This window comes from Macrotis lagotis, chromosome 1 (genome assembly GCF_037893015.1).
Source record: "Macrotis lagotis isolate mMagLag1 chromosome 1, bilby.v1.9.chrom.fasta, whole genome shotgun sequence".
Lineage (NCBI taxonomy): Eukaryota > Metazoa > Chordata > Mammalia > Peramelemorphia > Peramelidae > Macrotis > Macrotis lagotis.
Genome location: NC_133658.1, coordinates 509383186 through 509671543, shown reverse-complemented (window position 1 = coordinate 509671543; position 288358 = coordinate 509383186). Strand labels below are relative to the sequence as shown.

General features: G+C 35.9%; 2 protein-coding genes, 1 long non-coding RNA gene and 1 pseudogene across 5 annotated transcripts; 3 read left to right on the top strand and 1 right to left on the bottom strand.

Annotated features, from left to right (window-relative positions):
• Window positions 1-67682: 67682 nt before the first annotated feature.
• Window positions 67683-235696, bottom strand: LOC141506921 (uncharacterized). Of its 2 annotated transcripts, XR_012474014.1 has the most exons (6): window positions 235612-235696; window positions 225701-225784; window positions 88789-88874; window positions 82798-86987; window positions 69523-69569; window positions 67683-68026 (listed from the first exon to the last, which is right to left on the bottom strand). It is a non-coding gene; the product is annotated as an uncharacterized LOC141506921 (long non-coding RNA). The 2 variants fall into 2 exon arrangements; XR_012474015.1 differs by lacking the exons at window positions 225701-225784; window positions 235612-235696 and adding an exon at window positions 179467-184564.
• DNMT3L (DNA methyltransferase 3 like) lies at window positions 170929-211069 on the top strand. The gene is made up of 12 exons (XM_074214128.1): window positions 170929-171087; window positions 171717-171800; window positions 172098-172142; window positions 173895-173974; window positions 174089-174201; window positions 176934-177108; window positions 189407-189494; window positions 191213-191301; window positions 200180-200255; window positions 204927-205066; window positions 206957-207042; window positions 210864-211069. Exons 1-12 carry the CDS (start codon window positions 170985-170987, stop codon window positions 211021-211023), a joined length of 1239 nt encoding a protein of 412 aa, XP_074070229.1. The 5' UTR covers window positions 170929-170984; the 3' UTR covers window positions 211024-211069.
• On the top strand, window positions 234413-257809 carry LOC141506918 (ICOS ligand-like). 2 transcript variants are annotated; one of them, XM_074214127.1, is made up of 7 exons: window positions 234413-234578; window positions 239887-239927; window positions 243048-243395; window positions 245469-245750; window positions 247957-248151; window positions 251652-251687; window positions 253746-257809. In XM_074214127.1, the coding sequence occupies exons 1-7, from the start codon at window positions 234562-234564 to the stop codon at window positions 253754-253756; spliced, it is 930 nt and encodes a 309-aa protein (XP_074070228.1). In that variant the 5' UTR covers window positions 234413-234561; the 3' UTR covers window positions 253757-257809. The 2 variants fall into 2 exon arrangements, with proteins under 2 accessions (XP_074070228.1, XP_074070227.1); XM_074214126.1 differs by having other exon boundaries at window positions 234414-234578; window positions 253631-257809.
• Window positions 257810-286744: 28935 nt separating this feature from the next.
• LOC141520782 (homeobox protein TGIF2 pseudogene) lies at window positions 286745-287470 on the top strand (annotated as a pseudogene).
• Window positions 287471-288358: the final 888 nt, after the last annotated feature.

Genomic DNA, 288358 nt, shown 5'->3' with positions numbered 1-288358 from the left:
ATCAACTAAGTGAACTTTGTGCCTAGATTCCTGGGTGCTTTTTTCATTTTGTATTTCCTTTCTTGAATACATGATCAAAAAATGAATTTTGAGATGAGCATTTTGAGGTTCCCTGAAATAGATTACAGGATTGGAGTTAACCTTATCCAGTTATAGAGATCCAGAATTCCTAGGTCCAATGAGTACTTTGCCTGAGGCAAGCTGTCTAATAAACGATATAGTAAACTTTTATGTTCTTAGGAGGTTTAAGTATCAGTCTCCCAGAATATTTTAACAATGCATGGGGGAGGGGCACAGGAAATAATCTTTTATATAGCACTTATTATAAGATAGTGTGGGAGAGAAGAGATATTAGACTGCCTACAAAATTGAAGGTCTACAGAGCTGATATGCTGAACTCATTGTTGCATGCTTGTGAAACCTGGATATTCTACTAGAATTCTACTTGACTAGAGTCAAGCCAGAATTTAATTTGTTTTAGGATGATTCTTAGGATCACCTGGAGATAAAAGGGGGGGGGGGGAGCAAATTCAGAATAGCAGTGGGCTCCATCTTTGAATAGAACCATAATACCATAGGAAAAAAATTCTAAGGACAATACCTACATGCTCAAGTTGAATGAGATTATGCAGGCTCCTGGCATAGGTAACTCCAGGACTATGTATGCCTTTATTAAGTTACCTATGCCAGGAGCCTGCATAATCTTGAAGATATCATAGAGTAGCTTCTCATCAAATTCAGGATCTAGGTTCCCTATGAAAATGTTGGCTCCCATGTATGTCTAGGATTTTGTTGTGAACTGATACTTTGTTCTCTCTTATTGACTTCTCATAAAGTTTGATCATGTTTTTAATTTTAATGGCATAGTCAGTATCCTTCTCAATTGGAAATTCCACAAATCCTTAGCTTTGGTACTGATCTGTGACTCTGTGTCTTTTTTGCGTAGACTGAAGTGACAAATGGGCAATACTTGTACAATTGACCTATCACAGTATTTTATGCCTTCAAGAAGGACTCTAAGGATAAACACTACAGTTGTACAGCTGATTAATTTCTGGCAGCACATAACCCATTGTCTCAGGCATATTGATCACATCAGTTCTTTGCTTGAAAAATTACCTTCAACTTCTGTTCATAATCATAAGAACCCCTTGCCTTCCTGAATTTTTAGAGGTCTTCCTCTATCAATGCCCTCCATGGATATAACAATCTCCCTCAATCTTCATCCTATAGCTACCAAAGAGGATTCTTTCCCCAATTCTGACCTTTCTTCTACCCCCCCCCACTTGCCCCGAGTACCTCCTCATGGTCACTTCAGAATCCTTTTCTTCAATAGAACCAAATTTCTCTATGACCTATTGAATTCCTCTGAGACTCTTTCTATCTTTTGGACCAGTCTGAGGAACTATTGCCTCCTAGGCCCCCCTTTCTTCCTCACATTTATCCTTTTTGCCAGTGTGATTTCTCCCTTTCTGGACTGTTTTCTGTATTGAGCTCCACTTCTTCCCCAAATAAAGAGATTCTGGAACCAATCAGGTTTCACAGGGAGCTGGGGGGGGGTGTAGAAAACTTAACTAAGGAAATTTCCAATGGAGAGAAAGCTAGGATAAAGGAAGGTGTATCAGTAAATTACCATCTTACCATAACCTCCATCACTCAGCATCCTTTGAAGTCCCCTCAATCAAAATTTTCCACCCAATGCAAATCATGGGCTCTTGTATTCTGGTCCACAAGACATTCTTCTTCCTTTCTCAAAGTATTCATCATTGGCTCACCATATTTAATTAATTCTCTAACTCATATTCTTATACTAGGGGGCTTTAACAGGAAGTGATTCATTCCCTAACCTCCTAATTCTTCAGCCTTCTTAAATCCCAGTGTGACCCACTCCACTCTACTTCAATCATACATATGAGTGCTTATACACTAAATCTCACCATTAATCACAAGTGTTCTACTTCCTTAATTAGAAATTTTGATATTCTTCTATCTAACCATAATCCATTAACCATCCTCATTACTCTTCCAATTATTATACATAATATATTCTTAGTTAATTTATATTATTATAATTAGTTAAATTATATTATATTATTAAATTACTAAATCTATCTTCAACTTTATTTATATCAAATGTGCTCTTATTCCTCTTTATTTTCTCAGGTCCATTCTCCATATTCTGACTTAATTTTTCTCCTTTTCTAAGGTTAATCTTTTCAACTCTATACTGTCCTCTGTTCTCAAATCCTTCATCTTCTTGTGTTATTGCCTCAAATATTTTGCCATATCTCAACCCCATATTATTGCTCTTCTATTCAGAAGCAGATGAGGAGAATAAAGGAAGTCTATCTATTGTGCTAAATCAATATATTATAAATGAAAATTGTTCAATTTCAACCAGGTGCTTACTGCAACACAGTCCCTTTAGTTTTCTGTTAATTGACTTACTATCTCATTTCTCAAAAAACTATTCCAAAACTACTTCTCTTCCTTCTTCAAGCTCACCTCCATCAAACTCTCTCTCTCTCTCTCTCTCTCTCTCTCTCTCTCTCTCTCTCTCTCTCTCTCTCTCTCTCTCACACACACACACACACACACACACACACACACACACACACACACACACACAATCACAGTTTTTCCTCTACTCCACTTTCAGCCAAGGACCTTACCTTTTGATTTTCTGAAAGAATAGAGACCATTCAAAATGAATTCTCCTATCTCACTTTTTCTCCACTTCAAAACCCCTTTACTATCAATCCCCAATTAATCCATGTCAAGGCCAAACCCTCTATACACACACACATTTAATTACATCCCTTCTTATCTTCCCAAGAAGATGGCAATCTCAATCATTTCAAACACCACAAATTCAATATGTCCAACCAGAACTCATTTTTCCCCTTAACCTTCCCTCTCTTAAGTTTTCCTATTTCTCTTAAAAGCAACATCATATTTCATTCTTCCAGGTTTATAACCTCATTATTATCTTACACTTTCCATTCTCCCATATGCCACATCCAATCTGTTACTAAATTTTGCTATTTCTATTTCCACAGTATCTCTTACATTTAACCCTCCCCTTTTTGTCTACTTATACAATTATCACATTAATTTGGACCTTCAGCATTTCTTCACCTGTATTAATCATAAAAGGTTCCTAATTGATCTCCCTTTAATCTCTCTTTACTCCTATCCATCTGCTGCATTACTGTCAAAGCAACTTTCCTTAAGCACTTATCTTACCACATTACTCCCCTACTCAACTACTCCTGTGGTTCCCCAGTGACTTTTGGAGAAAATATAATCTCTGACTTCACAGTCTAAACTTTTTGATCCAACAATCTGTTTTTTTCCTCTCTTCTTTTACTCATGAAGTTACATCACCCATCTTGAAACCTTTGTACTGGGTCATATTCCATGCCAGAAAGATTCTCCTAACCTCCACATGATAGAATGATACTTTTCCTTAAAAACAAAATTCATATACCATTTTGATAAAATCTTTCCTATTTCCCCCAACTACTGATACCTGCCCTCAAAATTATCTTAAATTTACCTAATATTTATACTTATATTTAAGTACCATGTATTTATTCTCTTTATATTTTTAATTATGTTTAATTGTTTATACATTATAAAATATAAAATATCTATAATTATTTATAATATGTAATTATAGACAATTAGATAATTGTATATAGTTTAAAATTATATATAATATATAATTATATATTGAAATTGTTTAGTGTATAACATTTTCAATTGTAAATAATTATACACATACTTCTTGTCTTCCCCATTACAATGTAGGCACTTTTTAAGATATGATTAATTCATTTCTTGTACTTCTATCTCCAGCACTTACTTTAGTATTTAGCATAAAGTAAACAATATATGTCTTTAGCTGTTGATTGAGAAAAAAATACAAAATAAAATAAACACAAAGTATTTAAGGAGGAAGGGAGGGAACCAGAGGCCATGGGTTCAGGTCAAACTTTGTATTGAAGATCATGACCGAGCTGAAGGCTTCTTTGAGACTAAGGAGGAGAGATTAGATTCCAACAATCAAAGATGGACTGTGCCAAATGGAGGGCAAGCTATGTGTGAGGGATGGCAGGTACAAGGCTAGAAAGAAAGCATGAGACCAGGCTTTGACAAATAAAAGAATATATATTCTATTCTAAAGCTAATAAAGAAGCATTGGAGTTAACTGAGTTGGAAGTGACATGATTAGAACTGTGCTTAAAGAAATCATTTTGGCAGCTGAGTGGAAAAGAATTTGGAATGGAGAGAGTAAATAACTTGAATCTAAAAAGCAAAGGATTTTCTGTTAGAATGGGAGGAATGTCTTAAGCCCATGACTGATCCAGTATTATTGTAAAATCTATATCAAAATCTATATGGATGTGTATATACACTCTATATTATAGAAATTATATATATACTTTATTATATATATAGTATATGCATACAAACATCATATATACTATATTAACTAGATTATTTTTCACACTATATTATACATACATTTTGTATACATTATGCACATATAAGTATATTTATATATTAATCTACTTTGTATGTAAATATATACATACATCCACATACATATATTCTTCCCTGCACCTCTGTGATATTGATGTCCATAGATAATACTGGTGCCAAAAAGCAATGTCCCAAAACCTTATTCCACTTACCTTTTAAGGCATTTGCTGAGGTTGCCAAGTGAGCTGAGGGCTTTGGGGAGTCTCAGCATTTCCAGAGTTGAAACTGAAACCAAAGCTTCTTAGCTCTGAGAGTACCATGGAGTTAATTTTCCATTTACCTTTAATTCTCACAGCACTTAAAATGAGTGTTATTGATTCATTTGAAAAAACCGTGGAGGTGGCAATGCTACTGATAATGAGATTAATTAGGATATCAAATCAAGAATGCCAACTGCTAAAGAATGTGTTCTAAATCAAAAAGTGAAAAGAGCTGGTTTATTTTAAATGCCTTTGAGGAGGTAGGGGGGAGCATAGATGGAAAGCTATAGCAAAGAAGAAACAAGAAAATAGGACCTGAAACTATGTTGGTCCTTTTTTTGACCAATAATCCCAGGGCATGCCTTGCCCTATAATACAGTGTTGTTTCAAAGAGAACCAATCACTGATCCAAGAAGAGTGGTTATTTTGTAGATTTTTAAGAGGAATGACTCCACCCTCTGGAGCTCCATCTTCCCATGCTCTTAAGTAAATGAGAGCTCTGTGAGTCACTCAATTGAATTTGGGGGGGGGGGATTCCTCTCCCTTCCAGAACTGTGACATCTGCTCATAAATGGCATAACACACATGTGCTGTTTGGGTGAGCCAAACCTGAATCTCAAGGCCCTCTCTACCTCTTCTGTATTGTGTTTATTTTTCTAAGCATAAGTGATGGAAGGCTAGTCCTGAGATTTTTCCAAGCATGAACTCAAGTGGAGATTTTCCTAGCCTCAACTCAAGAGACCTCTAATCTCTGAGAGGTTCAGATCACTAGCTCCCTATAGCCACCACAATACTCTTGGAGTTGAATATTTCTAAGGCCAGGAGAATGGCCCATGACTTGCCAGAAGATATGAACTTTGAGAGGATTGTTCCAATAATGTGCCACCAAATTGAAAATAACATTATTACTCATTCTGCCCACAAAATATTTTATGATTTAAAATTTTAAGTATCATCCTTCCAGAAGAATAAAATAGGATGTATAGAATATAATTTATTTTTAAGGGGAAGTTAGGCAGCACATTAGAGAGAGTGGAATCGGGAAGATTAATCTTCATGAGTCAAATTCTGACTTCAGACACTTATTAGCAGAGGAATTCTGGTCTAATCAGTTAACTGTTAGCCTCAATTTTCTCATCTGTAAAATAAACTGGAGAAGGAAATGAAAGAAACCCTCAAGTTGGGTCATGAAGCCAGAAATGACTAAACAACAAAATAGTTAACAATTTATGTTTTAAATCTTTGCCAATGAGTACTTAGAAATCTTTTGTGTAAAGGAAATAATTGTATTTTACCCCTCTTGCACATTGAGTGTCTCTTTTTTTTTCAGATAGATTTATTTTATTTTTAATCTTTGGAGAAAAACAAACATTTCAGGGGCAGCTAGGTGGCATAGTGGATAGAGCACTGGCCTTGGAGTCAGGAGTACCTGGGTTCAAATCCGGTCTCAGACACTTAATAATTACCTAGCTGTGTGGTCTTGGGCAAGCCACTTAACCCCATTTGCCTTGCAAAAACCTAAAAAAAACATTTGCAATCATAGTACAGTAAGAAAGAAGATTGCATGTGAAACTTCAAATCTACAAATTGCTGTTCCTTTAAAATATATTATAATGTTATCCTATAAATTTCTTTTTTTCTTTCCTCTCCCTCCAATTAGAGACAAACAAGTATGTATATATATATATATATATATATGTGTGTGTGTGTGTGTGTGTGTGTGTGTGTGTGTGTGTGTGTGTGTATTTATATATACAATTATTCTATACATATTTTTATTATTTCTTTCTCTGGATATAGATAGCATCTTTCTTCATGTCCTTTATATTAATTTGTGTATTTATAATAGACAAAATAGCCTTATTGCTTAAAGTCATACTTGAAATAATATTATTGTTACTGTCTACAATATCTTTTAATTCTGCTCATTTTGTTCTTCATTATAGTGATGGCAAATAACTAGAAATGCCCATCAATTGGGGAATAGTTGAATAAGTTGTAGCATATGATTGTGGTATATGGTACTATAAGAAATGACGAACTCCATAATCTTAAAGAAACTTGGAAAGACTTGCACAAAATATTAAATGTCTTTCTAATACATTCAGGGAGAAAACCTAGACTTGAATCAGAATTACGCTTTGAGTGATTTTTTTTCTACTCAGATTCCATAATAGGAGTCATAAAGAACCAGAGACAGAAAAAAGCCTTAGCTGTCTCTTTAAAGGCCCAATTCCCCCAGTTTTGAACCTGCCTGGTGTGCTTCAGACCAGAACTGGGGCCCCTTAGTAGGAGAAGATACCCCTGCCCCTGGGCTAGCACTGATCTGTCTTTAGACTATTCTTTATAACATGCATTGTGGATGGAACATTGGCTATAAGGTCAAGGGGCCTATCTTTAAATCCCACTTCTGATGCTTCCTACCTTGGGCAAATCACCTAGGTTATTCATATATTTTAAAAAGTGACTAAGTTAGGTTAAATATTCACTGAAGATTTTTTCCAAATCCAGATCCATGGGTCTGAGGAAGGTTGAAGGGCCCCGGGATGTTTTAGTCACTGCAGAGTCTTAGTAATGTAAGAAAAAACATCAAGAGTTTTTAAATTCAGTCTTAAAATTAACATCTATATGTCAGTCTTGCAGGGAGCTAATAGAATGGAGTTATTATTATTACTATTATTATTATTATTATTATTATTATAAATTTGATTCTTAAGAAGATTTGGGAAATTTGGGAACCTATTTGTAAAATTTACTTAAACAAAAATGATAATCTGACAGCATTAATTGAGTCCATCCTGTTTTTCTTTATAAAAGAACCTTCTGGGAGACATTGGAAAGTGCATTCTATGGTTAGTTATTACTTAGGTCAATACTTCAAAGATCTGGGATTTCATCAGTATTGATATACCTTCCCACTCACACAATTCATATACCCTCCATTAAGCTACTGGGCAGCATCAGAAATTCAGAAAGACCTGAGTTCGAATCCAACCTCAGATACTATCTGTTTTATATCTCACTTTCTTCATTAGTGTCATGATGATAATAGCAGCTGAGGGGGATTATAAAGATCAAATAAGATGATATGTGCTTTTCAAGACTTAAATCATTTTAAAAATGCTAGCTATTTTTATTAATGATTAGTAGATTTAGCAGATGGCCCAAGAGGGTCATCTCCTGGTGGGTTAGCTTCTTGCAGTGAGCCTCCAGGAACTTAAAGAGACTGGTCTTGATCAACTGACCCATCCACAGACTCTATTTAAAGGTTTTCCTGTTTGGTAAGATCTTCCATAATTTGCACTGCACTAACATATCATTAAAAAGAACCTAAGGCCAACTCCACACCACAATGAGGCACCAGCATATAACTTTAGGGAGAGCCTTAATTGTTACTAGCAGGCAGCAATTCATATTAACAGCTGAATGTTAACTAGTTCCCCAAATAAAGGCATCTCTGTGTGTCTTTCAGCCTGCCCCCAGACTGCCTCTTCAAAGCAAGATTTTAATTTCTTTTCCAGAGCATTTCTACCAAAAATATCTTTTGAGCCTAACTTGCTAGCAAATGATTGTAGATTAAATGGTTTTGCCTGCTACAAGGAGGAACTTGTTCCTAATATAATGCAATACAATATAAAATGATTTAGCAAACTTGCCTTTAGTATATAGTGTAAGTTAGAAGCCTTAGGTTCAAAGTATGTCACTTACTTGTTTTGTGACCTTGGACCAATTGTATAACCTTACAGAGTTTTACTTTCCCCCAAAATACAATAAGAGAATTGGCCTAGATAATCTCTGTGTTTCTTTTCAGCTATAAATCTATGCAATTACTGTGCTACTGACAGTTTGAATAAAAAAGTATCTGCCTTCAAGGAGCTTGCAGTCTTCTCAGAAAGTAAGGTATCAACAATTTCATAATAAGTAAGAGTCTGCTTCTAAATCATTAATAATCAACTCTCTGGGGGGAGATAGTGACATGACATTTTAAGTTTAATGTGAATTAATTTTAACATTTTATTCATCACTTCCTTACATCTAAACAGCTGAAAAACTATAAATCAAGTCTTGATTTGCAACATTTGTCAATTTTTTTTTGAGGTAGTAGCTAGGTACTATAATGGATAGAGAGTGTGGTTCTGAAGTTAGGAAGAATAGGCTTCCTGAACTCAAATCTGGTCACAGATACTAACTGTGTGACCTTGGGTTTGTCACTGAATCCTTTTTTTTTGTTTCAGTTTCCTCATTTCTAAAATGAGATAGAAAAAGAAATGGCAAACCATTCTAGTATCTTTATCAAGAAAACTCCAAGTGGGGTTACAAAAAGTTGGATAAAACTGATAAATGACTCAACAACAGCAAAAATTTAACAATGGGCTCTCACTAGCTTGTTTGAGCTGGCTGTAGCATACAACTGAGATAAATGTGTTAGAAGGTTACAAAGAAAAGTGCTTTGACAATGAGATATTAGATGTTGACATAAATTTTTTCTGGTCTAGTTTTGAGCACAATGTGACAAACATTCAACAAACACACTTCTCCAAAGGAAAAGTTCATAAGAATGTTGACCAAACCAACAATCCAGTGAAAGACTATACATAGTTATGTGATTTTTGGAATACCATCAACTGACAAAGATCTATGTCAATTGAGGAAATTTAGGAAGACAGATTATCAGTGTCCGAATTATGGTATAATTTCTAGGAAATATAGAAAAATAGATGTCATTCTTAACATTTTGTTTAATTCATTGAATGATATTTTTAGCTGCAAATTTACCTTTATGGCTCTGTTTAAATGAAGGAGGGAGTTCTCAGAATATACATCACTAAGTATTGAGGAAGTATTAGGATTTTTCTTTTGTTGCTGCATTGTGTAACTACCTTAATCAGTTTAAGAAGGTTATAGGATCTTGACCACTGGGAGAAGGCAACTGATACCAAATGGGAAATATCTAAAGATTGATTGAGAAAATCAGTCACAATTCTTCAACACTTGTATAAAGAAGTGAGCCACTCAATGGTTGAGTTTGAATTTAATTTGGGAGTTAGGAGAAGTTATAGGAAGAATTCATGTGCCAGTGCCAGAGGACAGAAAGAGATGGGATTTTATTTTCTCCATCTCTCATTGTTCCTATTGCAATAGTAGGGAACACTGTATCTAACCAAGAATACATACATACATACATACATATATATATATATATATATATATATATATATATATATATATATGTACAGCCCAGACAGATGCAGATACAAAGAAACAGTCACACGTGGTATGAAACAACTGCCAAACAACAATTAAATATAAGAAGGAATAAACACCAAGATGCCAGGTGAGCAATATCCCTGGAGAAATACTATACCCAAGAGAACCTGAGAATTTTTAAGCTCTACATTACTAGGAATTATGAGCTGCTTTTACTTTATGGTATACCTCATTTGTACCTTCACCATCACTGCACTTTTGAATCTGACGTCATTTTTCCTTCAGACTTTGTGTGTATATCTGAAAGGGACCTGTCCAAACTACCCGTTCCATTTTACAGATGAAGAAATTTGACCTTTAAAAAATTTGCATGTGAATGATGATGCAAAAAATCAAAGAACACCATCTGCTGGTGTCCTTTAGCCAGAGGAAGCCTAAGAAAAGCCAGTCTGCTCTTCAGAAGCATATACTGCAAATGAACATATGCTTGCATCCTAACTTTTAAAAACTGCAAAGCGATAAGAAGAAAGTGTCCACTTTATCACATGGTGTTATTCATAGACATGAGAGTTGTTATATAGAAATATAAAAACAAACTTATGCTTCTAATTTGCTGATGAAAAAACACCCTTTTCTTGAGGCTTCATAATATCTGTCACTTAACCTATTTCTGAGCAAATGACTGAAAAGGTTGCATTTGTTTCCAGTTAGCTAGTTCATACATACATACATTGTTGAGAAAGGGTTGTTTGATTCACATAACTATGTATATGTTCAGCAACAATAACAATAACAATCAACCCTTTCTCCATTTCATGGATGTGGGTGGAAAGGAGGAAAACAGCCACATAATGAAATTCTGGTGAGGTGAGAAATCTCAGGGAAATCCCCTGATATTTCTCTAGTAGTTGGAAAGGTCTGGTAGGAGCATGGAAATACATGTCAGTTGGTCTATGGCAATTACTACTGATTAGGTTAGTGCCTTGGCCAATGTGATTAACTATTCCTATGAATCTAAGGAATAAAAGGGTTGGCATAGGTCTACCGGTCTACAGAATTGTCTTGATGATCATCTTGACAAAGGGAACATTGAAGCAAGTGGTACCCTTTTGTGTTCTGGAAATAGAGAAAAACATGATAATATTGGGACAAATAAGAAATAATCCACTTCCTGGATTGGCAGTTGGCCATGACCACCAAATCAGGTATAGCCTTGAGTCACCATAGCTGAATCACAATAATGTCTGAGATTTTCACACCACTCCCTGTTCTGTACCCACATGTGAAATTTGACTGTGTTCTTTCCTAGAGGAATCTACCTCTATGAGAGAGGGGTGATCTTTGGGAGCTAGTTCATTGGGAGCTGAGACAAAGATTCATCTGATGATCATGTAAAATATGGATATGAACTTTGAATATTCTGTAACTAATATGAATGAATACATAGTGTTTGGCAAAAAATATTTTTAAAAGTTTTTTTATGATACTATAAAAGAAACATAAAAAATCAGATAAAAAAAGTATAACAGAAATATTTGATATCTTAATCAGCATTTGAAAGTGAAAGCAAAGATTGTAAGGCAATACAAGGAGTAAAACTAGAAACCCCCCTAATTCCATATCAATCAAATGACAGTCTGAAGATTATGAATCGAGGATTCTTAAGATGGAGTCCACAGATACCTATGAATTTTGATGAGGAAAAAAGCCACATCTTTATATATACAACATCTTTTTTTTTAGGTTTTTTTTTGCAAGGCAAACGGGGTTAAGTGGCTTGCCCAAGGCCACACGGCTAGGTAATTATTAAGTGTCTGAGACCAGATTTGAACCCAGGTACTCCTGACTCCAGGGCCTGTGCTTTATCCACTACGCCACCTAGCCGCCCCTTATATACAACATCTAAATGAATTTTGGCATTTTCTTTGATTATGTACTTAAAAAAATATGTATGATTCTGAGAAGGGATCCTTCAGGTTTCACCAGATGCCAAGGGGGTTCATTACATATGCAATAAAGTTTAAAAATTCTGATATAGAAGCTTGCAAAGAAAAAAATAGAAGATATATAACTCTTGAAGGATAAAGGGAAGTTTCTATATTTAAAGGAGTCTAGTAAAATGAAAGTACAAGTTGGATCAAATAAAAAAAATTTATATGCCATTAAGATAATGGACAGCAAAATAGTTATATCAAAGGTTGCTGAAACTTTGGCTAATCTGCAAAACTGTAGTAGCTTTCCTTCATAATCAAAGAGGACCATGGCATTATATATATATATATATATATATATATATATATATATATAGGCATAATTTGCACACTATGTTTATTATAGGGAGGGGAATGTTGTACAAAGACATCCTTCTTACTGTCTTTTCCAGAGTCATCTCACCCCATGGCCTGATTTGATATGAATTGTGATGGTCTAGATACGGTGGAAACCCTGGGCCTTTTGAATATGGTTTCCCTCCCATATCAAGGAGGCACCATGGCATTCTAGACAATACAATTTCAAGTCTGACTTTCCTCTCAAGCCTGTAACCATCTCCTCCTGAGCCCAAATAAATTAGCTTCCCCAAAGTTTCCCGGTACATCATAGGAATAGCATCCCAACTGGCATTGCTTATTAATGGAACTATGAAGGTATCTAATCATTTTCAAACCTCTGACTTTCATTCTTGTTTAATGAAAATGTTCCTAGAAAATGCTTTCTCTCTGGTCCAACTTGTGTGGGTCCTAGAATTTCAGATGTTCATCTTAATCATGGTCTCAGGTTCAAAAGCCAATTAAATAGAATCAGGTCATATTCCATTATTCCTATTTTGAAAAAAAAATGGAAGGCAAAACTGTAAAATAAAAAAATCTGTTTAAAGACTTATAATTTTTGGTCCAAGCACTATAATCAAGTCCAAATTGCTAGCATAGCACTTTATAAAATGACTCCAATACAATCCTGATCCATTTCTCTTAACAGTGGAATAGTATCAGTATCTTTATTTCCAAAAGAGAATACTAGAAACTCCTAAAGAGGTCAACTAGATGTTTACATACCTTATGCAAAGTATTCATAGCTTGTTTCACTAAAATATGTATATGTAATTAGAAGGAAAAACTTCATTGGTCAAAAAGGTATGCTGAAATGTCCTAGGAATAAAGAATAAGGATCAATTTAGTGATTATTGAATAAATTTTCCTAAAAGGCTTTTTACCTTTATTGACTTATATTCAAGCCCTTGATTTAGTTCCACACAGATGAGACATTGGTTTGTAGGACAGAAGGAGGAAACCAGACCTATGATTTCCTCAGTATCTGGAGGTTCTTTCTCTGCCAACACAGAGTGGCACCTTCTATGCAACTTTCAGCCTTAGAGAATTGTCTGCTTAGTCATATAAAAATAAATAAAACTGATCCCAGTAGAATTAGGATGTTAGAGTATTTGATGTCCACAAAAAAAGATGATCCTCAGAGCGGCTAGGTGGTGCAGTAGATAGAGCACCAGCCTTGGAGTCAGAAGTACCTGAGTTCAAATCCGGCCTCAGACACTTAATAATTACCTAGCTGTGTGGCCTTGGGCAAGCCATTTAACCCCATTGCCTTGAAAAATCTAAAAAAAAAGATGATCCTCTACACATCATCAACATAATAAAGTCAAGAACAATTGATTATAATATATGACATCTTCTAGGGAAACAATATAATATATGTTATGCTTTTGCTCAATATAGAATCTATTCTATCACTTTAAAAGAAAAAATTTACTTCAGGTCAAAGAGGAAATCATGAAAACAAACTTTTAATTATAAGTATATTTGTGAGTGCTGCCTATATAGATTATGCCCATAGACTAGGTTTAAATGTGCTCATAGAGATATATGAATAGATATCTCTGAAATTTCATCCACCCCACTCCTGCCCACTCAAGATGGCACAGTGAATAGATTACTGGACTGGGAATTACAAAGATTCATCTCCATGAGTTCAATAGTTGAGTAACCCTGGGCAAGTCATTTAACCATATATGCCTTACTTTTCTCATCTGTAAAATGAGCTGGAGAAGAAACTGGGAAACCACTTCAGTATCTTTGGCAAGAAAATCCCAAATGGGGTCATAAAGAGTTAGACATGATAGAAACAATCTATCAACTTTGAAGAAGATTTTGATCCTAGGCTAAAGGGGAAGAGAAGATTGAGACCACAAGGCCAACCGCTCTATTCCTGAGAGAGAGAGAGAGAGAGAGAGAGAGAGAGAGAGAGAGAGAGAGAGAGAAAGAGAGAGAGAACAGGACAAGACTTATATCTACTTCATAATCACCAAAATTGCTGGAGTAGGAGGAATGGTTTTATTTAGATTCAAAATGCTCTCTTTGTTGTTATCCTTTTAAAGAGAAGAAGTGTGCTAGGATTATAATCAAAGCCTTACTCCCTTTTCACCACAGGTCAGTTACCCAAAAGACCACCTCAACCAGTGAATAGCAAATAAATTTAATAATCAAAGCAGAGAGCAAATAGAATTCAGAGAAGTTATATAGATTAGAATATGCCAGGCAATACAGAGAATGAATGAGCTCTCCCAGTGGGAATGATACATCCTGTTAAATTGAGAGAGAGACCCCACTGCCATTCAAGAAAAAATTCCCCTAAGTCTCTAGAGAGGCAAGTTGGCAATCAGGATAAGTCATGGTGCCAGCTCCTCGACATATGTAATGCTTCCCACAGTTTTTCCCCCCATCTACTTTAATCTCTCCCAAAAGAGGTTCTGGAACCATGTGTGTTCTCCCTCAAAGAAGGAAGTAAGGCAAAATTCTCTCCTCATCCAAATTCTCACCAACTTTGCACCAGTATACAACTAATGATTACTGTCTCTTGAAGGTACTCAGTTTGAATTCAGAAATCAAATTGACTTTGTTGCCTTTAGGAAAGACAGTTGAACACAAGCCAACAAGAAGAAATCTGAAGTTTAGTAATGTTCAGAGACTGACTGACATCCTAAATTGTAGGATGTGTTCAAGGAAGAGTAGTAGTTTTGTTGTGAAGGCTGCCAAGCCCTTTTCAGGTGCTTTCCACCTTTGATGTCCATCTGAGTCACCTTTCACAGTGGCTCCAAGAGCTGTTGCATATGCAGCAGCCCCACCCTGGTAAACTGTTTCAGCAGGCAGGCTAAACTAGGTTGAGGATAACTGAGGGAGTCTCAAACTCATTGTTGAGCTGAGGGAAGTGTCTACCCCAAGCATATGAAGTTTTCCACTGATAGAATGCATGGATAAGAACACTTTGCTCTAATGGCCATGAAGTCAACTGAAGTAGGTACTAAGGAGCGCTTAGAGCTTGGTTAGATATTGGAGATGCCAAAGTCATCCATTGCATGTAGAACCATCACCAGTTGTTTTGACTCTGTCTTGCCACACTGGATCATGATGACTTTGGAAGAGAGAATGAGATAGATGACTTCATGCAGCTCTACCTCACTTAAATCCAATCTACACATGCATCAAAAGACATCACCCATATTTAACCATTCCTCAAAGTCCTGTGGTGATACACTGGGTGCTGTAGTCCATAACTCTGCACAAAGGTGGCCCAGTCAAAGGTTATTTCCTCACTGAAAGAAGCAGTGAGATTCGGTAGCCCTCTGAGTGACTAAGCAGCCCTTTTAAGGACTGCATTGCTCACCTCCTGAAGCATGGAAGGGGTTGGAAAAGGTACCCTAAAATTTGTCTGCCTACCCTATCCTGGCCTGATTACCACAGCTGGTGGAGATCCCACAGTGTGGTCAAGACACAAAAAAATCTACAAAAACTTCTTCAAAGAAGATTCCACCCATTGGTGCATGGAACATGTGCATATTCATAGACAGCACAAGATACAGTAGACCTAAAAGACAAACAGCTCTAGTTGTGAGAAGACTCAGCAGGTATCATATTCAAACAGCCCTGAGTGAAGCAAGACTGGCAAATTAAGGTCAGCTGATCGAAGTCAGAACTGGATATACCTTTTTCTGGAGTGGTCACAGTGAAAGGGAATACCATGAAACTGGGGTAGGTTTTGAAATCAAAATAATATAGTCAACATTCTTAAATGCATACCAAAAGGAGTGATCAAGCCACTTCCAGGGAAATTCCATGCCACCATTATCAGTGATTATGCTCCCATCATGACAAACAATGAAGTTAAAGAAAAATTTTATGAAGACCTGGAGACCTTTATCACCAATGTACCAAAGAAGAATAAGCTCATAATTCTGGACTACTTTATTGCTAGAGTAGCCTTAGATGATCAGATATTGGTGGGAGTCCTTGGGAGGAATGGAGTTGGAATCAGCAACAGCAATGGAGCAATGGTCACCTACTACTGAAGACTTGGTCATCTCATGACCTTCTCATCACAAACACTGTCTTCCATTTATCTAAATACAACAAAACTTCCTGTATGTACCCTCATAGCAAATATTGGTATTTATTAGACTATGTGATTGAAAGGAGGAGAGATTGACAGGATGTGAGAGTGACAAAGGGAATGTGTGGTGCAGAGTGCTGGACTGATCAGAGTCATCCCCTGCCCCAAAATTACTCCTAGAAGAATTAATGTCAAGAGATTAGAGGGTCTCTCTGAGCGGAAACAGTTTGTTTCTAACTTGGAGGGAAAACTGAGCCAGAACATAGTTGACAATAGTGGAGCAGAAAAAGATTGGGCAGCTTTCAGAGATCTGGTGTACAGCACTGCATTTTCTTACCTGGGCCAGAACACTCACAAACATTAAGACTGGTTTGATAAAAACAATGGGGAAATACAGAAGCTGCTAAATGAAAAACAAGAACTCCAGACTTCAGACCAAGATGGTGGAGAGAAACAGGCACAGTTCCAAAATCTCCTGATCTTTCCCCATATATGATATGAAACAGACCTCCTAACAGAAATCCCATCAACAAAACCCATAAAGAAAATCCAGGAGAAAGAACATCTACCTCAGGATTTATCTTTCACAGTCGTGGGTGAGTCTGGGCACAGGGGGCAGATCAGCTGGGGATCAGCCTGATGGTGGAGTTGGAGCCCTTGAGGGCCTGAGAGTCTAATGTGCTTGATCAGTGGGGCTAGAGAGACTGGTCTACCCTGGGGTCGTGGGTCATCTATGGAACAGAGACATTGGTGTTGGCACTGACCATCTGGAGCTTGCCAACAGGGCTGGGGGGGAGAGTTCTAGTGCAGGAGAGCTGTGGACATCAACCCTGGGCTCGTCTGGTCAGGAGGAACTCAGAGTCCACACCCCCATTTCAGCTGAAGCCTCTTCCAAGATCAAACACAGTTACAGACCTTCTACCCCAGGCACAGGTGTGTGAGCCGAACCAACTCACCTGAAAATAGGGAGAGGGATGACCTCACCCCAGGGTATAGCCCACCATTGATTAAAGACAAAAATATTTAACAGTTTCAATCACCCCCTCCAGGCCAAAGGAGAAAGCCTCAATCTAGGTCACAGACACTCCAGAGAAAGCAACAAGCACGCCCTACTGGCCAACTGGAGAAATTACACTATGAGGAAATCCTCTATCACCCCCTCCTGGCAAGCTAGAGATATTGCACTCAGTGAGTAAAGCCTCTAGGGATCCCAACACCAAACCTCTGTGAACCAGCCCCTCCCCAACTCAAGGTCTTAGCAAAATGAAGAAAGGTCAGTGGAAAGGTGGATCCATAGAAAAATTCTTGGAAGGAAAAGACCCTAACTCAGAGAGACCTAGAACCTCTGAATAGAATATGATCTGGTCTCCAGCACACAAAGACTTCTTTGAAGAAATAGGGAAGGAGTTTAAAACTCAATTGGAAAATTTGAGAAAAGAAACCCAAGAGAAGATGAACACCTTGCAACAAGAAAACAGATCATTTTGAAAAATACAATTGGACAAATACAAAATGAGAATAATTCTCTCAAAACCTCAATTGATCAAATGGAAAGCTCTTTCAAAAACAGAATTGACCAATTGGAAAAGTAGTTGCAAAAGGTAAATGAAGAAAACTCCTCTCTAAAAAAAACAATGGAGTCTCTGGAAACTAATGACTTCATGAGACAGCAAGAACCTGTTAAACAAAACCAAAAAATAAAAAAAATAGAAGAAAATGTAAAATAACTCACCAGCAAAACCACTGAATTTGAGAATAGATTGAGGAGGGGAAACATGAGAACTGTGTAACTTCCTGAAAACATTGAAGAGAAAAAAAGCCTTGCCTTAATATTACAGGATCTAGTGATGGAAAATTGTTCTGATATCATTGAACTGGAGGGCAAAATACTTATTGAAAGAATACATTGATCCCCTCCAGAAAGAGATCCTAAAATGAAAACACCAAGGAATGTTGTGGCCAAATTCCAGAACTGTCAGATAAAAGAGAAAATCCTGCAAGCAGCCAGAAAGAAACAATTTAAATACTAAGGGGCCACAGTAAGGATTACACAGAACCAGAGTGCATCAACATTAAGTGATCAAAGGGCCTGGAATGAGATATTCTGAAGAGCAAGGGAGCTTGGAATGCAGCCAAGAATCCACTGTCCCACAAAGCTGAACCTTCTTTTTCAGGGGAAAAGATGGACATTTAATGAAATGGATGAATTCCAAAAATTCCTGATGAAAAGACCAGAATTTAAATGGAAAATGTGTACATCAAACAGGTGGTTCAAGAGACACAGGAAAAGGTTTAAAAAAAAAGGTGTGTGTGTGTGGGAGAACTGCTATCCAATAAGATGAAACTGACTATATCCCAGCATGGGAAAAAGAGTCTCATAACTCTTAAGAATTGTAACTCTATCAGAGAGAATATACCAGAAATGATGGATACTCATGACTTATCCATGAGACTGCTACCCAATGGGATGAAACTGGCCTCATCCCTACTTGGGAAAAAGACCCTAATAACTCTCAAAAATTGTAACTGAATAAATATACTTAGCTAGAAGTGATGGATACTCAGAATTTTCTATGACTCAGAAATATTTAAAAACACATCTTCCTTTAAAAGGGGGACAGGAAGGAGATGGAAGGAGGGAGGGGATTGAATGAGGGCAAATCTCATTTCATTAAGAGGTGCAAAAGACCTATAGTAATAGAGGGGAAGAAGGGAGGAGATGAGAAACACCTGAATCTTCCTCTCATCTGACTTGGCTTAAAGTTAACTTACACACACACACACACACACACACACACAGTTAACTTAAAAAATCTTACCTTGCAAGTATTAAAAGAGGAAAAGGGAAGGGGGACAGAGACAGGTAGGGGGTGAAAAAGAGGGAACTAACAGAAGGAAAGGAAGGGAAAAGGGAAAAAAGGGAAAGGAGAAAGACAGGGGAGGCAGGTGGATATAGGAAGGCAAGCACACTGAAGGGGGTGGTATTCAGAAACAAAATGCTGGGGAATATGGATAAAGGGGGGAAGGGAAAATACAAACAGAGGAAAGATAGCATGGAGGGCAATAAAGACTTAGTAATTATAACTTTGAATGTGAATGGGATGAACTCTCCCTTAAAAAGTAAGCAAATAGCAGAATGGATTAAAAAACAGAATCCTACAATATGCTGTGTACAAGAAACTCATTTGAAACAGAGAGATACATATAGAATAAAGATAAAAGGTTGGAGCAAAATATATTTTGCTGAAGTGAAAAAAAAGCAGGGGTAGCAATCCATATCTCAGACAAAGCAGCTGCAAAAATAAATTGTGTTAAAAGAGATAAGGAAGGAAACTATATCCACTTAAAAAGTACCATAGACAAAAAAGTGATTTCAATACTGAATATATATGCACCCAATGGGATAACATCCAAATTCCTAGAGGAGAAAAAACTACAAGAAGACATAGACAGCAAAAGTATACTAATGGGAGACCTCAACCTCCCACTCTCAGATCTAGATAAATCAAATCATAAAATAAACAAGAAAGAAGTTAAGGAGGTAAACAGATTGTTAGAAAACTAGATATGACAGACTTATGGAGGCAATTGAATGGAGATAGAAATGAATATACCTTTTTTCTGCAGTACATGACACTTGTACAACAATTGACTATGTACTATGGCATAAAACCTAATGATCAGCTGCAGAAAGGCAGAAATAGTGAATACATCTTTCTGAGATCACAATGCAATAAAAATCATATGCACTATTGGGCCAGGGAAATACAGACCAGAACTAATTGGAAACTGAATAAACTCATTTTAAAGATTGAGTGTATCAAACAACAAATTACTGAAACAATTATTTTATCCTACATAATGACAATAATGAAACAACATACCAAAACCTAAGGGATTTACTCAAAGCAGTTGACACGGGATGCATTATATCTTTAAATGCTTGCATGAATAAATTAGAGAAAGAGGAAATCAATGAACTAAATATGCAACTAAAAAAATTAGAAAGGGATGGCTAGGTTGCACAGTGGATAGAGCACTGGCCTTGGAGTCAAGAGTTCCTGAGTTCAAATCCAGCCTCAGACACTTAATAAGTCCCTAGTTGTGTGACCTCAGGCAAGCCACTTGACCCCATTGGCCTTGCAAAAACCTAAAACAAAATTAGAAAAAGAACAAATTAAAAATCCCCAATTAAATATCAAATTAAAAATTCTAAAAATAAAAGGAGAAATTAATAAATTGAAAGCCAACAAAATATTGAATTAATAAATAAAACCAAGAGTTGGTTTCATGAAAAACACCAATAAAATTGATAAACCCTGGTCAATTTGATAGAAAGAAAGAAAGAAAGAAAGAAAGAAAGAAAGAAAGAAAGAAAGAAAGGAAGGAAGGAAGGAAGGAAGGAAGGAAGGAAGGAAGAAAGAAAGAAGAAAACCAAATTTCTGGTATCATTAATGAAAAAGGAGAACTCACCATCAATGAGGAGGAAATTAAAGTAATAATTCTGAATTATTTTGTCCAACTGTATGCCAATAAATTTGACAATCTAAGTAAAATGGACAAATATTTACAAACATATAAGTGGCCCAGGTTAAATGGAGAGGAGATTAAATACCTAAACAACCCTATCTCAGAAAAAGAAATTCAACAAGCAATCATTGAACTCCCTAAGAAAAAATCTCCAGGGCCTGATAGATTCACAAGTGAATTCTATCAAACATTTAAGGAACAATTGGTTCCAATTCTATATAAACTCTCTGGAAAAATAGGGGAGGATGGAACTTTGCCTAACACTTTCTATGAAACCAATATGGTGCTGATACCTAAACCAGGAAGAGTTAAAACAGAGAAAGAACATTATAGACCTATCTCCCTGATGAATATAGATGCAAAAATCTTAAATAAAATCTCAGCAAAACAATTACAACAAGTTATCACTAGGATAATACATTTTGACCAGTAGGATTTCTCCCAGGAATGCAGGGTTGGCTCAACAAACCTATCAGAAATCATATGATCCTATCAATAGATGCTGAAAAAGCTTTTGACAAAATACAGCATCCATTCTTACTAAAAACCCTAGAGAGTATAGGAATAAATGATCTGTTCCTTAGAATAATAAGCAGTGTCTATCTGAAACCATCAACAAGCATTATATTCAATTAGGAGAAGCTAGAGGCATTCCCAATAAGATCAGGGATAAAACAAGGATGTTCATTATCACCACTACTATTCAATATAGTAATAGAAATGTTAGCTTCAGTAATTAGAGAAGAAAAAGAAATTGAAGGAATTAGAATTGGGAAGGAAGAGACAAAACTCGAACTCTTTGAAGATGACATGATGATACACCTAGAAATCATCAAAAAAAAACTACTAGAAACAATTAGCAATTTTAACAATGTTGCAAGATATAAAATTAACCTTCATAAATCCTCAACTTTTCTATATATGATTAGCAAGATACAGCAGGAAGAGCTAGAAAGAGAAATCCTATTCAAAGTAACCTCAGATAATATAAAATACCTGGGAGTCTATTTGCCAAGGTAGACTCAGAAACTTTTTGAAGACAATTATAAAACAGTTCTCACACAAATTAAATCAGATTTAAATAACTGTGCAAACATTAACTGCTCATGGACAGGTCAAGCTAATATAAATAAAATGGCAATTCTACCAAAACTAAACTACCTGTTTAGTGCCCTACCAATCAACATTCCAAAAAATTACTTTAATGAGTTAGAAAAAGTTGTAAATAAATTTCTAGGGAGAAATAAAAAGTCAAGAATTTCCAGCTATTTAATGAAAAAAAAGTGCAAAAGAAGGTGACAACCCTACCTGAACTAAAATTATATTATAAAGCATCAGTCATCAAAACTGTCTGGTATTGGTTAAGAAATAGAGTGGTGGACCAGTGGAATAGACTAGGTGCAATAGCAGGAAATGATTATACTAATCTGCTGTTTGATAAACCCAAAGAATCCAGCTATTGGGATAAAAACTCTCTGTGTTATGAAAACTGCTGAGAAAATTGGAATTTAGTATGGAAGAAACTTAGATTAGACCAACACCTCACACCCTTTACCAAGACAAGATCCAAATGGATACAGGATTTAGACATAAAAAACAATGCTATAAGCCAACTAGAGGATCAAGGACTAGTTTACCTGTCAGATCTATGGAAAAGGAAGCAGTTTATGACTAAGGAAGAGATGGAGAACATCACTAAAAACAAACTAGATGATTTTGATTACATTAAATTAAAAAACTTGCACAGACAAAAACACTGTAACCAAAAGCAAAATAAATATAGTAAACTTGGAAACAATCTTTACAACTAATGTTTCTTACAAAGGACTCATTTCTAAAAAATACAGAGAACTGAGTCAAATTCTTTAAAAAAATGCTATTCCCCAATTGACAAATGGTCAAAGGATATGCAAAGGCAATTTACAGATGAGGAGATCAAAGCAATCCATAGTCATATGAAAAATTGTTCTAAATCATTACTTATTAGAGAAATGCAAATTAAAGCACCTCTGATGTACCACATCACACCTCTCAGATTGGCCAATATGACCAGAAAGGTTAATGGTCATTGTTGGAAGGGTTGTGAGAAATCTGAGACACAATTACATTGTTGGTGGAGCTGTGAACTCACCCAACCTTTCTGGAGAGAAATTTGGAACTACGCCCAAAGGGCAACAAAAATGTGCATACCCTTTAATCCAGCAATGCCACTACTAGGTCTATACCCTGAAGAGATGATGAAAAAGGGTAAAAACATCACTGTACAAAAATATTCATAGCAGCCCTGTTTGTGGTAGCAAAGAATTGGAAATCAAGTAAATGTCCTTCAATTCGGGAATGGCTTAGCAAACTGTGGTATATGTGCGTCATGAAACACTATTGTTCTATTAGAAACCAGGAGGGATGGGAATTCAGGGAAGCCTGGAGGGATTTGCATGAACTGATGCTGAATGAGATGAGCAGAACCAGAAAAACACTGTACACCCAATCAGCAACATGGGAGCAATGATCAACCTCACTCATTCCATCCATGCAACAATCAGGGACAATTTGGGTCTCTCTGCAATGGAGAATAGCATCTGTATCCAGAGAAAGAACTGTGGAGTTCGAACAAAGACCAAGGACTATTACCTTTTATTTAGTAAAAAAAACTGATATCTTATTGTCTGATCTTGCTGTCTCTTATACTTTATGTTTCTTCCTTAAGGATATGATTTCTCACTCATCACATTCAATTTGGTTCAATGTATATCATGGAAACAATGTAAAGACTCACAAATTGTCTTCTTTGGGGGGTAGGGGGAAGGGAAGTAAGATTAGGAGGAAATTGTAAAACTCAAAATAAATAAATATAATCTTTAAAAAAAAAAACTCCACAGGATTTACCAGTAGGATAGTTCATCCATTTCTAAGAAAAGCAGCATTTAATTCCATCAAAAGTAAAGTACAAGCAAAACTTAGAGAGCTGCATGACACTTGGCTCAGTAAGAAGGCAGATGAAATTCAGTTTTATGTGCAATAACAAACCAAAGTACTTTTATAGTGCTTTGAAGGCTATTTATGGGCCGAAGACCTATGGTGCATCTCATCTATTCAGTGTTGATTTATCCTCATTGATTAATGAAAGGGACATGATCCTAGAGAGATAGGCTGAACATTTTCATAGTGTTTTTAACAGATCATAATCAAGCAATGCAGGAGCCACTGATCATTTACCTCAAGTTGAAGTCAATCAGTACCTAGTTGAACTTCCAACTGAAGAAAATGTTTTGAATGCCATTAGGCTCCTTTCAAGTAGCAAAGCACCTGGTGCTGATTCTGTTCCAGCTGAGATCTACAAGGTGCTCTTCCAAAGAACTCACTGAAATTTTCTAGGTTATATGGCTTGAAGAAATTATTCCAGAAGAATTCAAGGATATCATCATCATCCATCTCTATAAAGGTAAAGGGAATAGATTGCCCTGTGACAATCATAGGGGTGTTTCTCTTTTAATCATCTGGTAAGGTTCTTGCCAGAGTCCTCAGTAGGCTGATGCTTTACCTGGAAGATGGTCACCTCCCTGAGAGTCAGTATGGCTTCAGAAAGGGTTGAAGAACAGTCAATTTGGTGTTTGCTGCCAGGAAAAATGCCCCGAACAGAATAGAGGTCTGCATACAACATTTGTAGATCTGACCAAGACTTTTGATACTGTCAGTTATGAGGGTTTATGGAAAATTATGTCCAAATTTTGTTGCCTGGAGAAGTTCATCAGTATTGTATGTCAATTTCATGATGGCATGTTTGCCCAAGTTCTGGATAATGGATGATGCTCTTGAGATTTCCCAATCACCAATGGAGTGAAACAAGGAAGTGTCCTTGTTCCCATGCTTTTTAGCATGATATTTTGTCATGTTATCAAATGCCTTCACTGAGGATGAGCATGGCTACCACACTGGTTAGCTGCCACACTGATGGCATATTCTTCAACTTGTAAAAGCTACAAGCACAAACCAAAGTGGACAAAGTGTTGGTGCATGATCTTCTGCTTGCATTCAATTTAACCACTGAACCTGAGATGCAACAAAGTATGGATCGATTCTCTGCTGCTTATGCTAATTTTGGTCTAACAATTAACACCAAGGAAACACAGGTGCTCCATCATCAGTGCCATCCATATGCGGAACCATCAATTACAGCAGATGGAGAACACAGGAGTGCTGTGGACAAATTCACTTACCTTAGCAGTGTCCTTTCCAAGAAGGTACACATTGACAATGAGGTTGACATTGGCATTGCCAGAGCTAGCTCAGTATTTGGAAGGCTCCAAAAGAAAGTGTGGGAGAGAAGAGATATTAGATTGACTAACCAATTGAAGGTCTACAGAACCATTATGCTGAGCTCATTGCTATATGCCTGTGAAACCTGGACAGTCTATCAGTGCCATGTCAGGAAAATGAATTGCTTCCATTTAAATTTTCTTAGGAAGACTCTGAAGATCACCTGACAGAAGATGCCACTGAGGTCCTTTCTTGAGCTAAACTACCTCGCATTCCAACATTACTACAGAGAGTACAGCTACAATGGACTGGACATATTGTTAGAATGCCAGACATATGCTTGCCAAAAAAACTATTTTATAGAGACTCACATAGGGCAAGCACTCACAGGGGGGTCAGAAGCAGCAATATGAGATGCTCTGAAAGTCTCATTGAAGACCTTTAGAATTAATTGTACAGCATGGGAGTTATTAGCATAGGATCACCCAGTATGGCATGCCCTCAACTGCTGCACTCTATGAGGAAGGTAGAATTGAAGCAACTCAAAGGAAATGTGACATTCATAAATTTAGAGTATCCACCCCAGGTGTTTGCATGGACTATTTGTGCCCAACCTGTGATAGAGTTTACTGAGCTCATATTGGTATGATCAGCCTCAGTCAGACACACTGTAATTTGTCTCAGTCATAGTGATGTCATGTTGGTTTTCTTTGATAACAAAGGACCAGAACCATTCACTACCATTTGATTCTATTGTAGGCATCTCAAATCTAACATTTCCACATTAGAATTCATAATATTTATCCATAAATCGACTGCTCCTGACTTATATATTTCTGTTGAAGGCATTCCATTCACCTAGAATTGCAAACTGAGTCATCTGTAACTTTCCTCTCTTTCTCTGTCTCTGTCTCTTTCTCCTTTCTTTCTCTCTCTCTTTCTCTATATTCAAGCTCATATTGGGCTGATCAGTCACAGTTAGACACACTGTAATTTATCTCAAACATAGTGATGTCATTTTGGTCTTCTTTAATAACGAAGGACAAGAACCAAAGCATAATGAGAATGACACATATAAAGCAATTAATACAAGATAACAGTCTTAATATATACTTTGGGTGTAGTAAAATATATACTTTGTAAGTAAATATATATATATATATATATGTATATATATATATACATATATATATATATATATATATATATATATATATATATATATACTTCGGTCTAGTAAAATTGAATCAAAATGTTTCCAACTAAAATTCCCTAAAATGTTAACAAAACCCAAGTCTTGATATAACCAGAGAAATATTAGTACTTTTTTCATCAAAAAGAAAGAGAATTGACAGATAGTTGTTCTCAAACAACAGGATAAACAAGTTAAAAGTTTGTAGAAATATTTTGAGAACAAACAGATCTCACTTCACAAGAATAGTAAAAGTTGAGAGCAGATATATGGCACTGGTTCATATGGCACAAGATATGCCAAATGTAACCAAAAATAGTTCATCTCCAGATGGATCTTATGAAACAGTTAAGACCCAGTGACAGTAAAAGGTACTCCATGGGCAACATCTACATGAACTTAACAATATGTCAACAAAGAAGCATTGAACAAATTGCTGTTGTATAGATATTATTATAGAAACATAAGGATCTGTGATGGCAATTCAGGATCAGGTGGTCACCTTGTCACCAGAAAGTATATAAAAGCTGCCTTAAGGAGCAAAAAGTGGCAGAAACTGTACAAAATATCATTACAGGTTGCAAAAATTTAGCATCTGCCAGATGTCTGGAAAATCACCATCAAATAACGAGAATTATTATACACCAGAGTCTTATCTTTAAAAACAAATAATATTAACAGTCAGTAAATACCCATGAGACAAATACAAACCCCAGAACTGCTTTTGGAAATATAATAGATAAAATAAAATGGAACTGGAAAATCATGATAGTCAGAATTATTTCCTCCAATTTCTTGAATACATTGGTCTATAAAAATTAAAAGATAATATATATTAAATGGATATCTTAATAATTATAATTCCTAAAAAAACATGGAGTGGAAATTCAAAATTTGGAAGCTTAGTAGAAAAAAATAAAGTCAGGTGAGAATATACCATTCCTCTGATTTTGTAATGATGTTGGGATTATTCCAATGGTACTTTTAGTAAGTCTATAGAAGATGAGTTTACATCTCTCTTTTCTTATTCCATTAGAAAATGCATTTTACCCACTTTTGCAATAGTCTGCTAGATAATATATGGAAATAATAGCAGAATAGAGATTTGTTCTTCAGTCATTTCTATCTGAATTCTATCACAAAAATAAGGAGAAGTAATGCAAATGACATTAATGATAGAAAAAGTAGTTAACACATACCCTCCATTGCACTTATCTAATAAAACTGAAAGCAGTTTACCTCTGAATGGAACCTATGAAATAGCTAAAGTTCAATAATGGAATCAAAAGACCCCTTTGAGTGCAATTCATATGAACTCATAAATAACATATTAGTAATAAAACATCGAACAAATGGCTAAGTGAAATTTTATTTATGGAAAATATTATAACTTCAAAATAATAAACAATACAAAATAAGCACCAATTTAGCAACCAAAGCAGATTATGAAAAGAAACAATAGAAATCATGCAACATATCACTGTAACCTACAAACTTGAATATTTATCCAATATCTAATAAGATATGACATAGTATTTAGACTTATACTTTTAAGTTGCTGTCTTCCAGAGGCTGACAGATGACAAATTTACATACTACAAATATAGACTTCAAAAAATCACTGAGAATTCAACCAATTAAGTGTACTGGAATTGGAATATTATTGAAGACCAAACTATTGCCCACAATTACTTTGGATATAGCATTGATCCATAAAAGACTTAAGAATAATATTTGTAATGCATATTGTCATAACAAATATGCATAATTTCCATGCTCCCCAGTGCAAAAAGCTTTCAAAATGGGGAGACTTAGCAGAAAAAGATCAAATTTATGTGGGAATAGTATGAATACCTATCATCCCTATCACCCTGTTTGCAATGGAAATTGTACTATGGATGTTTTCAGTGAACCTAAAGAGGATGAATTTACATCCAAATACTTCCTAAAATAACTGGGGAAAATATTTATTTTATCCAACTATATATTTATCCATAGAACATTATATGTAAAAGACAAATAAAGAGTATAGTGACTTGTACCAGGATGATTTATATCTGAATTCCACTTAGTAAAATGAGAACAGTGATCTTTCTATAAGACTTTTTTTCACTTTTAGAGCTAGCAAAATATTTTACATACATTTTTTCCATTTAGTTAACAACTTTGAAATCAGAGCTATAGATACAATTCTTCCCAGAGGATGGAATAAACAGTTTAGTTAAAGTTAAGCTTATTGCTAGGTTTCCACAGTTATTAAGTGTTGGAGTTAGACCCAAGTTTTCCTAACTTCAATTTTAGCACTGTATTCACCAAAATACATTTTAAATAATAGCTAAGTTTAGCCACTGAGGCTCATGAAAGACAATACAAACTTTTCTGATCCAATATAAGAGACAGTCAAGGTGAAAAAATTAAAAACCCTTTAATTGCTAATCCAAATAAGAAAGCTCAAGTAGGTTGTAAGTTTGTGCTGGTACATGCATCTGAGGAGAACCCAAATATTTCACATAATTCAAGTAGGCAAAGCTTAATATCTTTCAAAGATTTTATTAATCATTAACGAATCTGATATTATTGGAGCTACCCCACCTCTGGATTTCTAATGTGCATCTATTTTGAAGGCTGAACCCAACATCTGTTAAGACTTAGCATAGTACAGCTACTATGTCAGATCTTTTCCAGAACCTTTTCCCCATTGTTCCCATTGTCCTCTGTTTCTGGTTTCAATGTCTCACTGGGGTTTCCCACTTCGTCCTTCCCAATGGACATAAATCTGAAAAAAACCATGACTTTGTAAGTATAATCATAATATCAGTGCATATTTATACAAATCTTTAAGGTTAAGAAAGCACTATATATATACACACACACACAAATACACACATATTTGGAGATATATATTATATATGATGTATATATGTATTTGATCCTCACAATGATTCTGTGATGTTGGTGCTATTATTATTCCCTTTTGGGAGGAGAGGAGATAGACCATGCCTATAATTTTTATTCATGTAAGATAAACCTAGTGAAGAAGGTACCATTACTAGTACAGGTCACCACATCCTCTGCAATTTAGTCTTAGAGAGTTCCCAGGGTTACATAGCTAAATGTCAGAGGAAAGACTTGAACCCAGGATCTTATGATTTTGAAACTAACTTTCTATCCAGGATTCCATAGTGCCTCCAGATGGCTCAGAACTGATGTTCCTCTCAGGTCAAACAGCTAGAATATGTCATCTATTAATAGATATAACACTGCATAGGTCATAGGTTTTTTTTAAAATCTGTTTTGCATCATGGACCCCTTTGGTAATCTATGCAGTTTATAGATTTCTTCTGAGAATATTATTATTATATAATTTAAAAATGTTAAATTTCATTTTGCAGTTGGTAAAAATAAATGTGTTTATTCCTAGCTAAGTCTACTATCTATCCCTGAAATCTATCCACAAACTTCATCCATGGACTGAAGATTAAGAATCCTTTTGCAAAAGGCAAATAATACTTTTGGACAATAGCCTGTAAAAAAGTCACTTGATCATAAATTGTAATTGCCTACAGTCATATTTTTAAAGCAGAAAGTTTTCCATGGTTTTATTTTTATATTTGTAAGATAACATTCATTTTCCCCCAACATTTGTCTGTGGTTCAAATGGTTAAAATTCCACCTCCTGGAATTTTCCTTTCTGTGGGTGGAATGAAAAGCAGCTTAGGTTGCAGAAAATTCTTTAACTTTTGAATGTATTCTGATCTCCAGGCCTCTAGAAAGGCCAAGAAAAGTACCTACAGCTATGTGTTTTCTTTTTTTTTTTTTAGCTCTCTTATATTAGATACAAGATAATAAAAAGGTGAAGACAATGAGAAAAGATGAATCCTTGGTTGCAATCCATCTTTCAAGTCATCTTTTGATAGAATAAGGCGATTTCCATGTTAAAACAAGAACATTATATGTTCTATAATATATTTAAAAAGTGGTAATGATAATAATCTAAATAACAGAAAAGAGGAAGGGATCAAGTATTTATTAAAAATCGACTATGTGGGAGCAGAGCCAAGATGGCAGCATGAGGACAGGATTTCTCAGAAGCTCTCTTCCAAAATATTCCAAAAACCTTAAAATTATCACTCTAACTAAATTTTAGAGAGACAGAACCCACAGAAAGACCGAGTGAGGCTATTCTCCAGTCCAACATAACTTGGAAGAGGGTGGGAAGGCTCTGTTCCACAGAGTTAAAGGGAGTGGCAGCACAGCCAGGGGCTTTGGGGCACCTGGGTCCCTGAAGGTGACAGCTTATGGCAGCAGAAGTAGTTTCCAGACCTGTCTATCTAGGGAACACCAAGAACAGCCTGGAAGACCAGTGGAGAAGCCTCTGCCAGAGTGAGCATGGAGCCCAGGCCAGCTTGGTCCTCAGGGCAGTCACAGCCCTTGGTGCAGCCTGGATCCTGGGAAATGGAAGCGGGCCTGCAGAACCACCCACCAGGCAACTGTTCCCAGAGTGCTCAGCCCATGGAAAGTAAAGGGATAGGGGAAGACTGTCAAGGTCTCTCCACTGTCCCTGGGACTGGACTCTGTGGCTTCGTCTATATTCAGACCCTGGTCCCAATCTCAATCTGCCTCCCCCCATCCCATTGCCACAGAGCAGGGACCCTCACAGCTCCAGGGCAGAGGGGAGGGCTTGTGGTCATCCACAGACCAAAACACAGGCAGGAGAACAGTCAGAGTCTCTCATAAGATCTTGAAGGAACTAAAATCCTTGTGGGGGTATCCTGATAACAGCTCAAAAGCTCAAGAAGCACCTCAAAACCAGGACATAGGCTGGGGAAATGAGTAAACAGAAAAAAAGGACCATAGACAATTACTTTGATCCCATGGAGGATCAAAACACACACTCAGAAGATGAAAAAGTCCAAACTTCTGTATCCAAAGTCTCCCAAAAAATTAGGAACTGGGCTCAAGCTATGGATGAGCTCAAAAATATTTTGAAAATCAAATGGGGAGGTAGAGGAAAATTTAGGAAGAGAAATGACTGAGATGCAGGAAAAACATGAAAATCAAGTCAGCAGTTTGGTCTAGGAGATACAAAAACATACCAAAGAAAACAATGTGTTAAAAAAAAAGTTTAGGTCAAATGGAAAAAGCAGTCCAAAAAGTTAATGAGGAAAAGAATACCTTAAAAAGCAGAAATAGTCAGATGGAAAAGGAGATAAGAAAAACTCTCTGAAGAAAACAACTCCTTCAAATGTAGAATGGCACCAGGAAGCTGATAACTTTGTGAGGAATCAAGAAACAATAAGACAACGAATGAAAAAAAACAGAAGAAAACATGAAATATCCCATCAGAAAACCAACTGATATGGAAAAATAGATACAGGAGCTAAAAATTATTGGGCTACCTGAAAGTCATAATCAAGAAAAGAATCTTGACTACATTTTAAAGAATTTATACAATAGCTAGGTAATGCAGTAGATAGAGCACCAACACTGGAGTCAGGAGGACCTGAGTTAAAATCTGATCTCAGACACTTAATAATTACCCAGCTGTGTGGCCTTAGGCAAGTCACTTCACCCACTGCCTTAAATAAATATTTTTTTTAAAAAAGAGTTTCTGCAGGAAAATTCCCCCAATATCCTAGAAGCAGAAAGGAAAATAGAAATTTAGAGAATTCACAGATCTCCTTCTGAAAGAGATTTAAAAAAGTAATCCCCAGGAATATTATAGCCAAATTCCAGAACTCCCAAGTCAAAAAGAAAATATTACAAGCATCCAGAAAGAAATGATTCAAATATTGTGGCTCTATAGTCAGGATTATATAGGATTTAGCAGCATCTACATTATGGGCTCGTAGGGCTTGGAATATAATATTTCAGAAGGCAGAAGAGCTTGGAATACAGCTGAGAATCAATCACTCAGAAAAACTGAGCATCCTCTTCCAGGGGAAAAGATGGATATTCAATAAAATGGGGGGGGGTTTCAAATGTTCCTGTTGAAATGGCCAGAGATGAACAGAAAGTTTCATCTCCAAGTACAGGACTCAGGTGAAGTATAGAGAGGGTGGACAAGAAGGACTAATTATGAGGGATTTAATAATGTTGAACAACTTGTATTCCTGCATGGGAAGATGATACTGATTACTCATATGAACCTTATCATTTAATAGAGCAGTTAGAAATAGTATATATAGAAAAGGCACAGGAGGAAACTGAACATGAAGGTATTATATATTGTAAAGTTGGAGTCAATGGGCATAAAGGGAATGTACTGGGAGAAAGGGAAAGGTGAGGTAGAATAGGAGTCATGAAAAAAGTTTTTGCAATAGAGTGGAAAAGAAGATGAGATGGAATGAGGGAGCCTTCATTCTCATCAGAAATGGCTCACAGTGGAAATAACATACATATTTAATGGGACATAGAAATATTTTAGCCTAGAGGAAAAAGGAGAGGAAGGGGATGGGAGAAAGGGGACAGGGGAATGAAGGTGGGTGTAGGTGATAGAGGAGAAGGAAGATTGTAGGAGAGGGTAGTCAGATAAAACACACTTTTGGGGGAATTATTTTGCAATGTCCTGAGATTGGGTGACCTGCCTGGGACCATGTAACTGGGTGGTTATTAAATTTTTGGGATGTGATTTAGGCTCAGGTCCTCCTGGCCCCAGAGCCAGTGCTCTATCCTCTGAGTCACTCAACTGCCCCAAAGCACACAGGAGAGAGAGAGAGAATAAATTGGAGTGGGGAGGAATGGATGAAGGGAATTACAATCAGCAATAGCAACTGTGAGAAAAAATATGGAAGCAACTTTTCTGATGGACTTATGATAAAGAATGTGATCCATCCCATGGATAGAACGGATGGTAACAGAACACAGACTGAAGCATATTTTTTTCTTTTCTTTCAACTTTATTTATTGTGAGATTTTTTTTATTTTTGTAGGGGAAGGATGGATTATGGTTACTATTACAAGACTATTTTAGCAATGTGTAAATAAATACAAATGTAAATTTAAAAAATAAGATAAATGAATAATTGACTATGTGCCAGGCAGTGTCCTAACTGCTTTAAAGCACTTATGTAATTTGATCTTCAGAACAATTTTGTGGTGAATGTGTTACCATTTTATAGTTGAGGAAATTGAGGCAGGTTGAGTTTAAGTGACTTGTCTAAGATCACACAATTGGTATATATATATATATGTGTGTGTGTGTGTGTGTGTGTGTGTGTGTGTGTGTGTGTGTGTGTGTGTATATGTATATGTATATATATATATATATATATATATATATATATATATATATCTGAAGCATTATTTGAACTCAGGTCTCCTTGTCTCCAGATCCAGTTAATTATTTACTGCATTATCTAATATTGGGTCTGGGACATTAGATGTGACACTAACCTTTGTGTGACTTCTTTATCCTATCCCCTCTGTGAATTTAGTTCAGGTTTGTTTGACTGGAGTTGAACAACTCTAACTCCTACTCCTTTCCAACAGCAAGAAATTATAGGAGAGAGCCCTTAGTTTGTCACAAAATTGTCAAGCTTTGACTTAAAAAAAATTCAAAAAGATGGGGAAGTTCAGAACTCAAAATGCAGGGTTTTCTGATAGCATGCTTCAGATATCAGCAGCAACAACTGAATTTGCTTTCCTAAAACTTTGTCAAAAAACTAGAGTCACAGCAAAAGTCTCTGCTGACTAAGACAGGATTATAATGTTTGGAGAAATATTTTCCCAGTATTAGAACAAAAAAAAAATCTGTTCATTTCCTTTCTGCTCCATTGAAACCATGGCTTTATCACATGGTTGAGTTTAGGTAGACTTGTTACCTCTTCTGCAGTTAGGTAGTTAGCTTATCCCTTAAATTCTCAATTGATATGAGTCAGACCTTGCACATTCCTGAATATATAATTAATAATAATAATAATAATAATAATAATAGCTATTATATATAATTAGAATATTTTAAAATTTTTATTTGGACTTTTCTGCCTAATTAGTAATTTAGAGCTGCAAGTTATTTTAGAAGTCATCTTAATCCAATTGCTACATTTTACAAAGAAAGAAACTAAGGCCTAGAAAAATTAAAAGACTTTTCCTAAGATAATACTGATAGTTAATAGCAGAGCCATGATTCAAACTCAGGTCATAGGATAACAGATCTAGAGTTGGGAGAAATGATCATCTAGTCCTATCCCATTATTTTACAATTGATTAAATTGAAGCCAAAAGTATTTAAGTGAGCAGTCCAAGGTGTCATAAGTAGTAAGTTTCATAGTTGGATTTGAACTCAGATCCTCTGACTTCAAATTCAATGCTCTTTCATTTTCACCACAAAAGATTTGATGCCCCCTCACATGAAACAGTTATTGACTGCCTCACCACTGGTCACTATGGTTGATTTTATTTATTTGACTATATACCAATATTACTTACCTTCATCTCTCTATTCCAGATGCATCCCTCCTTAAGGTTAAAGAGACAGGGATTTTTGGTAAAGGATATATGAGTAGTTGGACTTCTCAAATTCCCATAAGATATGTATGGAGAGGACAAAGAAGAAGCTCTTGCCCAAGGGATGAGGGAGTCACATCACAGATTCCTGGGTTGTTATGGATGACTTGGATATTTCAGCTCATCTAACCCAATTCCCCCTTTTTTATAGATGAAAAAAATCTAAGACATAGAAAAGGTATTTTTCTTGCCCTAAGCAGACTGGATATTATCAGGGGAATGGTTATAGGATAACAGATTTCACTAGGTCTTACAACAACCAGGATACATTGAGGATGGCTATGGTAGAGATTACTTATAATCAGAGGGAATGTATCAGAGTCAGTTATTAGTTTCCAGGTTTTCTCCAAGATAGTAATGGTGCAATTGCCTCCACTCCCTTTAAAAGATTGTGGCAGTTTACCATAATCAACCATATCAAAGGTCATTGAGCCCCCAAAATAGTGTGGGTTCACATGCAGTAAAAGGAAACTATTTGTCAAAGCGATCAGTATAAACCTAAGGTTAGGCTAAAGAATAAAACAAAACAAAAGATAACATCTCTCACATCTAGTATATAGAAGCATTTGCCCCCACACTCATGTTGAGAGGTAAGTAGTACCAATATTATTTGTTATCTCCATTCTATACATGAGTAAAGTCCAGAGAAGTTAAGTACTAAGCTCAGGGCTACCTGGATAGTAAGTGTCAGTGTCAAGACTTTAATGTGTGTTAACTCCAAAGACAGTTTTACTCCCACTATTCCATCATGATCACATAATAATAGCTCACAATTTTATGCCTCTAAGATTTACAAAGAGCTTTTCTCACAACTCTAATATATTGTTATTTTGCAAATGAGGAGGAAGCAAAAGCTCACAGAGACGAAGATACCTTTTCCAAGCTCGTCAAATAATTTGAAGAACTAAGATTAGAATGTAAAAAACCTCTAGCTCTGAAACACTACCCTCAAGAGGCTTACATTCTATGGGAGAGTCATTTTTTTCTAAATATGTGCATTCAAGATACATATAGAGTATTTTTGATAGTCTTAGAAAGGGAGGCAAGAGCAGGTGGAGGAGAGAGGAGTCAGGGACCATGGGAAAGATCTCTTGGAGAAGGCAGTTTTTGAGTTGAATCTTCAAGAAAGACTTGACTTCTAAGAGTCAGAAATGATGGGATAGGAATATTCAAGGATGAACCAGAGCAGTCAGATTTTGATTATTTTCCCAACTCTGCTTCAAACCACCACCCAGTTGATCTCCAGTGCTGAATTCTGTTTTCACTTCACCACACCCCCACTAAAAATATTAGTTGACTTTCTGACATCACATTGTAGAGAAACACCAGGACTATACCCTAGGGTGGGGTGAGTGGTTTTACCCCACGATGCCGGACTTAGAGAACATTGACTGCAATGAAGCAACAGAGATTAGCCACCATTTAGCAAGAATCAAGAACCAGATAGTGCACTAGACTGAGCTCCCCTCCTGCTTTCCTTCTCCATCCTCCTCCCCGAAAGAGTGACTTCCCAGGCCAGTCTTACTGGAGCTACAAGATCTCTCTCCCCCGACTCCTAAGTGAGGAATCTAGTTTCTCTCTGTTTCAGTTTCCTCAACTGTAAAATAGATCATAATAGAAATTACTTCAATTCAGGGTTGTTGTCAGTATCAAAGAATATAATATTTGTAAAACTTTTAACATAGTACTTGATACACTGATGATGTTTAATAAAAACTTTTCCTTCCCTTTCTCAATGATTTGTTGCACAAATGGGAAATATCTGGGAGGCCCTGATTGCCTCTTCTAATCTAGGAGTAGGTTTTCAGGTCAGTATCAAGAGATTCTTCCCTTAGTCCTAATTTTCATTCTATCTATCTATCTATCTATCTATCTATCTATCTATCTATCCATCTATCTATTTATCTATCTATCTATATGAACCAGGGCCATTAGTTCTGTTCCTCCCTCATCCTGTTAAACCCTCAGTATAATCTTGTGTCTGTTCCTTTATTCTTCTCACCAGCCATGAATGACCATGCATTTCATTCATGTTGTATAGATCTTAGTACATATCTTGTCTCCAGAACCCCGCCCCAGACTAAATAATTGAAAAGTATTTAAAGAAATAATAAGCTTTACATTCCTTGATATAAATTCTCTGCTACCATGGTGACCAGCAAGCTTATCCAGGTCAGGTCAATTTTAACTGTAAATAAGTGGAATAAGCATTTAAAAGATGAAAAACACCAAACAAATGCATAATTGCAATTTCGCAGATCACATATATTCTTAAATCTAAGACCTCTGTTTTTAAAGTAGCGTATTATTTCCTCCACTAAATGACTCCTGTGATGTCTCATGAATCCATGGTAATAATGATCCTGCATTCCCAGAAGCTATGTTAGTGCAGAACAATTTCTGGTAGTTATGCCAAGATGGAGAACCCCTAAAAACAGGCCCATGACTGTTATTGTTAGGTCACTTTATCCAAGCCTCTATAAGAGTCTCATTGCCAGAAGGTTGGCAGCAATACAGTGATTTGTATGCATCAAACTATCAGTCAATAAATATTTATTAATTACCCATGTGCAATACACTGTCCTAAGTACTGCAGATACTGTGGCATGTGAAAGATGAAATGACTAAGATATTTGAAACAGAGATTTGAACTTCTGAGCATATCAATTTATTAAGCATTCACCTAACAAATTGTGACTTCAAATTGCTTTTCTCAATTTTGGGACTGGATCCTATATAAAGAGTGAGACATTAAAAACAATAATGAAATAATGCCAAGTAATTAAAGAAAACAATTAACTAGGATATAAATTGGAGAAAAGATTAGGGACTTTCCAAGTTGGGAGCAGGGAAATTGAACAGGTGCAATTTCCTGAAATCAGAAAAGGAAAGATCTTTACTCCTTGAAAATTGTCAGTAAACAATCTAAGGAGCATAGAAACAATAACTAATTGATTGGTATGGATCTAGTTTCAGATTAAGCTTATGGATTGTTCCAGATAACTGGGAGAATACTCCTTGCATCAATCTTTAACTTTATTTTTTCAAAGATTTTATTTATTTTGAGTTTTACAATTTTTCCCCTAATCTTGCTTCCCTCCCCCTACCCCACAGAAGGCAATTTGCCAGTCTATACATTGTTTCCATGATATACATTGATCCAAATTGAATGTGATAAGGGAGAAATCATGTCCTTAAGGAAGAAAAATAAAGTATAAGAGATGGCAAAATTACATAATAAGATAACTTTTTTCCCTAAATTGAAGGAAATAGTCTTTGGTCTTTGTTCAAACTCCACAATTCTTTCTCTGGATACAGATGGTATTCTCCATTGCAGATAGCCCAAAACTGTCTGTGATTGTTGCACTGATGCAATGAACAAGTCCATCAAGGTTGATCATCACCCCCATGTTGCTGTTAGGGTGTACAGTATTTTTCTGGTTCTGCTCATCTCACTCATCATCAGTTCATGCAAATCCCTCCAGGCTTCCCTGAATTCCCATCCCTCCTGGTTTCTAATACAACAATAGTATTCCATGACATACATATACCACAGTTTGTTAAGCCATTCCCCAATTAATGGACATTTACTTGATTTCTAATTCTTTGCCACTACAAACAGGGTTGCTATGAATATTTTTTGTACAAGCAATGCTTTTACCCTTTTTCATCATCTCTTCAGGGTAAAGACCCAGTAGTGGTATTGCTAGATCAAAGGGTATGCACATTTTTGTTGCCCTTTGGGCATAATTCCAAATTACTCTCCAGAAATGTTGGGTTAGTTCACAGCTTCACCAACAATGTATTAGTGTCCCAGATTTCTCACAACTCTTTTGACAATGATCATTGCCCTTTCTGAGAGGTGTGAGGTGGTACCTCAGAGATGCTTTAATTTGCATTTCTCTAATAAGTAATGATTTAGAGCAATTGTTAATATGACTATGGATATCTTTGATTTCCTCATCTTTGCATATCCTTTGACCATTTGTCAATTGGGGAGTGGCTTTTTTTTAAAATATGACTAAGTTCTCTGTATATTTTAGGAATGAGTACTTTGTCAGAAATAATAGTTGTAAAGATTGTTTTTCAGTTTACTACATTTCTTTTGATCTTGGTTACAGTGGTCTTGTCTATGCAAAAGCTTTTTAATTTAATGCAATCAAAATCATCTAGTTTGTTTTTAGTGATGTTCTCCATCTCTTCCTTGGTCATAAACTGCTTCCCTTTCCATAGATCTGACAGGTAAACTAGTCCTTGATCTTCTAGTTTGCTTATAATATGGTTTTTTAATCTCTAAATCCTGTATCCATTTTTAACTTATCTTGGTATAGGGTGTGAGGTGTTAGTCTAATCTAAGTTTGTTCCATACTAACTTCTAGTTTTCCCAGCAGTTTTTATTGAAGAGAGAGTTTTGATCCCAATAGCTGGACTCTTTGGTTTATCAAACAGCAGATTACTATAATCATTTCCTGCTATTGAACCTATTCTATTCCAGTGATCCACCACTCTATTTCTTAGCCAATACCGGACAGTTCTGATGACTGATGCTTTATAACATAGTTTTGGATCTGGTAGGACTAAGCCACCTTCTTTTGCACTTTTTTCATTGGATCCCTGGAAATTATTGACTTTTTATTTCTCAGATGAATTTACTTACAATTTTTTTCTAACTCATTAAAGTAATTTTTTTAGAATTTTGATTGGCAGAGCACTAAACAGGTAGTTTAGTTTTGATAGAGTTGTCATTTTTATTATATTAGCTTGACCTATCCATGAGCAGTTGATGTTTGCCCAATTATTTAAATCTGATTTTATTTGAGTGAGAAGTATTTTGTAATTGTTTTCAAAAAGTTTCAGAGTCTGCCTTGGTAAATAGACATCCAAATCTTTAACTTTAAACAGTCAGCATAACCTAGATCTTTAGTCAAAGATCTCTAAACAGCAGAAAAAATAGTATAACTTGTCAGTCACAGAGGGCCAGATTCAAGGAATATGACAAGGTTTTCTCCCAGTTCCTCTAATTGAATAAAGCTTTCACAAAAGAATCTGGACTAGGTGACTAGGTGGTGCAGTGTATACAGCACTAGCCCTGGAGTCAGGAGTACCTGAGTTCAAATCCAGCCTCAGACACTTAATAATTACCTAATAATTACCTAGCTGTGTGGCCTTGGGCAAGCCACTTAACCCCATTTGCCTTGCAAAATCCTTAAAACAACAATAACACCACAAAAAATGAATCTGGACTAGACAAATAGAATAGAAAAGCAAAGGAGCTAGCTCCAGAATTGTCACAAGATGGATTCAGCACACTGACTCACTCAATTCCCACAAATAATCACTTGCTGTCCTAATCTCCTCAAATTCCCTCAATACAAAGAAAGGCAAAAGACAGTCCCTGGCATCCAGAGTTTACAATATAAAAGGAAGACAACATATTTTAAAAAACTGAAAGGGAGAGGAGGGAGAGAGGGTACAAAGGGCACTAGGCCATGATGAATTCCTGTAATATTGGAAATGATGAGATGGTTGCTCAAAGACCTCTTCTTAAATGGAGGGTCTGTAAGATGTCTACCCTCCAACCTCTCCAAACACAGAAGGGAAGAATCCTATGGACAAAGGAATACTGAGGAATTTGTGAATTTCAAGTTGATTTAATCTTAGAAAAAAAGGATTTTCTGGAGATGATGAAGTCAAGAAGATCTGTGATGTTGGTAAAAGTGAGTGAGAGTGTGTGTGTGTGCTGAACTATGAAAATACTCTCTCCCTTGATGCAGATTGTAATCTCTTTGCCTTTTTCTTTATTGTTGCCATTTGTCCTTCATTCTCAGAGAGAATTAGTGACATCAGAAGGGTGATAACTTGTGAGTGAATTGGACTTAGGTGAAGCAGAGCTGTGCAATGATCAACCCCACTATCTCCTCCAGAATATCATAATCCAGTGGTAAGACATAGGTCAAAACAACTGGTGACTACTCCAGTGGAGGCCCTGATCTATTTTTAGCTAAGTTCTTTCTATGGCTTAGTTGATAATCTCATGAGCTTCTCCAAATATAGCTATGCTTATCCTCAGAAAATGAACGTACCATCACCATTTTCCGACTTGCTGTAACCTACCACAGCTTGTGTTCTTCTGGGATAGACTTGACAATCATATTCAAATCCATTCTAGTGTGTAGTTAACCTGCATGCCACAGGTAAATATCCATAAATTTGGAGCTCATTGTATCCTAGAAAGGAACGCTTCATTAAAAAGTTGGGATGTACCCTTGACCCTGGGCGCTAGGTAGGCTTTGAATGAATTTGAAATAGAGGCAAGAGCAGATTGTGATCATAAAGCAAGGACTTTCAACTCCCCCTCTAAATATCTTTTCCAAAGTCTTTCCTCTCCCCCTCTAAATACCTTTTTTCTTTCTCCCTGTCTTAAAAGACCTTTCCTTCTCCATTATAAGATCCATTCTTCCACATAAGCTGATAATAACATCTTTTAGTTCCTTTGGGACCTTTTTCTCTGATAATTCTGCACACATCAATCTCTTTCATTTCCCCAGCTTTTTACTCTCTGTCTTCAAAAGTGCGGAAGTATCTACTACCTTCAAAAAAATCATTATGATTTGCATTCATTTTTTCTTTTCCTTTTTGCTTCCATTCTCCTCTGAGAAAGTCTATACCTTATGCCCCCATGTACTTATTATATGACTGAGGCTACCACCACAGACTGTCAAGGTTCAATTTGGGAGCCTCAACTTTTCATTTGGGTAAGGAGGTTCCCCATTCCTTCAATTATTATATCACTCTGCCACCATGGACTGGTGTATATAGTTCTGTTTTTGCCTCTGGCCTATGTATTCTCTCCAGCAAGTGAGAATGGGGGAAGACTTAAAAAGATGCCCAGAATACAAACAAGAATCAGATATGGGACTGATACTTTTTTCCCCAAATAGAAAAGGAATCCTAAGTAATAAAGAATTATGGAATGATTAGAACAAAATCTAATAGTTAATATTTTTGTATGATACATTCAAGTTTCATTTGAACATTTACAAAAAATGCCTGCAAATGGACTACTAACTGGTCATTTTTCATTCTTGCCTCTGCTACACATGCCAATCAATGCCAAAGATACTTTCATTTTGGTGGATTTTCTTTCTGCAGGCCACATTTGGTCAGTTCTCTATAGATCTTGCCAACTCCACTGCCATTCTTTTGCTGCTTGGATGCTCAGGAAGGGCATTTAGAGATCTTCTAAGGCCCAGTACTAAAAAAAAGAAGACAAAAACAGAAGGCAACCTCATCCTGGGAACAGGATGGCCATACCTTTATATGCACCTCAGGAGAGTGGTAATAGCACCACCTATATGATCCCTCAGAATAGGACAAGAGCTATCTCCACTCTTCAAAAACTGAAGGAAGAGGAGATCTAAGTGAAGAGGCTGCTTCTGTAACATATTTTTTTAATTCTATGTCAACTGTAACTCCAAACCCAAAGTCATTATTATGGAACAATACATAAGGATATGTAAGTCCTTATTGGTGGAGATCAATATTCCACACTTAAGTAACTGACAAGATGGAGTTGATAAGAGCAGGAGAAAGGAGAACTTTTTTTTTAGTCTTCTTTTAGCCTTCTGGGAGTCAAAGACTTTTGGGCTAGCTTCCAGTCTTGAGAGAGAAGGAAGATGCCAACCCCCATTAGAGGTTGCTAAAGGAAAAGAACTTGGGAAGAAGTCAACATGAGAGGAGAGTAGTCTTCATTTGTTCTATCCCCAGCTTATTAGACTAAAGACTTCAAGTAACTTCCCCTGGGTTGGGATAGGTATCTCCAGCACAGAGAGTCCTTGATGGAGACAAATGAGAATAAGTCTTGATTGGTAGTATTGGACTAAACTGTGAAAGTCTTTGAATCAAGCAGAAAGAAAAAAATAATATAGTGGCAAATTCTTGAGTAGAGAGCGTGCTTTTTATTTTAGAAACAAAAAAAGACATATGGGAAACATCTTCTTATTCTTTTAATTGTTCATTCATTTTCCTCCATAAATTTTATATATATATATACATATATATATATATGTATATATATATTATCTTTTTAAATGATAGGTAAGATACTTGAGGACAGGTATCATTTCTTTCATCTTGTCTTTTTCCCTGAGAGAGGAAAGGAAAGGAGTGGGGAGGGGAGGAGAAAGAAAAAGGTGGAGAGAGAGAGAGAGAGAAAGCAAGGGGAAAGACAGGGAGAACAAGGGAAAGAGAAAAGGGGGGGGACTTAATAAATGGTCATAGAACAGAGCTAAGCTTGTGGAGAAGCAAAATGCAATACATGAAGACTTACCTCCCCCCCACACGCACCAAAAAATTCTTTTAAAAGAAAATGCATTGAACCAAATCCTGAAAGAGAAAGTTAAGAAAAAGTCACATTGAATCATTTTTCCAGCCCAGGGCAACATAGGGAGACAGAAAGACAGTTTTACAGACATGGAACAGAGAGTCAACTCAGAACACTCAACACAAGGAAAGACTGTACAGTTCTATATCAGGATACCATCACTTCCTTGCCAGAACACAATGTGGAGAGGTCCCAACTTCCAACTTTGTCATTCACTATCCAGTTTCAGGTCACAGATCCAGGATGGCCTAAGAAGGGAACCTGCTCCATGGGTGGCATTAAGGAGACTCTGAACAGTGCTCTGAGAAGAAAAGACATTCAGAAGCAAATCACATATGTCTCAGTTCATACCTTCAACCCAAGCTGAAGGGCAAAGAACCCAGACCAACTGGGAACCTGTAGATACAGTTGGTTAATAGGGAAAGAGTCCCCTAGCAGTCTACTTTTATTGAGACCCAAATCCAAATCAAAAATTTGAAGAGCTCAACTTATGCATGGGGGCAGAAATCAAACTTTATCCTCTATCAGGCAAAGACAATTTTATGGAAAGTGAAAAGCTTGCAAGTCTCAACCCCTTCCTGAGAAACTATAGTAATACCACACTCAGTATCTCAGACACAAAGAACAGCATAGACTAAGAAAAAGATTCTAAATCATGTACAAGCAAAGCTTCAGAGAAAAACACAGCTTAGCCACAAATAAACTAGAATTCATGGAAGAGATAAAGTAAGAAAGTTTTTAAAGTTTAAAATGTTTTTATACATGGTAGGGAAAAAATTGGAAAAGAAATGACAACTTGGTAAAAGAGTTACAAAACCTTGCCCAAGTAACAAACTGCTTGAAAATTCAAATAGACCAAATAGAATCTAGTGACTCCATGAAACTATTGGAGAGGGAAGGGCAAAGCATTTATTGAATCCTACAATAAACCAGGTGATACACCAATTGCTTTACAATTATTATTAACATTTCGCAAGGAGGAAACTAGGGCATACAAAGACTAAATGACTTACCCAAAGGCTAAATGATACACACAACTAATGAGTACCTGAGACCAAATTTGAACTCAAGTCTTCCTGACGCCAAGTCCAGAAAGAATTTTATTCACTATATGATGATGAGAGTTTCAAAGAAACTTTGGAAGATGTGTAGGAATTGATACAGAGTGAAGCAAGCAGCACCAGAAGAATGATTTATACAAAAACAACAATATGACAAAGGCAAACAACTTTGAAAGTATTAGGGACTCATCACCATAATGATCAATTTGGGTTCTAGAGGACTAAAGAGGAAATATTCTATTTGCCTTCATGAGACAAATTGTAACTTGATCTGACTAGTGCTGAAATTTGTTTTGTATAACTATATGCATTCCTAACAAGGGAAAAAATAATTTGGATCAGATTAGCTAGTGGGGAGAGATCAAAGTCAGGGAGACAAGGGAGGAAACCAATGTCAAATGTTGAGTTTTAAAGTTTTGAATAATCCTACTTGTAAAAACCAAGTGAAAACCAATTCAGTTGCCACATTCCTATCTGAAGACTAATAACCATTTGGATTACAAGAAGGTTGTTCAGTATGTGAAAGAGGGAAAGAGAATTCCTTGTGGCCTTGTTTTTCTCTAAAATGGGAAAGAGTCTTACATCATATTATAGGAATTCCCTCATCAACTGTGTTTTTCAAAGCCAGAAATAGTAAGAGATACATTTTCTCTTTTTCTGAATAAATGTGTATTACTGGGGCAGTTAGGTGGTGCAGTGGATAGAGCACCGGCCCTGGAGTCAGGAGTGCCTGAGTTCAAATCTGACCTCAGACACTTAATAATTACCTAGCTATGTGGCCTTGGGCAAGCCACTTAACCCCATTGCTTTGTAAAAGCTAAAAAAAATGTGTATTACTTCCTTGTGGATGGAATCATATCACACACACACACACACACACACACACACGCACACACACACACATATACATATATATATAATAGTGCACATGCTTGATAAATACTAAAAGAATTAAAATAAATATAACTAATATGAGTTTACCCATGCTGTGTTTGTTTCTGCACATTTCAAAAGTTATCAATCTGTCTTTGCTCATCTCATGGGCACATCTGAAAATAAAGAAAAACTGTATTTTAAGAAAATTAAAAGGAAAAAAAGCTGGCTGCAGTCACACCAGTCACTTAACTCACCAGTGACCCAGTGCACAGTTTGTAAGGTGTGCTTAGTTTTAACTCTCTTATCAAAAATTGTATTTACAGAGAATCCCGTGTGGCAAGGGATCAAAGAAATGCTTTTATTAACCTATAACTGGATTTAATTGTATAGCAAATTGACACAAGCATACACCTACAGACTATGTTCTGTTTCCCCAGCTTAACCAACTTCTTAAAGAGAAACCATTTTATTGACTTAAAAAAAAGAATTGTAGAGAGGAAAACTTGGGCAAAATTCATGTTTGTGACCAGTATTTACAGGGCTTAACTTTTGGGAAACTTCATGTCTGTTCCAACTAGAGAAAGAAAATACCTAATATAACAAATGGCCATAGTTATATGAAGAAAAATGACTGTCTATTGGAGAAGAGAATTTCAAACAGAGTGTTGTATGCGTTTGTGTTTGTATATAATAAAGTACTTTAAATTTTTTTGGTTCAGACCTTTGATTTCTCTTTTTTTTAGGCTTTTGCAAGGCAAATAGGGTTAAGGGGAGACCTATGATTTCAAAAGAAGAATGAACTCTCATTGAGAAACTCCCTCTATCAGTGAAGATTTGTACTAAAAAGATTAAGTAATTTGCCCATGAACAGGTAGCTGCTATGTATCAGACTGGAATTCAGATCTAATTTTGGCACTAGCCTATATTCTACAACCTACTTGGAATACCTTTAATCCCTCAGCCCACTAAATTATTGTTCCATTGTAATTTAGAAATCTGGATTTTTTTCAATAAATCAGTGTGGAGGTAGCAAAAATGATAAGCAGAAACTGTATTTGTACAGTAGGAAGATAGAGTGTTTAGTGTCTACGTTGAAGAGCAGAGTTCAAAAGTTCCAAAGGGCATACAGGAAACACTCTGAAAGATAAACCTGTAACCCTGTTTTCATGCTTGGGAACTTTCAGTCCTTGGGAGAAGTTATCTTATCTCTTCTTTTGATTCCTTAACTTCAATTCCATGGAACCCACCAGAAATATGACTTTAGCATAAAGTTAAATAACTAACTTCCCTGGCAGTGAGAGAAAGTATATGTTATGATAAGAGATTGGGGGCTACAAATACTGGCATCTCTAAAGATGTAAAGGTCACGGCGGGGGGGGGGGGGGATTCCAAGCTGCAGAGAGATTTTAATTCCTCTAAATTCAATAGCACAGTATTCTTCTGATTCCTCCCTTTTTTTTCCCTTGAGTTGACTTTACCGATAATTATCTAATGTCTAGTTACTTCATACCTGTGATCTGTTGTGTAAAAAGAATGAAAAAACTTAAAAGTCAGGATCAATCCTATCACAAATTCCAACTATACCCATCAGGCTTGTGCTGGAACCAGTTGGAGGTGAGTATTGATACCTCAGAAGTTGACAAGCTACAATTTGAAACTCCATTTCTTGTTTTGTTGATTGTCTAACCTTAAGAAAATAATAAAGATAACTATTATTAATGTTGATTAAGCTTAAAAGTGTCTTGCTTACATTTTTTAGAGGTAGTTATTAAAACACTTACTAGTCTGCACCTGCCCTGCCTCTCAAAAGATAGTCATGTGGATTTTCTGATGCCTTAGCACACACACCTGTGTAAAAGGTAAGAGGCGTGCTTTCAGGAGAGGTTCTGATCATTGAGGAGTTTCTGAGTCAGCTTGATAGTGTCTGTAGTCTTGGAAGTATCTGAGGCAAATTTTCCCATAGAATGTGCTTAAATGTGTTTTCCTGTGATCCAAAAGTTTTGTTCATGGATGTATTTAAACCCCAACCTTCTGTGTTAAGAAGAGAGGAGCAGGATTTCTTATTCTAATTCTTTGAGTAGAAAAAGCCTGGAACCAAACCATATAAGTCAAAGAAATGAGATTCCTTGGACAACACCTGCTTTGGGAGTTGTTGCTTGTCTATAAATGAATATTTTTAAAAGTATTTATTGAAACACTGTGAGGCAAAAAAAATGTGCTAAATGCTAAGGATACAAATGACAATATTAAAAAAGGCAACACTGTCCCTTTCCCTAAATGGTGGATTAGCCAGTGTTTTAGTCAAGGAAGTCCCTGGAATGGTGAATGAAAAAACATCTCCTTGGCAACAGTGCTACTGATTTGAACAGAATTCTGTGAGCAAGAGGCAGCAGCAGGTGAAGGGTAGAATGATATTGCAATCTGAGTTTGATCCTGATAGTTTTATTGGAATGAGACACCTTTAGCTCATTCAGTAGTTGACAAAAAGAGATTCCCTTAGCTGCAGTATAGAAAAGACAACAACTCAACAACAAAGAAAACAACACTCAGTTCAGGTTGAGTTGAGACTTTCTCCAATTGACTGGTTCCTCCTAGAACTTTCATTTTAAGGAAACCACATTCTTCTCCAGATAACACTCCACCCCTTGTCTCTGATGAAATGTGTCTGGTCAGCAGGGCAAGGCAAGGTGATTTATACATCCTTGGAACATAGCTCAAGTCTAAAGGACCCTAACTCCACGTGGACAGGTCTTTTAATGCTCTTTGGTGACCAGAAATTGCTAAAACATCCTTCTGGTTAGAACCTTAATTTTCTGGATAATCATGTTTTAGGAACTGCTTCCTTGCATTTTAGGAGTGGAAAATTTCCCAACTTACATGATGGGGAGGAAATAGAAGCCTGGAAGATATTTATCCTATGTATGTATGGGGCACCAAGGGAAGAAGCATGTGTCTGTTGACAGAACAGAAAATAGCCAAGATGAAGATAGTAGTGCGTGATCCTAGGGAGTGTAGAACTGAGAAGCTTATGTTCTTTCCCAGGCATGATCTATGGGGAGAAATCTGACTTGGAGATTTAGCAACAGCAGCAGATAGAGGCTTATGATCCTAGAATAACTCTATATTTAAGAGGTCTCTCATTATAGAGTTTGAGGATCCAGGGAGAGAAGATTTAATGATGCAACCTGCTCCTTGAAAAAAGAAGAGAAGCATCTACATAATTTCTGTTAAGCATCTCCTTGGAGAGCAAAGCCAGTGAGTTACTTAACCAGTAGAAGTCCAAAGGGATGGAGATTACTTGCATTTGTATTTTTCAGTGATTATCACAGTGCTGAACATATGGTAAATACCTCTTATAAGCTTCATGAAAGTTTATTTACTTCTTTTGACCTATGGGGTAGAGAAAATAGGGAATTTACACAAAACTTTATAAAGAAGTCCAGGGTCTCTCTAGAGACCAGTTATGGTAGTGACATCTGCAGAGAGCAATAGAATTGAATGCCACATCTTTGCCTGTTGTTCTTCCTTATCTACAATTGCTTAAAGTCCTTCTGGATTCTCTGGGTTGCATACCCAGGGCTGGTCTGAATAAAAGGGACTATCTTTGAAATTTCTTTCCAGATTAAGTTTATGATACAGATTGAGAACTATGCGTTTATCTTCATTCATTGAAAATTATTTTTTTCTTCCATGTCATGTTTCTTGCTGTCCTTGTACTGTCATAATTTGAACCCAGGTCCTTGGTGCCAATGGTGGAAAGCATAAGGTAGATAGATGGTTTTTATAAATAAATAAAGGCTACATACAGTATCCATTATTTACTACCAAGTTTTTTTTTATAAAGAGACCTCCCTCCTCCTCCCCCCCCCAAAAAAAAGTTTGCAGAGAAACCACTTGATGGAAATTAAAAATTAGCATTGAAGAAAAGCAACATTTTGCCACAGTCTTTCTTTGTCATCATATTGACAATTAGAGCTTATGATGAGGTATATAGATTATGCATTTCTTGTAAAATGTTGAGGATCTCAGGACTTGAATTCAGTCTCTATAGGAGAATACAATGGGCAAGATTGGCAAAATCAGAGCTTTAAGACCAACATCCACAATGGCCTTGAGAATGTAAAGGAAACAGCACCAAAAGAGATAAATATCCAAATTAATGAATATAATGACCAATATTGACTCAGGAGAACTTAAGTGACTTGTCCAAGGTCACACAGCTAGTTTAATTATTAACTATTTGAGGCTAGATTTTGAACTCAGGTGCTTCTGACTCCAGGGCCGGTGCTCTGTTCACTGCTACACTTAGCTTCCCCCAGGAGAACTTATAATAAGTATATTTCCTTCCTCTCAAAAAGAGAAGTGGTAGAATACAGAAAGATATATTTTTTCAGACATCAAAATATCAAGTTTGGGATTTTTTCCTTAATTATACTTATTAGGGAAGTTTTTGATGGGAGTATTAGAAAATGCAAAAGATATAGAAAAAGCATCACCCAACATTTTAAAAAGAATTTAAGGATCAGAGGTGGAGTCAAGATGGTGGAGTAAATACAGGGACTCCCACTCTCCCTCAAACCATGCCAAATACCTTTAAATATTGACTCTAACCAAATTCCAGAGTGGCAGAACCCACAAAAAGACTGAGTGAAAGAATTTTACAGCCCAAGACAACTTGGAAGATCTGAGGGAAGGGTCTGTTGCACTAGGGTTAGAAAGGGCAATGCAGCCTGGACTGGAGCAAACCAGCTTCAGCCATCAAGAAAAGACTGTGGGGTGCCTGGGTCCCTGAGGGTACCTGGGTTTGTGGCAGTGGTAGAGGTTTATAGCTTTCTCAGTCCAGGGATTGTCAAGGAGAACTTGGAAGTTCAGCAGGAACACTGCCACAGCAGAGTGAGAGTGGAGTCTAGTTCAGCACAGGCCTCCAGGAGAAGGCCTGGGGAGCTACCTAGCAGGGGGCCACCCAACCAACAGCTACTTCCAGAATGCCCAGTCCACTGACTGTAAGGGGGTGATTTCAGAGGTCTCTTTGCTATCTCTGAGGCAGGACTCTATTGTTTCATCCATACATAGATCCAAATTGTAGTCTGGGATCCCAGTCTCAGGAAGAGGAGTCGAAGCACAACAGAGTTTATAGCCTGCAATGGAGCAGGGGCTATCTTCATAGTTCCAGGTCAGAGGGGAGTGCTATGTATGACCATACATAGACCAGAGCACAGGCCAGAAGAACGATTATAGCCTCTTATAAGACCTTGGAGGAATTGAAAACTTGCAGGTCCCTGCGGGGGGGGGGGGGGTTGCCTCTGAAACAGCTGCAAAAAAGCTCAAAAGTTTGGGACAGTGTGTTATCCAACCTGGAAGATGAGTCTTGCCATAAGAAAACCAAGTCATAGACTGGGGGAATAAGCAAATAACAGAAGAAAAGAAATCTGACCATGGACAATTACACTGGCCATTTGGAGGTTCAAAATATACACTCAGAACATGACAAAGTTAAAGCTTCTAAATCTAAAGCCTCCAAGAAAAATATGAATTTGTTTCAGAGCTCAAAAAAGATTTTGAAAATCAAGTAAGGGAGGTAGAGGAAAATGTGGGAAGAGAAATGAGAACAATGTGGGAAAATCATGAAAACCAAGTCAGCAGCTTGGTGAAGGAGATACAAAAAAAAATGAAGAAAATAACATCTTAAAAACCATGTTGAGTCAAATGGAAGAAGCAGTCCAAAAGATCCATAAAAAAGAAGAATGCCTTAAAAAGCAGATTTGGCCAGATAGAAAAGGAGATACAAAAGCTCACTGAAGAAAATAATTCCTTAAAATACAGAAAGGATCCAAAGGGAAGCTGATGACTTTGTAAGAAATCAAGAAAAATTAAACAAAACCAAAAGAATGAAAAACTAGACAAAAATATGAAATATCTCATTGGAAAAACAACTGACCTGGAAAACAGATTCAGGAGAGACAATTTAAAAATTGTTACCTGAAAGTCATGACCAAAAGAACAATTTGGACTTCATTTTTCAAGAAATTCTCCAGGAAAACTGCCCTGCTAGAAGCAGAGGGCAATAAAAAGTGAAAGAATCTCCTGAAAGAGATTCCCCAAATGAAAACTGCCAGGAATATTGTAGCCAAATTCAGAACTCCCAAGTTAAGGAGAGAATATTACAAACAACTAGAATGAAATGCTTCAAATATCATGAAGTTATGGTCAGGATTACCCAGGATTTAATAGCTTCTACACTCAGGGTTTGTAGGGCTTGTAATACAATATTCCAGAAGGCAAAAGAGCTTGGATTACAACCAAGAATCAACTACCCAGTAAAACCAAACATCTTCTTTCAGGGGAAAGTTGGACATGGGGAAAGTTGGAAAATGAAATAGGGGAATTTCACATTTACCTGATGAGATGACCAAGGCTGAACAGAGGGTTTGATCTTTAAGTACAGGATTCAAGTGAAGAAGGGGTGATAGATGAAACTGATAACTTATATGAACCTTCTTATTTATTAGAGCAATTAGAAGGAGCATATATAGACAAGGCATAGAAGGGAGCTCAATTTGAAGGTATAATATATTAAAAAGATGGAGTTAATGGGGAAGAAGGAATGTACTGGGAGAAAGGGAAAGAAGAGATGGAATGGGGTAAGCTATTTCACATCAAAGAGGTAAGAAAAATCTTTTGCAATGAAGTGAAAGAGGAGGAAGGTGAGAGGGAGTAAATGAGCCTTACTCTCATTGAAGTGACTCAGAGAAGGAAAAACATACACACTCAATTGGGTATAGAAATCTTTCTTACCCTAGAGAAAAATAGGAGAGAAATGGATAGGAGAAAGAGAACAGGGGAAAGAAAGGGGGAGGGGTGTGTAAGTGAAAGAAGAGAGAGAAAATTGTGGGAGAGGGTGGCCAGATGCAGCACATTTTTGGGGAGGGAGAGAGTAAAATGAGAGAAAGAATAGTTTAAATGGGGGTGAGGGGAATAGGATGGAGGGAAATACAGCTACAATAGCAACTGTGGGGAAAAATATTGAAGCAATTTCTCTGATGGACTTACGATAGAGAAAATTATCCATCCCAAAGACAGAGCTGATGGTGTCTGAATACAGACTGAAACATACATCCCCCCCTTTATTTTTCTTTAGATTTATATTTCTTTATGAGGAGGGGGAGTTATATTAGTTTTACAATATAACTATTGCAGTAATGTTTTTCATGGCTACACATTTTTAACCTACACCAAGAAACTTGCTTTCTCAGTATGGGTAGAGAGGTGGGAGGAAAGGAGAAAATTTGGAATTCAAAGTTTGGGAAATAAATGCTGAAACTTGCTTTTGCATTTAGCAGGCAAAAAAAAGAAAAAGAATAAAATAGAAAGAAAAAAGAATTTAAGGAACAAGTACAGTGTAACGAATTTTAGGATTCTTCCAACAATCATTTTGTTGGGATGCAGAGAATGCCAAAACTTTAGAACATTTCTGCTTCACAAATATTCAAGAATTAATCAAGGCAGATTTCACAGATTCTGCACAGAATGTAAACTATTAACACAAATAGAGTATTTTCATAAATGAATGAATAATAAAGTACCTATTAAATATAGACTAAGAAGCAGCAGAGAATAAGGAATAAAGATTGTACTTGGAATTAGGAAAACCCGAGTTCAAATACAGAATTACCCTAGAAAGATCACTTAACCTTTCTTGCCTGCTTTCCTCATCTGTAAAATAAAAGGGTTGGACTTGAAAGACTCTAAGGTCACCCTCCAGCTCTATAACTATTATCTTATAATCTTCCAACTCAAGTACTGTGCTAATCACTGGAAAAACAATACAAAAGTGAGAGATGTCATATAGGAGGGTTTGGATAAAGAGCACATGACAAGCAAAGCTTAATGACTCAAGAGTAAAGTGACAGAGAAGCAGCTAAGGCTCAGTGGTCTAAATATATCAGCAATGAGTAAGATGGCAAGAACAGACTTTAACTATGGGAAATGTATGCAGAAGGCTCTCTATACCTCTTCTTCAAATTGCCTGTAATTTTGCTTCTTCTCATCCCAAATGCAGGTCTTTGCTATTGTGGTGATTTTGATAATTATAAAATACCCTATATGATAGCCTATCTTTGATACTATTTCCTTCCTTCGACTCATGACAAGAGGAGGCTTTACCTAAAAGATAAACTATTCCTCCCTGTCCCTCTCCCCTCCCCTCCCCTCCCCTCCCCCTCCCCAGACCTGATTGACACCAGCCTTCCCTGATCCAGCTTCCTGATTACATAAGGGATAAGAAGTTTCAATTATATCAAGTCTATGCTCCCCAGACTTGGTGGATTTCCAAAGAATGTCCTTCACCATATCTTGCTCTGAAAACCAAACATGTTTCCAAATGGAAGTGAGGAAGTCTTTGCTTAAGGGCATAGAAAATGTCTTTGTTTGAAAATTCATTGATTCAGTTTTTTTCCCTGCCTCATTTTGTACTGCCATTTAATCTAAATTGAGTCCTGGAATTGGAGCCACCTTCACTATCATATTATAATGTGTTTAATAATAGGGATTAAACTAGTAATACTAACATATATCATTTGTTATGTGCCAGACACTCAGGTGCTTTACAATTCTTTTCACATTTGACCCTCACAACAGCCTTGGGAGATAGGTGCTATTATTAATATCACCCTCATTTTACAAATTGGGAAACTGAAGCAGAGATTAAATGACTTTTCCAGGGTCACACAGGTAGTGGATATCAGAGGTCAAATTTGTAGTGAGATCTTCCTGATTTCAATCACAGTACTCAAACCATTTTGCCACCTAGCCACCTCTTCAGTCATCAAATAATTGGAAACCCCAAAAGACTTACGAAATAACTTCTATATCCAACAAGAGGTTCAGAATATGATAGAATTGTGTCCCAGAATGTCTTCCTGCTTTCCTCTTCTCTCCTTGAAGGTTCCCAAATATTTCTTTATCAATACAAAAATCTACGTTTTTTGGTAAAGTTTATACATACATATATATATATATATATATATATATATACATATATATATATGCATTCAGTGTCTGACATCTGTATACATATAGATGTCAGACACTGGATGTAAAAAAAATTGTAAAAAAATTCACCTTTTTTGACAGGTAACACGCTTGTTTTAACTTTTTAAAAAACACCTTTTTTTCCTGGCTTAGTATTTCTTTATCTAACTAATGTTTATTCATTTATTTCTTAGTAATTTCCCTTCCTACTAACACTTTATTCTGTCCCTTCTCTGGTATTCCCCTGTTCCCATATCTGAAAATTTATATTCTAAGAATATTTCAGGCTAGAAATTTACAGTTTTCAACCTGCTTTGGTGTCAATCTGCCTATGATCAAAAGAATGGTAAATCAGACCAGATCTAACAGGACCCTTTCCCACCTATAAAAATACCTAAGTAGTTCTGATCCTAGAGAGGTGGAGAATCAAGATGATCCAAGAGCTGTCACAGCTACCAGAGCTTCCCTGATCCCTTGACATCTTGAAGCATGAACCTAACTGTCCCAGATCTTCTCAGTCTTCTTTTTCCTTTCATGGCCTCAAGGCACTCTGACAATGTCCCTGGTATTATTCCTTTCTCATTGGCTATCATAGGTTGAAAGTGTTGATTCTTGGGGTGGCTAGGTGACGCAGTGGATAGAGTACCGGCCCTGGAGTCAGGAAGACCTGAGTTCAAATTCAGTCTCTGACACACAATCATTACCTGGCTGTGTGACCTTGGGCAAGTCATTTAACCCCATTGTCTTAAAGAAAAAAAACAGAAAGTGTTGATCTCTGGCATGTGTGGGGGGGTGCTGACGTGTTCACCTAGTTTGGAAATACTGGTTCTGGCCCCAATAAATGTATTGGGCCCAAAAAAAGAGGGTTAATTAGGTGACCCTAGTGTCTTTCTCTTGACCCTGTGTTTTTGTCTGTCCCTGTCTCACTTAGCACAGTTCCTGGTACATTAAATTAATAAATTTAATGATTAATAAATACCTTTGGGTTTGTTGCCTTGAAATCAACTAAAAATAAGCTTCATATAACAATAAATATTTTACATACATCATTTAGTCTCACAAAACTCCTATAGGGTCAGTGCTACTACTAGTATTATTATCCCCGTTTAATAGATGTAGAAAACGAGGGTCAAAAATTTTAATTAAATATGATCAAAATCCATTCAGAGGATTTGAACCTAGGTCTTGCTCACTCTATGTCTAGCAGCATTCTATCTACAATGTCGTGTTTTGTATACTTCCCTGAAAGTGATAACATGTAGTGGGGTTCATGACTAGGGAGGCACAAACAGTATCAGAGTCAGGATTTGCTCTCTTAGCCTAATAGAGGTAGCAATCACAAGTGCTTATTCTGTGTGCTCAACCAAGAGAATTCCCAATCTGTGAGACACATCTCTGCCTCCTCTTACCTCCTGTCCCTGATAAGCACAGCTAACAAATGTTTACTAATTGATTATTCTTGATTTTTGATTATATGAGTTGCATGAGTACAATCCCTTGAAATATCAGATTTCTTTAGCCAAAGGTTAGTAGCAGGTTAAGGTCAAAGGAGGACTTATAAGTGGACTTGGACATAAGTCACAGAGGATGAAGATTTTGATCTATACTGTTGGAAAAAAGTACCCAAATTAACAGATTCACCAAAGTATTATTAGAATATATAAAACTGAATTCAAGATTTTATTTTTCTCTTACTTGTTAGGATTATTTCATTAGATGATTGAATTTTACCAATCCAAACAAGCCTGGGTATATGTGGAAAGGGGAGAGTCAGTTAGGAATCAGTCAGTCAAGTTTGTGAGTAAACATTATCTATAAATGCCAGGCGCTGTGGGGGAGATAACATGGATAAATTAGAAATAATCAACAGATGGAAGGAACTAGAATTATAGAGAATCAGGGAAGTCTTCCCAAAGAAAGCAAGATTTTAGTTGACTCTTGAAGGATGCCAGGGAAGCCAGGAGGCAGACAGGAGGAGAGAGAGCATTTCAGGCATTTTTCACAACAGTGCAGATTTCTGAATACAGTTAATTTTTTTTCTGGGATTGTCTGGTTCCTCCTTTATGCACATAGTATGTATTATTTTATATTGTCCTCTACCTATGCATATTATTCCCTACTATACTATTAGCTCCATAAAGGTATAACTATGTCATTTAAATTTTGGGTCTTCCCCAGAACCTAGCTTCAGAAGGAACTTATAAATGTTGGTTGAATTGAATTTTGTTGTATTGGGTAGGTTTCTTGAAATTTCTATATGATGATTTCAACAGGATCATAGGAAAGCAGGATTTAGAATGGAAAGGGATCTAAAAAGTCATTTATTCCACTGAGTAAATGAGGAAACTGAGGACCAAAATGAGGAACTATCCTGGTCAAGAATGCAGTCAGTGACAATGCTGGAAATAGAACAGAGCTATCATGACTTTTGCTTGGGTTCATATACATTTAACTCTCTTAATTCTTTAAGGTTAAGAAATTCTTTTAGCAATATAGCCCAAATTTAGTTTTATTTATCAGGATTGAGGCTCCTCTCAATAACATAACTCCTGAAGTGATCTCATGTACTCTTTGGGTCAGTAGCCATTCAACATTATAGCTCACAAGTCCCTGACCATATTTCGTTTTTACCATTTGCATTGTGTATGACTATATGGGGTTTTCTTGGCAGAGATACTGAAGTGGTTTGCCATTTCCTTTTCTAGTTCATTTTACAGATGAGGAAACTGAAGCAAACAAGCTAAGTGACTTTCCCAGGGTTACATATGTTGTAAATATTTGAGGACAGATTTGAACTCAGGAAGATGAGTTTTCTTGACTCCAGTCCCAGAACTCTATCCAATGCTGCCCTTCTTTTACCATACCATTCAGAAAATATGCTAGTTAAAAGCAAAAGACATTTAATTTAGTAGCAAAATAAATGCTAAAGAAAATTCTTCCCTTCTATCCAGGAATATACTCTTCCACAGTGGAAGAAGCAAGAAATTGGGGAATACTCCTGAACAAGGTACTCATATAGAAAGGACAGATATTTGGGGAATATGCATGGCCAAGTAACTTCCACAGTTAGAGCATTTTTCTAGGTTAGCATCCTTGCTAGAACTCCTTTCTGTGCTCAGTGTAGCTGCATCCTCCCATGTGGAGTTCTCAATGCATCTGCTGATCTTCGGTTGATCTTGTGATGTCACTGGGCCATAAAATTTGTTCATAATAGCTAGCATACTTTGGAGTGCTCTTCTTGTCCAGGTCTTCTGCTATACTGCCATCTGCTGGTGTCTAGCTTGGTCCAAAAGAATAATAGTTATTTAATGATTCTAAGTCCATTTGAAAGGAGTTTCAGTGAATGCATTGGAGATCTATACTTACTTTACTTAGCTTCCTTCTTTATCAATGACATATTTATTTACCAACTTTTCTGACAGAAGAAAAATAGAAAGGGATAAAGCAACTGTAATCCACCTTCAAAGGCACAGCAATATCACAATGGACAGTAATAGATATTGGAGGAGGGGGAACTTTGGAAGTTTTGTATATGCGATATGACTGGAATTTGTGAGTAGAGAATTCTGAGAATAAGATGCAGGGATATTTGAGAGAAGTAGACAAGATCTCCATCTTAGGGAAGATGCACATTTAGAAGGACTTGTTTCTTCTTCAGCAACTGCATCCAAAAGGATCATGAGAAAAAATGATCACAAAGACATTCCTCACAGAGTAGATGTGATATAATAGACAGTATACAGGCAGATAAGGAGGTAACACCCCACTAGTAGTACTCTCCTCATTATACCCCATGGACTCCTACATCAGAGGAAAGTATTGGCTAACTGTCCCTGTCCATTCTATCAACTGGGAAGATCAGCCTATTCCTTTCAGTTAGACAAAGGTCTGACTTTCATTGTGTTGATCAGCTCTTACTGCACCCCTCTCCCACTTTGGATATTTTATTCTTTTTCTTCCCCCCCATTTTATTTTATGACTATTCCATCTTGCTACATTAAAACTATTTTTATCACTCTAACCTTGAAAATGTGGTCATAGTGATATAGAAAATTATGAATATAGCAGAAAACAAAATCTGTAATCTTTTAATGCTGTCAAAATTAGGGAATCTTGTTAAGGGTGTGGAAAGATCTTTACTTTTGAGACATAAATTGACCCCTATTGTTCATTGTTTAATGTAAAATTTGTATCCTGATCTCATTTCTAAACCCTAGTCTACAGCCCTCTGTCTGCTTCTGGTCTTGTAAGGGGTAGGGAATTCCCCTTTTGTCCTCAGTGCCCAGATAAAGAACAAGGCTATAAAACCTGAGCTGAACCCCCATTTGGGGCTGCCTCACTCTCTCTCTAGCCTAATCAGCTCTCTCTCTGACTGTCTTTCCTTATCTCCCTCTTACTGTCTCTGCCTCCCTCTCTGACTACTAGGCAACCATGCCTACACTTTTGTTATTCATTCTGTCTTAAGTTTGTTGACCCTTGTGGAGGAAAAGGTTTTTTTTACCTGTTTACTTTGTTATTTTTTATGATAAAATTATATCCTGAGAAATTTTAACATTCCAGAGAGTGTGAAAATTGCTTTGCTTTTCAGTGGCCCTCAAATGCCTATGCTTAATTTGGTTATTCCAGATCCCAGAAGCAACAATAGTGATGAAGAGAAAATATTAGATGAGATCAAAAATTATTTTCTTCATATCCCATGCATCTGATTTCCATCTCATTGTTTTCTTGATTAAATATCCCTATTGAGGACCATAAAGACTCTAAGAAAATAGTTTCTTTCTCAAATCCACCCTGAGGGCTTTCCTGTGGAAAGTGATGGTAGGAATCACCTAAGTCCCTGCTGAGATGTAAATTCACTGAGATGATAGGAGACACCTGTCCCCAACTCCTCCCTTACCCTTTTCCCACCTTTTTCCAGCACCTACTACATCTTGCCTTTGCTAATGGATGCTGCTATTCTTGGCCAATTTGCAAGCATCTTGCAACTCTTTGTAATTCTTTCCTTCTTGTTGTTCTCCTTCTATGTGCCACTAATGGCAGCTAATGATGCTGCTCTTACTGCTGTTTTTCCTTCTAAATGTCTAATGACATCCCCTCAGATGATCTGCCTTTACTTACTTTATCTCCTCTCTCTCTTTCCCTTAGCTTTTGCTAATCACAGTAATACTTAAATAAACCTTTTTACCCTCAGGTTCTACCTCAGGTTCAGAGCTAGTCCTTTCCTGAATTCATCACATTCAAACCTGAAACTAGACCACTGCCAAAATATTTTTCAACAATTTTTTAAACAACTTCATTTTAAAATTTCTTAATAGTGTTGGGGGAAGGAGTTTGAGGAAAGATAGAGTTGGTCTAGAATGAATATATTCAATGCATTCAATATTTAGTGAATAGGACAACTTCTGAAGCTAAAGTGGCCAAGAGAATGTAATAATAGTAGTCTCAGGATGCACTGATAATTACTTGAGCTAATCATAAATCAACAATGCAGAGATAAGAAAATCTGAGTCATTAGGAGAAAGGACTCTATAAGGTTCCCGGGAAGGAACTGGGAATGTTTAACTTGGATAATAAAAGACTTTGCTGGGAAAGGGGAAAGGGCTGAAAGCTATAGGGTATAGAAGGGATATCATGTGGAAGAGAAATAAAATTTATTCTGCACAATATCAGAGAGGCTCTGACTAGGAGTGTCTTTTGTTTTTCATTTCATATAAATCTGTGTATATGTGGGTGTATGTGTGTATTTCTTTTCCAATTACATACAATGATAGTTTCTACCAGTCATTTTTTGCAATGTTTTGAGTTTTATAATTTTTTCTCCCTCCCCTCCTTCCTCCCCTCAACAGAAGGCAATCTGATATAGTCTTTATAGTTGCATCCATGGTATACATATATCAAAACTGAATGTGTTGTGAGAGCAGAAACATCTCTAAAAGGAAGAAAGAAAACATTAGAGAGAGCAAAATTATGTAATACATAAGACAATTTTAAAAATTGAAGATAATAAGTTTGGTCATCATTTAAATTCCAGTTCCTCCGCTGGGTACAGAGGGTATTCTCCATCACAGATTCCCTAAAATTGTCCCTAATTTTTCAACTTATGGGGTGAGCAGGTCCATCAAGATTGATCATCACCCCATGTTGTCATTAGTGTGTACAATGTTCTTCTGGTTCTGCTCATCTCAGCATCAATTCATGCAAGTCTCAGGAATGTCTTAATATAAGACTTAGGAAGATGTGGAACACCAAAGACTTCGTATGAGGGAATGTAGAACTCACAAGTTAGTAAAGAAAAGCATTTTTCTTAAGAGGAAAAATGCACAAACTGAAAGTCAATCTTGGAAAATGATGGAAACAAGTCAAGTCCATTCAACTCAGGATATAACTAGGCACCCTGCTAATTCCATCAAAGGAATGGAGAATTTTCTCTTAAGCCAGTAAAATTTGATGGGGGGGTTTATTTTTTATAAGGCCTTGTCTGGGTCTAGTAGGACAGTGTTTTGAAGATGGTAGTAGAAATCCTGGACTTGGGAAAAGATGCTGATTCATGCAAGTAGGGGATTCATAGGAAACTGGAGACTAATTGATCTCCAACTCAGGAAAGAATCTTTGGACCATTATAACTGTTCTTACTCTGCCAAGATGAATCTATATTGGTGAATTTTTAACTTTCCAAGGGTTTTTCATTTAAAAGGTTAGGGACCACACACCAAAAATTAAAAAGCAAATATAAAAAATATTATGAAGATCAAACAGGACTTGAATGAGTCTCCCAAACCTACCCTTTCACAGAGGTATGAAGTCCAAAGATGTTATACATTGCAAATATTTTCAAACTTTATCAATATATCAATCAACTGTGCTGTATTTTTTACTTTTCTTAAAAAAATCCATATGGGGGCGGCTAGGTGGCGTAGTGGATAAAACACCGGCCTTGAAGTCAGGAGTACCTGGGTTCAAATCTGGTCTCAGACACTTAATAATAATTACCTAGTTGTGTGGCCTTGGGAAAGCCACTTAACCCCATTTGCCTTGCAAAAACCTAAAAATAAAATCCATATGGGTTGGCTTTCTGAGAGAAAAGGGAGGGATGGATATTTGGAATGACTGTGATGATATAAGAAACAGAAAATATCAGTAAGAACAATTTTTTAAAAATAAAAGTTTAGAGATGTTACTCAATTCCTTATAAAGAACCAAGTCCCAATTAAGAATATTTCAGCTTGAGATTTGGAGGGGGAAAAACACAAAAGCAAAAAATTCCTATCAGAGTTGCCAAAAGTGAAATGAAATATTTCTGGCATCACTTGAAACAGATTTCTAACCAATTGTGGTTGTGGTAAAGGAGATTCCTGTTCAGGTACAGTTTAGACCAGGATTAAAATGGAGTTGATGGACTTCCACATCTCTGAGATCCTGCTAATAATCTTTGATTTCTGTAATAACAGATAACCTAGAATCAATGTAGCATAACACCCATAGTCCTGAATTAGGAATTAGTAAACAGGTACTCTATTTTATTTGTTCTGCCCCTAAAAGTTTCACTTAGTGAAAAATTTTCTCATGACAGATTTGCACTCAACCAGGTCTAGGATCCTTTCCATCTTTAAAGAGGGATTATTATTTGTTTTTAATTCTACTCATGACACACATAAATTGGAGAGAAGGTTTCACAATACCAGAGAGGGAAAGAAAATTAATTGAGAATTTAAATAATTGCATAGCTTTTTATACTTATATCTCTCTTCATGCTAAGCAGTAGCCCCAACTCCAAAAAGGAAACTTTTGGATTCTCTTCCTTATTTTTGCCTTCTATCTCCTCATGTGACTTCTCCAGGTTCTCTGGGTCCACTGCCTAGGGAATTCTTTGATTGCATATGGGAGTACATCGGGTGCAGCAGTTGGAACTGTAGGAGGTGTTATATGCTCATTACCTTTCTCAAGTGTTGTAAATATCCAGGATCCATAGCAAAACATCACAAAGGATTTATTTTTTTCTAAAATTTCAGAATTAGTTCTTGAGAAAAAGCTGTTAAATAGAATTTTTGAAAAAAAACTAGAAAAACACAGACTAGAAAAAGGAACTTTGTTATGTTTATCTGTATGTGTAATGGGTCACTTGGGTTGTTTTGATAAACACAAGCCTAAACATGCATACTCTTTTGTTTTGCATTCCAGGCAAACTTCACAGTGAATAGAATTCTCCTTCATGTTGTGATTGAATGATACTACCTTTAAACATATAATGTCTATAAATACTCCTCAGTTTTCCTGAGGAAAAAAAACACTACCCTAGTTTCAAAGTACTCTGGGATCTTCATCCTCTAAGTCTCATTGGCATGGGCCCATACTAATATATATACCTTTAATAGATAGCAAAAAATACCAAACAAGGGTAGTTTTTTTTTTTAAGTTTTGCTGGAAAGTAACACTAGAGGAAAGCAAACAAAGCTTCTCTACTTTTTCCCCTCTAGCAGGTTGATCTTCAGAATCTTGGCTTTGGGGTCCTCATCTCACAGCAGAAGATTCTCGTGCCCAGTCACCAACCTCTTAAGCAAAAACGTTCCCATTACTTTAGAACAGACTAATTCAGGTGGGACAGTGAATAGAACACTGGGGCCTGGAGTCAGTAAGACCAGTCAAAAATCTGATCTTGGAGACTCTAACTATGTGACTCTGGGTTAGTCACTTAACCCCTGCCTGCTTAATATTGGAGAAATAAACAGCAAGTCATTACAGTAACTTTGCCAAGGAAATTCCATGGACATTTGGTCCACAGGGTCCTGAAGAGTGAAACACAACAAAAATGTTCAGACTCAAGATTCTATTTTCAGTAGCAGGCAGAAGTACATAGAGTTTCTCATACCCCAGCTGCTCCAAATAGATCTAGATTATTTCCCAAAGCAAATTCTAATTGATAAATCTAAGGAAAAAAAATCATGTGACTTCTTTTTCCATCCCAAGTAGACAATGGGAAATAAATAAGAGAGATCTGTGGAAAGTGGGAATATATGGGATCTGTCCAGGAGCAAGCTGGCAGAACATTTTATCATGAAGAAAAGGCTGTATCAGGGCAAAAAGAGGTCTCACATATAGTCAGAGGGACCTAAACTTGTGTAAGGTTCTGGAACAGGCTCTAACTGGTAGCTTTGTCATTAACTACCCACTTGTGGGTCCCAAATCCAAGTAGACTGAATAGAGTATTTGAATTCCAAGGATAGTATTCTAGGGTTCTAAACTATGCTTAGAGTAAGGAGTAAGTTTCTGAAGCAAGCAGCAACTGTGGGGCATGGACCCCCAGAGCAGAGCATGGTCTCAATTCTAACTTCCATCCCAGTCTGAATCTTGCAGAAAAATGATCAGGGCAGGAACCTAGACCAAAGGAAAATCCAAATCTTTATTCCCTCAGAGCTAGCAGAGTCTTCTTGCTGACTAATAGTGACTAAGTACAGCAACAACCTATTAGAACTCCAAACTGGAGTTCACAGAAAGGTTGTTCAAACCCAAACCCAGATCAGGAGCTTACAGAACTCAGACCAGCAGGGAATTGAGAAGACAGCAAAGATGAAACCATTTTGGGAGCACTTAAAGCCTGTATAAAGCATATCTCTAACCTGCTCTGTTTCTGAGATTCTGGAATAATACAACACAATACTCCCAAGAAAGCAACTTAAGGACCAACCTATACTTCCTTCTAGATATGTATAGAATCTGACCTTAATATCAAGTCCAAAGTCAAGAAATAGACTTGACAAATGTGCAAAAAAACAAAAAAGAAATCCCACCTTAAAACCTTCTATGCTGACAGGAAAGTTTAAGACAAATTCAAAAAAAGTAAATGGTTCAAAAAAAGTCTTAAAGAAAAACACCACAATTCAGCTAGAACTCATGGAAAAAATGACACAGAAGTTTTTTTTAAGAGTTTTAAATGTTTTTATGAGTGAAATGAAAGCAGATGTAGAAAAAATGGAAAAGAACTGATAGGTATTGAAGAAAGAATTGGGAAAGGGAATTAACAGTTTGCCAGAGAAAAATGAAACCTTGTGCAAACAATAAATTCTCAGAAAAACAAAATAGACAAAACAGAAAACAACAAGAAATGCTTAATAGTTAGATGACTAAAAAAATAGGAGAAAAATAGATGGTATCTTATAGTAAAACCATGACTAGGGAAAAAACCCTAAATATTCTATTTCAAAAACCATAAAAGAAAATTGTCCAGATTTCTTAGAACCAGAAGGCAGATTATAAATAGAATCTAATAATCACTTCTTGAAGAATACCTAAAATAAAATTCCCAGGAATGTTATGGCCCCAATCTCGAGTTTCTAGGTGAAAGGAAAAATACTGCAAATAGAAAGGAAAAAATCAAATAAGAATGAGTTATATTTAGGATCACACAAGTTTTCAATATTCACCATCATAGAGGAGAAAATGAAATATGACATTCTGAAAAGTAAGGACTATCAGCCTATAAGCAAAATTATCCCCTGCCCCCACCCCCCAAAAAGTATAACTTTTAGGGATGAAAATAGACCTTTATTGAAATAGAAGTTGTTCTAAAAATTCCTTGGTGGGAAAAAATCAGAGCTGCACAGAGCTGCTGTTCTCTAACGGTTAGAGAATGATCATAGGGAACAAACAAGGATAAACTGTTGGGGGGGGGGGGGGTGCAAGGCAATGGGGTTAAATGACTTGCCCAAGGTCACACAGCAACATAATTATTAAGTGTCTGAGGTCAGATTTGAACTCAGGTCATTCTAACTCCAGTGCTTGTGCCTTATTCAGTCTGGCAACACTTAGCTGCTTCCACTGTTTACTTTCTAATATGAAGAGATGATTCATGTGTCTCCTCTAAACAATATCACCATCAAGATTAGAAAGAAATTAGAAACAAAGCCCAGGAATGATTTGGTTGTATATTGATGATCTTAAAAGAATGAAAAAAAGAAAGAAGAATGTACTAGGAGGTGAAAGGAAGATTAGAGAATATTTTCCCACATTTTCCCAAAAATTTTCTCACAAAATTTTCTACATTTAATCTGGTAGATTGGAAGCAGGAGCAGAAGCAGAATTCTATACAAATGAGGAAGAAATAAGGGAAGTTGCTCATACTGGAACCTCAACTCTAAAATGGTCTAAGAATGAAAGGATACACACACACACACACACACACACACACAATGTTGAATACAAAAATGTATTTCCCTAAAAAGGTAAAGAGAAGAAAAGAGAGGGCAGGAATAAGATACTCATGAACCAAAAAATGCCATAAAACAACTTTACTAATAGCGAGAGATTAAAATAATACAATTTTGTAAGCTTAAAATTAAAATAAAACGCAGCTTTTATCCACCTCTACAATTATCACAACAACTAGTCACTCTATATATAACATTAGAAGCTCTGGTAAAACCTCTAGCACCAGCTTTCTCTAGGTTAGACTTTTTATGCATTAGGAGTTGAATGAACCAAAAGGTTTCCCCATCCTCTTAAAGTATCATCCCAACTACATTAAACATATTATTTCATCCCTTAGTGCATATAATTGTATATCTCACTGATTTTCCAAATGCTGCTCCATTGATTTATTGGGATGTCTGCTGACCACAGTTCTGCCCAGCAGGTTGTTTCTGCCCAGAAGGGCTCCACTGTAAGTTGCTCTATTGAATGAATTGTCTGTACATTTTCTAGCTTGGGCTTCTCTCAAATACCTAACCCCAGTTTCTGGTAAGCACTCTTTTTATCACCTAATTTTCATCTCTGAAGCTTAGTCTATGCTGGAATCATCTTCCATATGTGAACAATTTACCCAGTAATAGGCAAATATTTTTGATGTTTAGAATGACCAGTTTTGGGGATGGCTAGGTGGCACAGTGGATAGAGCACCAGCCCTGGAGTCAGGAGTACCTGAGTTCAAATCCGGCCTCAGACAAAATAATTACCTAGCTGTGTGGTCTTGGGCAAGCCACTTAACCCCATTTGACTTGCAAAAAAAATGACTAGTTTTCCAACTCCAAATCTTTTTTCCCCTTCTCCCATTTGATGATTGGAAAGGAGAAGCTTCAAGGAGACAGGTCCAAGGATTAAGGTCAAGCCTAGCCACATTCTTGGCTTTTCATGTGCTTATGTGGTCCACAAAGCCTGAAGAAAATTTTGATCTCATTTTAAAATGAAGAATAACTTACAGTAGAACCATGATACTTAAAAAGAGAGGAAGATATCCTCTATACCATTTAAAGAATATTGGCATTAAAAAACTGGGGAGAAAATAACATGTGGTAGGGGAATGAACTTTTGCTATGGATACAGATTCCCAAGAGGAGGAAACAATTTGAAGAAAGATGAAGTATCTGATTCGACTTTAGATCCCCACTTTGATAAGAATAGGGAATGGGAAGAATATGGTACCAGCAATTACAAATATGGCTCTGTTATAGGCTACCAAGCTAGAGAAATATAATGCTCTGTCTTCTAGAAATAATATGCACCTTAAATACTTTGAAGGACTCAGTGTCTACAGTCACAGAAAATTTCTAGCTTCCTTCTAGCATATGTCTGCACCAGTTTAACAGGTGGTGCAAACCACAAGAATTCAGACACCTTTTGCAGGAGATGTTTTTTTTTCTCTTCCAACTCCCTTGCCCTTTCCCAGGCTTGCAGCTAAACAGGTTATAGGATGTCTGGGACTTCCAAGCAATGAGGTAGGTTAGGTTTCTATGAGACTGCTGCAAACTTTGGAGCTCTAGCAGCACACAATGCTTATTGATGTTCCCAGCATTCCTAACATAGCTGCTGAACCAAACTTCGTAGGGAAAAATGCCAATGACCTGTTGTTCTATCAGATCCTGTACTTACCATTTATTTCCAAGCCAAATGGTAGGATCTTTTGAAGTAAATTCTCAGTCTTAGGCAAAGTAATCTTAATCTTCTGGTTTCAAAACTTAAAAAGCTTTATTCATTGAAAAGTCCTTTGATCAATAAGTTTATAAGTTTAGTTGGAGAGAGGGAGAGAGAGAGAGAGAGACAGAGAGAGACAGAGAGAGACAGAGAAACAAAGAGACAGAGCTGGGAAATGTGCAGTTAATGTTTAGTTGAGAAGACTTCTTTTGAATGATTTTCTGGGGCTTTCAGAGAAGACCCAGCTTAAAATATAAATAGCAATGACCAAATATATTTAATATATTAATATAAAGATAAGTTTTTCATCAATGGCATGCTCATCTGAGAAGTGTCTTGGAAGATAGAAAACCTTTTTTTTTCTTTCAAGTTATAGAAAAGATAGAACCTGAAGGATGAAGTATATCCATGTTTAATATTCTTTTCTACTTAAATTATTTAGTATCAGAATCTTGACACTCAGCAGCAAACCAGTGCAGGACAAGATTGTTTTTCACTACTCTAGCACTTGCCTTCCATTTTTCTCATTCCCACAGGAAGAGATGGACACATCTTACTGATCCATTCACATGCTTCTGATACCTCTAAATTTCTTTGGATAAAACTTTGTTATAGATTAGATTATTCATTGAATTTATACCTTCATGTCAGATAAATGAAATATCCTGGAAGTAATATTACTTTTTGTCTCAAGTGTAAGGCCTCTTCCAAAAATGGAAGTAGGTAAAGAGCTACTTAATGTTACCTATGAAAGAGATATGGAACAAGTAATTTATTCCTATACAAAAAGAGGAATACTACATATACAAGATCACAGTGTGTGTTAACATAAAGATTAGAACAAAATTAGAATATTCAACAATTAGAATTGTCAAACCAGTCAAGCTTCTTTCACATGACTTCTTTCTTGGTGGTGGTTGGACTCTCTTAAAATATCCTAAAATAAAGAAACACAAAAGTATGTCAAAGGCAAACAGGAAAACTGCCTGAAGATTCATCTGATGTAGTTCCTTCTCCTTCTCCTCTCCCTACTAATTGCCATTTGTGTGTGTGTGTGGGGGGGGGGGGATTGCAATGATATTGAAGTAGAGAACTATCCTGTTTGACCTCCTTGCAGGAGTGCTATCTTGTCATCTGGAGATCCTTGGACATGATAATAACAGCCAAAAGCTGCCTCTTCTAATGGGGCAGGAGAAGAATGGTGTATCAAGTCATTCTAAAAATGCTAAATTCTTATAACACTGAGCTATCACAAGACCAGAGAGCACTAGGAGATTTATCATCTCCAAAACCCAAGCAATAAGTCACCTTGTCCTTGGAGTCTCTAGAGGTTTCCATCCCTGAGACAGTTAAGGATCTGCATTGAGTATAGTGGATACCTGAGACAGAAGAATAACTTGAATACAGAAAGATAGAAAATTGGACACTGAAATGTTATGTGGGGCTTCAATCAGTGAGGTATCAAAAATACATTTCATCTTCATAATTGGGTGAAGGACTGCTTTTAGCCAGGATGGTACAAATGAACAATTATTTAGATACAGAGAAGGATCTAGATTAGGGAATTTCTCAACCCAGAACTTTTGAAGAGTTATTCCTTTCCCCTTGGTCCATTTGACTGAAGGTCAATAAATTGAGATTCAAGACTAGAACACAAAAAGTTAAATTAGCATCAGTTGATGAGCAGTTGTCAGGTTGACAGAGAGACAGACAGAGAGAGAGAGAGAGAGAGAGAGAGAGAGAGAGAGAGAGAGAGTTACAGTCTTAGGATTTTTTTTCAGGCTACAAAAGGAGGCTATCGGGTCAGACTGCTCAGCAACTTTCTTTATTTGAAAGGGTAAATCAAAAAGATGGGATATCAGGTGGGCATTTGAGGATTTCTTTATGTTGAAGTCATGGAGTTGCAAAGATAAAATTTGTTGTAGTGTGATAGTGCATTTCTTGAAGATGGTCTTATCAGACTATTCTGGTGAAGCAGGAAATCTCTAAGAGAGTGGAGGCCTCCATCAAGATAGAAATCAGTAAGACTCCTGTTCTTGCCAGTCTGAGGGTCTGCTTATTTATACACTCCTTAGCTCTATTTCTATGACTTCTAAGACTATTTTTTTTCTGGGAAGAAGATGCTTCCTCCAAACACATGGCCTACTTCCTCTTTTATCGTTTATCCAAATGAGGAGCTGAATGCCCTAATAAGAAGTCAGTCTTCCCAGAATTGAGCCTAAACAAACTGCAATATTTGGGTAAAGGATAAAAAATGATGCAGGCTAAAGGCTGGGGATACAAAAAGAGTCAGAAGATAGTCTCTGCCATCAAGAATGGGGTTAGAGAAGTGGGGAGAGACAAGGAGCAAATAAATATATACAAATCAAGTTATTTACAAAAAAATAGGAAATAATTAACAAAGCATAGGTAGTAGAATGAAGACCCACTTACTCTCCTTACTGTGGTCTACATGAGCTTTCTCCTGTGTTCAGAGTTTCCTATTTTTATAGCAAAACAAAAAGAAAAAAAAAGATCATTTCAACAAGAACAGTGACTTCTAAAGATCTTAACCAAGGAAATAGCCCTAATAACAAGAAGTTAAGGTGCCTAGAGGATATTCTTGTGTGAAGGAGACTCTCTCACTACCCTCAAATTAGGCAGTTTGTTGGTGCTAGGCCTAGAATCATTCAGTTTCAGTTTTACACACTAGTGATGTGATTCCCCCCCTCCCCCACAAGTCGCTTAACCTCTGTTGGTCTCAGTTTCTTCAGCTATAAATGAGGGTGACAATAGCACCTTCTTCAAAGGGCTGTTGTAAGGATCAAATGAGATAATTTTGTAAAGCACAATGTGTGGCTCTTAATAAATGCTTATTTCCTTTGTCCCTCCTTCAAATGATATAATATAAGCTATAGCTCTTCACTCTTCCAATTAAGCAGGTCTAACCCTGAATCCTGGAAGGCCTAGATATACAGTTCTTTTGTGTTTGTTTATTTGTTTGTTTGTTTGTTTGTTTTTACAAGGTAGTGGGGTTAAGTGACTTGCCCAAGGTCACACAGCTAGGTAATTATTAAGAGTCTGAAGTCATATTTGAACTCAGGTTCTCCTGCTCCAAGGTCAGTATTCTATTCACTGTGCCACCTAGCTTCCCCCACCTAGATATACTTTCACAAAGATTTTCCAATTCATAAAGCTTTACAGAGAAGAGTCTCCTTGAACTGAACCCTCTTCCTAATAGTCTAAGGGTAGCACAGGCACAGCATCATGTGAGAAAGGAGATGAAGGAAGAGAAAATGACTGGAGGCATCTGAATGATAGGAGATAAGGAAGGGGGAAAAGAGGGAGTTCACATTGAAAGTTCTCAGCTTGGGGGGGAGGTAGAAATCTGTAGGAAGTTTGAAGACAGATGAAAAGGTTTAAAAGAACCACTATGGATACTGGGATAATGATAAGTGAAATAGAGTAGGATTGCCTAGCATCAGTGAGGGCCTAGTTTGAGATTATATAAGATTTTTTATTTTTTTAGATTTTTCAAGGCAATGGGGTTAAGTGGCTTTCCCAAGGCCACACAGCTAGGTAATTATTAAGTGTCTGAGGCCGGATTTGAACTCAGGTACTCCTGATTTCAAGGCCAGTGCTCTATTCACTGCGCCACCTAGCCACCCCTGAGGTTATATAAGATAAATTTGTAGTGGACCCAACCAGGATGGTCATGATTTTCACTTCCTTCATTTAGCAACATATGTGTATAAGCAAAAGCAATGAATGGTGGGAATGAGCCAAGGCTGAGGCTTGTGTAGGCATATTTATATAACTAAGAGCCATTCCCATTGATAAATGTTCAAAGGTTTTGAAGAGGTAATTTTCAGAAGAAGTCAAAATTATCAATAATCACATGAAAAAATGCCCTAAATTGCTATTGATTCAAAAAAAGGCAAATTAAAACAACCCTGAGGTACTTACCATCTTATAACTATCAGACTGGCTATAGACAGAAAAGGGAAATGACAAATACTAGGGAATGGTTGAACAATTTGTGGTATATCAATGTGATAGAATAGATGATGAGCAGGATGGTTTCAGAAAAATTTGGAAAGACTTGTATGAACTGTTATAAAATGAAGTGAACAGAACCAGAGAATGTTGTATATAGTAACAACAGTATTGTAATGATGATCAACTGTGAAAGTTTTAACTGCTCTGATACTACCAATGATCCAAGACAATATCGAAATGATACAAAAGTGCAAAAATGTTATTCACCTCCAAAGAAAGAAATAGGGATCTGATGTATTCTGGATACAGACTGAACTACACTGTTTTTAAAAAGTTTTCTGTGTTTTTGGTCCTGAATTGTTTTCTTTAACATGATTAATATGGCAATGTTTTGCATGACTTGATATCATGTGCTGCTTGCCTTAGTGTTTGGGGGAGAATCATGAAGGAAAGAAAGTTTGAAAGTCAAAAAATTTAAATGAAAATTAAAAATATTTTTCTAAAAAAGGAGAGTTATTTGTTAAGTATAAAGTATTTATATAAAGTATAAAATAAAGTATAAAGACTTTTCAAACAAAATCAGATCTAAATAATGAGGCAAATGCCAATTGCTCATGGGTAGGCTAAATTAAATTACTTATTCAGTGCCATATCAATCAACCTTCCCCAAAATTACTTCATTAAGCTAGAAAAAATGCTAACTAAATTCATATGGAGGAATAAAAGATCAAGAATATCAAGGGAATTCATGGAAAAATGCAAAGAAACCTGACCTAGGCATACCAGATCTAAAATCATATTACAAAGCATCAGTCATCAAAACGTTTGATACTGGCTAAGAAATAGAGAGGTGGATTAGTGGAATAGCTTAGGTACAAAAGAAACAGTAGTGAATGACTATAATAATCTGCTGTTTAATAAACCCAAAGATTCCAGCTTCTGAACTCACTCTTTGATAAAACTGCTGAGAAAATTGGAAGATAGTCTGGCTTAAGCATAAACCAACATCTCACACTTTATAACAAGATAAGGTTGAATTGGATACAGGATTTAGACATAAAAGTTGATATCATAAGCTAATTAGGAGAATTTCAGGTCTATGGGAAGGGAAGCAATTTATGAACGAAGAAGAGATTGAGAACTTTACAAAATGCAATGGACAATTTTGATTTCATGACATTGAAATAAATAAATAAACAAATAAAACCAATGCAACCAAGATTAAAAAGAAGGCAGTAAACTGGAAGACAATTTTTTACTACTAGATCTTCTGACAATGCACTCATTTCTAAACTAAATAAATGAGTCAAATTTGTAAGAATATGTCATTCCTCAATTATGAAATGGTCAAAGATTTGAAAAGACAATTCTCAGATGAAGAAACTAAAGGTAGCTACAGTCATATGAAAATGTTCCAGATCATTGTTGATTAAAATAATTCTGAGGTACCACCTCACTCTTATAAGAGTGGCCAATATGACTAAAAAGGAAAATGATCAATGTTGGAGGGGATGTGGGAATATTGGAACACTAACACATTGTTGGTGTTGTGTACTGATTGTACCTTTCTGGAGAACAATTTGGAATTACTCTGAAAGGGCTGCATACCCTTTGATCCCGCAATACCACTACCAGGTCTGTATCCCAAAGAAATAGCAAAAAAAGAGTTAAAAACCCACATGTACAAAAATATTTATAGCAGCTCTTTTCATAAGGCAAAGAATTGGAAACTGAAGGAATGCCCATCAATTTGGAAATGCATGAACAAACTACGGTATATAAATATGATGCAAACTATTATTCTATAAGAAATAACTAGGGACCAAACTTTAAAATATCCTGGAAAAACTTGCATGTACTGATGTTAAGTGAAATGAACAGGACCAGAAGAACATTTTACACACTAACAGCAACATTGGGAGATGATGAACTATGATGGACTTGTTCTTTTCAGCAATATAATAATCAAAGACAATTCTAAGAGACTTGTAAAGGAAAATAACATCCATATCTAGAGAAGGAGATGTAGAGTTTAAATGTAGACCTAACTAACTATCTTTAATTTTTAAAAATAGTCAGATGTATTTTTTCTCTCTAATATTTTTGTCTCATTTTGATTTGATTCTTCTTTCACAACATGAGTAATATGGTTCTATGTTTAGAATGCTTACACAGGTATAGCCTGTTTTATTTTATTTTCTATCAAGGGGAGGGAGGAGGAAAGGGAGAAAAATGTAAAACTCAACCTTGCAAAAATGATTGTTGATAGTATCTCTGACAAAGGACTCATTTCTAAAATATATAGAGAACTGAGTCAAATTTTTTTAAAAAACAAGCCACTCCCCAATTGACAAATGGTCAAAGGATATGCAAAGGCAATTTACAGATGAGAAAATCAAAGAGATCTATAGTCATATGAAAAATTGCTCTAAATCACTACTTATTAGAGAAATGCAAATTAAAGCATTTCTGAGGAACCACCTCACACCTCTCAGACTGGCCGATATGACCAGAAAGGACAAGGATCAATGCTGGAAGGGATGTGGGAAATCTGGGACACTAATGTATTGTTGATGGAGCTGTAAACTCATCCAACCTTTCTGGAGAGAAATTTGAAATTACACCCAAAGGGCAATAAAAATGTGGACATCCTTTGATCCAGCAATACCACTACTGGGTCTGTACCCTGAACAGATGATGAAAAAGGGTAAAAACATCAGTTGTACAAAAATATTCATAGCAGCCCTGTTTGTAATGGCAAAGAATTAGAAATAAAGTAAATGTCCATCAATTGGGGAATGGCTTAACAAACTGTGGTATAGGTATGTGATGGAACATTATTGTTCTATTAGAAACCAGGAGGGGTGAGAATTCAGGGAAGCCTGGAAGGATTTGCATAAACTGATGTTGAATGAGCTGAGCAGAACCAGAAGACCATTGTACACCCTAACAGCAACATAGGGGTGATGATCAACCTTAATTGACTTGCTCATTCCATTAGTGCAACAATGAGGCATAATTTTGGGATATCTGTGATGGAAAATACCATCTGTATCCAGAGAAAGAATTGTGGAGTTTGAACAAAGACCAAAGCTTATTACCTTTAATTTAAAAAAAAAACTTATTATATAATTTTGCTATTTCTTGTACTTTTTTTCTTAAGGATATGATTTCTCTTTCATCACAATCAACTTAAATCAATATATTCCATGGAAACAATGTAAAGACTAACAGACTGACACCTGTGGGGGGTTGGGGGGAGGAAAGCGAGATGGGGGGGGAATTGTAAAATTCTGAATAAATAAATAAATAAAATTTAAAAATGATTGTTGAAAACTCATTGCACAAAGGTGGAAAAATAAAGAAATAAAATAATATTTTAAAAAAGGAAATAATATAAAATACTTTAGCTTTATGCTGAAAACAAAATTAAAATGAGGGAAAAATGTTTACAAATATGTTATTTACCATCATACATTTAACTATTCATTTTTTTTTCAAAAAAAGAAACAACCAAATGTTAGTCATTGATGATTTATTATGAAATGTCTTATTCTCCCAAAGAGCTAGATATTTACAATAGAGACACTCTTCCCTTCCATCATCAAAGAACAGCCAGGTATTCTTTTAGAGTCATACTTCAGAAATATGACCTAATAGAATGAAAGGTACAAGATTTTGTTTTGGGCAGGTATAGAATGGTGGTAAGCAAAGAGGGAAATCAAGATGCTCCTGATCAACTGAACTAGCAAAGAGCTATACTCAAAGTCAGAAAGAGAAGTGATGCAATGCATGTACCAGAGTATCAAACCATATATAATGAAATGTAATCAAAATTACCTTCCCCTTTCTTTAATCTCAGCAGCCTCTTATTCAGCTTCCCCTGGAGATTTAGGCAAACTTACACCTTTTACATTCCAATAGCTATGGTAGATCCCATAAGATCTAAGAATTTCATGCCAGGAGGAATTATATAAATCACTGAGTCCAAACACCTTATTTTCCAGGTAAGGCAATAGAAGGAAAATAATTTGTCTAAGATCACCCAGTTCATAAATAGCACAGACAAATTCTAATCAATATCCCCTGACTCCAAATTCAGCTTCTCCTTCTCACTAAATTCTCAACAAATTTCATTTTAAGTATATTAAGGTATAACTAATGTACATTCTTTTTAAGGATCAACCCACTTTCAAATCAAGTATGTTCTGTTAGCACTAGATAGGGATTACTTCAAAGTAGCCACATGGCCAGTCCATCATTGCTCTCTTTTCTAAAACCTATTATTTTAACTATACTTTGACTCCACCAATTCCAATATATGATGAAAAGAATGAATTATTAGTCAACAGGGATATATTGCCAGGGAATGGGTTGCTTTGAGGTACTGAGTTCTCCATCACTTGAGCTACTCAAGCAGATTCTAGATGACTCTTTATCAAGAAAGTCATGAGGAATTTGTTTTATAATTTTATGAATTAAATTGAATAAAGCTTACTCTTTGGAATATTATTCAAGCCAAACAATGCTGGCAATTTAACCAAAATGAAACATCCTATCTCAAAACATTGATTTTTTTTATATGGCTATTTTTATTCAGGGTCATAGGTCCCAGGATATTGGCAGTTTTGAACTTACTAAAGTTCTTGGAGAAGACACAAATATCACAAAAAGTTAGCAAATTTAGGAATGGAAATAAAAACAGGATAAAAGTCATCATGGCTATAAGGCTGTAATCTTGTGAAAGATTCCAGTCTCTGATGAAATTCCTTTACAGCCAAGGTTTCTTTTATTCTTGGATGAGTGAAATGAAATAAAGTTATCTTACTAGTCAAACTGCTAATCCTTCTTATAAAATGTAATATCAAACTGTTTTGCTATCTTCCTGTGTATGAAATTTCATCTTTCACCTCAATGTCCCCCCCCACTATCATCTTGGAACATGTTCCTTCCTCACTTCTGCTTCTTAGAATCTCTAACATTCACCAAAGCATGATGGAATCAATATATTTTCTGAGCTGTCTAGTCATAATGCTTTCACCAACTTGAAATTTCTCTGTGTGTATGTATACAAAGATATGTGTGTTGTATCAAATTTTAGTTATTTTTAAAAATATTTCCTAATTAAATTTTAATTTGTCATTAATACTTCTGATGTAAACATCTTGAGGTTAGGGGTTGTTTCATTTTTTTGTCTTTTTATTCCCACTCTCAATCACAGTTACTTGAAAGTACTTATTAAATGTTTATATAGGAAGACAAAATTTTTCTTGGTCAAAATATAACACAAAAGTCAGAGGCCTTAGCCAATTCTTTTTTTTTAAGTTCTCAGTTTGGTTGTCTGTGTGTGTGTGTGTGTGTGTGTGTGTGTGTGTGTGCAGGCAAGCAAGTACTTGTCTCTTGGATATACATAATTAAGGCAGAAAGGTGGACTAGGGGGATAGGTGAAGGACAAAAGCTTTTCTCTGTCTCAGCTTTTGTTCAGATTCAAATGAATTGGCATGAAAATTGGAAAATTTGAAAGAAAAATAGGCTTTATTTTTCCTGCTTCTAAATAAGTGTCTTTAATCCTCCCCAAATCAACTGTGGTTTTATGAGGTATTTCTAACCCTAAATTAAATGGCTGTGTCAAACAACAGACTTTGATTAAGCACCAGACAGAGGTAGTTAAAATAAAAGATAATGGGGCATTCTAACTGGTTCATGTTTAACTGCTCCTTAGGTGGGTGTGGTGGCTCATAGACCAATTATGTAAGACTATTAGATTATAGAAAACCTTTCTAGTTTCTCTATCTAGCCTGTGGGAATTGGAATGACCTATATATGACCTTGAAGAGATGAAACCCATTTACTAGAAGTAGACAAAAGCTCAATAGTTACAAAAGTTAAGAAGAGATAGCACACAGCAGATAATCAGTCAATAAACATTTATTAAATGCCTCTTAAATCCTAGGCACTGTGCTAAGCAATGTGCTGAGCAGAAAGAGGCATAAGACAGTCTCAGTTCTTAAGGAGCTCACAATTTAATGGGAAAGAGAACAAGCAAACAAATTTCTACAAATAAGCTGCACACAGGATATAAAGAAAATAATAAAAAGAGAGAAAGCACTAGAATTAAGGGAGACTGTGAAAAACTTCTTGTAGAAAATAGAATTTTAGTGTGGATTTAGGGAAAGTCAGAAAGCAGAGATGTTGAAAAGAGAACATGCATGGAGGCCAGTCAGAGAAAATCTGGAATCAAGAAATGACATATCTTGTTTATGGAAAAGCAAGGAGACCAGTGTCACTGAATTCAAGAGCACATGCTAAAGAATAAGATTTATGGACAAGAGATAGGACTAGATAGAATAGGTAAATCTATATCTCTTTATATTTATAGATCTATAACTATTACTCTATAGATAGATACATATACATACATACATATATGCATACCTGTACACATGTACATATAAACACACACACACACACACATATATATATATGTGTGTATATATATATATATATATATATATATATATATATATATATATATGTCCTGGAGAGATAGAAAGGGTTAGGTTAAGAAAGGCTCTGAATGCCAGAGAATTTTTTATTTAATCCCGGAGGTGACAGGGAACCACTAGATAACTGAATGGGGGATGGTGACATGGTCAAACCTGTGCTTTAGCAAAATCACTTTGGTTGCTAAATGGAGGGTGGTTTGAAAGAGAGAGGATTAAGACAGATCCACCACAATAGTCCAGGCTAGAGGTGAAGAGACCTATACTAAAGTTGATGGCAGTGTCAGAAGAGATAAGGGAGTGTGGCTGAAAGATTTTGTAAAGATTAAATTAATAGGCCTTGGCAAAGTGGGGAGGGGGGAGAGGAGGTGAGAAATAAAGTGAAAATTCAAAAATGACAACTAAATTTCAAACCTGACAGACTAAGAGAATGGTGTTGCCCTCTGCATAATAAAGAAGTTAGGAGAAGGGAGTCTATGGGAAAAGATAGTGAGTTTGACTTTAGATATGCTGAGGTTAAGTTGTCTACTGGAATCCAGTTCCAGATATCTGAAAGTCAGTTGGAGACATGAGAATTAAGGCAGGATTAGTAGCTATGAGAACTGTTAGGATGAAAATAGTCATAAAATCTCTTGGAATTGATGAAAGCACCAAGTTAAATAGAATAAAGGGATACTGGTCCTGGAGTCAGAAGGACCTGAGTTCTAATATGACCTTAGATGCTTCATAACTGTATGACCCTGGGCACTTAATCTCACTTGCCTTAAAAATTTTGGGGGGAATGGGGAAGAAAAAAAGGTTAGAATTCTGTCTTTTAAAAAGCCAAGGTCTCTCACTGCATCCAGGGCCATCTCCAGTCATTCTGATCCATATCAGGTCACTGGACCCAGATGGTTCCAGAGGAGAAAGTGAGACTGATGACTGCACACCAATACCATTCACTAGCATAACACTGCATCACCTTCCTGATATCTTGGTCCTCTTTTTCATGAATGAAGAACAACACCTGAGATAGCTGAGAGAAGTCTTAATGAAATCACCATAATACCTTATCAGTCAGTACCTTCTGTTCCTGCAATAGCATATATGTGAGGTTCTGTGTGTGAGAACTTTGTTACTCTAAATGAGTTTGTCTCTTCCACTGCTGGCAGAATAACTTTTGAAAGAATGTAACCCATTGGGAAAGACTCTTCAATTGTCACTTTCTTTTCTGTAGTTTGAATACTTTGTTTTTTAAGATTTGAAATCATGTATTATCTGGCCACATGGAAAAAAAAAGAAAAAATCAATGGGGGCCCATATAGTTTTGAGGGTACACTGACCCACAAACTGCCTCAAATATTTAATAGCTTTAATGTGAACCTAATTGTGAGAGGCAGCAATATTGGTTTAATTTAATGTAATTTTTAAAAAATCGAGGAATTTCTTTTCTTTACAGTTGTAAGGAAGAGCTGATTAGTGTTTCCAGGAAGTGAACTGTTTTCTTCTCTGGTTTTCACCCACTAATTCCATATTTTCAGTTGTAGAGGTATTGGTCCTTCTATCTCTCCCAGGAGTCTCTATCTCAATTTTCCATTTTGCTATAGATACTCTAATTTGATTCACAAGAGGTTTCAACCCATATTTTACTCTAACTTCAGTCTTTTTTCTTCATTCACTCAAGTCCTTGTCAACCTAAAAATCCGACCACATAAAACTTTTGATTATGAATTACCAAAACAATCCTTCCTAATCCCCATTGTTGTCTCCTTGAAAAAGAGAAAAACATATGTTTTGTCTTCCTGAATTCTGAGAACACTTTTCACAAGATTAGTTTCATTACCTAGGTCTAGTGTGGATTTACCAACTGTTGACATTAAACTCCCCCTGTTGACCAGGAAAACCACTGTGCACAAATGTCAATAATTGTGGTCAATAGAAAATCCCTTTTAAAGCACTGAGTTTCTAGTGTTTCAAAGAGAGAAAAGCAGGTTAAGATAAGTTAAGCAAACATGCAAAGTCATACCCAGTAATTTTATATCCAAAAGGTGAGTTCTACAACTATTCTCTTTTCACTAGAATGGAATACACAGTGAGAACACAATGAACTTAATGGAAATTGTGGTATAAAGGAAATAGCAAAAAACTTAAAATTCAGAGATTTGAATTTGAGTCTTAGTCTTGTCATTGGTCACTCTATGACTCTCTCTAGCTCTCAGTTTCCTTATCTGGAAAATAAGGGATTTGACTTCTAAAGATCCTTGCCTTACTAACAGTCAAGTTAAATCAAGGCAGCAAAATAACAAGCATTACTATCTACTGAGTCTAATTGGATTTGAGTGATGAGGTACTGTGCTAAGTCACCAGTCTCATTTTCTCCTTTAGAGTCATCTGGAATTTAGTGATCTAATGTGTAGCAGAATAACTGGAGATGGCCCTGGATGAAAGACAATTAGGGTTAAGTGACTTGCTCAAGGTCACACAGCCAGTAAGTATAAAATGTCTGAGGCCAGATTTGAACTTGGACCTCCTAGCTCCAGAGATGTACTCTATTCACTGTTCCAACTAACTACTTTTTTTAAAAATAAATTCAGACTGTTTTATTGTTAAGAATAAATTTCTTTTTTTTTTTTTCTTTATTTAATATAATATTTATTCTCATTTTTGTACAAATAATGTTTTTATGCATTAACAAATTATTCTTGTTTGAGTAAACAAAATACCCCCTCCCCCCAAAAATTATAGACTTGCTTGAGCAATAAAGTAAAGGGGAGAGAAAAAAATTAAAATTAAAATTAAAAAAATAATAGTAATAATTGTATGTATGGCCAGGTGGCACAGTGGACAGAGCACCAGCCCTGGAGCCAGGAGCACCCAAGCCCATATCTAGCCCCGTACACCCAACAATCACCCAGCTGTGTGACAGGCAAGCCACCCCAACCCCACTGCCCTGCAAAAACCAAAAAACAAAGACCCAAAATAAAAATAAAATAGTAATAATAGTAGGGGCAGCCAGGTGGTGGACAGAGCACTGGCCCTTGAGTCAGGAGCACTCAGGTCCAAATCCAGCCTCAGACACCCGATGATCACCCTGCTATGTGGCCCCAGGCAGGCCACCCAACTTCATTTGCCCTGCACCCGCCCCAAAATAATAATAATAAAAAAATGTGCTTCAGTCTGTGTTCTAACACCAACTCTGTCGCAGGTGGATCACATTCTTTATAAGTCTATCACAAAAGTTACTTCAATATTTTTCCACCGTTGCCATTGCTGATCACAACTCCCTCCATTCATAATTCTCCACTATCATGTACTATATTTTCTCTCTCATTTCACTCTGACTCTGCTGTAGGGTCGCTGAGTGGTGCAGCAGACAGATCCCTGGCCCTGGGGACAAGAGGCCCTGAGCCCACATACCAGCCCTTAGGCCCAGCATTCACCTGGCCCTATGGTCCCAGACATGCCATCCAATCCCAGCCCCTTGCAAGAAGTAAAAATGAAAATGTGTTATATCAGACCACTCTCCCCCCATGGTCCATCCTCTCCTCCATCATTCACATACCCACCCCTTCCCCCATCCCCCTCTCTCCTTCTTACTCCAGATGTTTATACCCCATATATGCTGTTTCCTCTCCTAGCCACCTCTGATGAGAGTAAAGATTCCCTCATTCCCCCTTGCCTGCCCCCTTTCCATATCATTGCAATAGCTCATTGTAATAAAGAAAAATCTTATTATATGAAATATCTTGGCCTATTCCCCCTCTCCTTTTTCTTTCTCCCATTACATTTCCCTTTTTTCTATTGACTCTATTTCTACACCATATTTTATCTTCAAATTCAGCTTTCTCCTGTGCTTCATCTATAAAAGCTCCTTTTACCTGCTCCGTTAATTAAGAAGGTCCATATGAGTATTCTCAATGTCATTTTTCTATACAGGAATACATGCAGTTCATCATGATTAAGTCCCTCATATTTTCCCCTTCTCCACCACTCTCTATGCATCACCTAAGTTCCTGTATTTGAAGATCAAACCTTCTGTTCAGCTCTGGCCATTCCAACAAGAATATTTGAAATTCCCCTGGCTCATTGAAAGTCCATCTTTTTCCCTGGAAGAGTACATTCAGTTTTGCTGGGTAGTTGATTCTCGGTTGCACTCTAAGCTCTTTTGCCTTTCAGTATATTATATTCCAAGCCCTACAAGCTTCCAATGTTGCTGCTGCTAAGTCCTGTGTGATCCTGACTGCAGCTCCATGATATTTGAATTGTGTCCTTCTGGCTGCTTGTAATATTTTCTCTTTGACTTGGGAGTTCTGGAACTTGGCTATAATATTCCTAGGGGTTGGTTTTTTGGGATCTCTTTCTTAGGGGGTTTAGTGGATTCTCTTCATTTCTATTTTGCCCTCTGCTTCTAGGAAATCAGGGCAATTTTCCTGTAGTAATTCTTTGAAAATAATGTCAAGGCTCTTTTCCTGATCATGACTTTCAGGTATTCCAATAATTTTAAATTATCTTTCCTAACTATGCCCAAAGGGCAACAAAAATGTGCATACCCTTTGACCCAGAAATACCACTACTGGGTTTATACCCTGAAGAGATAATGAAAAAGGGTAAAAACATTACTTGTACAAAAATATTTATAGCAGCCCTGTTTGTGGTGGCAAAGAATTGGAAATCAAGTAAATGTCCTTCAATTGGGGAATGACTTAGCAAACTGTGGTATATGCATGTCATGGAACACTATTGTTCTATTAGAAACCAGGAGAGATGGGATTTCAGGGAAGCCTGGAGGGATTTGCATGAACTGATGCTGAGTGAGATGAGCAGAACCAGGAAAACACTGTACACCCTAACAGCAACATGGGAGTGATGTTCAACCCTGAAGGACTTGCTCATTCCATCAGTGCAACAATCAGGAAAAATTTGGGGATGTCTGCAAAGAAGAGTGCCATCTGTATCCACATAAGGAGCTGTGGAGTTTGAACAAAGTTCAAGGACTATTCCCTTAAATTTAGAAAAATATATATATATCTTATTTTCTGATCTTGTCACCTCTTAGACTTCTCTTCTATTCTTTAAGGATATGATTTCTCTCTCATCACAACCAATTTGGATCAAGGTACAACATGGAAAGAGTAAAGACTGACAGAGTGCTTTCTGTGGTGGGGGGAGGGAAGCAAGATAGGAGGAAAATTGTAAAACTCAAATAATACCTTTAATAAAAATTAATTTTAAAAAATAAATAAATTACCTTTCCTAAATCTGTTTTCCATATCAGTTGTTTTTTCAATGAGATGTTTCACATTTTCTTCTAATTTTTCATTCTTTTGGTTTTGAAGTATTGAGTCCTGATTTCTTGTAAATTCAGCAATCTCCCTGAGTTCTATTCTTTGTCTGAAGGATTTATTTTCCTCAGAGAGTTTTCTTATCTCTTTTTCCATCTGGCCAATTCTGCTTTTTTAAAGCATTCTTCTCCTCAATAACTTTTTGAACTGTTTTGTCCATTTGACCTAAGATGGTTTTTAGCATGCTATTTTCTTCAACATTTTTTTGGATTTCCTTGACTAAGCTGCTGACTTCATTTTCATGTTTTTCCTGCATCTCTCTCATTTCTTTTCCCAATTTTTCTTCTATCTCCCTCATTTGATTTTCAAAGTCTTTTTTGAGCTCTGTCATAACCTGAGCCCAATTTCTGTTTTTCTTGGAGTCTTTAGATGCAGGAGCTTATGCTGAGTATTTGATCCTTCTTGAGCTCATAGGCAAAATATTTCTCAATGGTGTTCCTCTTTTTTCTCTGCTTGCTCATTTTCCCAGCTTAAGCCTGGTTTTGGGGTGCTTCTTGAGCTTTTGGGACACTCCCGCAAGGATCTCAGTGTGTGAGGCTCTGTCCTCCCTCCTGATCTGTGAATGACCATAAGTGCCCCTCTCTGCCACAGGGCTGAGGTGGGGGGGCTGCTGTTCTATGTGGGGCCTAGACTGCAAGCAAGATCTGAATGTGGTCAGAACCCCAGCGTTCTGTTCCAGGGACAGAGGACAGAGTTTTGCAGTCTCTCTTCACTCCCCTCCCTAGGTTCAATGAGCTCATGCCCTGGTGGCTCTTGCTTACGGGCTCCACCTGCTTCTGTTTCCTGGGTTGGACTGCCTTGCCGAAGCTCCTGGTTCCTCTTCATTGGTTTGTGTATTTCCAGATTTCCAAAATACTGTCTCTTCCTTGTTCAAACTAGGTAACTGGTTAGATGCTTCATGATCAAGCACTATGCTAAGCAGTGAGTTTACAAAAAAAAGGCAAAAAATATTTCTTGCTTTCAAAGAGAACATAGTCTAAAGGGAGATATAATATGCAAACAAGTTTGTGCAATCAAGATATATACAAGATAAAGTGGAGATGATGTTAGAGAGATGGAATGTCATTAAAAACATGCCTCAGTCTCCTACATCCTACAGAAAGCTCACTTGGTTCTTCCATACCTGCTAAGTCTCATGCCATATCTTGGGACCTTTGGAACTAAACTATGTAACAAGGTTATCTAAAATAGTTGCACCACTTTATCTCCTCTCACTCTTCTTGATTCTCTACAGTCCCACAGGGCTTTGTCCTGAACCCTCTTCTCTTCTTCCTCTATACTACTTCATTTATAACCTATGGATTTAATTATCATTCCTAAGCTGATGATTTGCAAATCTACCTACCCTCCCCTAACCTTTTTCTTGATTTCCAACTCTGCATCTCCAACTGTCTTTCAGATAACTTGAACTGGATGTTTAGTAAACATCTTAAATTCTACAAAACTGAAATATTATCTTATCCCTAAGTATTCTCCCCTCCCCACTTCCAAATTTTCCTATTACTCTCTTCCCAGTCATCTAGGTTTGCAATATGGTTATAAACTTTAACTTCTCATCTCTCAAGTCCCCCCACATATTCAATCTGTGACCAAGGTCTATCAATTTTCTCTTTTCAACATTTCTTGACTATGCCCCTTTCTTTCTTCTAATGCTGTCACCGCCCTGGTGAAGGACTCCAACTATTCACACCTGTGCTATTTCAATAACCTGATGATTGGTCTACCTGCAGTAAGTCTCCTACCATTTTGGTCCAAATTCCCTTCAATCACTAAATGATTTTCCTAAAGTACAAGTCCAACCATGTTAGTCCCTAATCAAAAAAGCTTGTGACTTACTATCACTAGAATCAAACACAAAACCCTCTGTTTGGCATTCAAAAAACTTTGTACCTGGCCACACAAAAACAATTCAAGTTTTCTTACATTCTATGTCCTCATCCCCCTTGGTCTTTGTCCCATTGATTTGGCCTCCTTGGGTTCCAAGAAAAACAACAACACTCCATCTTTCAGCTCCAGGCATTTTCTCTGGCCCAAGGCCAGGGATGCTTTTCCTGCTCATCTCTGTCCCTTGGCTTCTTTCAAGTCTCAGCTAAAATCCCACCTTCTACAGAAAATCTTTTCTAGATTATCCTCTTCATAGCATGCTTGTATGTATTTCTTTGCATGTTATGTCCTCCATTAAATTGTGAACTCCTCAAAGGCAGGGACTTTCTTTTGCCTTTTTATATGTCTTTAGAACTTAAAACATTGTTCTTGGCACATATGGTAGGCTAACCAACAGCAAAATATGAACCTCAATCAGAGAAAAAGTAAGAGGCACAATAAAAAAGGCTATGTTCCATAAGAAGGTTAATGGTGGCTGCTATAGTGGAAGACTTAACTGACATTAAAATTCTACATTTCGAATAAATATCAAAGAAAGGAAGGGCAAAACTCTTGGTCTGAAATAGAAGATCACCAACATAATGAGCTGGCACATCAAAATCCAATTAAATTGCTACATGTATTCATGTCACACTAGTCTTTCAAAAGTGGATGTTCTAGTTGGCACAAGAATCATCATTTAATAGAGGCAGCTGCATAGCTCTTTATTAAGGGATTATTTTGTCCTCCAGTCACCACAACATAGCATTATAGTCCCTATGTCTAGATAGTAATGGACCAATATCCAAATTTTTCTCTTCTCATAAGGATATCAACCTGATTATTAATTTCAGCAGAGGGCATTTGATGTTTCTGGGGGGCATTAAATATACCCTACCAGAGGTTGAGATCTCTAATCCTAGCCAAACTTTGCTGGGATGTAGGCATGTGAGCTGAATAGCATTTGAGAGAGCCTGAAGAAATGGCATTTTTATCTAACTTAAGATTCCTAACCAGTGACAATGGGTCTTAAGAAGTAGTCTGGAGCCAAGGCTCTCCTTTTTGAAATCATGATCAATGGAAGAAATTTGCTGATGACTCTTACCAGTTTCCTCATGAAGGTCACTAACACCTGAGGAACTGCATAACTGCTATCTTGAGTGTATCATTTCTATATAACAATAGAAGCCTCTTATTCCCTGCAAATGTTGTTTCAGGGTCCAACTCCATCACCATCACCATGCAGTGAACTAGGCCAATCAGGTATCTACACTAAGTCCAGCATGGCAAATCTCTTGAGAGCAGGTGCTGCTGTTTTGCCTAAGTTGGGATGACTCAGGCCAGGTCAGACTTAGATCAATTTAAAGTTCCTATGCCAAACACCATGTAAATTTAACTCACTTCTAGCTTGAATGAGTTAGACTCAGTCTTGAAAAAATATATTTTTAAAAATAAAAGAAAGTCAATTTACAAAAATATTTTCTTTGCCTCTTGTCCATCCTATTTTTGATGAAAGAAAAGAAAACTTTGTAGTAAATATACATAGTAAAGACAAAAAAAATTTCCATATTATTAACGTTCAAAATATATGTCTCATTCTGCACTTCGAATCCATCAGCTCTGTGTATGGAAGTAGATAGCATTCTTAATCATTGGTCCCTAGAATCATACTTGGTCATTGAATTGGCAGAGTTCTTAAGGCTTTCAAAGATGTTTGTTTGGAAAATACCATATAAAGTATTCTCTTTGCTGGGCTTATCTCACTTCATCAGTTCCCCGGTTTCCTGAAACTATCTCTTAATTTCTTTCAGTGCAACAGAATTCCATTGTATTCATACAGTATACTCTTTCCTTGGCAAGGCAATGGGGTTAAGTGACTTGCCCAAGGTCACATGCCTAGGTAATTATTAAGTGTCCGAGGTCAAATTTGAACTCAGGTCCTCCTGACTCTAGGATCAGTGCTTTATTCACTGTGCCACCAAGTGCCCCCGTTTGCTATACTCTTAATAGCTAATTGAAGTTCTTTGATATTTGAAAAAGTTAATTCTGTTTTCCTAGATGGTTGATGATGATGATGATTGTCCTTCATTTTTGAAGAAGACCATGACATCAGGAAGTTGATGCCATGACAAGCACATGGATTTGAGTGCTTTGTGCTGTCACCAGCCTCTCTTTCTTCTCCAGTCAACTGGGTCCAGTAGTCAGAGATGTATCAGGATGAGTGGAGATGGCCCTGGATGAAAGGCAATCAGGGTTAAATGACTTGCTCAAGGTCACACAGTTAGTAAATGCCATGTGTCTAAAGCTGGATTTGAACTTCCTTCCTCCTGACTCCAAGGTCAGTGCTCTATCCACTGTGCCACCTAAATGGTTTTTAAAGATGCTACAAGCTCCTACTCAGTCTTCATTAGTCAACCTGCCCACACCTGTGTGGAGAACTCTCAAGGATGGTTCATGACTAAAGATAGACAAACTTAAATGGAGCTCTGCCCCAAAATTGGTATGTAATTGCACTTGAAGCAGTCTGGTCATAAGGAATATGTGTAGGTAGAGGACAAGGAAAAGTGAGGGGAGGGAGAGGGAGTATGAATCCAATGCACCAAAATCATGTCTTTTAAAAATTTCATTCTCTTTCTTGCATACTCAATTGGGAAATGAAGGAAATGGTTGTAGAGAGAATTATCTCTATGGGACCAGGAATACAGAACTTCTCATTTCATCCACCTTAAAGAGGACAAAGGAAAATCCCCATTTGAAGGTTCAAATTGATTCAATTTAAGAGTAAATTCTCCAGGCTCTCATGGAACTCTACTACTGACAAGATCTTTGAATTAACCCCATTAGATTACTCCTTCATTAACTGCTCTTCTGATGACTCATTAATTTGCTATTTAAACTTCACCTGAAATGCATTTACCCAGAAATGTAGGATCTTGATAGTAAAACCTCTACTCTCTGACTCTATCCTCTGTTCTCAATGCAGCATTGGGAGGCGTTTCCCATTTCTCATCATCACTCCTGGTCCTCTTTTTTATCCTAATATTGTCAGGGTTAACAAATCCTCCAGTAAAACTTCTGTACGGAAGACTTCTCACTTGCAGTCTATCAATCTACCAACCTCCCCCATGTCTTCTCCTTCTGGTTCCTTGATCTACAAGTTCCCCCTAAATCTTTAAGGCACAGTCCTAAGAGATCAAAAGCTCATTCATTTTTTGTCTATAATTAATTAATACACAAAATAATTAATCTTCATTTTCCTTAGTTGGCAATCTAGCCTTTGTAAAGTTGCCAACAAGAGAGAAAGAGTATTTAATTTTGCTATTTTTTTCTACTTTCACTGTCAAGCACAATTTTTAAGCAACCAGGATAATGAGAGTTTTCTCACTTTTCTTATTCCACTGATATAATCCCCCATATCCCCCAAAGAACAATGCAACCAAATTCCAGAATATAAATATGATTAGATATTTAATCACCAGAGGTACCCCCTTTTGCCTCCCAGAGCATGCTTTTCCTACTCCAACAACAAATTTAGCAATGAAATTATTGCAAATAACCTTTCTATACTGCATAATCTTGAAATTTGAAGATGTATGTTATAGTACCAGAAATATACATTGAGTAGTATTTCTAAAATATTAATTGCTTTAAATGAATTTTTCCTATTCAACTTTGACACTAGAATGCCAGTTAGGCTTTGAATAATATTCATGAACTTTTCATATTTTCATGATTAATGCATCTTGTATATATATATATATATATATATATATACATACATATATATTTCAATCAGCAGATTGAAAAAACTATATGTAAATATTTACTTGGAATACCTTAAAAGTCTTTGTACTCTCTAAGTCAAAATGATAATATTTATTTCATTGTAAAAATCTTCCAAAAGATGAAAGAGCTGATTTTATGTGGTATTTTTGGTGAAACTACAAATTTTCATGTCATATATATGTACATATATATAATGATTAATCAAATGCTTTGGTTCAACATTAAAAAAATAACCTTTCCATACTTACCTAATATCTTGGGTTTGGCTAACTCAAGACAATCCAATGATTCAGATTTAATGTTAAAATTCAGTGAGACACTCATGGACCATTAACTGCAATAAAAAAACACCCTACTTAGAATGATTATAAAGGATACAATTCTAAAGTCAAAGAGAACAACTCCCATAAAATTCTATTTCCTTCTGTGTCTTCATTGCTGAAATCAGCAATTCCTGCCTCAGGACAGAAAAAATTTCCTGTAAAAAATAGAAATTTCATTAAAATTTCCAAGACTAATTTCTTATAAACCAGTTTTTTTTTGGTCTCAGATGGCAAAGGAAGTACGATAACATTCCTATCCTTTTGATAGAGTAATATAGCCTGCATGAAATAGGTCCTATTTCTACCCCAAAGTTGAACTAGATGATCTTTAAGATACCTTTCTGCCCTAAATCCATAGTCATTTAGATTCAGAAAAGAAAAGATTTGTTAGTAAAAGATTTCCCTGACTAGTATATTTCATTGTCTTCCAAGAGATTTAAACGGAGTTTCTTTCTCTAAGCTTCCCATCCAGGCTGGGAGGAATTATATAAATTCAAAATCTTAAATCAGAAGGGCAATACTGATGCGTCTTCCTTGACTACACTGTGGAAGCAGATATTTTTTTTACAATGCTAAGATTCTCTAATTCTAACAATTGAATAAAATTGAGAGAACTATAATCCTTTTTGGCTCATTGACTCAACCCATATAATTGATAACTTTTGTATTCTCCACTCTCAGGGTAAGTCACCAGATACCCCTAATAAGCTCATAAGACCACAAAGTTCAAAACATGAGTAATTTTATTTATGCTAACTGAAATTGCTATCTCTTACATCAATGAACAACATGCCCCATAGAATGCTATGGCTTTTGTGACTAAAAGCACTGACCAGATAAGGTTCTGATAAAGCAATCAGAATTAGTTTCTTGGCATCAGTGTTTATATTCATGCCTCCTCTGCCTATGGCACATTTCTTGCTTTCAGAAGCTCCTTAGCTCCTGCTGCTTTTAACCAGTGTTCTCTCTAGCAATTCTCTACTTTGTTCCTATTTCCTATCTCCCCGCCCCAATATGATTTCGAAGGTACTTCAGAAACCATCTACTTCAGCCTAACTTTTGCTCTTTCCCTACCCCTCAGATATAATTCAAGTCACTTCCCTGAGACTTTGGCAGAACATTGTGGAAATACTTAAACCCATTAAATTTAAAAAGAAAATTTTAATTAGCCTTCAAAACCTTAGTATCATAGAATATCAGAATCAGAAAGAACCTTGGAGATCATCTAGTTCAATCCTTTTATATTACAGAGGAAAAAACTGATGACCAGAAAGGATAAGTGATTTGCCCCAAACCACATCTACACATTTTGAAAACTGTGTCCAATTTGATGGAGAATATTTGCGTTATGTAAATATTCAGTTGTAACCCCCCTCACCATTCTCACAGTGTTGCCATGGAAATGTGAAATCCTAGATGTAACCATAGCAGCTAAGCAGATGCTTTTACCCAGAAATCCAATTATCACTGGAGGAGAATTCTGGAAAAGAGGCAGGGTATGAAGATCTATTCCATCAGACCATGTGGAATGGGTGAAACAAGAAGGAAAGCATGGAAACCATGTGAGTGGTGTCTGATGAGCCTCCTACTTGACACATTTATTATCCCTACTCAATCACTGGAGAGCAAACTGTTCACTTACTTTTTTTCAGGCTTTATAAGAAGGAAAGTATAAAAAGAGAGAGAACTGTTCTTTTCCCTATCATCCAAGCCAAGGGTCCAGCATTCCAAATTCATTCTCTCCTGATTGTCGGCTATCCTTTAATTGCTTATTAAATTAAAACAGCTAAATCTTATATAATTCTTTCCTTAAGGACAGAATCAATATTGAATGACTTGCCCAAGGTCACACAGATAGTAAGTATCTGAGGCCACACTTCAACTCAAATCCTCCTCACTACAGGACCTGTGTTCTATCCATTGTATCACCTCACTGTCCCACTTTTTCAGTGTGCATCAAAAACATTTATTAGCTTTTGACTCAGTTAATTCTGAACCTGCTAATCTCAAAACATAATATTAAGATTTTAAAGAGCTAATACATGAAAAATGATACTCTCATTGGCAATTTACACAACAAATTAATAAACTCCACTCAATAGACTAGTATGATGTTTGTGGCTAAAAACCTGGATAGGGTTCCAACAAAGGAACCTATTCATTCCCATTGATAACAAATTACATTAATGGAACGTAGACAGGAAGACTTGAGTTTAAATCTAGCTTTAGCTATTCACTAGCTGTGTGACCCTAAGTAAATCATAACCTCTGCCTCAGTTTCCTAAACTACAAAATAGGAATAATAGCAGCACCTACTTTGTAGGGTTGTGGTGAAGATCAAATGAGAAAATATTTGTAAAAATACAGCAGTGTCTGGAACATAATATATAATAATATATATATTCTTATAACATATAAATTCTTATTCTTTTCCCTTCCCCTTCCAATGTTACAAAATGTCTCAGGAGCAAAAGATATAAAAAATTTAAATGAGCCAACAACACTAGTACATATATACATATGTAGATAGATAGATAGATGGATGTATATGTATATGTATATGTATATGTATATGTATATGTATATGTATATGTATATGTATATGTATATGTATATGTAGTTTAATTGACTCAGTTCAGAAGAATCAGGGTAGAGGAGCAAAAGAACTATCTTTGGAGTAGGAAGACTTGGGTTCAAATTAATTGAAACATTATTGATTATTATTCTGTTAACTTAAACTCAATTAAATTTAACCCAGGATAATGTGGTTATTGGCTCACATGAGACAGAGTAAGATGAAGAAACTATTTCCTTGAAGAAAATGAAAACATTTTCCCCCTTTGACAGATGTTGAGATAGAGGAGAAAGTTCCTAAAACCCAGAAAAAGGGGGTTAAAAAGGAGGAAGAGACACAGAGACAAACATATGTGAGAGATAGGTAAACAGAATATGAATTCTATTTTCATCCTAGACCTTGTATGAGAAACCATTAAAAAAAAACCAGAAACTTAAAGAAGAAATGCTTCATGCACTGTGAGGAATGAGAAATGATACTGAAGCTAGTGAGTGGCACTGAGGCTACTCAGTTTTAGTATTACTTGACCAATTAACATGGAGTTCCCTTAGCAGATATTCAGACCCTATCAAATTCCATCAAAAAGGCTATATTATTACACTCTCGATTTTTATTGCACATATTAACTCTCATTCCAAGTAAGTACTCTATACTCAAATATGGATGATTACCATACACTTCCCATAAATGTCTTATTTTGTCATACTCATATACATCTTTGTCATTACTGATTTTTATAGACTGCCTCTTTGGGGAAAACATACATATGAGTTTTGATTTCTGAAGTCCTGCTTCCAACACAAAGCAGAAAAGGAAATTTCAGTGTCACATGGCCTTAGTCCCCTAAGGTTTAAGACTCAAATATGTTTCTGAAGTTCATCAAAAGATTATACCTTCTTGAGGATTCTTCATCAAAAAATTCACTTCTTTTTCTGTTTCACGGATCCCAGAGCTGACATTTAAACATATTTCACTCAGAAGCAAATGGTGAAGAAGATCAAGAATCAAAAAAGACAAAAAGGTGAGGCTCTGGCTTGACCTCTAAGGCATGTCATTTGGTTATGAATGGTATGATAAAGGGGGGAGATCTTCAAAGACTTTAGATGAAAAGATCATAGATTTAAAACGGAAAAACAGAATTTCTTATATTTGAACTCATCTTCATATTCTAAATGTTTCTATTTTGCCTCTTTACCATGATCCTTCTTAACTGGACCAATAATGATAATAATGTTTTTCCTTCATTTTCGAAAGAGGCCATGGCATCAGGGAGGTGATGCTATGACAAGCTCGTGAATTGGATTTGAGTGATGGGGTGCTGTTATAAGTCACTAGCCTCTCTTTCTCCTCCAGAGACATCTGGGTCCAGTGACCTGATATGGTTCAGGATAACTGGAGGTGGCCCTGGATATGAGGCAATCAGAGTTAAATGACTTGCCTAAGGTCACAAAGCTTGTACGAATGAAGTGTCTGAGGCTGGATTTGAACTACTGACCTCCTAACTGCAAGACCAGTGCTCTATTCACTGCACTACCTAGCTGCCCCAACTGGGGCAACTGAACAACTCATACATTAGTGTTGTTTTTGTCCATTCATGTTTCTAATATCTTTTGCTCCTGAGATATTGTAACATTGGAAATGGAAGAGAAAGAATAAAGAATTGATATAGCACATACCATATCAGGCACTCTGCTAAGTGCTTTTACAAATATTTCCTTATTTAATCATCACAACAACCTTGTGAGGTATGTGCTATTCATATTTTTATTTTACTGTTGAGTGAACTAAGGTAGTTAAAAAGTATCTAACTCTAAATTTGAACTTAGTTCTTCAAGACTCTAGTTCCAGAACTCTATCCACTGCACCAAGAGTTGTACCTTGGATTGAAGCCAACTATAAAATATACAACAAGTTTTATAATGGATAAGAAAATATGATCAAATAATATATTGCTATTGACATTTCTACTACCACTGGAGAGGGGCAAAGAAGTAGTCCTTTTCTCACTCTCAGTGGAAGTCAAGAAGTAGAGAGAAAGAGTAGTCATTGAGTCAACAGCTAGTCTTGCTCAGTGGTCAAAATGGGGATTGTTCTATCATCACAGAATATAATCCTTTAGTACTGAGACATACATACATATCCTCAGAAGATTCCATGGAAATTCAAGGCACATTCCATGTGTCATATAGGGCAGAGTCCCCATAAAGCCATTTATCTTAGGCTAATTGTTTTCCTAAAAGTCAAGAGCATGGTCTTTAATACTTGGTTGATCTAGGGGAACTCAAGCCTCTGAGCTATTGAGGCAGTTTCATGGTGGCCTCAGGCCATAATGGCAAGGCTTCCAGTGTACCTAAAGACTCAAAAAAAGGTCCACCTACATGGCATTAAGGATGTTTAGACTTGGGGGATACCCAAGGGTTTACTAGTTATCACACCTTGTCTTGTTGACATTCCCATATGTGAGGAGGTCACATCTATTGAGCTAACTATATTCCTATACTATATATAGATAAATGAGTTTCTTTTTACTAACTCTTGAATGAATAACCTATAAGACTCTCCTTTCATTCCAATATTGGATTTAAGCCATCAGGGGTCTTCTTAAGTCAGTATTTACCATAGGATGGTCCCTACAGGCCCATTCTGAAGAGACATTCTGATTCTGTGGGCTACAACTCCCACTATGCAACACCCAAGAAAACTGGAAAATAGGCAGAAATTAGGTTTGGACTAACATCTTATATTATATGCTGCAATAAATTCAAAATGAATATGTAAACTGAATCTTAAAGATATATCATTAAAAAAATTAAAAGATAAACAGATCAAGTGTCTTTCTTAACTACAGAGGGAATTCTTAAACAAGGGATAGAGGTAAAGATAAAATGTATAATTTCAGTTACATGAAATTGAAAAGCTTTTGTATGAAGAATATGAAAATTTAATAAAAGGAAATCAAATAATTGGTTTAAAATTATATCAAATATCTTTGCATAAGGTTTATTATCTGAGATATGTAGACAACTAATGACTATATATAAGAAACTATTCAGTGATATAAAAAAAACAATTCTTAACAGAAAAACAAATCTTGCAAACCCTTAGCAACCATATGAAAGAAGGCTCCAATTCACTAATGAAAGAGAGATGCAAATTAAAATAAATCTAAGGTTACACCTCACACTCAGTCAATATTGGAGGTGTTGAAAAAGATAGGCACATTTAAAGTGTTATTGGTAGAACTGGGAATTGGTTCAACCATTATAAAAAACATTTTGGAATTATGTGAAGAAAGTGACTAAAATGTCCAGAAATTCCACTGCTAGGTCCATAAACCAAGCAAATAGCAGCAAAGAGAAAGGTCTCATAGCCCCAAAATATTAATGGCTGCATTTCTATAAAAACAAGAAGCTGGAAGAAAAGTTAATGACCATCAATGACTAAACAAAATATGGCATATGAAAATTATGCAATAAATGTTGTTACACTATACGAAATAATGAGATTTCTGAACCTAAGACTTATCAACTCTTGCAAAATGAAGTAAACATATCTAGGAAAATATCCAAACTAACTACAACAATGTACACGGAAAGGACAAAAACATAAGATGGAAACTTATCTGTCAAAAAAAATTAGCCTAAAGCAGAGGAGTCAAATAGTCTCCAGTATGAACCAATAAAATGTAATTGGAATGCATTTCACAAAATAAATAGGAATACAATAAAACATAGATAATATTAACATTTTAAAATTTAATCAAATGAGACCTGGAGGATCCTCAATTCTGTTTGAATTCAACACGATTGTCTAAAAGGATCTTTGTAAATCTACCGTTTTCCAACCACTCTCAAATGATATCATTTTGGTCTTCTTCAATAAGAAAGAACAAGAACCAATGAACCAACCAGTCTTCCTCAACACTTAATGGTAGGGAATAGAGCTGGAAAAGAGAAGAATGAAAGGCAGGAGATGAACTGAAGAGCAGGAGGAATGTGTTGTTCCACCTAGGGTAATGCATCCCCTCCTCACCTCAAATACTACCTGTGAGTTTATGGCCCTGTCTAGGCTATTAGTTTCCATATTAATTGGGGGGATTCTTTTTTTTTTAAAAAAGAAATTCAGTTTCATTACCACCTTTAGGAACCAAAATAAGTATTACCTATCTAGTAAAGCCCCTCAATTTGCATTCCACTGGATAGATAAGTAGGAATTTTTTTGAGCAGTGCTCTTTAGTAAGTAGAAACATTGTTCTGTTGTTTCCACCCCCCCAGTCTTATTTGCTCTCTCAATTGATTTGAAAGAATCTTTCTTCCCAAAGTAAAGATGTTTTTCAGCCTAGCTCCTGCTCCAAATTCAAATGAATAGATTTTTAATGAAGGAAAATTGACTCTATTTGTATGAATCACACAGTTGTCAACTTTCCAACTTCATCCATGTAATAGCTAACTGACCACCTGAGTGTTAATATAATGTTATCCAAATTTTACTGATACACACTAGCAAATTTTACTCATACACACAAATCCATGTTGATCTGAGGTTATATATTTCCGTAAGGAATATATTCACTTATCCAAGTGAATGGCAAATGGTAACAATCCACTGCTCCAATTACTTCCCTCAGAAACTCAGACTTCTTCCCATGCAATACTAGGTTTGCTCTATTCCCTCTGTAGTCTAAATAGTCCCCCTGTCATTTTCCCAGGGAGTCCAGCACATGATGAAGGTGAAAGTGTTAAAGCTCCTTTCATGTTAATGAAAGACTCATTTTCCAGACCCAGTGGGGACGGTGAGGAGGGGAGAGGGCAAGGAGAGGTTATTTATTGGTTGGAGACTGTTCTTATGGTGTGTGGGCCCTTAACTAGGAGCTGGAATCTCTCATGCCACCCTAGCACTGTTTTAGTTCATGGAAAAGGGTCATTTATGGCACTTCCTGTGCTGAGAGGGGACTTCTTTGAAGCCCTGAAATAATAGGCAAAATAAATAGTCCTTGAAAGGCATGTTGAAAAGAGGGGAGAAGGGGGAAAGTCATCTCTGCGTTTAAACAAAATGTGCTTAATGTAGTCCTGGGGAAGACATAAATACAGAGTAGACTGGCTGTCCTAGTAGAATGAGTCAGAAGCATAAAGGATTTTATGACCTTGTACTTCTGACTTTGTAAAAACTGAAGTAAAAATCCCTTTTACCTTTTTCTCTACAGCCACGAGGGCAGCCAGGTCATGTGCACAGTGTGCCAGACCTGGAGTGAGGAAGACTCATCATCGACCTTAGGCAATTACTGGCTGTGTGACCCTGGATAAGTCACTTTATCTTGCCTGTCTCAGTTTCTCATCTGTAAAATGATCTGGAGAAGGAAATGGCAAACACCTTCAATATCTGCCAAGAAAACCCTAAATGGGATCATGAAATCTGACACAACTTAACAGCTAATGCCAGCTTCATCTTTCCTTCCATGATCCTTTTTAGAATGCAGAAGATATTTTTAGAATTTTCAAATATATTTCTATCAGCTAGCTTCTGAATCTAAATTCTCCTCTGTCCTGGGGCAGCTAGGAGGTACAGTGAATAGAGCACTGGCCTCGGAGTCAGGAGCATGGGAGTTCAAATCTGGCTTCAGATCCTCAATACTTACTAGCTGTGTGACCTTGGGCAAATCACTTCACCCTGATTGCCTTGCATCCAGGTCCATCTCCAATCATCCTGATTCATATCTGGCCACTGGACCCAGATGACTCTGGAGGAGAAAGTGAGGCTGATGACTTCCCTCAGTAATTCCTCACTCAAATCTGATTCATGTGCTTAGCATGGCAAAAGCTCCTTGATGTCATGGTATTCTTCAAAAACAAAGGACATGCTTTATCATCCTCCATTCCAGTCTGACTCTCTGACTTTAAAGCCCAGGTCCCATCACCTCCTATGTGGGGTCTTCCTCCACTCTCCCAGCTCTCAATGATGAACCTCTGCAGCACTCATAATTTGTTTCTCTTGTTGTTCAAATTTGTGATTCCATCAGTCAGGAATTCTCCATGTAAAAACTTCCTCTTCCAATTAAGGTGAATGACTCTCTGTCATTTATGATCTGACAAAGTGGTCTGGAGATCCTGAGAGGTTCAGTGACTTGCCCATAATCTCACATCTTAGTACATGTCAGAGCCAGGTCTTCTGGACTTAGAAACGGTTACTCCTCTACTCAAAACACTATGCTGTGAACTATATGAGATGCAAAGAAATAATAGAAATGCTTGGGATCTCAGGAAGCTTGCAATTTAGTAATGCCTGTAAGACATTTAAATGTGAAAAATTAAATAAATTTTAATTATTTAGAGGAGACAAAAGAGAATCAACAGCTAGGTCTTTCTGCCATTGGTTCAAGTATCCACTAATGATGTTACCCTGATTTTAGGCACCTTTTAATAAACATTTAAACAACTAAACAGATTTGTTTCTACAAAGGAACATTTACCTGAAATCTCTGCAAGAACAAACATACAAATTTTCACTCCCCCCAAAAATTAGGGGGGCATAATTTCTCTTTATACACCCTCTATCTCTAGGGAAGAAGAAAGGATTAGATATATAGATTAACTAAATTCTTATATAAAATGGTGCAACAAAGTTCCAAGTCCAGAGTTCCTCCTAGGCTCATGTCTCAATACTTCCAAATGTTGCCATAGGGACTCCCCCATCTGCACCTAAGGGAAAAAAAAATTCCAAACCCAATACTCAGGTCCACAAAGAGGGAGAGAGGGTGATCACATAGCTCAATCCCATTGATGCTGATGGAAAGAAAGACTCTCCCCATAGATTAGTTTTAAAGATGATGTTGTGGTATGTAATTGTGATGGAAGACTACTGTGCTATAAAAAATGATAAATTCGATGATCTTAGAAAAACATGGAAAGACTCGCTCAGAATACTGAAAAGCAAAATGAGCAGAACCAAGAAAACATTGTCTACTGTAACAGAAATATTGTTTTAAGAATAACTTTGAGTGAATAAATCATTTTGACTATTACAAATACCCACATTAACTACAAAGGACATATGAAGGAAGAACACTATCTGCCTCCAGAGAAAGAAATGATAAATAGAAATCTGTATAGAATGATTTTACATATATTTGCATATTTGGGTGGCCACCTTTAGGATAGGGGAAGAAAAGGGAAATTTTTTTTTACTTTATTATATTTTTAAAAGGGACATCAAATTATACATAACAGACTTGCAATTTCATGAGCAATCTTTTTATTATACTGTTTTATGGAAATTATATTTTATTCTACAAATTAAAAATAAAATAATTTTTAAATGAACAAAGGTGGAGTTAATTTTGACTGTGCAGCCAGGGGAAAGAGATTTTTTTCCACCCTTGTGTTAAGGAATCACAGACTGTCTTCTTGCAGAAGCAAGTCCCAGCCATCTCCCTTACTGATGCATCTATATTAGATGATCTGGGTATATGCAAAACCTGGTTCTATCTGTATAAAAGGACTGCAGATTTAGAGAGCAAAAGATCTGAAAGATTTTGAGAAACAATTTGACTCAACCTATCGCAGAAGTAAAATGCTACAATTCAGACTGCTTGAAGGATAGTGGGAAGCACTATCATCAGAGGTACTCCTAAATTTGACTTTCTTTAACACCCATACTTTGTCCTAGTTCTGCCTTGTAGGATCTATCAGAAGAAGCTTAATATCTATTCTTCATGAAGTCCTTCAAATAAGGGTGTCCCAAAAGACTTAGTGGTGTAGCTTTTTTTTTAATTTAAGGCAATGGGATTAAGTGACTTGCCCATAGTCACATAGCTGGGCAATTATTAAGTGACGGAGGTCAAATTTGAACTCAGGTCTTCCTGACTCCTGGGTCGGTGCTCTATCCATTATGCCACCTATGCCCCAGTGTAGTTTTTAAACTACTTAAAGTACACCTTATACTCGAAGGTAGTAATCACATGTCTCTTTTTTACTCCAACCTAAATATCCCTAGAGAGATAGCTTGGTGGGGTGTACAGAGAACTAACACTAGAGTGAAAAGACCAGAGTTCAGATCTTTCCTTTGTCACTTGCTCTATATGCCTGACCTTGAAAAAATCACTAACCTCCCTAGGCTTCAGTTTCCTCATCTCTAAAATGAGGAAATTGGAGTAAATGGCTTCTATAAATCCTTCTAATTCTAGATCTATGCTCCTATATACAGATCCTACAATCAATCCTCATATGATATGACCTTGAGATGCTTCATCATCTTGGTGACCGTATTCTATTTGCTTTTAAGCTTATCTATGGCACCCAAACCTGTGATCAGCACTACAGATATGATCTGACCAGAGAAAAGTATAGCAGGATTATTGATTTCATAGTCATGAATTCTACACCTCTCTTCATTCAGTATCTGAATAGGACTGTCCAGCCAAAAGAATACTCTGGGGTAAGTGGAAGGAGAAAATGGGCTCACTGCCTACATAGGAGGATAGAGGGTGATGATATTTTTTCATGTATCAACTTTGGTTGAGACTCCTGAAATATGTTGATGAGGAGACAAAAAAATTGCCAGTGCTGTAATAAAACTAGAAAACAACATCCAATAGCAGGGTCATAGGAGTCCTTTAGTTCTCTCCAAGCCTAATTGCATAAAACTTCATACCCACTTGGATGCCAGTAGTCATATTACCATCATGCCAGTGGATGCTTACATAATCCATTAGGAAACTAGTTTCCATGGTAAAGGGTTTGGGTGACCAGGGATGATACAGTTTTGCAGATCAACAAGGAAAGAGGTACCATGAGCTTCTGAAGACACTACTTGTACAAAAATTTATGGCAATCATTATACTAGTTATTGTGGGCTGGGCTAAAGGGCCTTTGCATTGTTTAAACTACTCTGCATTCTGAACATCAAATAATACCTGGTCCTGAATCAGAGAAAGCGATCTTCTCCCCTAGCAATGGAGATAAAAGAGACTGGACTAATTAGCTATTCCAGTTCATCTTATAAAGACTCTGTATCTGGTCCAATAGCAATGTGGCAACTTATTGAACTTCAAAGACTTGAATGCAGTTGTCATACCAATTTCTAAGATAATTTCTTACCTTGGCAATATAGTAGATTAAATAGTCTAGGCAGGAGAGAGGAGGGTCTTGCTAATATCTTTTTGTTTATTCCTGTGACTGTAACTCTTCTTCACCTAGGAATGATTTCAACATACCAGAGCAACTGCCTGAATCTTCTCTCATGCTACTAGCAATCTGGGTGGGGAGGGACAGATCCCTAAAAAAATCAGCCTCTCCATTTCCTGAGGTAAAAATTGATGACCAGACTAGACAAAGCCACAGAGACAGATGGTAGCCTATATGAAATCAAAAGGAGAGGAGATTAAGGCTAAAAAGATGTCAAGGTCCAGTCTCTTCTGTCAAGTCTTTGGGATAGAGAGACCACAAGTCATCTTCAACATTCTCTGGAATAAGCTATTGATGTTTATGCTCATAGAAAGCACACAGGTAGTATAGACTCCTGAAGAGTTGCAGCATTTTGAATACTGGTAATCACTAGCAGCAGCAGGAACCTCAAGAACAGAATGTAAGAGGTCTGCAATTTCAGCCTTGATAACCTCCCTTCTCTGCTAACCCAATGAGGATATCTCTTAAGGACCTATATGTGAAGAATTCATTGATAGCTCTGCCTGTTTCAAGACAAGCTACATTTTTACATTTATCTCTACTAAGTTTTATCTTATTAGATTTTGTCTAATGTTCTAGTAAGCCAAGATATTCTTGGATTCTGTTTCTGTCATTTGAAGGGTTGATTATTCCCTCTCAACTTTGTTTCATCAGAAAATTTGAGAAGCATACCAGTCATTCCTTTAATGAAGCTATTTAAAAAAAATTCCAGCAAATATACAATTATCTTTAATAGAATAATTAGTCAAAAATATTAATAGTAAGTAAAAGTCTATACCTTCTTGTTAATTATCATATAAAATATGCACAATGTATCTCTACTAAGGAAATACAAATATTTATGTCTCTTACATAATCATCAAGTACAAGTTCTTTAATTCATTAGCTTTTTCTAATATGCAGAAACAATTATATCAATAAAAAGAAGATTAAGCATTCAAATGATTAAAATAAAAATATAGGAACTATCCATATTAATTGTCTAATTGTTATTTACATTTTTATATCCTCATGGGTTAAAATATCAGTATTTAATCATAGCTTACACTTATATATATAGAAAGACTGATTTTTAACTTGCTAAATAATATAAGAAGAAAACTAACTGTAAAAGTAGGAATGTGGACAAGGTGGCTATAGAAAAATGACTTTGCCCTTTTACTTTGGCCTTGAATGACAAGTCAGAGAGGGACTTTAGTAATTTCTAATCCTTAGTGCCAGAGTTGTCTGTCACAGAGGACTGTGACCCAATCAGACACAGAGTTTTAAAAGAATCAATTTAATCTTTGTTATATGAGGAGTCTGACCTTTAACAAAAGAGCTGTCTGCCCACCCTTATCAATAATAGAATTTCTTGTCATGATACCCTATTAGACAAAGAACTGAGAGAGCTGCCAGATTGGCACTGAACTATGATATCCACATAAAATCTGGTTAAATTCTGCTGACAGAAAATAAAGTCAGGAGTAGCTTTTATAAGAGCTAGCAGAGGAGTCTGGGATGGGAGAAGAGAGATAAATGGAAAGAAAGAGAGACAGGCAGACAGAGAATCAGAAAGAGAGAGAAGAGACAGACACAAAGAGAAAGAGAGAGATTGAAATGTATGGAGGGAAGGAGGAAGGGAGGGGAGGAAGAATGGGGAGAAGCAAAAAACATACCCTACAGGGAGCAACAGAGACATATTATGATTTCCAGGAGAAAGCCCAATATAGACAAAAACCCCCACAGAGAACAATATTATATCATTACCAGGAGATTTCTATGACTTTAAAGTATGACTTGACTCTCCAGTGATATGCCTTTCCCATTTATGTTCCTAAGATATATTTCCACTTGTATGATGCCTAATTGGATCTATTCTTACTACTGATAATATATGCCTTAGACTTATAAGTAGAATATTTCATGCTATTTTTCTTTATCATACAATTCTATTAAATTCCTTATTGTGTTCTTTGGGTCACTAGAAAAAGTTAAACACCTCAGTGAAGACATGTGAGCTAAGGTTCTGAGTGGATCTAGACCCATAAAGTACCTCTGAGTTAGCGTTTCTGGAGAACCCTTGTTTAAGAATATGTCCTATGCATGCTACATGCAATAATTTTTAGAGTATCATGCAAGACCTTTAGTATCCTTAAAAACCTCTGATTCTAAATAAATGATCCACTATCTCTGACTACTTGATGATTTTTTCCTATGTTAGGATGCCCCTTATGTCATAACTGTTATGAATATAATTTCTGAGGATCCAAACAATTAAAATCTATTTTCTCCCTTCACACAGTTGTCACTTGTTTCTTGAATCATTGTAATGTCTTCTAGTGCCCTCTAGGGTTTTGATTGGTGAGTACCTCATGCGACTCATTATATCAAGCCAGTGCCCAAAATGGTTCACTTTATTCCTTGATCATTTTCTTGCCAGTTGCTTTATTCCAGAGAAATGTATGTCTTCTACATCCCCTACCCTCTTCCAGTTCTGTAACAACATTTATATCAATACTAAACAAATACTGGAAAGAGTAAAATTAATAAAGAAAGAAATTTCATCTAATTTCATTGTACTCCAATGAATCAATAAGCTTTTATTATGTACCTACTTTGTACAGATGAAGCACTGTGATTATGAAAAGGAAGCAAAAGACAGTCCCTATTCTCAAAGAGCTTATAGTCTAATGGGGTAACAACAAGCAACAAATATACAAATATATACATAGGAAACTATATACTGGATAAATGGGAAATAATTATCAAAGGAAGACATGCGAATTAAGAGGGCTAAAAAAGACTTCCAATAATAGACAGGTTTTTAGATGAGCTTTAAAAGAAGCTAAGGAGATCAGTAATGTTTTGTTTCTCCTTCATTTTTGAAGACCATGACATCAGGGGAGGTGATGCTATGATCAGCACATGTATTGGATTTGAATAAAGTACTGTGCTGCCACTAGCCTCCCTTTCTCCTTAAGAGTCATCTGGATCCAGAGGCCAGATATGAATCAGAATGATTGGAGATGGTCTGAATATAAGGCAATCAGGGTTAAATGGCTTGCCCAAGGTCACACAGAGAGTAAGAATAAATATCTGAGACAGGATTTGATTTCCTGACCTTCTGACTCCAAGGATGGAGGATATTTCTGGGAGATAGCCAGAGAAAATTCCTGGATCCAAGAAATGGAACATCTTGCTCAAGGAATAGATAAGAGACCAGTATCACTGAATCAGAGTATATCTCTGGGAGTAAGATGTAAGAAAGTTGGAAAGATATAATGGAGCTAGATTATGAGTGGTTTTGAATATCAAATTGAGCATATTGTATTTGATCCTAGGAGGCAATAGGAAGCCCCTAGAGCGTATTGAGGAGAGGGGTGACATGATCAGGCCTGTAACTTTGGGAAAATCACTTTAATGGTTGAATGGAGAATGGTTTGGTGTGGGGAAAGACTTGAGTCAAACAGTCCCTCCAAGAGTGTATTGCAATAGTCCAGGTGTGAGATAATGAGTGAAATGGGCATATTCAAGAGATGTCAAAAAGGTAAAAATCAGAAGCCCTTTGCCCACATCTTGGGTAAATGATGGTGAAAAATCTAGATTAATTCACAAATTGTGAGCCTGAGAGACTAGGAAAAGATGTTGCCCTTAACAGGAATTTTGAAGTTAAGAGGTAAGGAAGGTTTAGAAGGGGAAAGAATGAGTTCCATTTTGAATATATTGCATTTAAGATGTCTACTGGATATCTAGTTTGAGAACTTTGAAAGACAGTTGTGGATGCAAGATTGGAGGTTAGCAGAGTTTAGGGGAAGATGGAAAAATTTGAGAATTATCAACTTAGGGATGGTAATTAAATCCATGGAAGTTAATGAGAACACCAAGTAAGGTAGTATAGAGGGAGAAGAGAAGAAAACCCAGAAAAAAATCCTGAGGGATACCCAAGTTAGAGAGTTTGATCTAGAAGAGAATTCAGCAAAGAAGACAGAGAAGGACTAGTTAGACAGGTAGGAGAACCAGGAGAGAATGGAGTCCTAAAAACCTACAGAGAGGGGGAGAATGATTTTGTTCTACAGAGAGATCTAGAAAAATGAGGAGTGAGAAAAGAACATTGGATTTGCCAGCTAAGAGACCATTAGTTAACTATGGCCAATATGTGGTTGAGTCTTTCAAGTTCATATTGATCTGATCAGCCACAGTAAATCATACCATATCTTGATCCTTACATGCTGATGTTATTTTGGTTCTTTTCAAGCATGAAAAACAACAATCAGCTAAGTAACTGTGAAGAGAAGCTTCAGTATAATAAGTAAGAAACCAGATTATAAGGGATTAAAAGAGAATGAGGGGCGGCTAGGTGGCACAGTGGATAGAGCACTGGCCTTGGAGTCAGGAGTACCTGAGTTCAAGTCTGGCCTCTGACACTTAATAATTACCTAGCCGTGTGGCCTTGGGCAAGCCACTTAACCCAATTGCCTTGAAAAATCTAAAAAAAAACAAAGAGAGAATAAGAGGAAAGTGAAGGAATCCTTATTATAAATAACCTTTTCAAAGAATTTAACAGATGTTGGACAATAGTGGAGCTGTAAGGAACAAGTCAAGGTTTATTCAGGACAAGGAAGATTTGGTCATGTTTGTAGCAATAATTTTAGAGAAATCAATTTCCATACTCTTAAGAGTATGGAAACTTAACTCATTTGTGAGTAAGGCGTTTACCACATAGAACCTCTAGAATTAATGATAGATTTGAGTGTTAAATTAAATAGGTTGAAAATAAATTATTCCTTACAGAGGGAGAAAATGTATTCTCATATATTAAAGCAAATGAACAGAAGTGCGTTGTTGAGTTAAACACAGGCTTAGTAATTTCATACAAAGGTCCCAAGAAAAGTAAGGAGCTTTCATTAGAACTAATATTCTCAAATAATACCCAAGGAGGAGAGAAAAAATGCAACTGACATCAAGATGGAAGAGCAAATTAACTAGGTAGAATTACCACAATAGACCAGCTAAAAAAGGTCTAAGAACTCACTTGTGAAAAAAATAATGTAAAATTATGCCAGAGCTGAACAGACCTTATTTAATACAAGCCAAAATTAGCACAGATTCATCTTTCTGTCTTTAGTTGTATAGATGTGTAAAAATGTGAAGGGTTTGCTAAAAGTTATTCAGAAACTTACAGTTGGACAGAATTCCAAGTTTATAGATTTCCTTCTTACAAGCCTCCATTACTCAAGTTGACAATGTAATCAAGGCAAGATTGGTCTAAAACATGAAAACAAGTTCCTGGTCTGTGAATCTATCTCAGGACATGGTATACCTCCCCCTATCTCTTTATTTTGAAGAAAGTAATTGTTCTTTTTTGTGAATTCTGAGAGGTTGAGAGAATTTTCAAACATATTTAAACTCAATGCTATCAATACCTACAGAATTATTGCAGTGTTTTACCACTTGTGGCATTAGGATTGTTTTGAAATTGGAAGCACAATTAAGACTTTAAAATCCTTTACCTAAAACCATTTCACTTCATATAAATCTGATTCAGTATTTAAAATCTGCAGTGGCCCTATCCACAATTACCAAGGTCACATTCCATCTGTCTAGTTCCTGTCCTCATCTCATATCATTGAACAAAGAGCATTTAAACACCTGCCCATAGCAAATATACACAGTCTACCCCCTCTAGAAACACACATTCCCATGGAAACCAAACAGTAATAACTTACATTTATACAGTTTTTTAAGGGTTAGAAAAACTGTTTCTATACATCATTTTATTTGGCCTTTATAACAACCTTATACCAAGAATACATTTTTAACTCTATTTTACAGATGAAGAAAATGAGACGTGTAGAATTTTAATTGATTTGCTCAAGGTCACACAGATGGTGAACAGTAAAAGCAAAAATTATTTCCAGCCCACTGTTATTTCTACTATACTACTATATAGCCTTCTCAATAACATAAGTAAGGAAAAGATTTTTTAAAAAACAATTATACTTAAGTTCCTTTTCCACTATTATTTGATATAATTCTGAAAATGTTAGCAACAACGAGACAAAAGCAATAGCAGCATTAATTAGATATAGAAGAGATAAAACTATTCCCTTTTGCTGATGATATGATGGCATATTTGTAAAATGCCAGAATAATCACCAAAGATACTCTTTGAAATAGCTTCATTGAGGTTGCAGGCTAAAAAATAAGCCCTTAAAAATTAACAGCATGAGAAAAGAACAAAGACAAAGTTGAGATCTCCAAACAACTTTAAAATAACACGTTAAATCAAATTCTGGAACAGTATAGCCAATAAAAGATTGGAGTAAGATATTTTTCCAGTTCAGGTCAATTGGGGGGGGGGGTCAAAAGAAGAGGTCTATGGCACTGGAGTCAGGGATAGAAGGGAGTGGAGATTAATAATAATAATAATAATAATAATAATAATAATAATAATAATAATAATAATGACATTTGTCCTTCATTTTCCAAGAAGACCATGATATCAGGGAGGTGATGGTCATGACAAGCATTGAAGTAGATTTGAGTGAGGGGGTGCTGTGCTAAGGCACCAGCCTCACTTTCTCCTCCAGGAGTTACAATAGCAATGGAAGCAGCAGCAGCAGCTCTAAGCACTCAAATAAGGTAAGGGGATTGAATACCTGATCAGAAAGAGATTATAGGGCACAAATGTACAGGGACTGGACACAAGACTGAGTACCATTGGCAACTCTATTACCCATTACCCATTTCCAGGTTGCCGTTCAAGTATAAAAAGAGAGTAAGGGCCCTAGTTTCTGGTCATGGCTCCAGGGCAAAGAGGAACATAGTGTTTGCAGTCATAAGGGAGCAGAGGACCTTTCTAGGTAAGGACCAGAATGCAGACCAGGAAAGCAGTGACTATACCTCTTCCAAGTCAAACCTCCTTGGAAACACTAAAATTTTTTAGACCCACAGAACTAATTGTGAAAATAGCTGTGCAAAAAAAGCCTGAATCTAATGACAATGAGCCCCACACCCTCCAGGTAAGCAAAGTCCAACCCTAATATAAAGTGCAAAGTAAAGGAGAAAGACTGGAAAAAATGAATAAATACCAACTGCAAAAGAACCTGAAGATATAAAACTACTATAGTGACAGGGAAGTTTAAGACATAAACTCAGAAAAAATCAATGACATGAAAATATCTTTAGAAATGTTTTCAAAGTCTAAAAGGAAATAAAGGAAATTGGACACAAGCCACAACAAGAATTTTTAGAACTATTGAAAAAGTCAAAAAAAGAGAAAGTAAAAAGTTAAATAAGAACAATAGAGAAAATTAGGAAAAGAAATGAGAGCAATGCAAGAAAATTATGAAAAAAATTAATAGTCAAAAAATACTTTAAATAACTCCTTTAAAAACAGAATTAGTCCAATGAGAAAAGAGGCCCAAAATGCAACTGATAAAATAACTCCTTAAATGACAGAATTGGTCAAATGAAAAAAAGAGGTATAAAAAGCTCACTGAAGATCATAATTCTTTAAAAATTAAAATTGATGAAGTGAAAGTTAATAACTCCATGAGACATTAAAACTAATAGAGTCAAAAGACTTTTAAAAAATAGAAGAAAATGTGAGATATTCATCAGAAAAATGGCAGACCTAAGAAATAAATCAAAAGAGAGATCACTTGAGAATTATTGGCCTGAAAAACATGATCAAAATAAGAAGCAAAAAGTTTGAAATATGATTATTCTAGAATATGAAGAAGCTAGGATTACAATCAAGAATAACATCGAGCAAAACTGAATATAATCCTTCAGGAGAAAAAAATGAATATGTAATGAAATAGAGGATTTCCAGGCATTCCTGATTAAAAATTATATGGCTAAATAGAAAATTTGACAATCAAACACAAGACATAAGAGTTATAAAACAGTAAACTTGATTGAGAAATCATGAGGAACTTATTAAGGATAAATAATTTGTATTCTCAACTGGGAAGATAATACATGTAATCCCCCAAGAATTTTATCATTTTTAGGATAGTTAAAAGGAATATATTTAGACAGTAGATATGGGTGTGAGTCTGTTTTTTTGATGATCTCAAAAGAAAAGTGGAAGACTAAGAAAGAGGGATTTATTGGAAGAAGGGAAAAAGAAGAGAAAGAATAGAAGAAATTACCTCACATAAAAGAAGTAAACAGGAAAGAGTTTTTACAGTGAAATAATAACAACAGGCAATGGACAACATTTGAACCACATTTTCTTTTTTATTTTCTTTTTTTAATTTATTTTTTATTCTCATTTTGTACAAATGTTTTTTACATTAATAAAATATTCTTGTTTACAAGTAAACAAAATACCCCTCCCCCCCCCATGAATATAGATAGATTTGCTTGGGCGAAAAAAGTAAAGAGGAGAGAAAAAAATTAAAATTAAAAAAAATAATAGTAATAATTGTAGGTATGGCCAGGTGGTACAATGGACGAAGCACCAGCCCTGGAGCCACGAGCACCCGAGTCCATATCCAGCCTTGTAAACCCAACAATCACCCAGCCGTGTGAAATGCAAGCCACCCGATCCCCACTGCCCTGCAAAAACCAAAAAAAAGAAAGGGAAAAAAAGACCCAAAATAAAATAAAATAGTAATAATAGTAGGGGTGGCTGGGTGGCAGACAGAGCATTGGCCCTTGAGCCAAGAGCACCTGGGTCCAAATCCAGCCCCAGACACCCAAAGATCACCCCGCTACGTGGCCACAGGCAGGCCATCCAGCCCCACTTGCCCTGCACCCTCCCCCAAATAATAATAATAACAAAAAATGTGCTTCAGTCTTTGTTCCAACAACAACAACTCTGTCATGGGTGGATCTCATTCTTTATGATAAGTCCATCACAAAAGTTATTTCCATATTTTTCCACCTTGCCATTGCTGATCCCAACTCCCTCCTTTCTTATTTCTCCACTACCATGTACTCTATTTTCTCTCTCCTTTCACTCTGACTCTGCTGTAGGGTCGCTGAGTGGCACAGCAGACAGATCCCTAGTCCTGGGGCCAAGAAGCCCTGAGCCCCCATACCACCCCTTAGGCCCAGAATCTACCTGGCCCTGTGGTCCTGGGCAGACCTTCCAATCCCGGCCCCTTGCAAGGAGTAAGAAAGAAAATGTGTTATATCTGGCCACTCTCCCCCCACGGTCCATCCTCTCCTCCTTTATTCACATCCCCACCCCTTCCCCCTGCTCCCCCCTCCTTCTTACTCCAGATGTCTATACCCCATTGAGTATATATGCTGTTTCCTCTCCTAGCCATCTCTGATGAGAGCAAAGGTTCCCTCATTCCCCCTTGCCTCCCCCCTTCCATATCATTGCAATAGCTCATTGTAATAAAAAAAAATTATTATGTGAAATATCTTGGACTACTCCCCTCTCCTTTTTCTTTCTCCCATTCCATTTCCCTTTTTTTTTCTATTGACTCCATTTTTACACCATATTTTATCTTCAAATTCAGCTTTCTCCTGTGCTTCAACTACAAAAGTTCTCTCTACCTGCTCTATTAACTGAGAAGGTTCATATGAATATTATCAGTGTCATTTTTCTATGCAGGAATACATGCAGTTCATCTTCATTAAGTCCTTCATATTTCCCCCTTCTCCTCCAATCTCCATGCTTCACCTGAGTCCTGTATCTGAAGATCAAACCTTCTGTTCAGCTCTGGCCATTCCAAAAGGAACATTTGAAATTCCCCTGGTTCATTGAAAGTCCATCTTTTTCCCTGGTAGAAGACATTCAGCCTTGCTGGGTAGTTCATTCTTGGTTGCATTCTAAGCTCTTTTGCCTTCTGGTATATTGTATTCCAAGCCCTGCGAGCTTCCAATGTTGCTGCTGCTAAGTCCTGTGTGATCCTGACTGCAGCTCCATGATATTTGAACTGTGTCCTTCTGGCTGCTTGTAATATTTTCTCTTTGACTTGGGAGTTCTGGAACTTGGCTACAATATTCCTTAGGGGTTGGTTTTTTGGGATCTCTTTCTCTGGGGGATCAGTGGATTCTCTCCATTTCTATTTTGCCCTCTGCTTCTAGAATATCAGGGCAATTTTCCTGTAGTAATTCTTTGAAAATGATGTCAAGGCTCTTTTCCTGATCATGACTTTCAGGTATTCCAATAATTTTCAAATTATCTTTCCTAAGTCTGTTTTCCATATCAGTTGTTTTTTCAATGAGATATTTCACATTTTCTTCTAATTTTTCATTTTTTTGGTTTTGAAGTATTGATTCCTGATTTCTGGTAAATTCATTAATCTTCCTAAATTCTATTCTTTGTCTGAACGATTTGTTCTCCTCAGAGAGTTTTCTTATCTCTTTTTCCATCTGGCCAATTTTGCTTTTTAAAGCATTCTTCTCCTCCATAACTTTTTGAACTGTTTTATCCATTTGACCTAAGCTGGTTTTTAGCATGCTATTTTCTTCAGCATTTTTTTGGATTTCCTTGACTAAGCTGCTGACTTCATTTTCATGTTTTTCCTGCATCTCTCTCCTTTCTTTTCCCAGTTTTTCTTCCAACTCCCTCATTTGATTTTCAAAGTCTTTTTTGAGCTCTGTCATAGCCTGAGCCCAATTTCTGTTTTTCTTGGAGTCTTTAGATGCAGGAGCTTGTGCTTCCTCATCTTCAGACTGAGTATTTTGATCCTTCTTGGGCTCATTTGCAAAATATTTCTCAATAGTCTTCCTTTTGTTTCTTTGCTTGCTCATTTTCCCAGCCTGGGCCTGGTTTGGGGGTGCTTCCTGAGCTTTTGGGACACTCCCACAAGGGTCTCAGTGTGTGAGGCTCTGTCCTCCCTCCTGGTCTGTGTATGACCATAAGCGCCCCCCTCTGCCACGGGGCTGAGGTGGGGGGGCCCTGCTGTTCTATGGGGGTGCTTAGACTACTATCAGGATCAGAATGTGGTCAGAGCCCCAGAGTCCTGTTCCAGGGGCAGAGGACAGAGCTCTGCAATCTCTCTTCACTCCCCTCCCTCAGCTCAATGGGCTCATGCCCTGGGAGCTCCTGTTTACTGGCTCTGCCTGCTTTTGTTTCCTGGATCAGGGCTGAGGAAAGACCATGCTGCTAGCTGTGTGCCCTGAGGGCTGGGCTCCACGTGCTCACTCTGGCAGAGGTCCCCTGCTGTTCCCCCACTTTGTGCCCAGTGCTCCTCGGGGTGCAGCTCAGGAGACCCCCCACTGCTGTGAGCTGAGACTTCCAGCGCCCTGGGGCTGCCTCTGGGAGGCTGAAGTTCTTTTGCTCTGGCGGGCCACCCCTCCGGCAGGCCGCCTCTCTGATCCCGGGGAGCAGAGCCTTTCTGCTCTTTTCCAGGTTACCTTGAGTAGGAGAACTGCCTCACTGGGTCCCTTTGTGGGTTCTGTCTCTCAAAAGTTTAGTTAGAGTCCTTAGCTGATGAATTTTATCAGAGAGCTCCTAAGACTCAATCCCTTCTTGTCGCCATCTTGGCTCCGCCCCTCTTGAACCACATTTTCAAAGAAACTAGTTCAAAGTAGTAAAAATAGATGCTAGATAGATAGACAGACAGAGACAGACAGACAGAACAACAGACACACATTCACTCAATTGAATATAAAAATTCACCCAACCCAATGGGGAAGTTGGAGATAAAGGGGATAAGAAAGGTAGAGGAATGGGCAAAAGAAGGAAAGTGGATTAAGGGAAGAAGAAATCAGAAGCAAAAACAAACTTTTGAGGAAGAACAGGAGACAGAGACAAAGAAAAAGAGAGAGATGGAAAAAATAGAACAGAGGAAATACATAGCTTGTAAGCATAACTGTAATTGTGCATGGGATGAATTCACCATAAAAAGCAGCAAAATGAGTTAGAAACCAGAATTATGTTGCTTGCAAAAAAACACATTTGATTCAGAAAAATACACAGAGTTAAAATAAAGGTTTATTTAATATTTACTTCCTATGTGACCCTGGGTCAGTCACTTAATCTCTGTTTGCCTTGTTTCCTAAAAGGAATAAGAATAGCACTTTCCTCTCTGTTTATTGTGAAGAACAAAGGAGATATTATTTGTAATATTTCCTGGCACATAGAAGGTGCTATATAAATGTTAATTCCCCTTTCCTTCAACATTAATTTTTTGTAAGTTTAGAAATTTGCAATCAATTATAGGTCTTACGGTAAATGATTAAGAATTAGCTCTATTGAACATACATTTGTTCATATAACAAAAAACATACAACCAACAAATTGATTCTAAATTTGTAAAAACAACCTTTTCATCTGCAAATTGTCATTTAATAGCTCAAGAAGACCTAAAATGACCACTCCAGAGTTAAGTTGAACTAGAATAAAAAATTGGAATCTCTTAACAGAGAGGATCAAATATGATCAGAATATAAAGCTTTTCTGGAGAAATAGTACAATAATATTACTCTGATAGCTGTGGTGATTTAAAATGATTGATCTTTTTGTAATATTAGGATTGAGGGATACTTAATATTTATTTCTGATTAGTGCAACAGAGTCTGGGGATAAAAAATATGGGCCTCAAAAAAAAGAACTGCTATGAAAGAAAAAATAGTAATCAACTACTGTTTAATTTGAGGGGAAATGATATCTTATAACTATTGTACATTAAACCTTAATTCATTTTGTTAGAATAAAAAACAATTTGATTAAAATAAAATAAGGAGCTAGAGCAAAATATATTATGTTTCAGCTAAAATAAAAAATTCAGAGATAGAAGTAATGTCCTCAGACTAAGCAAAAGCAAAAATATAACTAATTAAAAGAGATACATTTTGATAAAATGTACAATAGACAATACAGTAATACCAATACTAAAATTATATATAATATATGGTATAGCATCCAAATTCTTGAAGGAAAAACTAAATGAATTATAAGAGGAAATCAGCAATGAAACTATACTAGTAGAGAGCCTCAATTTACCCCCTCTTAGAACTAGATAAAAATAAGAAAGAAGTTAAGGAGATGAATAGAATTTTAGAAAATAAATATAGGAGATCCATGGGAAAAAATTTGAGAATAGAAAGTATATTTTTTCTCAACTGTACACAAAATCTGACCATGTGTTAGGGCATAAAAACTCATAAAAATGCTGAAAAACAGAAATATTAAATGTATACTTTTTGGAACATAAGACAGTAAAACTTACATTCAGTGAAAGACGTTGGAGACATATATTAAAAATTAATTGGAAATGAATCAATCCAATCCTAAAGAATGAATGTGTCAAATAATAATCAATAAAAAATTAGGGATATAAATTTTTTCCTAAGTAATGCTTTGACTATGTCCTAAAGATTTTGGGATGTTATTATTTATTTAATTATATTTAATGTAATTCTTGTTTGTTTCTATGATTTATTATTTGACACACTACCTGTTTTCCTTCTACCTTTCAGATGACTCCTCTATTTCCTTTGCTGGATCCTTGTCCAGATCATTCTTTCTAAATTGGATGTACTTCAGGGTTCTGCCCTGAGCCTTCTTCCCTTCTCCCTCTATGTTCCTTCATTTAGTGAAACTCCCATGAATATAATTACCATGTTAAATCTACTTAACCTACCCTACCCTTTCTCCTGACCTCCAATCTAGCATCTCCAACTATATTTTAGATATCTTGAACTAGATGTCCAGTCAATATCTGAAACTCACTATGTCCACCTGCCACCTTCCCTTTTATTCCTGAGGGCAATACCGTCCTCATAATCCCTCAGGCTTGCAATTTGAGCATTCTCCTGGATTACCCATCATCACTCACTTTCCATGTCCAATTATTGCCAAGGGCTGCCAATTCCACCTTTGCAACATTTTTCATATGTACTCCCTTTTTTTTTCCCCCTGACACTGTTACCACTCTAGAACAGACCTTCATCATTTCCTGCATGGTATAGATGTGCTAATAAGAATACTTTACTGGTATGTTTGCCTGCCTCAAATCTCTCCCCACTCCAACCTCTCTTCGAAGAAGTCACTAAAGAGATTTTCCTAAAGTATATAACCCTATACTCAAACTCCACTGAATTTCTGTTGCCTCCAAAAACAAATACAAAATGCTCTCTTTGGCATTCAAAGTCCTTCATCACTAGTCTTCCTTTTACATCTTACTTTTTATATACATCTTACATGATAGTCTTCGATCAAATAACACTAGCCTCCTGATTGTTCTGTGAATCAGACATTGCATCTCTTGGTTACATTCTCTCTGGCTGTTCCCATGCATGGAATGTTCTCCCTCCTCTGCTCTAAATATTGACTTCCCTGACTTCTTTTAAATCCTATTAAAATCACACCTTCTATAGGAATTCTTCCCCAACTTGGTATTAATTTCAGTTTCTTTTTTAACAAAAATGAACTCCCTATGTTAATTAGTTTTCCTGCATATAGCTTGATCTGTATTATCAGTTTGCAAATTGTATCCCCTATCAGACTATAAGCTCCTTGCTTTAGCTTCTTTTGCCTCTTTTTGCATCCATGGTTTATTTTTGTTGTTGTTTCTATTTTTTTTCATTTCTTTCTTTATTTATTTTTCCAACTACATGTAAAGGATGTTTTTAAAATCATTTTTTAAAACATTTTTCTCTCTCTCCCTCTCCCCTCCCCCCTCCCCCTGACAGAAAGCTATGTAATATAGGCTCCACATCTATAGCTATGCTAAAAATAGATTCATATTATTCATGTTATGGAAGAGAAAAAATTTAGAGAGAAAAAATGACATAATTCCTAAGAATTTTTTTTAATTGAATATAATAAACTGGTCTGCATTTAAACTTCATAGTCCCTTATCTGGATATGGATGGCATTCTCCATCACAAGTCTTTTAGTACATTTGATGCATTATTGTACTGAAGAAATGATCAAGTCCATCACGGTTGCTGTTCTTCACCCCATGTTTCTGTTAATGTGTTTAATGTTCTTCTGGTTCTGCTCACTTTACTCAGCATCAGTTTCTCTTTCTATGCTATTCTGAAGTCCCATCCCTCATGATTTCCCATAGAACAATAACGTCCCATCACATTCATGTACTACAATTTGTTCAACCATTCCTCAGTTGATGGGTATCCCTTCAATTTCCAATTCTTTGCCACTATAAATATTTTTGTACATGTGGATTTTTTTTAACCTTTTTCATGATCTCTTTGGGATACAGACCTCGTAGTGGTATCATTGGATTAAAGAACATGCATAGCTTTATAGCCCTTTGGGCATAATTTCAAATTGCTCTCCAGAAAGGATGGATCAGTTCACAACTTCACCAAAAATGCATTAGTGTCCCAGTTTTCCCATATCCCCTTCGACATTATCATTTTCCTTTTTAGTCATACTAGCCAATCTGAGAGGTGTGAGATGATACCTCAGAGTTGCTTTAATCTTCATTTCTTTAATCAGTAATGATTTAGAGCATTTTTTCATATAACTATAGGTAGGTTTAATTTCTTCATCTGAAAATTGTCTTTTCATATCCTTTGACCATTTATGAATTGGGAAATGACTTGTATTGTTATAAATTTGACATAGCTCTCTATATATATTTTAGAAATGAGTTCTTTGTGAGAATCACTAGTTGTAAAAGTTGTTTCCCAACTTACAGCCTTCCTTTTAATCTTAACTGCTTTGGTTTTATTTGTGCAAAAACTTTTTTCAATTTAATTTAATCAAAAATTTCCATTTTGCATTTTATAATGTTCTCTATCTCTTTGCTCATAAACAGTTCCCCTTTCCATAGATCAGACACAAATTATTCATTGTTCTCCTGATTGGCTTATGATATCACCTTTCATGTCTAAATCCTATACCCATTTTGACCTTATCATGGTATAAGGTGTGAAATGTTGGTCTATACCTAGTTTCTGCCATACTAACTTCCAGTTTTCCCAGGCATTTTTATCAAAGAGTGAGTTCTTGTCTCAGAAGCTGAAATCTTTGGGTTTATAAAACAGTAGATTAATTTAATCATTTACTGCAGTTTCTTTTGTTTGTAATCTATTCCAATGATCCACAACTCTATTTTTAACCAGTCCCAAAACATTTTTGATGACTGATGCTTTATATTATAATTTTAGATATGGCATGTCTAGGTCACCTCCCTTTGTGTGTTTTCCATGAATCCCTTTCATATTCTTGATCTTTTTGTTCCTCCATATAAATTTAGTTAGTATTTTTTCTAGCATAATAAAGAATTTTTTTGGAAATTTGATTGTCATGACACTGAATAAGTAATTTCATTTAGGTGAAATTATCATTTTTATTTCATTAGTTCAGCCTACCCATGAGCAGCTGATATTTGCCCAGTTATTAAGATCTGATTTTATTTGTGTGGAGTATTTTATAGCTGTTTTCATATAGTTTCTGAGTCTACTTTGGCATGTAGACTCCCAAGTATTTTATATTGTCCACAGTTGCTTTACATGGATTTTTCTTTGTTAAAGTTGCTAATTATTTCAAGTAGTTTTTTAAATGATTTTTCTAGGATTCTCTAAGTACAGTATCATATTATGTTCAAAGAGTGAGAGTTTTGTTTCTTCATTACCTATTCTAATTCCTTCCATTTCTTTTTCTTCTCCTATTGTTAAAGCTAACATTTCTAATATAATATTGAATAATAATGGGGATAATAGACATCCTTGTTTCACCCCTGATCTTATTGGAAATGCTTCCAGCATATCTCCATTACATAATATGTTTGGTGATGGTTTTAGATAGATACTGCTAATTGTAATCATAGTGTTTAGCACTTTGTTAAGTGGGTACTTAATGTTTATTGATTAATTGATTGACTGTGTCATCTATTAGTCTGAACAACATCCCAACCTATATCTTTATCCAAAGCAATAATAAAACTTTTACAGTTGGCAAAACTGTGTCAGGTGAAATGACTTGCCCAATATCATGCAGCTAGTGTTTGAGATTAAATTTGAACTCAGGTCTTTCTGACTCCATTCCCAACAATCTGTCCGTCCACTGTGGCTCCTAACTACCTCAGGAAGGATTCCCTAACTAATTGCAAATCAGACTTGAAGAGTAGCTAGGGGGTGGCTAGAGGGGCGTAGTGGATAAAGCACCGGCCCTGGAGTCAGGAGTACCTGGGTTCAAATCTGGTCTCAGACACTTGATAATTACCTGATGTGTGGCCTTGGGCAAGCCACTTAACCCCATTTGCCTTGCAAAAACCTAAAAAAAAGAGTAACTAGCACTAAACTTGAGTTACAAAGGGGAAAACTCTTTCTTGTTCTTCATTGGATGGCAGGAGCACCTATAAGTCTTAGGGCCTGTATAGTACAATGTCTTCAATACTGGAACTAATTCCGCATCCTGGAGCTGGGGAGCAAAGACCCAGGACAATGCCTGGGTACACACTTTAAATTCAACCAGTCTGTCCAAATAGAGAATAATGAGCAAGGAAAGAATGGGGCAATCAAATTTACCAGGCTAGTCTTCAGGATTCTTATTGAATAACGAGGCACAGATGGATCAGACAAAAATAAAAACAAACAAAAAAAACTTTTGTAAATTGGAGCTCTTGAGATTAAGAATTCATTTTCTGAGTAACAAGGGTGTTATGCCATAGTTTTGAGTACTTCAAGATTTAATTAAGTTAATATAACCCATTCACATTTATCAGAGTTTTCTCTAGTGAAAATTCAAGGACTTCAGTGATAATAAAAAATCACTACATTCAGACAGTCTTCTACACCCAAGCCCCTCATGAGTATGAAGATACTGTTTCATAGCCTTAACATATTCCTTTCCTCCCATCCTAAAAGTAGATTCATAATCTGAACAGATCAGAGAGTGAAGTACAATGGAAACAACATTACATATAAAGTCAAAGGAATGAATCTACTACTTATTTCAAGAGGGGTAGCTAGATGCTCCAGTGGCTAGAGCATTAGGTCTTCCTTCAGGAAGAAATGAGTTCAAATTCTACCTTAAATACTTATTAGTTGTGTGACCCTGGCCAAGTCATGTATCCTTATCAACTAGCAAAGATGGAGTGGTTTGGCATTTCCTGTTCCAACTTATTTTACAGATGAGGAAACTGAGGTGAACAGGGTTATGTCACTTTTCCAGGGTCACACAGTTAGTAAGTTTCTGAGGGCAGATTTGAACTCAGGTCTTCCCGACTCCAAGTCAGTGCTCTCTTCACTGCATCATCTAGCTTCCCAGCCCTAATTTGGAACATTTGCCTATTTCCTTGGTGTTAATGCTCAGACTGAAAATTTGACAATTAACACTCGGGATCCAACTCCAGCCCTCCTAAAAATAGGCACTTATATGCAAAAATATTTATGACAGCTCTCATAGTTGCCCCAAACTGAAAACAGTGTTCCTGGCCATTTGGAAATGGTAAAACAAATTATGATATATGAATTACAATTGAATATTATTGTTCTATAAGAAATAAAGCAGAGCGGGCAGAGCAAAGATGGCAGAATAAAGGCAGGGACTCCCGTGAGCTCTCCCCAAAATCATTCCAAATAACTTTAAATAAGGATTCTAACCAAATTCTAGAGTAACAGAGCCCACAAATAGATTGAGTGAAACAATTTTCCAGCCCAAGATATCTTGGAAGAGCCACAGAAAAGGTCTATTACACCAGAGTTAGAAAGGGTGAGTAGCATAGCTAGGGCCAGGCCAGAGTAAATCTACTCCAGTCTTCTAGGAACAGACCACCGGGTGCTTGTATTCCTGAGATTATCTGGGTCCATGGCAATGGTAGTAGTTTCCAGACCTGTCAGCCCTGGAACCCCAGTTGCCAAGGACAACTTGGAAAGTCAGGAGGGAAACTCTTTGGTACCTGAGTGAGCACAGAGTTAGCTGAAGGAACCAGGAACAAGCCTTAGGAGTCACCTGGCAGCTGCTTCCAGAGTGCTCGGCCCACAGAGAGTAAGGGGGTCAGGGGAGATTGCAGAGGTCCCTTTGTTATCCCTGAGGTAGGACTCTGTTGATTCACCCAGTCTCAGGAAAAGGAGGAGAAGCACAACAGAGTTTACTGCCTGCAGCAGAGCAGGGACTCTCCTCACAGTTCCAGGGCAAAGGGAAGTGCTTGTGGTCATCCACAGACCAGAGAAAGAACAGGAGAGAAGTCAAAGCCTCTCATAAGACTTTGGAGGAATTGAAAATTTGCAGGTCCCTGGGTGGGGGGGCTATCCCTGAAAACATCTGCAAAACCCTCAAAAGCTTGGGAAAGCAGAGCCCCACCTTAACAAAGAGTTAAAATCAAGACATAGGCTGAGGAAATGAGCAAACAACAGAAGAAAAAAATTCGACCATAGACAATTTCTTTGACCATTTGGAGGATCAAAATACACATTCAGAACATAACAGAGTTGAAATCCCTGAATCCAAGGTCTCTAAGAAAAATAGGAATTGGTCTCAGGATATGGAAGTACTCAAAAAAGATTTTGAAAATCAAATAAGGGAAGTAGAGGAAAAATTGAGAAAAGAAAGGATGGCAATGTAGGGAAAATCATGAAAACCTATCAGCAGCTTGGTGAAGGTGATACAAAAAAATGAAGAAAATAACATCTTAAAAACCAGTTTGAATCAAATGGAAAAAGCAATCCAGAAGGTTCATGAAGAGAAAAATGCCTTTAAAAAGTAGAATTGACCAGATGGAAAAGGAGATACAAGAGCCCACTGAAGAAAATAATTCCTTAAAATGAAGAACAGAGCTAAGGGAAGTTTATGACTTTGTGAGAAATCAAGAATCAATAAAACAAAACCAAAAGAATGAAAAACTAGAAGAAAAATGTGAAATATTTCATTGGAAAAATAATTGGCCTGGAAAATAGATCAAGAAGAGATAATTTTAAAATTGTTGGACTACCTGAAAGCCATGACCAAAAAAAGAGCCTAGATGCCATTTTTCAAGAAATTCTACAGGAAACTGCACTAATCTCCTAGAAGCAGAGGGTAAAATTGAGATTGAATTAACCATTAATCACCTCCTGAAAGAGATCCCCATAAAAACTGCCAGGTATATTATAACTAAATTTCAGAATTCTCAAGGCAAGGAGAAAATATTACAAGAAGCCAGAAAGAAAACAATTCAAATATCATGGAGCTACAGTCAAGATAACACAAGATTTAGCAGCTGCTACATTAGGGGCTTGTAAGATTTGGAATATGATATTCCAGAAGGTAAAGGAGCTTGGATTACAACCAAAAATCAACTACCCAGCTAAACTTAACATCCTCTTTCAGGGGAAAAGGTAGATATTCAAAATAATAACAAACTTTCAAACTTTCCAGATTAAACAAGCAAAACTGCACAGAAAGTTTGATCTTCAAGTATAGGACTCAGGTGAAACATAGAGAGGGTGGATAGGAAGGGCAAATTACAAGGGACTTAATGATTTTGAACTGTTTATATTCCTGCATGGAAAGATAATGATGATAACTTATATGACCCTTTTCCTTTATTAGGGAAGTTAGAAGTAGATATTTAGACAAGGCACAGGAGAGAATTGAATTTAAAGGTATATTAAAAAGATGGAGTTAATGAGGGAGAAAGGAATGTACTGGGAGAAAGGGAAAGGAGTGGTAGAATGGGGTATTTTATGTCACATCAAAAAGTTAAGACAAAGCTTTTGCAGTGGAGTGGAAGAGGGAGAAGGTAAGGGGACTGATAGAGACTTACTCTCATTGGAAGTGGCTCAGAGAGGGAATATCATACACACTCAATTGTGAATAGAAATCTCTCGTACTTTATAGGAAAATAGAAGAAGAAAGGGATAGGAGAAAGGGGACATGGAAAGGGAGGGAGGTGTGTAGGTGATAGAAGAGAGGGAAGATCGTGTTAGAGGGTTTTCAGATGTAACACACTTTTGAGGAGGGATAGAATGAAAGCAGAGAGAGAGAATAGAATAAATGGAGGTAGGGAAAATACAACTAGCAACTGTGGGAAAATATATTGAAGCAATGGATTTATGATAAAAAATGCCATCCATCACAAAGACAAAGCTGATGGGGTCTGAATACAGACTGAAGCAAATTTTTTTTTCTCACCTTATTTTTCTTGGGGTTTCTTTCTTTATGGGTAGGGGGTTATGTTTACTTGTGCAACATGACTATTGTAGTAATGTTTTTCTTCATGGCTACACATTTTAACATATACCAAGTAACTTGCTTACTCAATGGGGGAGTGGGGTGGGAGGAAGGGAGAAAATTTAAAACTCAGTTTTGAAAGTAAATATTGAAACTTGCTTTTACATGTAGCTGTGGGAAAAAAATTTTAATGAAGAAATAAAGAAATGAGTAGTTTTAGAGGAAACAAAGAAGACTTCAATCAACTAATGCATAGTGAAATAAGCAAAACTGGGGATCTAGTTTATACAATAACAATAACAATGGAAAGAAAAGCAATTTTGAAAGATTTTAGAAGTTTGATCAATGCAAAGAGAAACCAAGAATCCAAAGAATCAAAGATCAAGCACTCTCTTCACTTAATAACAAAGAGGTAATGTATTTAAAATATAACATACATTTTCAATGTCCATCGAGGGAATTTCTTTATTTTTCTATGTATACTATGCATAGTTTTATGATGATCTTATATTTATTTTTCTTGTTGTTCAAGTGGAGGGGGGAGAGAAAATGAATGCTTTTTAATTACAAAAAAAACCCAAAAAAGAATAAATAGTATTTGACTGAGGAATAAGTATAAATCTGAATTCCAGAATGAAGAGAATGATCTAACCCAGGTTAATTCTTTCTCAGAAGTCTTGGGGATGTGGGGAAGGGAACTAGGTGGTACAGTGGATAGAGCAACAGCCCTGGAGTCAAGAGGATCCTTGTTCAGATATAATTCAGACACTTAATGATGACCCAACTGGGTGACCTTGGGCAAGTCACTTTACCTCATTGTCCAAAAAGAGAAGTTTCTGGGGGTCTAAGCACTGAGACTAAAGGGAAGTGGCTTCAGAATAGCTTTCTCCATATGCCTTTAGCTCACAGGTCTCTCAGCCAATCAAGAGTCACTTCCCTCAATAAGATGCCACCAGAGTCCCAGGATAATCTATTCTTTAAGCAACTGTCTATGACCAGAATATTATATTATTTTTATATCAGATATAATATATTTGAACAGTCACAAACACACAAAAATGAAAGATAATAGAAGAAATGCACATAGTAGAAGTACTTGTATTTTCTTTATGTTCTTTACAAATTCCATCACCATCATTCCTCTACATTTATCATCTTAGTCTTGTATTCATTGTTTTTCTTTTCTTGTTTTGTAAGACTAGCTATTGCAATATCACTCAGACAGAAAGCATAGATGTTACTATAATAGTCTCATTCTCACTATTTATCTTCATAGGACCTTTGTCCTATTCTATTTCAAGTCTGAGCAAGTTAGTTAGTCTCTCCTGGTCTCTCTTCCCAAAGGTTCACTCTACTGATGCCAAATTTAATGCCAATGCAGATTAGCACAGCTCTCTGCTGTTCAGAAGAAACAGGTTCAAGAGATCTGCCAAACTCACCCTCCCCTGGATTTAAGATTACATACCTATGTCATCATCTCTATCAATGGTTTACTATTTTAAGACATTTATTTTATTTTTAATTTATTAAATAAGATAAGCATTTCCATAACATAATATAATTAAAAATTTCATTGTACATGAAATGAAAAATAGCATATCTATTTTATTTTAGGTTTCTCCAAGGCAATTGGATTACCATAACTTGTTCAAGATCACACAGTTAAGTAATTATTAAGTGTCTGAGTCTGGATTTGAACTCACGTCCTTCTGATTACAGGACTGGTGCTCTATCCAATGCACCATCTAGCTGCCCCCCAGTGTACCTATTTTTAAAGAAAAATGCTTTACTTTCTCTTCTGAAGGTAGCAGACATATTCTAAACAAAGGAAAAAACTAGGGTAGCTAGAGATCATTACAACAAAGTTCAAGACTGTTCTTCAAAGTTAAAAGGGAGCAACATTTAATCACTAAAATTTAGGTCATTTTCCATTAGTTTTCACAAGACTCCCTCTGAAAATATTTAACAAAGTCAAGTATTGCAACTAGAAGAAAAACATAGGAAAACTTTCACCCTCTCCTCGGATTCTTCATTGAGTTAGAAATAACACCCTGGACCCCATTCTCCTGGGTCCCAAGATAGTCACCCTTCACAAACAGAACATCTTGGAAGCCAAGATTATATTGGTGCTTGTATATACCAAACAGGATTCTAGTGTCTTCTTTGAGTCCCTGAAGATTCCAAAGCTACCTGCCTAACTTGCAATAAGAGAATAGTTCAGGCCCAGAGACAATTGAATTCATTGTCTCATGAAGTTTCCTTCTGAGTTGTATGATTATGAATCAGAGCCTGCTTAGCACCATGGTATGCAGTAATCATTATTCATATTAGGACACCAAACACTGGGGAAATAATGATCAACTCAGAAGCCATAAACATGATTACAATTTACTGTGCCATCATAAAGTCATAACGATATGTAATAACACCTTATATTTATATTACCCCTTTCTCCCAAAGAGCACACAGTGCTTTATGGGTATGTTACTGTGCTCTGTTCCACCCCCTCCTCCCCACCAACCCCTCATTCCTGCATGTATTTGAGCTTTCTTTTCTTTGTAGGCTTAAAAGCTAAAGGAAACTCCATTCTCTTCCTTTCTCTCCTTTCCCATATTCAAATTGCCTGCAGGAGCTAAAACTATCCTCCTTCTCTTCTTCACTCTCCTTCCCCTTCTCTTCTCCCTCTTCTTTCTTTTCCCCATCCTGCTTTCTCTTCTTCCTAGTTTTCACTATTGTCATCATCATCTTGTCTGTTACTGGAGTTGTTCCAAAGATGTATTCAATGACCCTATAGAATATGACCTTACATTGGAATATTTTTATTCACTTACAAAAAACATTCATTTTTATCTACCAGCTTAATAGACTGCAAAACGTGAAACATAAAACAATAATTCTGACTATTTCTATATGAACTCCCTTGGATAAGATGAGAAGACTAAAACAATAGCAGCAATTTATATTTATTTAGCTCTTTTAAGGTTTGCAAAGTACTGTGTATATACATGATCTAATCTGGTTCTCATAACCTCTATGTGAGATAAATAGATGCTATTTTTTTAAAAAATCTTTTACTGATATCTTTTGCTTTTATCTCACATTTCCTTCTGTATAATTTTCATCCTGTCCCAGAGAGCCATTCTTTATAATAAAGAATTTATTTTAAAGAGAAGGAAAGATTTTTTAAAAATTCTATTAAACTGACCAACATATCAAAAAGTATCTAATTTTATAGACTGTGGTCCAAGTCAGTGGTTTCCCACTTCCAAAAAAAATATCTCTTTGGGGTTGTTTGGGCATTATAATTTTGTAGCATTAAATTTTGTCAATATGTTGTTGTTGTTATTTCCATTTCCAATGGCTGAATTATTGAATATTATATTTTTATTTTACTTTGCATCCAGTTATATTTCTTGCTATGCTTCCTCGTATTCATCCTATTCATCATTTCATATATCATAGTGCTATTCCATTATAAACATGTCCCACAATTTCTTTAGTTGTTACCCAACCAAAGAATATCTTCATTGTTTCCAGTTCTTTGCTACACACATACACAACACACACACAAATGCTGCTATAAATATTGTAGTGTATGTAGTATACTTCTTTTTTGTCACTGATATCCTTAGAATCAAATATTATCAATATTTTAGTCATTTTCTTCACCTAATTCCAAAGTCCCTTCCAGAATGTTTTACCATTTCACAGCTCCACCAATAATATATTAGTGTACCAGTCTTTCCACAACTTTTTTGAATATTAGATTATTCCCACCACCTGCCTGCCTTCTCATCTCCTATATTCATCATCAATAACTCAAATCATTAAAAAAAGTTCTGATGGGATCTGAAATAAATTCTATGTAATAGAGGTGCTTATTGTGCTTCCTGTAGCATCACCATGCAGAAAAGATCAGGGAGTTTGTTTCCTGGAAAGTTTCAAAGACATGGGGCAATTATGACCCTGCGATAATGGGAGAAATGTTTGTATACTTGTTCTTTCTATATCTTTGAAATAAATATTCTTTTGGAAATATAATAAATGGATTAAATGAAACTGGGATATATATCTTCTACTGCCTAAAAAAATGGAAGGAACACTGCCAATGAAGGCTTGACATAATGGTGGTAGAAAAAAGACCTCTCAGGGTTCTAAAAGAGAGACCCAAAGAATTCTCACTACATATATCCAGTTAAAACCTCATTGCCACATGCCAATCATTTTGCTCTTTCTTCCACTTCCCCTAAGAGTGTGTTCCAAGTCTTTTCTTCCCTAGTAGCACAAGGGACAGAATGCTGTGCCTGGAGTCAGGAAGACGTGAGTTCAAATCCCCACCTTGGATTCTTAATAACCATATGACCCTAGACACTTAACCTGTTTCTGTCTTGGTTTATTTAATTGGAAATTGAGCATAATAATAGTCCTCTATATTCCAAGGAAACATTTTTGCAAAATACTCTTCTGAGAGGAAATTGTTATACAGATAGCTTTAATATAGGAAGGAAATAAGCATTTATTAAGTGTCTACTGTTTTCCAGGAACTACAACAGGCTTTTATAGAGACTATCTCATTTGATCCTCATAACAACCCTGGGAGGTAGGTTATATTTTTACCCCCCATTTTACAGTTGAGGAAACTGAAAAAGATAGAGGTCATGGGTCACATAAACTGGTATAGGCTTGCATATTAAATTAGATTGAACTGAATTTTCCAAAGTCACTCAGGTATTAAGTGGTAAAGCAGGCCTAGCTGTTTCCAAACCTAATATTACTTCCATTCAACTAAGATGCACCATTTTGGTGTACTAATTTGGGAAAAGTATTCCATGTAAAGATAATTTTCAAAATTTATTTTTGTAAGATTTTAAGTTCCATATTTTTCTACATTCTTCCTTGCCTTCTCCCTTCCCCATGACAGAAGTCATACATGCAAATCATGTTTATACTTTTTCCATATTAGTCATGCTGAGGAAAAATATTTTTAATGAAATTCAATAATTACAAATAACATTTATTGAGTTCTTACTATATATAAGGAACACTTCAAGATGCCACAGGAGAGATAAATTCAACAAATGCCCTGCCCTCAGAATTTATTGTAGTTTACTTCAAGTTAGAAAAAAACACGTAGAAACACTTGCCAAAATGGTCTGGGATATTTGAAAACAAATCACAATCTTTCCCCAGATAAGCTGACACTCCCAAGGGAGTGCAAGATATTTTAATTGGTAAATCTGATCTTAACATGTCTAGCATTTCATTATATGTATCTTTATGCCCTTTTCTTCTGTCACTTCTTTTTAAATTCCATACCATGAAGGAATAAAGAGAGTAAGTGATATAATGAAAAATCAGGTAGGTTAGTTTGAACTTTATAAATGGTAGCATTTGTAAAAAGTTAGAGGGAAGTACATTTCTTTGAACAACTCAATGAAAAACAGCTGAGGTCAAAGGCAATCTTGTTTCACTTTTTTCAATTAACTTTTCTGACAGGTCAGCAGAGAAAGGACAATTAAAAACCCTTCTTTCAATGTATTCCTACTTATGCTTGGTTCAGCTCAAAAGTTGTTTTTATTTTTAATTGGGAGATGAAAAGGATGTAGCTCTGTCATTTAATATGTGTAAGGATCTCCTGATGAGGAAATTCCCTCTATCAATGAGCCTCTAAAGGTATTATGTAAATTATAATCTTAGAGATTTGCCTTGGGCACTCACAGGTCAAATGACAGACCACATAGCAGAGGCAGGAATTTGTATATTTTTTTTATATTTTACTTCCCCTTCTATTGAGAAGGGAGAAAAGTACAAGCAGTTTTAGCTTTATACACTGACGAAAACTGACCTCAGACCCTCCCCAATGTGACCTGACTAACATTGCCAGTGACAGCTTCATTATAAAATATCCAAGAATCAAGAGGCTGCCACTTTCCCACTGTCACAGGTAATTAAATTCCAGAAACAAACTATGGGAACTCATTTATTCAATCAGCACAGTCTGGTATGGAACTTGTCTCTGTGCTAGTCTGCATCCCTTTAAATTCTCTGGGAAAAAACACTTTTCTTTTCCTCATTCCCATTCACATGCACAAGACTGCACATATGCAAAGGACCTTTTCTAAGCTTTGTATAGTCAGAGGGCATCTAGTAGACCATCCTGATCTTCTGCAAGCGTTTAGATCGACTTTCTGGAAAACCTAGGGGTTTTGCCATTGGATTAGAGCATCGATTCAGGAACTGGTGGGGACATGAAAAACATTGTGGTTCAACCTCTTATCTTAAAGATGAGGAAATTGAAGCCCAGAGAAATGATGACTTCCCCAAATATTACCAACTAGGTAATAAAATTACTAGTCCCTCAAGTAATCAAATGAATCTGTGATCTTATGATCTGTTTTTCCCCCTAGTATCCATTTCTTCTGACCTCTTTGCTCCATGTGCACCTGTTAAATATTCTCTTTTCTCAGGTACTATTCTCTGCTGATTCTCCTTCTTTCTGTATTATTAACTACTCCTTTTTGATTTTCTTTCTTGGTATATGAGAGACAGACAGACAGATTCATAGATATACAGATGCATAGATTAACAGAAAGAAGAAAATAAAAAACAAAAGAAAGAAAAAATAAAGATAATACTATATTATGTGTGGTATAGTATACTTACTATATGTTTGTATTTGTGTACACATGCACACACACACACACACACATACACACAAACACAAACACACACCAATCTCTCTCTCCTGATTTTTGTTCCTAATTACAAATTGCTTTTTGGAGGTTTCAGATTGGAAGTCTTGGAGCTATCTCAACTTCAGCATGTCCAAAACAGAACTCATTAGCTTTCTCCACCTGTTTTCCAAACTTCCCAATTTCTCTACAAGGAACCATACTTCTTCCAGTCTCCTAGTTTGTATCTTAGCCTTTGAATCCTAACTATTCTTCAAATTCTTTAATCAATTGATTTTCAGATCTTGTCATTTCTATCTCCATAACGTCTCCTGAATCTAACCTCTTCTCTCTACTCACATAGTTATCACTTTAGTTCAAGTTTTCATCGCCTTTGACCTAAATTATTGAAATGACCTAACTGATCTCCCTTACTCAAATTTCACATCACTCCAATCCATCCTCCACACTGCTGCCAAAATGATTTCCCTCAAACATAAATCTAACCATGTCATTCCCTCAATCAATAAACTCTTGCTCAATCAATAAACTCTTGTGTCTCCCTATTATTTCTAAATCCACTGCCTAGCTTTTGAAACTCTTTACAACTTATCTTCCCAACTGTATTGGACAATACCTTCTCCCCAATTTCCAATCCCCCCCCCTAGTTATCTGTGATCTAAACCAGTGGCTCTCAAAATATAAACTGTGGATCCCTGAGGTCTCTGAGTTCCCTTCAGGAAGTCCACCATGCCAAAACTATTTTCATAATAATACTAAGATATTTTTATTTCTAATACAGCAAATATCAATAGAAATGACCCACACAGAAAGATTAAAGTTTTAGAATCACTGCTCTAGACAAACTGGTATTCCCTCTGTTCTTCATACACCACACTCCATCTTTTGTCTCTATGTCTTTGGCTATTCCTTCGACTAGGAATACATTTCTTCATCTTCTCTACTTCATAAGTTCCCTCTCTTCCTTCAAGAGGCAACACCTTCTAGAATGATGATGTCTTTCTTGATACCTTTAATTGGTAATGCCCTCTCTCTCAAAGTGCCTTGATTTGAACTACTTTGTAATTGTTGGTCTTTACTTTCTTTCTTTATATTTAAACTTCTTGAGACCAGGATTTGCTTCATTCATTTTATTTGTAGGTCTAGTATCTAACTCAGTACCTGGAAAATAATAGTTGCTTAATAAATGTCTATTGATTAAATGATTGATCTCATCAATGTATTACCTCCAATGACTGCAGATTATTAATACCCATTTCCTCTTAATGTCTCTTGCTTCATATCTTTACTCATGCTCACCACAGGCCACCATTCACCCAGTGCTAGGGTTTTCTTCATTTTCTTTTTTTTTTCTAGAGAATACCAATAGAGCACAAAGGCTACTACTCTCACTACCTGATCAACCCATCTTCTTTTTCCATCATACATATCTTTGATGACACATTTTACTCTGGTCCTTCTCTATTATACCTTGTAAACTCACACTACACCACCCTTCTCCATTGTTCTCTTGGTAATGCTCATTTTTAATTCCTCTCCTTAGTGTTCATCACAGTCATATACACTATCACATTGGTAAAATATGGAAATTAAAAAAGCTTTGGGGAGAAATTTGTGGTCATCAAATGATTTGCAATTTTCTGAAAGCAATCCCACTTTCTCTCCTACTTCTACTCTTAATAACTAGTTCTTGGTCCATTTAACTGCCTAATTACTATTACAGTTTGGGATGTCTAATTAATGCCCTTAAGATATGTTTTAGGATTCATTGGGAGAAAAGGGATCAACACCTTCCAAGCAAGTGCTCCTGAAAGTTATGCATACTATGAATTTTTTTTGAAATGACAATAGAAGTTACTTCAAGTAGATTATGAAGATGCCTCAGTCAAGAACTTCAAGCTTTATCTGAATCATTTTGCTGTTGGAGTATTCTTAGGAAAAACCCAATATATTGTCAGTCTTTCAAAAAGAATGACTTCTCTCAGGCATCAAATAGCTCCTGCATCTCTCAATTTTAGAAAAGATATCTTCTGTAAAAGATCCTTTCTAAGAATTCTTGAAATTGACCTAAACAAATCGGGGGGGGGGGTCTAAGGATTTCAAAAACAGGAAGTATGGATGGTTTCCTTTAAACGCATATCTATTAAGTCATTACACCATCCCTAACCTTCTAAAGAAAATCAAGTTGGTACCTCAGTTCACTAGCAGGACTGTTATAAATGTTACCCTAAATAACATATTTACTGGTTAGTTGATACCCATCTGTTTTTGTGAGGTTTGTTTTTAGTGGCCAAGGCCCAAAGGGAATTTTGTAAATGTGACCAGCCAATGAAGATGATAACTCCACTCCTTAGCCTGAGTAGAAGGAGGGAACAGCACAGAATTCCATAGATGGAACAAACCTAATCTGGTGAGAAGGTCATTTCTACATTTCCTCCACATTTGCTAACAATTAAAAGAGGGTTTCCTGAGAAAAAAGTCACAGATGTCAACTCCTTCCACCTTGAAATGAAAGACTCATTGCCTGAAGACATCTATAGCAGCCATCTGTCACTGAAGAGATACTTCTGATAGAAAGACCTTGAACTTCTCCATGGTATTTAAAAGGAGGTATCAAACAAAATAAATTTTTATCTCAATGATTTGTCATAAATAACTATTTCTTGGCAACTGACAGTTGGAATGTGAGGGTGAACTGATTAAAAACAGTATTGGGGGGCAGCTAGGTGGTGTAGTAGATAAAGCACAGGCCCTGGAGTCAGGAGTACCTGGGTTTAAATCAGGTCTCAGACACTTAATAATTACCTAGCTGTGTAGCCTTGGGCAAGCCACTTAACCCTGTTTGCCTTGCAACAAACAAACAAACAAACAAATAAATAAATAAAAACAGTATTGGGGGAGCTGCTAGGTGGCGCAGTGAACAGAGCACCAGCCCTAGAGTCAGGAGTACCTGAGTTCAAACCTGGCCTCAGACACTTAATAATTGCCTAGCTGTGTGGCCTTGGGCAAGTCACTTAACCCCATTTGCTTTGAAAAATCCTTAAAAAAACAGTATTGGGGGATGATTTTGGGTAAGGAGTTGGCAAGGGGAGAAAGGTGGAAAGTATAGAAATCAGAACCGGAAAAAAGTGTTACCTATGCAGAAATGATTTTAATTATGTGACTTTTTTAAACTTAATAATAACTAGGCACAGAAGAAATCATTTGGAATTAGAAACCAATCTATTTTCTCCCAGATAATAAATTCTAGGAAATTCCAAGTGTTTAAGTTATAATTTCTCGTATGCCTGTATTCATTAACATAGCCCTAGTCATATTACAGAAAAAATATTAATGTAATGAGTACTAGCCCATGTGTCAGGAGAAGGAGTTGAGATCTAGCTCTGGGAAATGCACTTAAGCTCTTAATATTCTAATTCTTCAAAGTGATTCTGGTTTTGCTGGTTTTGACCTTAGGAGACCTGACTGCCAACCTACATGATCTTGGTCAAGTGGCTTCACCTCTCCTAAGTTTTAGGGTCTCTATCATAAAATAGCGCTAATAGCTCTTATACTATCTACTTCAGACCTCTGGTGTGAAAATCAAATGAGAAAAAGGCCTTTGCATATCATGAAACACCATAGAAATGTCATCCATAATAATTATAAATAATAATACCAGTTAGCATTCAGATGCCATTTAAAGATGTGCAAATTACAAATATTATCTCACATTTCCAAATATCTTAGTTTAGATGTTTTGATTTTATAGATGAGAAAAGTAAAGCCAAGAGCAGTTAAGTGATTTTCCCTGGGTCATATCACCAATAAGTATCTGAGGAGATATTCAAACTCACTTCTTTTTTATTCTGCGTACAACATTCCCTTCACATTGTAGATCACCATCCCTCTCTGCCTTCATTAATCATTTTCATGATATTCTATGACCAGAAAAATTTTATAACTTTATGATGATCCTCTAGGCAGCTATCTAGTTTTGTCCTAATTTTTGGGTAACATGGGAAGCTAGCTAGTGCAGTGGATAGAAAGCTGGGCCTGGAGTCCAGATGATTCATCTTATTGATTTCAAATCTATGAGCTAGAGAAGGAAATGACAAACTGCTCTTGTATCTTTGTCAAGAAAACTCCAGATGGGGTTACTGAGAATCAGAAAATGACTCAACAATAACAATTGGACAACATATTCGATATCTCACATAGAGCCCATTCAAAATTTTTCCTGTACCTTGCTACTTAATCATTTTCTAAGATTCACTTTCCTCATCTGTAAATGAGAGGAGACATGCTGGATGAAGAGCCAGATGATGTAGGTTTGAATCTTGGTTCTACTACTTATTATATATATGACCTTGGAGTTAGTTGTTTAGTTTCTCTGAGTCTCAGTTTCCTTCTCTACTAAAGTAGGAGTTTGAGCTCCATAAATTCTAAAGTTCCTTCCAGTTCTAACAACAGGATTAATGTACTAGAGATGACCCCCCAAAATCCTTCAGTCTCTAAATGCTATGAAAATTTGTCAAGAACTGCCTGAGCCTGCATTCTGCTGTCATAGTCTGAGAACTTGGGGTCACTTCCATATGTCAGTGAGTTATATGAGTAGGACTTTAGTGTAGAATTATTACCAGTATCTGCAAAAAACAAATTAACAGAAAAAATAATCAAAGAGAAATAGGCATAGATAAGAATAAAAATATAAAAAGAAAGGAAGGAAGGAAGGAAGGAAGGAAGGAAGGAAGGAAGGAAGGAAGGAAGGAAGGAAGGAAGGAAGGAAGGAAGGAAGGAAGGAAGGAAGGAATATAGAAAGAAAATATAGAAAGAAATACAGATAGCTAGATGAATAGGTGATAGATGATAGATAGATAGATAGATAGATAGATAGATAGATAGAGATATAGATAGATAGATAGATGGTTGATTCTACTCTCCAGGGATATTTTGACAATAAATGAGACTGTATCTGTAAAGAATTCTGGGACTCTTAGAAGAAAATCCTATTAATGCCACTGATATTGTTCATCACAAAGTAATAATATATCAAGAGTTAGGTGTCAATCTACAGTAGAGACTTAGTCTAGATTTTTTCTATGAAGCTGTTTCTCCTCTTCCCAGGTACTGAGAGTGCTTTGAATTACTAACACACACACACACACACACACACACACACACACACACTTTCTCAAGGGGTCCTATTTCTAACTTACAACTCATTGGTATTATCAGACACTTCTAGCCAAGGAATTAGTAAGTGACTATTTACCAAAAAATAAGTTAATCAAGTCAGGGAATTAATGTATTAATTTTTGGTCTGAAGCAAAAGAGAAAAGTGAGGCTTCTCATAAACTAATAAATAGATTAGAATATTTAGAATGAAAACCTGCTCACCTCAGAAGGTATCACCAAAGGGGTCTTTAATGCCTGTAACTATCCTGGTATTATTGGGGAGGTCTGCAGTATCAACAACAGGATTCTACTTCTATCAAAATATACCCTATTGCTCATGTCTTTCACAACTTCATTTTCTAATTTCCATGGATTTCCAGGAAAATAAATCTGCACAGAACCAAGAGTCAAAGTAAATCTAGTCAGACATATTTATCCTTATATTACCTAATTAATTGTTTTGTTTTATTTTTGATGAATCTGAAAAACCAAAAGTCTTCCATTTAACTAAGAAGAAATGACATATTGGCAAATATAATGGGTCTATTTGGGGTCTCCCACATGAAAGTGAGAGGTTATGTGACTCAAAGGAAGCAGAATATATACCTCTAACCTCTTTTCCTCCTAATCTTCTCCAAGAAAGACTTTAATTCCTTCCTTCCAGGATGGGAAGCAGAAGTTGAGCTCAGAGACTATTCTACTCTCCTCAAAGAAAGGAAATACTAGGTTAGAAAATGTATCTTATCTATTCCCTTAAATATTGTTATGTAGGGGATATAGTTTTCAGTTTCAAATTAATTTCTCATTACTATTTCTTTTATGGGAGAAGCAAAACTCCAGCTTTCTATCTTAGATTTGACTAAATACTATTTCAACAATCAACACACAGCAATTATCTAAGAAATGCATTTCTCCAACTTGTAGCAAAAATTATACATACATATATATAGTATATGTGTGTGTGTGTGTGTGTATGTATGTATGTACCAGGAAATGAAGAATGAAAGAATTCTCCCATTGAGAATGAGATCCCTTAGATTAACTGAAAGAAAAAAGTTTTAATTTCATCCAAGGGGAATTCTCCCAAATTTTTAGTGTAACAAACTGGGGATAGAGACCTGAACAACTCCTCTCATGCTAAAAAAATCTCTTTCCTTTAACAGCCCAAAGAGGGATTGCTACCTCCCATCTCTTGAAACTAGAAGCCAGGAGAATCTGTACTCCAAAAAGACTTAGCAACCAGAAGAAATGAAAGAATTCTCCTCCCTCCCATGATTTCTTCCGAGGAGAGTTCCATATCAACAGGCTTTGGGACTCAAGCTACATACAAAATGATAGTGTTGTACTCTCCCCAACATGGCACAATAGTTGATTTTATCATGTCAAAAATATGTTTTGATGAAATTAGCACAAATATTCCAGATGGAAGATTTTCTTCTCAATATAAAAGTTGGATTCTCTAAATAGCAGAGTGCATACATTGACATAGTGGTTCCATCTATACATTCTGATTTCCTTTTTTATTTTTTTTGCAATAATGGACTTTATAGAGCAGGGGGGGAAACTACAAGCATGTTTGTGGTCTTAAAGCAAAAGGCATTAAAAATAGCCAAAGGTATCCATTTGTGATGACTGGACTGAGTACAATGAGATTCTAACTATAGGATTTTGTGGGAGATACAGTATGGTGCTTTGGGAAATAATTTTGGATTTTGAAGAAGAGGTCCAGAATTCAGATTCTAAATTTGTTATTTACTTTATTGTGACTTGGCCAATAAAACATTATGCATTAAGAACCTATATTCATTACTTGGAATACAATCTTTATAAGTGTGCTCATGCTTTCAAGGTGCTTACTATGCCTTTCTATGAGGCAAATTGTCCATTCTTTGGATCTTAGATTCTTCATCTCTAAAATGAGGGTATTGGATTAGGTAGTTTCTAAAGTCCTTTACAACTCTAAATAAATGCTCCTAGAGAATTTGTACTCTTTTTTTTAATTCAACCAAATAGGTTTTTTTTTTCAGATCCAAAAGACTCACCTCAAAAATTTCTGAAACTGCCTATTTGAGAAGAAAAATAATTTTTCCCTAGATATCTAATTATCATGTTGTTGATATTATTAAAGCATTTTTCTCCCTTCTCTATGAAGCTCCTAAGTCTGAATTAGACCTTTCAGATAATAACTGTCTTGCTCATCTGACTTGTAATTCAGGCTTAAAACTCAGATATGTTCCGGTGTCTGCTGCCCCCATGTGGTCTCATTTAACTTATTGCATTCAATTTTCCCATTTTCCATTCCCATCAATTTTCTCAGTAATGAATAGTAGAAAGAACTACCTAGTGCATCATAAAAGATTATAATGGAATTCAGCAAATTAACCTATAGCTACAATTACAGGAAATAATTTTAAGGTCTCATCACTATAAAGAGTAGTTTCCAAGGTTGCTAATTATTCATTTTACATTTCATCTCATCTTGCTGGTTAAAAAGGGCCACCTTTGTGTTTTGTCCTCTCCTCCTCTTCTCTCCCTTCCCCTACCTCTTCTCTTTCTCTCTCTTTCTCTGTCTACATTTCATTTTCTATCTTTTGAAGACTTGAGCTCATATCTGAACGAAAACCAAGCAAAAGAATACCGCTAGCTTCCCTTCTCCATATAGTTCTTGGGAACTAGGTAGTACAGTGGATAGAACACTGGCCTTAGATTCAGGAGGACAGAAGTTAGAATCTAGTTACTTGCCACTTACTAGCTGTGTGGCCTTCATATCTGGCCACTGGATCCAGATGGCTCTGGAGGAGAAAATGGGACCGGTGACTTAGCACAGCATTCCTCTCACTCAAATCCAATTCACATGCTTGTCATGGCATCACCTCCTTGATGTCATAGTCTTCTTTGAAAATGAAGGACAAAAAGAAATGTAGTAAACTGGTAAACAATCTTTACAACTAATGATTCTGACAAAGGACTCATTTCTAAAATATACAGAGAACTGATTCATATTTTTAAAACAAAAAGCCATTCCCCAGTTGACAAATGGTCAAAGGATATGCAAAGGCAATTTACAGATGAGGAGATCAAAGCAATCCATAGTCATATGAAAAAATTGCTCTAAAGCATTAATTATTAGAGAAATGCAAATTAAAGCTTCTCTGAGGTACCACCTCATACCTCTCAGATTGGCCAATATGACCAGAAAGGATAATGATCATTGTTGGAAGGGTTGTGGGAAATCTGGGACACTATTACACTGTTGGTGGAGCTGTGAACTCATCCAGCCTTTCTGGAGAGAAATTTGGAACTACGCCCAAAGGGCAACAAAAAATGAGCATACCCTTTGACCCAGCAATACCACTCCTGGGTCTATACTCTGAAGAGATGATGAAAAAGGGTAAAAACATCACTTGTACAAAAATATTTATAGCAGCCCTGTTTGTGGTGGCAAAGAATTAGAAATCCAGTAAATGTCCTTCAGTTGGGGAATGGCTTAGCAAACTGTGCTATATGTATGTCATGGAACACTATTGTTCTATTAGAAACCAGGAGGGATGGGAATTCAGGGAAGCCTGGAGGGATTTGCATGAACTGATGCTGAGTGAGATGTGCAGAACCAGAAAAACACTGTACACCCTAACAGCACCATGGGGGTGATGTTCAACCTTGAAGGACTCGCTCATTCCATCAGTGCAACAATCAGGAACAATTTTGGGCTGTCTTCAAAGGAGAGTGCCATCTGTATCCAGATAAAGAGCTGTGGAGTTTGAACAAAGTTCAAGGACTATTCCCTTTAATTTAGGGAAAAAACAGATATCTTATTGTCTGATCTTGTTACCTCTTAGACTTCTTGTCTCTTCCTTAAGGATATGATTTCTTTCTCACCACACCCAATTTGGATCAATGTACAACATGGAAACAAAGTAGACTGACAGATTGCTTTCCGTGGGGAAGGAGTAAGATTGGGGGGGAATTGTAAAACTCAAAAATAATATCTTTAATAAAAAAATAAATTTAAAAAAAGAAAATTAAGGACAAACATTAGTTCTTGGGAGACAGTTTAAACAGACCCTCCAAGTTTCAAAACAAAAAATAGGAAGAATGAGAAAAGTTCCTTTTATATATCTATTAGTATGGCAACTAATAAGGAAATTCTTTGCGTGTCATCTCCCTTTGCAACCTCTGACTTAATATGCAGGGAAGTTCACCACAGACTTATATGTAGTCAGCAGAAATGGTGACTGAGCAATCTCCAAAAGAGAACAGATACCTCCTACACTAGTTATGCACTTCTATGTTTTTGTCTCACGTGTTTTTGTGTTTTCACATGTATTTGGTATTCATTTCTCCATACACATACCAATTCAGATTATGTTCTTTAAACAGAGATTCAATATTTTTTCCCTTTGTACTTCCTTACTCTGCTTACTTCAGAGCTCTTTGAGAGATAGCAGGATTTGACCTTACTGATGCCTTGAAATAAATGTAAACAGTCAGGAAGGGCAGCCCTGAATTAAGATAAACATCTCAGACTCCTTTCCTGCTAATTGATCACTGCCTCTCCATAATAATATTGTAGCTCTCTTTACAGTACTTACCCAGTTCTACATCTCCAGTCTGTTTATATTTGGTATTCTCTTTGCTTTAAGAAGCAAGCTTCTGTGGTATGTCAGTGACTTTTCTGTATACAAAATTACGAAAAAAAAAAAGCTTTCATAGATTCTCAGGAGAGATCAAAGATACAAGGTTGGACTCTAGCAGGCTAATTCCCCAAAACAATCGCTGAAACCAAGTTCAGAAATGACCTTGGTCAAAGTTGGTGGGAAGAAATATGCATTAAGCAGAAGCTATTAATGGTAGTCCTCAACAAACAAAGAATACGTTTAAAATTGGCAGAAATGGGAGATTCCTTTTTTGTCAGGAAAAAAAATGAAACCATGTTTAAACATATGTTAGGTTACTAGCTCATAACTCAGTATCATTACTAACTTTGTACAAATTTAAAAGATATCTTTAGGTAAAGGAAGGCAATAACTAGGGATGTAGTAAGAGAAAAGTCTACCTGCCCTCAATGAATTAAGTTTCCAATCCTAGAAGAACCATATGCCAGGGTTCTGAAAGAACTTAGATTGCTAAGGCTTTGTCAATGATTTTTGAAAGACTGGAGAAACAAAGATGTTCCAGAGGACTGTAAAAAGGCAGATGTCATTATCTTTCCCCCTAAAGCCTGCTCCTGCCTACCTTCCCTATACCATTCTCCTTATTCCTCAGGTTCACTAAGTCATTCTGAATTCTCACTATCTCTACCCGCGATGTCCAAGCTGTTCTAAGGTCTGTTGATTTTACCTTTTCAACACCTCTCCTCTGACACTACTTGGACTATTGTTATAGCCTGCTGGTGGGTCTGTCTGTCACAAATCTTTTCCCTACTCCAATCCATTCTCCTTTCAGCCACTAAAGTGATTTCCCTCCAGTACAAGTCTGATGGTTTCACTTCTCTCCTCAGTAAATTCTAGTGGTTTCCTATTGTGTTAGGAAGAAATACATAATACTTTGGTATTAAAAGTCCTTCATATCCTAGCACCCTCCTACCTTTCCAGTCTCATTTCACCTTACTCCCAACATATATTCTTTGATCCAATAACATTGGATTCCTGATTTTCTTACAAGATACTTCACTTCTTTGGTTCCCAGCATTCTTTGGTTGCTTGTCCCCCATGCCTGAATTACTCCCCCTCCTCTGCCCAGATTACTGATCCCCTTGACTTCCTTTAAGTCTATACTAAAATACTTACCTTCTCTCAGAAACCTATTCTAACTCTTCTGAATTCCAGTGCCTTCCTTCTGTTAATTATTTCCTATCTATTCAATATGTAGCTTGCTTTGTATATATAAGTTTGCACATTTTCTCTTTTACTAGATTGTAAATTCCTCCAGGGTAGAAATTTCTTTTGCCTCTTTTTTGTATCTCCAGCCTCTTTTTGTAATCGACTGATTGAGAAGAAGAGATAAAATGATTTGCCCATGATCATACAACAAATATTGAAGATGGAACTTGATTCTCAGGCTTGCTCCCTATTCACTAGATCAAGCTCCCTTTTAATACTATAATATTTTGGTTCTTGAGTTGTTCAGTCATTCAGTCATGTCTGATTCTTCATGACCCTGGGGACCATATCAAGCCAATATTGTTCATGAGTTTTTGGTTTTGGAGTTTGGGGTTTTTTTTAGCATAGATACTGGGGTGCTTTTCTATTTCCTTCTTCAGTGAATTAAGGCAGAGATTAAATGACTTTTTCAGGGTCACATAGCTAGTATCTAAGGGCAGATTTGAAATCAGATCTTCCTGATCTCAGTGCTCTGTCCACTGAACCACCAACTACCTCCTAATTTTAGTGCATAAAGGGTATTTATTTCTGTCATTGACCTTCTTCAGAAAAAAAAAAACAATGGGTCAAAGGATATTGAACACTATAGTAACTTTGCTCACATAATTCCAAATTGTTTTCCAGAAAGTTAGACCAATTCACATCTCCAACAACAGTAGAATAGTGTTTTGACTTTTCATGTTCTTCTGAGAAATCTCTGATCCTTAAGATGTCACTATGTAGTCTTTGAAAGTACACTTCTGAGAGGAAGGCATTTTACACATAGAGATTATGTATTCTTTTTTATTATTCTTGCCCTTTGCTTCTCTTCTTCCAGATTGCCTTTTATTTTTGTATATTTGTATTCCTCTTTAATTCTATGGAAACACTCATCACCATGGATTGAAGGGGTTTTTTTGCATTCTGTCAATCATTTTCACTGTACAGGCCATAAATTATTCTCTCCAAATTCTAATTTCTTTCTTGAATAATTTGTGAACATCCTACTATGGTTTCGTATTTTCTTGCCTCTGCCACATCAAATGTTGATTCATTCTTCTTTGTCTTTTAATTTTTATTCAAAGATATTTGGATTGGTTTAAATACCATGGAGGCCATCTCCCCTGTCCTTTTTAATATTTTACTTGTTGCTTACCTGCCTATGATCAAAGTTTTTATTGTTTTCTTCCTCCTGAGGAATTTTAGTATTTTTAATCTTTTTCTGATTCTTTCCCCTTTGATGGCAAATTCCCCAAAGGTTGGACCCCAGAACTGTGTCAACTTTCTCTCTGACTGAGGAACTCACTTTTTTACTAACCTCAGTCCTTGACCAAGTGATTTCCCATAGTAAAGGAGAAGGACAAAGAACTGGTCCCAAATGGATGCAGTCCCCTTTGCATAAGGTTTGGCACATGAATGTGCTCTTCTATTTCAAAAATATGTTTTTAGTAAAAGCAGATAGATTTGCCATGGCTCTATTGGGTAAGTTATCATCTGTGTGATAATCTCCTTGCTTTTTCTGTAATAACCATACTTCATTGCAAAAAGGTGAATCACAATAAATATGTATTGAACCATGAAGATTATAACAAAATCCCTCTGTCAAAAAATATTCCAAGGTATTAAAGTCATTGCTTGATTTCAATAGATTACATGGAAATATTCTTAGAAGATTTACAACAATGTTCCTAAAAACTGCATTTTGACATTAAGGGTATAACTTAAATGCCCCAATGCTGCATTGACCTAGGTGTAAATGAATGGAAGTTCAGTATCTTGCTTTCCTTTAAAGATAAGCCAGGTATTTACAGGGAAAGAACTCTTTCTTTATAAATGGAAAGCATTTCAATGAAAGATGGAAGCTCTGCTGTCTTTAATTGCATTTATTTGACTTCCTAGATCTTCACTAAAATCATCAATACATCAAGTCCATTGATGTTCCTTTAGAATTTTATTGTCCGGGGCGGCTAGGTGGCACAATGGATAGAGCACTGGCCCTGGAGTCAGGAGTACCTGAGTTCAAATCCAGCCTCAGACACTTAATAATAATTACCTAGCTGTGTGGCCTTAGGCAAGCCACTTAACCTCATTTGCCTTGCAAAAAAAAAAACCCTAAAAAAAAAAGTATTTTATTGCCCAAGAAAGGGTTCTTCACTTTTAGGACGGGTTCTACAAAAGGAAATCCTTTCTGCCAATTATGGAAAGGAGAAAAATCTTAATTGAACTCAAAATACTCAAAACTGAAACACTTTAGGTCTATTGTAATGTAGTGAATTCAATGAAAGAAAATTAGTCTCTGTCTCTCTGTCCCTCTCTCTCTTCAAAACTCACAAGATGGGGATGATGTATCTTATTATCTGTACTTTGCCTGTTAATTGCATTTTTTCTTACTTTTCTTGTGCTTCTGTTACTTGAAGTCCTTGCAAGTTGAGTAAACTGCTGACATCTCTCTTTTTTGTTGGTATGGATACTTTAAATACCTCTATTTTTGTAAAATGTCTTTTTTCATTGATTAATCTCAGGTTTGCAGGACATGTCACTTTAAATTGCATCTTTAGTACTCTGCAAAACATTATTCTGTTTTCTCCTTTGTCTTCTTTTGGGAAGAGAATAGTCTTGCTAGATGAATTTTCTTTCGTTTATATGTAAAGGTCTTTCCTCTGGGCACTTGTAGAATTTGTTATTTTATTACTGGAATTTTTAAATTTAACCACTATGTGTCCTATTGCTTGCAGCATAGAGTTTTCTATATTTTGTTTGCTATCTGTGGATTCCTTTGACTTCTTTGTTTTCTGTGTTTATAAAACTCTGGGCAGTTTTCCTGTATCGATTCTTGAATTTTTAGCATTTGTTTTTTGACTTGCCATGTTCCTCTTGCAGGTCTGTGATACTTGAGTTGTTTCTTTATATTTGATCTTCAACATCACTGTGTTTTGCTTATAGAGATATACTGTCAGGAGTGTTCTGATAAATGCCACACATTTTTATGTTCAACCTAAATGGTTTAACATTTTCTTCATTACCTTCTTGAGGCTTAGACAATCAACAAAATAATATTCCAAATCCTAGTAGTTTTTGCTGATTTTTGAAGTATAAATGGTCATGGAGAAAATCCAATAATAAATTCTCTCAGTTAATACAAGCTGGTTTCAGTACATCATGTGACCTTTTAACCTTTCTTTTTCCTTCTCTTCTTCTGAATAATCCAAAGTTTTTATTCTCTATCAATTTTTCTCTTTTGTTTCTTTGGTGAGATTTCCCACTGCCTCTATTTTTTTCTATTCTGTCTATTATTTTTACTGTATAGGCAATAATTAATGCTTTCATAATTCTTGTTTCTCTCTTAATCATTCAGAAACATCTACTATTCCATGCTCTCTTGGGATTACACATGGTCTTCTGCTTTATCTGTCCTTAATTAATTTTCTTTTATTTTATAATACATATTCATATATTTGAATCTTTTCTAGTGATCTGGAGAATATACTCCCTTTTATTAATAATATGTTATCTGTTTGTGCTCATGGTCTTTATTTGAAGTTACTGCCTCCTATCATCTTTGGCAATTTCAGTCTTTTGTCCTTATTTTTCTCCATTGCTCAATTTCCATCTCTTTTTACTGGCAGTTTCCTAGGGCTTTGTCCTCAGAGCTCTCTCAACCTCTTGGGAACCCACATATCTTGAGTTTTATCAAATGCTAATTCAATTATCTTTTTTTTAGTATTTATCAGGAGATATTTTAAGTCATTCAGGTATCTTGTAGCCATCTTTCTTTCTGTTTTAATATCTTCCCTATTAATTTATCTGCTTGTGCTCAGGATATTTAACTGAATGCTCTTCCTACTGAAATCTTCGCTTGTTTCAGTCTTTTTCCTTATGTTTGAATCTGTTTGAATCTTCCCCTTTGATGATAAATTCCCTAGCATTTGGACTTCAAATCTATGTCAGTCACCTCCCTTGTTGAGGAATTCACTTTTGACTGGCTTCAGTCTGACCTCCAAATGATTTGTGAGGTTGAGAGTATTGACCCTTTATGGATGCCAGTCCCCTTTCCTCCAGACCTGGTGCAACTAGCTCCCTGTATAGTTTCTTTATTTCTTTAGATCCTTAGCTGAGTGCTTCTACAATAGGTGGAGCACACTCCTGCCTTCCTATATACTTCCACCTACCTCCTCTGCAAGTGGGTGTGCAATGCTGAGGATTGCATCTGCATCAGGGAAATTGCTACATAGATCTCAAAACATAAGCTCTGGGTAATGTGCCCTTTCATACTGTGTGTATGGTAGGGAGCTGATGTGGATAAAGAGGTTGCTGAAGTTACTGAATTAGGGATTAGTCACTCACTACAATTATTTTATAAGGCTATTTATTTAGGTTTCTTGGTTTTTTTGACCTGTAGAAACAGTTGTAATTCTTTTTACCTAGCATCTACTTATAAAGTCATTGTGAGGATGAAATTATAAAATATTTGTATAAAAGCACTTAGGTCCTATATAACTGCTTATTTCTCTTTTGCCTCTGGAACATAATTAATTCCTTTTGGGGGGAGTTTTTGAAAGCTGGTAAACACTGGAGAAAATTACTGATCCTCCACTTAAGTGGTTAAAGGACATGAAGGTAAAGTTGTTGTTGATCCTCATAACAATTCTACTAGATAGTCATTATTATTATCCACATTTTACAATTTTACCACTGGGGAACAGACGAAAAATGCTAAATGACTTGCCTAATGTCACACGAGCACCAGAGGCCATAATTGAATTCTGACTTGTGCCACCTAGCTGCCAAGGTGAAATTAGAAAGTTTCGGCATTGGAGTGGTAGCCTCAGATGGTCAGTTCAGATATGTCAAAGCATGAAGGAAAAGAGCACCAAAGAAAATCTTTGTTCCTTTCACAGCTTGCCTCCCCAGGGCTGTTCCCAAGCCAAAGAAGTTTAGGATTTAGGATTTAAGATATATGTGACAAAGAAAAATAAGAATACTTTCCTTTGTTCGTAAACCTACCTCCTACTATAACCCTTATAGTTTTGAAAAATCAATTTACTTCCCCTTACCAGATCTAAAATGGTATTATAAAACATCAGTCATCAAAACTGTCTGGTACTGGCTAAGAAACAGAGTGATGGATCAATGGAATAGACTAGATGCAAAAGAAACAGCAGGAAATGATTATAGTAATCTGCTGTTTGATTAACCCAAAGAGCCCAGCTTCTGGGATACGAACTCTTTCTTCTACAAAAACTGTTGGGAAAATTGGAAGATAGTATGGCAGAAACTTGGATTAGACCAGCATCTCACACCCTTTAACAATATAAAATCAAAAATGGGTGCAGGATTTAGACATAAAAGACAATATCATAAGCAAACTAGGGGAACAAGGAATAGTTTAACCTGTCAGATGGAAAGGGAAGCAGTTTATGAACAAGGAAGATTAAAAACTTTAAAACTATTAAAAACAAACTAGATAATTTTGATTACACTAAATTAAAAAGCTCTTGAACAAACAAAACCACTGTAACCAAGATCAAAAGAAATGTAGTAAATTGGGAAACAATTTTTACAACTAGTGTTTCTGATAAATGACTCGTTTCTAAAATATATAGAAAACTGAGTCAAATTTATTTTTAAAAAGCCATTCTCTAATTGACAAATGGTCAAAGGATATTAAAAGGCAATTTGCAGATGAGGAAATCAAAGCTATCCATAGTCATTTGAAAAATTGTTCTAAATCATTATTGATTAGAGAAATACAAATTAAAGCATCTCTGAGGTACCACCTCATACCTCTCAGATTGGCCAATATGACCAAAAAGCCCAATATGACAAAAAAAGGACAAAGTGATCAATGTTGGAAGGGATGTGGGAAATCTGGGACACTAATGTATTGTTGGTGGAGCTGTGAACTGATCCAACCTTTCTGAAGAACAATTTGGAATTATGCCCAAAGGACAATAAAAATGTGCATACCCTTTGATCCAGCAATACCTCTACTGGGTCTATACCCTGAAGAGATCATAAAAAAGGGTAAAAACATCATTTGTACAAAAATATTCATAGCAGCCCTGTTTGTAGTGGCAAAGAATTGGAAATCAAGGGGATGCCCATCAATTGGAAAATGGCTGAACATATTGTGGTATATGTATGTTATGGAACACTATTGTTCTATAAGAAACCAGGAGGGATGGTAATTCAGAGAAGCCTAGAAAGACTTGTATAAACTGATGCTGAGTGAGATGAGAACCAGAAGAGCATTATATACCCTAACAGCAACAAGGGGGTGATTATCAACCTTAATGGACTTGCTCATTCCATTAGTGCAATAAGCAGGGACAATTTTAGGGTATCCACACTGGAAAATACCATTTGTATCCAGAGAAAGAACAATGGAGTTTAAACAAAAACCAAAGATTATTACCTTCAATTTTTTAAAAAGAAGTTTTCTTATGTACCACATAATTTTGTTATCTCTAGTATTTTACTTTTTCAAGGATATATTTTTTTCTCTCTCAACACATTCAATTTCAATCAACGGAAACAATGAAAGATTATCAAAGATTGCCTTCTATGGGGGATATTGAGAAGGGAATGTGGGGGGGTGGAAATTGTAAAATTCAAAACCTTACAAAAATAAGTAGAAACTACTATTGTATATAGTTGGAAAACAAAATATTTATATAAATTTATATAATAAAAAAGTGGAATAAAATCATCAGTACATGAAAAAAATCAATTTATTTCTTTGAGCCCTGGAAAGAAGGAAGACTAAAAGAATAAAAAAAAAGGTAGGAAAAGCAGAAATAGTAAATCTGGCCTCACTGGTGGTCTAGGAGTTCAGCTTTGGAACTGGAAAGAAATGAGACCTTAGTTGACCAATAATTAGCAAAAAGAAATTCATTCAGCCATGGTACATAAAAAGATATTTAGAAAGAACGCAGATTTGGCTTTGCCTCTATCTATCTTACAGGAGTCTTGTTCCCAACATCAGATCAATTTGTGATTTTGTCAATTCTCAAAATCTCCCTCCACAGGTCACAACTCAACTTTGACTGTAGGAAATTGCTAGAGGTACATGGAGGCTTTACAGAGAGTTAGAGTCAAAGGTCAGCTCTAATGGGAACTGAGAGTCATTACTAAATATGCAGGCATTTACACTTTGGAAATAAGCAAACATGATAAATCAGGGCTTCATTTATTGTTTTGTTAATTGTCTAGACTTAAGAAAGTGGAAAGGAAATATCTTAATTACACAGATTAAACTTAAAAATGTGCCAAGCAGGGGTGGCTAGGTGGCGGCCTTGGAGTCAGGAGTACCTGGGTTCAAATCCTGTCTCAGACACTTAATAATTACCTAGCTGTGTGGCCTTGGGCAAGCCACTTAACCCCATTTGCCTTGCAAAAAAAACTGAAAAAAATATGCCAAGCATAAGGCAAGGGGAGAATCAATTGTTAATCATTTTCTGACAAGACTTGAACATTGATCTTCCTTAGTTCAGTATACTTCACATTGTTTCTGCCACAGCATCATTATGAAGATTAAGTGAAGTTTCTTATGTAAAACTTATCATCAACTTTAAAGTGTTATATAAATGTGAGCTACCATTACTTTATTGAAGATCCAGCAGAATACTTTTCCTCTTCTAGTTCGATTCAGTGTCTCAAAAACCCTAAATTGCAAAGATGCTAGATACCCAAAACATCACTTGTACAAAAATATTCATAGCAGCCCTGTTTGGAGTGGCAAAGAATTGAAAATCAAGGGGATGTCCATCAATTGGAAAATGGCTGAACAAATTGTGATATATAGATATAGATGATATAGATATAGACATAGATAGATATAGATATAGATTAGATATAGATGATATAGATATAGATATAGATATAGATATAGATATAGATATAGATATAGATATAGATATAGATATAGATATAGACATAGATATAGATATATATGTTTGGTCAAGCCAAAAATTGGGGCTGGAATGGGAAGATCTAATTAGATAATTATATTTCATCTTGAGTCTTTGTCTTCTATGGTGCTGACTGCTTCTGTCTGAGTCAGAGTGTGCCAAAAATATGCTAACTGACAAAAGCAGTGGACCATATTACATCTTACTATCACCAAAAAAAAAAAAAAGGTCAGGGAGTCCACTCAAAATAGATCAGACCTTGCTGAGAAGGTCCCAGAAAGAAAATATCTAGCAGAAAGAGTAAATAAGTGATTTTTTTTCCTAAGAGTTAGTTAGCCATGAGGGCTAGGAAAAAGAGTATCAGAAAGAAAACAAAGGCCTATGGATCTTTTTGGTATGAAATCTCATTCTTCTCAGCTCATCCCCTTGTTCCATCTGAGATCATCTTCTATTTAGGAAGATAGATAGATAGATAGATAGATAGATAGATAGATAGATAGATAGATAGATAGATAGATATAGATATAGATAGACAGACAGAGAGGGAGAGAGAGAGGGGGAGAGAGAGAGAGATTAAAGAGAGAGAAAGGAAAGGAGGGAACAAAGAAGAAAAAAAGATAGACATACATGCAGATACATAGATTAAAAACATAGATGCACCAATACATAGATAAATATAGATGGGGGAAAAAGAAAACATTCGATGCATTGGCCATTCATGTGGATACAGAGGGGAAAATTAAATGTGATGTAATTTCTCGACAGTAACCATGAAAGAACAAGGCCATTTATAGCAAGTATGTGGACCTGGTTCCCAAAGAAGTTATGACTAGAGATGATCCAGACCTCAAAGATCTCATGAAGAAGTCATTAAAAAGATTACAGAAAAGACATAGATGACCTTAGAGAAGTATGTACCTCAGAAAGTTGCAGCAGCTATGCCAGTTCGAGCTACTCATGAACTAGCTTTGGCTCAGCTTGCCTAGTACACACCAACTCAGCAAGGGGTAGCTTTCAATTCTGGAGCTAAGAAGAGTTATTCAGATGGTGGAACCACAAAAAGATCCAATGGTACCTCCAAGATTCAAAATTAATAAGAAATAATAAAATCTATATATCAACTGATCAATTTATCAATCAATCTATATACATAGTTGTTGGCATGTGGTCTCCTCCATTAGAATGTGAACTCCTCGAAGGACAGAGTGTCTTAGTCTATTTTTATATTCTCAATATTTAGCATCTTATCTAACACCTCAAGTGCCTAATAAATACTTGTTAATTAAGTGACTTTTGCCCTGAAAATACTTGAATCAATGCCTCTTCACCCACTTCTCAAATCTTTTCTTCTCCATGCTAAACAACCAAAGTATCTTCAGTGGATCTTCATCTCAGTTGCTCTTCTCTGAATGTCTTTGAACTTCTCTTTGTCCATCTTGCACATAGAATACAGACTGTCACTTCATTACTTTTGAAAGTTATTCTCATTTAATGTAGCCTAAAATCACAATTTTGTGGTTGTTGTTTGACTAAGAGAAGCTGAGTTTCTAAATCCACTAATGCCCACAGATAATTTTCAAATGAACTCTGTGGTTGTGAACCTAAGAGTAAGGTATTTACTCATATTTAATCCCATCTTATAAACTTTAGTCAACGCTATAATTTGCCAATAATAATAATAAAAATTACATTATTATTGACAAGATACTGTGCTAAATAAGCACTTTACAAAAATATTGTATCATTTGATCTTCACAACAACCCTGCAAAAGTAGTAAAAACTGAGGCAAACAGATTTAATTGATTTGTGTAAGATCACACAGTTAGAAAGTATCTGAGGTCACATTTGAACTCAGTGTTGTATACACTATGACACCTTGGTTATCAAAATGTCTTTGAAGCTTTTCTTTGTTATCTAAAATGTTAGCTATAACTACTATCTTTATGTCATCTGAAAATACTCTAACAATAGATGTTCAAAGTATACTGTAAATCTAGGGTACTCTGACCAGGAATAGTCAAATATCAGAAAGTTCCAGAGAGTGTAAAACCTATGGCATTGACCAGAGTTGTTCTAGGTGGGGTGGCAACCTGGCAGCACTTTGATCAAAAAATCACCAAGGGAGGTGCAATGTCCACTGTTGCCATTCCACTAGTCCCAGAAATAAAAAAACAGTTAAACAGGGACTAACCAACTCCTCTAAGAGTGGGAAAGAGGAAGGATCCAGACCCAATCCAAAATCTCTAACCAGGAACTGAAGTTAGATCTATGAATAAACAAAGAAAACATTTAACATGTTGAAGAAATAGTATGAATCAAATAGTCCAAGAGGTAAACACAAAATAATATTTTTCAGTCTCTTATGGAAAACTGTTAATATACGGATAACCTAATATAAATAGATTGAGAGGTTATTGAGAAAACTAGGAAAGAGAAAAATAAAAAATAGTAATTATAGTTTAGAATGTGAATGGGACAAATTCACCCATAAAATGGAAAAGGCAGATATTTTGCTGTCAGGAAATACTATAAAGATGAAAGATACACACAAACAAAAAATAACAGATGAGGAGTAGAAATTATTAAGTAAAAAATAAAGGGGTAGTAAGCATGATTTCAGACAAATTTAAAACTAAGATAGATTTAATCAAAAGAGAAAAATAGGAAAACTAAACTATATGTCAGTTATATTAATATTGTTTCAGTCTATTTAAAATAACTAGTGAATTTAACAAATTTTGAAAGACTTAGACTTATAAAATAAGATGCTATCCTTTAGAGAAACAGAGGACAAATGGAAATAAGTATAATATGATCTTACATATATGCATATGAATGTATATGTGTATATATGTGCATGATTATAGATATCTATATATGTATATGCATGGTTATATAACTGTATATCCACACTTAATTGTAGCCTTCTTGGAGGGCAAAAGTGGGGTGACAATAAAGTAAAAAGTGTACAACAGAGAACACAAGTAAATCTACAAGGAAGCTAAGATGAACAGCTTTGAATATAATGTATAATATTTATTATATAAATTTTTTTGAAATAGAAATTTATTGCTATATAGTGTACTAATCTTCTCATGTTCTCTTGTATATATGCAATGTTTTTTATCTTATTTTGTATTTAATTTTAAAATAAATATAAAAACTAAAGAAAAATAAACTCTTGAACTTTGCTGAGATTTTTAAACTTAAGTCATTGGTTGAAATTGTTCAGAAAAGTACCTTATGCCTTCTCAAATTATCACAGGGCTCAATTCAGTCAGGACTATTGGTGCCAAAAGCATCCATATTAATTTGCTATGCACAGGAATTTTCTTAATTGGGAAGGAGAAAACACTAATCAATTAATTTCCCTGTAGTACAATAGATGGAATCACATAAAGCAAGGAACAAATAAAAGAAAAAAGATATTAAGGTCTTAAAATATAAAAAAGCTGTCTACACTTTGTTATGCCTTCATCTGAAAAAAACCAAGTGTGATGTTGACCTGTTGAAAAGCAAGAAAAACTCTTTATGTAATGAACTGAAGCAAGAGATAACTCTGAACAATGTATTCTCTGCCAAAAGAGAAGAAATCCAGCCAAGGAAAAAGAAACTAGCTCTCTTTAAGTCATAAAAGTCTGGGAGCTAAAGTTCATGTCCTTTGTAGTTTGAGGTCAGCCAGCTGGTACTTTTTGAATGCACACCAGTGCTAGCTCAATGACCTGTCAAAAGTCTATCACTTAATAACATGGTTAGAAGAATGCTGCAGAATGTATATGCTCTGAGTTGGTAAGGAAGATTTTTTTCATGTCACAGCACTATTCATTTTTTCAAAAACAAGCACCATAGCTACTTACACATGGGCAGACATCAGAAAAAACATTGCACATGCTTTGAGGATGAGAATTGACTTGACAAGGGCTGTGTTGTTCTTAGAATTAGGAGGACTTTGGGCATACGTTATTGATCCCTGGACAACTTTGTCCATGACTATAATGGAAAAAAAGAGGTCTGTGCCACATTAATTATAATTTAAATCAATGAATGAGTAAATTGAAGTCCTGGAATGTAAGAGAAATCCAGGGAACTTATCTTTCCTTAAGTTGGACAAGTATGTTGGTTTTTAACTGAGGAAAAAATATGAAAAGTCAATTGTGGAGCAGCTAGGTGGCGTACTGCATTGAGTACATGCCCCAGAGTCAGGAGGACCTGACTTCAAATGCAAACAAATTATTACCTGGCTGTATGATTTTGAGCAAGTCGCTTAATCCTATTGCCTTGCAAAAATCAAAAAATCAATTGTGACTTTAAGGAACATAAAAAGGGATGACACTTTTCTAATATAATGTGAGTTCTCTTTACAGGAAATGAGACTTTGAAATAGACTCAGATTGAGAAAAACTAGTTCTATTATTCAGGGTTAAATGTGGTTGTGTATGTGTGTGTTCTTGTGTATATCTCTATTTCAAATGTGTGTACAATATAGGCATCAGGGATTAATTTGGAAGGAAAGCATTTTTTAAATTTAAAATGAAAATCTCAGATAACAGTTGTCCATAATTTGAATTAAATATTCATTAGTCCTCAAAATTTGATACTTCAGAAGTGGAGTTTTGTATTATAAGACTTCAGCTCATAGATTCTGAATCTAATCTGAACAAGATTATAAATTTCAACTCCCAAATTAATCATAGTGGAAGTCATATATAATTTTTAACTAAATGTACCAAGATATGTTTATCTCTGTAAATAATTTCTCTTTAAACAGAAGACCAAAGTATATTTCAATTGTATTTTTATATGAGGATGACTTAGAAAATATTATCATGCCATTTTGATTTTAAGCTAAATTCTTTTAAGATAATTTTGTACAACATGATGGTTTTCATAATTTGGTATTGATCACTGATGACATAATCTATTTCTAAGAGAAAGGAGTTCCATTCATACATAAGTGGCATATAGTGAACTTTGCATTATTTTCTGTGTTTCTTTTTTATTATATCTACTATAGAGTCTTAAATTGAAAGAAAAAGAATAGTTAATCCATTTGAATAACTTAGATTCTTGAATCAAGGACTTAATATAATTATAGGGAATTAATTCATACCCTATAGATCTGAGAATAACACAGGACAGATAGGTTTCTAAGGGTAGAAGGAACCTTTGGAGGAACTTATATGGAAGGTACAATTTAAAATAATTTGTGTGGACACCTTATTATTCAAATGAAGCTTCCTTTTACAGATGACCTTTCTTTCTGATTCCCTTTCCTCAAATCCTCTTCTTCCCCCAGTTGCAATTATTTTGTCCTTCTCTTATATTTATATATGCCAGATTACTTACACATTATCTACCCAATTAGAATGTATGCTCCTTAAGTACATAGATGCCTTTATTCAAATTGTCACTATCTGGCATATAGCAAACAATTAAATACTTGTTGACTAGCTGAATATGTAAAAAACTGAATAGCCCAGGTCTAAAATAACATTCTCTAGAACTGTAAGCATTGTGAGAGTAGCAGGCATGGAAAATGGATAGATATAGTAGAGCAAAACTAGAGTGGAAGTTATAATAACAGATGGGGATTTTTCCAAAGAAAATTTCCAAAATATGAAAGAGTCAGAATGGGAGGCTTATGGATTAGAATCTAACCTAAGGGTAAGTAAGATGTCCTGCCTACAATTAAGATATATTATCATATGAGATAAGGATTGATGATACTGGTCCATTAAACTGAATATCTAGGCCTGGAGTAGACTGATGATGGGAGTGGAATGAAACAAGGAAAAGTAAAAACAAACAAGCAAAAATTTCTATTTTCTAAGGGATAAAAGGGTCTTGCGATTCAGGAAGAAAGGAAACTATAACAGTTTACATTATTAAAATTTTTTGAAATATTATGATTAAGATTTCTACCTTTTGAACAAAAAGTATTTTAAGAAAGATTAGATTCTGGTTTGGGGGGAAGAATAGGATCTTCAATAGAAAGTATTGCAAACAAAGGCAACAGATAAGCAATATTCTCTTATTGATGTTCATTTACCTTTTGCCATTGTCTTCTGATTTTCAGGAAAGACATTTCTTAATATATTCTACGTTTCCACCCATTTCCCCCCAAAGTAACAAAACAGTAGAAGTTCAATTGAAAATTATCAATTATGTCCCCTAAATAAACAATATTTATGGGAGTAAAATTGATATATTTCTAGCTGCCTCCAACATTCTGCTTCCCCTCCTAGCAGAAATGAAAGACTCTAGGAGAAGGGTGGGAGGAAAAGAGGCTATTTATGTCTCTTTTGCCTCCCTCTGAGTCATACAAGGACAGTAACTTCACATAGAGAATCACTACACATATGGTGTCCATCTTCTTCCTTACATAAGGATGAAGCAGAGAGAGAAATTTAAGGATGTCCAGGAGGAGGGATAAAATCTTACCTCAGCTGCACTGATTTCCAAAAGTTGGTCCTCACTCATAGAGATGCTAGATTAATGGCAAAACTTAATGTGGATTGAACTCCCAATCATCTAGATTTTTGACACTCTCTTTTGACTTTTAAAAACTCAAAAGGTGGGGGAGGCTAGGTGTTGCAGTGGATAAAGCACCGGCCCTGGAGCCAGGATTACCTGGGTTCAAATCCGGTCTCAGACACTTAATAATTACCTAGCTGTGTGGCCTTGGACAAGCCACTTAACCCCATTGCCTTGCAAAAAAAATAACTCTAAAGGTCGGGTCTCTGATCCCTTCACTTAAAGAGAAAGAACAACTATCAAAGCAGACAAAAAACTGAGATCTATATTAACAGGGTCATATATCAACCTTGGCGGGTGGTGTATCTATGACCTCTCTCCATTAACACATTGTCTTTTCTGTCACCACAACACTGAATGGCTAAACCAAAAAAGAAAGACTAGGCCTTTGTGAATGTTCCCATGGTCCTGTTCCACCACTGTACCCTATCCAAGTGGCTACTTTCCATTAATGGTTAGCAGACCAGAAATGGAAAGTCTCCAAGCACTTCCATGGATAATTAAACCATACAAATGTCATGGGTTTCCTGGAGGAGTCAACTTTTTTTTGCAGGTAAAGAGAGAAATATTCAGTGTTTGAAGAATAGTTTCCCAGACCAGAGATAGGTAGGATTATGCTGACCCACAGGGGACTTTTGAATGTTTTAGGAAAGAGTTGAGGGAAATGGAGCTGGAAATTGAAACTGAAGCAGGGAAAAATCATGGTATGACAATACTGTGGTGACTTGGTCTGTACATTGAATATAGGGACTGGGTTCAGCAGCTCAGCCTTTACTTTAATGGAAAGGGAACCAGACTGCTTTTTGTTGGAAGATAATCAAATTGCTTTTTAAGAATTACAAAGAAATTCTGAAACTCCTCCCCAGGCCCATTTGTTTTTAAGTGCTCATCTATTATTATTCTCCACATATTACCATAATTTATGACTTTATCCCACTTCTTGCCTTCTTTTCATGTGATATCTATGGTTAACCATGAAATTTTTGTAATGCAGCATGTCTGTGCATTGGTTGAAATCAATGGGATTAAAGGGAAACATGTGTCTAGTGAAATTTAAGCAAGAATAAAAAAATAGATCGGTAAATTCAATATTCCACTAATGACCAGATCTCAGTTCCAGTTCTGGAAGTATGACAATATTTTAAAAAATAATAATTCTTGAACATTCCCAATAGGCTGAATTTAAACTGAATTTGAGTGTTTTCTTTAGTTCCCTGGATTACAAACCTATTAAACCTTTTGTGGTAACAAGATCAGATGAGCAAAGTATAGGTAGCCTTCACTAAGATCTTCCTCCATTGGGAGGTGGAAGGGAAGAAACAAGGAAGGGGCAGAGAGAGAAAATGATGTACAAAAGGAAGAAATTTTCAAAGTCAAACTCCATGAGTGAAGGCAGAAATGGTCTTTCATGATTAAGATCTATCCTTTTCCAGAAAGGATGAGGGAATAAGGAATCTGTAGTAGTTGGTCAACTTTGCCCTCCACAATGACACCTGTTCATTATATATAAAAGAAAAAAAATATGTAGACTTGGAATGGAATGGGGTAATATATGAACACTATATAAATTTGTAGGAGAGTGGTATCCACAAAATTGAGTTGGTTGTGGAGTATTTGCTAATCCATCCCATTTCAGCGGTTTAAACAGAGGACTGAGTTACTAAATGCATATAACTCATGTCTCAGCCCTCAAGACTCTGGGCTTAGAGAAGAGATATTGGGTCCCTAATCTTGATCCCCTAAGACTCATTCCCTTGCTTTATTTCCCCCCTTCCACTTGTTGCCTCTCATAAATCTTAGAATAAAGTACAAATGTAACTTATGCCCACATCTCAAAAGACATGAATAAAAAAAAATCTCCTTTTCCCAATTGGACACTTGAAGTATAATGTATATTTGAATAGAGGATAGTTTTTTTAGCCTCTCAGAAATTACAGAAAACACATAAAGGACTTACAGTAGATCAAAAGTAATGGACACAATTTTCTTCTTTCTTTCCTGAGTTCTACCTTCCCCTAGGTCCCTAGATAGTCATAATGCTATGATTTAAACTTCTCTCAAAAGAGATTTCTAGAGAGAGAACATCAGAACAATTCAATGATTCCCACTTTCACTCTCGAGTTATATCAAGTTTTCAGTCTTTTGAAACTACGCTCAGGTTTTAGGCTGAAAAAAATTAGCTTGTATTTCAAAAGGACCAACCTTCTTCCTATTAGACCTGCCATAACCAAGTAATTCATTGCTCCTTCATGTAGTGACTCTGACCACTGAGATTCCTCCAACTGTGTGGCCATATGCATGATTCTCTTCTCACCAAGAGGTTATACGAGAAATCTTACTTCTCTTGCTTTAAGACTAGATTCTAGAATTGTCTCTACTCCAGGAGAAGGATACTAGTCAGGAATTCTGAGATCTCTTCCTATAACATAGGATCTGGGGCTTTGAAGTACAGAAATTGCTCTCTGGCTTATCATGGGTTGACATCACATGCAATATACTTGGTGAGGTGGCAGGCTAAATCTATTGACAGACCTGCTTAACACTTAGCTTTGCTATACTCTGGTCTATCACTCGAAAAGGAAAGAAGAGTAACAAATATCCACCTCTGCAACCAGTCCCATTTTATGACTACCTCAAGAAAGGACTGATTCATAAAAGTCCAAGTCAGTCAAATCATCTGCTAATTTATGAGATGTAGTACAAGTTCCAAACAAAATCACATCATCCTGTGAATTTTAGTTTTTATCAAGTTTTAGTTTTTATAAAGATTTTATCAAGGAAGCTCCCTTGATTAATCTGGTACCTTTCTCATAGTGCCAACACAACATATGGGATGAGGGAAATGTCAGAGAACTAAAACCACGCATTGAATCAGAGTTAGATCTGGAAAGGACATTGGAATCAATCTAGTCTACCCCTCCCAACCCTCATACATTTTGCAGAATGAAGAAACTGAAATCCACATAGAGTAAATAATTTTTCCAGAGCCACAAAGTGACAAAGATGCAAGTCATTGTCCTTTCCATTGTATGTTATGTCATTTTTTCTCCCCATCCCCAGATTCAATACATCAATATTGACATGGGACATCCATTGTAAAACTGAAACAATTTTAGAGTGTTTTGTGACATCCTGATATAAAGAAAATATTTTCCAAGTCTAATTTGCTAAGATGTCTGACTTGAACCTAATAAAACTCAAAATCTAATAATGATCCATTAAATATACCCTATACCTATCTGTTTCTGAAAGGTCTTTCTACATTCAGGACCACTCTTTTAAATAAGAATGTGAAGCCAATCACTGATGGCTGACCTAATGTCTATATTACAGATAATATTTTTTTCTAAAGTTACCATTTGCAAAAAACAAAAAAACACAAAAGAGGTTGTCTTGCTTATTGTACACTGATTAAGCTTGGTGTTCCCTCTTAATTAAGCATCCTTACTGTACTAGTTGCCTCAAAGATACTACTCTCCATCTGCATCCTTACCCTCTGGGAATTTACTTCCTAACAAAAGGAACTCTCAATAATAATAATTGCTTTGGCTCCACTGATTTTGATCTTTCTCCTCTCAACTTTTGGTGTGATTGCCAGAAAATATTTTCCAGAAAGCAACTGCCAGACTCTCTCTCCTTTTCATCATATTCTTGAATGTGAGTTTCTTCTTGCTGCTATCATGGTATCAATTCTCTAAAAGTACCTATAATTTATAAAACTTTGATTTTAGAAACACCCTACTAATATTATGAAACAATACCTTTAAGGGCTTGGGAAAAATTACAATCTTTCAATAAGCTATGCAGAAAAAAGTCAAGATTTTAATGGGCACAACCTGCAGTCTTCTAAATTTGACCAAATACAAAGCTAAAATGCAATACATCCCTTTTCATGAATGTGATTCCCAGAAAACCATAGTATGGTTTACACAGTATTGGTTTATCAAATAACCCTCAAATGAACCTCTCATCATTCTTTATTCAACCATTCATATGCCTGAGTACCAAATCATTTTTATACTATACTCTTTGGAATACAGCCAAGCAATTTCACCTGGAACTTTATAAGTTTCATAATTATAAGGGAGAGCTATTGTACAGTTATTGTGAGTTTTTTTAAACAAATGTTAACTTTGGCAGTTTTCCATCACAAACTTTGGCAGGTCTTATGATGATTCACACAAGACTCCTGAACACCCCCTCCAACCCCATTCCCTCCACCTCCACTCCTGTCTTATCACTCAGACAAACAGTAGTCTCCTTCTTAAAATGTATTTTACAAATATGTACAGCCAGGCTAGAATTTGGCTTAAACCCAATCAATCTACTTATACATTTGAGTCTATTTCAATTTTATTGCTTACCCATAGTTCCTTCCCTGTACAAACAAGAGAGAGATGTATGTAGCATATGACATTGTTTAATAATATAAAGATTATTCAAGTGCATCATACATATGTATCTTCTAATCTAGGTCCTGGTCTATGCCATTTGCAAGGGCAGACTGTGATTTATGCTTTTGCAGGGAGGACCCCATGGCTAAATGTTTACTCCTTTCCTTGCCTATCTCACTACACCTCAAACATTGGTAGTATAGAAAACTGATAACTTAGGGGCTCAGGACAAAAAAGAAACAACTTCCCTTGATTATTCTCAAGGTGAAAGTGATACATAGTATTACCAGCTTAGTTCCTTCCTACCTGTCAATAAGCATTTATTACATGCCTACTATATTCAAGATACTGTACTGTTAGAGCTACCAAAATAGGCAACCAAAAAAAAAAATCTCTGTCCTTAATATACTCCAACTCTAATAGGGGAGGCAGCAAACAAACAAATATAGACAAACAAGCTTTATTCAGGAAACAATAGATGAAAGGCACCAGAACTAATGGGAGTTGGGAAAGGCTTCTTGTAGAAGATGGGATTTTAGTTGGAATTTGAAGGAAGCCAGGTACAATAAAAGAATATCTTAAAGAGTTAGTAAACCTCTTTATAAAAGTAAACAGTAAACAAAAATTGGAGATATACAGATTAGGATAGACAATAGAATACAATAGAGTAAATGAGTTTTTTGGCTGGGAGATCTTAGTTCAATCAAATAAAAATCTCACCAGTGTGAGAGTTCACTATTATCAGTCTAGAATCAAGGGTTACAAATAATCTAAGTCTAAGAATCCAGTTTCCCCACATTTGTGTGATTCCAAGGAAAGGTCCAATCATCTCTCTTTTTCTCAACTGCCTTTCTCAAAATCCTCAAACAATCTGGAAAAAAATTCTTTCTCAACTCCAGCAGGTATTCAATATTGTGGCCCATCATATGTTCACTCATTCAGCAGTCACATCTTCCTCTTTGTAGGTAGCACATAGTTCATAGGACTGTAGCTCTGGGAAAATGCCCCAGGCTTGGGTGGAAGAGTATTTATAAGTGCATTTCCTCATCTCTTCTTTGGTGATAAGATTGATAATTATAATTTTTGATCTGTGTATTCTGATATAAATCATATCAAAACAGAATCATCTGATATGAATCAGGATTCAGTATTTCTCAGAAACAAGTTTTGTTGTTCTTTTAATTTATATTGTTAAAAATCATTGAGTGGATTGTTTTCCTGGTATTTCACTTTGCATCACATTATATAATTTTCCTTTATTTCTTCATATCTTTCATTTTTCATTCTTTATCTTCTTATGGTACAATAATATTCATTTCCTATTCTTTTGTAACTAAGGACCTTATCTCAGCAGATTAGTTTCTTTCTCTTGTATTTGTTTCCCATAAGCTTTCATATTCTTCCTACTAGACAAATTATTTAAATGAATAAACTTATTATAAAAGTTCATTTGTATAGGGAGTTAATCAAAAGATAAAACCCAAATTGTAGAATTAGGTCTAAGAATAGGCTGGCTTTTTATCTAGATATCTTCAACAGTTTTCCTGTATAAACTCAGGCAGGATATGTATATTTTTAGGGGCAATGAATTGGTTGGATATCATTATTTATCATTTTTAAAATAGTTTTATACAGGCACTTATGATAAACAATAGAAGAAGGAAAGAATTTATTACTGTAGCATCAAAGGTTAGTTCAGATGCCATTTCATACCTGAAAATACTCTTAGATCCTCTAAATTTTAGTGCTACTCTGATCCTTGTAATTATTTTATATTTATGTAATCCAAAACTCAATTACTATAATAAGCTTTAGCCATGAGAAATATATTCAAAATCATCTTTTTGATTCATATTGCCCTCATTCAGAATTCCACTAGAAAAATCTCAAAATGTAATTCAATAGAATTAACAGTTGGGTCTCCACATGTGCAGGTAAAACAGATTACAATTTCCATACAAACCATTAATAATGACATTGCATATATCAAACATTAAATAAATAGTCTTTATTCCACCCTCAAAGAAAGTGTAACAGAAACAAAAAGAACTCTCATAATTTATAAATAATTATAACAGTTCTTCCATGGATCCTTACAGGGATACAACATCTTCAATACTTATAGTATCACTGTATTATATCTATATCTATATCTATATCTATATCTATATCTATATCTATACCTATATCTATATCTATATCTATATCCATATCCATATCATCTATCTATATTTATATCTATATCTATCTATATCCATCTCTATCTCTATCTCTATCTCTATCTATATCTATATCATCTATATCTATATCTATCTACCTCTATCTCTATCTCTATATCTATATCTAATAAAGCAATAGTCAACAAAACTGTCTAGGACTGGCTAAATAATAGAGAAGTGGATCAGTGGAATAGATTAGGTGCAAAATAAGCAGTAATAAATAACTATAATAATCTAGCTTCTGAGATATAAACTCACTAATTGATAAAAACTTCTGGGAAAACTAGAAAATAGTATGGTAAAAACTAGGCATAGACACACATCCCATACCCTATGCCAAAGTAAGATCAAAATGAGTATAGGATTTAGACATAAAAGGTAATACCAAAGACTAAGCAGAAGAACATGAAATCATCTATAAGTTGGATTTATGGAGAGAGGAGAAATTTATGACCAAACAAGAGATAGAGAAGATTATAAATTGCAAAATGAATGATCTTTACAACATTAAACTGAAACATTTTTGCACAAACAAAATCAATACAGTTAAGATTGAAAGAGCACAGAAAGATAGAAAACGAATTTCACAGCTAATGTTTCTGATAAAGGACTCATTTCTAAAATATATAGAGAGAACTGAGTCAAATTTATAAGATTACAAGTCATTCTTCAATTGATAAATGGTCAAAGGATATGAAGGGACAGTTTTCAGATGAAGAAATAAAAACTATCAATTGGATGAAAAAATGCTCCATGTCACTCTGGCTAGAGAAATGCAAATGAAAACTCTGAGATATCACCTCATACTTATCAGATTGGCTAAAATGACACAAAAGGAAAATAATCAATGTTAGAGAGGATGTGGAAAAACTGGAACACTAATGCACTGTTGGTAGAGTTGTGAACTGATCCAACCATTCTGCAGGGCAATTTGGAACTATTTCCAAAGAGCAATAAAACTGTGCAAACCCTTTGATCCATATCCCAAGACATCACAGAAAAGAGAGAAAGATGCACATGTACAAAAAATATTTATAATCACTCGTTTCTTTAGTGGCAAAGAATTGGAAGTTGAGGGGATACACATCAATTGTAGGATAACTAAACAAGTTATCTTATATGAATATGATGGAGTTCTATAGTTACATAAGAAATCTTGAGTGGCCAGACTTCAAAAAATCATGGAAAGACTAGCATGAACTGAAACTGAGTAAAGTAAGCAGAATCAGGAGAATATTGTACACATTAATGGTAACATTATGATGGACACAGCTCCTCTCAGCATTTTCCTGAAAGATCTATTATGGAAAATGACATCCACATCTTGGAAAAAAACAATAGAACAAAACAATGATGCAGAGCAAAGCATACTCTGGTTCATTCTTTAAATTTTCTTTTCTTTTTTTTCTTTCTTTCTCATGGATTTTCTCCCCTTAGTTCTAATTCCTCTTTCACAACATGATTAATATGGAAATATGTTAAACATGATTGTACTTGTTCATGATTGTAGATTGTTCATTTGCCATGGGGAGAAGTGGGGGAAGGGAAGGTGGTAGAAAAACATGGAACTCATAAACTTGCAAATGAATGAATATTGAAAACTACCTTTGCATGTAATTGAAAATAAAATTAAAAGGAAAAAATAAAAATACTCAGGATATAAGACTTCTAGTTAAATCAATGGCAGGAACACTTGTAAAGGAGATTTGCTTTTCCACAAACCCTCCAGGAAATATGTGAGAAGAGAAAATTGGGGCAAAAAATTCAGTGAATCAATAAATAAATGTTTATTAGGCATTGGAGATACAAAAAAGAAGCCAAAGTAAGTCCCTTTCCTTAAAGAACCCTTAATCTAGTTGGGGATGAAGAGGGGGAGCAGAAGGGAAACAACAGTCAGAGACAGTATAAATGGGGGGGGGAGAAATTAAGGCACCAGAGTTAAGAGGGATTAGGAAAAACTTCCAATAGAATATAGATTTTAGTTAAAACTTGAGATTTGAAGGAAACCAGGGAAGTCAGTAGGCAAGGATGAGGAAGGAGAACATGTAAGCCATGAAGGACAACCAGAGAAAATGCCCAGAGCTGAGAGATGGAGTGCGGTTTTTTTTGTTTGTTTTTGTTTTTTGTTGTTGCTGGGTTGTTTTGTTTTTGTTTATGTTTTTTGAACAGCCAGGAGGCCAGTACTGGCAAGGAATAAGGTATAAAAAGACTGAAGAAGTAGGAGGGAACTAGGTTATGAATGACTTTGAATGCCAAAGGGGCATTTGTATTTGCTTCTGGAGCCAGAAATGGTCAGACCAGAATCAAAATGAAAAGTCAATTCTCAATAGACCACTGAAGAGAGAGATGGCTCTAACTACACTTCTTGGAGCACTCGGAGACATAGTATAAGATATAGCCAACTCAGTACTTAGGTACTTTTGCTGACAGGCCTGGGACCAGTGCCTTATCAGCAACATACTACAGTATGAAATGAAAAACATATGTCATCAAATAGTTAACAAAAAAGATATTTACTTTGCTCTACAGGGCAAGGATAGTATAACACTTAGCTTCTATAGAGAACACCTCCCTTTTCTCCTTATGATTATATTTATAATGCAGCGTATAGTGACTCATGTAGTCATCAGGTTTCTACCAAGATCCTAACTCCATATGGATAGGAATTTTTATACTTGTAGGTAAGCAGGAGGCTCTATTAATAGAATTAAGGACCAGATACCAAGGACATCTTTTGTCATTTTTTAGGGACACCTTTTAGGTAAATCTAATCCCTGTTGCATACTTCTATTACAGAAGGAATGGAGAGTGCTAGAAGACACTAGTCCCATAAAATACCATGCCCCTGGTAGCAAGGTTCTAAGGATCTCTTAGAAGACTTTCCACCATTTAAATGCTTTGAGGGGATGTATTTGACAATCTTCCAACATAAACTGTACTAAATTGGGAAAAATCTCTGAGAGAAGGATCTTTAAAACTAAGTAGAACTGGGAAAGACTTCTTGCAGAAAATAGGAGGTAAGTTGAGATTTGAAGGTAATCAGGGAAACCAAGAAAGCCACAGAGAACATTCCAGGAAAATAAAAGCCTCAGATGGAGTCATGTTTGAGGATTAGCAAGAATATCAATGCTACTGAATTCACAGAATATGTGAAGGGAATAAACATAAGAAGTCTGGAAATATAGATAGAAGAAAGATAGGTAATGATAGAATTTGGAGGTCAAACAGAAAGAGGATTTTATATTTTATCCTGGAGGGAATAGGGAGTCACTAGAGCTCAATAAATAGAGGAATGAGTAAAGAGATTATAGGAGAGATGTTGTAAAAATGAAAATTATAATATTTGATCATTGAATAGGCAGGGGAAGGGTTTTTGCTGTTTGTCCTTCATTTTTTTTTTATGTTTTTGCAAGGCAAATGGGTTTAAGTGGTTTGCCCAAGGCCATACAGCTAGGTAGTTATTAAGTGTCTAAGATGGGATTTGAATTCAGGTACTCCTGACTCCAGGGCCAGTGCTCTATCCACCAAGCCACCTAGCCACCCCCTTGTCCTCATTCTTGAAAAAAGACCATGACATCAGGAAAATGTCATGACTTGCAAGTGAATTGGCTTTATTGTTGTTGCTTGTCCTTCCTTCTTGAAGAAGACCGTGACATCAGAGAGGTGATGCCATGGCTTGCATGTGAATTGTATTTAAGTGAACAGGGCTGTGCAGAATCATCAGCCTCACTTTCTCCTTGGGAGTCATCTGAGTTCAGTGTCCAATTATAGATCAAGGTGGCTAGAGATGGTCTTGGATGCAGTGGGAGACCTTGGCCTTTTTAAGTTAAGGTCTTTCCAGGTGTTCATTCAGTGATGAAGGCAAGGTAAAAAAGAGGTCTTTTTGGAGGTTGGAAGGAGTTGAGAATCAATCTGGGAGGGGAAGACCCTCAGGATTTCTGGAAAAAACAGGAGCAATTATTATTTAAGCTTACTCTGAGAATTGTAATTCTCAATAACAAGTGAGATTTGGACTGGAATCTATTATTGACTAATCAATGAGAACTAGGGTGATTTGGGTTTTAAGATATGATCCTTAAGAAAGAAATCTAGCCCATAAACCCCAAAATATCTTGTGAGATTTCAGTGATCAAAATTTATATCCCTTTGGGCAAAACATCTGCAGGTAAGGGTATGATCCCCCCATGTAGACTGAGGGAGAGAAGGAAGGAAGGAAGGAAGGAAGGAAGGAAGGAAGGAAGGAAGGAAGCAAAGTCCTATATAACAAATAGTATGTTAAAAGAAGAGGCTAAACACCAGTAAAATCAACACATTGGATGATACTTAGGATGAGTCTTATTGAGAGAATGGAGGTAATTTCAACAATAACAGAAAATGTTGATTTTAAAATGTCTATGAAACATACAGTTAAAAATATTAAAAAGGAAGTTTTAGACTGGGAAACTGAAGGTTAAGAAATAGACTAAAATTGGAAAATTACATCTGAAAATAATCTGCATGGAGATAATTGAAACCATGAAGATTGATGAGATCATTAAGGAAAATAGAAGGAGAAGAAATAAGTAGATGTGCTGTGGTTGGCAATCCAGTGAAAGACATAGAGTAATAATAAGCAGATAAGTAGAAGAACAAGGAGAGAGCAGGGTCGCAAAACCTAGATAAAAGAGAAAATCAGGGAAAGAAGGTGGTTGACAGTGTCAAAGGTCAAGAAAGATGAAAATTAAGAAAATGCCATTTTAAGAGTTTTTTCCATTTTAAAATATTTTTAATAACTTAGGAGAGAACAGTTTCAGTTAAATGATGAGTTCAGAAGCCATACTGAAAATAAGTAGGAAGAAAGTGAGAGGAAAGGAATCACATTTGCTATTAATGGCTTTCTGAAATATAAGACTAGCTAAAGAAGATAAATTAGTCATAGGATCCCCTTTTTCTCCTCTGACTGCTATCAACCCGGTTCAGGAACTATCACTTCACAAATGATCTAAACCCTACTGATTGGTCTCTTTCCCTCCCTACTGTAGTCAATCGTTCACTCAAAAATCAAAATGATCTTCCTTAAATTCCCATCCTACCATATCATTCCCCCTATTCAATAAATCTCAATGGGAGTAAATCTAGTGGCTCCAAGAAGTAGTATTCACCACATACAGGTACATTTATCCCAAAGGGCAAATGGGCTAATCCATGTTAAGTATAACCAATAGACCCTCAGTGAGATAGGCACCCCAAGCACCCAATTTAAGACTTCCCCAGTAGAATGGGCAGATGAGAACAATTTGTTTCAAAGACTATGGAGATAGCTGAAGCAGGAGCTGTAGAACACTTAAAACTTGGTCAGAATGAAAGACATAGGCAAACACTAGCAAGTTCTTCATTTGAGCCAAACATCCTGACCTGATATTATTTTTCTCTTTGCAATATTATATTCTAAAAGCTTTATATTTATACTATATCATACTTATCACAAATACTCTTAGAAATGCCATCAATCACTCCACAGAGATTTTAGAAATTGGATTTTCCCTACATTCCCCCCCCCTACATTTTTGCATTTTAACAGCGGATTCAATGTTTTACATGATTGCACTTGTATAACCTATATCTTATCACAGGGAAGAGGGAGGAAGAAGGAGAGGGAGGAAAAGAGGGACAGAATTTGGAATTCAAAACTTGAAAAAAAACCAAATGTTAAAAATTATTTTAACATATAGATGGGGAAAATAAAATACTATACATTAAAATAAAAAAAATGGACTTTTTGTAGACTTTTTAATACTTTAACCGAAAGTAAAGATACTAAAGCTATCTGAATTTACAGTGTTAACTATTTGTAAATCCAACCTTTTCTTTCATCCAACAAATGGTAAGGTAGCAAAGGAGAGGTATTATTAATTCACAATCTTAACAAAGGTGTTGACCTCATTTCTCTTCTTTAGTTTTTTCATTTATTGCTAAAAGTTGAACTGTATTTATAACAAAAAGAGAAGCATATGAGATACACTACCTAACAAAACTCTTACATATTAGAAAAGAAGTACATTTTCCCCAACTACAGAAAAAATATTTTGGAAAACAATTTCTGAGACCTTGAAAATAGTGTTGCCATATCAACTTCATCCAATCATTTCTTCATGAATTCCACTTTAAATACAAGGTTATTATTTCATTTAGTTTTCTGAAAAGAAAAGAGGAAAACAAAAAGAAATAAAATGAAAAGAGAGATGTGTAGGGAAAGTGAACAGCTCCACCTAAGGGAGATAAGCATTGTCAGTGAGAAAAATCTTGCTCATCTTACAATACAATCTAAAACAGTGGTTCTGAACCTGTGCTCCATGACCCCCAAGGGACCCCAGATACATTTCAGGGAATACATTAACTTGGAAGGGGAAAAAATAACATCTTTCTTTTTACTATTCTCTGAAATTTAGCACTTTCTTTTATTGTGAATGTAGTCAGTAAACTTTATTCTGAAAAAAAGGGTACAAACTGGATGACTTCACCAGGCTAATAAAGGGATTCATAGCACAGAAATAAGGTTAAGAATTCCTATTCTAAGCAGTCTGCACTAAGAAAGGGTGGGGAGATGAGACATGAAAAGTTCAGATTGGAAGATAATATCAAAAAATCATTTATATTTAGCTTTAGAATATGATTTTACTAATTTCAAAATATGGGAGTGTCTGATATTCTAGAAATGTATGGTCAATCAATAGTTTAAGCATCCATTCCTTCATTTTGACTTCTCTGCTCAGACTACTAGAAATGGAGAATTGCAGAGATGGAGGGGAATTTAAAAGTTTATCAAACTCAACAATTTCTAAGCAAATATCCTTTTTTTCACCAAGAAGTAGTTATCTGAACAGCTAAGTGGTGAAGTAGAGTGATTGACATTAAATTGGGAAGACCTGAGATCAAATTCTAGTTCAAACATTTGCTTACTAGTGAATGTTACTCTTAGCACATCACTTAAACTCTCTCAAACCTCAGTTTCCTCATTTGTAAAAATAGGGATAGTAAAAGCATCTATTTCATAAAATTGTTGTGAAAATCAGCTGAGATACATAAAATGCTTTGAATACCTTAAAATACCAAATGGGTTAGATATTTATTGTTATTATCAACATCTTCCACTTAAATTTAGAATACAAGAATCACAAAATTTTAGAATGAGAAAGGATCTCAAAGGTCAAATAGTTCGATTTATACATAAATGGGAATACTTTCTGCAACATTGTCAATCTATCAGGTAGTATAGGTTGAAGGAGGGGTGGGAGTGGAGGAAAACAGTATTGGACTGTCCTCTGAGTGTTCTATCCTGCCCTTTGCTTTACTCCTAGACTCATTCTCTTCTTAGAGAGAGAAATATTAGATTTTACCAATCTTTGCCTTTTAAGAGTTTATGTTGCTTTCTGTGTCATAGTTTCTTTATAGCTAATCTAGCAATCTAGATTACCTTTGGCCATTCAGCTGTTTGGGGGTAAAGGAACATAAGTTAATCATACAACAATCTTTAATTTGTCTTGAAACAAGGAAGAGAAAGTAACTTTGCTATCTCAAGTTTCTTTTAAATTTCATTTCATGTCTAGCCATGAATGAAGTCAGTAAACTTTATTCTGAAAAGGGGTACAAACTAGCTGACTTCACCAGGCTGATAAAGGGATTCATAGCACATGTAGATATATAATCTCTAATATGTAGATCACGATTAATTGTTTAAATGTTAATATATTGGTTGATTGCTGTGTTGAGGATGGGGTGATTGAAAACAACCCGAGAGAGAGATTGAAAACTGTGATATGTACCAGTGCAAAATTTGTGGCTTGGGTTCACAGTCAAAGGAAGGAAATGCATGTTTTGAAATACCCAGAATAATCTTTCTCTCAATCTCTCTCTGTTTCTCTGTCTCTCTGTGTCTCTGTCTGTTTGCCGCTGTCTCTGCCTCTATCTCTGTCTCTCTCTCACTTTCTCTCTGTGTCTCTGTCTGACTGTGTCTCTTCTCTCTCTCTGCCTCTCTTTTTCTCTCTCTGTTTCTCTGTCTCTCTGTGTCTCTGTCTCTCTGTCTCTCTCTCTCTCCTTTTCAGATATACATATCAGAACATTATAGGTGTGTGTATTTTTAAAATCAAGCACTGTGTTAGAAACTTTTTTTATTAAAGTGAGTCAGCTATCACACATTACCCATGACCTTGGGAAAACCACCCCCTAGAAAGAAATAGCTGAGGGTAGATAGAAAGTGGCACCCCAGGGGAGAAATTATTGAGCCCACATTAAGGTATATAGCACTGTGGAGGGTAGAGGTGGTGGGACCAGTGACCAACAGCTCAGCCTGACTACTCACTATCTTTTTATGTCAGAAAAAAGCAAGCAAGAAAAACACTACTACATAAAGTTCCCAGAAATATATCACAAGGTACCTAGACCCTTCATACATGATGAAAACACCTGCCTTTTATCTAGAGTAAGATAACATACTGACCTTCCACCTGCCTTTGTTGTAGTCAAGTCTCTTTTCCTAAAGGAAAACTTAGTAATTGACTATGAAATCTAATTTGAGATCAGTGTTTCTTGAAAAAAAATGTGATTCTTTCTAAAGGAGGAAAGACAAATCATGGGGAAATGTAATAAGAAAACTTTGGTGTGAGATTTTTCTTCTCTTGGGATGCTAATGCCTGCTGAAGCATGGACTGAGGCTGTGAGATGGACCCTAATGCACATCAAACAAATGAGATTCCATTCTCCCCTCAAAAAACACTGTGGCAGCAATGGATATTTCCAAAAGCTAGGACAACTTTAGAAGTAGATGGAGAGGGGCAGCTAGGTAGTGCAGTGGATAGATCACCGGCCCTGGAGTCAGGAGGACCTGAGTTCAAATCCAGCCTCAGACACTTAATAATTGCCTAGCTGTGTGATCTTGGGCAAGTCACTTAACCTCATTGCCTTAAATAAATAAAAATTTTTAAAAAGTAGATGGAGAAAGTCAGAGAAGGGAAATATCTGGCTGAGTCAGCAAGAAAACTCAACATAATTACCATGGGACCAGGGAATGAGTCTTTTAAGGAGCATTCCCAGGACATAATTAAGCTCTTGCCAAAACTTCTCAATCTACCTCCATTTCCTGAAACTCTAGGTGTTTTTTAGAAAGAGATGAGATCCTTCACAGAGTCAGAGGTGGCGATTATTTTCTCACCACTGAAGTCTTAAGTAAAGGGGTTGGAAGTATTGGGAAATTCTCTTGACTAAGAGGAATGGAACTTCTTGGGAGAGGCACATCCAATGACTGTGGATCAAAGATAGTAGATCAAACTGAAAGCAAAGAACAAAGTAATGTATTAGTATGCTAAGAAAATTGATGATAGCAACTTCAGTTTTTTAGCATAAATTTTAGTCCCGATTATAATACACAACTGATTAGCAGCATTCAGAAGCAATTTGGCATAGATAGGGAGCATCTTTCATAGGAAAGGGAAAGACAAAAAAAAAATGACAGTCAGCCAAAGAGTAAATATTTGCCATACAGCTAAAAGGAATTTGTTAACAAAATGAAAATACATTCTCTGTTCAGAGGTGTGATATAAGGGGAAGCAATCATATACTTTTGCAATTGTAAAAGAAGTCCTTTTAGACAAAGCTGTAACATTTCATATCATAAGTAGTTGTTGCAGCAGAGAATAGGATTATCTACTTTGTTGTTTTCTCGCATGGTTTGTTAGATTTTGTTTTTTCTTACTTTCCATATAGTAGGGCAACAGGTGTTGGGGGTTATTTCTATATTGTGAGGTCATTAATATGTTATCAAATGATTAAGGTTCCCAATACTCTCTTCATAGCAATTAGCAAGGACACTGACCATACCTAAGCCTTGAGGTTTCAGACATGGGATGATCTAGATAAAAGGAAGGAAGGGGTGTATACAAAGAGATATGACTAGGATATATAGAGAGCCCATGGATAAATAAAAGTTAGACTCAAAAAAACAGATTACAGGGGGCAGCCAGGTGATGCAGTGGATAGAGCACCGGTCCTGGAGTCAGGAGTACTTGAGTTCAAATTTGACCTCAGACATTTAATAATTGCCTAGCTGTGTGACCTTGGGCAAGCCACTTAACCCTAGTGCCTTGAATAAATTTTGAAAAAAAAAAGATCACAACACAACCTAATTATATTTTTAGATCCACATTTCTCCATTATTTCTTTGAGGTGGGGTAGACAAAATGTGGAAAGGAAAGAAGAGGTAGAAATAAACAAAGGCCAAGAAATTTAAACCAACAAATCTATTCCTATTTCCATTCTCTTCTCACCCTCTGCACATGCTAAAATCACTGCATAAACTAATAAAATAAGCCTGGAGCTATAAAGTCTTCCAGGCCTGCAGCATATTTTTTGGCAGGCGCCCACACCCCTTTCAACATAGGTCCGGCACTTAAAAAACAAACAAACCTCACTTCACCCCGCCCCCCCATTAAATCCCTCTCAACACTCCCCACACCATTCTTTTATCTCTTTGTTGTTAGGGGATAGCCACTTCCCCTTCCCATATTTTAGGGCTGCAGAGTTGAAAGAAGCATCCTTAAAACATGGCCTACTCTCTCCTAGAAATTCTGAGTGATGTATTCCTAGAAGAGTCAGACAGGGTGGAACCACAGGAGGAGGAAGGGCAACAGAGTCCCAGTGAAATAGGTAAGAAAACTGAAGGGGGAATGCCTCTTGTTTGTGGAGCCTTCTATATCAAAAAGGCAAAGAAACTTGGCTGATTCCTATTAAGACAGTGGAAGGGCACTTTAGAGAAAGGGGCAGGCTGAAGAACTGTATGGAACCCTAATTACTATTCATGCTGATAAGACACATTTATATATCCTTTTAGGTTTTACTAAGCACTTCACAATGATCCTAATGAAAAAAGTAAGACTAACAATTTCAAGGACTTGTCATGAATTCTCCACCTTGGTTACAGAAAAGATGTGTGAATTCTTGTTTCTGACATTATGGAAAGACATCAGGGAAAAAGTCATTTTCAATATTCATTCTTGTATTATTGTTTGCATTGTTTTTTTTCTCCCTTCTGAAGATTCACTACTGCTTTCAAATTCAGTGTCCTTTTGTTGCCATCCTCTCTGTGATGTACTGTACCATGTCACAGATGGAGAAATGAGATTAACAAAAGAGGTTAAATTAATTGTCCAATGCAATAATGATGGGAAAAACCCACACCTTTGACTCACTAGATTTAGGGGAAAAAAATGGGGAAAAAGAAGTTACCGGGTACTTGATTCTTAATGTAAATTTGTATTTTCTTGTCACAATCCTAGTACTTGAAGAAGAAAGAAGCAGTGAGGTGATATCTCTGAATTCTAGTGAAGAATCACTTTGCTCATCGCCAATGCCCAGCAAAGGTTTGATTTTGAAAAGTTTCTTATCAAGAAACTCATTGAAGAGCTTTAATTCCAGGGATAGGGTATTACTACATAAAAACAAGAGCAGATATAACAAATGCTTGAAATGTGTCCAATTTTAAAATTCAATACACTAAAACTGTAAAAGAAGAAATGATTGAATATGATACTCTTTAATATATATGTAATATTTCATATTTAAAGACATAAGCAACTTATAATGTAGATTTCTTTGTAGACTTTAAAGAAATTTAATGTGGGAAGGAACACAGCTCCATTACCTCTATTTTCTTCCAGGTCTTATTGCATATGAAGTCATGGTTAACCAGAGAAATATAGAAGGTAAGTTTTCCCAAATCTTCACTACATTCAAGGGAATATCCTAAATGTCAACTATGACAATTCATCATTCACATTCTGTGTAAGATGACAGAAGTATTGCACTGCAGTGCAAAGAGAGCTACACTGTGAATAAAAAGACCTGAGTTCAAAGCCTGGTTCTGTCATTGAACAAGTCATTTAACTCTTTAAGCCTTGATTTCAACATCTGTAAAAATGAGGGGATGTGATTATATGAGGATTTCTGTAGATACCTTACAATTCTGATTCTATGGTACAATATTAGAAACTATGAAATTAAGCAAATATAGATCTAGAGAGAGAGAGAATAAATTATGTATGTGAATTATAGATATATGTCTATCTCTATATCGTTAGATATATCTAGCAATATAGAGATAGAGATATAAATTAGGGGCAGCTGGGTGGTACAATGGATAGTGTCAAGAGTCAGGAAGACCCCTCTTCCTGACTTCATATTCAGCTTCATTCACTTATACTATCTGTGAGATCCTGGGCAAGTCACTTAACCCTATTAACCTTAATTCTTTATCTATAATTAGCTGGAGAAAGAAATGACAAATACTCCAATATCTACCAAGAAAATCCTAAATGGAGTCACAAACAGTTAAACATACTGTAAACAACTGATCAAAGACAAATAGATTATATATCTTAATTTTATTTTTTATTTTCAGATCTAAGTTTTCTCTCCCTGTCTATCATTTTACATCCTTTGAGAAGGCAAGAAATACACTGGCCATTATGAGTATGAAGTCATGTAAAATATATTTCCTTATGAGCTGTATTAAAAAAACAAGAAAAAGAAAGTAAAAAATTGCTTCAGTCTGCACTCTGAGACCTCCTTTGCTTGAAAGTGAATATCATTTTACATCATGAGTCCTTTGATATCATGGTGGCTCATTGCATTCATAGAATTATTAAGTCTTTCAAAACTGCTTATCTTTGCAATCTTGTTTGTGACAGTGTAGACTGTAAGGTCAGTTAACAAATCAGTTCAGATAGAATTTTTCAAGATTTTTAACTATATATATATGTGTATATATATATATATATTAATGTTATATTTTGATTAGGGAAGGTGGAAATGACAGTTTGCAATGAAAATAATACAAAGGAGCACTTTGCAAAAAAGTGAAGAGAATCATGGGTCTTTAGAGCAGGAAGGAAATTTAGAGGTTAGCTCCTTCATTTTATAAAGAAAGACCTGAGGGGAAAAAGGAGAAGGACCTAAAGTCTTTCTGAAGGCAGAGAAAGGATTGGTATCTAAGTTTTTAGACCTCTAAATCAAATATTCTTTTCATTATATCATTCTGTTGCTTTTTGGATTGCAAGATCAATTGAGTATGTAATTAAAATAAATGTTTACAAAGTAAAGCTATTTTTTTGCTTTTAAGTACTGAATATCTAAATGTAAAATCGTTATAGAACAACAGTATCAGGTTTTTTAATCTCTTTAAAAAAGTATATGTGGGGCAGCTGGGTGGCACAGTGGAGAGCACTGGCCCTGGGTGAGGAGTACCTGAGTTCAAATCAGACACTTAATAATTACCTAGCTGTGTGGCCTTGGGCAAGCCATGTAACCCTATTTGCCTTGCATTAAAAAAAAAAAAACCTAAAAAATGTATATATGCTATGATGTTACAGAAATGAATACTATATCCAATAAAGGTAGGAGAGGAGTGGCATTGTATATAAACATCATACTTTAAACACATCAAATGTCTGTTTTAGATATCTGCATTTGTTGTGGTAGTCTCCAGATTCATACACAACATCCCTTATTTGATGGAGGAATGTGTGTTCCATGTAAGGTAAGCTGGCATAACTCTGACAAGGGGAAGTACAAATTTAATAGAGTCTCTATGGATAATATTTTCGAGAAGCATAGATATTTTTATGACTGACCTGAGTTACTATTTCCCAAGGACAACTTCTTGGAGTCATTCTTTTTACATGATGAAGATGTGTATCAGTCTTTTTGTACAATCTGCTGCTCAGGGGAGTTACTGCTCACATGTGAAAACCCCAATTGTAACAGGTAAGAAGGCACAAGTGAAATTGGAAACACACTAAAAGCATGACGCTGCTTCATTCTTATGTAATTTGAAATAGACCCAGGCTAAGAGGTACTTGCTGGTGTGAGAAAATTGCCCATCTTGCCTGGAAGCTAAACTTGAATAGAATTCTTTCTTCTCTCTTTTTTTACTACTTCCCAAAATCCTTTCCTTAGAAGCTGTCAATTTTAATCTCAGACATTTAGAAAGTTTCTATAAAAATATTTTTGTGTACATTATGTTATATTTTGCCCAAGAAAAATCTATTTTCTATCTACCGAGTATAGTGGAAAGAGTGTTGAATATAGAGTCAGATGTTGGGTTTGAATTTCAACTTTTCTACTTTGTAATCTTAGGCAAATCACATGTTCATCTGTGAAATAGGAACAGATCAGATAATAATTATTTTTATTAGATGACCTCTAGATCCTTTCCATCTCTAAATCTTTGATACAATGAGTGATGAAAAGAAGCAAAAGGAATTCCACAGCCAACTTAGAAATTCTAAGGCAATTTGCAGAATAGGCGATATTATGAGTAGTACAAGAGAAAGTGTTTCCAACTCCATTGTCTTCCCTGCTCCTCCCACACAGCACTAATAGATTAATCTTCCTGAATTACCTCTTTGATCATGTCACATCCCTGCTTAAAAACTCTCAAAGGCCTATTGCCTACCCAATAAAACCTAGTCTTCTTAACCTAGTGCTCTACTCTCTGCAATCTATCACCTACCTAAATTTCAAGACTTATTTCCTATTATTATTATAAACTACATCACCCTCATTTTTCTCTACATTGCCCTCTACTTAGTCTTATTCTGTTCTTAAAAAATTAATTCTCTTATTGTGCCTAGAATTTACCTTACACTTGACAATGCCCATGCTTTTATTTATTATACTCTGCAGGTTTCACCAGAACAGTTAATATAAGGGGTGTCCCAAAAATCTTCATGCAACCCTCTTTGACTAAAAGCTTAAACTTGTACTAAGTTGGGGGCAGCTTGGGGTGGGGGGAAGCAACAGCCAGTATTTACCCAAAGCTAATAGCTGTTTCAAATCCAGCTCAGCTTCTTCTTCCTCTTCCTCTTCCTCTTTAAAGACTTCCTTGACTGCTCTAGACATGAGTTCTCTTCCTTTTCTTCCATTAACAAAACTCAGCAAACTTCATCATACTGGCTCATGATGTGTTTCCTACTTTGGCCTTGAACGGTTGTTTGCAGATTTGGATATTTAACTATTCCAGAATTAGTTTCTTGTTTCACTGGATATATAATAGGGACAAGGATGGAATTTTAGCTCTCCTCAAGCATAGCACATGGTTCACTGATGAAAAAATAATAAGTACCCAATCAATACTTACTGATTTTATTTTAAATATAAGATATGATCCCTTGCCCCATTTACTGGACTTATTATTAAAAATAACAGATACAGGGCAGCTAGGTGGTGCAGTGAATAGAGCACTGGTTCTGGAGTCAGGAGGTCCTGAGTTTAAATCTGACTTCAGACACATACTAATTACCTAGCTGTATGACCTTGGACAAGTCATTTAACCCCTTGGGCAAAAAAAAACTAAAAAAAATAACAGATACAACAATTATAAAATGAGGTTAACTTGCTTCTAACAGGCAAAAGGATACTAATGTCTCTCACTGGAATTTCACAGATGATTCTATGATGAAAAGCCCTTCAAAAAAAAGAATTAGAACTCAAAATTTTAAAAAATGAATATCAAAATGGTTTTACATGTAATTTGGGGGAAATAGAATATTAAATTTAAAATTTTTAAAGGAAAAAATGAACAAGAATTCAATTTTTAATTAGTGGCATATCTCTTTCCTATTTGTTAAATGGGAAGAAGCTTCATATATTTCAGTTATTAACCACAAGACTAGTGGTAGAAAGAAAGATAATTTTCTTCCCTTGATCCTTCCCTACATCACTCTGGCCTGTTGTTTTAGTTTGTTTTTGTCCAGATTCAAAACTTCATAAATATAGACAATTCACAGTATGAAAATTCCCTCTATTGATCTAGATAATTGACATCTCTAACTTCAAGAATTGTCTGAGTCACTGAGAGCTTGTGACTTCCCTAATGTCAAACAATATGTATCAGAGGTAAAACCTTGATACCAGATCAGATTTCTGTCCACTCTGCAATATTGCCTTTCCTTTGTACTTAATAAAGATAAGCAGAACCTTTAAACATTAGCTACTTGGCCATGTCATGATGAGCACTGAGCTTTTATCTTATCCTTTGGGGCCATTATTATTAGAGAGTTTCCCTGCTCTGTTCTTCTCATTGTGCTTATTTTCTCCTTTGAATTTTGTCATTTCTTAGTTAAAAATTATAGGTCAGATTCTGAGCTCTTTGGCAGACAAATGATTGAAAAGTCTAATTGAGAAATTTCATATTATATAATATATATATATATATACTTCTAAAAAAAACAATTCCCTCTTATTTCTGTGTCCTGATATTACCTATACATTATTAGATCTTCCCTCTTTGACTTCCAAAGTTTTATATCTATTTCTGATACCCTAATTCCAATAGCTTTTAATTAGAAAACAAGTTCAAAATTTATTTTTAATGAATCCTTCATGTGCCATTCTTCACAGAGAAGAGCAAGTTAATGTAGATTATTTCTGAGTTGTCATTGGAAGAACTCTAATAATTATTGGTTTGGGGATTTTTTTTGGTTTGTTGGTTGTAGATGCTACTGTTTTGAGTGTGTTGATGCTCTTGTAAACCCTGGAAGTTCAACAGAATTTCAAGCAATGAGTAACTGGAACTGCTTCTTGTGTCTACCCTTTATATCAGAAAATGGGCTACTGAAGAAGAGGAGGAAATGGCGTGAGAACCTAAAGAATTTCTATGATCGCGAGTCTGTAAGGAACATTAAAACTTTAAAAATTTATAAATGAATAGAAGGGATTTTGTTAATATTAATGGGTCTGAAATGTGGCTTACTTCTTCCTGCTTTCTATACAAACTATGCCTATTCATTTAGTAATGTTATATTTTTAGTTTTTTAAACATTTTCTCTTTTTTCCCACCTTTCCACCATCCTCTTTTCTACTCCTTGTTAGTGAAGTTCTATTTTATAGTGATATTTGTAATAAAATATGAAAGGAAATTTTGACAGTAACGTTCTTACAATTTTTTATAAACTTGATGATTAGGCACTTCCAATTAATGGGAAAAGCAATCTGTTAGAAAAACAGAAATTTATCTTTAGTGTTTTTTAAATTCCAGCAGGTGGAAGCAAAGACTAATCCACTGGACTTTTAAAGGGCTTCATTCATATAACAGAATCCAAGCAGATTCTCAGGAAACAGACTTTTCCAAAATCTAGGATGAAAATCCTTAATATGTCCCTAAATTTAGTCTTAAATTGACTCAGAAAAAGTGTAGAAATGAGAGGTCAACCTTTTTGTGAATGATTAACAGATTCTTAATGCAAAATTATTAGGAAGTTTTGTCTGCCCTTAATTCGTTACATTGTTTCCATTCATTAGGATTTCTAATTAAATGCAATACATGAACAGTTGTTGTAAATTCTTTAAATTAACATGTTAAAGGAAATTTAAGGTTGTGTTTAGGTTTATTCTCCATCACATCGAAAATCAGCTTCACAACAGCAATGAAAAAGAGGTGTGGCTAGATAGAATTTCCTCTGAAAAATATCTAGGGGTTTCAATGGACTACATAGCCAATTTGAATCTAGAGGGTTATTTTTAATCTATTTTTCATTCCTTCATTTGTTTGTTTACTTATTTATCCACAGAACTATAATTTAATTGTGGTTTAGTAACTTCAGGGATGGGCAACTTGGTGATATAGTGGATAAAGTACAATTAAAAAGACCTGAGTTCAAATTCAGCCTCAGACACTAATTAGTTCTGTTACCCTGGGCAAGTCATTTAACTGTACCTTCCTCAATTTCCTCATCTGTAAAATCAACTGGAGAAGAAAATGGAAAACTAATCCAATATATCTGCCAAATAGGATCATGAACAACAACTTCAAATCAGCTTGTAATGTTTCAACAATGCAACCCTTAGAGTTTGAGTGACTTACCCCCTGGGTCAGAGAGGAGACTTTCAATCTAGATTTTGCTAATTCCAAGGTCAGGTCTCTATCCTTTTCATCATGCCATTCTTTAATAATGGAATGCAACAGACAAAAAAAAATCAATGCAATCTTAGACTACCTTAGGAGAAGTTCAGTGCCTTGACTAGGGAGGTTAAAATCCTCATGAGCTTTGGTCCAATCAGAACACAAACTTGGAGAACATCCAGGAAAGGCGACCAGCATGATGAAGAATCTTAAGATTATGCCCTAGGAAGATTGGTTAAAAGAACTAAACATGTTTATAAAATCTGGAAAAAAAAAAGAGAAGACTTAGAAGGAATACTACCTATCTGAATTTTTAAAGAGTTGCTAAGTAGAAAAGAAAGAGAAGCCATGTCCATTTATTAAGACTTATTTTGTATCAGGCATCATATTAAGTGCTTTACAAATTCTATCTCATTTAATTCTCACAACTATCCTGGGAACTTGATGCTATTACCCTCAGTTTTGATAAACTGTGAAAAATTTGATCAGACTCATAAGTGTCTGAAACTATTTGAACTTAGGTCTTCCAGACTCCAGGTCCAATCCTCTATCTACTGTACCACCCACTTACTTCAACTCTGTTTTCATCAGAAAGGAAAATTAGGATCAATGAAGGAAGTTTTTCCTTGCCTCAAACCTAAATCTATTACTTTGAAATTTCAAATAATTAGGGCTGTACAAAAACAAATTGTTACCTTAGAAAGTAGTAGATCAAGGAAAATATTGTTAAATTAAAGAATATTAAGGGGTAGCTAGGTGGCGCAGTGGATAGAACACCAGCCCTGGAGTCAGGAGGACCTGAGTTCAAATCCAGCCTCAGACATTTAAAAATTACCAAGCTGTGTGGCCTTGGGCAAGTCACTTAACCCCATTGCCTTGAAAAAAACCAAACCCTTAAAGAAATTAAAGAATTTTATTTGGAAGAGATGTGTTGGATTACATGGTTGAAGCTCTGATTTTAATAGCATGGTAAAAAAGAAAAGTTAGGGTTAGGGATTAGTCCTAAAATTTCAATCTTATGGTAGCTCCTTGAAAAGAATACTGCCTTTACTGATGCAGGTTAGCACCTTCTCTGCAACTTATAGATTTAAAGAGTAGCCTAGAGAATGGAGAAGTCAGTGACTTACCCAGGATCACACAATCATATACATCAGAGCAAGAACTTGAACCAGAGTCTTCTTAGTTTCAAGACCTATTCAAGGTCTCTATTTCTTCACAGATTTCCGGTAGTGCCCATTAAGTCCTAAAAGAGTCTTCAGCTGTCAAGATTTCTTCAGCTATGACCAGTGATCAATGTTCCTCTCTTCTCAAAATCACTCCTAGCTGAGATAGTATGTAACTCAAGTATTTAGTATAGTCTCTACAGATCAGGTGCTTGTTAACCTGACACCTAGGGTCATAGGCTTCTTCTGTCCAATATCTTCCTTGATCTTTCCTTATGCTCTTCCAACTGTTTCCCAAATAAGATTAGATCATCCAGATGCACCAATGCTTCCAAGGACATTATTTCATTAAAGAGGTTGTGTTGACATTGGTAGAATTCCACTGTGGATAGATGCAGGCATCTTCTTATTTTCCTCTGTCAAAGGGACCTGATAGTATCCACTATACATGTCCATCACTGAAAAACACTTTGACAACCCAACAAGCAATCCAACCAATTCACACCTTCTTGGCATGGGGTACTGATCCACCTTAATTTTTGAATTCAAAACCCAATAACTCACACATGCCAAGATTTTCCATCTCCTTTTCTAAACCTCCACTTTGAACAAGGCATTCAGGCTACAAGACTCTGTAAGGATTCCTTCATGGGGTTCCTGAGTTGTTTTGTCTCTGAGAGAGCAGTTTTCTGAGATAAATCTCAAAGAAGGTAAGAGTTAATGAAACAGGTTATATATGATTCTCTTTGGATGTATCCCACTTGTGGAGTGAGATTATACAGTTAATGTGCTGAGTCTCTTCCTCAGATAATCCTTCTGCTCCCCAACCAAGAGTCTCCAAAATTGAACCTCTTTCTATTTGAAAGGATCACTGCTTCTTTGATTCTCCAAGATAGCACTTTCCTTCATCTTTCTGTAAACTTCATCAAAAGAAGTTTTATATTACTCCTGCTATTAAAACTCTTCCAGGTGGAATTCATAAATTTGAAAATGGATGAATGTTGAAAAACTACCATTGCCTGTACTTAGGAAAATAAAATAAAATTTAAATGAAAAATAAACAAAGAAAAGGAAAAAACGTCTTCCTCTTTGTTCCAATCAACACTGAAATTCCAGAGATAGTTTCTGAGGCTAGACTGATGAAGGTCACATTTTTCATCTTCTTGCTTACACCCATGCCTTCCCAGAAGGAACTCTAAATTCATTATAATAAAACCCTAAAATGAGTAGTTTCCTTCTCAGTGAGTACAAAGAGGTTCATATGTTGTAAATGCCCTTTCTAAAATGAATGGAATGGAAAATAACTGTTCCTTAGGATTCATAGTCTAGTATAACAATGTACTTTATATATCTTAACTTTTACTATTAATGCTCCCCAAAATCCTATGGGTGCAGGTGGAAAGGACCCATGAAAGTGTGGTAGATCAAGGCTTAAGTGCTCTGAGGTCTGATGCTGTCCTCATTCCTAACCCATTTCCATTTCTGGATGCCTGTCAAATGTCTTTCAGTATTTGCCAAATCTGTGCTTGTTATTATTAAGTGTTCCCAGCATTCATGCTCCTATTATGTCTATCTTGTCATAACTATTGTACCACAAAGCTCAGTTTCTGAAGGCTAACTACTTGCTATTGGTTCTCTCCATGAAGCAACCAGTCTTCAGTTCCCATTCCAAGTCCTTTTTGCTTTCGCAAGAATTGCTCTGTGCATTGTGTGCTTTTAACAGACTTGACCTGAAAGTTGGTGAGATCTGGATGATTTAAGATTTAAGAAACCAGTCTGGTTTCTATAGCCCTGAGAAAAGCCAAAGAAAAGTACAGAAGAGCCCTTGCAAGGAGCTTCCAACTCATTCTCTCTGTCTTTTATTGTCTATTTTCTTTACTAACTATATCAAGTGATAGACTGCCCTTAGTGTGTATTAGTTTCATCTGTAATTTTTCTTCTTTGTATCAGTTTAGTTAAATCCATAACTTTCCTTTTCTGTATCAGTCTAGTACAGTCCATTCTCTCCTTGGATCCTGCTCCTTTGATTACTCTCTATGAAATAGCTCTTCAACATTACACAGTGAGACATATTTCCCCTTCTTGTTGAAAATCATTAAGAGATTTCACATTTTAACTATGTTTATTCTCAAAGCCATAAAACTTACTGGCTGTTAACTGTAAATATCTGTGATGATAGTGTTGCATTTTTTTTTTCGTTCTTTGAAGGCAATTGGAGTTAAATAACTTGCCCAGACTCAGACAGCTAATAAGTGTTTGAGTACAAATCTGAACTCAGGTACTCCTAACTCCATGGCAGGTGCTCTAAACACTATGCCAACTAGCTGCCCCTGCATCTCCACATAAGAAATTAAGGCTCGATTCTTTAAGGCTCTCTTCCTCTTCCTCCTCCTTGTCCTTCTTTTCTCTGTGTCACTCCTATATCACCTCCAAGGTATGTCCTAGCCAAAACTAAATGGCTTGCTTTCTTGATGGCCAGAAACATTCCTCTGAAAAAATATGTAGGCCCTTCTTATTGGGTTCATTGTAACTCTGAGATTGGCTAACATCAAGCCTCCTGCAAGACCATGCCATTGTTAGGGTTTGCTCATTGACTTCTAAGGAAGGAGGTATCCTTCCCTTGAATAAGTTCCTCACATTATCCATTCTACTTTTCCAAGAAACACATTAATATCATTTACCTACTCCTTTTCGACAATGGGGGATGGGAAGGTGGTAGTGGAAGTTAGTGATAGAAATTAATTTTCAAGGATTTTTTAAAAAGAAAGAAAATAGATTTTTTTAAAAGGGAAGAAAGTAGTACATCAACTAGAGTTTAACTAGATTCCTGAAGAACATTCTAGAATAGATCATTAAAATGCAGTTAGGAATCACTTTCAAAAAGGGGAGTGGAAATTGCAAAGATTCAACTTCTTTTCTTCAAGAACAGTTCATTCCTAATTAACTTCATTCTCCTTTTTCATAGGATTACTAAACTAATAGAGTAGGAAAATGCTGTGAATATTGTTTACCTGGATTTTAACAAAGGTTTTGATAAATTGTCTCACACAAGTTTTGTGGAAAAGATGGAAAGAATAAGATAGATTTAGATTAATAAATGGTTGGATGTCCAGACTCAGAGAAGTTCAGTGTCAATGTAGTAAAATGTAACTCAGGGATCTGTGATTGGTCCATGGTTTAACATTTTTATCAATGACTGGAATAAAGGCATAGATGGTATTCTCATCACATCTGCAAATGATGACAATCTGGGAAGGATAACTGAGGATGTAGATGATAGTCAGGATCCAAAAGAATACTGACAAGTATTGGTTTGAATTTAATGTGATATAATTCAATAGAGATGAACATATAGTCTTTTACTTGGTATACCAAAAAAACCATATATATCTATATCTGTACATATATGCATATATGCATGTAAATATGTATATAGACATGTACAGTTATTATTATTATATTAATGATGTTTGAGTAGATAGCAGTTGTTCTAAAATTATCTGGGGATTTTAGTACACCACAAGCTCAATATGAGTCAGCACACTGATGTGACCAGTAAATATGCTATTTCAGTCTTGGGTTACATTGAAAAGAGTATGTCTTACAGTATTAGAGAGAAGATGATTTGATTGTAATCTGCTCTTTTCAGACCTCATTTGAGATATTGTGTTCAGCTCTAGACACCACAGTTTGATAAAGACATTGAGGACAGCTAAGTAAAGCACCAGCCTTGGACTCAAGGTGACCTGAGTTCAAATCTGAACTTAGACATTTACTAACTTTGTGATTCTGAGTAAGTCACTTAGCCCTTGCCTCAAAAAAATAGATAGTGATAAACTGAATGGTGTCCAGAGGAGAGCAGCTAGGATAGTATAATAATAACAGCAACCATAATGACTAATGTTTAAGTACGTGCTTTATAAATATGATGCCATTTTATCTTAAAAAATAACCTTGAAGGTAGGTGCTATTAATACATTCATTTTACAGATGAATAAACTGGGGAAAACAGGATAAGTGATTTGCTCAGGGTTATGTAACAAGTATTTCATCTGGGTCTTTAACACAAGTCTCTCTGACTCCAGTTCCAGCATTCTATTCACTGTTCCACCCAGCTCCCTCTGCAGGAAGATTTCATACTGAGATAGGGATAAGGAAATAAAAATATAAGGTATAGAAATAAATCCATAAATTATTTTGTTGTTAAAGCAAAAGCCATCAATAAACTTTAAAATAAAAATACCAATATTTTGGCAGACAAAATATAGGCTGAAAGAATAACCTTCAATAAGATTTCTCCATTTACAAAAACCACTGAGAAACACAACAAAGAGAACCCAACCAAAGAGACAATGTAGATAGTGTGTTGGACTTGCAGTTAGTAAGACCTGGGTTCAAATCTTGCCTCAAACACTTACTAACTACATGATGTCAGGAAGGCACTTAACTTTTAAAATGAAAGAATTAGACATGACTTACAAAGTCTCTTCCAACTCTAAATATATAACCCTATGAACTTTGTTGTTCAATGATTCCATGATCTTTAATATCATGGTATTTTTCTGCATGGAACCCAGTTGAAAGAAATTCCTATAGACCATGAGATTCTATAGGTGTTCTTCTTTGCAGATTACATTGGCTTGACTCTTTCCATCCATGGAATGTGACAGAATCTCCTAAATGGGACTGATTAGTCATTCAATAGAGTGTGGCCTAATAATTCACACAGGAAACATAATTGATGTAATTTCATTTCACTCCCTGCAAATTGACAAATGATGAAAAACAGGAACAGTAATTAGTGAGGGGGTGTGAGAAGACAAGCATACTGATATTCTATTGGTGAAGTTGCAAACAATTCTGGATTTCAAGTGGAAGAATTATGCAACAAAAAATGTGACTAAACTGTGGACATTTTTTGACCTAGCAATTTCACTTCTGAGTAAATAACCCAAGGAAGCAAAGGTCTGCTAAGTAGCCCAATAGCCATAGCCACATACTTTGTTGTAACAAAGAACTAAAAACCTAGAGATTGCTGATTGATTGGGGAATGACATGTAAAAATGGCATATGAATACAATAAAATATTATTGTATTATAATATTGTAAGAAATGACAAATTCTAGGAATTCAGAGAAATCTGATAAGATTTATATGACAATAGATGAACAAAATATGCAGAACCACTAAACAATATTCATGACTATAGCAAAGTAAATTAAGTGATTCTTTTTTAAAATGTATTTATTTTGAATTTTACAATTTTTCCCCTAATCTTGCTTCCCTCCCCCCACCCCTCACAGAAGGCAGTCTGTTAGTCTTTACATTGTTTCCATGGCATACATTGATCTAATCTTAATATGATGAGAGAGGAATCATATTCTTAAGGGAAAAAATAGAGTACAAGAGATAGCAAAATTTTTAAATTAAAGGTCTTTGGTCTGTGGTCTTTGTTCAAACTTTGTTCAAACTCCACAATTCTTTCTCTGGGTACAGATGGTATTCTCCATCACAGATATACCCAAATTGTGCCTCATTGTTGCACTAATGGAATGAGCAAGTCCATTAAAATTGATCATCAACCCCATGTTGCTGTTATGCTGTACAATGTTCTTCTGGTTCTGCTCATCTTCCTCAGTATCAGTTCATGCAAATCTTTCCAGGCTTCCCTGAATACCCATCCCTCCTGGTTTCTAAAAGAACAACCGTGTTCCATCACATAACATATGCAACAATTTATTAAGCCATTCCCCAGTTGATGGGCATTCACTCAATTTCCAATTCTTTGCCACCACAAACAGGGTTGCTATGAATATTTTTGTACAAGTAATGTTTTTACCCTTTTCCATAATCTCTTCAGGGTATGAATCCAGTAGTAGTATTGCTGGATCAAAGGGTATGCATATCTTTGTTGCCCTTTGGGCATAATTCCAAATTAGTCTCCAGAAAGGTTGGATGAGTTCACAGCTCCACCAACAATATATTAGTGTCCCAGATTTCCCACATCCCTCCCAACATTGATCATTATCCTTTATGGTCATATTGGCCAATCTGAGAGGTGTGAGGTAGTACCTCAGAGATGCTTTAACTTGCATTTCTCTAATAAGCAGTGATTTAGAGCAATTTTTCATATGACTATGGATCTCTTTGATTTCCTCCTCTGTAAATTGCCTTTGCATATCCTTTGACCATTTGTCAATTGGGTAATGTCAATTGAAAATTTGACTCAGTTCTCTGTATATTTGAGAAATGAGACCTTTGTCAGAAATACTAGTTGTAAAAATTGTTTTGCAATTTACTACATTTCTTTTGGTCTTGGTTACAGTGGTTTTGTGTGTGCAAAAGCTTTTTAATTTAATGTAATCAAAATTATCTAGTTTGTTTTTCATTATATTCTCCATCTCTTCCTTGGTCATAAACTGCTTCCCTTTCCATAGATCTGACAGGTAAGCTATTCCTTGATCTCCTAATTTGCTTATAATATTGTTTTTATATCCTTTATCCATTTTAATCTTAACTTGGCTTAGGGTGTGAAGTGTTGTCTAATCCAAGTTTCTACCATACTAACTTCCAATTTTCCCAACAGTTTTTATCAAAGAGAGAGTTTTTATCCCAATAGCTGAACTCTTTGGGTTATCAAACAGCAGATTACTAAAATCATTTCCTGCTATTGCACCTAAGTGATTCTTTAAAAGTCATTATACTCTGAGTAATAGGGGAAAAAACAATGAAGATCCTGGAGAAAACAGTAAAAAAAAAATCCTGATCTTTCAAGTAAAACTATTAGAAAAGAATATGAGTATGCATTAACAAGAAATATTTCTATATCAAATGTCTTTGATTGTATTTCTTGTCACAAAAAGGTTAAATATAATGAACTGAGAAATGATCATGATGTAAAGACAAAAAGCATAAAGAAAATATTCTCCAACAAAAAAAATCAATTGATAAAGAATATCTACAGTTCACAGTATTCAGATGGATGGACTAATCCTTCAGGACATGTAGCTCAGACAAATACTGAAGATTAAAAATGACCTGCTATCCTAAATAACATTAGATTGGCCTGATTTACATTTTGAGAACTCTATATCATTTTCAGTGGCCCAAAAACTTCTTACTCAAATAAAATCCTAACTTTTAAACATCAGTATTCTTCCACTGATATGCTCTGGCTAGGAATCATGGAATGCATGCTCTCTGAAAACATCATAATTATAGTTTATCTAAAGTATAGTAGAAAGACATATGCTGAGCACAAATAAGTTGTAACATATTTCCCATATTGAAATGTGCATGAATGATATTAAAAATCATTATATAAATGTATGATTAGGAGGATTGGTCAGTCATGTAGTGAGACAAAAGGATAATAGAAGGATAGTTCATGTTTTGTACCGTATTCATATATTGTTAAGAGATTTAGAGAAAGACTTTACTCAAATTGAAGATTTGAGGAAGGATATAGTTAAGTGTTGCACAGGCTTGGATGGATTATGATATGGAAAATTGGGAGGAGTTGACAATCTTCATTTTATTGATAAGGAAACTGAGGAAGACAAAGACTTTTGATTTTCTGGGGTTTCAAAGTTTGGAAGTGTAAGGCAGGATTTGAACTAAAGCCTTTCTAACTCTAGGATAAGACTCTATCTACTATATACTATGTCTATTTGTCTATCAGGGCTCTTGTGAAATTATTGTTGAGTTGACATCATCCTACTTGATATATTTGGCTGTCAAATGTGTACTCAAACCTAGAGCTAATGCAGAATGTAATATAATGCGTTTAGAAATTGGTCAAAGGAACTAATAATTTTGGCACTCATCTGTCACATCTGGTTTCGATTAGCTTGGGAAGAAACAAACAACCATGACAAGGAACTGTGTGACATGCTTTTAGATCCTCCCTCAGTTGCTTCTGAAAGTTGTGGAACTTGCTTGCATGGCTCAGAGAATAGGATCTGAACTCTTCCCACATATGATGAAATCAGAACATCTGGTACCTGATTACATGTATTGAGTTGACTGCTTCCCAGAGCTACAACATGTTTCAGATTTGCTATACTTATTGGATTTATTTCTTAGACAGCATTTATAACATATCTCAGAGAAGGCAGCTGGGTGGTACAGTGGATAGAGCACCTGGCCTGGGGTCAGAAAGATCTAAAAATGACCTCAGACACTTACTAGCTGTGTGACCCTGGGCAAATCACTTAACCCTATTTGCTTTGGTTCCTCATCTGTAAAATGAACTGGAGAAAGAAATGGCACACCACCCAAGCAGCATTGTCAAGAAAACCCTAAATGGGGTAACAGACTCAGACATGACTGAACAACATAGATATTTAGAAATTAAAATCTGAAATTTCCTACTAAAAACATCATTATTTTTCTTTCAACCATTAAAACCATGTCAATCTGTCCTTCAACAATTTTTTAAACACAGTAATCATAGCTTTTTCTTTGTTAGAGTAGAAGCTAGGTGTTACAGTAGATAAAGCAATAGTCTGGAAGACCTTAGTTCAAATGTGACCTCAGACATTTACTTAATGTGTGACCCTGGTCAAGTCACTTGTTTCTTCTCTTGCTATAAAGTAGGAATCATAATAGAATTTCCCAGAGTTGTTGTGATAATCAAATGAGATATTTGCTAAAATGCTTAGCACATGATAGATATTCTCTTCCTTCCTCTTCCCCTTGCCCTGACCTCCCCACCACCACCAAAAAAGGGTTGGAAACTTGGGTGACTACAATAATGGTGATACACTCAATAGTTATAGGGAAATTCAGAAGGAAGAATTTGGAGAGGGGTGCATAATGACTTCTAGCTTGGATATTTATGAGATATACAGTTTGAAATATCCAAAAGGCAATTCATAATGTTGATACTGGAAATCAAGAGAGAGTAGGGCTGGATATATAGATCTCAGAGTCAACTGCATAGAGATGAAAATTGAACCCACTGGAGTTGATGAAGTCACCAAATGACATAACATGGGAGAAAAAGTAGATAGTCTGAAACATAGACTTAGAGTATACCACAGTTAGCGGGTATGAGATGGATGATTATGAATCAGGAAGAAATAGAGTCATCAGGCAGCTGACTATGTTATTGCTCTTTTCCACTACCCCATGGAAATGCTTTCCTCACATGAAATGCTTTCCTCACAACTGTGAGGCAGATAGTGTATGTTTATTCATCAGAGGTTTACAATTGAGGAAACTGAGGCTTAGATAAGTTAACACAACTAGTACATATTGGAGTCCAAATTTAATTTTTGGGTCTCCTAATTCCAAGCCAAGCATTTTTTCCATTATATTTAATGTAGCCAAATATGTCATCATACTCTTCAAGTAGCAGCTAATTTGTGTTAGTCATGATTCTATGTAAAATCTTAGGTGATGAAAGTGAATCACTCATGTCTTGATGCCAAATCACTTTTGGTAAACCTAAAATCACAAAGATGATCAAGGCATATTATTATGAATGGAAATAAAAGGATGATTTGAAGAAAGAGGAATTGCATGTAGTTACTGAATCATTTCGGTCAAGTTTGACTCTTTGTGACCCAAGTTGTGGTTTCTTGGCAAAGATACTGGAATAATTTGCCATTTCCTTCTTCAGTTCATTTTTATATGAGGAAGATCCAGGATGAAGTGACCTGTCCAGGGTCACACACTAGTGTCTGAGGCTGGATTTGAACTCAGAAAGATGAGTCTTTCTGACTCCACTCCTGGCACTCCATCCACTGAACTTCCTCAATTGCAAGGTAGAAATTGTATGACATGTTATGAAATAAAACTGCAAACCTTTCTAAAATTATTTATTATTGGTTTATTTATATTGTTCTTTTTTTATTTCAAAGCGAACCAATGACAAATGTTTGTTTGCATATTAATACAGCAGAGATCTCTGGAAATCTATAAAACTGTACCTACATGGAAACGAAAACCAATCCAAGTTCTATCTCTTTTTGGTGATATTGAGGAAGGTAAATGTATTTATAATCTTTTCCAAAGTTATTATCTATTTTAAATAAAAATAAACTTCATGTTAATCCAATAGGCACTTCATGAGCACTGATTACCTCAAAATTTCTGAGGGATATACCCACATAAAAGAAAATTTGCTGTCTTTCTAATAGACAGGAGGAATGGAAGACATATTTCTTGACCTCAAAACTCTTACATTCCATATAATGAGAAAATAGAATATATATATATATATATATATATATATATATATATATATATATATATATGGTATCTTGTTATATGTATGAATGTAATCCTAAATTATATGGATCAGAGCTAATAATAGTTGTTAATAGTATAATAGGAATAACAATGATTCATTTTTATAGCATTTACAATACTTGTTCTTTACTATAGGCCTGAAAGGTAACCCAAATATCCATTTTATAGAAGAGGAAAATAAACCTCAGGAAGAGATCTTAGGATGACAGATTTTAAACTATAAAGGATGCCAGAGATTGTCTAATTCAACAATTCTAAAAGTGTGGCCCATGCATCCCTAGCAGCTTCTGGAGGACGGATCAAAGAGCAGAGAGACTGGCTACAGAGACAATAATTAGGAACCTGTTAGGAGAGTACAATCAAGGGTGATAAGAATTTGGAGTAGAGTGAATTCAGTCTGTGTAGACAGAAGTGATGCAGAGATGTTGAGAAGGAAAAATCAGTAAGGCTTAGGAACTGATTGGATCTAAGGCTTGAGGGACAGTAATGAATGAAGGTTTAGTCCTCAACTGTAAACTTTGGTTGTGTCCTTAATAGAAATAAAGAAATTCAGAAGAGGAATGAGTTTTAGGAGAAAAATAATGACTCAGTTCTTGCTGTGTTGATTTTGAGCTGCTTCTGGATCATCCAGGTTAATCCAAATTGCTAAAGGGAGTATCTATAGGTTTCTAAAAATGGAGTTGGAGGTGTAGGAGTAGAATTTAGTCAAAGGGTAGGAACACTTTGACCAATTTTCTACCAGAATTCCAAATAACTACCCAGAAGGGTTAGACCATTTTATAACTCCACCAAGAGTGTGGTCATATGTTTTTCTTCCTACAGTCCCTCAAACAATGACCATTCCTGTTTTTTGTCATTACAGGTTATGAGGGAAACCTCAGAATTATTTTAATATGTAATTCTTTTCCTATTAGTCTCTTACTATGTCTCTTACTATTAGTCCTTTGGAGCATGGTGTTTTGTTTTGTTTTTTTTTAGTTTTTTGCAAGGCAATGGGGTTAAGCGGCTTGCCCAAGGCCACACAGCTAGGTAATTATTAAGTGTCTGAAACCGATTTGAACTCAGGTACTCCTGACTCCAGGGCCAGTGCTCTATCCACTGCACCACCTTGCTGCCCCTAGAGCATGTTTTTGAAATAACTATTCAATCATTATAGATTTAATGTGTTTAATAATGTAATATATTTCTGGGTTTATATATTCGTGTCCAGTTTCTATCCAGCCACAATGAATCATTAAAACTACCAACTAGTGAAGGGGGAGATTCTAATGTAGATTGTTCAAGGAAACATAAACCACAATGAAATCAAGCATCCTAGATGGACTGAAGTCTAGTAATAGGTTTTCTATTAATTATTAGTCATTAGTCATTGGAATTAGTCATTCTCTTATATTGTCTTATGAAATCAAAATGCTTTTTAATACATATTATGTTCCTTTTGTCCTCCATACAGAACTAGTCAAGTTTGGATTTTTGGAAAACAGTTCTGGTAATGGAAGATTGAAACACCTGGATGATGTGACAGATGTAATCAGGAAAGATGTAAGTAAAATAAAACAGGATACATTTCAATGATTTTAGAAGTTTGATCGCCTTAAACTATAATTTCTACTAGAAATTATGCATCTATGTAAGATGTTGTATAATAGATGTTACATATGTTCTGCTAAGGTGCATAATGCTTTGTCTGAAACATAACGATACCAGTTGCCTCATTACTTCCCCTGGAAGCTGAAAATGAATGATGAAATGCTAGCATTGCATTTTGTTTAGATCATCAAAATCATGTGAATGAAATCCTAGCTATTTAGATATCTCTGATTGTTACTACCCTAAATTTCCAAAGTCCCATATAATAGTACTATAGTATGGTACAAAATATTCATTCATGGGATCATAAAATTTAGAGACGAAAGATACTTCAGATTCTCTAATACAATCTCCTTATTTTACAGACGTTCAAAGAGATAGGCCCAAGTTCACAGAGAACTACTAAACAACTGTATTAGTGTAGTTGCTGTCTTTTGTCTTTGCCCCTAAGTTCCTTAGGAGAAATCAGACACAACTGGAATAATAATAGCAACAACAAAAATGTTTCAAGCACTGTGTTAAGTGCTTTAAAAAAAATTATACTTGCTTTATAGTTGAGGAAAACAAGACAGACAAAGGTTAAATGACAAGCCCAGGCTCACACAGTAAGGAAGTAGCTGAGCCTGGATTTGAACTTGAGGCTTCCTAAGTCTAGGTTCTTTGTTCTATCCACTGAGATGCCTTGAGAACTAGTACCATCCAAAGTCTCTGATATATATGTTCCTTTAATATATATACCAAGTAAGCAACAAATTTGCATATTAATGTATATTGCTTTACACCAGAGACAGTTTCAAGATGAGCAAAACCAAACTGCTATTAGTCATAGCCATGTATCTGTGGCATATTAGAATGAACCTCAGACAATGTGGTTTAAATTATGGCTCTACCCCGAATTAGTGTGCAACCTTAGTCAAATTACTTCTATTTCTCTTATCTTTAGTATGCTCATCTATAAAAGTAGGAGTGATAATGCTCTTGTCACAGAGATATTGAAAGGAAGTTCTGAGACAGTTGAGGGGCACAGTGGATAGAGAGAGCTAAGCCTACAGTTAAGGAGACCTGAGCTCAAATTTGTATTCAGACATTTACTAATTCTATAACTTTTTCCTGGGCAAATCAATTAAACTGCTGTATGCCTCAGTTTCTTCAACTGTAAAATGGAGATAATAAAATATGGGAAGGAAAAAAGCATTTATACTTATTGTATGTTACTGTGCTAATCACTTTTCAAATATCTTATTTAATCCTTATAAAAACCCTACAAGTTCTGTTATTATTTCCATTTTCAGTTGAACAAACTGAGGCAGATATCGCCTACCTGTTGTGATTTCAAAGACATTAACAGTACCACTCCTACCCTTCCCCTAAAAAAAAAATCCCATTTTCTAGCACTTACAATCATTCTTTTAAATATTCACTTACAAATTAGAGAAGTGGCAAAAATTTCAAGAAGTATGAAGGAGAATGTGTCAAAAAGATAAAAAGATAGTGCAGAAAGTCAATTAGAAAATTATCAAAAAATATTGACTAGGTCTGACCCTACCCAGAGGAGGTAGGGTTAGGAGAACGAAGTGCTTTGTAGGGCAACCTGGGGGTTAAAGATGTGCCAGATAGTACAAGAGTGGTATAAAAAATTTTGTAATTTTACTGGGGGCAAATAATGCACCAATTTTCCATTGACAGTTTTCTATTCTTCCAACTCTATGGAAAATGTATGTTTTTATGGAGAAATACTGATATGTGAATCACTATTCCTCAAATCTGAATAGCCCTATCATTTGATTTATGATGTTTTTAAAATATTATGACAAGTGATAACAATGACTTGCATTTATGTAGCTTTGACTTTTTGCAAAGTAATGTTGTCAAAAGAACCCTTTGAGGCAGATATTATGAGAATTATATTGCTATTTTACAAATTAAGAAATTGGCATTTAGATGGGGGAGTGACTTGCAAGTGTCCAAGACAGAATCCAAACCCAGGCCTTTCTAGTCTATGCCATGGTGACTTTTCAAACCATAGACATCTTAGATCTTGTTAAGCAAAGGGGGAGGAGGAGCAAGAGTGGTCAAGGAATGGTATCCTTATACCAGCTTCCAGTGTCACAGAAATGACCATCTTGAAGAGAACTATTGGGGAAAAGGCCAGTTTTCAGACTATAGACCCTTCTCTCAGCTCTGGAAGGAAAGTCTTTTTTCCATTATTACCATCTTAGTGAGCAGAGCACCCACCAGCCTCAGATACTTGATACTTACTAGTTGTGTGACCTTGGGCAAGTCACTTAACCCTGATTGCCTCACAGCCAGGGCTATGTCCAATCTTCCTGATTCAAATCTGGCCACTAGAGCCAGATAACTCTGGAGGAGAAAGTGAGGCTGGTGACTTAATCACAGCACCCCCTTTATTAAAATCCAATCCATGTGCTTGTCATGGCATCACCTCCCTGATGTCATGGTCTTCTTCTAGAATGAAAGACAAGCACCATCATCATCATCATCATCTCAATAACTACTCCAAGAGAATAAATTTGGGAGATCCTCAGTCTAGAAATCCTGCTCCAACCCAGGGTCCCCTTCTTTTTATTTACTTATCCTTTTTCATTTGAAGATTTGCTAAGACATTTATTAGTCATCATTGACATGTAAAACAAATCCAGTCATTAGAAAATGCTACACAAGTTTTCCAGTTTCAGTTCTTCAGTTCCAGGAAGAGTGAATGTGGAATGTTGACTCATGCCAGAAATAGGAAGCACATAGATCTCAAAGGAAAGAAAGATGGAAGTAGGGGAGGGACAGGAAATCACAAACCAAAGCATAATCCAGGCAGTTAAAACAGAGGGCTGGGCTGAGAAATATAACTTTGGCACAGCCAGCCAGCTATGCTTAATAAGGAACAGTAAATGTTTGCTGAATTGAATCAAATCACCCACACCTAAAGGCTCCCTGAGTGTGAACTACTAAATAAATATAGTTTGAGGATTTTACAAGTAAACTTAGACTAGTTCCAACTTCTCCAGAAAGACCCAAACTGGGGCAACAGTGGGGAGTATAAGAGGTAACTGAGGCAGCCTAAAATTGGATTGAATAAGTTTGGGAATGACTCAACCCCCCAAAAATTCCAAGTCATTCCAAGTCTCTAGCGGAGTTCCCCTGGGAATCTATGCTTGGTTCCATGCTATTTAATATTCTGCTAGATTATTTGAATAAAAGTTCAGATGGAATCAAATTGCACATTTCACAAACCTAAAAGGCAATAACTAGGATCAGATATAGAGTTACTATCCATAAAGATTTCAAAAGACTGGCAAACTGGACTAAATCTAGGAAGACCAAATGTAATGAAATTAATGGGGATGATTAAACTTGGTGGAGAAAATATAGTTAAATTTCGTTTGGAAATTCCTTTGGGGGAAAAATTGAGGAGCAGTAAAAGGAATGGTAGTGAATAAATAGAATATTTATGAAATACTATTTGCAAAGCACTGTGTTAAACATTGGAGGAAAGTCAGATAGTAACTGCTCTCAGGGAGCTCACATTCTACCATATTTGGAATATTTCAGATGAAAATGAGATCAAAAGGTGCCACAGTTCTTAGGATGCAGCAGTTAAGCAGATGGTAATTCTTTTTCTTTATCATTTCCACTGATAAAATCAGTTACTGATTTTGAATTGTTTGACAGTGCCAAAGACATTGATGGCAAGAACTGCCTGTTCTAGGTTTCTAGTAAAGTATCTGTAGCACTTAGAAGAGGAGCTGCTAGGCTGCTTCTCCACCAGAGTTGCTTCCTAAGATGATGGCTGTGGATGATGAGCTTGAAGCATTGTTATTCGTAATGCCCTTCAGTTCCAAGTGAGGTAGAGCTACACAAAGAAGTCATCTTCACTCTCTCCTTCAGAGTTATCAAAATCCAGTGGCAAGATCATAAGTCAAGATGACTACTGATGGCTGAGGAAGCTAATTAATAGTGAGACAAATGCCAATAAGGGTTCTACTAAATTCTCTCCTTGTCATTTTCTATTGCTCCCCATTGATTATTTTTAATTTAACCTGGATATAGTTTGTTTATTCATATTTCTTGGCTTGTTGTCTCCTCCACAGACTGAAAAAGAAAAACCAAAAGTATAGGGTTCTACAGTTAATGTGAATAATGATGGGGTAAGAAGAACTATTATAATGATCTCTTCCTATCTCAAAAAGAGCAAGAAGCCATTCTCCCATTTAGTAAAGTTGTTTTATTTTGTTTCCCCCCTCTCTCCACTGAGGTCAGCTTATAAAAGAACTGCTTACAGACTTGTGTTGTAGGGGAGGGTGGCATAGACTGTGAAAGGATAGTCCTAACTCTGAATTTACTAATAAATATGATTTTTAATTTTTAATTTAATTGTAATATGATTGTTCATGAGATCCCAGGTAGATCAAGATTGGAGTTTATTTGTTGCTTGAGTTCATCAAATGAATCTTTTCCCTTTAATGTTCAATGGAAGGTATTGTCAGAACAGAAAACCTAGAAATTAAAAGATAGTAGTATCTACTGAGAGTTCAGTGAAAAGTACAGTGGCTTTAGGGCAGAAGCCAAAACAAATCCCAGCTCCCAAGCTTTCGACCTGTATTACTTAAAGCAGATAAGTAAATCTTGCTGTTCCTCAGTTTGTTCATCTATAAAATGAGGGGAATAAACTGAAGAAATTCTGAAGTTCTATGTAGCTCTAAACCTAAGCTCTGCAGATCTTGCAAAATGATAGAAGCACTTAAAGGAATTCTTGGGCTGGAGGATTTACTTGTAGGATGGATTCTGTTTTACTGGTATCCATTGATATTGCCCCTCAACCTTCTAGGTGCTTCAAAAATTCTATTTTCTATAATTGATACTACTCTTGCTTAATAAATTAATGGTATAATCATCAGTGCTAAAGAAAACTCAGGACAATTTATATTATTGGTAAGGTCTTAGACTAGAGGGAAATCTTTTTTTTAACCACATCTTTGATTTCATTGTTGTAAGAACTCCTTGTGAGAAATTCAGTCTGCCAATGTTGATAAAGATTTTCTCTATAATGTATAAGCTTAAGACAGTTGGCTGGGCCACTAAGTGGTTAAATGATTTATCCAGGGTCACATAGTTTAATATGAGCCAAGGTTATTCCATCCCCAAGGTCAACTCTCTATACACAATCTATTAATCCTAACCCTAATCCTAATGCTAACTATATTATTCTACAGTGAGGATCTCATCAAGATAAGGCAATACTTCATAGTAGCATTTAAAAAGATTTGAGAGACATGATTTCTGAGTAATTTAATCATTTTATTAATAATGACAGTACTTTAATAAAAAGAGTCATTTAATTGTTTTTCCTCTTAGACCATAGACAATCATGACAGCAGGCTCCCAATTTATATACCTTTTGATAAGTAGATGTTCTTGAAAGTGGCAATCAACTCTGATTGGTTAACAATTAATGAGAGAAGGCAGCTAGGTGGCACAGTGGATAGAGTACCAGCCCTGGAGTCAGTTGTTCAAATGCAGCCTTAATAATTACCTAGATGTGTGACCTTGGGCAAGTCATTTGACCCCATTGCCTTGCCAAAAAAAGTAAACTATTAATGAGAGAATGAATATTATAATGAGGGACTAGACCTGAACTTTGATCCACCACTTACTTAAGTTACACCCAGTCTCCATCAACTTTTTCAAAGAATTTGTCCCTACACATATCTGACTAGAACCCAATGGCTGCCCACCTGGGTGGAGTCTAGATAGAGAAGAAAATTAACTCAATCTTCAGAGATTGAAGGTCTTGAAATTAGGATTAAAGAAAAAGGAGGAAATTTGAATCTCCCCAAATCAATAGTTATCAATAATCATTTCTCTCACACAGCTCATGAGATCCTTAAAAATGACATGCAGGTACTTCCCTAAAAATTGGTGTAGTAGAAAGAATTCCACAAGATAAATGTCATGACTATCATCAGACCATAACTCCTCTAGAAAGTCTTTCTGTATTCATTACCTTTCTAGACCGGGGTTCCATTCAGTTCATTTCAACAAGCATGCATTAAGTATTTACTATGCCAGGCACCCTGTTTAGTTCTGATGATACAATGACAAAAAAACAAAGTCTTAGTTCTCAGAGAATTTATATTCAACTTGAGGGAAATAATTTGTATGCAGATAAGTAAATATTAAAATAAATATAAATTAATAGGGGCAGCTTGGTAGGGTAGTATATATGATTCTGGGCCTGGAGTCAGGAAGACCTGAATTCAGATTTGACCTCAGACACTTACTAGCTGTATGATCCTGGGTAAGTCACTTTGCCCTGTTTGCTTCAATTTCTACATCCATAAAATGAGCTGGAGAAGAAATTAGTAAACTACTTTGGTACCTTTGCCAAGAAAACTCCAAAAGGAGTCATGGAGAATCAGACACAACTGCATAAAAAGGAAAAATAAATACAAAATTATAATAGCTCTATTTATAGAATGCTTTAAGAGTTTGCCAATATTATCTCATTTTATGCTCACGGCAACACTGAGAGGTAGATGTCATTATTTCAGATTAGGAAATTGAGGCAAAAAGAGGTTAAGTGATTTGCCCAGGATCGCCTGCCCAGATCTCCCTGAGTCCATGATCAAAACTCTATCCATGCCACATAGCTGCCTCTTAAAATACAAAATATATTGAAAAACAAACAAAGAAATATAAAGAAATTGAACAAGTACTTTAAAAAGGAGACTTGGAAAGGGCATTTTGTAGGAGTTATCACATGGTCTGAACCCTAAAGTGAGCTAAATATCCAGAAGATGTAAATGAGGAGGGAACCCATTTTAAAGGCACTAAGATAGCCTGTGCAAAGAGATGGGAGAATGCATATCCTACAATTTTTGCTATTTTTTCAGTTGTTCAGCTATTATTACTATTATTATTAACCTTGTTCTGCTTCAGTTTTCTCAATGGGAATAATAATAACACTTGCTTCCCTAGGGTGGAGGTAAGAATCAAGTGAGAAAATATTTGAAAAAGACATTAGAATAATGCTTGATACATAAGAGTAGGTGTTTAATAAATGCACATTCTGCCCCCACCCCTATCTACCACCACTTTAAATGCCAAGAAATATGTATTAGTACTGAAAAGCTATATTCTACTACAGTAGAATGGTATGGTCAGACCTATGCAGATCCATAACTAGAAATGCAGATGCCTGAAGAAAAGTATTTGGGGAATGGGAGGGGGAAACACGGAATGTAGGAATGCCTCAGTATGTCCTTCAGTCAGCATAAACCCACATCAATAGGATATTTGAAATACCTTGTGAAAGGTATAAAGTGGATCCTTAGGTCTGGGTGCCACCTTGATGAGGCCCCCATAAATCACTGCCATATTGGGTAGGGTTCTGGGCATCCCCTGGAGAATCTGGTCCAGATTGCCAAGATATGACTTCCAACACTTAACTCTCCTTACTCAAAAAGGATAGTGGACAAATGATATGATGATAGAGGATGGAAGGTCTCAGGACTATAATCCCATTACTCTGAGGATGAGCTAGGCAATAGATGGAGGTGACAGAAAAGAAAAGACATAAATAATGCAGAACAGAGTCCCGCTTGTCCTACCTTACTTATGTACTTTAGGAAGTTTGTATTTCCCAAGTAGAAGATAGGAGAGAGTAACTATTTACATGAAAAACAGCTATGAGATTTTTGTTGACCTCAAGTTCATTATGAGCCAATGTGATGAGGTTATTATCCAGAAAATAGTCAAGGATCTCCAACTTCACAACTCATTTAAGACTTAGTAACCTTGGGTGGCTAGGTGGCACACAGGCCCTGGAGTCAGGAGTACCTGAGTTCAAATCCGGCCTCAGACATGGAATAATTACCTAGCTGTGTGGCCTTGAGCAAGCCACTTAACCCCATTTGCCTTGCAAAAACCTAAAAAAAAAAAGACTTAGTAACCTTTCAGAGCTACATGCTAAAAGAACTCAATCAGCAGCAGCTAGATTTTGGAACAACAAACATACAGCCCATCTCTAGTCTCCAAACTTAAAATCTTTCCAACCTGTTAGAGTTTGAGTAGCTTACACATGTCACAGTAAAGTCCAAAAAAGGACTTAGGTAGAGAAATACAATTTTAGACTAGGCTAATTAAAGCATGGTTCATAGGTACGCAGAAGTTCATCCATGGACTGCCTTAAACAGACCCAATTTAGACTACTTTATTCACTTCTTATTTTAAGAGGGATGTTGGCAAAAGAGTATTGTGGGAGAATGAAAGTATCTAGAAACCTTACCCTATGAAGCTGAAGGAATTAGTCATGTTTAGACAGGAGAAGAGAAACCATGAGGAAAACATGACAGTTAGGTGGTCTTTTAAAAAAAATTATGAGGGACCCTCATAGGGAAATGGTACTAAATATGTTCTGTATAGTTCCAGAAGACTAACAGCAGTAATATGTGGTATTAGAGCTCAGTTCAATATAAGAAAAAAACTTCTGAAAATTAAAAATGCTCCATTGTGGAAGAGGAAAAGTTTTCTAATGAGACATCCAAAGAATTCATCACTAGAGGTTTTCAGACAACGGCTGGAAATCACTAGAAGGGGGTGTTGGTGAGAAGACTTAGGTAAAAGCTGGACTTAGATGATCTCTAAATTCTATAAGTCTTAGCTATAAATTTCTATGATGTTATGAGAGAGACAGAGAGGGGTCAAATCACTTATCATAAATATGCTAGGTATTAACATATATCCTTTTAGAAGTCTTGAATCACATGGTAAAATAAAAAAATTATAACAAATGTTCTGAAATGTTCTGTTTAATTAGGTAGAAGAATGGGGACCATTTGATCTAATATATGGTTCTACTCCTCCAATTGGTCAAATCTCAGAACATCCACCTGGTAAGAGATGCTTTAAGATATTTTATCTCCTAAAATTCCCTTTATATGAATTGTCCCCTTACTCTATCTATCATTGTTCCATTTTTCTTACCCATCTATGTTAGAAGATCAACAAATATGGTGTTACAGGACTATTGTCACAGTTGAAACTAGTAGATCTCTTGTAGAGTGGATTTTGAGTTACTGTGGGCTCAGCCCACAGGATGTTGACACTAAATTCTGCATTAAGGTAATAAATGCCCAGTATAGGACACCAGATTGCTTGAGGAAGAGCCAACTAACCCAGCTTGGAAATAGAACAACCTGAAGCTCCCCTAAGGATGGTCAAAATTGGATCTGCCTGTTGAGTAGTTCCTAAAATTCTAGCTTGGATGACAGAGGGAACCTGATCCTAATAAATAAATATATTTTAAAAGGAATAAAGAAAATTAAATATATGAATAGATCTAAAATTTTGTTATTCTTAACTTACTTGACAACTGCTTGTTGCTTTTGTTCTTAAGATGAAGTGGGGGGGGGGGCAGCTAGGTGGCCTAGTGGATAGAGTACCAGCCCTGGACTCAGGAGTACCTGAGTTCAAAGCCGGCCTCAGACACTTAATAATTACCTAGCTGTGTGGCCTTGGGCAAGCCATTTAACCCCATTGCCTTGAAAAATCCTTTAAAAAAAATGAAGTAGGGCAACTAGGTGGCACAGTGGATAGAGCACTGACCTTGGATTCAGAAGGAGGGGAGTTCGAATATGACCTCAGACACTTGACACTAACTAGCTGTGTGACTTTAGTCAAGTCACTTAACCCTGATTGCTCTGCATCCAAGGTTATCTCAAGTCATCCTGATTTCATAACTGGCCACTGGACCCAGATGCCTCTGGAGGAGAAAGTTAGTTTGATGACTTAACATAGAACCCCTTAATTCAAATCCAATTAATGTGCTTGTCATGGCATCACCTCCCTAAATTCTGTAGTCTTCTTCAGAAATGAAGACAAGGGGTGGCTAGGTGGCACAGTGAATAGAGCACCGGCCTTGGAGTCAGGAGTACCTGGGTTCAAATCCGATCTCAGACACTTAATAATTACCTAACTGTGTGGCCTTGGGCAAGCTACTTAACCCCATTGCCTTGAAAAATCTAAAAAAAAAAATGAAGAACAAACATTAAGACCAAGTAAACAATTGAAAAATGAGGTATAGGGACTGTAAGGACCCCTTGCTGAGACAAAAAAAGAGCTTCATAATGAAAACTAGAGGAGCCAGGAAATAACCCAAAGCAATAGACATTTTTTTAAATTAACTTAAGAGACTTAAGGGGGAGGAACCCAGGGCTAAATTGAAGACAATGGAAGAACTCCAGGAAAAGGTCATCAAAAGAAGTAGGAAGGGTACTAAAGCAATCACAATAGGTGCTGGACTGATATATCCTGACATAGCCCACCCCCCATAGAAAAAAAGAAAGAGAAAGTGTCAATTAGGATCAAGTTCAAAGATCCTCAGTCATGATGGTCTTCAGACCACAAAAGGGGAGGGTTGGAAGGAGGGAAAAGACCATTGTCTTGAATTACTGGAAAATGGTTCCTTCTATGTGTCTGATTAGCATTTTGGAATTTTGGAAGAAGAGATAAGTGTGCTTACCTCAGGATCAGAGATGCTCGGATATAATAAACTATGGAGGGATTCAAGCAGGATTGATTGGTATTTCACCCCGATATCATTCATAGGGAACCAACAATCAGCTAGGAAATTGGATGTTTCCAGCTTAGAAAAGAAGATATGATGGGTTTCAGAAAAGGGGCAGGAGAGAAAGGAAAGTTATAAGGCAAAAGGAGTTATCCCATTCCCATGAGTGGAGATGATTAGGGAATATATAATCTTTTCAGACAAAAACAAACTAGATCAGAATAGAGCGCCCAATACAATAGGAATATTTAATTAATTTCATAATGAGTATTAAGCTATGTTCTTCCCCCTCTCTCAGAGAGATAATCAGAAACTAAGAGTAGAAAATTCTCCTCTCATTCCTTTCCCAGATTCTCTTTCTCAACACTACTCATGAATGATTTGAGTTTTTCTTGTACTTGCTTTTTTAAAACATGAGATAACTACACTTTGATATAATTGGTTTCCATTATATTTCCTTTATATTCCTAGGTATTTTATTCCATGTATTTAAACATTATTCTGAGAAGGGGTCCATAGTCTTCACCAGACTGCTAAAGGAATCCATGATGAAAAAAAAGGTTAAAGATTTCTGTTATAATGAAAGCTGTTCTTGACAAGCAACATTTCTATGGTTTCTATGTTCTTTTAATGAGGGAGAGGATACCATGGTAGCAGACAACAAGTACCAAACTCTGACCAATGTCATCCAAATAGCAATCACCCCTCAGTCTTCCCCCCCAACCCACAAGTGAAAGTATCTTCTTCATCAGAATTCTGACAGCAATTTTTCTTGATCTCTCTCCTTTTCCTTTACTTCATGCCATTTTTTATCATACTGATTTATTTTCATGAAATATCCTGTAAGTATGAGAGACATTGGTATTTTTTTACCTTTGAATCTCTAGGAAACTATAATATTGCCTTGCCTAGGGTTAGGTATATCATTTGAAAAATGCTAAATTGAATTGAATTGAATTTTCTTTATTCACACAGTAAGGCTAGCTTGCAGAAGTGTGGCAGCAAGACTGCTACAGGGATGGACAGATTCTTCACTTTATAGAAACCTTCAGGGAGCATTACACTATGGTCTAAAATTATCCATTTTCTTCCTTCCAGGTCAAAGACTCAGACATGTTATAGTAGGGGGAAAGGCTGATGCTGCCTTTCAATTCCTAGATCCCATTCCATTCTATGGAGAGCCCCTGCACAACTTAATAAAATGGTCCCCAACCTGACTTGTCAGAGGAGACTCAGAGCAAATGCTTCCTGTTTTCAGAAACTAATCTGACTTTATTCCTCGTAGAAGGACAGTGGTGATGTGTTACCATACCTAAATCATACCCTTTGTGTTTCAGTTGCACAAATCAATGGAAAATAACTCATATCACTGCCTCCCCTAAACAATTTATGCAGAATTCTTCACACTGTCAAAATGGTCAATATTTTTATTTGTTTTGATTATCTGTCTTTTTTTCCTATTTCAAAGGATAGTCCCATGCAAGATGTATTAAGAAATTAAAATGATATAAAATGATTCATAAAATAATTCTGTTTTCCATTTGCTCTTTCATGCCCATTCATATTTTTTTATTTTTTCTTTATTTCCCCTCAGCTAACATACAAAAACAAGATTCAACATTTACTTCCAAAACTTTGAGTTCCAAATTCTCATTCTTCCTCCCACCCTACTCCCCTATGTTGAGAAAATGTTACATGATGTAGATTAAAAATGAGTAGCCATCAAAAACATTACTACAAAAGTCATCTTGAAAAAGTAAACATAACCCCTCCTACAAAGAGAATCCCAAGAAAAATAAAGTAAGGGGGGGAAAAATTATGCTTCAGTATGTATTCAGAAACCATCAACTCTGTCTTTGATATGGATAGCATTCTTTATCATAAGTCCATCAGAGAAATTGTTTCATTTTTTTACCAGAGTTGCTATTGCTAACTGTGTTTCCCTCAATCCTATTCCCCTCACCCCCATTTATTCTATTCTCTCTCCTGTCACCCTGTCCCTCTTCAAAAGTGTATTGCAACTACCTACCATCTCCCACAGTATTTCCTCTCCTATCACCAACACTCCCCTCCCCTCCCCCCTTTTCTCCCCTCCCTGTCCTCTTCTGTTTTTCTCTAGAGTAAGACAGATTTCTATAACTGAGTGCCTATGATGTTCTCTCTCTGAGCCACTTCTGTTGAGAGTAAGTTTCATTAATTCCCCCCTCACCTTCTCCCTCTTCCACTACATTGGAAAAGCTTTTTCTTGCCTCCTAAAATAACTTAGGCCATTTTACCTCTCCTTTCCCTTTCTCCCAGTACATTCCTTTCTCTTCCACTAGCTCCATCTTTTTAATAAATTATACCTTCAGGCAACTAGGTGGATCAGTGGATAGAGCACCAGTCCTGGAGTCAGGAGTACTTGAGTTCAAATCTGACCTCAGACACTTACTAATTACCTAGCTGTGTGGCCTTGGGCAAGCCACTTAACCCCATTTGCCTTGTAAAAAACCTAAATAAACAAACAAACAAAATAAACTAAATAAATAAATTATACCCTCAAATTCAGCTCCCTCCTGTGCCTTGTCTATATATGCTCCTTTCAACTACCCTAATAAATGAGAAGGTTCATATGAGTTATCAGTATCATCTTCCCAGGCAAGAATACATGCAGATCAACATCATTAAGTCCCTCATGATTCACCCTTCCCATCCACCCTCTCTATTCTTCATCCTCAACTCTGGTCATTTCATCCAGAAAGTTTGAATGTTCCTTATTTGATTGAATGTCCATCTTTTCCCCTGAAAAAGGATGTTCAGTTTTGCTGGATAGTTGATTCTTGCCTTCCAGAATATCATAATCCATTCCTATGAGCTCTTAATGACCCACCTATATTTTTAATTCATCATTTATTTTCAGGTTCCATGTTTCCATTTACTGAAAAAAGATATTCTAGAATTATATCATTTGTCTCCTTTCTGAATAATAATTCTCTTTTCTTATTTTTGCTATTTCTAGTATGGTACTTCCTCCACTATTACCGAGTCTTACAATATGGAAAACCCAAGATGGACAGTGAAAAGCCATTTTTCTGGATGTTTGTGGACAATTTGGTCTTGACTGAAGATGACAGAGAAATTGCTTCTCGTTACCTTGAGGTATAAAGCTATTTGTGTCTCAAGGTCAACTTGACACAACAGATGGGATCTTTTTTTCCAAGATCCTCCCAAACTTTTTCTTTATTTAGTAGCACAAAGTGTATCTTGTATTCTAGGATGCATGCACCCCTAGGTGCTGATATTTATTGGTCAGACCTAATGATTTAAGTTAAATATCAGAAGGCTAAACTCTCATCTTTGATCTGAAAATGTAACAGTAATATAATCCTTACTTCTAGTAGTGGGGAATTGTCTTAGAGGACCATCATCTTAGTTTCTTAAATTTTATATATTGCCCTAGTCATAGCTGTTGGCCTATAAGGAAGAAGTGGGAATCATAACTATATGTGGGAGTGGAATATCCTTCAAAATTACTTTTATAAGGGACAGCTAGGGTGCTACAGTGTATAGAGCACTAGTCCTGGAGTGAGGAGGATCTGAATTCAAATCCAACTTCACACACTTAATACTCACTTAGCTGTGTGACCTTGGGCAAGTTAATTAACCCCATTACCTTCCAAAATAAATAATAATAATTTTTGTAAAAATAATGTTATTTTGCTTTTGAAAAGACAATATCATGTTATTCTTCCTTTTCCTTTTCCTAGTTTTTATTTCTCTTGTTCTTGTTCTTCCTCTTCCTTTTATTTCTCCTTCCCATTCTCTCTTTCTTTCCCTTTCTCCTTCTTGTCCTTTGTCAGCAAACTTTTCCTCACCAAGTACCTAACAATGAATGATTATGGCATTTTTTAACTTTGATTCATATTAAGCCATAGATGGATTGTCTTCACTGGCTCAGGATTCCAATCTCTGTCAGTCTCATCTTTCTTTGACATTAGTTCAAACTGAATGATAATTCTTTCAATGTCAGTGATTTTTCAGTTCAAGCTATGAGTCATAATTGTGGATGAAACTTTTTTCTCATTCTTTCTTAGACTTCCTCCTTCTTCTGTCAAGAGCCTTACTCTGTCACAGTTCAATTTCTTTTTAAACTGTTTCTCTTCCTGATTGTAAATTTACTTTAAAAAGATTAAAAATTCAGATAAAAGAAGAAATTATTCATAGCTACGAATATCCAACAGGAAATAAGGAATTTTTGCCCTAATTTATATTCTAAATAAAAGAAAACTCTAATTTCAACTCTTTTTTCATGATTAGAAAAACATAAACTATTTTACTTTTACATATTGAGATACAGAACAAGGTTTATAGCATATTGGGAAGATTTTGTGTGTAAGATTATGGAAAGATATTGATAAGGATGGATGAGGGTGAGTGGGCAGAGGTAAAGTACAATCTGCTCTAGTGAAGGTACTGTCCACTTAGAGAAGATCATGATGCATCACTGTTTCTAAATACTTTTATGGTATTTATTCTCTTTTTAAATATATATATGCATACCACTAAAGCATAATAATTATGATGTTTTATACTTAATAAAATTCATTTAAAGTATAACTGACATCATTAAACCTAGAATCAGATTTTCATGTGACGTTATTCAAATCATATTCTTAGAATAACACTGTGGTTCCTGTTAGGGAGCATAATTTCCCCAAACTGGAGACTTAAGGGTCAGCAACTCACTAAGATGCTTGCAGGAAGGATTATATCCACATTAGAATGATTTCACATGAAAGTCTAGGGAAATAACTTTCAAATGTTTTACTTCTCCTCATAGAATTATCTGCTAAGGAAAGTTTCAAATGTAAAATATTTTGTTATCCTATCGGTTTGGTTTAGTCTAGACAACTGGTAAACACATTTTGAATATCAGAAATGATTCTGCTGTTACTGCTCTCTGTACCCATATAGCTCATAATATGATGTAGGGGAGAGGCTGTTACTTAGCATCCAATATGTACTCAGTGATATTTTCCATTTGTTAAGACTGATCCAGTAACTCTATATGAAATGTGTGATGAAATGGTCAAGAATGCAGTCCTGATATGGAGCAACATACCATCCATGCAAAGGTAGTGTAAAATATGTATTTTTTTCAAAGTATATTTTGATAACTAGATAATGAAATTATATTTGATATTTAATCTAATAACTGAAAACTCATTTAATCAGGAAAAGTTTTGAAGGCATTGGACATAATGACAGTGTAGAATCAGGAAAGAATGCTGGGTTGTGAGGAGAGCCTTTCTGATAACTCACAACATAGATTTCACCTCAGGGTCATTGACCTGGTTTAGGTCCTTTTGAAATCCCTCCTCTCAGTATTTTCTTGAATTGACCATGCCATTTTCTACTAGCCCATCCTCAAAAGTTAGATTCAGAAGATTGTAGCCTACATGATCTCAGGATCCATCTCCTTGACACCTAGAAACCAAAGAATCTTTAGGGAGGCCTGTTGATTAGAAAACAGTTAAGGCACTCCTTGGTCAGAGAGATCAAATGCCACAAATGGCATCTGAAATAGAGTGAAGCAGTATAGAATACTGTTTCGAGATTTTTTTTTCTTCCAGAGTTCATTAAACTCTTTCCGTTTCTTCTCAAGCCTCCATTAAAGGTAACATGTCATAGTGAATACAGTGTTGGACTTGATTGGGAAAACATGGCTTTAAAACCTATCTTCAAACTTATTAGCTGTGTGACCCTTAACCTCATTAAACCTCAATTTCTTCATTTGTAAAATGGGGATAATAGCAGTACTTATCTCAGAGAGTGCTTGTGAGATTCAAAAAACTGAGCACTTTGCTAATCTTAAAATACAATATAAATGATAGTGATGATGATGATAATGATAGTGGTGGTGGTTGAGGTGTTGATGATGAATGTAGTGATGTCACCTCATGATGGTTATTATGATAATGATGATGATGATGATGATGAAGATGATGATGCTATCTTAATGCCTCAATATAATATGAAGGTAACCCTATGTTCTTCTAGGTTTGTGTGAGCTAGAAAATTTCCAGACTGTATATATTTGAGGTGACAAAAAACCCCTCCATCTGTTCACTATGTAAGAGAGTCTGGTGATTTGTCCTGGCAAAGGAAATAACCCAACAAAATAATGAATTCTTATGTATTTGAGGTATTGTTCTAAATAGATGAAAACTGCCCACAAAATATGAGTTTGGAATACACAAGAGTCTCACATTTCTATATTGGAAGTAGATAGCCAGTATCCTTTAAAACTACTGTGTTTAGAATTTGGAATGGGGTTGTGAAAGACGACTTGTAAGCAAAATATTTTAATTGGGTTATAACCAGGATTACTAGTCCAAAGCATGGGAAGTTGTTGTTTTCTAAGGGGAAAAATTGGATGGGAAATTCTCCTCTTTCTAAGGATTTTTTTTCCTTTGCTGTTGAGAGCTTTTTTTGCTGATAGCTGGTAAAGACAAAATAAATGTTTTATCCTTCTGAGAGAATATTTTAAATGCTTTTCCAAAGACCACATTTCTTAATTTCATAAGTCATTAAATTCATAAAAGTAGAACATTTGCATTTCTGATAGCAGTTACAGCATGTGAAAGCTTTCTAAAAGCAACAAAAGATCAGAGACTATGTTGATTTTGGCAACCAGTTCCAAACTGAGAATACTAAAGTGATTATATTATTAAGATGTTCAAGGACCCTATCCTCACAGTGGAACTTTCCACCAAGCCTAAGTAGATAAAACAGAGGTGAAGAAAAATGGAAAGAATAAAAAAAGTATCAACTCCAGTGCAATATTCATGTCCTTGGCCACAAGTACAGAAATTTTTTATTTATATCAAGTAAAAGTCAGAAGACTGCACTAAATGAAAGCAAAGTATTAAGAAAATGATACTCAATTGTATGTTCTTTAAAGTAACTGACTCCCAATACACTCAAATATCCCCCCAAAAATAGTCATTCTTCTTTTAGGTAATCTATCAAATACCTATCTTAATGCAAATTTTCTCAGAGGTTAGAATTATTTTTTAATTGATGAGGGTGTGGAGAAGGAGCTCTGATCCAGTAATTTTGTTATAAAACAAACCCCAATAATAAAATCCCCTCTTCCTTGTAGATCAGAACCTACTCTTCAACTTAAGAGAGTTGTCTGAACTTCTAAGAAGTTAAAGGCTTTTCCCAGGGCCCTCTGGCAAGTATTTGTCAGAAGAGGGTGAGTCTTGCTCCCATATCTTCCTGATTTAGAAGTTCTCTATTACTCCATATTTTACTCTTATAGACCCCAAAATAGGAACACTTTTGTGAGGCATAGGAGACACTGGCATAGAACTTCTCAATATGACTTGCTTTCATCAAAGAAAGTGCTGTTCATTAAGAGCAAAGCAGAATTTCAGTAGCTCAAGAAAAATGAGTTTTAAAACACTAATTTCAAATAACTAGTCACATTTTGTTATCCTGCTGAAATTTCATTATATCTAATGTTTCCCAATAAAAGGAAGTTCAATTATAGCCTAGAAATCTATCACTTACACAAAGAATTTGGTTGTTATATGATATATGGAATTCCACAGAATGTGAGATCTAGACTAAACCATTTAACAGAGGAGGAAACTGAGGCTAGGCAAGGTGAAACAATACAAAAAGTCTGCATAAACAATTAAATACCTCTAAAACCCTGGATTTCTAACTATACTTTCAGTACCCTTTTTATTACACCAATTTCATATCAAGTCTATTCACTTTATTTATTACTGGATGAAGATTAGCCCATGATCTTTTACTTGTTCTAGTTTTCTTCCCTCTTTCCCCTTTGTTTTTTTTTTTTAGTTGAGCAGGAGAGTATCCCATGACTGATTTCAGGAATTTTCTTGTGAAAATGAAGGTTTAAAAAGCTCTGAAGACCTAATTTAATCAGTCAATCAATAAGTATTTATTAAAAACTTAGTTTGTCAAGCAATTTCCCAAGTGCTGTGGAGGCAAAGGCTAAAATCATGGTGCCTACTCTCAAGGAGATCACCTTCTAATGTGCGAGAGAGCATTCCAACAATGATATTTGTTGGTTGTCGGTTGATTGATTGCTGTTTGTCCTTTTCTTGAAGAAGATCAAAATGATATCACTAAGTTAGGATGGAGGTAGAGTGTGTCCAACTGAGGTTGATCAGACCAATTAGAGCTCAAAAGACTTCACCACAGGTTGGATGCACATAGTCCATATGAACATTTGGAACAGAGATGTCTCTATATTTATGCATCTCAAGTTTCTTTTGAGCTATTGAAATTGTTTTGTTCATAGAGCATAGCACTTTATTTGATGCAGGTAGACCATACTAGGCAATCCTGTGCCAGTGTCTCTGATGCTTCATAATCAGTTCCAAAGTACTTCAGAGGGACCTTGAGGGTGTCCTTATATCATTTCTTCTGAGTGTTGTGGATGCAAAGAGGACCAAAAACACTCGCTGTTCTTAAGGCGCTCTCATTCTAATGAGGGAAAGAACATTCCAATGACAATAGAGAGAAGATAGAAGATAACCTTAGAAGGAGGGCATGCAGGTCATTTCCACATGAAGTGAAGCCCAAAACTTTTCTGTGGCATCACATGTTTCAAGATAATTTCTGGCTATATAATGTAGAAAACATCTATATGCTTCCACTATTTAGTTTTTAAAATTACTGTAGAAAATTAGAACCTATAAACATAGCTTCTTAATATCTTTCAGATTCTTTGGAATGTTTTCAGCACTAGCAATCCTCTCCTTATTTTCATTCCTGTCTCTTCTGCATTCGATTTCCTTCCCACTCCAGTCCTCAGTTCCTTCCTGCTTCCTGGGGGGTGGGGAGGAATGGGAATGGGGTAGGGGGCTGTTTGTTTTAAGGCACTAAAATAATCTTCCTTTTTTTTGTTTTGTAGCAATAATTCAGCTTTGGTTCCAGACTGGGATTTGTCTCTGCTAGCACAGGATATACAGAGGTTGAATGTTTTTTCTCTGTGGCCGACTAGACTTGTAAATAAATGTTTCATCCCTCTGAGAGAATATTTTAAATGCTTTTCCAAAGAACACATTTCTTAATTTCATGAGTTATTAATCATGAACAAAAAGATTATTCCTTAAAACATGTTTCCTCACAGTCTTCTCTTGTTTTATAGGTTTTATTTTTATATAATTGTTATTATTTGCTTAGTTATTGAGATATTTGTCAGATCTATGTTTGGTGCTTTGCTTTATTTATGAAAAGGCTACCCTAAGTCCAAAATTGCTTGTCCCCACTACTTAATGTTAAAAAACTTAGAAGTATGACTTTTCTATTCACTTTTAAAAATGTTGTTATATGGGTCAAATAGTGCAAAGTTCCTGAAACCATTTTATGTGCCATAACTTAGGCATCCTAACAGATTTATTAAAAGGCATTTATTTCATCAATTTCCATGTGCTTTATTTATAATTGTTGTATAGTTAATATCATTATGTAAAAGCCTACTATTCATATTGGTAAAAGTCAGGAAAAGGAATTGTATAGTACTGTTGACCTGGGTTCAGATTCTGACCCTGTGACTTTTCATCTGTTTAATGCTAAACAACTGATCACTTCATTTCTCTAGCATCCATTTCTTCATCGATAAAATGAAATTAGAACAGATGACTTCTGAAGTTACTTATATATCTAAAATCTATGATCATAAAATGTGTGATATGGACTGTGATATGGCACTGAAGTTCAGTGGGCATATAAAGTCTCCAACACATATGTACATATGCTTCGGATCTTCAGAGCAGTGAGTATATTAAAAAAATATATGTATGTTTATATATATATATATATATATATATATATATATACATATATATATATATATGAATGAATGAATGATTATAGTGATGAGGTTTAGGGAGTGTTGTTGCTTATTTTTCATTCTCAAAGAGTATCATGACATTAGGAAGATGATACCATGACATGCATGTGAACTGGGTCCTCCAGAGCTTTCTGGGTCCAGTGGTCAGTTATTGATCAGAAGGCCTAGATGCAATGGGAGACCTTGATCTTTTTGAGCTAAAGTCTTTAACAGGTCTCAGTTTGATTGAGGCAAATCCATTCAATAAATAAGGCTAAATAAGAGAGAAATGAAGCAAAGAATGGCTTCTTTTGTATAGTCAAAAAAAAATCAACCTGGGAGAGAAAGATCCTCATCCAAAACAGAAACAAAAGCTATTTACACTGAATCTGAGAAATCAAGGCCTAAACAGTGATCAAGTAGGATTGACCTGGGACATATTGTTGGCCAATCAATGAGATTCAGAGTGATTCACATTGATTTACATTCTTCCTTTAGGAAGAGCATCAGCAGGTGTGATACCCTGGTGTGGACATGGTGGGGGTTGGGGGGAAGGGGAGTGTAGGAAAAGGAGAGGGGGAGCGGAGATCTCACTAGAGGCAAGAAGCTCAGCCAGGGAGGGCAGTCAAAAGTCAGAGGACCAAAGGCCAGAGAATATGGATCTATCACAGAAAATGTGGCTGTCTTTACTTGCTAGGAATTAGCAAACAGGGAAGCTAGGTGTCTCAATGGATAGCATATCAGGGCTGTAGTCAGAGGACCTGAGTTCAAATTCTTACTCAGATACTTATAAGCTGTGTGACCCTGGGCAAGTCACTTAACTCTGCATGTCTCAGTTTCCTCATCTGCAAATGAGTTAGAGAAAGAAATGAAAAACCACTCCAGTATCTTTGCCAAAAAAACCTCAAATGGCATGACAAAGAGTTGGATATAACTGAACAACAAATGGTGAACTTTCCCTGTCCCTTGTTCCCTTATATTACTTAGGGTAAAAGATTGTACATTCCTTCCAAAGCTTACATCTGTCTTCATTTTTCAGACTGGGTCTCTGTGTGTCATGGAGGCAGGAAGTTCACTGTCCACTCCTCTCATGGGTAGATTCCATTGCACATCAGTTTGGGAGCTTTTATCTATTTCTTGGGATTCTCAGAGGGTCATAATGTTTAAACCAGATTTAGCACAATCACCTGATGACCATAGCATATTCCAGCTCAGACCTATGGAACTTATCTATTTCATTGCATTTTCTCTATTAGATGTTAAGCTCCTTGAGGGCCAAAGCTGGATTTTGGTTGGTTGGGTTAGGGGTTTGTGGCCTCTTTTTGTATCCCCCTGGCTCTGAGCATAGTGCCTAAAACATGGTAAGCCTTTAGTAAATATTTATTTATTGATTGCATACACTATTCTCAAGCTTTCCTAGGAGAAGGGATTTCAAATGAATGTCACCTTAGCTGACTATGTCTTTCTTTAATGTTCTTCATAAAAGTCAGTATTAAGACAAAACTACCACTAACTTAATGAATTTTATATGTATATATACTATATATATATATATATATATACACACATTTACATTTTATTCAAGGGCAGTTGGGGAGGAGGTTATAGAAATACACAGATAAAAAGGAAATGTTCATTGTGAAACACTGGGGTTTCCCCAGATAGAGGCTCTAAAATGAACCAAAAAGATATTTTCAATAAATGTCATTATAACTTCCCCCAAAATAGAGAAAAGATTAAGCCCCTGGCCTTCATGAATTCCTCTGGTATAAATGAGTTAGCAGTGTTGGGAAGAAGGAGGCTTGATGAAGAGAAGCTTTCTACCAGAACTCTTCTTCAGCAAGGACTTACAGCAACTTTCCTCCAACAGAACAAAGACAAGCATGTGACTGAGCAGAGAAAACATGCCTGAAGGAAAGAGTTGGCAAAGAATGACTCTACCCACATGAAGTTTGGGTGCCAGGCAAAGGGAGTGTCTGTTTCTTCTCTTCAAACACCTATAACCACCAACCATTGTTAACAAAAGGATATGATCTCATCCACATTTACAGCCTTACTCTCATTTGCTTTCTATTAAAAATCACTCATATAACCACAACTAGATCAAACAATTCTAATATAAATTATGTTCAAACTGAAAAAAAAATCAAAATTGGGAAATGAAACAAAGGGAGAAATGAAGAAGCCACTGTAGATGTCTAGCAATAGGGCCATTTGTTCTTCAGACAAATTTTGAATTTCTTTTAGTTCATTTAAAGGAAGTCTTGAAGAGAAAGTCTACCAAAAAAAACACCTCATAACATTTGCAGATAAACAAAAGTTTATCAAGATTAAAGAAAGTATTAAATAAAATTAGCATTAAACCCAAACCATTTTTAAAAGTCAAGTTTTGTATCAGGAGTGAATTTTTCCAGCTTACTCTCCCAAAGGCAGATTCTTTCATTCAAAGTTCTTAACACCTATGTCCAACCTACTTCCCAGACTTATACATTATTCCCCTTTGCATATTCTAGCCATATTGTACTGTGTGCTCTTTTCTTTACACAACCTCTTGCCTCCATGTTTTGCTCTAGTTGTCCCCTTTGCTTTAAATATATTCACCCCTCACCTCCGTCTCTTAGCATCTGTTGTTCCAACTCGAGCACTTCTAGGTGCTATGAATTAAGGAACTATTTTCACATAGAATAGATGAACACTATAATATTATTAATGCTCCAGAGTTTTTGTATTATGGGTAAAATGGGGTCTGTAGACTAGCTAGGAAACTAAAGACTAATAAATAATACAATTTCCATATAGGAAGGAAGTAAATAGGCATTTATTAAATGCTTAATGGATTCCTTACCTTCTGATAAGTGCTTTACAAATATTAACTCAAAGAGAGATGCTATTATTATCATCATTTTAAAATTGAGGAAACTGAGGCAAACAGAGACTGACTTGCCCAGGATCACATTTCAAGTAAGTGACTGAAGCTGGATTTGAACTAAGGTCATACTGACCCCAGATTCAGCGCTCAATGCATATCAAAGGGGAGATGATTCCCTCACCTCACCCTGGACACATGATGCCCTTACCACTCCCTGGACAAACTAAAGTATATTCCCTACTTCAGTAACCCAAATTCCCTGAAGGAATCCCAAACAAAGCAGAGCAAGCTCATAAATTTAATCTCTATCAACAGCAGCACAATAAATCAAACCCCAATTTGCAGAATTTACTTATTTCCAAGTTACAAATTTTTACTGAAAATTTAACAATCAATTCTTCAAGCCCCAAGTTAGCTTCAACACACCCTGCTCTAATTTTCTTGTCTGCTTTCCTTTTCCCCAGCTTTCAGTGCAGTTTTATGAATCTTGAAAGATTAGGAAATCCAAGGTGCTGAGTTTGTGCAAGCTGCATAGCAAGACATACCCTTTCTACAGAAACATCTTCTACAGAGGTCCAGCAAAAGACAACTAATAGTCAATGGGCGAGCCTGGTTTTCTAAAAGACATAAAATTGCTTGGACAGTGCAGAATCCACATGAAATGTAAAATGGCTCATAAACAGTTCTTCAAAGTGCTTTTTTCTTTTGGTGGCTTTGTCTTAACCTCCCAATATCATAGTTGTGACTGCTTCTTGTTTCCATTTCTCTGTCAATGGGTGTCTGTGTAAGTGAAACACTTCTTTGTTCAGAGGAAACAAATAACTATCCTATACTTCATCCACATTATGCAACAAGTATCTTTTTTGCTCCCCCTCTTCAAGTCAAATCCCAGGGCTATGGGGCTGAGTTGAAAAGAGACAAAAAAGTAAGAGAAAAAAAAAAGTATGACACTTCTTGAGGTGACTACACTCCTCTAGACTTGAACCAGGTCCAAAGATGAAAAGGACCCCTTACTGGAGATAGAGGGGAACACAATGAAACATCTTATCTGGGGCTAACAGCAGCTTGGGTTTCTATTGTTACCTCTATAAGAATCACTTATTTTTATATCTATAGACCACTAACTTATAAACATGTTCTTTTTTCTTTTCTTTTTTAAATTAAATTAAATTAAAAAATTTTAATTTGTGAAATAAATCAAGCATTTTCATTTCAGTATAATAAAAAGATGACTGCACATGAAACTGCAAATCTACCATACATGACTTACCATTCCTTTCAAATATTCAACAAAATTGTCCCATAAATTTGGGGATTTTTGCTTTTTTTTTCCTTCCTTTCTTCATCCCGACCCCGCCCCCCATCCTAGAGATAGCTACATGTATATAAAGTTATATACATAAATTAAAATTCTTCTATCCCTACAAATTCATCCAATTTTTTTCACTGGTCACTTAAAATAGATTATGGTAGAGGTTACACATGCTGAAAATACCCAGAATGAGTCCGAGGGTTCCTCCCCACCAGTAACATAAAAGCCAGGATGGACATTTATAGAATATATACATATACATGTACATGTATGTATATATAAATTGTTTCCAAATGTGCATTCAATAGATTGGTTCTAATAGAAATATTACTCAGACCCACAAGAAATTCTGGAGCAAGATTAAAAGGAGAGAGTCTTCTTTTGAAAGTGATATTGCTGGGATGGCTAGGTGGTGCAGTGGATAGAGCAACAGCCCTGGAGTTAGGAGTACCTGAGTTCAAATCTGACCTCAGACACTTAATAATTACTTAGCTGTGTGGCCTTGGGCAAGCCACTTAACCCCATTGCCTTGCAAAAAAAAAAAAAACCTTAAAAAAAGTGATATTGTTGAATCCAAAAATTATAAAACTTGTGGTGGGGGAGGGTGGAGAAAGTAAGCCTATAACATTTTAGGACAAGTTTGCAATGGAGAAGTGTTTCAATTGCAGGACAGGGCTGATCAAGCTGTGGAGTTCCAGAATGAAATGAAATATTTCTAGTACATCTAAAAGTTAGCAAAAGGAGATTTACTTAACTATAAGAGAAAAAGGATATTCATCAAGAATTCTGAGTGGGATTCAACTGAATGTAGATCTCTAGCCTCAGACTTGCCCATGGTGAACTTATTTTTATATTATTTTATTTTTAATTTATAGAATAAAACAAGCATCTTCATAACATATTATAATTAAAAATATGGTTACACATGAAACTGCAAATTTATTAAATACAATTTGCCATTCCTTTTAAATACGTAGCAAACTTATCAACCTCTTTTCAAGCAGCAAGAATGAATTGAAGCAGTAGATCCATTTCAGTGTCTTGTAAGTATAATGGACAACTAGCCAATGAAAGCTCAGTACTTCTGAGCCACTATGACATGTTTGTGTTCTACATCATGCACTTCCCGAAGGTGACCTTTAGAACAGGGCATGGATGTTCTAGATATTTCCTGCCTGCTCACTGTATGGCAAAGGGAGTTTCTTTTTGATCAGCTGTTGAGCCAGAACTGAAGAAAGCAATAACAATTCTGTAGTTTTTAAGCAGAGAAAGCAGTCTCAGATTATGATTTTATATGAATCTGGCTCCTTGATGAGCCTATTAGAAGGAAATAAGCAACTTTGCCATCTCATAATCATAATCCAAGGTGAAAATTATTTGTTGATTACCAAAAAGCATTTGTTTCAGTAGAACAAAACAGGGGTAACAGAATAAGCATTTATATCACACCTGTCATGTGTCTAGCACTGTGCTGTGCTTTTGATAAATATCATTTCATTTAATCTTCACAAGAACCTTTCAAAATAGGTGCTAATGTTATTCCCACTTTATGATTAGAAAAACTGAGTCAGACAGATTATATGACTTGCCCTAATGTTGTTATTAGTCTGTTGTGTTGGACTCTTTGTGACCTCATTTGAGGTTTTCTTGACAGAGGAGAAAACTAAGGCAAACAGGATTAGGTGACTTGTCCAGAATCACAAAAGCAAGTATCTGAGGTCATATTTGAACTGAAAAAGATGAATATTCCTGACTCCAGGTACAGTATTCTAAAAACTGAGCCAACTAGCTGCCCTGGAATAGTTGGTGGAAATATATGGTGAAATAGGCTGAGATTTGAAAAAGGAAAAGGAGAATAACTGTTTTTAGAAAAGAATTTTGGACTGTTTTCAGAAAACTGCAAAATGAAGATGGCGGAGAGAAGACAGGCATAGTTCTAAAGTCTCATGATCTCTTCCCCATCTATCACATGAAACAAAGTTCTTAAAAGAAATCCGAACCAGGAAACCCAGAAAGAAAAGCCAGGAGAGGAAAATCTACCTCAGGATTTGTCTCCCACAGCAACCTTGGCTGAGTACCGGCAGGTGAGTCTGAGCTCCCAGGGAAGATCAGCCAGACCAACAGCTGAATCGGAACTGGGAGTCTGAGGGCCCGAGAGCCGGACCTGCTGGATCAGCGGTGGGGCTGGACGAAGGGGGCTTGGGTCCGTGGGGAAGCAGAGGCGCTGGTGTTGGTGCTGTCCCCCTGGAGCTTGGGGAAGGGGCTGCGGGGAGAGGTCTGGTGTAGGACAGCTGCGGACACCATCCCTGGGCTCCTCAGGTCTGAGAAACTCTGATCCCACGCCTCCATTGCACAGAGGCCTCCTCCCAAACAAACGCAAATTATTTCTGCCCCAGGCCCAGGTGTGTGAGCAAAAGAACCAGCCCAGCTGAGGAATCACCTCAGGCCAGGGTAAAGCCCACCACTGATTGAAGGCAAAAGAATTCAATAGCTCCAATTCCCTCCCTCAAGCAAAGGGAGAAGGCCTCAAAACCAAGGTCACAGACATGACAGAGAGGGCAACCAGCACATCCTACTGGCCAGCCAGAGAAACTGTATGCAGTAAAGCCTTTAGAGATCCCAAGCCCAGGTGAACCAGCCCCACCCAACTCAAGGTCTTAGCATAATGAAGAAGGGTCAGCAGAAAGGTGGATCCATAGAAAAATCCCTGGAAGGGAAAGACCCCAACCCAGAGAGACCTGGAACATCTGACGAGAATACAATCTGGTCCCCAGCACAGAAAGACTTCCTTGAAGAAATAAGGAAGGAGTTTAAAAATCAACTGGAAAATTTGGGGGAGACAAGTAATACCTTGCAACAAGAAAACAAAACCTTAGAAAGTACAATTGGACAAACACAAAAGGAGAATAAATCTCTCAGATCATCAACTGGACAAATACAAAATGAGAATAATTCTCTCAGATCCTCAAATGAGCAAATGAAAAAAGAAATTAATTCTCTCAAAACCTCAATTGGTCAAATGGAAAGCTCTTTCAAAAGTAGAATCGACCAATTGGAAAAGGTTAATGAAGAAAACTCCTCCCCCCAAAAAAATAATGGAGTCTACAGAAACTAATGACTCCATGAGACAGCAAGAGTCAGTTAAACAAAATCAAAAAGGTAGAAAAAATAGAAGCAAATGTGAAATACCTCATCAACAAAACCACTGACCTTGAGAATAGATCGAGGAGGGGAAACCTGAAAATTATAGGACTTCCTGAAAACATTGAAGAGAAAAAAAGCCTGGACTTAATATTACAGGATCTAGTGATGGAAAACTGCCCTGACATCATGGAATCGGAGGGCAAAGTAGTTACTGAAAGAGTACATTGATCCCCACCAGAAAAAGATCCTAAAAGGAAAACACCAAGGAATTTTGTGGCCAAACTCCAGAACTATCAGATAAAAGAGAAAATCCTGCAAGCAGCCAGAAAGAAACAATTTAAATATCAAGGAGCCACAGTAAGGATCACGCAGGACCTGGCTGCATCAACTTTACGGGATCGAAGGGCCTGGAACGAGATATTTCGAAGAGCACAGGAGCTTGGAATGCAGCCAAGAATCTACTTTCCTGCAAAGCTGAGCCTTCTCTTCCAGGGAAAAAGATGGACATTTAACGAAATGGAAGAATTCCAAAAATTTCTGATGAAAAGACCAGAACTAAACAGAAAATTTGGATATCAAACAGGAGGTTCAAGACACATGAAAAGGTTAAAAAAGGGGGGGGGGCGGTAAAAGGAAAAAAATGCAATCCAGCAAGTTGAAACTGGCTATATCCCAGCATGGGGGGGGGGGGGGGGGTAGAGACTCTCATAAATCCTGAGAATCCTGAGAAATGTAACTCTAACAGAGAGAATATACCTAGCCAGAAATGCTGGACATCCATGACCTATTCATGAGACTGATATCTAATGGGATGTAACTGGCTTTAACTCCACCGGGGAGAAAGACTCTAATAACTCTCAGGAATTTGGACTCTATTCAACAGAATATACTGAACTAGAAGGGACAGACACTCAGAATTTTCTATGACTTAGATAGAAGGATCTAAAAAAAATACACTACCTCCCTAAAAAGGGGGACAGGAAAGAGATGGGAGGAGGGAGGGGATTGAATGGGACAAATCTCATTACACTAAGAGGTACAAAAACCCTATGGTAATAGAGGGGAAGAAGGGAGTAGAGGAGAAACACCTGAATCTTCTTCTCATCAGACTTGGCTTAAAGTCAACCTACACATACTCAGTTAAGTTATATAACATCTAACCTTTCAAGAAGTAAAAGGGGAAAAGGGGAGGGGGGGACAGAGAAAGGGAAGGGGAGTGGAGGAAATAAGGGGAAATAACAAAAGGAAGGGAACAGGGAAAGGGGAAAGAAAGGGGAGGGGGTGGTATTCAAAAACAAAATACTGGGAAATATGGATAAAAGGGGGGAAAGGGGGAAAAATACTAACAGAGGGAAGATAGCACAGAGGGCAATAAAGAATTAGTAATCATAACCTTGAATGTGAATGGGATGAACTCTCCCTTAAAACGTAAGCAAATAGCAGAGTGGATTAAAAACCAGAATCCTACAATATGCTGCTTACAAGAAACTCATTTGAAGCAGAGAGATACATATAGATAGAGTAAAGGTAAAAGGTTGGAGCAAAATATATTTTGCTTCAGCTGAAGTAAAAAAAAAGCAGGGGTAGCAATCCTAATCTCAGACAAAGCAGCAGCAAAAATAGATAGTGTTAAAAGAGATAAGGAAGGAAACTTTATCTTCCTAAAAGGGACCATTAACAATAAAATCATTTCAATATTGAATGTATATGCAACCAGTGGGACAGCACCCAAATTCTTAGAGGAGAAGCTGAAAGAATGACAGGAAGACATAGACAGCAAAACTCTACTAGTAGGTGACCTCAACCTCCCGCAATCAGATCTAGATAAATCAAATCATAAAACAAAGAAGAAAGAAATTAGGGAGGTAAATAGATTGTTAGAAAAATTAGATATGCTAGACCTATGGAGGAAACTGAATGGGGATCGAAAGGAATATAACTTTTTCTCTGCAGTACATGGAACTCATAAAAAATTGACCATGTACTAGGATATAAAAACCTAATGATCAACTGCAGAAAGGCAGAAATAGTGAATACATCTCTCTCAGATCACAATGCAATAAAAGTCATATGCAATACTGGGCCAAGGAGACCCAGAGCAAATTGGAAACTGAATAACCTCATCTTAAAAAATGAGTGGACCAAAAAACAAATTATAGGAAGAATTAACCATTTTATCCTAGATAATGATAATAATGAAACAACATACCAAAACCTATGTTATTCATTCAAAGCAACTCTCAGGGGATATATTATAGCTCAAATGCTTATATGAATAAATTGGAGAAAGAGGAAATCAATGAACAAAACATGCAACTAAAAAAATTAGAGAAATAATAAATCAAAAATCCCCAATCAAATACCAAATTAGAAATTTTAAAAATCAAAGGAGAAATTAATAAAATTGAAAGCAAAAAAACTATTGAATTAATAAATAAAACCAAAAGTTGGTATTATGAAAAAAAACAATAAAATTGATAAACCTCTGGTCAATTTGATTAAAAAAAAGAAAGAAGAAAACCAAATTGCTAGTATTATAAATTAAAAATGTGAACTCACTATCAATGAGGAGGAAATTAAAGTAATAATTTGAAATTATTTTGCCCTTTATGCCAATAAATTTGATAATCTAAGTGAAATGAATTAATATTTACAAAAATATAGGTTGCCCAGGTTAAATGAAGAAGACATTAAATACCTGAACAACCCTATCTCAGAAAAAGAAATTCAACAAGCCATTAGTGAACTCCCTAAAAAAAAAATCTCTGGGGCCTGATGGATTCACAAGTGAATTCTACCAAACATTTAAGGAACAATTGGTTCCAATCCTATATAAACTCTTTGGAAAAATAGGGAAAGATGGAACTCTGCCTAACTCTTTCTGTGAAACCAATATGGTACTACTACCTAAACCAGGAAGAGTTAAAACAGAGAAAGAAAATTATAGACCTATTTCCCTCATGAATATAGATGCAAAAATCCTAAATAAAATCTTAGCAAAACGACTACAACAAGTCATCACTAGGATAATACATTATGATCAAGTAGGATTTATTCCAGGAATGCAGGGTTGGTTCAATATAAGGAAAACTGTTAGTATACTCAATTATATCAATAAAAAACCTATCAGAAGCCATATGATCATTTCAATAGTTGCTGAAAAAGCTTTTGACAAAATACAGCATCCATTCCTATTAAAAACACTAGAGAGTGTAGGAATAAATGGACTGTTCCTTAAAATAATTAGCAGTATCTATCTGAAACCATCAACAAGCATTATACTCAATGGGGAGAGGCTAGAGGCATTCCCAATAAGATCAGGGTTCAAACAAGGGTGCCCATTATCACCACTACTATTCAATATTGTATTAGAAATGTTAGCATCAGCAATTAGAGAAGAAAAAGAAATTAAAGGAATTAGAATTGGGAAGGAAGAGACAAAACTCTCACTATTCGCAGATGACATGATGGTCTACCTAGAGAATCCCAAGAAATCATCTAAAAAACTACTGGAAACAATTAGCAATTTCAGCAAAGTTGCAGTTTATAAAATAAACCCCCATAAATCCTCAAATTTCCTATATATGACTAGCAAGAAACAGCAGGAAGAGCTAGAAAGAGAAATTCCATTCAAAGTAACCTCAGACAGTGTAAAATACTTGGGAGTCTATTTGCCAAGACAGACTCAGAATCTTTTTGAAAACAATTATAAAACATTTCTCACACAAATTAAATCAGATTTAAATACCTGGGCAAATATCAACTGCTCATGGATAGGTAGAGCTAATATAATAAAAATGACAATTCTACAAAAACTAAACTATCTGTTTAGTGCCCTACCAATCAAAATTCCAAAAAATTACTTTAATGAGCTAGAAAAAATTGTAAGTAAATTCATATGGATGAATAAAAAGTCAAGAATTGCCAGGAGCTTAATGAAAAAAAAAATGCAAACAAAGGTGGCTTAGTACTACCCGATCTAAAATTATATTATAAAGCATCAGTCATAAAAACTGTTTGGTATTGGCTAAGAAATAGAGTGGTGGACCAGTGGAATAGACTAGGTGTAAAAGCAGGAGAGGATTATAGTAATCTGCTGTTTGATAAACGCAAAGAGTCAGGTCACCAGGATAAAAACTCCCTCTTTGATAAAAACTGCTGGGATAATTGGAAGTTAGTATGGAAGAAACTTAGATTAGACCAACACCTCACACCCTTTACCAAGATAAGATACAAATGGTTACAGGACATAGACATAAAAAACAATACTATAAGCAAATTAGAAGATCAAGGACTAGTCTACCTGTCAGATCTATGGAAAGGGGAACAGTTTATGACTAAGGAAGAGTTGGAGAACATCACCAAAAACCAATTAGATGAGTTCGATTACATTAAATTAAAAAGTTTTTGCACAGATAAAACCAATGTAATCAAGATCAAAAGAAAAGTAGTAAATTGGGAAACAATCTTTACAACTAATGATTCTGATAAAGGACTCATTTCTAAAATATACAGAGAACTGAGTCATATTTTTAAAACAAAAAGCCATTCCCCAATTGACAAATGGTCAAAGGATATGCAAAGGCAATTTACAGATGAGGAGATCAAAGCAATCCATAGCCATATGATAAAATGCTCTAAATCATTAATTATTAGAGAAATGCAAATTAAAGCTTCACTGAGGTATCGCCTCATACCTCTCAGATTGGCCAGTATGACCAGGAAGGATGATGATCATTGTTGGAAGGGATGTGGGAAATGTGGGACACTATTACACTGCTGGTGGAGCTGTGAACTCATCCAACCCTTCTGGAGAGCTGTTTGGAACTATGCCCAAAGGGCAACAAAAATGTGCATACCCTTTGACCCAGCAATACCACTACTGGGTCTATACCCTGAAGAGATGAGGAAAAAGGGTAAAAACAGTACTTGTACAAAAATATTTATAGCAGCCCTGTTTGTGGTGGCAAAGAATTGGAAATCCAGTAAATGTCCTTCAATTGGGGAATGGTTTAGCAAACTGTGGTATATGTATGTCATGGAACACTATTGTTCTATTAGAAACCAGGAGGGACGGGATTTCAGGGAAACCTGGAGGGATTTGCATGAACTGATGCTGAGTGAGATGAGCAGAACCAGAAGAACACTGTACACCCTAACAGCAACATGGGAGTGATGTTCAACCTTGAAGGACTTGCTCATTTCATCAGAGCAACAAATGGGAACAATTTTTGTCTGTCTGCAAAGGAGAGTACCATCTGTATCCAGATAAGGAGCTGTGGAGTTTGAACAAAGTACAAGGACTATTCCCTTTAATTCAGAAAAAAAAAAAAACCCAGAAGTCTTATGGTTTGATCTGGTTACCTCTGAGAATTCTGTTCTCTTTAAGGATATGATTTCTCTCTCATCACACCCAATTTGGATCGAGGTACAACATGGAAACAAAGTAAAGACTGACGGAGTGCTATCTGTGGGGTGGGGGTGGGGGTAGGGAAGCAAGATTGGGGGAAAACTATAAAACTCAAAAAATATCTTTAATAAAAAATTAAAAAAGAAAACTGCAAAACTCTTTTTCTCAAACTTCCAATGAAAGTAAAAAAAAAAAAAGAATATTTTCAATACTAAAATTTTACCAGTGTTGAAATCTGGCAACAAGACATGGAATGCCACTACTTCCAAGGAACTGAATGTTAAGCATTTCGAAGAGGGTAATAGGTACATGAGAGTGTTAATGAATTGCAATATTTAACCAAGAAATCTTAAGAACAGGTGTCAAGAATATCACATAGCACAGCAAAAGGAGAATTAGAATTATCAATGATGAACGAATAAGATACAGTTAACCAGAGTACTTCCTTTGGCAGGTTTACTTTCACAGTCAGGGGAAAGAGAGTAATATTTTTGAAATCTTGTGTGAACTCCTTGTGCTTATCTTTTAAGAGAAAATATAAGACAGGGCTGTCTAAAATATGGCCTGCAGGCTGCATGCAGCCTGTCTTTGGGTTTTCATTTTCATGAGCAGAAAAAATAAAATAACAATTTACATGGAATGTGTATTAGATCTTTTAATTTCATCACTAATAAATAATCTCATTGATGTTAAGTTTCTTTGGTGTTTTTGATCATTATTATGGACGGAACATATTGCACAGAATTTTTATGCACCTATCTTTATATTGTTGTGTTGTCACTTTATTGTTTTGTGTTTGCTTTCATGCTTTGCTCCTTCACCTGTCATATTGATTACACATGTTCCCCCACTTTCTAAGAAGTTAAAAATTCCATTACTTTTCATAGCGCTTGCTAAACCTAAAGTAAGACTACAAATTAACTTAGTGTACTGTATTTTTTTATTCTGGATGTGGCCCTAGAATAATTATTTTATTTTAATGCAGTCCCAAGATAACTTAAGGTTGGACAGCCCTGATAAAAGAGAATCTATGGATGGACAATCACGGAAAACATGAAGATCATCGATCCCTTTGAGAATTTTCATTTTTTATTATTAATTTAATACATATCAACAAACATGTATTTTTCAACACAAGTAGATAAGCAGCCATTAAAAGAGTTCAGAAAGTCCATACTCACTTGTGGCATCAAGAAACTGTAGCAATGTGGGAGAAGATTCTGTTAATATGGCAGAGTAAGTCAGAAAACTTTTGGCTCTCCAAACTTCCTTCACAAAAAAAAAAAGAAAAAAAAAGAACACTTCAGAGTAGCAAAAATAATTATAGGGTAAAGCAGTTTTCCTCCTAAGATAATTTAAGAAAACATCATGAAAGATCTAATAACCTGAAATGGAGGTTTGACCTCAATGAAGAGCAAATACTTCTGACTTTGCAGAATCAACAAACAATAATTCCTAAAGGCAGATGGGTGGACAGTTAGCCTTAGCCTTAAAAATTTCTACTCATAACAATGTGTGGGTCTGACAACTGAGTAGAAGACTGAATGACCTTCTACTGTCTAGGGATGTCAAGCATAGTTGTCCTGACCAGATGCATACTGGGTTGTAACTGGGAGGAGAAGGAGTTAGCACAAAGCTGGTGAGTGCAGTAGTGAGGGGCAGGGACCCTGTCAGCTATGAGCCCTTGCAGGAGATCAGAGTCCCTGGTTTCAGTTCTAGGGCAGAGAGGACAGCTGTGGTTTGCAGCCACTCAAGGGACAGAGGAATTACAAGGAGCATGATCATTTATAGGACAGCATTGTGAGGGTCCTAGTTGTGACTTAGAAATGGAGAGGAAAGTCTAGAGTTGGACCCTGAAATAGACCTTAGAAAATAACAATAAGAACAATCTGAGGGTTGGGGCATTATTCCCCATACCATGGAATTGCATCTTGATTACATTAATAACTGTTAAAAACAAAACAAAACAAGAAACAAATAAATACAATTGAATAAGAAAAGGAGAAAGAACCCCACCATAGACAGTTACTTTGGGAATAGAGAAAATATGGGTTCATATTCAGAGGGAGATAATGGAATTTTTTAAAAAGTCCTTTTTCATTGAGAAACATCAAATGGCCCAAGCAAAAAAAGAGTTCTTCAAAGAACTTAAAAAGGACTTTAAAAATCAAATAAAAGATATTGAGGGGAAAATTAGAAAAAAATAAGAGCAATCCCAGAAAATTAAGAAAATTATGAAAAAAAAGTCAACCAAATGAAAAAGAGAATCAAAAACTTAAGGAAGAAAATAATTCCTTGGAAACTAGAATTGGGCAAAAGTGATGTTAATGAGGTTCTAAGACACCAAGAAATCATAAAACAAAATCAAATGAATGAAAAAATGTAAGATAAAGTGAATAAGAATAGTTGGACCATCTGAAAATTATAATTAAAGAAAAAGAATCTTGATAGGATTCTTAAGGGCAAGAAAAATTGCCTTTAAGGTCTATAATATGAAGGCAAAGTAGAAATGGAGAAAATACACCAATAACCACCTCAAAGAGATTCCCAGATGAAAACTTACAGAAATATCATGGTCAAGTTTCAAAATTTCCAGGTTAAAGAGAAAATATTAGAAGCAACAAGAAAAAAAGTAGCAATTTAAACATCATGAAGCTACAATAAGGAATACACAAGACCTATCAACTACAATATTAAGGGATCATAGGTCTTGGAATACTATATTCTGTAGAGTAAAAAAAGCCATGGTTACAACCAAGATAATGACCAACATACCCAGAAAAGCCAAATATAATCCTGAATGGAAAAAATAGATATTTAACGAACTCAAAAACTTTCAAGTTTTTGAGATAAAAATCTCAGAACTTAAGTGAAAATTTGATATATAATATCCAGGAGAAATATAAGGTAAACATTAAAAACCAATTATAAGGGACTTACTAAAGTCAAATTGTTTACTTCTTATACGTGAAAATATTAGCAGTACTCATGATTTTCATCATTATTTGAGTAGTTTGAAAAAAGTTTTGGGCTGGGCTGAGTATGATGGGATAATTCTATAAAAAATAAAGCTGTGCAGGGAAAGATAAAAAGGAGTCATTACCTCATACAAATGAGACATACAAGGAAAAAATAATACAGAAGAAGTTAGTTGGGGAAAGGGGGGCAGTGCTGAAAATGGATTAAAGAGGGAACAACATATGTATTTTAGAAGGCATGAAAGACTTCTAAATTCAGAAATAAATAAGAGGGCAAGAAGATAGGGTAGGGAAGGGGATAAAGGAAGGACTCTTACAGGGGAAGGTCAGTTAAGGGATAGGAGGACAAGATAGTGAGTAGAAGTAAACCAGAGTAAGGAAGGATAGGGTAAATAGGGTGAGAAGGATAGTGAGGAAAAATAATAAGAAGGAAAATATTCAACAAGTAATTGTACCTTAGAATGTAAATGGGACAAATTTACCCATAAAAAGGAAAAGAATGGAGATTAAAATTTTACATTCAGCAATATGTTGCTTTTAGGAAACATTAAAAAAAATGAAAAATATACACAAAGATAAAATAAAGGGCAGGAATAGAATTTAGTATGCAAAAAAGCAGGTATAATAATCATGATCTCAAAGTTAAAATTAAAATAGATTTTTTAACAGCAGTAAAAAATAGAGAAATTATTATGTCAGCAATCTTATCAATATTGTCTTAGACTATTTAGAATATCTAGACAATATAAAATATTTGGGCATATGACTACCAAGACAGACACAGAAACTATGTGAACATAAATATAAAACACTTTTTAAACCAATAAATTCAAATCTAAATAATTGAAGTAATATTAATTGTTCATAGGCAGTATAATTTTTAAAATGACAATTTTACACAACTAATCCATTTATTCAGTGTAATCCCAATTAAAATACTAAAACAATATTTCATTGAATTAGGAAAAAATAATGATAAAGTCCATTTGAACAAACAAAAGGTCAGAAACTTCAAAGAAACCAGGGGAAAAAAGATATAAGGAAGAGTGGTCAAATTGTTTACTTCTTATATGTGAAAATATTAGTAGTATTCATGATTGTCATCATTATTTGAGTAGTTTGAAAAAAGTCTTGGGCTGGGCTTAGTGTGATGGGATGATTTTACAAAAAATAAAGCTGTGTAGGGAAAGATAAAAAGGAGTCATTACCTCATACAAATGAGGCATAAAAGAAAAAAAATGATACAGGAGAAGTTAGTTGGGGAAAGGGGGGCAGTGCTGAAAATGGATTAAAGAGTGAACAACATATATATTTTAAAAGGTATAAAAGGCTTCTAAATTCAGAAATAAATAAGAGGGCAAGGAGATAGGGTAGGGAAGAGGATAAGGGAAGGACTCTTAGAGGGGTAGGGTATGGAGGGTGGGGAATTTTCTGTAGACAGTCTCTCAATGAGGGTGTGATAGAATGGGAATATTGATGTGGTAGGAAATGATGATCTGGTTGATTTAGAAAAACATAGAAAAACTTGGAATTATGAAGGAAAAAGCTATCCCCCTTCCGAGAAACAGATAAGCAGAAATAAGCATACTATGATCTTACACATAATATGTATGAGTGTATATAAGTATATGTGTATGTTTATGGATATGTATTGCATATATTTATGTATATGCTTAATTGTAGCTTTCTTTAGGGTGGTGGGGGAGGGATGAGAAAAAATAAAGTAAAAAATACACAACAGAGAACAAAAGAAAATCAACAAGAAAGCAAAACTGGGCAGTTTTGAAAATAATATATAATATTTATTATATCTTTGGAAAATATTATTTGAAATGGAAATTTATTGTTTTATAGTAATCCTCTCTTGTCTACTGTGTGTGACATTTTTTCTTTTCTCATTGTGTATTTAAGTTTAAAATTTTAAAATTACCAAAAAAGATAAAAGAAAAATCTGTAGCGTGCACAGCAGCCACACCTTGGTAAAGCTTCTTGGCAATCAGGTTAAACCAGGACAAGGGTAATTGACAGGTCTTAAATCCCTCAGTGAGATTGGGGGGTGGGGGCAGGGTATCTACCCCAAGCATGTGAAGATTCATGTTGAATGAAAATATTTGTAACAATGGATATGAAGGCTGCTGAAGCAGACACTGTGGAATACTTAGAGCTGGATTAAACATCAGAGATGTTTAATCAGAAGTCATCCTAACTTTTGTATTGTCACTGGACTTCTGATGACTGGAAGAGAGAATGAAGCTGGTGACTTTGTGCTACTCTGCCTCATTTAAATTCAATTCACACACAAGTCAAGACATTACCCCATGGTGGCACTGATCTTCTTCAAAAATTAAAGATAAACAACATTTTGACATATTATGCAAAAAAGAAGAAGAAGAAGAAAGAAGGAGGAGGAGAAAGAGGAGGAGAAGGAGGAGAGAAAGGAGGAGGAGGAATAGGAGAATAAGAAGGAAAAAGGAGAAGGAAAAGACATTATTATTATTATTATTATTATTATTGAAACATCTTGCAAGTTGGGATCATCTTATTCATCGTACTCATATCCCTAGCAGTTAGTACAGTATCTGGCACAGATTAGGGGCTTAAGAAATGCTTGTGGATCAATTGAAACTTTTAGGTCCTGTGCTTATTTCAAGATCCAACAGAATACAACAAATCTAACATAATTCCAGCTCTATCCTAGATATCTGAGTTCTCATCTAAACTTCCTTCTGTATGATTCTGTGTATATTTAATAAATCACTAATATTCTCTTCTTTTTTATTTTTTTTATTTAATGCAATGGGGTTAGTGTGACTTGCCCAAGGTCAACACATCTAGGCAATCATTAAGTGTCTGAGGTCACATTTGAACTCAGGTCTTCCTGACTCCAGGGCTGGTGATCTATCCACCTAGCTGCCCCTCTGTCTTTTTTTCCCCAATAGTATCACTATCACACCCCTCCCTACAGCATTCTCCTACTTCCCCAAAAAAAGAAAAGTAAAATCCATCCCTTGTAATTAATAAGTATTGTAGTCATTCCAAATAAATTCCCATATCAGTAATATCTTTTAAAAAAGAGTCCCATTCTGCACTTTTAATCCTCACTTCTCAACAGAAAGGTGATAAACTGTTTTATTACAAGGTTTCTGAAGTTATAATTGATCTTTAGTTGTTAATCCTTCTAAAACTACAAATTGAAAATGAATTGTTGATCTGAATTGGTAGTGGGACTTTCTTCACCAGAATTCTCTTCACAGAGAAAATCACAGATTTGAACAAAACCAAACAAATTTTAGGTAGATTCCATTGTCCTTGGAAAGTAATTTTTGTTCTTAGCTATAAATAGTATTTTTTTAAGGATTAGTTAACAAATTGAGTTCTGTGGGCAGTAGATAGAACCCCAAGCCATGGAATCAGGAGGTCCTGAGTTCAAATGTGACCTCAGACACTTACTAAATACCAGACACTTACTAAATACCTAATTGTCTGACTTTGGGCAAGTCATTTGACCCCATTGCCTTGCCCCCCCCCAATTGAGCTTTGTAGCAACATCTCCTTATCTTTTGCACTTATCTTTGCTTCACATCTGTTGCTACTAATAATGAAATACTGGATTTGAATGTGAGAAATTTATTAAGCATGCTCATTATGGATGTCCTTTTTTTCTTTTAAACTAAATGCATAATTTCATTGGGTAGAAAACTTATGAAGAAATAACTTCTTATCAAAGCATTTCTGTTGCGTACTCTGCAATTTAAAGTCTTAGAGAGAAGAGAGTTGCCCAGCAGTAATGAGATTTATATATTTAGTCTAGGGTCCCACAGTCAAAGTGGGTCTGAAGGGGCCTTGAACTTAGACCTTCCAGTCTTCAGGTTGACTGGATTTTCATGCCCTATTCTATGCCATCCTCTGTCTTTACTACTAACATTCTATTCAGAAGTAATATGATAAAATCAGGAAAGCTTTAGCCCAGAGCAGAGACTCATGATTACAGCAAAGTCTACAGGAGGCAGGGCAATCGAGAGTGGGGTAATCACCAGAATAGAGCAGGAAACAGATACAGCTGTGAAGAGAGGGAAACCACCATGCTCCCAAGGGTATGGCTCTTCATCTCCATTATAGGCAACACTTCTTTCTGCCCACTCCCTATATAATCATAAACATAACAAAATCTACTGAATAGAACTACCCATGTCCAACTCAACTGCTGCAAACATTTGCTCTAAGCTGCAAACTTCAATTAAATTGAATCACTTGGGGTTCAGTCATCTCAACCCTTCTTTCCCCTATATTCACATTCTTGATCACCACAGCCACACACACACAAAAACAGACTTGAACACACACACACACACACACACACACACACACACACACACACACACACACACCGTTTCCAACAAGAATGATGAAATGGAACAGGCTTTAGCATTTTCTAGATTTTTTCATAGGAATAAGAGCTGTTTAAAAAAAAGATTATCTCATTCAATCTCTTTATTTTACATGCAACAGATCCTGTCCTTTCATGTGCAATCTTGGCTTAATTCTCCAGAGGGTGACTACCCCAATTTCCAAGACAGGGAAGGATACTATTGTTGCTTGATCCTACTAGCAATAATCAGTCAGTAGATGCAATTGTTGCTTAGCCAATTAGTAATGTTTGACATTTCATGAACCCATGTAAGGTTTTCTTGGCATTTGCAAACTAGGTTAAGTGGCTTACCCAGGGTCACACTGATAGTAAATGTATGAGCTGGATTTGAACTGACTCCAGGGCCATTACACTGTAGAGGCAATTAGCTCTTATCAAAGGCACTTACTGAGACGTCATGGTGCTTTTTTTAAAAAGTAGCTTTCATTTCCCTTATAATCTAGGGCACACTACCCTGTAAATATACACACTGCTGATAGAGGATGTACAAATTTAGGATATGGTGGTAGTGAGGCAAACGTGTAGGGAACATATGTGGCCAAGGATATTCACTAGTCTAATATTAAAGGGCCTAAAAGTCTCTTCTTTCCAATGAAAGTCCTCACACATCTCTTCCTGTGTGCAGTATCTCAGGTGGGTGAGGTCTTTAACTGGGCTTCTTGGGTTTGCACCTCTCTACACCTTACCACTTGATAACAGGGCTATTTCATGAATCTACAACTGGTTCCCTTCCCTGATTGTAGAAGTTTTGATCCTGTTCCTGAAAGCAACTCCCTTCCTCAAGTCTTTATATTCATATCAGTTGATAGTGCTTTTCTCTAGTTCCTATTGGATAGTGTCCTGTAGGAATGGAGCCCATCTACTTTAAAATAATATGACTGAAGGAGAGTAAGGAGTGAGAAATCTTCTCCTTCCTTACTATTCCCAATTGGCAAGTCTTTCTAGAACTGGGGTTAAGTTCTACTTCTGACTATTGCTGAACTAGAGACTCAAGTTTTTTGTTGGTCCGCTAAGGCTGATTTTCCACTGCCCAGTTGACAGATTTTCTTTAAATACTGTCAGAGAAGAGGGTTCATGCTTCATAGCATATCTTATTATGCCCTTTTTTTCTATTATTAGATCAACTGTGAGGGCAGTTAGGTGGTGCAGTCCATAGAGCACTGGCCTTGGAGTCAGGAGGACCTGAGTTTGAATCTGACCTCAGATACTTGACTCTTCCTAGCTGTGTGACTTTGGACAAGTCACTTAACCCTGATTGCCTCGAATCCAGGACCACCTCCAGTCATCCTGATTTATATCTGACCACTGGACCCAGATGACTCTGGGGAAGAAAGGTTGGTGACTTAGCACAGCACCTCCTCACTCAAATCTAATCCATGTGCTTGTCATGGCATCACCTCCCTGATGCCATGGTCTTCTTTGAGAATGAAGGACAGATATTATGATATCAACTATGGTGCACAGGGAGATGAAATCCTTTTTTGCACATTTTTCCAACCACTTAAATATTTGCTGTTCTAGGCAAATTAATTGGGTGAGCTTTTTGTTTCTCCAAAGTCCAGAAAAATCCATGTGGCACAGTTCTTAACCCAAAAATAAACATTCTTTGGTAAGTTTGTTGTTCTATCATTCTTAGTGTAATAGTCTCTTGGACTATTCCCCAATTCATGTTTGTACATTTTAAGTGGTGTTCATAAAATTCTCATAGGTTATAACTTGTCTTGGTGCTTGCAAAGCTTTCCCCAGCTCAAAGATCCAAAGAAAAGAAGAGAAAAATCTAGCTTCCCTCCTCAAAGAGAAAGTCTGATCGCTACAGTGTCCAAATCTCCCAATTGAGAAACCAGTATCCAGTGAGGAAACTTCCTAAATCCAGGCAACACGAAGCTTGACGTTCCCTCACTGTGTCAAACAGGACCCTCTTTAAAAAAGAAGTAAATTCTGGGAGCTCCGCAACAGAGATTAATGCTATCCTTCCTCTCCATACACAGGTGAAATTAAAGGTTAGAAAGGTAAAGGTACTTATTTAGGATTTGAACCCTAGTTTTCTGATTCGACGGCATGGCCTCATAGATCCTGCAGACCTGCTTTGTCGGAGATTGCCATTTTAAGAGATTTAACTGGGTTGGGAGAATGGGGAAGGCACCCAGACATTGAGTCCCTTGCCCACAGTCCATGTGGGCCAAGGGGATCACCTCGGGAAGACTTTCATCACCCTCCACTTCCTTTCCCCATTTCCCATCCAGTCTTTGGAAACTATTGCCTCTGGACAGATGCAGTTTCTGTTGCCTTCAGCGGAAAATAAACCACTGAGGATGGCTTGGGGGGGTTGGTCTGAGGGCTAAACTGGGGTTGGCCCGGGGGCTGAGGAGGGAGGAGGAGACACCAAGCAGCCCCGGGTAAGAGGCGAGTAGGGACTGGCAAAGGCGGGGGCCGGAGGTGGGCAGGGCTTGGCTGTGGGAGGAGGAAATTGCGGGCTCGGGCCAGCGGGCCAAGCAAATGACTGTGCTGTTGGGGGCAGGACTGACACTTGCGTGGCTGCGGCTTGCTTCAGCAGAAGTCGGGGCGGAAGATCTCAGGGCTCGGGCTGCGCTGCTCTCCTGGCGGGGTCCCCGTAACTCTCTCCTGCGTTCCTGCCATGCCGCTGAAACTTTGGTGAGCGAGGGGAAGGGGAGAGGGAGGAGGGAGTGGGACCAGGGCCGGCGGCCGGAGGGAAGAGACCCGGGTCCCCTGGCTAAATGAGGACCCTGCAGGCCGGCCCCCCTCTGGAACCATCCCCCTCTGCCACCTACACAGCCCGGCGCGGTTGCTCCGGGGGATTCTGAAGCCTCCTGGCTGCTTTGGGACAGAGAGAATGAAAACAGCCGGGGCACCGGCGGCTGTGGATGCCCAGTCCCCTGCCCCCTTGGCCCCCGGGGGCCCCCAAGGGGGAGTGGCTGAACGGGAATGGATCTTTAACCTTATAAAACTGGATCCAAACTTATCGGGCCGGGCAGACGGCCCAGCTTGGGCCATCGCCAGCTTCTGTGAGCTACTGAGTAAGGGGCAGCTGTAGCCCGAGAATGGCAGCAGCTGGATGCAGCTGCCAGGGTGTGAGATGACAAGGGGAAAAAGTCATCTCTTAAAGGCGCTTAGAAACGGGCCACCCCCTAAGCTTAAAACCATCTAATAATTGTAACAAGGTGTCACAAGAGAAAGGAGTTTGGCAATAAGAAGAGGTTCTGTAGGAAGGCTACCTCGAAGAAACGTTAACACCCGAGGCTCAATACATAGAAAACTAAAGGAGGTAAAAAGGGGATGGGAGAAAAGAAGCATAGGTACACTCCAGTCACAAACGGCTATTTTACTGGAACTCCATAAATGGAGGAAATCAGACTTTTTCTAATATGTGTGAGGCATAATGAGGCAGGAATTAAATGTAGTGTACAAAATCACAATCACAAAGAATTCAGGTCAATAAACTTATATTGGTTGTCCACACTTGTGTGCACAGAGATGGTGGGTTCCCAGAAAAGTGAGCTATGAGAGTACAGGGAAGAGATCCGGAAAGGCTTCATGCAGCAGAACAGGACCTGAAATAGTGGAAATAGGTTAAAAAAAAATGGATGGAGCTTGGGGCGGGGGGGGGGGGGGGGGGGGGGGGAAGCATCATGGCATAGCTTGATCAGAGAACCATAAACAAACTCACCAAAGCAGAAAAGCTAGGGACAGGTTCCAGACCACTAGAGGAGAGAGTAATGATGATTTGAAAGCGAAGTAAGATCATATGTGGAAAGTGTTGAATACTGTGTTAAGCAGAAGTGGAGAACCAAGGAAGATTTTTGAGCAGGGGAGTGATTTAGTCACAGGCCATGCGTAGGGAAGACTAATAAGGCAGCCCTACGTGGGAAGAATTGAAGAGAAAAGAAGTCAGAGACTGGATTTTTATTTGGGGAATATCAACTCAATTTGAAAAAATAATGTTAAAAATTATTTTTACATGTAATTGGGGGAAATATATGTTTAAAGAGACTACTGAAGTAGATCAAGAAGCAAAATAAGAGCCTGAATTAGGTTAAATAGTAAAGGAGTCATACAGGAAGAGAAGGAAAAGAGAAACTTTACTAAGGAATAGACTACAAGGTTTTAGATGAATTGTAGAAAGGGATGGGAAGAAAAAAGGGACAAGAATTAAAGTTAGAAAAAAATTTTTTACAAAATCATCATAAAAGTTTTGATGGGTGGGAAGATGATGATACCCTTAACAAAAACAAAGATGCCAAAAGGAAGAATAGGTTGAAGGAAGAAAAGGAGTTCAGTTTGGTATATTGAAGTTGAGGAGTAGGCAAAAATCCACATGAGATTGGAGAATGGCCTATAACTTTAAATATTTTGACATCTGGCATATCTCTATAAAATATGTGATCACATACATATTGTCATGAATAGGGCTAGCCTTATATATAAAAGGTCCACTGTGAATGTTATGTTATAAATTTTGTAAATCTCACAAAATCCCCAATTACCACTCCTATGCAACATTTTTTACTTTCCATTGTCCGAAATTCTACAGACTTTCAATTCTAGATTAAAACTGGAAGGAACCTTTGAGATCATTTGGTCCATCCCCTACTTTAATGAAGGACAACTTGCCTAAACATCTTTTACCTTTGGAGCCTACAAAAACTATTCCTTTTTCTCTCTGGACCATGTGACTACCTCATATACCTGTTTGTTTTTCATATTTAAATACTATAGGATTATAACCAAAATCTTCTGACTCCAAATCTAGAACTCTTTCCACTGTTCCTCCTTTTAATTTTCACTGCTTCTTTTTCATGTAAAGGAGACCTTATCTCACTCTTTAGTGTGAATTATAATCCAAATGTTTTTCTCTTAATATCATATGAAGGAGTGGGAGTTTTGATAGGGGAAGTGAAAAAGGTCATTTTGAATTCAAGTATGAGGAACTGGAGGTGGGGGGGGTAGAGGAAGAAGAAAGGGGGAGGGAAGTTTTAGAGATGCCAGAGGATGAGCAATAACTGGTGCTTGAGGGGCAAAGAAGGGGAGGAAAAGGGGATGTTTGAAAAGTGACACTAAGAAGTGGGAGAGCATAAAAGATAAAAATCATTTTTTTCAAAATATTTCTTAAGAATTGCCTAAGAAAATAATAGTATAATTCTGCATTCTATATATGTGATGCCCCTATTTGAGACTACTGATCAAGATAGTGTCTTAATTGTATTCTATATACAGATGATGGTTTGCCAGAATGACCACATTAAAATTGCACAAAAAGTGGTAGATTAGAGAAGGAAATGAGCCAGTAACATACTTGGAGCTGATGGATAGCTCATGGATGATACACATCTTTCACTGGTATCTACACAATATCAAGATTGCATATGAACCTGAAAACTTTGGATATATCCCCTGTGGAATAGAACATAGAAGGTTATAGCTAAAGGTTACTTACACAAGACTGGAGTAGGTTAAAATCTATAGATGATCTCAAATGGGTTAACAATGTATAGATTTGCTATGATTTTGCACCACCAAGGGGTAATCAAATACTAATTTGATTAAAAGTCCATTGAAGTACACATTTGGTGAATGTATTTTCTGAACAAAAACAAAAGGACAAAGAACCTGATTTTTACAAAATCTCTTGTAAAGGACACTCTCTTTTCTTGAATTCAGGAATGGCCTGGTAACCTTATATATGGAGCTATCATATCAACATTCCCCTGGCAAGGAATATGATTAATCTAAAGTCTTTCAAATAGTAGTAGGAAGCCAACCAAAATTTTTGAATCATAATCCTTTGACTCCAAGTCCAGGAGCCTTTATACTGCTAGATTAGTAATCCCTAACTTTTCTTTTTTTAAAAATGTCATTTAAAAATTCTGAAGTAGCAAGCTATGTGACTTACAGGCATAGTAGTTCAAAGCAGAGGAACTCACATAAGAGTTCTGACAATCTGACATTCTAGGTGGGTAAACCAGTCAGAAGGCAGCAACTGAGTTGGGCTCCAGGCTGCCAAGTCTTTTGCCAGTTTAGCAAATATAACACCAGATTCAGTAAGCCTTACCCACAGAACCTTTGGGTACTGATAGAGGGAAACAGAGAGGGAAAAGAATCTTGAGGAACTAAACAGCAAACTGTGATGGTAGGAGTAAAGCATTATGAGAAACCTAAATTTAAGCTGCCATTTCTCGGGGAAGAAAGACAATGTTAACTCTCACCTGTGAAGAGTCTAAGAGAGCTGAGAGTTTAGCTTTTATTCATCTAAAATAGATTGTATGGAGGGAATTAGCTATCATCAGTGAGAGAACTATGAAAGTTAGTTTTTTCATTGGGGAATCTTAAGATACATTATAAGTAAACTGTTCTTAACTCATTTTTTCAAGATTTTATGAAGAGAATTCCTGAATCATATAATAGAACTGTTGTATATAGAATTGAGGAGTAAGTAATAGTGCTGAATAGCAATGAGTTGAATATTCTATTTCATGTCTCTTTTCCCTCACTTTTTAAAGAATACAAAGGTGAATTCATGTACTTTATTCACAGCAATATACTGCAAATATTAATTTATGATTATATTTTTATTTGCTACTACAATAAATTATGTAAGTGTTACATTTATATTCTTTTAATTTTTAAGACCAGGAGTATAAACAGATGGGACTAGAGATTAGGGGAGATTGAGGGAGGGAATTAGGGAGGGAGGGAAACAAAGAGAGAGATGAAAGTGGAGTAAACAGTTTTCTCTGTTCTATTTAAATATTAGAGTATAACTCTGGAGCTGATAGATTAATTAAGGAGAATCTATGCTTCTCTATGAATTTATGAAGTAATATCAATTCAGGAACCCAGGGCTAATAAATCTATCCCTATCTGTCTCTCTGTCTCTGCCCCTCTCTTTCTCCGTCTCCATCCCTGTCTGTCTCTATCTCTCTACTTCTGTTTGTCTCTGCGTCTTTCCGTCCATCTATCTGTCTGTCTGTCTCTGTCTCTCTTACACACACACACACACACACACACACACAACACACCACACCACACACCCAATGCCATTTGATTAAAATTCCCTCTTCTCCCCTTCTCCTTTCTCCAGTTCCTCTGGCAATATTCTCCACTCTCTTCCTTCCCTCAGATGACCCTTCTACTTGCCAAGACCCTTTCATGTATCCTTGAACCATTCCCCTGCCATCTTCAACATCAGGGTCCCCATTGTCATACTCATATTGTCTCTAATCTTCAGTTTTTTCCTATACACTGTCTCTTTCCCTGGTACCTATAAGCATGCTCATATCTCACTTATCTTCAAAAGCCCCTCATTTGATTCTATTTTTCCCTTCTGGCTCTTATCCTTTATCTCTTTTTATCAGCTAAATTCCTTGGGAAAAAACCATCTACAAATTGGATGTAGATGGTTTTTACTCTTCTAAATTCTCTATAATCTGTCTTCTAAAATCATAATCTCTATAATGTCTTCTGAAATCATAATTCAACTCAACCATATTCCCCAAAAGATCTCTTAACCATCAAATTTCATGACTTATTCTCAGTTTTCATAATTTTTTATCTCTTGCAGTGTTTGATACTATTAAGCACTATCTCTTCTTCCTAGGTTTTCTTGACATGACTTTCTTTGGGGTCTCCTCCCACCTAACTGTTCCTTTTCAGTCTTCTTTGCAGGACCTTCATCCAAGACATATTCACCAACTATGTGATATAATTATGGATAATAACAATAGCTAGCATTTACATATGCTTTAGGTGCTATAAGATTTGCAAAGTGCTTTACAAATAATATCTCATTTGATTTTCATACCAACCCTGGGAGATAGTTTATTTTCCCCATTTAATAGATGAGAAAACTGAGGCAGACTGTTGAGATCACACAGTAAGGATCTAAGGCAGAGCTCTATCTACTGTACCACTAACATTTCTCTTATTTTTTTTCATTTTATTGTAGTACTGGATATTTTTTACTTCTTCTTGGTTATCTGAGAGCTGGTAAGTCAATACCATTTCCATTGCAATTTATAGATTGATAATTGTGAAAAGATCATTACCCAGATCATCCTACTCTTCAGAAGTAAAAGTTGCTTAATCTACAAACATTTCATGTAACTAAATTTCCTTTAGTTTACCTTTCTATCTTTCCATTTGAAAAAAGAAGTCAGAATTGCAGCCTAGGCTCAGCTGTTTCCTGAAGGCAAAAAGATTCATGCTTTTCTAGATTTTGTAATTCTATATAGGTAAAATCCATCTCTGTCTCATGGGAAAATGCAGCAAATACATCCCTTCCACTCCATTTATTCATTTGAAGCTTCATTCTGAAATTCTGAATCATTAACCTATAGTTTCAATTGCTGCTTTTGCCTTGGCTATATGTTCTATACATTCCAGGACTGGTTTGTTTCTAAGAACAAGTAGCTACCACAAGTGCTAGAAAATAGTTCCTTAATAGTCGAAGTTAGCTTCATATTATCTTCATCTTGTATAATAAGGGAGAATTATAAAAGTTGGATTTCTTGATGTCCAGTTCAGTTAATCTTCAATTATTATAGCTACTTCTTTTTAAATTACTGTGCCAAGAAAGAGGGAAAAACACCAAATAAAAGCCATAAGAATAATGCTAGATATTTCATGACTCATCATGGAATTATGTCCCTAGGAAGTACTGACTTCTTTGAAACTTTGAAGCTTTGCTGAAATCTTGTATGATTTTATTCTGTTTGGGGGACCAAAATGTTTTGTAATAATTCATGTAATTAATTTTGTAATTAATGATAAAGTAAGACTTATTATGGGAAAAAATTTAAGTTTCAGAGAAATTTTTCAGAATATGCCAATTCCAAAAATTGAATCACACCAATCTGTAGTTATAGGTCTCTGCTCAAGTAGTAATTAAATGAACAGTCCTGATAACAAAGTCTTGAGCTAAGAGAATGAAAAGACTTTGGAGAGCAGTTAAAAGAGAATGTGATGAATTAAGGTACCTTCTCAGGATCCCTGACATTATGTCACATGAACATATCCCCTCCTTAGCCTGGGAGTGGTCTAGCCTCAACAAAGATCAATGTAACATGTATCCACAAGTACAATTTTCCTGAAGAACTTCTTAACTTATTAGAAGTAAAACTTTATCAATTCAATAAAACATGTCTTGAATCCTCATAGTGTCACTGTGATCGGATTGAGCATTGGCTACAAAAAGGTACAATCAGTACATTCTTAAGAGCCACTTAAATGAAGCAAGTGGACGGAGGGGAGGGGGGGCAATGATTCCCATTTTATTCTTCCTCCATATTTAAAGGAGACCTATAAAATACAGAATCACTCTCAAAGTGATATAATGTGGAAAAAGTACAATTTTATATCTTCTTATACCTTTGCCTATATTTCCTCATTAGTCCCTCCCATGAATAACCAAGAAAACATATTATAGATTGCGTGATGAGCTTAGAAATGAAAAAAATTAACCCAAGAGACAGTGAAGGAAAAGAAAAATCTTGAAAGAAATGGACTCTTTCCTAAGTTATATTAATCTATTTTGATTTGAATATTATTATATTCTAATTCATCCATGTGTTGTTTCAAAAGTCAAAAAATTATTATTCCTTACAAAATGGACAATATTAGAAAGCTATTATATCAAATGATAATATCTATAAAACAATGAGCATGGTGCCTAACAGAGAATATGCATTTAAGAAATACTTATTTTCCCTTTCCTCTCTATTACAGTTTTAGATATTTTTTACATAGTCTTTTTAGTGCCATCAATTTTTTTCAAATTTTCAACATGAGAAGAAATACTTAATATAGTGATTTCTAACTCTGGCTCTGGTTATTAGTTTTTTTTTGCTTTCTCAAGACATATCACTCCTTTCAAGGGAAATTTTACAAGCAAAATTAAAGTTAAGGCACACATACACACACAGAGGAATAGAGATCATGCTTTTACAATAGTCATTCTACCCAGTAATTACTTATATTCTTCACTAAGAATAAGTTGAGAATCTTTCTAATTCTATAAGTTTTGTGTAACTATGTTTATCATATTTTGCCTCTAGGGAGACTTATCTCAGATTTATTTTTATGTATGCTGAGACAGTGAGTCAGCCCAGAGGGTTGGAAATCACTAGTGTGTTAATACATTTGGTTAAACACATGTCCAAATTTCCTTGCAATGAGGAACATAATAAGCACAAATCTGAGTTTAAGTGATCATTGGGTATACTATCATTTATATTTTACAAGTGAAATTTATGCCCTTTCCCCTTTGCAGTGACAAAAATTACAGATGGTTCTATATATTTCAACAATTCATTGTTATTTTTGTTGCTCAGCCATTTCTCAGTTTTATCTAAGTTTTTTTGACCCCATTTAGGGTTTTGTTGGCAATGATACTGCAGTGGTTTATCATTTCCTTCTCCAGCTTATTTTACAGATAAGGAAACTGAGGCAACATGTTTAAGTGACTTGCCCAGGGTCACACAGCTAGCAAGTATCTGAGGCTGGATTTGAACTCATAAAGAAGAGTCTTCCTGATTCCAAGCTCAGTATTCTTTCTACTATGCCACTTAGCTCTCCCAGAAATCCTTTACATATCTTCAAACTTATCAGTTCTTGACCTGTTTATTTCCCTTTCTTGAATAGTGGAAATAATGTTGAGCTAGAAGTCAGATCTCCCTTCTTCCACTAGTGATATATGACCTTGGGAAAAGGACTTCAACACCTTGGAGTTCTTCAAAATTGGGAGAGAGAAAAATATTAGACCAGATTGATCTCTAATGCCCCCTTCCTGATTCAGTTTTATGTTCTACTATTCTATTCCCTTTCTTATTCTCTCAACATTTTTCCTGGTGCTAATTAATGTTAACTTTATAAGTCTTTTTCTAAAAATTTTATATCATTTAGTGCTTCTGGGTAATAAATTGATAATCCCTATTTAACTATTGAAATGACTATTACTTGGGGAAGGGAGGATATGTTTCCAGTCTTCTGTTAAATATACATATACTGTAGTCATTATTCATAAAATCATATTTGTGAATATATTTACAAAGATAAACAACTTAAAGAAAAATATCACAAATTAATTTCATAATATGTTTGTCTTTTCAGCTAAATCAGAAGAAGTACATGGAATAGTAGGAGGCAATGTTGATCTAAGATGCATTAGACCTGGGAAAAAACATTTTGATTTAAATGAAATATGTGTTTATTGGCAAACAAGAAATGAACCAATAGTACCTCTAAATTCCTATATTCCTGGTGATGATACTTCCAATTATGTTGATTTTAAGTATAAGAACAGAACATCACTGACACTTGAAAAAATGGAACAAGGCGATTATTCTCTGCATTTGTCCAACATCACTATAGGAGATGAACTGGAGTATGAATGCATTGTCATAAACAAATCTAGTACTGATCGCCTTTTCACATCCATAATCAATCTCCATGTGGCAGGTAAGGACATTGGAAACAGAGAAATTTGATTGTTAACTATTGTAATGTCTTTGGAAACTATTTTAATTCTATAAGAATCTATGCTTTTATTGAAAGAATAGGGATGGCAATGGGCCCCAATGGATGTCATATTGACCTTGTAGTCAGAAAGATCTACATTCATATCCCACTTCTGCCTTTGAATAGTTGTGTAAATATATATAAGTCAAATAACTCAGACTTATAGTTAAGTCATGGTCTCTTTTGCTTAGAAGCAGTCCCTTTCCCATGAAACCAAAGATCCTTTGCTTTATGATATAATAGAGTATTAACATATTTAAACTCTTAGTAGCTAATAAATTTTTGTGAGTGATTATGGCCTCCCTAAAAGTCATCAACTGCTAGTCAGCCTTCTGACAAAGAACTATCACCATTACCTTGGCTATCTTTAGAGGGTTTTATCATGATCATACTTAAAGAATTGAATAAGGCCAACTCTATTCCATGATAAGACATCAGAATAAAATATCAGTGAATCTTGAGGAAGTATATGTCAAACAAAACCTGCTATCTGTTGGCTTACTGGTCTCCCATACAGAGGGAAAAAACTTAATTTCTACAGTCAAGATTATATGTAACTTGGCAGGAAAGAGATTGGTTGAAAAATACTAGAAATAGACTCAATTATAATGAAATTTTTTCTAAATTATGTTTTTCTTTTCTCTTGACTATCTCTAATAGATCTAGAGCTGTTGGAGAAACTATAACCTTGCTATACTTGTTTATTCAGTATTCATAGAATCATAGTTTTGGGGGGTAGAAATGACAACAGAAGTCATCCATCTAATCCTCTTATAAGTTTTATTTATTTATATTTATAACTTTTGCGTTATATATGTTTTATATATATATGCATATATAAAACTTTTATAAGTTATATTCTCCAAAAAGATTAAATAGCCTACCCATGATAAAGTCAAATCAGTCAGTCAATCAACAAACATTTATTAAGCACAAGAGGCAAAAGACATTCCCTATCCTTAGAAAATTCACAATTTAATGAGTCAATGAGCAAACACCTATGAAAAAATAAGGATAAATAGGAAATAATTAAGAATGGGAAAACACTATAATTAAGAGAAGTTGGGAACATATTCCTGTAGAAGAAGGGTTATGGCTGGGACTTAATGGAAGACATTTTGTGGTGATGAGAAAAGAAAGCATTTCAGACCATGGTACAATTAAAAAGCTACGATGATATCCAACAAACAATACTTAGCGCACACAAAAATCAACCTTCAGCATTTTCCCCCTTAGTATTTATTAGGACTGTTTTAGCAACAAAGATAATGTGCACCTCTTTTGTCTCTTGCTCTTTTTCTGCAGCTTTTAAAAAATCTCAATTGCTTTGCTGATTCTCTGGAATTTTCTAAATAGACTGTTATATCATTTGCAGATGAGGATGACTTTGTCTCCCCCTTACCATTTTCCTTCATATTTAGATATGTGGTCAGCTTTCAATATTAGAGGTGAAAGTCAGTAAACACCAAGGAGATCACTGAAAAAATACCCTCATTAAAGAAACACTTCTGTGATATTTATTGCCTGGGGAAGCACAAGGTCCTGGGGGGAGGAGTCTCCTGTTGCCAGATACTTTAAGATTTTCTTTCAGACTTACCAGTACCCAAAATGAAGTTTACTTTCTCTCCTCTTTGTTCAAGTCATTTCAGTCAGATATCACTATCCATGACCACATTTGGGATTTTCTTGGCAAAAAATACTGAAGTAGTTTGCCATTTCCTTCTCCAGTTCATTTTATAGATAAGGTTAGGGTTAAGTAAGGTTCCACTTGCCCAGAGTCACAAAGATAGCAAGTGTCTGAGCCCGAATTTTAATTTAGGAAGATGAGTCTTCCTGACTCTAGGCCAGGACTCTATCCACTACCACCTTTCTAACCTTTCATGCTCATATCTCATCCCCCAGTGTACCCATAATCCAACATCCTGGGAATCTTCCCCTTCTTGTAATATCTCCCTAGTAATTTTCAGAAATTTGATTGTATCCCTAATATGATCATTTTTTCCCCTTCTCTAGCGAACTATAGTGTTCCAATAGTATCTGATGAGACCAACAATAATAAGGAAGCTACATTTTCCTGCACCTCCCACAATGGTTTTCCAAAGCCCAAGGTTTACTGGGTAAACAAAACAGACAATAGTTTGCTCAATCAAAGCCTACAAAATGATACCTTCACCATCAATGAGAAAGGCTTATTCAGCGTCTCCAGTGTGCTAAAGATTGCATGGACTCCTAATATCAGTATTGAATGCTGTATAGAAAATGTGAACCTACAACAAAACCTAACAGTTCAGTCAAGTAAGTTATTCATTGATCAAATGGGAAAGATGTGCAATTATTTTTCACTAATCAAACTACACCATGAAAATGATAAAGGAAGCGTATTAGAGCATAAGCAGAATGACCTCTTAGAACAAAGGAAAAGTGATTTTGGAGCAAAGAAGAATTTGGTATCTGTAAGTAATGTCTTTCCCTCACTTATGGTATCCATAGAAAGCAAGTGTGTCCAACCTGAAAATTGCAGGCTGCAAGCATCCCTCAAAGCCCATTCATGCAACCTGAAAATGAAGGATCAAGTGAGTGCATGCACCAACATTGCCACATTTCAGATCAGCTTAACCCTTAATTAACATAGCCTTTGACAAGTTTTTGTTGGGAGATACAGTCTAGAAAAGCTAAAAAAGGTTGGACATTCATGATACAAGGGATGAGAAGTGAGTGGGGAATAAGTATCTATTAAGCATCAACTTGTACCAGACACTGTACTAATCACTTTAAAAATATTATCTTATTTGAGTCTCACAACTCTGAGAGGCAGGCACTATCATGATCTTCACTTATATTTGAGTTCACTGAGGCACACAGTGGTTATGAGACAGTATTTACCACAAATTTGTTATCTAATCTCAATAGTACCCTCACTGGAGCAAAGCAATCCTTTTACTTCTCCTCAATTGGGGAGTCACACTCTTCCCTCCCCCAATCCCAGTTACCAAAACTTTTCTTATCTCTTTAAAATTTCCCATATCACCTTCCACTTAACAAAGAGCCCTGCCTTTTATTTGACTAAGAAGATAAAATTTTCTGTGAATCCGTTCTTCTCCCTATTTTATATCTCAAAACTTCTTGGTATTACCCCCCCCCCCCACCATCCTCCTTTGTTCCACCTCTGCTGAAATAATGGCTCTTCTTCTCACCTACAGTAACTCCTTTACTTTAAGTCAACCCCGTTAACAGAATTAAACTGCCTTTGCAATCATCCCCCCAGAATTTCCTAATTTTCAATCCCTTTCTATCATCTATCCCTTCCCTGCTATTTAGAAACATCCCCAAGTCTTCTCATTCTTAAAAGCAAAACAAAACAAGAAAGCTTCATTGGACCTTATCATTTCATCATTTTATCATCCTTAATCTCTTTTTTCCTTTCATAAAAAAACTTCCTCTAATCATTGCTGCTATTACATCTCTCACTCCTCAACCCTCTACAGTCTTGCTTTGGATTTCATCACACAATTAAAACAGCTCTTCTTAAGGTCATCAATTAGCTAACTGCCAAATCCAATAGTCCTTTCTCAGCTTTTATCCTTCTTGATCTTTCTGCATCATTTGATGATGTAGACTAACCTCTACTGAATACTCCACTCTTCTAGTTCTCCCATTTGTCAGATTTCTCCTCACCCATGTCCTGCCTCCTGAGTGTACCTCAAGGCTCCACTTAGACCCTCTTCTCCTTCTCTCTTTATAATATCTTTCAATGAACTTATCACCTCACACAAGTTAAACATTATCTTAAACTACTTCAGGAACCTACAAATTGGTATCCTAGCCTCCATTGTCATATGTAGTTTTTAATTTACTTCGCTGTATTCGTTTTTTTGCAATAGAATGTAAGTTCTATGAGGTTAGGGAGATTTTGAGCTTTAAAGTTATGACTTTCCATAAATATCTTCCATTGTAACTTTGTTGCTATGAAATTAAACTGTGCCATACAACATTGTGTCACCTAAATTTGTATTTTAAGGGAATTAGCTAATGTATTAAGTGAATATAAAATATATACACATATGTATATATATATATATATATATATATATATATATATATGTATTTCTAGGAGAGAGATACACACACAAATATTATATATGGATTTCAACCTTGTTTTCAGTGTTCTTCTTTTCCTATGGTATATACCTTTTTCTTTTTTAAGGGAATGTAAATCTTAAATCTTAATGTTTTGTGTCTTTTAGACTAAAATACCCCTCAAAGCCCATTCATGCAACCTGAAAATGTTAATAGGAAAATTTTGGAATAGTGAAAAGAACTAAATGAGGAAAACATTAATATGCAGAAAATTAGTTTTCTTAGAAGAAATCAAGCTTTCAGTTGTTTATAATTTTCCAAAGTAAATATTAATGATATTAGTAAAAGATTTTTATATAACTATCTTATATGTCCATCTTAAAGATGACTAATAAACATTTCCTTCTTTGCTTTTAATTCTCAGGCTTTCTCCTTTCTGGAGGAGGAAACATAAATCGCCATCAATTTACCACACCCCCAAATGAGTCTCTACCAACAGGGAACATACCCATTATGGCCATCGTTATAGTCTTTGCAATTTTGGTTGGAATTCCTCTGCTGGTTGTGATTTGGACTAAAAAGCTGTGTAAAAAGAAACATCGCTATGAAGATTACACAGGTGATTTTTTTTAAAAAAACTTCTTTTTAACACTATTTTCTTCAAAAGGAGCAAAGAGGTTATAAAATGTTCATCCACTTTTTATTTCTTTTAAAAATAAAACTGAAATTTATAAAACATGAAATTCATTCACGAAAAGCAACCTTTGCCAATAGTTAATGTCCATTTTGTTTTGTAGGAATGCTGAAGTGTTGTTTGCAATCTAAACATCTCTTAGCTCAGTTCTTTTATACGAAAAAATATTTGGATCAAAATAAGGTACCAAAGCTTGGTACTATTAGTGATGGACATGCAGAACTGTAATTTCTAAATGGAGTTGAGAAGTAATATTGTTGCCTCTAGGATCTGGGGTCACCATATAAGCACAGGAATTTGGGAGCCACTGAAAAGCATAGGAATTTGCATGCTTTCTCTGGGATGTTAAAACTGCTCAGGATTTTATTATAAAATATAACAAAGTAAACAGGTTAAAAAAATTTTCCTCCCAAAGGGTCAGAAGCTCTTAAGACAGAATGAATAAGAAAGGTCTAGGAGGTAGAGACAGAGAGAGGGAGATAGGTAAAAAGAGATAGGGTTAAGGAGCAGTCAAGCAGAGTTGACTGGACCAGAGAGAGTGGGGTGGCTTCCAGTGGAGGTCCAACTCAGTTTTTATAGCCTTGCCCTTTATCTGGACACTGAGGGCAAAAGTGAATTCCCCCTTAGAAGGTTGAATACTGAGGAGATCAAGATACAAATTTTACCCTAAACAGTGAAACAATGGGAGTCAATTTACAGGCTACCTCCACCCATTTAATAAGATTTAATAGCATTTAAGATTATAGAATTTTGTTTCTGCTACATTCATAATTCTTTGCATCATTTTCCTGTATCAATATGAATTTAGAAAATAGATCAGAATGGAATCTTTTTCAGAATAACTGAATACATCCTTCTCTAATGGAATACATCCCCCATTCTAAAAACTAACATTCCCCCATCAAAAAAGCAGGTTATTAATAATAAGAGTATATACAAAAGAAACTTGGGAATCTATATTTGTAATAACAAAGAATTGAGATTTCTATGCAATTTTATCTTAATTAAGCAAGGTCAGCTGGGAGAAGTTGGTTATAAAATTTAAGTTACAATGATCAATTCACTACCAACATTAAAAAAAAAAACCAAGAAACAGAGTTCTAAGAGAATGGAAGCTCAATTTGACTTCTGAGGAAAAAAGTCTGAATTCTGCCCTGCATAATTACAAGGAAAGGGATTATCTAGTGTGAACTTTGGGAGTGACTAGGACTAATTATTCTGATTTTTGAAATAATACTAAGACTCATACTACTTTTTGCATTTCATTATTTGTCCTTTGGAGAAGGGAAGAAGTTATTAAAAACTAAGTGATTACATATTAAGAACATCCAAAAGTCTTCTCAATTGTGAATGTGAACCTAGATTTGGGGAATACCCCAAATAAGGAAGTTTCAAATGGCATGAGGAATATTCTAGAGCAATCAGTCAACTTTCATTTATTAAGCACCCACAACATGCCGATTAACCTAAATACTGGGGATTAAAAAAAGGAAAAGAAAATGACTGCTCTCAAGGAGCTCACAGTCTATTGGAGGAAAGGAACAGAAGATACCATTCTCATCTGAGGAGAAACAGAAGCTGCCTAGGGAGAATCAGGATTAGGTCTTTGTGGAATCTTAGCTAAAGTTTAGGTTGAAAAACAATTGCCATTCAGTCTAGAACTAGGAAAAAAATATATTGCTTTTATATGAACTTCCAAATACTCTACCCTCTTATTTTTTAAATTGATATGTTTTATTTATGGTCAGCTAGATGGTGCTCTGGATAGAGGACTAGCCTTCGAGTCAGGAGGATGGGAGTTTGAATTCCAGCCTCAGACACTTGACTGTTACTAGCTGTGTGACCTTCACTTAATCCACATTGGCCTTGGAGTCAGGAGGATGAGAATTCAAATACAGTCTCAGAGACTTAGTACTTACTAGCTATGTGACCTTGGGCAAGTCACATAACCCTGTTTGCCTTAAATCCAAGACCATCTCCAGTCATCCTGATTTATATCTGGGCCACTGGATCCAGATGACTCTGGAGGAGAAAGTGAGGCTGGTAACTTAGCACAGCACCCCTTCATTCAGATCCAATTCATGGGCTTGTCATGGTATCACTTTTCTGATGTCCTGGTCTCCTTCAAGAATAAAGGACAAACATTATTATTATTATTATTATTATTATTATTATTATTATTTTATTTTATTTTATTTTATTTGTCCTTACAATAGCTTTGATTCCTTGTAATTAATCCCTAGAAAAACAATTTTTTCCTATGACCTACTTTGTGTGGAGATAATGGCAGAAAGAAAAGAAGAAAAGAGATTGGACCAACCACCAAGTTTGGTGGTAACACTTGTACAAAGGCGCAGGTAATAAGGAATTTAGGATGGCAGCTCTTTGAACCCAAGAAGGAAGAAAGCAGCTGAGGGCAAAGAAGGTCCAGGAAGCATTTGCACTGAATTTCAATGATCAAAAATGTCTAGAAAGATGTTAAACCTAAAAGCCAAGATAAAGTCCCTAGAATTGATGGAAGACAGTTAGCACTGCCAATTCATTTAAATCTAAAGCCCAGGGCTGGCTCTTTTTAAAGGTTGCAGAGATTCTACAGAGAATGAAGGACAGACTTAAATGTATCCTTGTGATTTTGGAATAAAAGACAATATTGCTTTCCCAAAGACTACTTTCTACTTTCAATTTATATTTACCACCCAGGAGCTATCTTCTTCTGTTATGAATTCTAAATATTCCAACAATTTTTTTTCAAATACGCAGTCTCTGACATAATAATGGTTAATAATAGCTATATACATTTCAATTATATATTAATATTTTAACTTTAAACATCCATTTCTCTTAAATTAGTGTTTTATTATTTATGCTAAGACTGAAATAGCAAATCTACCTCCAGAGAAAAAAATTGATGGATTCTGAATGCAGATTGAAGCTTACTTAAAAGGAAAAAAAAACTTTACATGGTTGTATTTTTGTCTATTTTCTTTTTCAATGTAGCTAATATGGAAATATGTTTTGTATGACTGCACATGAATATAATCCATATCAAACTGCTTGCCTTTTCAAGGGGGAGGGTAGAAGGAAGGGAGAGAATTTGGAGCTCAAAATTTTTTTTAATGAATGTCAAAAATTGTTTTTACATATAATTGGAAAAAACATATTAAAAATTTTAAAGAATGAAATGGCAATCATTATTGTCAAAAGAACTTATTTTTAAACTTTAAACTCCTTTATCCAATTGCCCTCCCATTCTTGGAAATGATTAGAGAGAAATGACAAATGAGGGGAGAGTTATCCCAAATATTCAACATAACACAGATGTATAAAAAAGAGTGTTAGCTTTAAAGGAAGAAGAGGGTTTTCTATACATCTTTAACCTATTTCTATTCTTGTGATATTTCAAAATATTATTTCTGTTTTTACAGGTCCCCAGGGAAATAGACAGATGACAGAAACTACCGGTAAGGAAAAAAAGGAAATTAAATAGAAACTAATGTCACTTGGAAAACTTATTTTTATATTAATTTTAAACCTTCACAACAGGCATTTTTTCAACATGGAAAATGACTACAGTCATTTACTTATCTAGAATCTAAGGTTAGCAATTTAAAAGAATATTTACATCTTTAAGCTTTGAGTTTTAATTCAAAGAAATAAATAGTTATTCAATCAATAGTATACTCTAGGCCAGGGATGTGGACTGTGTGAGACCCAAGAAATCATTTGGACTGGCATTGTCAAGGCAACCACATAATTCAATAAGTCTAGGAGCTTTTTAGGGATAAATCAATTAAATGTTTGACCAAATATAGTAGGCCAATTTTTAATTTGATAATTTTGTAATGGCCTTCAAATGATGTTATAAATCTCCAAATGACCTTTGGCAGGAAAAAGGTTCCCCAACCCTACCCTAGGCAATCATTATGGGTAGATGACTGCTATAGAGATACCCCTTTTGAAACCTATATTCCTTTTCAGAAATTATTTCTAAAAATTTAATGTACAATTAAATGATGTTTAATTATCAATAAAGACACAAAGAAAAATTATTTTAAATACTATGAACTTGATTCAAAATTCTTTTTTCCCTAAAGAAATCCTGCTTTTGTCCTACCTTTGTTCATATCACAAGAAATTAACAGGACTAATGTAATAACCAAGGAAAGTATCACTTTCTTTTGAATGTTTCCTCCAAATTCCTTCCTTCCTGAAAAGAAAGTAAAGTGATTCTGTAAAGTAGGAATGTTGAATTTAAAAAGAATTTAGAACAAAAAGATAGGCTTGGGGGAAGGAGAATGCTAAATCCAGAGCCCCACTCCAATGAAGGAGACAGTTGTCCTTTTATTCTTCTGAGAAATGGAGAAATGCTTGAAGTGAGGAATTATATACTTCAGAGCATAATTATAAGGAATGTGCTTTGTAAATTTTTAAAGCTCCATGTAAATATGGATTACCCCAAATTCCTCTCTTATGTAGTTGTAGAAAAGTACAGAGGAAGAGAGGAAACAAGTTACTGATACAAAGGAATGGCCTGTCCTCACCTTATGCCATGCCCTCACTTTATGCCATGCCCTTCAGCCAGGTAACCCTGCTATCAATGCAGTTACCAGACCCTTGTATCCTCCCTTGCCTTGACAACTACAAGAGCCAGGGGAGTCAGTCTCAGAGAAGGATAGATGTTTCCTGCATTGTCACCCAGAATCCACTTTCTCATAAGTGCAATGTGATACATAGTTATTCAATGGAATGAAATAATACTGATTACAATACCTAAGATATCCTGTGGATTACATAGTCTTTTAAAGTAAACTAATTGTTTTTAATTTCAGTATTTTAATTAGAAAATTAAATTGTAATGAAAAACAACCAAAAAGTACTCTGTGCAAGTTGGAGAATATAGGTTGAATATATACAATCTCAAAGAGCAAGTAATCCCATATTGATCATTTTAAAGGATTAGAAGTTTAACTGACTTAAAATATGTCCTTTGTTTTCAAAATCTCTTCATTTGGGGTTTGCTTGTGATTGAAGAGAGGAGTTTCACATGTAATGGCATTGTTCATAATGGTTGATTACTTTTCCTTCTAAAGGCAGATAAAAAAGCTCTATAAGGTACAGTGTACAATGCTAGGTTTATTGAGAAAGATATGTGTGAATCCTGTGCCTCAGACCTTTAAGAACTACCTGTGTTACTCAAGGCAAGTTATTCATTTCCTCATATGTAAAATGGAGTTAATAGCCCCTATTTCTCATGATTGTTGTGAGGCTCCAATGGGATAGCAGGGGTAAAATGTTACTATTATATATAATTATTATTATATTATATATAAATATATTTTATACATGTATTTTTATTAAAGTGGGAGTCTATATTTCACCTTTCTCCCTTTCCTTCCTGATCAAGACTATGTTGAAAGAGAAGCAATCTCCATGAAAAACCAGACACCTGATTGAAAACTACCACATGACAAAGACAATTTCGATTAGACCCTGACTGATCAAATATTCTTCTGCTACAGGGTTGAAATGACCTACTCTCTTTCGACCAAGGAGAAGGGGAAATGATTGTCTTCTACCTTTCCAATCATCTTCCAAAGAAGAGTAAGAATAGCCATCTGGAACTCAAAACATTAGGATTGTACCTTTGAGGAATTGGAATATTATTTTACTAATGGAATGTTATGGTGGTCACTCTTGCAAACTGCAGTGATTCCAGCTAGCAGGGAGAATTCAGCTATTTCAAGAATATTTTTGGAGGGTCAACAAACTTTCTGTGGTAGAAGAACCCAAGAGAATCTTCCTCTTTCTATTTAACGATTGACCATAGTAGAAAAGGAAAGTAATACTGACTGAAGAACAAAAGCCAGTCATCATTTTTTTATTCTTTCCTTTCATCCCTCCAGTCTATAAATTTCTGTCTTCCCATCAGAAGTGCAGGCTGCATCCACTTCAGCTCCAAGAATAGCCAAAATATGCAAAACTTGGAATTAAGGCATTTTGGTATGGAGTTTCTGAAATGGAGAAAAGAGACATAAGGATGTGTAGTTTTTAAAGAATGTGATTGCACTGTACACTTTTGAGGACTGTATAAGAGATGAGTATATGTTGTGGCCTTGGGAGGCAGCTCTACCCTATTCTGGAAGTGATTCATATTTTCTACTCCCTTAGCAGTACCCATTCTTTATGCCACACTCTTTAAAAATGCAATAGTGTATAAAATATGATGAATGCCTCTAATCCTTCCTGCCAGAGTGGCTGAGGCTAGTGGGTCTATCTCTCAAACTGGGGAGTCCTGAGCTATAATACTCTAAGCCAATTAGGGTCTACACTGAGTCCACCAACAATATGGTGAACCCCCAAGAGCAAAGGAGCATCAGACTGCCTAGCAAGGGGTAAGATAGAGAAATCCAATCTTAAATATGTGTAGAGATATATCTATCTCTATATTTAGATATAGATAGATAGATTATTAAATAAGTATCTCACAGAGATTCCTGATGGGTATGATCAAGGTACAAGATAGCAATAAAAACCTTCAATGAAGAACTGAAGTCAATGATGTCTATAGGGAAATATACTTAAACAAAAAAGATGAGGATAACTGTGAGATGGACCAATTGCTCCACTGAATACCCTTGATATGTCAATGAAAGCAAACTTATTGTGTGTCAAACTTACTGAAGAATGTAAACAAGAGTTGTATAGATGGGCAAACATGAATCAAAACATCCAAATCAATGATATAAAAGATTTATTTCCATATTTGTGTGCAAACATGAGCTAGTATGGATATATGTGCATGTTATATGTATGGATGTATATACACATAAACACATAGGTTCTTTGGCACTTTGGAAAGAGTTTTCAGATCTTGAAAAATTAACAAGTGGTAGCTTACCACATACACACACACACACATATACACACACACCTATGTGTGTGTAAGATGTTTAGTAATGAAGCAGAACAATTTTCTTAAATTGGATTATATAGATAGAGGAAAAGTGGGTGAGACCCTTCATTAAGATGCCACTTCTCCTGACCAGAACTGAGAGAAAAAGTGGATTTCAAATTGTATTTGGGCAAAAGGAAAGTTTTCTTCCTATAAAGATCCTATGAAATCCCAATCTTTAAATCTCTTTTAAAAAATAGGAAGAAAAGGTAGTGCTTGGGTGTAGTGGTATTTTTTGTTTGTTTTCATGTCCCAACAGCCAAGTTAAATAATTTGGCACTGTTATCCTAAAAGACTCATATTCCTGAGAAAAAGAGCAAACATAAGACAGAAAAAAAGGATCATCCATGGGATGTTGATTTGTTATACATCTAAAAAGTAAATGGTCATTTTGTTCTTTCTTGTAAGAGAGATTGGAAAGCTTATATTTTACAGAACCTTATGTGAATATCTTTTAAAGAAGGAGTCTGAAATTTGTTAATAAAATATAAATTTCAATTTTGGCAACTGAGAAGTAGTTTCTCAGCCTTGGAAAAATTTCAAAGGGGACCAAGTTTCTTTCATAATTACCTATGTCCCTCAGTCTATCTCCCTCCTCCCATCTGCCCCATGTTCAATGTAACTTTAAGCAATATGAAATGTCCCAGTGGGCATTCCACCCTGGTCTACCTTTTACTATAGTGAGTAATATTTCAGATTTATCTATTCTCCAGTCTAAAAATCCCCTTTCTTCATTACCTCCTAATTCAATAGTGGAATATTATTTTATTAAATTCAGACTGACATATGAATGATTTCTAGGCTTAACTCTCCTAGGAGATAATTAACACTTTAAAATATGGTTTTGTTAATTTAAATGAATCCCTAATTGAGAATATATGTGCATATATGTATATACACACATATATATAATATTATATATATATGAAGAGAGAGAGAGAGAGAGAGAGAGAGAGAGTGAGAGAGAGAGAGAGAGAGAGAGGTTTTGTCCTCCTGTGGTCCCTTAGTTACTATAGGCCAATACAACACTAGGATGACATAGGTCAGTATCTTGGCACCTAATTATTAAAGATTACCAATCTTAAGGTAGTATGATAATACCATAATTCTTTGAAATTAGGATATTTTCTTTGAGGTTTTTTTTGTTGTATATATTATGTTATATTGTATGTTTGAGGATTATATAAGACTCTGGGGGTCTTAAGGGAAGTGTCAATAGTTTGAACCAAAATGTACAAATTATTCTTCCAGGATTTTTTCTATCTTTTAGTGGACATGGGATCCACAAAACTTTCAAGCAAATGGTGTTGGAGAAACACCAAGAATTTAAATGCTAGAGGTTTTGTTTATTTTCTTTTAAAGGATGAGGTAGGATTTAGCAAATTCAAAATTCTGATTTTGGTCTCACTGAAAAATCAGGCTTTAAACTTTAAATTTAGGTATCCTAGTAGAATAGAAAAAGTAAATACACAGACCTGATTTCAAAACCTTTCTCTGTCATATGATCTTATCTAAATCAATTCCCCTTTTTAAGCCTTAGTTTCTTATCTGTAAAGTAAGGAGATAGAACCCAATGACCCCTAAAGTTACTCCTAGTTCTAGATCTTAGAATCCTCTGAAATTCTGTGTTTTTTAGAAACAGGGCCTTAAGTTTGAGTTCAACAAAGAGATTGGGTAAGACACTACATCATTATAGAACGTTAGATGGATTTCACACTCTAGGGTAGGATAATCTTGGAAAAAAGAGGCTTCTTATTGCTTTAGCATACTGGTGCAATGTAACATGTGGGAGGAAATAGGTGGTTGGTGGTTGTCCCATGTAGACTGAATAAACCGGAGTTTAAAAAAACAAACAAACCTGTAGGCAAGACAAGAGCAATTAAAGTCCACAAGTGACTACATGAGTTGCTTTTCTTCTTTTAAATATCAAGGCTTTCCTTTGGAGAATGAACAGTGTTTAATAAGCAGTAATTTTCACTTTTACAGCTTTGACTCAATCACTAAGTATCTGAGTCAAAACTTTCCAAACATGCTGTCAGCAGATTTCACAAGTGTCTGTTTTATTACTTATAGAATGCCACATCCATTCTCAACCACCTTTTGTGACCATTCACTGGCATTGTGAAAAAGATGCATTTCAGAGGTCTTCATATTTGTCCATATAGAAATCCAAGTTCCAAGGACAGAGATTGAGTGTGTGGTCTTTATGTGTTGTAGAATGCCATTTCTTGTGTAATTGTCAACCCTTTTGAAAAGTAGAGATTCATCAACCAGCTATTTAATGTCTTCCCCAGGCTCATTAAAAGTTGTTGGAAAAGATGTCAATTGACACCTTGAGGTACTCTTGGTCTGTGTCAGACTTGCACTCTACCTTCTGTAGAAGGTTATTAGAGGTTTTTGAAATCTGTGAAACTTTTACATTTGGACCCTGCTCTTTTTTAACCTGAAAAAATGTTTAGATGTTTTAAGTGTTGTCTTTTTACTATTGCAGGGTTGGAGGAGGGAAGTTGGAAGGGAATCTTAATCCCATCTGTTTGTATTTATCCCTTTTGGGGAATGAATGTTTCAAAAATTCACAATGTAAATGGCTTCATCTTATCCTATCTATAATTATACAATTTTGAAATTTTATCTTCAAAATGTGTCTTATCTTGGGGGAGGGATATGGTTTATTGCCTATATTCACATTGACTGGAACAGGGCTTACATTATATATGGATAGACATTTCCATTTCACATAATAATTGGTCATTATACTAGCATGTTTTGTTTGAAGAGGAGGGCTAAATTCTGAAGATAAATAGCTACTGAACCATTTCCCAAACTGAGACTTCAAGAAAAATACAATTAGTGCTAAGGATCTCTCCTACTCTCAAAGAAATGGTGGTGGCAGACCATATACCAAGTTTCCTTGATTAGTGAACCTTGGAAAGAAAATACTGAAGGAAGACAAGAGCATTCCTCAAATACATGATAGCTTATAATATGGAATATGGTCACATCTTTTTTCCACATTGCCACCAGAGAAGGATCAGATGAATTGGACCTATTTTATTCAGGGTAATATTCAGGAAGCAGGAAGAATTATTTATTAGTAACAATACTTATTTATTAAGTACTTATCTTGAATCAAATGCTGTGCAAAAAGAGGAAAAAAGTCTCTTCCCTCAAATGAGAGATTATGGAGTCAGCCAAAGAAGAAAGGATGAAAAGACTTTGATGGAGTCATGTAATGTCTTTGAGTGTCTGTGTCCTCTACAAAATGAGGGCATTTTACTAAACAATTCCTCAGGTTCCTTATAAGTTTAACACTATGTCTCCATGGTCTCCATTATTGATTCTTCATTACCCTCACATTTTCCATTTGAAGCCTTCAGTACTATGTTGCCAGACACCATAAAATTCAGCCAAACTGACTAAACTGTCCCCCAGGTTTCATCTCCTGACTCTATGCCCTTTCCAGTCTGTCCCTCATGTCTGGAATTCTCTCCTTTCAAATCTTTCTTACTTGGAATAAATGGTTCCTTTGAAGACTAGGTTCAAAAATGTCCTTTCCCAATATCAATATCATACTCTCCAACTACTTCCTGGTTTATTTTTATTTATTTTGTATATAATTTGCATATACTTATCTATTTATACGGCGTTCTGGTTAAGTGTAAGCTCACTAAAATTGTTCAGGATTATCTTATTTTTTGTTCTTCAAACCTAGCGTAATGTCTGACACACTTGTTGAATTGAAATGAATTGACCCGTTTTTACAAGTAGCAAGCAAACTTCAAAGTCCATATGATAATTTTTCAAATTTTTTTTATAAAAGGGATTCTTCAGGAACAAGTTAAACTCATATCCTATAATGGTTCCTTAACTCACTATAAGGAGAAGGAGGATATGCCCTGGGTTTAACAGCAGCAACCAAAAGGGGGGAGGTAGTTAAGAAGGGAGACAAGGATTTCCTTCCTCCTAAAAAGGGATTTTAACAAATGTTAAGCAGAGGGATTTCAGTGTTCCTTAGGATCATACATCTAGAGCTACAAGGAACTGGTAAAACTCACCTAGTCCATTTCCTTTATTTTATGGAGATAATAAGGCTTATTTTCTCTCTGTAAAATAATCTCTTAGACCTTTCCTTGATCTAGATCAAACCAAGATCAGGGCAGCTAGGTGGTTCAGTGGATAAGAGTAGCAGACCTGAGGTCAGGAAGGCTTAGCTACCTGAGTTCAAATGTACCCTCATACATTTACTAGCTATGTTACCTTGGGCAAGTCATTTAACCCTGTTTGCCTCAGCTTTCTTATTGCAAAAAAAAAAGGCACACTACTCCAATATTTTTGCCAAGAAAACTTCAAATGAAGAATTGTATACAACAGAAAAATGAATAAACAATTAAAATATTTAAATCTATGTTTCTAGATGAAAAAAGAGTGATCGTTGAATATTCACAATCATCAGACCCATACAGGAGAAATCAGAGAGTTTTTTGCTTATGGCAAATTTTTATCTAGTTAGCTGGCCTAAATAATGTTTGCCTTTTGTCAAGTCAGCTTACCTCAGTAAACTGAGGTACAATTGCCTCCATAATGGAGATTAAAACAGCTTTTCCTTCATCTAAATATGAACTTAGATATCAGAGAGTCTCAAAAAGGAGGAATCTTCAATTAAAAATTCATTCTTCCTTAGAACCTTCCCAATGTTGTATATGATAGGTACTTTCATAGAAAATTTTTAATGACATTTTCTATTTCTTATATGACCATAATTATCTCACTTATTCTCCCCTCTTTCCCTTCCAGAGAATCATCCCATATGTTAAATAGTAATTTTTGAAAGGGAGATGAGGGGAGTCTATACATCTGATTTGTGTATTTTGTAATACCTGTGAACTTTCCAAATCTATGAAAGGGAAAGCTGGGGATGTCTTCCCATATTTCTCCATTTGAAAACTTTTTGATCTTTATGATTTTGTTATATTTACTTGCACTTTTTAATGGGTTATTATTTTCACTTGTGAAGTAATTGTATCTATTGTTAGCTTGACTCTACTTACTTCGTTCTGCATCAATTCATGTAGATATTTCTATGGTTCTATGTATTGTCACACACATCATTTCTTATGGTTCAATAATATTCAATTTTATTCATTTATCACATTTTCTTTAGCCATTTTCCAATTCATGAGTATCTGCTTTTTTCCAATTCCTAGTGCTATAAATATTTTGGAGTATAGGGAGGTTTTTTCCCCTTATCATTGGCCTTCTTGGAATAGAAGTTCAGCAATAGAAACCTTTCTACAAGAGAATGAAGAGAAAGAGAAAGAAAAGGAAGGAGGAGGAAGAAAAAAGAAGGAAAAAGAAGAAAGAAGAAAAGAATGAGAAGAAGAGAAAATGTTCAATTAAATTCATTAAAGATTTACTAAAGTTTGGATACACAAAAATGAAAAATGGCATAAATACTATGCTCAAGTTTATATTCTGCTAACATGGAAATAATAGTAAATGTAATAGACACACAAGAGAAGGTAGTATGGAATAGGGAAGGGAAAGTATACAGCATAAGTGCTTTAAGACAGTTTGAAAAGAATATATAGGCTCTTTTCCTTTTTTCCTAATCACCTTTGGAAATAGATCAAATGGTGTTATTGCTGGATCAAAGGAAAGAGGCAAATTAATAAGAATTTGGGTATAATTCCAGATTACTCTCCAAAATGGTTAGATCAGTTCATAATTCCATCAATGATGAATTAGCAATCCAATTTTATCACATCCCTACCAACATTTGATTCTTTCCACTTCAATCAGTTTAACCAATCTGATAAGTGTAAAAACAATATCTCAAGGTTATTTTATTTGCATTTCTCTAATCAAAAATTATTTAGAGAATTTTTATATGACTATAAATTGTTTTCATTTCCATATTGGAAAACTGCTATTCATATCCTTTGACCACTTATCACTTGGATAATGGCTCTTATTCTTATAAATTTGACAGAGTTATTTATATATATATGTGAAATGAGACATTCATCTGAGAAACCATCTATAAACTTCCCCTCAAATTTTCTGTTTTCCATTTTATCTTATCTACATTTATTTTACTTGTATAAAACTTTTTAATTTAGTAATTGAGAGAAAATAGTTTCAAGTGGTGAAATGAAGAAAATCTCCATATATGAAGTTGCAACTGAGTTGAGCCTAAAAGAGATGATTTTGAAAGGCAGAGATAAAGATGGTTATTCTAGGCATGGAGTTATAGCCCTGTTTCAAACTCTAAAAGTCAGAGTTTTCAATAGTGAGCTAAGAAAACAGCTTGAATTCCATTTTAGCTGTAATTCAAAGAATAGAAAAGGGAGTACTATGAAAAAAACAGCTAAAAAGAGATTCAATTGGTGAAAATTTTACATATCAGTAAATACCAGATTAAAGATTTTTATCAGAAAGACAATTAGGAAATCACTGGAAATTTTTTAAGGAAGTGAAAATTCAAGTTTCTGCATTAATTAGAAATATTATTTTGGCAGCTATGTCAAGGATAGCTTAAAGATGGGAAAGACTGAAGACAAGATAATTAATTCTAGAAAACAAATCTCCAAATGAGAATTAATGAGGGCTTGAACTAGGGTGTGATCAACTGTGAGTGTAAACAGGAGATTTAAAGGTATTTAGCATTTTTCAATTACTTGAATATGGATGATGAAGAGAGGAATATTTGGGTAAGAGAATATGACTACTATATTTAAAAGAGCTGAACAAGTCATTCTGGCTTTAGAAAAAAATGGTGTGATTACAAAAATAAAGCAAAACAAACCATACCATTTATGTACTGTTTGGTCAATGAAGTGCTCAAAAACTTCAAGAAATAGTTTCTAAACATGAAGTCATTTCTGTGTTGTAGAATTCCATTCACACTGGGTACTATAGTCTGAAACAACGATCACAATTTTTGCTTTTTTTAAATTTCTAATTTTTATTGATATCTTGTCTTTTATCAGCTTCATTTATGAATATATCCTTTCCCCTTACCTATCTAGAGAGCTATTTCTTGTAATAATGAATTAAAATAAGAAAGGGAAAAAGTATTTTACTTGTTACTTATGGATAGATGGGACTCATAGCCCCATGAGCCAAGATGGGGCTCATAAGTTTATTATTTTGTTATCAACCATGTTTGTAGTCAAGGCTGATATTTCCTATTGGTGTTGGAGGTTCATAGCCCACAGAACCACTAAGGGGGAATGTATAGTGTATTAAGAGAGAGTTTCCCACTTGTTACTTTCTCTGGCCCTCTCTTGGAGAAGTCCCTGAGTTACTGTCATTTCAGTATATTCCCATTTAATTCTATGCTATTTTCAATGTTTCCTAGTATACTTATCAAAGTAGAAAACATTTCCCCCCCAAAAAAACTATGATGATCAAGTAAGTGGCAGAGCAAGATAGGGAAGGCTAAGGGGGTGGTAACATTAAACATCAATGTTCTTACATATCTGTTAGCAGAGTACTGGGGTATAGAGCAGCAAGCCACAATGGCCTATATCATTAATCTTCTCAACTATCTCCCCCCCTTTCCCACCCATTTCAGCTGCTCAATGACCTTTGATTCATACTACTTCCTGGGATTAGCAAAATGGTGGGAGAAATGGAATACTAGGAATTTGTATGAAATGAAAGGAAATGAAAAAGCATTTATTAATCATTTAATACATGCCAAGTGCTATGAGCATGTGGCTTACATTCTCATTCTTTTACCCATTCCATAAGAAGTCACTTTCTAAACAGAAAAGGCAAGTTTTTATGCCCAAAGGGCAGTTAAACTGTTCACATCTTTTGATCTATCAATAACATACTAGATATGTATTCCAAAGAGATTATAAAACAGGAAAAAGAGCCAACCTGTACAAAAATATTTACAGCAGCTCTTTATGTGGTAACAAAGAATTGGAAACTAAATGGGATGTCCATCAAGCTGTGATATATGAAGGTAATGAATACTATTGTGTTATAAGAAATAATGAGCAGGCAAATTTCAGAATAACCTGGAAGGACTTACATGAACTGATGCAAAGTGATGTGAACAGAACCAGAAGAACATCATACAGCAATATAGCTTTATAATAGTATAATCTATATTCATTTCTGAATGTATCCTTTGTAATTTTTGTAATCACACCATTTTTTAAAGCCAGAATGACTAGTTCAGTCACTTCTAAATATAGTAGTCATATTCTCTCATCCAAATATCCCTCTCATCATCATCCAACATGACTATATAACAGTATAATCAATTGTGAAAAACAGCTCTTCTAAGTAGTACAATGATCCAAGATAATGTCAAAAGAATCATGATGGAAAAAGCTGTCCACATCCAGAGAAAGAACAGATGGGAAGAATGCTATTTTCATTTTATCTATTGCATAATTTTTTTCTTTTGGTCTGTTTCTTCTTTCACAACATATATAGCCTACTTATAATTCTTATCTTTTTTAGAGAGGGCAAAAGGAAGGAAAGGGGGAGAAAATTTTGAAATCTAAATTATTTTGAAGTGAATGCTAAAAATTATCTTTATATATTATTATTGAGAAAAACAATACTATTTTTAAAAAGCATATTTTCTTACTTCAATACTTTTTCCTAGGGTCATCCTTGTCCAGAAAATCTGATTTATGATAAAAATCCACACATTCAACATTTTCATAGGGGCAGAACGTAGCTAAATCCTTTTCTTTTTTTAACCAATAACAAATTGTTTTGGTGAGTATTGCTTTATAGTATAAATTAAGATCTGCTTTTGTTAAGCTCCTTTCTTTCCCACTTAAAAAAATCCCTTCAGAACAATTTGACTATTTCTTCTTGTTCTATAACAAGTAAATATTTTGAGTTTATGTGACTATTTAATTTGTATGATTTCTTTGATAATGGTAAAAGCAATGATATGGTAAATAACATTTAACTAAAAGCTCAAAAGCTGGCATTATTTACATAGGAATAAAACTAGAGACCTTTCCAATAAAATTAGAAAAAAAAGTATGTCTATAATGTCTGTTATTATTTACTATAGTTTATTCATATTAGCTCTGATAAGACAAGAAAAAAGAAATTGAGGGAATAAGAATAGGCAAAGGAGAAATAAAATGATTGCTTTTGTAGATGAGATTATGGTTTCCTTAGAGAAATCTAGATATTTAGATAATATTAATAATATTAATTGATTAATAATATAATAGAAAACAATAATAATACAAACTCACAAAATCATTAACCTTTCAATATTTCTAAAGTAATTCGACAAGAAAAAATCATTTGAAATTATTTTACAATGTAAAAATGTCTAGGAGTACATCTACCAAGACTTGTACAAGAAATATTGGGAATTTTTAAAAAGAGGTCTACACAAGAAGCTATTGTAATAATAGCTTCTCTTATTGGAATAATTATTGTAATAACCCTGCTCTTTAGGGTTCCTCTATAAGCCAAGTTCCTAATTAGTCTAGATAGGAATTCAAAAAGTTCTCATTTATACAACATACACATTCCTGTAGTATAATCTTTCAGGTTTTGGACTTAAATGTCCATGTAAGAGTTGACTGAACTCAGACAGAAAATTTCACATTTTAAATCACTGTATTTTTGATTAACACTTAAGAAGGTACAATCCCTTTCTGAGAGAAAGCTGTATCTGTATAGCAGAACTAGGCATGTGCATTCAAATTGCACAAGATCTCCACTTTTAAAATGTCTTCCTTTCCCTCAAAAAAGTTCTGCTAGGATATTTCTTAATTTCCCTTTAAAAGATCATGGTGAGGTAAGAATCACCTGAATCTTCCTCTCATCAGACTTGGCTTAGAATTAACTTACACTCATTTAAGTTAATATCTTACCTTTCAAGTATTAAAAGGGGAAAAGGGGAGGGGGAGAAAAAGGGGAACTAACAGAAGGAAGGGAAGGAAGAAGAGGGAAAAGGGAAAGGGGAAAGAAAGGGGAGGGGGTTGATATAGGATAGCATACACACTGAAGCTGGCAGCATTCAGAAACAAAATATTGGGGGAGTATGGATAAACTTAAAAAGGTGGGGAATACAAACAGAGGGAATATAGCATGGAGGGCAATAAAGAGTTAGTAATCATAACTTTGAATGTGAATGGGATGAACTATCCCTTAAAATGTAAGTGAATAGCAGAGTGGATTAAAAACCAGAATCCTACAATATGCTGCTTACAAGAAACTCATTTGAAGCAGAGAGATGCATATAGAGTAAAGGTTGGAGCAAAATATATTTTACTTCACCTGAAGAGAAAAAAACAAGGGTAGCAATCCTTATCTCAGACAAAACAGCTACAAAAATAGATACTGTTAAAAGAGATAAAGAAGGAAACTATATCCTCCTAAAAGGTACCATAGACAATAAAGTAAGTTCAATACTAAATATGTATGCACCCAATGGTATAGCATCCAAATTCTTAGAGGAGAAGTTGAAAAAGCTACAGGAAGATCTAGACAGCAAAACTCTACTAGTGGGAGACCTCAATCTGCCACTCTCAGATTTAGAGAAATATAATCATAAAATAAACAAGTAGGAAATTAAGGAGGTAAATAGATTGTTAGAAAACCTAGATATGATAGACTCATGGAGTAAACTGAATAGGGATAGAAAGAAATATACTTTTTTCTTCAGTACATGGCATTTACACAAAAATTTACCATGTACTAGGGCACAAAAACCTAATGATCAATTGCAGAAAGGAAGAAATAGTGAATACATCTTTCTCAGATCACAATGCAATAAAAAAAATAATATGCAGGGACGGCTAGGTGGTGCAGTGGATAGAGCACTGGAGTACCTGAATTTGAATCTGGTCTCAGACACTGAATAATTACCTAGTTGTGTGGTCTTGGGCAAGCCACTTAACCCTATTGCCTTGCAAAACAAAAAATCATATGCAATATTGGGCCAGGGAGATATAGACCCAAAACTAATTGGAAACTAAATAACCTCATTTTAAAGAATGAGTGGATCAAGCAACAAATTATAGAAAGAATTGATTATTTCATCCTAGATAATAACAATAATGAAACAACATACCAAAACCTATGGGATTCACTCAAAGTAGCTGTCAGGGGATATATTATATCTTTAAATGCTTAAATGAATGAATAAATTAGAGAAAGAGGAAATCAATGAACTAAATATTCAACTAAAAAAATTAGAGAAAGAACAAATTAAAAAACCCCAATTAAATATGAAAGGAGAAATTAATGAAATTGAAAGCAAGACAATTATTGAATTAATAAATAAGACCAAGAGTTGGTTTTATAAAAAAACAATAAAATTGATAAACCTCTAGCCAATTTGATTAAAAAAAAGAAAGAAAACCAAATTGCTAGTATCATAAATGAAAAAAAAAGATGAATTCACTACCAATAAGGAGGAATTAAGATAATAATTCAGGATTTTTACCCAACGTTATGCCAATAAATTGGTCAATCTAAGTGAAATGGATGAATATTGACAAAAATATAAGTTTCCCAGGTTAAATGAAGAGGAGATTAAATACCTAAACAACCCTATCTCAGAAAAAGAAATTCATTAAGTCATTATTGAACTCTCTAAGATAAAATCTCCAGGACCAGATGGATTCACAAGTGATTTCTATCAAACATTTAAGGAACAATTGATTCCAATTTTATATAAACTCTTTGGAAAAATAGGTGAAGACAGAGTTCTGCCTAACTCTTTCTATGACATCAATATGGTGCTGATACCTAACCCAGGAAGAGTTAAAACAGAGAAAGAAAATTATAGACCTATCTCCCTGATGAATATAGAGGCAAAAATCTTAAATAAAATCTTAGTAAAATGATTACAACAAGTTATTACTAGGATAATACATTATGACCAAGTCAGATTTATCACAAGAATGCAGGGTTGGTTCAATATTAGAAAAACTGTTAGTATAATTAATTATATCAATAACAAACTTATCAGAAGTCATATGATTATATCAATAGATGCTGAAAAAGCTTTTGACAAAATACAGCACCCATTCCTACTAAAAACACTAGGAAGTTTAGGAATAAATGAACTGTTCCTTAGAATAATAAGCAGTATCTATCTGAAACCATCAACAAGCATTATATTCAATGGGGAGAGGCTAGAGGCATTCCCAGTAAGGTAAGGGGTGAAATAAGAATATCCATTATCACCACTACTATGCAATATTGTATTAGACATGTTAGCTTCAGCAATAAGAGAAGAAAAAGAAATTGAAGGAATTAGAATTGGGAAGGAAGAGACAAAACTCCCACTCTTTGCAAATGATATGATGGTATATCTAGAGAATCCCAAAAAAATCATCTAAAAAAAACTATGAGAAATAATTAGTCACTTTAGCAAAATTGCAGGATATAAAGTAAACACTCATAAATCCTCAACATTTCTACATATGACTAGTAAGACACAGCAGAAAGAGCTAGAAAGAAAAATCCCATTCAAAGTAACCTCAGACAAAAAAAAATACCTGGGCATCTACCTACCAAGGCCAACTCAAAAACTTATTGAAAACAATTACAAAACACTTTTCACACAAATAAAAATCAGATTTAAATAACTAGTCAAACATTAAATGCTCATACATAGGTCGAGCTAATATAATAAAAATGACAAGTCTATCAAAATTAAACTACTTATTTAGTGCCTTACCAATCAAAATTCCTCCCAAAAACATTACTTTAATGAGTTAGGAAAAAAATTGTAAGTAAATTCATATGGAGAAATAAAAAGTCAAGAATTTCCAGGGATCGAATGGAAAAAAGTACAAAAGAAGGTGGCTTAGCCTTACCAGATCTAAAACTATATTGTAAAGCATCAGTCATCAAAACTGTCTGATGTTGGCTAAGAAATAGAGTGGTGGACCAGTGGAATGGACTAGGTGCAATAGCAGGAAATGATTATATTGATTTGCTGTTTGATAAATTCAAAGAGAGGGCAGAGTCAAGATGGTGACAGGAGAGGATCATCTCTTAGGTGCTCTCAATCAAAACTTATAAGCTAAGGACTCAACTAAATTTTCAGTAGACAGAATCCACAGAGGGATTCAGTGAGGCAGTTCTCCAACCCAAGGTAACCTGGAAAAGAGTGGAAAAGCTCAGCTTCATGGGGTCAGGGGGTGGCCCGCCAGAGGGGAGGCCTGCCAGAGTGAAGGACCTTCAGCTTCCTGGAGGCAGCCCCAGGGTGCTGGGAGCTGTGGCTCATGGCAGCAGGGGCAATTTCCTGACCTAAAACCCGGGGAGCACCAGGCACAACTGCCAGAGCGAGTACATGAAGCCCACCCCTCAGAGCACACAAGGAACAGGTAGTTGCAGCAGCCCAGATCCAGGAACCAGAATCAGAAGCCAGTAAGCAGGAGCCCCCAGGGCATGATTGCTGAGCCTAGGGAGGAGAGTGGAGAGAAACTGCTGAGGTCTGTCCTTGGTCCCTGGAACAGGACTCTAGGGTTCTGACCCCATTCAGATCCTGATTGCAGTCTAGGTGCCCCATAGAACAGCAGCCCCCCCCCACCTCAGCCCCATGGCAGAGGGGTGAGCTTATGGTCATTCACAGACCAGGAGGGAAGACAGAGCCTCACACACTCAAAAGCTCAGGAAGCACCCCAAAACCAGTCACAGGCTAGAGAAATGAGTAAGCAGAGAAAAAAGAAGAACACCATTAACAAATACTTTGCCCGTGATCCCAAGAACTATCAAAACACTCAATCTGAAGATGAGGAAGTCCAAGCTCCTACATCTAAAGACTCCAAGAAAAACATAAATTGGGCTCAGGCTATGACAGAGCTCAAAAAAGTCTTTGAAAAAATCAAGTGAGGGAGATAGAAGAAAAATTGGGAAAAGAAATGAGAGAGATGCAGGAAAAAACATGAAAAAGAAGTAAACTGCTTAGTCAAGGAGATCCAAAAAAATGCTGAAGAAAATAGCATGCTAAAAACCAGCTTAGGTCAAATGGATAAAACAGTTCAAAAAGTTATTGAGGAGAAGAATGCTTTAAAAAGCAGAATTGGTCAGATGGAAAAAGAGATAAGAACGCTCACTGAGAAAAACAAATCCTTCAAAGAATGGAACTGAGGGAGGTTGCTGATTTTACAAGAAATCAGGACACAATACTTCAAAACCAAAAGAAAGGAAAATTAGAAGAAAATGTGAAACATCTCCTTGAAAAACAGCTGATATGGAAAACAAATTTAGGAAATATAATTTAAAAATTATTGAAATACCTAAAAGTCATGACCAGGAAAAGAGCCTTGACATCACTTTCAAAGAATTACTAAAAGAAAATTGCCTGATTTCTTAGAAGCAGAGGGCAAAATAGAAATGGAGAGAATCCACTGATCTCCCCAAGAAAGAGATCCAAAATAAACAACCCCCAGGAATATTATAGCCAAGTTCCAGAACTCCCAAGTCAGAGAGAAAATATTACAAGCAGCCAGAAGGATACAATTCAAATATCATGGAGCTGCAGTTAGGATCACACAGGACTTAGCAGCAACTACATTAAAAGCTTGTAGGGCTTGGAATATAATATTCTGGAAGGCAAAAGAGCTTAGAATGCAACTGAGAATCAACTACTGAGCAAAACTGAACATCTTCTTCCAGGGGAAAAGATGGACTTTCAATGAATCAGGGGAATTACAAATGTTCCTGTTAGAATGGCCATACCAGAACAGAAGGTTTGATCTTCAAATACAGGACTCATGTGAAACATAGAGAGTGGAGGAGAAAGGGAAAATATGAGAGACTCAGTGATGATGAACTACATGTGTCCCTGTATAGAAAAATTATTATGATAATATTCATATGAACCTTCTCATTTAATAGAGCAGGTAGAAGGAGGTTTTATAGAGAAAGCTGAATTTGAAGATATATTGTGGTATAAAAATGGAGTCAATAGATAAAAGGGAAATGTAATAGGAGAAAGAAAAAGAAGAGGAATAGGATAAGTATTTCATATAATAAGATTATTCTTTATTACAATGAGCTATTGCAATGATATAGAAGGAGGGAAGGCAAGGGGGAATGAGGGAATCTTTGCTCTCATCAGAGGTGGCTAGGAGAGGAAAAAGCATATACTCAATGGGATATACACATATGGAGTAAGAAGGAGAGAAGGGGGAAAGGGGGAAAGGGGGCGGGATGTGAGTGATGGAGGAGAGGATGGACCATGGGGGGAGAGTGGTCAGATATAACACATTTTCTTTTTTACTTCTTGCAAGGGGCTGGGATTGGATGGCCTGTCCAGGACCATAGGGCCAGGTGGATGCTACGCCTAAAGGGTGGTATGTGGGCTCGGGCCTCTTGGTCCCAGGGCCAGTGATCTGTCTGCTGTGCCACTCAGGTACCCTACAGCAGAGCCAGAGTGAAAGGAGAGAGAAAATATAGTACATGGTAGTGGAAAAGTATGAATGGAGGGAGTTGTGATCAGCAATGGCAATAGTGGAAAAATATGGAAGTAATTTTTGTGATGGACTTTTTATCATAAAGAATGTGATCCACCTGCAACAGAGCTGGTGGTGTTAGAACACCCTATACTAAAGTAAGATCAAAATGGATACAGGACTTAGGCATAAAAAAACAATCTTATAAGCAAACTAGAAGATCAAGGAGTAGTTTACCTGTCAGATCTATGGGAAAGAAAGCAGTTTATGACCAAAGAAGAGATGAGAACATCATTAAAAACAAACTAGATAACTTTGATTACATTAAATTAAAATTAAAAAGCTTTTGCACAAAACCACTTTAAACAAGATCAAAAGAAATGCAGTAAATTGGGAAACAATTTTTACAACTAGTATTTCTGACAAAGGTCTTATTTCTAAAATATACAGAGAACTGGGTCAAATTTTCAGTTGACATTCCCCAATTGACAAATGGTCAAAGGATGTGCAAAGGCAATTTACATAGGAGGAAATCAAAGCAATCCATAGTCATATGAAAAATTGCTCTAAATCACTACTTGTTAGAGAAATGCAAGTTAAAGCATCTCTGAGGTCCCACCTCACACCTCTCAGATTGGTGAATATGACCAGAAAGGACAATGATCAATGTTGTGAGGGATGTGGAAAATCTGGGGCACAAATGTGTTGTTGGTGGAGTTGTGAACTCATCCAGCCTTTCTGGAGAACAATTTGGAATTATGTCAAAAGGGCAACATAAATGTTAAATAGACATCTCTAGGCTGGGGTAGGGGGAGGGATAGAAAAAAAAGGAAAAAAGAAAAAAAGAAATATACATTAAAACTTTGTTACACATTTATTGATTTATTTTTAGGTTTTTTGCAAGGCAATGGGGTTAAGTTGCCTGCCCAAGACCAAACAGCTGGGTAATTTTTAAGTGTCTGAGGCCAGATTGGAAGTCAGGTACACCTGACCCCAGGACCAATACTCTATCCACTGTACCACCTAGCCTCCCCTTTATTACATATTTAAAAGGAACAGCAAGTTGTACATAATAAATGGGCAGTTTCATGTGCAATCACCTTTTTATTATATTATGTTATGGATGTGCTTATTTTATTCTATAAATTAAAAAATAAATTTTATAGAAAGAAAAAAAAATCATGATGGAAGGAAAGGGGAAGGTCAGCTAGGTTGCACAGTGACTAAAGAACTAGCCCTAGGGGCGGCTAGGTGGCACAGTGGATAAGAGCACTGGCCTTGAAGTCAGGAGTACCTGAGATCAAATCTGGCCTCAGACACTTAATAATTACCTAGCTGTGTGACCTTGGGCAAGCCACTTAACCCCATTGCCTTGCAAAAACTAAAAAAAAAAAAAAAAAAAAAAAACCTAGCCCTGGAATCAGGATGACCTGAGTTGAAATCTAGCCTCAGACTCTAACTACTATGTGACCTTGGGCACGCCATAATATTTATTGCCTCAAAATAATTATAATTTTTTAAAAAGATAAAGGAGGTGGGGGTTAAGATTATTTTTTGGTATATTCTCAACTAGCCAGAATTAACAATATTAAGATATACTTCTTTGAAAGTTTTGAAATTTTCTGTATAAAAATTCTCCCTCTTTTAATCTCTTTTCCCTTGGCTGATCAGACTATAGGAAAAAGGACTCCAGTTCAAGTGATCAGATCACAAAAATACCAACATCTCCACCCTTACACACACACACACACACACACACACACACACGGAACAAATAAAACCCCACTTTTTACACTTATTCTGAAAAACAGTTTGAATTTCCCTCGAAACTAAAGGGTTAAACATCTGTTTTAAAGGTTTTGTAAAATTTTATACCAGGATATCAACCACCCTTTTCTTTTTTTTTAAATTGATATTTTATTTTATTTTTCCAATAACATGCTATAGTAGATTTTCAACATTCATCCTTTTGCAACTTTATAAGTTACACATTTTTTACAACCCTTTCTTCCCTCTCCCCTTCCTTTGGTGGTAAACAGTCTCGTAAAAGTTATACATGTAAATTTGTATTTAACATATTTACATATTGGTTATTTTGTGTAAGAGGATTAGGACTAACAGAAAAAAAATAAAACCAAGAGAAAAAAAGGAAAAACATCTGTGGAGGATTTTAATAGTATTTCCCTAGCAGTTCTCCCAGGGTCCATGATCTCTGAGGAACCCTGATGTCATGATCTCTGATGTTGAGAGGAACTGCATCCTTCATAATTGATCAAGTCACAATGTTGTTAATATGTACAGTGTTCTTTTGGTTCTGCTCCCTTCACTCAGCATCAGTCCATATTTTTTCCATGCTTCTTTAAAGTCCAACCACTCATGATATCTTATATACAATAATACTACATAATATCCATAACGTGTTCAGTCATTCTTCAATTGATGGGCAACCCCTCAATTTCCAATTCTTTGCCTCTACAAAAAGAGCTACTATAAATATTTTTGAACACATGAGACTTTTCTCATTTTTTTTTATTTCTTTTGGTTATAGGTCTAGTATTGGTATTGCTGAGTCAAAGGATATGATCAATTTTATTGCTCTTTGAGCCTAATTCCAGATCAACCTCCTTTTTCAAAGGGTTAATATGGGCTTTCTATATTTCCCATTTAGATAGAAACAGACATAATCTCATACAAAGTCTTACATAGAAGCTAGAGCCTTATTCAAGGGTTAATACTGTTTATTATTCAGAGGATAACAAAGGGAGCTGTCTATCAACTTGTTCTGCCACTCAGACCACCAGAGGATAATGGTGTGGTGGGCTCAAAAGGACTACATTAGTCCACTTCTCACAAGTTTCAGTCCCAGTCCTTCAAACAGCAAGTATGTAAAGCATATCTCAGTAGACCCTCCAAAAGGTTCTGTATCCTCCCCCCCCCCGACCAAAAGAAAGAAATAATTCAGACTGTCACTAAAAGATTGTGGATAGGCTTGTTCAAAACAAGGGGAAATAGAATCAAATTGCTCTAATCACTGTTCCCAATTCTGTGAGGCATAGCTGTATATTTTCATATGCTTAAACATGGAATGAGTTAAGCAATAGTGGGAAATAGTAAAAAAAAGTCAACAATGTTATAATGTTTTTGTGGTTTCTAAGTTAACATTCATATACTGTGATATCTATGTCTTACATTATAAAACATTTTGCTTTATGAACTCAATTTGTGTGATTTCATAAGAATGTGCTTGTCATAACTAGTTTAAGGCTGTTCCAAAAAGAATTGATCTTATTCTTTCTTCTCAATATTAAATAGTATGAAGTAACGTGCCAAAACCCATTTTGCCTCTATTGATATAATCATGTAGTTTTAAAAATTATCTTTTAATTAACAATACATATTATATTTATAGATTTCCTAATATTGTGCTTATCCTACATTTCTAGTATAAATCCAACTTGGTCATAGTGAATTATGTTTTAATATGTTGCCATATCTTCTTTGAAAATAATACCTTCAATATTTTGAATTTATATTTACTAGAAATATGATTTATAATTTATTTTTTTAGTTTATGGTTTGTATTTAATCGAGAAGTTTGTTTTTCTCTGACATCTATTCCTTCTTTACATATCAAAATTATAGTTGTCTCATAGAAGAAATGTGATAGTATATCATATTTTTCTATTTGTTTAATAATTTATATAAATTATATTTATTTTCTCGGAAAATTTTATATAGCATTTGGCTAAATTTGAGATTTCATTTGTTTCTTGTTCATTTTCTTCTGAGATTCGATCATTTATGCTCTTTATTTCTTATTATGATGTTAAATTTTTCTATTTTCTAAAAATATTGGTTCATTTCTTTTGTTGGAATTTTTCATGGGTTATAATTGTGCAAAATTATTTTATGAACAAATAATGTATGTAAAATAATTTTGAAAATAATCCCTTACTTTTTCTTTATGTTTTCTCCTTTTTTTGCTTCTTATTAGGAATTTAGTTTTCCTCACTGTTTCTGTTTTTGTTTTTAGATTAACTTTTGTTTTCCCTATATTCAGGATTTTTTTAAAAAATACAGCTCCTAATTTTAAATACCAATTTATAAATTTATTTTTAATATTATTTATCTCTTCTTTAATTTGCAGAATATCTATTTTGTTTAGTTTAGGTCTTTTGATGTGTTACTCTTTAAATTTTTAGTTGCATCCATAATCTATTTGTTCTCAAATGTTTCCTAAAGAACTTCCTTATTTACAACTCAGGGCTGCTAGGTGGCACAGTGGATAGAGTACCGGCCCTTTTGCAAAAACCTTAAAAAAAAAATCTCCTTATCTACAACTTAAATGTGATAGCATGTGGTATCACTTTTGCCATTTTCTTTCATAAAATTATCTTGTTTCTATAATTTGTTTTTTGATCCACAACTTTTTTAGGATTTAATTTTAAATATTGTTTTAATCTTTTCTTCAAAGGTCTTTTATTTATCATTTTATTATGCTGTGGTTTGTATTTGTGTTTTCTGTATTATAAGGTTTGCATGCCCTAAAATATGACCAGATTTTGTAAAGGTATTATGCACCCCTTAGAATATGTATATTCTTTTCTCCTCCAGTTGAACAATCCCCAGAGGTCTATCATATCTAAAATTTTTGCTTTGTTTTGTTTTGTTTTTGTTTTTGCAAGGCAATGGGGTTAAGTGACTTGCCAAAGGTCCCACAGCTAAGTAATTATTAAGTATCTGAGTCCAGATCTGAACTCAGATATTCTGACTCCAGGTCTGATGCTCTATCCTAGCTGCCCCATATCTAACTTTTTTAAAGTTTGTATAGTATTTCATTTTCCCCAGTTATATGTAAAAACAGTTTAAGCAAACATTTTTAAACTTTGAGTTCCAAATTTCTCCAGTCATCCATCCTCAACCCTTCCCCCATTGCGAAAGCAAGCAGTTCAATATAGACTATACATGTGTAGTCATACAAAATAGTTCCATAATAGAAGTCATGTTGTGAAAGAAAATATAGACCAAAATGGTATTCTTTAATCAGATACCATCAGTTATTTCTCTGGGGATAAATAACATTTTTCAGTCCTTCAGAGCTGTTTTGGAGAATAGTTGAGAATAGTTGTCACTCCCAGCAGATCATCTTACAATATTGCTGTTACTTCTGGCCAAGATGGCGGAGAGAAGACAGGCACAGTTCTAAAGTCTCCAGATCTTTAACCCCATCTATCATATGAAACAAACCTCTTAAAAGAAATCCGACCCACAAAACCCAGAAAGAAAAGCCAGGAGAAAGAACATCTACCTAAGGATTTGTCTCTGGCAGCAGCACTGGACGAATTAGGGCAGGTGAGTCTGGGCTCAGAGGGAGGATCAGCCCCAATCAACCAGATTAACAGCTGAATTGGAACCAGGAGTCTGAGAGCCCAAGAGCCAGACCTACTGGATCAGCAGTGGGGCTAGACAGCAGGGGCTTGAGTCACCTAGGGAGTAGAGGCACTGGTGTTGGTGCTGTCCCCCAGGAGCTTGTGGACAGGGTTGGGGGGAGAGTTCTGGTGCAGGGGAGCTGCGGACACCATCCCTGGGCTCCTCCCGTCTGAGGAACTCAGAGTAAACACCTCCATTACAGCTCAGACCTCTTCCGGGAACAAACAATTGCAAACTATTTCTGCCTCAGGCCCAGGTGTGTGAGCAGAAGAACCAGCCCAACTGGCAAATAACCTCAGGCCAGGGTAAAGCCCACCATTGATTGAAGGGAAAAGAATTCAATAGCTCCACCTCCTCCCTTCAAGCAAAGGGAGAAGGCTTCAATCAAGGTCACAGACACTCCAGAGAAAGCAACCAACACCTCCTACTGGCCAGCCACAGAAATTGCATTCAGTGAGTAAAACCTTTAGCTATCCCAAGCCCCTGTGAGCCAGCCCCTCCCCAACTCAGGGTCTTAGCAAAATGAAGAAGGGTCAGCGGAAAGGTGGATCCATAGAAAAATACTTGGAAGGGAAAGACCCTAACTCAGAAAGATCTAGAACCTCTGAGGAGAATACAATCTGGTCTTCAGCACAGAAAGACTTCCTTGAAGAAATAAGGAAGGAGCTTAAAAATTTGGGAGAGACAATTAATACCTTGCAACAAGAAAACAAATCCTTAGAAAGTATAATTGGACAAATAAAAAAGGAGAATAAATCTCTCAGATCATCAAGTGGACAATTAAAAATGAAAATAATTCTCTCAGATCCTCAATTGAGCAAATGCAAAAAAGAAAATAATTCTCTCAAAACCTCAATTGGTCAAATGAAAAGCTCTTTCAAAAGTAGAATTGACCAATTGGAAAAGAAGTTGCAAAAGGTTAATGAAGAAAACTCCTCCCCCCAAAAAGAATGGAGGCTACAGAAATTGATGACTCCATGAGACAGCAAGAGTCAGGTAAACAAAATCAAAAAGAAAATATAGAAGAAAATGTAAAATACCTCATCAACAAAACCACTGACCTCGAGAATAGATCGAGGAGGGGAAACCTGAAAATTATAGGACTTCCTGAAAACACTGAAGAAAAAAAAAGCCTGGACTTAATATTACAGGATCTAGTGATGGAAAACTGCCCTGATATCATGGATTCAGAGTGCAAAGTAGCTATTGAAAGAGTACATTGATCCCCACCAGAAAAAGATCCTAAAATGAAAACACCAAGGAATGTTATGGCCAAATTCCAGAACTATCAGATAAAAGATAAAATCTTGCAAGCAGCCAGAAAGAAAAAATTTAAATATCAAGGAGACACAGTAAGGATCACATAGGACCAGGCTGCATCAACATTAAGGGATCAAAGGGCCTGGAAGGAGATATTTCAAAGAGCAATGGAGCTTGGAATGCAGCCAAGAATCTACTTTCCCGCAAAGCTGATCCTTCTCTTCCAGGGAAAAAGATGGACATTTAACAAATGGAAGAATTCAAAAATTTCTGATGAAAAGACCAGAACTAAACAGAAAATTTGGACATCAGACAGGAGGTTCAAGAGACACATGATAAGGTAACAAAAAAGGAGGGGGCAGTAAAAGGGAAAAAAATGCAATCCAGTAAGTTGAAACTGGCTATATCCCAGCATGGGGAAAAAAGATTCTCATAAATCTTGAGAATTGTAACTCTAACAGAGAGAATATACCTAGCCAGAAATGATGGACATTCATAACCTATCCATGAGACTGCTATCTAAAGAGATGTAACTGGCTTTAACCCCACTTGGGAGAAAGACTCTAATAACTCTCAGGAATTTTGATTCTATTCAATAGAATATACTGAACTAGAAGTGACAGACACTCAGAATTTTCTATGACTTAGATAGAATGATCTAAAAAACACGACCTCATTACAAAGGGGGGCAGGAAAGAGACTGGAGGAGGGAGGTGATTGAATGGGGGAAATCTCATTACACTAAGAGGTACAAAAAAACCTATAGTAATAGAGGGGAAGAAGGGAGCAGATGAGAAATACCTGAATCTTCTTCTCATCAGACTTGGCTTAAAGTCAACCTACACATACTCAGTTAACTTATCAAACATCTAACCTTTAAAGTATTAAAAGGGGAAAAGGGAAGGGGGCAGAGAAAAGGAAGGGGAGTGGGGGAAAAGGGAGAAATAACAAAAAGAAGGGAAGGGAAAAGGGAAAAAGGAAAAGGGGAAAGAAAGGGGAGCGTGTGATATAGGAGGGGAAACACACTGAAGGGGGTGGTATTCAGAAACAAAATTCTGGGGAATATGGAGAAAGGGGGGAAATACAAACAGAGGGAAGATAGCATGGAGGGCAATAAAGAATTAGTAATCAAAACTTTGAATGTGAATGGGATGAACTCTCCCTTAAACATAAGCAAATAGCAGAGTGGATTAAAAAACAGAATCCTACAATATGTTGCTTACAAGAAACTCATTTGAAGCAGAGAGATACATATAGAGTAAAGGTAAAAGGTTGGAGCAAAATATATTTTGCTTCAGCTGAAGTAAAAAAAGCAGGGGTAGCAATCCTTATCTCAGACAAAGCAGCAGCAAAAATAGAGAGCATTAAAAGAGATAAGGAAGGAAACTTTATCCTCCCAAAAGGTACCATAGACAATAAAGTCATTTCTATACTGAATATATATGCACCCAGTGGGATAGCACCCAAATTCTTAGAGGAGAAGCTGAAAGAACTACAGGAAGACATAGACAGCAAAACTCTACTAGTGGGAGACCTCAAGCTCCCGCTATCAAATCTAGATAAATCGAATCATAAAATAAACAAGAAAGAAGTTAAGGAGGTAAATAGATTGTTAGAAAAATTAGATATGGAAGAAACTGAATGGGGATAGAAAGGAATATACCTTTTTCTCTGCAGTACATGGAACTTACACAAAAATTGACCATGTACTAGGACATAAAAAACTAATGATCAACTGAAGAAAGGCAGAAATAGTGAATACATCTTTCTCAGATCACAATGCAATAAACGTCATATGCAATACTGGGCCAAGGAGATATAGACCCAGAGCAAATTGGAAACTGAATAACCTCATTTTAAAAAAGGAGTGGACCAAAAAACAAATTATAGAAATAATTAACCATTTTATCCTAGGTAATGATAATAATGAAACAACCTACCAAAACCTATGGGATTCATTCAAAGTGACTCTCAGGGGGTATATTGGAGCTCTAAATGCTTACATGAATAAATTGGAGAAAGAGGAAATCAATGACCTAAACATGCAACTAAAAAAATTAGAGAAACAACAAATCAAAAATCCTCAATTAAATACCAAATTAGAAATTCTAAAAATGAAAGGAGAAAATAATAAAATCAAGAGCAAAAAAACTATTAAATTAATAAATAAAACCAAAATTTGGTATTATAAAAAACCAATAAAATTGATAAACCTCTGATCAATTTGATTAAAAAAAAAGAAGGAAGAAAACCAAACTGCTAGTATCATAAATGAAAAAGGTGAACTCACCACCAATAAGGAGGAAATTAAAGTAATAATTCAAAATTATTTTGCCCAACTCTGTGCCAATAAATTTGATAATCTAAGTGAAATGGATGAATATTTACAAAAATATAAGTTGCCCAGGTTAAATGAAGAAGAGATTAAATAACTAAACAACCTATCTCAGAAAAAGAAATTCAACAAGCTATCATTGAACTCCCTAAAAAAAAATCTCCAGGGCCTGATGGATTCACAAGTGAATTCTACCAAACATTTAAGGAACAATTGGTTCCAATTCTATATAAACTCTTCGGAAAAATAGGGCAAGATGGAACTCTGCCTAACTCTTTCTATGAAACCAATATGGGGCTGTTACCTAAACCAGGAAGAGTTAAAACAGAGAAAGAAAATTATAGACCTATTTCCCTGATGAATATAGACGCAAAAATCTTAAATAAAATCTTAGCAAAATAATTACAAGTTACCACTAGGATAATACATTATGATCAAGTAGGATTTATCCCAGGAATGCAGGATTGGTTCAATATTAGGAAAACTGTTAGTATACTCAATTATATCAACAACAAACCTACCAGAAATCATATGATCATATCAATAGATGCTGAAAAAGCTTTTGACAAAATACAGCATCCATTCCTATTAAAAACTCTACAGAGTGTAGGAATAAATGGACTGTTCCTTAAAATAATTAGCAGTATCTATCTGAAACCATCAACAAGCATTATATTCAATGGGGAGAGGCTAGAGGCATTCCCAATAAGATCAGGGGTGAAACAAGGGTGCCCATTATCACCACTACTATTCAATATCGTATTAGAAATGTTAGCTTCAGCAATTAGAGAAGAAAAAGAAATTGAAGGAATTAGAACTGGGAAGGAAGAGACAAAACTCTCACTCTTTGCACATGACATGGTGGTCTACCTAGAGAATCCCAATAAATCATCCAAAAAACTACTGGAAACAATTAGCAATTTCAGCAAAGTTGCAGGTTATAAAATAAACCCTCATAAATCCTCAACTTTTCTATATATGTCTAGCAAAATACAGCAGGAAGAGCTAGAAAGACAAATCCCATTCAAAGTAACCTCAGACAATATAAAATACTTGGGAGTCTATTTGCCAAGACAGACTCAGAATCTTTTTGAAAACAATTATAAAACACTTCTCACACAAATTAAATCAGATTTAAATAACTGGGCAATTATCAACTGCTCATGGATAGGTAGAGCTAATATAATAAAAATGATAATTCTACCAAAACTAAACTATCTGTTTAGTGACCTACCAATCACCATTCCAAAAAATTTACTTTAATGAGTTAGAAAAAAATGTAAGTAAATTCATATGGAGAAATAAAAAGTCAAGAATTGCCAGGAGCTTAATGAAAAAAAGTGCAAACGAAGGTGGTTTAACCCTACCTGATCTAAAATTATATTATAAAGCATCAGTCATCAAAACCATTTGGTATTGGTTAAGAAATAGAGTGGTGGACCAGTGGAATAGACTAGGTGTAAAAGCAGGAGAGGATTATAGTAATCTGCTGTTTGATAAACCCAAAGAGCCTGGCCATTGGGATAAAAACTCTCTCTTTGATAAAAACTGCTGGGATAATTGAAGTTAGTATGGAAGAAACTTAGATTAGACCAACACCTAACACTCTTTACCAAGATAAGATCCAAATGGTCACACGACTTAGACATAAAAAAACAATACTATAAGCAAATTAGAAGATCAAGGACTAGTTTACCTGTCAGATCTATGGAAATGGGAGCTGTTTATGACTAAGGAAGAGTTGGAGAACATCACCAAAAATCAATTACATGATTTTGATTACATTAAATTAAAAAGCTTTTGCATAGATAAAACCAATGTAACCAAGATCAAAAGAAATGTGGTAAATTGGGAAACAATCTTTACAACTAGTGATTCTGACAAAGGACTCATTTCTAAAATATACAGAGAACTGAGTCATATTTTTAAACCAAAAAGCCATTCCCCAATTGACAAATGGTCAAAGGATATGCAAAGGCAATTTACAGATGAGGAGATGAAAGCAATCCATAGCCATATGAAAAAATGCTCTAAATCATTAATTATTAGAGAAATGCAAATTAAAGCTTCTCTGAGGTAACACCTCACACCTCTCAGATTGGCCAATATGACCAGAAAGGATAATGATCATTGTTGGAAGGGTTGTGGGAAATCTAGGACACTACTACACTGTTGGTGGAGCTGTGAACTCATCCAACCCTTCTGGAGAGCTATTTGGAACTATGCCCAAAGGGCAACAAAAATGTGCATACCCTTTGACCCAGCAATACCACTACTGGGTCTATATCCTGAAGAGATGATGAAAAATGATAAAAAAACATTACTTGTACAAAAATATTTATAGCAGCCTTGTTTGTGGTGGCAAAGAATTGGAAATCAAGTAAATGTCCTTCAATTGGGGAATGGCTTAGCAAACTGTGGTATATGTATGTCATGGAACACTATTGTTCTATTAGAAACCAGGAGGGATGAGATTTCAGGGAAGCCTGAAGGGATTTGCATGAACTGATGCTGAGTGAGATGAACAGAACCAGAAAAACACTGTGCAGCCTAACAGCAACATGGGAGTGATGTTCAACCTTTAAGGACTCCTCATTCCATCAGTGCAACAATCAGGAACAATTTTGGGCTGTCTGCAAAGGAGAGTGCCATCTGTATCCAGATAAGGAGAATTGGAGTTTGAACAAAGTTCAAGGACTATTCCCTTTAATTTAGAAAAAAAAAACAGATATCTTATTGTCTGATCTTGTTACCTCTTAGATTTCTTGTCTCTTCTTTAAGGATGTGATTTCTCTCTCATCACACCCAATTTGGATCAAAGTGCAACATGGAAACAAAGTAAAGACTGACAGATTGCTTTCCATTGGGGGGGAGTACGATTGGGGGAAAAATTGTAAAACTCAAATAATATCTTTAATAAAAATAAAATTTAAAAAATATTGCTGTTACTTTGTACATTTTGCTTTGTATCAGCTCATATAGTCTTTCCAAGTTTTTCTGACAGTATCTTGCTCATTTCTTATAGCACAAATAGTATTCCATCATAATCACATCTACAATATATTCAGCAATTCCCCAAGTGATGGGCATTACTTCAATTTCAAATTCATATCTAACTTTTCTAAAATTTCATAGCAATCCTTAATTTCTTTTTTTAGAGTTCCTTTTTTAAACTTCTTGAGATCTGAAAGAGGAACAATGAAGTCCTCAACTCTTACAATTTTTGCTATATATTTCTACTACTACTTTATTGTTTGTTTTTGCCTGTTTTCAAAGAGGACCAAAATGATATCACTATGTTGGAGTAAAGATACAATATGTCTCCTGGCTGGCAAGACCTACATAAGATCAGAAGACACTATTACAGGACATTTGGAGTCCCTAAATTTGTGCATCTCATATTTCTTTTGAGCTATTACAGTTCTTCTTCTTTCATATATAGAACACAGTGTCTTTTTTGATACTTGCACACCATGCTGGGTGTGCTAGTGTCTTCTCTATCTCACAATCAGTTCCAAAGTTCTTCATAGGGACCTTGAAACCTTGTATTCCTTCTTTTGATTACCATGTGAGTTCTTCATAAAATAGACTTTTAAGCAAATATTTGACATTTGAACAATGTGGCCATCAAAGTTGTGTTATCTGCAGTAGAGTCTGAATGACTGGTGGTTTAGTTTGAGAAAAGACTTCAGCATCCAGTACTTTATCTTGCCAGGTAATGTTCAGACTCTTCTTAAGACAATTCAAAGGAAGCAATTCAGTTTGGTGGCATGACACTGGTAGACCGTCCTGGTTCACAGGCATAAAATGAAGTCATCACAACAGCTTTGTATAATTTTCATTTGGTAGGGAGCCTAACACTTATCTCCCACACTTACCTTTTGGCAATGCATGCATCAATCTCATCCATCTATGTGTATATCCCTGGATAGTATAATACGAAGGTAAATGAACTTTTTTGGATTCACTTGAGACATGAACCCTGTTCCAACACTTCATTCAAATTCTATGGCTATTTATGTTTCAAATGTGTTTCTTAGAAACACTATTTTAGAGAATTCTGTTATAGAATCCATCCTCCTTTGTTTTATATATTCACATTCATTGTTTTGATTATTAAGTATTTCTTTCCTCTTATCCTCATATTTCCCTTTATTGTCCTTTTATACCCCTCTTCACTTCACCCACTCAAGATCCTGTTAATTTGAAATTATATTTTTTTGCTCCTTTTGATGTTTCCTTTATGATACACCCTTGAGTTAAATTTTATTTTGCTCATGACTTAGACTTAGAATAAGTTGTCATTGTTGTAGTTGAGTTATTTTCAAGTTTCTCTGAATCTCTGTAATCCCATTTGGGGTTTTCTTGGAAAAGATACTGGAGTGGTTTGTCATCTTTTCTAACTTATTTTACAAATAATGAACTGGGACAAAAAAGATTACGTAACTTGCTCAGACACACACACACACACACACACACACACACACACACACACACACACACGATTTTAACTCAGGAAGAGGAGTCTTCCTAACCCCAGGCCTGGCACTCTATCCCCTATGCCCCTTAGCTACCAGTAAGACCTGAGTTCCAATCTTGTCTTAGGCACTTATTAGATATATGATCCCTGACAAATGACATTCCTTCTGTGCTTCAATTTTCTCCTTTATGCTGAGAGGTTGAACTAGAGAGCCTCTCAAATTCCTCCCACTTCCTATCTTATAGTCTAAAATCCTGATCTTTCTGCCTCCTACCTCTTTCTCTGTTGCACTTTTATGTATCTCTCCATCAAATTCAGACATACATTTTGCCCAATTCAGAAGTTAAATAAAAAGATTCATGATATGACTTCTTTCTCCACCTCCTCTTTCAAATTTGTATGCTTTTTCTAGTATACCTTAAGCATATTAAAATAGTAATTTCCTCTTCTCACTTCTTCCTGGTTTTTTCCTGTTTATTTATTTTTCTTCTCCTTTTCTTTATTTTCTTAAAATCGATGATACAACCACCCCACAGATCCTACATTTTTCTTACTTTACTTATTCTGTGATTGTAGAAGACAGTAAAGTTACAGATCTTTTTTTTAAGGATTTTGCAAGACAAATAGGGTTAAGTGGCTTGCCCAAGGCCATACAGCTAGGTAATTATTAAGTTTCTGAGGTCACATTTGAACTCAGGTACTCCTGACTCCAGGGCCAGTGCCCTATCCACTGTGCAACCTAGTCGTCCCTGACAGTGAAGTTACAAAGGAACATTTGTCTTTTGTTTCTGTTAATGTAAACATTAACCATCAGTTAATCCCATCTAATTTTTATAATGTATTACCTTTCAATGTTTTTCTTTTTTCTTGTATTTGAATTTCAAGACTTCTGCCAACTTCTGGTCTCTTCATTAATAATGCTTTAAAGTTTTATATCTTTTGATGTTCCATTTTTTTCTATTGTAACATTAAACTGTTTTAGAGTAAGTTATTCTTGGTTGTAAATCTTTTTGGAATATCATATTCTAAGATTTTCTTCACTATAGTTACAACATAGTCTTATGCATTACAAGTGCTTCCATGTTACTTGAATTCTTTTATGATGCTTGCAATTTTTTCCCTAGATTTTGATGGTAAGAATCAGAATATTCCTTATTCTCTTTTGCCACTTCCAAAATCTTCTTATATCATTACCCAACAACCTCCCCTTCTTCAAAGTCTATTTAATTCAAATTTATCACCCAATCCAAATTCTGGTAGCTGTTATTTACCAACCCTCAAGACTTTCTTTCTCCTTTCTCAAGGGATTCGATGCCTAATTTAGTCTTCCTCTTCATTCCAACTCCATGTCTCATTCTAGGAGACTTTAATACTCAAGTTGATGTTCTCTCAAATCCTCTAACTACTTACTTCTCATGCTCTGTTCCTCAGTGATACAATAAGGATAGTCAAACTTTTAAATTTACTACCACCCATAAATATTCTACTTCTGTTATCTTCCAGCTCTCAATATAAATTATCCCACTTAAACTCACTCTTTTTTCCTACTGTGACCTTCAGTCACTTCATACCAGGCTATTACTCCTGTTCTCACTGTAATCTTTTTTCTTCAATTCAACATTATCCTCCCCTCTTTAATCCCTTTCTTGCTTCTTTTATCTCCAATTATACCTTGGATTATTCTCATCCACCTCTTTTACTCTTATTCATGTGTTACCAACTGGAGGAACTGCAAGGAATCATGGAAACAGGATCCTTGCTTAATCTAAACAGTGCCTTCCTTGGGCCCACAGATCATGGGACAACTAGAAGGGGTGGTGAGAGACCTATGCCGCACCAGAGTGAGCGTGGAGCAGAGCTCTGGCCTCAGAGTTGCCCTGCGGTGAGAACCTGCAGTAGGAGTTGGCAGAATCACCCAGGATCCAGAGCTCTCAGCCCATAGATGATAAGGGGGTCAGGGGGAGACTGAAGAGGTCTCTCTGCTCTCCCTGGGGCAGGACTCAGATGTTTGTCCACACTCAGATCCAGGTTGTAATTTGGGCCCCCACAACACTACCATAACCGAGCAGAGACCATCCTCACAGCTCTAGGGCAAAGGGGAAGGCCCGAACACAGACAACAGAACAGTCAGAGCCTCTCATAAGACCTTGGAGGAATGAAGGTCCCTGTGGGTTGCCCAAAAAAAACCCAGAGCCTTGGAAGTGGTAAAGCAGTCATAGCCTGAGGAAATGAACAAACAACAGAAAACCATAGAAATTACTTTTGGTCCCCATGGAAGATTCAGAAAATGACAAAATCAAAGCTTCTATATCCAAAATCTCCAAGAGAAATAGAAAATGGGCTCAGGTTATGGATGAGCTCAAAAAAGCACTTTAAAAAGCAATTAAGGGGAAACAAAGAAAACTCTGGCTCCAGGCGCCGTGGGTGCAGCCGCCCCCTCCGCGCCCAGAGCCCGCGCCCTCAGGCCCCCAGGCTGCCTCCCGCAGGGGTCTGGGGCGGGGGGGGGGGGGGGGGGGGGTGCTCGTGTGAAGCCAGGGCCCGGGGGCCCTCCGCGCGCCCACTCGGAGCCCCCGGAGGGGGCACAGAAATTTTTCTGCCTCGGACACGTTTGACTCTTTTTTTGATGAACCCTGGACAGCCCAAGCATGTCAGACAGTGACCTGGGTGAGGAGGAAGGGCTGACCTCCCTGGACCTAACCCAGGAGGGCAAGAGAAAGAGGAGAGGGAATCTCCCAAAGGAGTCTGTGAAGATTCTCCGAGACTGGCTGTATGAGCACCGCTTCAATGCCTACCCTTCAGAACAGGAAAAGCTGAGCCTTTCTGGTCAGACAAGCCTATGGGTGCTACAGATTTGCAACTGGTTCATCAATGCTCGGCAGAGGCTTCTCCCAGATATGCTGAGGAAAGATGGCAAGGACCACAACCGTTACACCATTTCCCACCATGGTGTCAAAGCATCTGATGTGGTGGTGCCACAGGGTTCAAGTCCCAGCCTGATGGCCCCAGGGTCCACTCCAACCCCTTCCAAAGTGCTGTCACTGTCTGTATGCTCCTCTGCATCCCCTCTGGGGGCTCACCTCTCTGGCTCTGGGGCTGGGAATGAAAGTCCACCACCCCCTTCTTTGGTTAGTGGGGAGCCACAGCCCCTCGCGGGCCCTGGCAGCACACTTACCCTGCTGACCAGGGCGCAGGCTGGAAGCCCAACCAGTGGACTATTTAATACACCACCCCCCACACCCCCAGAGCACTATGGGGAGGACTTTAGTAGCTTCCAGTTGCTGGTGGAGGTGGCCCTACAAAAAGCAGCTGAGCTTGAGTTGCAGAAAAAAGATTTGTTTCCTCCTTCCTGGCATGCTGAGCTCTTTTGGTAGCTACTAATCCTAAGTAGTCCTTCAAAGGAAGGGCCTTCAGGACTTGGTAGGAAACAGTGGCTTCTCTTCTGTTTTTTTTACTATTTTTCATTGTGTTGTTTTGGGGTCTTTCCTTTTCCTGAAGGGGTCTCTGCCATCTACTGGAATTGTCCTCTGCCCAGATAGGTTCTCCTAATGGGAATGCTGGCGTGTTTCACACTGTGATCCAGACCTCTCACCTGCTCCACTCTCAATACCAAGGTCCATCTGCAGGTAGAAGTTGGACCAAGAAATCTGAGACATGTCAAGGTTATCTCCTGCACCTCCGACTCTGGAAAGATGATACTTCTTTCTTTAAGAATTCCCACTTTGTTATATGTTCTGCACTTGGGCACTCTACTGACTGCTCCAACCTAGTTTCTCCCTAAATCCATTCCATCACCAAAACCAGGAACATGGTCAGGGTCTGGGATTATCTTATTCCCAGCCCCTTTTTCATCTCTACTGACTTAAGGTCTAGTGAACTGGCAAGACTACAGAAATACAAATGAAGAAGGGAAAACACTATTTTGGATGGAATCAGTGACCAGGTTTGGGGGCGGGGGTTGAGGAATTTCCAAAGGGTTTTTTGGTTTTGAAGAAAATACTTTAAGCATTCTTTTTTGGGTTTTGCTCCTATGTGTCCTGTGTCTTTGATGTGACAAAAACTAAAAGACCTAGCAGCGAGAACTGCGGCAGTTGGAGTAACCCAAATGACATGGGGCTGTGGAGCCTAGTGAATATTGTTTAGCCTTCTTGCAAGAAGAGATGAAGGATCTCTTGAGATGGGGAACTTTTTAAAATTTAATTTTAAAAAAGTTAATAACCCTAACTTTTAAGGTTCTGGAAAAACATGAGCTAAAGTAGAAT

Excerpts from the sequence above, each read along its gene's own strand:
- DNMT3L (XM_074214128.1), top strand. The coding sequence starts at position 170,985 with ATGGCCTACTCTCTCCTAGAAATTCTGAGTGATGTATTCCTAGAAGAG. Across the intron at positions 173,975-174,088 it reads GAATGTGTGTTCCATGTAAG|GACAACTTCTTGGAGTCATT; the intron begins GTAAGCTGGCAT and ends CTATTTCCCAAG. Across the intron at positions 191,302-200,179 it reads CAGATGTAATCAGGAAAGAT|GTAGAAGAATGGGGACCATT; the intron begins GTAAGTAAAATA and ends CTGTTTAATTAG.
- LOC141506918 (XM_074214126.1), top strand. Across the intron at positions 243,396-245,468 it reads AATCAATCTCCATGTGGCAG|CGAACTATAGTGTTCCAATA; the intron begins GTAAGGACATTG and ends CCCCTTCTCTAG. Across the intron at positions 248,152-251,651 it reads TCGCTATGAAGATTACACAG|GTCCCCAGGGAAATAGACAG; the intron begins GTGATTTTTTTT and ends CTGTTTTTACAG.